Below are 247596 nucleotides of genomic sequence, written 5' to 3'. Positions count from 1 at the left end.
GGTTGAAGAGGCGCTGCTGCGCCTTCTTTAAGATGCTGTCTGTGTGAGTGGACCAATTCAGTTTGTCTGTGATGTGTATGCCGAGGAACTTAAAACTTGCTACCCTCTCCACTACTGTTCCATCGATGTGGATAGGGGGGTGTTCCCTCTGCTGTTTCCTGAAGTCCACAATCATCTCCTTAGTTTTGTTGACGTTGAGTGTGAGGTTATTTTCCTGACACCACACTCCGAGGGCCCTCACCTCCTCCCTGTAGGCCGTCTCGTCGTTGTTGGTAATCAAGCCTACCACTGTTGTGTCGTCCGCAAACTTGATGATTGAGTTGGAGGCGTGCGTGGCCACGCAGTCGTGGGTGAACAGGGAGTACAGGAGAGGGCTCAGAAAGCACCCTTGTGGGGCCCCAGTGTTGAGGATCAGCGGGGAGGAGATGTTGTTGCCTACCCTCACCATTGGGGGCGGCCCGTCAGGAAGTCCAGTACCCAGTTGCACAGGGCGGGGTCGAGGCCCAGGGTCTCGAGCTTGATGACGAGCTTGGAGGGTACTATGGTGTTGAATGCCGAGCTGTAGTCGATGAACAGCATTCTCACATAGGTATTCCTCTTGTCCAGATGGGTTAGGGCAGTGTGCAGTGTGGTTGAGATTGCATCGTCTGTGGACCTATTTGGGCGGTAAGCAAATTGGAGTGGGTATAGGGTGTCAGGTAGGGTGGAGGTGATATGGTCCTTGACTAGTCTCTCAAAGCACTTCATGATGACGGAAGTGAGTGCTACGGGGCGGTAGTCGTTTAGCTCAGTTACCTTAGCTTTCTTGGGAACAGGAACAATGGTGGCCCTCTTGAAGCATGTGGGAACAGCAGACTGGTATAGGGATTGATTGAATATGTCCGTAAACACACCGGCCAGCTGGTCTGCGCATGCTCTGAGGGCGCGGCTGGGGATGCCGTCTGGGCCTGCAGCCTTGCGAGGGTTAACACGTTTAAATGTCTTACTCACCTCGGCTGCAGTGAAGGAGAGACCGCATGTTTTCGTTGCAGGCCGTGTCAGTGGCACTGTATTGTCCTCAAAGCGGGCAAAAAAGTTATTTAGTCTGCCTGGGAGCAAGACATCCTGGTCCGTGACTGGGCTGGATTTCTTCTTGTAGTCCGTGATTGACTGTAGACCCTGCCACATGCCTCTTGTGTCTGAGCCGTTGAATTGAGATTCTACTTTGTCTCTGTACTGACGCTTAGCTTGTTTGATAGCCTTGCGGAGGGAATAGCTGCACTGTTTGTATTCGGTCATGTTACCAGTCACCTTGCCCTGATTAAAAGCAGTGGTTCGTGCTTTCAGTTTCAAGGCGAATGCTGCCATCAATCCACGGTTTCTGGTTAGGGAATGTTTTAATCGTTGCTATGGGAACGACATCATCAACGCACGTTCGAATAAACTCGCACACCAAATCAGCGTATTCGTCAATATTGTTATCTGATGCAATACGAAACATATCCCAGTCCACGTGATGGAAGCAGTCTTGGAGTGTGGAGTCAGCTTGGTCGGACCAGCGTTGGACAGACCTCAGCGTGGGAGCCTCTTGTTTTAGTTTCTGTCTGTAGGCAGGGATCAACAAAATGGAGTCGTGGTCAGCTTTTCCGAAAGGGGGGCAGGGCAGGGCCTTATATGCGTCGCGGAAGTTAGAGTAACAATGATCCAAGGTTTTTCCACCCCTGGTTGCGCAATCGATGTGCTGATAAAATTTAGGGAGTCTTGTTTTCAGATTAGCCTTGTTAAAATCCCCAGCTACAATGAATGCAGCCTCCGGATAAATGGTTTCCAGTTTGCAAAGAGTCAAATAAAGTTCGTTCAGAGCCATCGATGTGTCTGCTTGGTGGGGGATATATACGGCTGTGATTATAATCGAAGAGAATTCTCTTGGTAGATAATGCGGTCTACATTTGATTGTGAGGAATTCTAAATCAGGTGAACAGAAGGATTTGAGTTCCTGTATGTTTCTTTCATCACACCATGTCTCGTTAGCCATAAGGCATACGCCCCCGCCCCTCTTCTTACCAGAAAGATGTTTGTTTCTGTCAGCGCGATGCGTGGAGAAACCCGCTGGCTGCACTGCCTCGGATAGCATCTCTCCAGTGAGCCATGTTTCCGTGAAGCAAAGAACGTTACAGTCTCTGATGTCCCTCTGGAATGCTACCCTTGCTCGGATTTCATCAACCTTGTTGTCAAGAGACTGGACATTGGCGAGAAGAATGCTAGGGAGTGGTGCACGATGTGCCCGTCTCCGGAGTCTGACCAGAAGACCGCCTCGTTTCCCTCTTTTTCGGAGTCGTTTTTTTGGGTCGCTGCATGGGATCCATTCCGTTGTCCTGTTTGAAAGGCAGAACACAGGATCCGCGTCGCGAAAAACATATTCTTGGTCGTACTGATGGTGAGTTGACGCTGATCTTATATTTAGTAGTTCTTCTCGACTGTATGTAATGAAACCTAAGATGACCTGGGGTACTAATGTAAGAAATAACACGTAAAAAAACAAAAAACTGCATAGTTTCCTAGGAACGCGAAGCGAGGCGGCCATCTCTGATGAGCTTGGAGGGTACTATGGTGTTGAATGCTGAGCTAGTCAATGAACAGCATTCTTACATAGGTATTCCGCTTGTCCAGATGGGATAGGGTAGTGTGCAGTATGATGGCGATTGCATCGTCTGTGGACCCTATTGGGGGGGTAAGCAAATTGTAGTGGGTCTATGGTGACAGGTATGGTGGAGGTGATATGATCCTTGACTAGTTTCTCAAAGCACTTCATGATGACAGAAGTGAGTGCTACGGGCCGATAGTCATTTAGTTCAGTTGCCTTTGCATTCTTGGGTACAGGAACAATGGTGGTCATCTAGAAGAATGTGGGGACAGCAGACTGGGATAGGGAGAGATTGAATATGTCCGTAAACACTCCAGCCAGCTGGTCTGCCCATGCTCTGAGGACGCGGTTAGGGATGCCGTCTGGGCCGGCAGCCTTGCAAGGGTTAACATGTTTAAATGTCTACCTGACTTAGTCGGCCACAGAGAAGGAGAGCCGCGTCTGGTGGCACTGTATTATCCTCAAATCTGGCACAGCTTGATTCTGTGGAGAGATGTGCAGTATTACTGTTACATGTATTTGAAATACATATTTAAATTACTTTGGAGTATTTTGTCATTTGCATTTCACTGGCCTGAATTTTGTAATAATATACTTTTGACAGCTGTAATTTGTATTTTCAAAGTACTTTTCTGCATTGGTATCAGAAGAATGATAAGACAGCTGCTAAATGACCACAATGAAATTGTTCATGTAAAAATGAACACTTGCAAAGCCTGCTGGGTATTATTCTAATGCAGTCCCTGAAACAAGGCCAATAATAATACCCAGTGCTTTACAATTGTTCATTTTTACATTTACATGTACCGGTAGGTCATTTAGCAGACACTTATCTGAAGTGGCTTACAGTCAGTGCATTCAACTGATGTAGATAAAAATAAACATCAGTCTTAGCAAGTAAAACATTTCTGTAACCATTACAATGTTGTTGTAGTTAATGAGTCAACTATTTTTGTTTGATACATTGGTCTTTAGAGTATCTTGTAAGTGTAACAATATACAGTATGTTTTGCCCATCTCTGTTTGTGTGTGTATTTGAGGGGAGAGGGCTGCTGTTGGTGAAGTCACAAACAAGTCAACAACATACACTGAGGCCTGACATTGTGCCGCTCCATCTTCACACACCACCCATCATTGTTTGTTCAGACATGGCTACAACACCGTCAAGGGAATGAAGTTGATTGTGTGGCCCTTCTCACACGATATGGCCGTAGCCAACCTGTCTTGACGAGGAATCAGGGTAGTGTGTTCTGTAGACGTCATTGGTGAGTTCTCATTTTCACATTGTACTGTTCCCATGGACACTACAAAGTATGCGTCAACAGGGCGTGCTGTGACCAAGTGTGTGTATTCTGGGAAGCAGAGGTGACGCTATGAATCTTGGCAACAGAAAAGAAGAGGATTGTCATGTTATAATTCAATTTGAAGAATTTGAACATCATTACAATACACCGTATATCCACCTCAGAAAAACCATGGTGCAACAAACAGAATAGAAAATGATTGTCATGTTGGAATTGAATTGGAACTCTTTGAACATAAGAAACCAAAATCTGCACCTCAGATAAATAGTGCAACAGACATGGCGAGCATTGGAGAGAAAGACATGACAGGCCACTGAATGAAAGAAGAATGAAGAATGAAAGAAGTTTCAAACATGTGTGATTGTAATGCAGACATGAGATGTTCCACACAGCACAAGCAATCACATCTGAGTGATATCCTCAAATATATTCAAGAGAGATTAATATCGTTGTAATAATTGAATCAATGTCGTGCAGAAGCTCAACAGAAAGTTAGATTTCTTTGTTGTCTGTATTTGCCTGGGGACCTAACGTGGCCAAGATGAGGGAAGCTGCTATTTTCACCTCTTATGGGAAAACTGGGGGAGATTCAATTTGTTTGTTAATGCTAATGTAAATATGTTCAGGATTCATTCAAACAAAGAGCCAATTTTGACAAATAACCATGGGAAGATATTACAATATATACAGCCTCAAAAGATTAGTATTAAATAGGAGCACCTTCGAAGAGTTCCATTGTAGTATTTTGGCTCTAGAACCCTAAAACTCAACTCTGGACCTCAAAGCCAGTCCCACTGTTTTTTTTATTTATTTTTAGAACTGGGACACCAGGTGTGTGCAATTAATTATCAAGTAGAACAGGAAACCAGCAGGCTCCGAATCTCATACAGTAGGGTAAGAGTTGAATACCTCTGCTCTAGAAGTTTAAGTGTATGCATCTTAGAACTATGTAAGCATGAGAAGAATCATGAAATGGGACTACAGTGCTCTCTGCTAGCTGCATATTGAAAGATCAAGCCAGCTCCACCTCAGCCTTCCCTTATATATTGTTTTTAATAGTGGTGGGTGACATTAATGCTTTTACTTCCTGTTGCCTTTCAATTAACCCAATGATTCCCAGTGACCAAATCCATGTTATTATGATAGCTTCTATAGCCTACTTTATACAGTTAAATTCAGTACAATGAAACACAACTGTTTCTTTGTAGAGGAAAAAATAGACACCACCATACCGTTTTGAACGTGTGTGGTAGGACATAAACCTTTGCCAGCTGATTGGAGGACAGTTTTCCCTCCAAACAATTGGTCTGTATTGAGCATGGACAAAACCCTATTGAAACCAACACCTTTTTCGGAGAGCACCCTTACAAGGTGGCACTCGGCATGGTCCTTCGAGACAGATTTGAAGTAGTTGATCCCAGATCTGTGTACAGTCCCGAGGGAGACTGTGGGTGCAGCCAGGGAAGTTGTGTGTCTGTAATGACGGATGGGGTGTACTAGAATTGCTGAAGGCTCTCTCTGATAGTGGTGTAACCCTAGAGTCCTGATGTTGCACAGCCTAGTCCCACGCAGAGGACCATTCACAGCACGGAAATCAGAGGTCTCCTCCATCCATGAGGAGGAAACCAGATCTGTCTGTGGCAGGGCAGGTTGCCTGTGTTTCATGTTATTTTGGCATTAATACTTGTCACATATCAGTTTGGAAACAATGTAATAAAAATAACAAAATGAATTACATTAATAAAGCCTTCATACAAACATGGTCTCATTTTTGCTTTCTTGAGTAAGGCAGCTCCAAAATGCCTAGCTCAGTGCTTTCTGTGGTGGTGAGGCAGCCAGCGGAAAATACAGAGCGAAGGGGTTGGTAAAGTTCTCTAGTTGTGCCGTGATTGTCACTCATGGGGACACAACATCACTGCCAACTCTAAGGGTAGAGCTTGAAAATTCAAGCCCCTTGGGTGCTGGCATAGAGTTACATTAGAAGTGCCCATCGAAGAAGGCTCAAGGTCAATGGCCACAGATAAAATGACATCAAATCACATTATATCTGCAGTAGCTTTCATCATCTACTGGCAAATCTTGGTAAATCCTTGTCATATGAACAGAAATAATGAAGAGACATTGATAAAACGTATCCTTGCTCATCGACCATTGGACATAAACATTACACAAGTTGGAAATCACAAACGCCGTGGCTAACTGCAAGCATTCCCAAGCAATCACTAGCCTGCTATTCAGTGGAGTGGGTGTGTGGTCCCTATTCCTGGTTTAAGGGTCTCTTTTCCAAGCTTAAAATGATAAACATTCAACATTGGCCATGCTGTCAATCCAGCATGATTTCTGCCCCACTCAAAACAACTGTTAACTCACAACTGTGAAATCTGACTTCAGTGAGTTCAAAACAACTGGGAACTCAGGAAAAAACTAGCTCCAACTGGGAAAATACATTTTGAACGGTCATCCAACTTGGAATTGCAAGTCGGGAACTCAGGCCTCTTTCTAGAGCTACGACCTGAAGTTCACTGACCTCATCATGATTCAGCCTTGTTTTTTTCCATGTTCCCAGTTGTCTTGAAAGTACCGTAAATCCAGAGAATGCCAGAATTTGATGACAAAGTTCGACAAAATGTGCCCAAGGACACCTTCCTGTCCAAGTGAGCACAGCACAACAAGGTGAGTCCAAAAATGTATTGTATGCTGCTGCATAAATGATGTAATATGCCAGGGAGATATGTATATTGTAGCTAAGAAAGTAATACTAAATGTATGTGGTGTAATAAACTGTTGGTAGCCCATGTGCCTCACCCTAATAATTTGGTGTACTTTCCCCTCTTAATTTTGACCACAGTTCTCACTTGGTGGTGCACATATAGCCTATAACCTGTTTTAGATAAATGTAATCATCGAATATTGTAAGAGCTTTCATTGTCTGCTTATATGCCCCCTTTATTTATCTCACTGTTCTGACTTGGTGTACAGGGAGAACACTAAGAATGTCCCATGTTCTGAATTGTCGCTGTACATTTCAAAAGAGCTGAACAAAGTTATATTGACTATGTCCATCCTAGCTCGCTCATTAATGTCTTAATCTAAATTACGTATTGCCGCTTGTCTTCCCCTTATGCCATAGTTTGCACATCTCAATTGTCAGTAGAAACCACATTTGTTTAGGCAACGCAGCAATATCAGCTATTACTTTTTTTAAGGAAGTAAATGAGGCTGAATGAATTGTTTCGCTGCCAGACAAGGCTCCGCTGATAGCCAGGTGTAGCAGTGGTAAAGTGTTGGGACTACTATTGGGACACCTTTATGTAGGCCTTAACAGTTTGTGGGCACCGCTTGTCACCGTTATAGTGCAATTAATGTATTGTTTAGTGTTGTGTAGTGGCTTTGCTGGCATGCATCCCCCCAGTAAAGTTTTTGTTAGCCCCACCAAGGATGGGAATCCATACAGCTGCAGCAGTGCTGGAGGTTATTGGACCAAGTTATGCAAACAAACAAACATGTATTAACTAAAAGATTACGACCATATTGATACTGGTTTAGTTTGTACCTCCTATGTGACTTAACAATGGAAGTTGTGAGTGGGACACATTTAACTTTTAGTAATTTTGCAGGCACTCTTATCCATAGCGACTTAAAGTAGACCTACTAGGACAAGAGTACTGCTATAATTTTATAGATTGATGGGAAGTGCTAGCTATAGTTGAAGGATCTTCAAAAGAGGCTCTATAAATAATCCAGCAGGACCACTTCCTGTCTATGGAGCCCATCATGACCAACTCCTGTCATCTAGAGACCCACAGGACCAGGAGAGGAGGAAGAGGTCAAGGGTCACCAAGGCTCATTAAGCACATCACAGATACTACTTCCTATGAAACCGTATGTTATTGGAAAACAGGTGTTTTAGTTAAAATTGAAGGAATATGCACCATTAGTGACCTATGGGCAACATACAGTACTCAGTAACGTGTGCTGTGTAATAGGCTGAGGTAACGGTCAGTTGTATTGAGAGTGTAGTTTCAAGGGTGTAAAGCTGTGGTGTTTTTAGGACTGCGAAGATGCCAAGTAGACTATTCGGAAACACCTTAGGCCACTTCAGTCAAACCCCTCACATGGCATTACATACATTGCAAATGTTTATACCTTTTAATAACATGCAAAAAAAGACACCACCCAACTTTGTGTTTGTATAAAAGATATTTACTTCAATTATCACACCTAGGGTGCTAGTGAATAATAATAATAATAATAACAATAATAATAACAATAATACATTGTGAGTTTCATACAGTGATATTGCTTCTCCATATTGTATAGGGACTGTCTTACAGTGCTGGGAACAGACTACATGACTTAAATGACCAAATAAAAAAGGAACCAAACGAGAGAACAAACTGAAACTGGAAGAAGATTATTTTTTTCCTGTGAAGGTGGAGTCAACCTTTCATTGCCGATCATGAGGCCTAGAATTGCTTCATAGAAAAATAAATCAGCCGACAGCAACTAACTACACCTCTCTCTGGACTGAAGATGAAGGGGGAGAACTGTTTTTTTTTGCCAGTGACAGTGACACAAGGACTCTGCTAAAAGTAGTTTCCACCTGAGCTTTGAGAGACAAAATTAGACCAGCTGAGATGGTGGGAGGGTTCCTCACTTCAAAAGCAGTCAGTAAAAAAAGAGAGGACACAAACTGAAAGGAATAAGGAAACTGCCTCCCATAACTGCATAGGAGCTGCTCAACACTCCACACACACGCCATGTCATATGAATGCCAAAATGTTTTGCCCCACGTCAAGCTATAATTCATAAGTGAAGTGTTGGAGGAAAAGTGAATTGCGCTGAAACTCTTCAGTTGGAAGTACCAACTCTTCGTTGAGAATTACACTTTTTTGGTTGAAGGGATTTTTTTTATTTTGTAAGATTATGGTAACTAACTTCAATGTGAAGTTTGGTTTAAAGAAACAAATCACATAACCTTCATAAGAAATTAAATTGCACAAATCAATTTCTATGGAAGCGATATCTGTACATCTCCAATAACACTCGCATTTGCCAACAAGAGCTAAGCAATAAACCTTTCATTCAAGGTACTAAAAGGTCTCCTTAGCAGTGGAAAAAGAATGAAACAATATTTGGTATAAAATCTTGATCTTCTTTCACCCATTTACAAAGCAAAAAGACTAAAACATGTTAGCCTCAATTATCTCAGAAAATCTACAGTGTCTATTGAAACAGGCATTCTCAAGTTCTGTAATTGAACGACATTTGACCAACAACGTGACCTATGTGTAATCAGAGAGTATATACACGGAATTGAAAGTCTACTGACACAGCAACTTGACATTACAGTAGATAAACTGATAGTGAGATGGCAGCCTGACCAAACATCAGAAAGTTGGAGACCTCTGGCACTTTGAAGGTTGAGAGTTGGCCAAATTGACACCATCCAACACCTAACTCATACACTCAGACTTCTTTCCATGCTTGATAAAAGTAGTGTCCTAGTTTCAAAATTATCAGCTGAAAAATAGACCTTTAAGGAAGGTTGCTTATAAACCTGGTAGGGTAGTAGTAAAGGGGAGGAGCAAAAAAACATTGGCGAGTAATAGCTAGCTTTGTTCTTAACACAATTAAGCCTTGTTCAGACTGCAGGCCTTAAAACTCAAATCCATTTTGGAATACTGACTGTCCAAACAGCAAGTTACAAGTGACCAAATTGGAAATGTGTATTCAGACAGCAGTCATTTGCTGACATGGCTACGCTAGTAATGACGGGCGTGCACTGTGGTGTAGGCTAATTGGTGGCGGTGCTCCTGCTGCCTATCACTCAGAAGTAATGTAGCAGGCTAAGGTGACAACCTTCAAGTTGCTTTGAATGTTCAAAATCATTGTGTAAGAACACTTATAAAGCCTCAAAGGATAAGATGATCCAACTTTTAGTCACTTAGCTAGGTAGCTATTTAGCTTTCTAGCACATTCACTAACAATGAACAAGCTATTTTGCAACCACATGTTCTTGTCAAACTGGAACTAGCTAGCAAGCAACAAGATATGCCAAATAACAGTCTTAAAAACCATTTGAGGGCGAATAAATCAGATTTGACTGTTCAGACACAAGTTGCATGGCCAGGAATCATATTTGTGTGAGACTTCAAAGGTGGTTTGAAATGTGGATTGAAATATTTGATTCCATGTACTTTTTGGCTGTTGAGACTGCAGGAAAAAGACCACATTCGAATCGGATATGCAAAATAAATGTGATTTGAGTCAACTGACAATGTGAACAAGGCTATAGTCAATGAGAATCGGATTATACGACAACATGAAAACAACGATCTTAGACTTAGATATAGCACATGGCCAAACAAAGGTGAACTGGACACAAACACATTTGATGACCTCAGCAGGGATTTGTCCAGTTATAAATTCATACAGTCAGTTGAGGCCTTGGGAGCATGTCAATATGAGTATGGAGACATAGAGCTGAACTGAGGGAGGGGACTCCATAGACACTCAGCTTATACGTCCGCCACCACAACATCCTCTCATATGAATAGAAAGAAAACAAGGTAGCAGCAAAGGACTGTGGGTGATGTAGTTCTATCATGCTTCCTTCACTAAAGCTCTAAAAACACAGCTTTCAAAAAACACAATATTGGATGTCACTCTAAAGGGAGCAAAATTAGTTGTCCATTTGGAGTTGGCCGACAAAGGCCCAAAACTACTGTAACACAACCAACCGTTAATCGATGTCAACATTTATTATATCGTTTTTCATCGTAACTTATATGCAAACTACCACTGAGTGTTGGATGCAAAATGTCAATCAGCAGTCAATCAGTAATGCATAAAGTAATGTGTGACCACACTTAGATAATCCAAATTCAGATTGAATAGGACATTATTAATGCCGCCATTGTTGACCACTATTTTAGTCTCCATTTCCAATGTCACTGGCATCACAACTCTATTAACATGTCGACTTCTGACTCTTCTCACAATCACAAGACTACTGTCCCTGGCTGACTTCTGAGACTTAACACAAGCAAAAAGATGAGCAAAAAATAAATGCATTAATGTTCAAATCAAATCTCATCTTAAAACGGGAAGGCAAATCAAAAGCAAATCATTCCAGATTTCATCACACTTTTAGCAAACATCGTCAAAAACCTTTTGTCACTACCAGTGTCTGTTGATATTGAATAAGGAGAATCTAACAAAGCCTAAGGAGTGTATATACTATAAATAAAAGCAAGTATAGATTGGGGCTAGGGATGTGCAATGACATATGGTTCTGTTATGTATATGCTTCAATGAGAATCAAGGCATTGGTCTTCATGTTTACTGGGTTAACGTTTGTCTCACAAATAACATAAGGTTATGAAATAATTGGAGGGTCATAAGAGAAATGTGAATCCATGATACACAAACACCATGAGATTAGCTCTGGCTAATGCTAATACGTATGCAACGATCCTTGAAGTCGATCTTACAGTGTGAGGTTTTCGTAGTCCTGATATGGGGAAAAAAACTAAGCTATGGACACATCAACCCTATAGAGAAAGAACTACCAATACTTTGACAGTAATAACAAAAAACAAACCCATAGTAATTCTTAACAACTTGCTATAAGGATATATATCTGTACAACTTTATATGACAGTGTATATAATATTGATAGCAATCTACTTTAGTTCTATAGAAAAATATTTGCAAAGGGCAAATTCCTGAAATTCATCCAAAATAATAATATGGTTTCTGCAACAATGTAACAACCAATGTTTTTCTTAACAACAGAAAAAGAACATGAAAACACAGAAGGGAACTGTAGCACAAAGAAACTGAACAAACACATGCAAAATGCCCTTTGTATAAACCAGTGTTGCTTTGGGTGCTTCCTCCAGGGTTCCACTGTCAAATCCAGTCCCCTATTTCTTCATGATACTCAGAATCTTACCCGTTCATTCAGAAAGCTACAGACAACTCTGTGTCTACAAATCTAACCAACACTTTAAGAAAACCTTTCCCTGTCAATAACAGAAGTATACACATGAATAGGAGCAGAGAAAAGAGGACCGACCTCTAGTTCTTGGACACCCAGTGCCTACAACATAAACACTGTATTAACTGTGACTGATAAACATAGCCTGTTCTTTATGTCTATATGAACATGTGCTAGACAATAACTCGGAAAGGTAATCAAGCCTGATTTGGTCCTCTTTCAATTGTATTGTTCATGTATTGGTGTGTGATATCTGTCCTTGTCTATGTTCTGTGCCGTTCTAGTCAGCATGATTTCCATGACTGTGGCCTCAAGGAGAATCGTGTTCTTGAATACTAAGGGTGCAATCTCTTGTTCGAGAAGGAGAGTCTGACAAAGCAATGTCATGTGAACCTAACCTATAGCATGAGGAAAAAGAGGTGTGGTACACGTTAACAAGAAGCAATGATGTTCAGACGGTTTGAAAATAGGGAAAAGTTCAAAACTAATTCCACCACAGAATGACTTCCATTAGCTCAGAGTGCACAACCCCCCTTTAAAAGAGTACGATTAAAAAATAATCCAAAACACATTGATCTATGAATTAATAGGGATAAAATCAAATACAAGTTAATGATCAAAAACCTTTCCCTCTGGGCCAAAGGGCAAAACTACATGCAATGTTCCAAAATGGCTGACAGCAGAACATGATTTGGGGAGAAAAAGTGAGAGAACTCGTGTTCAAATTTTGCATTAGCATCAAATGAGAAATAGAAAAATAAAAACAAATCCACAGAAATGTAACTCCAAGTCAAAAAGCACTGCCTGTCAGCTATCGCTATTGTGGCCTGTACTAACAGGGTATAGCTGGGAACAGTTGACATCATGATCGCACAACTTGACATGTTAGTAATAATATCAAACTGAAATCCCTCTGGGAGACTCACATACTGTTGATGAAATCCCTCTGGGAGACTCACATACTGTTGATGAAATCCCTCTGGGAGACTCACTTACTGTTGATGAAATCCCTTTCACTAGTGCCTCTACCAGACACTCAAGGCTGCATCATTGTTAATGAGAGCCATACCGACTATCTGCATATGGACTTTTGATTGTGTACCTCCTACAGATCTGTGGCCTACAAGTCTGTATTGGCATCACCTCTGGAGGAGCCAGCCCAGGTCTGCAGACAGTCACAGAACTGGACCCCTTTTGTTCAACAGCAGTGGAGCGTTTCCAGACAAAACAACTTTGCTACAGACGTCAACAGCTGTGTTGAGGACACAGCATGTGGGAGACAAATCAAAATTATTGCTTGTTTCCATGTGGTGCCTGCACAAGACTTGGAGATCAGTGATGAAAAGTCTCATGAGAATGACGATGGGATGGGGGAGCAAGACTTCAGACTAAGAGACTGGGCCAGCTTACTGCATTCATTTATGAGCAATCCTTAAAACAATATCAACACTTCGGTCACTTTAAGGCAAAGGCACTCCTATGAACTTAAGATAGTCTGGAGGAAAAGACTCGCAGACGGTAAGTGCTAAGCTAAGATGTCTCTTTAATAGTGCTAAAACATCAACTCCTTTTTTGAAAGGTAATGTTTTTGGGTATGATCAATTTAAGCTTTACTTGCAGCCATTAAATGGAACGACAATTATTTTAAACTTGTCGCAGTACTTGTGCTTTTATTCGAAGTTCAGTTGAACAATATGACCAGCTGATAGGGACTGCTGTAATTGGCCAGACTGGCAGTGTGGCACTTGAGGGAGTGTAGTTTGGAACCAGCCAGGACGCAGGGCTTCTGAACAGTGTGCTAACTTCACTGCCCTCCAGAGGTGATCTAATCACCACCAGCTTTGCTGTAGGAGGGGCAGCTGAACAGTAGGCATTCAGGACCCACTCTAGAGCCAGGGGAGGATGCAAGGATCAGACAGCCATATATTAAGTCCAATGTATTGTGCTCCAAATGTGCACAATTTGAAAAGTTGACAATAATCTCTTTCTCTGTTGATAATGTGATGTCTTTAAAGAGTAAGCTCACTGTAAAGTCAGAATAGGATAGAACATTTTTAACAGCATGCAATTCAACTTTTAAGGTAAATTGTGACAGTTTATTTGCCTTCCGCCCTTTTTGGAGGTTGTTTGTCAGTAGTGCGTGTGCTTTACACACCTGTTTGTGTTATTGTTACGTATACAAATGTAATTTAATACGTTTTTGTTTTAAGGAACTAAACCTATATTTAGCTAATAATAACTGCGGAAATAAACATCTTCTGAATTGTCTGTGTACGTAGTACTAAGAGCTTCACAAACGTTTTAGATGTCAGCAAGTGCATCACAGTTTATAGTTCAATCCAGTTTTCTGATCCCTAGCCTTGTGCAGGGCCACATGTTGGTTAGGTTGTAGAGACAGGAAACCTCCCGGTCCAATAAACAGGAAATGCCAGTCACACTCTCTTGCTAGATCTACGCCCATATATAGCGATCCTATCAGTACCTCAGTTTATTAATCTCAAATAAAGCTGGAACATTTCAGAAATAAAATGCCAGATTCAGAGGTGATGCCAAAGGACTGCAGTTCTAGACATTCAGATGCTATTGGTTCTCGAACCCCACCACAACTTCTGTCCTGTGCTGGGTTCAGTGATTCACGGAAAATGTACAAAATAGAATGAGTCAACCTGATTTCAATTATGCTTGCTGAGGTGATCTATCTTCATGGAAAATACGTACAAGTTAAAAAGAAGAAAAGAAAACTGCACAGACGCATCACGAAAGGTGAATGCACCATAATGCTGTCGATGACATCATCTCTCAATTGAGTTCAAACCATATAAATGACACTGTCAAAACATATACAAATTTCACTAATATACATGTATGACAACTACATCTTGTACGTATAACCCAATACTGCCGGCAGTCTATCAGTCTAATTTTTTTATATATTTTTTTACATGACCCCTTATAGTCCCACACGATAATAACAATAATAATAATAATAATAATAATAATGTAAAACAAAAATCAAATAAGACATTAAAATGTAAAGTACAGCCCCTATAAATAAGTAGAACAAAAAAATTTAACAAAAAAAACTTTGTTGAAGTGATCTACTGTGAGTCGTTAATATATGGCAATAAAGGAGACCTACTGTATTTGTGAGTCTGCTATGCAGTAAGCGATAACTTGGAAAACAGCTTAGAAGAAAGAAAGGGTGGCAGTTGTGCACTCTGTGTGCAGGCATGTACAAATCAAAGACGTATAAAACACGCACAGAGCCATACACACTTAGGGGTGTGTATGGCAGAGCAGGGCAGCTAGTCCTCTCTAACACCCTTACACCCCTTTCCTACAGTACGTGCATACAACATCACACAAGCACACGTCTACTTGCGTACACGTACGTGTGCTCTCACACACTCAAACACAGAGGGAGAGGCAGTGGGCGGGCAGGCACTGTGAGCTTGTGGCATAGGAGGAACGGGAGAGGCGGGAGAAGGTTGTGATCGGTGTGTGCGAAGGGGTTTCTACTGTTCTACCATGTCTGGGAGAGGGAGGATGGGTTGAGGGTTGAGTATAAAATGAATGTCTTTGTTTCTTCCATTGACCCGTGTCAAGTGATCTTAACCTCTGAGATATATTCACGAGGCAAGCCAAGAGTTTCAGCTGAAGATAAGAGGACTTGTTGAGACCAGTGGAGAATGGAGATGCTACATAACAGTCCTGAATTGATCATAAAACTGTTCATATAAGGAAGAGAGCGCATTAAGACTGGTGGAAGAATCAAGCTCGACTTTGAAACAGAGATGACCAAATTGGATGGGGGATGTCACATCAACAGTACTTTGGATAGAACTTTTGGTATTGGTTATTAAATAAGTAAAAATGTACCTTGAAATATCTCTACTAAGTACAGGTACATTTGGCCTCTGAGCAAACCAACATGACAGCCTGTGGAGCATATTTCTCAGAGGGGTTTAAAGGAGGGACGTATGACAGGTCGACCATGACTAGATCAGTCCTGTAGCTCGTCGGTATGGGAATAAACAAGCAGAGGAGAGTCAATCTCTTCCACCGACTCAGCGCACCGCATGCAACAGGAACGGGGGTTTCTTGTCTTTCTTTTTCTGTCTTTTGTTTTGACAATGTACATATATACATACAACCATAGGTAAAGAGTTGAGAGCAAAATAGCCTGAACCTTGGAATATACAGTAAAGTGAGCTGTGCATCTCCTGGCTTTTTCACCCAATGAAACGCAAGCCTCCCCGTCCTAGGGCCAGCCTGGTAAGTACAGCGGCCATCGGCTCCACTGCCCGCCCCGGTTCTGAGGTCTCAATAGTGTGGTTTTTGTGGTTAAAAAGCAGGTTCGTAACTTTTTGTTTTAAAAAATATCTAGACGGAAATATTTTTCTCTCCGTTAACTTGTATACATTTCATTATTTTTTGTTTGTTTGTTTTTCTTAATTCTCAAACCTGATTTTGGCCTAAAATTGAGTGTATTAAACAAACGCTCCCGGTGCCACCAAAATGGCATCCCCGAAAGTCAGTTAAAGCTATGAAAGAAATGTGCACTACTTATCAAAAAGTTTCTAGATCACTCAAGAGAAAGAACACTAAAAGTCAGCTACCACAAAATGTTTTCAGATTTTTCCTTACATAACTGTTGCATTTTATGTTGTACGTTGAACAAATGTGAATTAAAGTGAATCTTTTTTCATCATTCCTTTCAACAACTGATAAATCGTATGTTCACTTATCATTTTATCCTTCCCAAGTATTTAGGAATCGAAACTAGCATTGTTTAGAGTCGACCGACTGTGCAATCTCTTAGTGGCAACCAAATTGCTAAATACTTTTTTTCTTTCTCAGAGGAGAAAAATAATTATATAAAAATGTTGATTCCTTTCTCAATGGAGTCCATAGCATATTAAGAGTTCCAAAGCCATTACATGGCAACTTTTGGGGCACAGAGAAGAAGGTTGCTTGGGAAAGGATCACTTCATGGTCCTTCTCTCCTGCAGACAGAAATGTTTTAAATGCTTGGCTTTCCGTTTGACGACCCTTACAGATACCAAACAGCTGCAATAGAGTTATTAGGAGGAACCTCTTAGAAAACAGAGAAAAGATTGTAACATTTAGTCTGTTAGATGTTGTGAGAATTCACTGAGCGAAAAAGGTTAGAAAAACTTTGAGGTGGCGAATAAATCTCTCAAAGGGAAACACACACACACACACACACACACACACACACACACACACACACACACACACTCTCAAATAAAACACAGAATTGCTTCTCGTGACAGTTTCGTCCTGTGGAGTGAAGCTCCTTTGTGAGTAGCGCAAGTTTTTTGTTTCTTTCGCACCTTTGGCCGGTGGAGTTGGGGCCCTTTGGCCAGCAGGGCTGTTAAGTGCTTTATCTACAAAGAAAATCAGCTTGTTGCTGTCGTTTCACTTCTCAAAAAAATCTCTAAACCCTCTTTGATATGAAAACTCGTAAAAGACACCAGTTCTTCTCTGGCAGTACTGCTCCAGGCTTGGCCTTGGGACTGTGCAGTTAGGGCTCTAGAAAAATAGGAACTTTCCCCGGTAGCGTGAGCAGGGGGGACCATATTAGAACTCCCACTCATGGGGCTCGTCTTTACTTGCGGCCTTCTCCAGACGGTGGATGATATTATTGAGGTTGGCGGCTTTCTTCTTGCGCAGGCTGTTGTCGCGGGGGTTGCGGGCAGCGGCGGTAGCAGCCACGGACACAGAGGAAACATGGCTGATCTCGGGGAAGCTGAACAGGCTGTCCAGGGCACCGCCCTTGTGGTGGCCACTGGTACCTGCGGCGGTGCTGCCGGTGGCCAAGGTGGTTCCCTCGTCCCTGTGGTCGGACCCCCACTCGCCCTCCGAGGCTGGGTGGTGCTCGTGGCCGGGGCGAGTGCCCTCCACCGTGCCATCCGACTCGGTGCCGTCGCAGCTTTCGCCCTCGCTGGCCTTGCCCGCTCTGGTGGACGGGGAGACACCCTCACCGCCCTCACCTCGCTGGATTTCCTCAATGAACAGCTCCCGTCGGATACGAGACCTGGAGGTTTGAGAGAGAGAACCCCAACAACCCTCAGTCAGACACAGACACACAGCTGGGAGTCTCTCACGTCAACACAGAAAAAAGCAAGAGTGACAAAAAAATATTTGGACCCAGGTCTGCATCCATTTCCAGACTTCTCCCAGTTCCTCTCCACCCACCTATAGTTGTGGAACCAGTTGATGACGGTGCTGGTCTTGAGGTTGAGCTGTGACGCCAGCTCCTCGATGGTCTTGGGCGAGGGGTAGGGCTTCTGCTGATAGGCCCTCTTCAGGGCCTCCTTCTCCTCGGGGGCCAGCACCACACGAGCCTTCTTCAGGTGCTGCTGGGGGGGCTGTTGCTGGTGCAGGTGGTGGCCGAGGCCGTGCTGGGGGCTGCCCCCCTGGCTGAAGTCTCCCCCTGACAAGCCCCCACTGTCCGCAGTCTGGCTCTCGCTCACCGAGCTGTGGCGCCGCTTCATGTAGGCTGGCGGGGAGAGGAGAGACGGGAGGGGAAAGGGTTAAAAGTGTGTGAGCCCTCTATAAAGAGACGGAAGGGTTAACTAAATCATGAGGATGCCATGTAGACTTGCCTGACAGGGCTGCACACAGGCCTGACAAATGAAAAGATGTTATCTTTAATTCTGCTTTAAATTCATCCAAGCAACATGACACTGAAATTTTATCTGTCCACAGCAATTGAAATATAACAGCATTCCATTTCAACATACAACACATGTGGATGTGATCTTTTATAAGGCTCACAGGCAGATGCCATAGCTAAATACACTAATACAAGAAACACAAAAATCAAATGCATATATTACCACCAGGGGGCAGTATTACCACATAAATACTCAGGAGACGCTAATTCACTCACAAGACAACATGGGTGGTAAGGTTACCATAGAACCTGCACCTGCAACAACCCATATTTTCCCGTACTTGATATGTTTAAACACGTTTACATGGTATGTGTGACACGGAAGTCACATTATGGACCAAAAATAGAAACATGTTTTATTATATGGGTCATTCTTGAATTATGTGGCATTTGTATGGAGGACCAAACCTGCTATAATTACAATTAAATTAATAAATAAATACACATAAATAAATGAGCAAAGAAATACAAAAATGCTGACCAGAATTCATAAATGTTTCTTTACATACAGTCAGGTCCATAATTATTGGCACCCTTGAAAAATGATGAGGAAAAAAATATATAAAATAAATAATACAAATTCTGATCTATATTGTATGCTTCAATGTTTTTTTTAAAATTAAATTATTTTATATGAATACAATTTTTCAGAGAAAGAGATTTTGTTTAACAACAAAATAAATATAGGGGTAAAAATGATTGGCATCCCTATTTTCAATACTTTTTTCCTAAACTGTTTTATGAGATTGGAGAACACGTTGGGAAGGATATTGGACCATTTCTCTGTAGAGAATCTTTCCAGATCTATTGGACTGCCCTCTTCAATTCAAATCACAAGTTTTCAATGGGGTTCAAGTCTGGAAACTGAGATGGCCATTGCAAAATGTTGATTTTGTGGTAAACTAACTATTTTTTTGTGGATTTTGATTAGTGCTTGGGGTTATTGTCTTGAGGAAGATCCACTTGTAGCCAAGTGTCAGCCTCCTTGCAAAGGCAAGCAGGTTTTTGGCAAAAATGTCCTGGTACTTAGTCAAGTTCATGATGACGTTGACCTTAACAAGGGCCCCAGGACCAGTGTAAGCAAATTAGCCCCATAACATCAAAGATCCACCACCATGTTTTACTGTAGGTTAGGGCTGGGAGATATATCAAATTCATTTGAAGGTATGTTTGTGCGCAATATTCCAAATACCTGTATCGCAATGTCTTTTTTAACATTTTTTATGACCGTTTATGTCTGCTTGTTCTCATGTTGTCTTTTTGGTTTCGTGTCCTTCGCTCCTTCCTGTTTACACCAGAGAACTGTATATAATGACAAGATGCACGTCTCCGCCCTAACAATGGGAGATGTTGTTCCAAAGGCAGGCAGGCAGGGGAAAAGCTTAGGTCCAAAATAAGCCCATAGAAACGCATTGGGATTATTTTGGACAGTTTTTAGCGCTTCGCCTCTTCCTCTATGGTTTACACACACACACACACACACACACACACACACACACACACACACACACACACACACACACACACACAGAATGGGTCATATAGACACAAGAAACAGATTGAGATGTTATTTTACTGTAATAGAGGAGACGTTAACCTTTCTAATGATACCCTTTTTATGTCTCAACTCCTCAAATTGTGCACAGAGCAGACACTACTGAAACAGGAGTATCAATAAATATTGATTCTGGAAAATGAATGCTAAGTTTGTTGAGCGCAGCATTGCGGTACCAAGTACCGCTAGCAGCATTTTAGCCAAAGACTGTTATACTAGCTGTTTAGTCTGTGTTTTATAAATGTGCAATCATCATAAAACACAATTACATAAGGAATTGGCAACTCGCTCTCGTTCTGAAAAATAAGGTAGGCCACTTGATTTCAACATCTGAACAAAGTGGACAGGCTAACATGCTGTTTAAACAGTTGAGATGGATAGAAGGGTGTGTTCATAACAGTTCAACTGTTCTACCTTGTTAGCTAATAGATCCAAGTTGGCTAAACTTGAAATATAAAGATTAGCTGGCTACTCACTAGCATGTGTGCTTGTGTGTGAGAGATGATTTATGAGACCTGTGTTCATTTTCTATAATGCCTTCTACAAGTAGTTAGTCATTATTAGGTTCGGGTTCATGGTTTGGGTTCAATTTCTAACAAAAAAGGGCATTTTCATAGACATACTTGAAAGACAGATCAGTGATTGCAAAAAAAGCAGGTTAAAGTATTTTGATAATATACTTAAATTATTAGTGGGTCTGGTGGAAGGCTTATATTTGGCCTACGTATAATTTCACAAGACCTGAATTCATTACATTATTGCTGACCATTTGAAATGCAGGGTATATGACCTTTAATTCTAAAACAAAGCTTACTTAGAGAAAACGTTTTTATTTTTTATCAATATATCATCATACACAACAATTTGACAAAAAATATATATTTTTAGGCCATACCGCCCAGCCCTACCACATATGCTTCTGTTTTTCCAACGGCAAACCCACCACTGGTGTGCGTGGCCAAAGAGTTATATTTTCATGTCATCTGACATAGCACCACCTGGAGTTTGATAAACGGCATTGGCATCATGAACTTTACTAAGTACCAGGACATTATAACCAAAACCCTGGTTGCATCTGAAGAAATAAAATAAATGTATAAAATAAATGAAAGTGAGATTAATTACTTAAATAATGATTTATCTATTTATGTGTATTTATTTATATTTTTGTATGCGCATTTATTTATTTATGTGTGCATTTATTAATGAATTAATGAATTCATTCATTTAATTATGTTTGGTCCTCCATACATTTGAGAAAAAATGTACACGATTTTCTGAGGTAGAGGCCACAAACGCTCAAATCATCATTACTTTAAAAATAATTTACTAAAGTGAATATGATTAATCATTTTTCTCACAATGTTATTTCGCTTCATTTACATTGAGGAACACCAAGTGACACTGGATGTAGACACAACACACTATCAATGGAATCCTCAAATATATGACATACTAAAAGGTTGTGATTAGTTTATCATTTGATTTAATATAGACCCCTCCCCCGATAACAGTTTGCCCTTTGAGAGAATGCTCAAGGTTCTTGTATATCCTATATCCTGATTTTCAAGGCAGTAACACTAATTAAATAAAACTGAGGGACACACATTATACTAGTAATTTTAAAATTTAAAATGGTCTTTATTTTTATTGTATTAAATATTTATTTATAAATATTTATTTATACAATGTATTAAATGTATACATTATTTATACAATGTATTAAATACTTTTGTTCACTTTCTAGCCTTCAAGATAATAGATATCTTTAAATCCCCAAAACATGTCAGTACATCTCAGTACTACAGCTTGTACCAGTAGTGATGTGTAACGTGCTTTAAACAACACATAAACAACGTTTTGCAGTATAAAGGACTTGCATTATGTTTTATCATTAAAAAACAGTTCAATATAAACAAAATTGTGCAACTATTTGTAATTTTCACGTGTTTTTTATGTGTTTTTCATGGTTGCAAAGGCAAGGAATGCAAATGCCACCACAATTCAAGAAAGACCCATATGACCCACAATTCACCACAATTCAAGAAAGACTCATATGTCTTCATATATATATATAGCATAGACAGTCCCCGTTTTTGGTGGCCTGTCCCCGGGTGGATCTGTCCAAGGAAATGTCCCCATTTTTAACTGTGCGTTAAAAACAGACCGCAAAGTGAAATAATATTTTACATGGCAAGAAAGACCGGGGCAGCAGAGCCTAGCAGTTGACGTCTCAATCGTGTTGTGCTTGTTTTGGCCAACAGAGGGGGCTGCTCGCTATAGCAGCTTCATTCACTCTTCTTCTTCTACTAACTACTTGCTCGCGCTAGTTTTAGAGAAAACTGCAGTGCAAAACTCAGCCAGAAGCTAGCAAGTGTCAAGTGAATCCACAGCATCACCACAAACTTATTTTCAAGCCAGGTAAGTTACAATCGTTTGAGATACTAGCTAGTGATGTTATAATGTCACAATTTATTGTATAGATAGATGACCTGCTCTATAAGGTTATGCTAGCTAAAGTTAGCTATGTAGACTAAGTTAGCTAGCTACTGTCATGGTAGCTAGGTAAAAAAATGTTCACATGTAAACGTGCAGTGGATGGGCTATTTGGAAAATATGACTTTGTATTAAATTAATGCAAAATGAATTGATATTTATTTGTAGATTACAATTCTAATAGTTTGGCATTATAATAAGTAGTGTGAAAATATATTGACATTTTCATGGATAACATTAGAATAATGCTTTCTGTTAGAGAGTGGAGAGGAGGAAGACTGGATAGGAAGAGTGAAGGAGATAGGAGGAAAGTAAAGATATGATTACAGAGCCTGCCAATTTATTATTCCAAACAATGTTGAGATAAAATACAAAAATGAGGCAAGCAATAGGAATCTGTCCAGTATTTGATCTAATAGTGTACTATTTATTACCTGCTTACAAAGATATTTGGATAATTTCACCGTCGGAGTAGAAAGACTGAAGAGCTTTTGTGAGTTTGTTGGCCAGGAGTATCATAACATTTCAGGACACAGCAATGTTCGCTGGCTGTCCATGCTCCCTGCTCTAGAAAGAGTGCTGAAAATGTGCCATTGAAATCCTTTTTTCTTTCACCTTCAAATGCTCTGTTGTCCTGCGAACAATGTTCGAAGATCCACTGACTGAACTTTGGCTGGCCTTTGTCCATGGAAACCTGACTGTATTCAGTGACACGATCAAGATGCTTGAAGGCCAGGACCGCTGTGCTGTGGAGTCAGCTGCAATTCTGTGAAACGTTGAGGCAAAATTGACTGCAAGACGTGATGACAACTTCATTCCAGTTTTGGTCAGAGGACTTCTGAGAGAGCTAGAGGAAAATAGAGCAATGTCTAAAGAGAGCTTTCTCAAAACATCCCAATCATTCTTTACTACGGCTGTGAACTACTTGCAAGAATGGGGAAAGCACACAGATAACCTAAAAGATTTCCATTGCATTTTTAAAATAGACAAGCTCAGCGTGAAGAGATCCAGAAGGCAGCAGCCACACTGCAGGAAAAATTCCCCAATGTGACCATCAATGAGGATGCATTGTTTGACGAGGTTACTGGCCTGCAAGAGTTCCTAAAGGGGGGATCGCTTGAAGAATGGAAAACATCTGAGACACCGCTTTGTCAGAGATGGAGCATGGTGGTTATCCACTTCAAAGAGAATGACATCCCACCCACTAACCTGGCTAGATTAGCTTCTGCACCAGTCAAGAGAGTGTTCTCCCAAATTAAGGATATATGGACATCAGCAAGAAATAGGTTCACTGTTCCTACCATTAATGCTTGTTGTGAAGACAAACTTCAACCTCCCCTGCCAGGAGTTCATGGCCAACGACAGAGCAATCCTGAAGAAAATACATTCTTCTGAAGAAATATACAGATTAGGTTGGTATACAGTGGATTTGAGTCCCTGGCGGCGTAGTGTGTTACTGATGGTAGGCTTTGTTACTTTGGTCCCAGCTCTCTGCAGGTCATTTCAAGGTCCTGGAGTGGCCTAGCCAGTCTCCAGATCTCAACCCCATAGAAAATCTTCGGAGGCAGTTGAAAGTCCGTGTTGCCCAGCAACAGCCCCAAAACCTCACTGCTCTAGGGGAGATCTGCATGGAGAAATGGGCCAAAATACCAGCAACAGTCTGTGGAAACCTTGTGAAGACTTACAGAAAACGTTTGACCTCTGTCATTGCCAACAAAGGGTATATAACAGTATTGAGATAAACTTTTGTTATTGACCAAATACTTATTTTCCACCACAATTTGCAAATAAATTCATTAAAAATCCTACAATGTGATTTTCTGGATTTTTTTCTCATTTTGTCTGTCATAGTTGAAGTGTACCTATGATGAAAATTACAGGCCTCTCTCATCTTTTTAAGTGGGAGAACTTGCACCATTACTTTTTTGCCCCACTGTAAGTATATTATGTAGTTACCCATCTCATCATAATCTTATTTCTTTATTATGTTGTCAAGTATTTCACATATACTATTGTCTCTGTTTTTTACATTTTGCTCATGTTCTCTTCTGCTCTTATTCTTGCAGGAACACTGAATGGCTGTTCAGATCGGACAGTTCTGTCTTGTCTGTAATATAGTTGTTTTCTCTATCACAGTGTGCCTGTTAGACTAAATACATGAAACCGGAATTGTCCCCCTTATTTATTTCATAGATAATGACATTAGATATTTTAATGATATATGGACCGCCAAAATCACATGGAGAGACGCCATCAACGGCCTCAAAATTTGCACAAAACTACCTGCGCTAAACAGTTACGTCAGTTTACAAACATTAGAGTTGTAGCTAGTACACCCGAGCAGTTTATAAAGAATTTAGCTAGTCCCATTTGACTACATAACAGTATTCTCTCTTGAAATCGGGGTTCCTCGAGTTTCCCAGCCGTAGCCTGCCTAGGCTATATGCCAATGGTCAAAAATCAACACAGGTAGGCTGCAATTGTTTTCAAAGTGCAGCCTATCTGACTGATAAACCTTAGCTTACAGCCCAACACATTTTAAACTACATATTTAGTCTACTTAGCATATGGAAAATCAAAACAATTCCTCTTTTCTACAAATTAACCAATCAATTTATCTGCTTATTTTACCAACATTGATCCGCGTAAACTTGCGAAATTTACACACTATGACGCCGTTGATGCTCACAGCCCGTCAGCTTTATCCAGTTCCCTCCTGTGCTTTCTACTTCAAGCGTGTACACGTGCACGTGTGTAAAAACAACCACACTTTTCATTTGATTTGGTCTTGAGGCAGGGAAAATAACTTCCAGGCCCTAGCGTTAGCTGGCTGATGATGAGGCTCCCAGAGGTTAGCCTCCATGCTACGCTAACCCACACATACCCCTGCAGGCTGGGCATTGACTCATAAGTAGCCTAGCGTCAGCCCCAGCCCCAAAGAAGGACCAGTAATGATGATACCCTGGGAGAAGTGTTAAATAGGCCTAATCACTCCAAGAATGTTCACTTAGCTTACAGAGAGTGGGAAGTGGGTGGAAGGGGAGAAAAGAGGGCTCTGATGAGTGCATTGGACTTTGAATAAGTGTACCCCGGAGAGATTGGGGCCTGTCATGTCTGATGAGAGCGTTGACGTCTCACACCCAGATCGATCTCGACAGCATTGAGAAACACATACCTCCCCACCCCCCGCTCTTCCGACACACACACACATCTCCTCCCCCTTTTCTTTTTAACCAGGAGCTCTGGGCATGGGCTGTTTGACACGGCAGCCCAGAGACACATCTGGGCTATTAGAGGAGGAAAAAGAGCAATCACTATTTCTCTTCCTCTCTCTTGTTGGCTAGATTGCTCTCTTGCTCCATCTCGTTTTACAGTATTCTTTACTTCCGTTTACGAGAGTAGCATGGCGGCCTTGAGGATATGGCACAATCCTGGGGGGACGACGACGACTGATGTTGGTGGGTAAAAATATGGCCTATGGAGGTAGCTATCCAGTAGCTAGATCAGTGTACAAAGACTGTTCTTTCTATCCTAGTATCTGTCTAAGTTACAAGGACAGGACATAGGACACACCAATGCCCAACTCCAAATCCTATCCAAGGAAAACAAGGCACAAATTCTGCCTAAACTGTCAGAGCACAAGGCGGGGCAAATGGCACACTGTCGTAAGGGCTAGGTTAGGGGGTGATTTAGAACTGGTTACAGAGTTGAGGTAGGGCGGGAGGTAAAGAACACTAAAAATAGAGAGGGGAGGAAAGAGGGATTACCTTTCTTCTCCATGCGTTTCATGTCCATGAGTTTCTCCACATTGCGTGGATCCTGAAGCCAGAGCTGCATGCGGACGAAGGGCTCACGTCCCTTCAGACTGAGCTTGTGCCAGGGCTTGGGCCTCGCCAGCAGGTCAGACACTGAGCCCTGGGTCAGACCCAAGATGGTCTCCCCAAACAGACGCTGACCTGGGGAGAGAGGAGGGGTTACATTTACATTTACATTTAAGTCATTTAGCAGACGCTCTTATCCAGAGCGACTTACAAATTGGTGCTTTCACCTTATGACATCCAGTGGAACAGCCACTTTACAATAGTGCATCTAGGTCTTTTAAGGGGGGGGGGGGAGGGGGAGTTATATCCACACTGAGAGAGGGATAGAGAAGGTAGTCACTAGAAGGCCAGTAGAATCAGGAATACATTGTATGATTGACATGTTGTAGGTTAATATGAATCAAGGTTACACATTTGTTTACGAAAAACTAAAACTGTAAACCAGCTGAAGCATGGATAGAGCAATATTCAGAAGAAAAAAAAGTGTCAAACTTAAACAGTACCTGAAAATCTATTTTAAAAGAATTAGAATTAGGGCATGTACTACTGTCAACATTTAAAAGCCTTTTTTTCACTTTGCTTGCTGTTGGAATAAACTTGAATTCCTTGCATGAACACGCATCAACGCTACACATTCTTTAAGTTTCCGAGGTACGGGGGAGGGCGGCATTGAAAACTTGCCATCAGAAGTTGGCAGCATTTTGTCTGTTGCAACTGTGGCTGACTTCACTCAGAGAAGAAACAGTTTAAATAGTCTTTGACTGGCGTTTGAGCGCCTGAGTTGTTTTAAAGGCATAAAAAAAGGTCTGGATTCACATAAATAAATAAAAAACAAGCACCAAGGTCTCCCTCTCTGTTCGCAGCATAAACATTCACCACAGCAGAATCCCAGGTTCTTGAAAGGCTTCAAAGCTTGCGAGCTCTCACGCAGAGCGCTGCGGAGCTCTATTTCCCCCCACTATATCCCAGGGGACCCCTCAAACATGCCTTTGGCAGCGAGGAGGGGGGTTGTGTTGCTCTACCCTGTGCTTCTCACTGGTTTTTATGCAGGTGAGCTGAATGTCGGGCGGCTGAACAAACGCAGGCAGGCAGCGTAGCGGAGAGAGAGAGAGAGGCTGAGATGTGAAGCGCTACTGAAAGGCGCTGGGATTTGGGGAGCAGTTCCTCTAAAGAGAAGAGAAGTGGATGAGTAGACAGCATGGGGCTGGGAGACAGAACAGGTGACGCCAGTCCCGCTGAGAGAATCTCTTGGGGGTGAGATGGAAGGGCTGCTTTACAGTTTCCTCCTCTCACTGACTCCTACAGAGCTTTGTTTGTGCGCTGAACACACACATTCTCTCTCACTTATATTACACATGGAAATGTTACAAATACGCACACAGCTCCAACTGCATTCTTATCGCATTCAATTGGATGCCGTGATGCACACAGCAGCCCTGTGCATCTGTCTATGTATTAAAGTAAAGTAAAGTACAACGGTGAACTTGTTCATCTATTCTAAATAACCCATGAGGGTCTAAATCATATCACACAATTCCATTGTCATAAATCACAGCACCTTAGAAAATACATATTGTGGACCACCACATAATAGAATGTACCATTGAAAATGATTAGATGTAGGTGCAATCAGCAGGGGTAAACATATTCATTGTTTACCCTTTGTGCCAATATTTCCTAAACTGTGAAACAAAATAACATTGAGTCCTGTAAGAAATCTGATTTGGCTGTGTGCGTCATCTGTGTCAGTGTGAATCTAACTTCATTTTTCGTTGCCTTACCGATATTAAGGATAGTGGCTAGTTGTTTTGGTGAACATGGGAGTATTTGGTCCAATCTCAGTGCAGTTTGCCTAATATTGTCCCAATATGCCTGGGCTATATCAGGTAGAAGACAGACTAGGCTAGTAGGCTAAACATATGACTATTTGTATTACCTTTAGATATCCAGGAGAGCTAGTGAAAACACATTGTATTTTATAACAACCTAGCCAAGAGGGTGCAGTGCTACAGTAAGGCTACTGTAGCTGACAGACATGGAAGTGATTTGGCCCGATCTCTGTGAGTTTGGCTGAAGGGAGCTGCTAAACGACACCATCCATCACTGGTCCTGGCCACCTCACAGTAGAGGGGGGGAGTGAGCTGCGGCCAGGTCTAGGGAACAGTGATGGGAGGGAGGGAGACAATTCTCTGTGGGGCTAATTGAGCAGTCAGAGCGTGATGCGGAGAGCAGTCCTATGACAACTAGGCTTTGTCCCAATACTCTAAAATTGCTTGTGTTCCTCATCTCCTTTCCTAAGGAATTAAGGCCAGCCATAGGTGAAAGGACTGGATAAGTCTCCACTATGCTGCTTGAGCCTGTTTCTCTGGTAATGTATCAACCAAACTGTAACTATTAAAGCTAGAATCCTTAGTTGAAACAATACCAAAGCCTGCCTCTGTTTTGGTGAAAGCTGAGGGATGGGCCTGGAGAAATGTAACCATTCTCAAATTCCTAGCAGAGGTATAGAAGCAAGGACAGGCCATCCCATAAATCAAAAGTATAGTTTGAACCATGTTTGAAGGCTATACAGGGTTTGTATATATTTACATCGTTTACAAACATTGGAGTAAAACAAATTGTAGTAACTAAAGATTCTACCTTTAACCATAATCAACAGATAAGTGACTCATTAAATCCAACTGGCTCAGAGGCTAACCAGGAAAAACTTAGGCTTAAAGCTGGGCCACATCCCAATTGTGCCGCTACTCTGGCTGTGATAGTAGCTAGCTCCATCTTTGGGTCTTCCCAGGACAGTGTGTAAACTATGCTCTCTGTTCCTTTGTTGTGTGAGTTGATAGCTGGGCTGGTTAATATTAGCTGAGGGGATGGCTAATGAGCAAGCTGGCCAGCTTGTGGAACATGGAAACTGGCTAAATCTTTCTGCCTTGGCAGCACTGTGTGACGCTGGTGGGGTAAAGAGCATATCCCCGTTCTGGAGCGGAGCTAATGTGTACAATGATGACACGCTCCAAACCCGGCGCATCATTAATCGTTTGAAGTGTTGCAACTCTCAGCCAGGGCTTTTTAGAAATAATTGGAACAAATTATTATCAGTGAGGAAAGAATGCTTGTTGTGAGATTGTGCTGCTTGGTGGACACTGATTGTAGCTTTGGACCAATGTGCAATTCCTCCTCACCCCTCTACTGCCAGTGTGTGGTCACTGGTGACTGCCCTGGTACAAAATGGCTCATGGCATCACTCAGGTGCTACATGTCTCATTAGTAGTGGATGAGGTTTGTTGTAGCCGTTGTTGTACACTTCAGGGAGAATAAGGGATACATTGATTTGGGTTTGTCTTCATTGTGCTGGTCAAAGCAAAAAGACAGAGTTGTAGAAGTGACTGCTGAAAGAAAGAGTGGCATATTCCTCCACTCCAACTCACCGAGGTTGTTATCAGTCAGCACTTCCTTGACCTTCTTGGTGATGACGTAGGTGTCCAGCTCCGGGGACATGGCCACCATCTCCTGGATGCTGAGACCTGAGTGACCGGGGACGGGCAGCGGTGTGCCGGGCTGGGACTCAGAGGGCTCGCTGGGCTCCCTGAGGGGGAACTGGGACAACCCTCCTCCACCCCCACATCCCTCTCCTCCCACCTGCTCCCCCAAGCTCTTCACTGACTCCTCGGCTGAGCTGAGGGGTGACTCCGGTGCTGGGCTGCAGCTGGCTGAGGTCTTTGGGGTGTTCTCTGTGGAAACGGGAGAGAGAGAACCAAGGGTCAGAGACAAAGACATGTGATGGACAAGCCACTGCACATACAATGTTAAAGGTGAGATGGCAACACGACCACTGTAGGACAGCCACATGATCAAAACATGTCAAGCTGTGCAGATTTCCTTGTAATTGATTGAATTTGGACCTAAATGTATTCTCTGATTACAAGTAACCCTTTCACAAGAGCCCTGTTACTGCATTTCCACCAACTCTAGCCCCCATACTTGCATTAGCCCCCACACTGTCTGTCTATATCAGCTAGTCTCTAGCTAACTATATGGGCTACAGGTACTCCGCTCCAATGCTCCATCGACCAGGCAGTCATTCCAGCATGCACACACAGAGAGAATGATTGGCGCTAAAGTGTCACTGTGATTCTGTCATCTCCACCAGCACCCCCTCCCACCCTCTACCCAATGGCTGTGTGATGGCCCATTGCACGGCCCAAAAATTATCCTCCTGAGACAGCAGTCTGTCAGAGATGAGCAGAGGGAGAGAAAGCGAGAGAATGCAGAGCGGAGGAGTAGAAAATCACTACGCGTGTATTTTCTTCCTCTCTGTGCATCTGTAAGAAAAGTGCACGTTGAGTTGCATTGATGGGTAAGCGCCTGTCAGTAGATCAGATAAGTGTGTGTGTGTGTGCGAGTATGCTGGCTGTATATGTTTTATGATTCTGTTCAAGCAGTACGCTTTAAGAGTAAATGAACTTGAACACAAAACTTCTGACTTGAACATTAAAATGGACTTGTTTGTCACATTTCAGAGCACTACCACGTTGATGATGTCCAACACACTGGTCTTGGCACTCCTAGGCCAGTGACTACCAAAAGAAAGGATGTTGTGTACCCCTGCGTGTAACTATATCTACAGTGCATTCAGAAAGTATTCAAACCCTTTGACTTTTTCCACATTTTGTTACATTACAGCCTTATTCTAAAATAAAATAAATTCCTCAATCTACACACAATAGCCCATAATGACAAAGCGAAAAGGTTTTTTCGAAAAAAAAACATTATTTACATACAAGTATTCAGACCCTTTGCTATGAGACTCGAAATTGAGCTCAGGTGCATCCTGTTTCCATTGATCATCCTTGAGATGTTTCTACAACTTGGAGTCCATCTATGGTAAATTCAATTAATTGGACATGATTTGGAAAGGCACACACCTGTCTATATAAGGTCCCACAGTTGAAAGTGCATGTGAGAGCAAAAACCAAGCCATGAAGTTGAAGGAATTGTCCTTAGAGCTCCGAGACAGGATTGGTTTGAGGTACAGATCTGGGTACCAAAAATGTCTGCAGCATTGAAAAGTCCCAAGAACACAGTGGCCTCCTTCAGTCTTAAATGGAAGAAGTTTGGAACCACCAAGACTCTTCCTAGAGCTGGCCGCCCAGCCATACGGAGCAATCGTGGGAGAAGGGCCTTGGTCAGGGAGGTGACCAAGAACCCGATGGGCCCTCTGACAGAGCTCCAGAGTTCATCTGTGGAGATGGGAGAACCTTCCAGAAGGACAACCATCTCTGCAGCATTCCACCAATCAGGATATTATGGTAGAGTGGCCAGAAGGAAGCCACTCCTCAGTAAAAGGCACATGACAGCCTGCTTGGAGCGTGCCAAAATGCACCTAAAGGACTCTCAGACCATGAGAAACAAGATTCTCTGGTCTGATGAAAGCAAGATTGAACTCTTTGGCCTGAATGCCAAGCGTCACGTCTGGAGGAAACCTGGCACCATCCCTATGGTGAAGCATGGTGGTGGCGACGTCATGCTGCGGGGATGTTTTTCAGTGGCAGGGACTGGGAGACTAGTCAGGATCGATTAAATGATCAACGGAGCAAAGTACAGAGAGATCCTTGATGAAAACATTCTCCAGAGCGCTCAGGACCTCAGACTGGGGCGAAGGTTCAACTTCCAACAGGACAATGACACGAAGCCCACAGCCAAGACAACGCAGGAGTGGCTTTGGTACAAGTCTCTGAATGTCCAAGCCAGAGCCCGGACTTGAACCTGATCGAATATCTCTGGGGAGACCTGAAAATAGCTGTGCAGCGAATCTCCCCATCCAACCTGACAGCTTGAGAGGATCTGCAAAGAAGAATGGGAGAAACTCCCCAAATACAGGTGTGCCAAGCTTTTAGCGTCATACCCAAGAAGACTCGAGGCTGTAATTGTGCAAGTTCTCCCACTTAAAAAGATGAGAAGCCTGTAATTTTCATCATAGGTACACTTCAACTATGATAGACAAAATGAGAAGAAAAAAAATCCAGAAAATCACATTGTAGGATTTTTAATGAATTTATTTGCAAATTATGGTGGAAAATAAGTATTTGGTCAATAACAAAAGTTTATCTCAATACTTTGTTATATACCTCTTCACGAGGTTTTCACACACTGTTGCTGGTATTTTGGCCCATTCCTCCATGCAGATCTCCTCTAGAGCAGTGATGTTTTGGAGCTGTTGCTGGGCAACACGGACTTTCAACTCCCTCCAAAGATTTTCTATGGGGTTGAGATCTGGAGACTGGCTAGGCCACTCCAGGACCTTGAAATGCTTCTTATGAAGCCACTCCTTCGTTGCCCGGGCGGTGTGTTTGGGATCATTGTCATGCTGAAAGACCCAGCCACGTTTCATCTTCAATGCCCTTGCTGATGGTAGGCTTTGTTACTTTGGTCCCAGTTCTCTGCAGGTCATTCACTAGGTCCCCACGTGTGGTTCTGGGATTTTTGCTCACCGTTCTTGTGATCATTTTGTCCCCACGGGGTGAGATCTTGCGTGGAGCCCCAGATCGAGGGAGATTATCAGTGGTCTTGTATGTCTTCCATTTCCTAATAATTGCTCCCACAGTTGATTTCTTCAAACCAAGCTGCTTACCTATTGCAGATTCAGTCTTCCCAGCCTGGTGCAGGTCTGCAATTTTGTTTCTGGTGTCCTTTGACAGCTCTTTGGTCTTGGCCATAGTGGAGTTTGGAGTGTGACTGTTTGAGGTTGTGGACCGGTGTCTTTTATACTCATAACAAGTTCAAACAGGTGCCATTAATACAGGTAACGAGTGGAGGACAGAGGAGCCTCTTAAAGAAGAAGTTACAGGTCTGTGAGAGCCAGAAATCTTGCTTGTTTGTAGGTGACCAAATACTTATTTTCCACCATAATTTGCAAATAAATTCATTAAAAATCCTACAATGTGTTTTCTGGAAAACTGAGGATGGATCAACAACATTGCAGTTACTCCACAATACTAACCTAATTGACAGAGTGAAACTAAGGAATCCTGTACATAATAAAAATATTCCAAAACATGCATCCTTGTTGTAAAGTAATACTGCAAAAAATGTGTTTTGTTTGGGGCAAATCTAATACAACACATTACTGAGTACCACTCTCCAAATTTTTAAGCAGCATCGTGTTATGGGTATGCTTGTAATCGTTAAGGATTGGAGAGTTTTTCACGTAAAAAAAAACAATTGACAGAGTGAAAAGAAGGAATAAGGCACTGAAGTAAAACTGCAAAAGATCTGGCAAAGAAATTAACTTATGTCCTGAATACAAAGTGTCAAGTTTGGGGCAAATCCAACACTAAGTACCACTCTTCATATTTTCAAACATGGTGGTGGCTGCATGATGTTATGGGTATAATTGTCATCAGCAAGGACTAAAAGTTTCTATTAGAATAAAAAGAAACAAAAGCGATAAGCACAGGCAAAATCCTAGAGGAAAACCTGGTTCAGTCTGCTTTCCAACAGATACGGGAGATAAATTCACCTTTCAGCAAGACAATAACCTAAAACCCAAGGCCAAATATACACTTATACATGACACAACTACACATATTAGAGTGACCTTTGATTGTCCCCAGCATAAGGTGCACCTGTGTAATGATCATGTTGAATCAGCTTCTTGATATGCCGCACCTGTCAGGTGGATGGATTATCTTGGCAAAGGAAAAATGCTCGCTAACAGGGATGTAAATACATTTGTGCACAAAATGTAAGAGACATAAGCTTTTGTGCATATGGAACATTTCTGGGATATTTTATTTCAGCTCATGTAACATTTGATCAACACTTTACATGTTGCGTTTATAATTTTGTTCCATGTGTATCTGTGTATGTGGTGGTTGGACGTTCTCCTGTCCTGCTCTGTGGAGTGGGTAGCGAGTAGAAGTAGAGATGTAGTCCTACATCTGAGAGGGTTGTTCCATGGTGCCTGGCTGCCAGCAGATGAGGGCCAACTCATCAGTCTTCCCCAGCCGAGGCCAGGAGGAAGGGGGGCTGATGGAGTCCAAGGTCTCCCCATCACTACGGATCTGGCCATGGGAGGGTGTATGTGTTTGAGGGAAGGGAAAAGGAAAGGGGGATACCTAGTCAGTTGTACAACTGAATGCATTCAACTGAAATGAGTCTTCTGTATTTAACCCAATCCCTCTGAATCCGGAAGGGGAGAGTGTGTGTGGTGTACAAGGATGGAACAGAGAAGGGGGTTATGTGTGAGGGACAGTTGCGGGACATGACATGGTGTGTGTGTGTGTGTGAAGGACAGATGGGACATTGGAGGTGGAATGGTGTGTGTATGTTTGTAGGTCTGTGTGGGACAGGGGAGTGATTGGTGTTTGTGTAACGTGCGTTGTTTGAAGGAGACCAAGGTGCAGCGTAATTTGTGGTCATCAAATTTATTTAAATGAGAACCAGCAACAATATAACAAAGTAAAACCAAAACGAACGTACCATTCCGTAGGCTACAAGAGCTGTACAAAAACACGATCCCACAACATAGGTGGGAAAAAAGGCTACCTAAGTATGATTCCCAATCAGAGACAACGATAGACAGCTGCCTCTGATTGGGAACCACACTCAGCCAAACACAAAGAAATACAAAACATAGCATGCCCACCCCACATCACACCCTGACCTCACCAAATAGAGAAATAAAACAGCTCTCTAAGGTCAGGGCGTGACAGTTTGTGTGTTGAACAGTGTTGAAATACTCATACCTTCAACTTCGACAGATAAATAATGGCCAAACTGCAACTGACATGCAGCTCTTAAAAACATAATCTAATATGACCAAAATAGTAAATACCCAACACAGAACTACCCTGTCCATTCGCAACACTGTTTAACTACAGACAGTGTCTTCAGTTTTTTGCTAAAATGATTTCTGAAGTCTGGAAAAACAAGTCACTTGTTTTGATGAGTCCCTATGACATTAAGGAGTCAGAGGCTCCAGATGAAGTTCCTGCTCTCTCTCTCCCTCCACTATCCCTCCTTCCCTCTCTCTGCCAACCCTGTGTGTGCATGTGTGTTTGAGGCTTTGTGCATGAGTTGTGTATTTTTCTGTGTGTGTGTGGCTGGCTGCGGCCCTAAAGTGAGCAGCCGAGGGGAGCCGTCACTAGTGATCACCTCCCTGCCGTGCTGGGGGAAACAGCTGAGGGGGAGTGTGTGTGTGTGTGCAGGGGGGAGGCAGTCAGCTTGCATGTCCTGCCCGGCTCGCTCACCCGACTGGTGACATTTTAACTGGCGGCATGGCGTGAGGGGGGCAGGGGAGGGAGGGAGGGGGGAGTTGGAGACGAAAAAAGGGTGGGGTTCTCCACATGAGAGGTTGTCCTGTGACATGGTTCCAGCAACCCACAGCCCAGCCATGTCACCGGCCCAGAGGGACATTGCACTGAGGAAAGGAAGAAGAAAATGAGGGAGGAAGAGAGGAGATGAAAGAGGGAGGAGGCAAAGTTTTGTGTTTTGCTTGAGGACAGACAGAGACAGAGAGTGCGCTACATCTGGATGTACAGCTGCTTGCTGCTTTAAATCTGACAGCGGTGACGCTAAAAGGGTCTAAAACAGCTTTCACTGGCTTTTAGATAAATATTACTCCAAGACTGGCCCAGTTCAACTGGGTCAGGGCGTGACTTCAAGGCTTTTAGATAAATACTACTCCAAGACTGGCCCAGTTCAACTGGGTCAGGGCGTGACTTCAAGGCTTTTAGATAAATATTACTCCAAGACTGGCCCAGTTCAACTGCGTCAGGGCATGACTTCAAGGCTTTTAGATAAATACTACTCCAAGACTGGCCCAGTTCAACTGGGTCAGGGCGTGACTTCAAGGCTTTTAGATAAATACTACTCCAAGACTGGCCCAGTTCAACTGGGTCAGGGCGTGACTTCAAGGCTTTTAGATAAATACTACTCCAAGACTGGCCCAGTTCAACTGGGTCAGGGCGTGACTTCAAGGCTTTTAGATAAATACTACTCCAAGACTGGCCCAGTTCAACTGGGTCAGGGCGTGACTTCAAGGCTTTTTGTTCCAAAAATACAGCGGCACCAATTTAAATACCAATTGATGTCTACACTAGATATATATATATATACATTTGCATATGCAAATGTGGCATTCAATTTCACCCAAAACTAACACTCAACATTCTGATATACAGACGAAGCATTTGGGAAGAAAGCCTTGACGCTGAACATGCAGCATGTTAGTCATATGGCCCTTGGTTAATCTGTGTGTTAAAGCTGGCATCGGTATACTCCATATTTCCCATCCCATTGTATCCGTGTTCCTGACGGAGAGGGCATGTTAGCACTGAGGGGAAAGGATGAGCTGAGACAGAGGGAGCAGGGAACACTCTTCACATGAACACGCACATTCTGAGAGGCACATGGAGGGTGTGTACTCTGTATGTAGCTTCCACAGACATCCCTGGGGAGCGTTACTTATAGCAGGGCTAACTGTTGTGTGTTCTAATGAGGGGCAGTGAGGATGTTATACTGTGCTGGGTGAAGAGCATACAGTGACACACATGAATATGTCTCCTACAATGAGGCACAAATGAACACAATGTGGCCTTGTGTTGGTTTTGAAAGCTTTTGATGATTTTTCACAGCTTTTAGAGGGGGCTTTTACATTATTTTCAGTCCATTCCATTTGCATTCCTGAGAAGACTTTTGGATTACGAAAACAAACACTGGCTGAAGCGGTCTCTCTTTCCATCACTTTTTCTTCCGTCCATCTGGGCTGTCCTATTTCACAGGGCCGTGTGGTCTCCCCTCAGCCAGGGCACAGAAACACAGATTGGGACAATGTCATGTGAGCTTCTAAAGCCTGGTCCATTACACCGGCTATTCATATAATCCACCAAATGGACCTTTTTAAACACACTTTGGCCCCTGCTGCCGTGACTGCCTAAAAGTGTGCGTGTGTATTTGTGTGTGAGATAGAAAGATAGACAAAATATGCGTGTTCATGTGCGAGTGTGAGTAAGAATGTGAATGATGTGTGTGTATCTGTTGGTGAGAGTGTGTGTGACAGAATCACATCAGTGTATATGTGTGTGTGCATGTTTCAAGAAAGCCCCCCCCCCTGTCTGTCTGTCTGCCCTGCTCCATATCTAACAAGTGTCCCATTAAACCCCATCCCAAGAACATCATGTACTTTTAAATTATCTGGCCAGCCCTGGATTAAGCAGACAGGCAAGCTGACGTTTACATTTCTTTCTAAGCTACGGCCCATTTTAAAAGCCATTCATTTTCGATCCTCTTTCTCTCTCACTCACCCAGTGTTCCCGATCTCCCTCTTCGGTTCGAAAGTCGTGTCTGTAATCTATACATTGCCGTGGCTAATTTACAGTGAAAATGATGGAGAAATGGCTGTCTTAATGTAAGACAGCCAGTAAATGTAATTCATCATGGCCCTGCTCCTATTTAGCATACCATTGGCTGATTATTTGCATATTAATTATCCAAAGTGTGTGTGTGTGTGTGTGTATATGTGTAAGAGGTGGGGGGTGATGTGGCCCAGCAAAGCAGAGGGGCTGTGTATGTGTAGGTGTGTGTGTGCACAAGTGTATGAATGTGTATGAGTGTGTCTGCGAGAGGGAGGGGGCTGTCTGGGAGGAGGAGTGTAGATGAGGGAGGGGAGGGGGGCTTTCTCATAGTAATTATCATATATCAGTGTTCTGACACTGTAATTGATTACAACAGCTCCGGGAGGCCCCCGGGAGAGAGAGCGCCACAACCCCCCCACCTTATCTCCCACTGCCCCCCCTGGCCTGTGTGTTATCGAGGATCCTCCTCTCGTCTAGAAGATGTGACAGCTCTGTAAACAGGGCATGGCGCTCCCTCACATTAGATGCTCATTAAGAGGCGAGGCTGACTATCCTCTGGTGCCACCTCATCATCACAGCAAATGAGCTGGCACCAGGTTAGCTAGCACTGCCGTGGACCAGCTCTATAAAAGATCAACCTTTACCAGATTCAGCATGTATAAAGTGTGTACATGCTAGTGGTGCATAGTAGATTTATGAGTAACATCCATCCATGTTGTGCATCTATAGATGTATCAGTGTGAGGTATGGTTTCTGTATATTGGTGGTGGTGAGTATTGTATCTTTTTTTAAGATGGGTGCAAATTAAGTCAGGTTTAGTCCGACGAGCATAAAGACCATTTGCCGTCGATTGTCAATGTGACTATGATGTGTTTTTCCACAGAACGTGACCAGACATACACAATACAAACACAAGGCGTGCTAAGTTCGTGACATGTCCGTGTTGCCTTTGCTCTCCGTCATGTGGAGTGGGTCACTGTGTGGCTCAGCAGAAAGCTGCCATGACGACTCCAGATCCACTCTGACACAATGGGTACTGCAGCATTCTGGGATAGTAGTCTCACTGTCTCTACTAGTTGTCTGGAAGATTGCCTGAGGTAACCGGCCACACAAAACAGCAACAGTCGAGAAAATGTTCAGAGGCTTGGATATTGAATGGGAAGGGTTTTCAAATGCAGACATTACGAATGAAGGAAAGGGGTTGACACAAATTAGTGAAATCTTCAAATACAACATCCTTTATGAGGGGAACTTTGCCCACTACACTGAATCCTGAATGTTTCATCAGCAAAAATATCAGTTTCCCATCTTAACTAGAGGTCGACCAATTAATCGGAATGCTTTTTTTTATACCTTCATTTAACTAGGCAAGTCAGTTAAGAACACATTCAATGACAGCCTAGGAACAGTGGGTTAACTGCCTTGTTCAGGGGCAGAACGACAAATTTTTACCTTGTCAGCTCAGGGATTCAATCTTGCAACCTTACGGTTAACTAGTCCAACGCTCTAACCACCTGCCTCAAGAGGAGCCTGCCTGTTACGCGAAAGCAGTAAGAAGCCAAGGTAAGTTGCTAGCTAGCATTAAACTTATCTTATTAAAAACAATCAATCTATCAATCATAATCACTAGTTAACTATACATGGTTGATGATATTACTAGTTTATCTAGTGTGTCCTGCGTTGCATATAATCGATGCTGTGCGCATTCGCGAAAAAGGACTGTCGTTGCTCCAACGTGTCCCTAACCATAAACATCCATGCCTTTCTTAAAATCAATACACAGAAGTATATATTTATAAACCTGCATATTTAGCTAAAAGAAATCCAGGCTAGCAGGCAATTATTAACCAGGTGAAATTGTGTCACTTCTCTTGCGTTCATTGCACGCAGAGTCAGGGTATATACAACAGTTTGGGCCGCCTGGCTCATTGCGAACTAATTTGCCAGAATTTTACGTAATTATGACATTACATTGAATGTTGTGCAACAGCAATATTTAGACTTAGGGATGCCATCCTTTAGATAAAATACGGAATGGTTCCGTATTTCACTGAAAGAATAAACGTTTTGTTTTCTAAATGATAGTTTCCGGATGCGACCATATTAATGACGTAAGGCTCGTATTTCTGTGTGTTATTATGTTATAATTAAGTCTATGATTTGATAGAGCAGTCTGACTGAGCGATGGTAGGCACCAGCAGGTAAGCATTCATTCAAACAGCACTTTTGTGCATTTTGCCAGCAGCTCTTCCCTGTGCTTCAAGCATTGCGCTGTTTATGACTTCAAGCCTATCAACTCCCGAGATTAGGCTGGTGTAACCGATGTGAAATGGCTAGCTAGTTAGGGGGGTGATCGCTAATAGCGTTTCAAACGTCACCTGCTCTGAGACTTGGAGTGGTTGTTCCCCTTGCTCTGCATGGGTAATGCAAGGGTGGCTGTTGTCGATGTGTTCCTGGTTCGAGCCCAGGTAGGGGCAAGGAGAGGGACGGAAGCTATACTGTTACACTGGCAATACTAAAGTGCCTATAAGAACATCCAATAGTCAAAGGTATATGAAATACAAATCGTAGAGAGAGAAATAGTCCGATAATTCCTATAATAACTACAACCTACAACGTCTTACCTGGGAATATTAAAGACTCATGTTAAAAGGAACCACCAGCTTTCATATGTTCTCATGTTCTGAGCAAGGAACTTAAACGTTAGCTTTCTTACATGGCACATATTGCACTTTTACTTTCTTCTCCAACACTTTGTTTTTGCATTATTTAAACCAAATTGAACATGTTTCATTATTTATTTGAGGCTAAATTGATTTTATTGATGTATTATATTAAGTTAAAATAAGTGTTCATTCAGTATTGTTGTAATTGTCATTATTACAAATAAAACAATAAAATTGTCCGATTAATCGGCATCTGCTTTTTTGGCCCTCCAATAATCGGTATCGGCGTTGAAAAATCATAATCGGTCGACCTCTAATCTTAACCAACACTTACAACACATTTGCTTAATTGTCTCCTAACCCAGTTCTAAGGCCACGTCGAACCAAAACGTATTTGCATTAAAAAAAACTCATTATCTTCTTTCAAAACCCTACCATTTTAATTGATCTTCCTCGGGCCAGGCACAAATGAGGCCCCAAATTTGATTAGCCTGTATCTTAATTCACGACAACATCAACACAGTGGCAGGCAACAACAATGTCCTTGGGTCTTCCTGGATGTCTTTCTGCAGTCATCACCTCCCTAGCGCCTGGTCTTTAATTAGCTATCCATAATTAGCATCCCTGCAGTAGCTTCGGCTCCGACCAGTCTGCACATGCTCAGATAGGGTAGATTGCTGGACGGCGTGGAGGTGTTAACCATAAACCCCCTTACCCTGGCGTGTACCTTATCACGCTTTGGCTAATGAGAAATGAGTGGAGGCCACGGGCCTTTGATTTCAATGGTGTTGCTAAGCACTTGTGCTAAGCATAAATCTGTTGTTCTGCCCCTGAACAAGGCAGTTAACCCACTGTTCCTAGGCCGTCATTGAAAATAAGAAGTTGTTCTTAACTGACTTGCCTAGTTAAATAAAGGTAAAATAAATAATAAATAAACTAGCCCTTTCAATATTGTATCAAATGAGACGGTTTATTGAATCTACCTGAAATTATTTATTGCGTTTTAAAAATATGTTGTGTTTTAGGCTTGTTTGAGAGAGTGAGTAAGAGGCATCTTTCCTGAAAAATAGCCTTGGGATCAGCTATTACTGACCCAGTCCAAACCTTAAAGGTGCTACACCGAGAACTTCTGATTTCCACTAGATAACACAGCCACAAAGTCAAAGCTTTCCCATTTTGACTACAGATGCCGCAATAGTTTGATTACCACAGCCAACTACAAAACTGGCAGGTAAGCTACATTGTGAAACACTATCATTCCACTATTACTGCAGATATATTATGGAAATTGAAAAAAATAATATGTGTAGCACCTTTAACCATTGTTGACTAAATCAGATAACCGTTATCTGGGACAGTTGTTCGCGTAGCAATTGAGACTGGGAGCAAGGACAGATTAAGAGTTAGAAAGGCAACAGAGTGTTCAGAGAGGATCTGGTATACTATGTGTGTTCACAGTATATGTGTGTGCTTGTGTGTACTTGTTGTCCTACCGTATCAGGACCTCAATGTCCTAAAACTGTAGTTTATTTAGTAAATATTTTCTTAAAATTCGTTGGTTAAGGGCTTATAAGTAAGTATTAGGCACATGTGACAAATAAAATTGGATTTTGATTTGAATTCACCCGAATGTCCTGATAAGTTAGGAAAACAATAACTTTTTTGAAAAGTCAGGACTTTTTTCATGTCCTGAATTTGTTCAAATGCTATTTTAAGCTTAAGGGTTATGTTTAGGGTTTTGGGTTAAGGTTAACATTAGGGGTAAGGGTTAGAGAAAATCGGATTTTTAATGGTCAAACATTCTTACTCACCAAAAAGTCCTGAAATTACATGAAAATAAAGCTGTGTGTGTGTGTGTACAGTATGTGTGTGTGATGGTGGGGTCAGGAGGCAGAAGCAGACGGAGGACTGTGGGAGAGACCTGACGGACAGGTTCACACACACACCACTGGCCCAACTCTCGAGAAACGGAATAAAAACCTGGAAAATGTTTCATTTCAATACAAGGACTGTAGCCGGGGACAATTTAATCCCTGGGCAAGGACAGAGGCTCTACCTGTTCTCAGTGGCCATCAATCAGATCACACACTGGGACATGAACACACACACACTTGTAGGTGGATGTATGTATGAGCGCATGAATGCAGACACACACATGCATGGAAGCATATGCTCACTGTCAATCAAAACGACAATGCTCAGTCTATGTTCCTTTGTGGTCAAAACATCTATTCCTTTCTGAGAAGGATTTGATCAGCGATATTGTGTGTGTGAGGCTATAGTATCCAGTCCTCCATTACTAGATACCTGGTTGGCCCTGTAAGCAGCATGTTCTGTTTGTGTTTGTGGGTGTGTGTGTTAGTGCTGAGCGTTTAGTGATTTTTGAGGTCGTTTCGGGTAGATCATTAAAAAATAAAGATGGTTTTCGATTTTGATATAAAAATGAAAACATTAATGCACTGCGCGGGTTGAATGCTGTAACACAGAAGAAAACAATGAATAAAAGTCCCATGATGGTAGGTAGTGACTGCCCGTTACTGCTTATCAACTATCATTTATTCACATTACTTTAATAAAATATTTAAGTCGTTGTGTATTTGTTTTATTTTATGACTTTTATTTCATTCCAAGTCATCATCTCATCTCTATAGAGCTGCTGCCAATGCTGTCTGACAAAATCACTATTTTAATAGTTCTTCTAAGTAAATAAGACTGCTGAATACCAACTATCAATCACTTAGATCATGTATTTTTAGGTAGAGCCATCTCGAAGTAACTGCTCTCTTTCCCTCTTGATCATGCATTCTTCTGTCTCTTCTCTCCTTGTCTGCCCCACACAGACCGAAAAAGTAGGTACACGCTAAACTATGTAGAATATTGGCCTGTTAAACTACAAATCTCTACTACATCACACAGTTAGGGCTTGATCTGATTTATCTCAATAGAAACTGCGCATTGAGGTCACAGATTTTTTTTAAACGAAATTAAATTAAAAGAATTGAACCAACATCGGTCAATTAGTTGTTTAAAAAACATTTTGGTTATTCGCTCAGCAATAGTGTGTATTTGTTTCTGTGTGTGTGTACTTGTACATTGTGGCTGGTAATGAAGGTGCAGTACTTTCTATCAGTGTGTGTGCGTCTGGTGTGTGTGATTACCTTGTGGCTGGCCCTGTAAGGGCAGGACGTTCTGGCCCAGCTCTCCATTGAGCCACAGCTGCATGCGGATAAAGGGCTCCCGGCCCTTCTGGGTCAGCTTACTCCAGGGCTTGGGCCTGGACAGCATGTCGCTAACACTACCCTGAGACAGGCCCAGCACCTGTAACACGTACACACGCATTGACAAACAGACATGCACACACACGCACAGAACACAGACACATCAGCCAATAAATAATTAAATATACCTGAGCTCAATCACAGTAATATAACATTCCAATGTATAATTACACTGCACAGAATGCATGCCAGCATGAAGCCTGATATTAGCTACTGTAAGCAAACAAAAACAATAGTCCATACTGTACAGTATGGACAAGTACAAGACATAGACAAGTACAAACACACATGCAAATACACAGAGATCATGCAGTTTTTCCTTCAAACCCCTGAGATCTGTACAGTACATCACTACACCGTCTGCTTTAGTTTGTACCAAAGAGGGTGTGTAACAGTTTTTGTTGGTGGAATCCTGGTTGGTGGCCCAATGCTACATCACTGAGTGACTGCTAAGAGAGAAAGGCTTAGATGTGTCTAAATGGATGTGACAACTGCTGGCCAGTGTAGGATCGGGGGCCCTCTGTACTGTACTGAAGCTTAGAGGACCACATATATTGTGTGATGATAATAGTGACCGCTTCACACAAATCTTTTTACATGTGTATGAATGGATTCATTCAGGAAACACAGTCCAACAGAGGGGCTGAGTTAGCATAGTACACACAGTTTTGAACTGTGCTGACCGAGGGTGGAGGGCAGTTGGGTGACTCAGCGTAGATTACTGGAAGGGAGAGAGGGAAGGGGAGCAGTATTACAGGGGGGATGTGAGTTGACACTACACTGGCGCAGGATGGGTATATCAGGCAGTATAAGGACACGGGTATGGGACGGTACGGCGTAGGGTGGTATGGGACGATAGGGCATAGGGTGGTATGGGATGGTAGTGCGTAGGGTGTCTTGCACACCTTCTCTCCAAAGATGCGCTGGCAGATGCCGTTCTTGGCCAGCTTGTCCTTGACCTGCTGGGTGAGCTCGGCCGTGTCCACCTCCTGGTACATGTAGACCTCGTACTGCTCAGGCGTGAGCGGCGCCACCACCGGCTTGACTGGTTTGGCTGCGGGGGTCAACAGGGACCCCAGGCTCAAGGACAGGGGAGAGGGGCTGCTCTGGGGGGTGTCAGCGCGGCTGGGCCCCTGGGTGTTGGTGCCTCCGCCGGGCTCGGAGCCGGCCTGGGAGTATGGGGACTCGGCCCGGGGCCAGTCCTTCCAGCAGTCCGGGGAGGAGATGGAGACAGAGGAGGAGAAGGGGCCAGCGCCGAGGACGAGCCGGCTAGCCGGGGAGGCTTCTGGCGGAGACACAGAAAGGCACAGTCAGTTGGGGTGGTGGGGGAGTGGGGATGGGGCCTGCCACTAAAGGCTAACGGCTAATTGCAAACGGCACAGTCACTGTGGAGGGAGGGCGTTAACCACTAACGCTAACGTCAAGCTATCGGCCAGCTATGAATACATAGGTGGTTCCTCTTCCCCTATAAAGGATTAGGACACACCCCCTGTCATTGGATGGATCCAGAGTGGGTATGTGGAGCAAAGAAACTTAGCTCCCATAAGTTGCTGGGTTAGGCATTGTTCTGCCTTTGAAAGTTGATAGTTTGCCATATCTGATGGAGACACCTAGCAGATTGTCTCCGCCGCGTTGCTAAACCGGTTTGCGGTGTCGACACAAACCTCACACACTTGCACACGGAGCATTTCGTCCCGAGTGGAGCAGCTGCATGTTACAGATGAGCAAAGACAATGGCCCTCTGTTTTGTGTGGTCTATTACAACACGTTCTTCCAATATCACCTTCCAAATACATCCAGATTACAGTTGCACAAGGGCTGTGTACAGAAGCTGATTTGAGTGATGGCCACCAACAAAAACTACAACAGTGAGTAACAAATCTCAGCAGTTTGAGAAGTAGCTAACAACAGACAAACAGCATATACTGTAGATGTTCCATCAGAGGGTATTAGCCATGAGTTTAGAAATGTGTGATATAGTGATATGACCAATGTTCGCTCTAAGCTGCGTGCACGTGCAGAAATATCAGCCCACAGAGAGAAGCATGAGATTGAACTTCACTCAACTTTCTAGAGTAGTGTTCACCAACCGGTCAATTGCGATCGACAGGTCGATCTCCAAGGCATTCCTAGTCGATCATCAAACATTTATTTGTAAAAAATTATAAAGCATTGTGTTCCTATTTTTTAAATTTATTTAAATTTGTCTCGGGCTGTTGGCGGTAGGTGCGCACGGTTCAGCTGCCCTGTGCGCCGGGTAGGGGAACTGTTGCCATTTTGAACCATTTTGTGTGTCTGAAGGTACAAGGAGGAGAAGGGGTACAAACTCTGCCTTCCAGGCTGGCCCAGAGAGCAAATCAAGTGCACTATAGGCCTACCGCTGGCCAATCGAATGGCTCAGATGACCGTCTCTGCAGTAACATAGCAGGCATAAAAGAAAGCTACAGCAAAGTTGATACTGTGAGATTTCAAAACCATGACTAGAGAGAATGTCAATGAATACAGCAAAGAGCTGCTGTTTTTACGATTGAGTTCATGTTTAAATTCTTACTCAGCTCTGTCAACACTTTGTGTTCAACACTTTTATAAGACATAAAATGTGTGTTTTTCCTATTTCCACTCAGTGCTACAACAAACACTGCAGTAGTAATGAATGACTAGCAAAGTGTATCTATAGGCTTGCGTTGTTATTATTATTAGCAGCTTACCGGTAGGTCTTTTTAAATATCGAGGAATATTTAACTTTCTCTGTTCATAGAAGTAACAACACGAATTTGTGCATGAAGCAGAAATAATGTGGTGCGACACGAGTTTCGCCATCATCTGGAAGACTGTGTCCCTTTACGGTCAGTGTCAGTGGAGGAAAGGGAGAGCGGAGAGATGTTGAGAGGCGGACCCTCAGTCTGCTGCTCTCTCCCTATGCTGAGACTGACCATCAGTCCAATTAAATTAAATAAAAATCTAATTATTTAAATGTATGCTCACTCAGCTGTGCTTCACAAGTAATACAATAATGGATCTATTACAGTTGTGATCATTTTGCCTACCTCAATTTTTTTAAATACAATTTTAAAAAAATGGCCGAACAATGCATTGGCCGGCCAATTCAAGCAAAGCCAATATGCATTGATAATATATTGGGCCTATAGCTTACTGCACAAACATAACTGCTATAGTACTGTTTTTAATTGGTTAATGTTGCATAGGCTTACGTTTTTCAAGTCATGTAAAAAACAATCTGAGCGGTAGATCTCGGCTTGCATTTTGAATCAATCTGATCTTGACTCAGAAACGGTTGGTGACCACTGTTCTAGAATTTTCCCTGTTAACACCATCAACGTTTCCCTTTACTGTGGAAATTGTGATCGAATCAACGCAATATTAGCCACTTTCAATGCAACATGCCAAAACAAAATTAACTATGCAAGAGATTTTGTTGTAGGCAGAACACATCGGCATAGGATTCTATTGCTTTGACACGCATTACTCAGCCCGTACTCTACACAAACCAGTGCGGCATAAACAATCAGAGCTGCAGTAGGCCTATATGCAAATAGACCTAGCCATTTACTTTGAACTGGACTGTGTTTACAGCATGAGCGGTTGTGAGTAGATGCGCTTGTTAGGAGGTCAAAGCAAGAGCTACATGTAGCCACATGTGCACATTTTGTTCAAATCCTTTGCTAGTTAGTGAATTATTAGCCCAGTTATAGATCATTTTTAGTCAGCAATAGGGGAGTGATTGCTTCCTACAAGAGTACAAGATTTATACATTTCTAGACATCTTTGAAAAGCGAGTCAGGTAAAGAGCTTTTTTTTGTCTTAAAGGTTGTTGTATTTTGAGATAGTTTATTCAAACCTAAGCAGCCAATATACAGAGGGTAGCATAAGCGGTCTAATTATCTGTAATAATGGCAATAATAGTGCATTTTGTTTTATAAAGTGGTTTCTTGCATCAAACAACACAACAACATTTTCAGTCACCTTGTCTGAATGACAAGTAGATAAACAGGTTAATGTCAAGCCCTGCATTTTTTTCCCAAAAGTATCATGGACTGTAGGCCTACATTGAACACCACACATTGGCAGCAACTGTAGGCTGAATGATAGAACAGCTATTTCCATGTTAAAATATTATGGGATGAATATTCTCCATTGTTTTTGATGGTAGGCCTACAGTACATTATGATCAAATAGCTACAGTAGCCTACATGGCCACTGTTAAAACTAAGTTAAAGCGGGTACAGCCTCAGTGTTCACAATAAATGCGTGCTGGAAGTTGCACAGAATTAGAGGGAACATTGGATATGACACATTCTCAGAACATTTTGCACATTGTGGCTGTGGCCAGTAACTGTCATGCAAATAACTGCCGGTCCGTTAATGAACAAAAACACATTTAGCATCTCCGGCCTTCCACGCATAGCCTACAAGCCACTGAAATCAAATCAAATTTTATTGGTCACATACACATGGTTAGCAGATGTTAATGCGAGTGTAGTGAAATGCTTATGCTTCTAGTTCTGACTATGCAGTAATATCTATCAAGTAATCTAACCATTTCACAACAACAAAGGAATGAATAACAATATGTACATATAAATATATGGATGAGCGATGGCTGTTCGCCATCTTGCCTATGCGGACCTTTGGAACGTCTACATTGAAAAAAGTATAATAAATCAATTTAATATAGCCTACACCGTCACAATAAATCCATTATTTATTTTAGACAGGTCTAAAGAAACATTATGATATGAAGAAAATTAAGCCTATTTCAGGAGAACAGAACAGCATATTCTGAGTCATCCTTATGTTAGGCCCTGATCTGGCTATGCCATATGGCTGTGGGCTACACCTGTTCATTTTGCAGACAATATTTGCTTAGAACTCTGTGGCATTATTTTATGCTAAGAAGAATATAATTGAACATACAGTGGCTGAATAAAATAGAAAGGATATGATGAGTGTGCACATGCGGCTATTCTGTGTTGAGTGGTTAACAAAGTGATCATTTGAAACAGGTCCTCCAATATCCTTAATTGAGTTCTTTATGCAACTTTTGTTGTTAGAATGTATTAGAAATCAAAACATTTAGCCTAAGGCTGCATTTTGCGACAAATGTATGTTTCTTGCACAGGCTGCACACACTTCATCAGCCTCTCACTCGCAATTTGACAAGCACTTGATAATACTCTCACCCATCAGACTATTCTCAATGTAATGTGGTCTTTACATATAGCCTACTAATATATGTGTGGAAATATTTGAGGATTTACTATAGAATGGCCCACAAACAAAATATGTCATCCATAGCCTGCACTCGAATAGCGAACGGGGGAAGCACTTACTGCGGTTACGTTTTTAATATGCCAGGTAAGCTACACCGGTTGTAAAGTGGATTAATGTCCTTAATAATTAAAAAAAAATGCAATAAATATAGTTGCACCAGAAAGATGGGATCATCTTTTAAATAGTGGCAGGTCAAAACTCTGTTTTCACAAGCCTTTGTGCAATGACTGGTCTTATAAGAACATGCGTTTCACTTGGCTCTGTGGGTAATGGGCTCTCCAACCCTGTTCCAGGGGTCCTAGGGCCTACAGGCTGTGGGCTCTCCAACCCTGTTCCAGGGGTCCTAGGCCTACAGGCTCTCCAACCCTGTTCCAGGGGTCCTAGGCCTACAGGCTGTGGGCTCTCCAACCCTGTTCCAGGGGTCCTAGGCCTACAGGCTGTGGGCTTTCCAACCCTGTTCCAGGGGTCCTAGGGCCTACAGGCTGTGGGCTCTCCATCCCTGTTCCAGGGGTCCTAGGCCTACAGGCTGTGGGCTCTCCAACCCTGTTCCAGGGGTCCTAGGCCTACAGGCTATGGGCTCTCCAACCCTGTTCCAGTGGTCCTAGGCCTACAGGCTGTGGGCTCTCCAACCCTGTTCCAGGGGTCCTAGGCCTACAGGCTATGGTCTCTCCAACCCTGTTCCAGGGGTCCTAGGCCTACAGGCTATGGGCTCTCCAACCCTGTTCCAGGGGTCCTAGGCCTTTGGGCTCTCCAACCCTGTTCCAGGGGTCCTAGGCCTACAGACTATGGGCTCTCCAACTGTGTTCCAGGGGTCCTAGGCCTACAGGCTGTGGGCTCTCCAACCCTGTTCCAGGGGTCCTAGGCCTACAGGCTATGGTCTCTCCAACCCTGTTCCAGGGGTCCTAGGCCTACAGGCTATGGGCTCTCCAACCCTGTTCCAGGGGTCCTAGGCCTATGGGCTCTCCAACCCTGTTCCAGGGGTCCTAGGCCTACAGACTACGGGCTCTCCAACTGTGTTCCAGGGGTCCTAGGCCTACAGGCTATGGGCTCTCCAACCCTGTTCCAGGGGTCCTAGGCCTATGGGCTCTCCAACCCTGTTCCAGGGGTCCTAGGCCTACAGACTACGGGCTCTCCAACTGTGTTCCAGGGGTCCTAGGGCCTACAGAATATGGGCTCTCCAACCCTGTTCCAGGGGTCCTAGACCTACAGGCTATGGGCTCTCCAACCCTGTTCCAGGGGTCCTAGGCCTACAGGCTATGGGCTCTCCAACCCTGTTCCATGGGTCCTAGGTCTACAGGCTATGGGCTCTCCAACCCTGTTCCAGGGGTCCTAGGCCTACAGGCTATGTGCTCTCCAACCCTGTTCCAGGGGTCTTAGGCCTACAGCCTATGTGCTCTCCAACCCTGTTCCAGGGGTCTTAGGCCTACAGCCTATGTGCTCTCCAACCCTGTTCCAGGGGTCCTAGGCCTACGCTTAAGATTTATTTGCCCACTTTAGTTGCGATACAAACACTATCAAAACATACAGGTCTATAGGCTAGGCTACATGTGCATGCAACTATGATTTGAAAAAGTCGCAAAGAAATGCATGCACTGTTTGCATAGAAATCTCGTGCAACATGGGCTTATAGGAACACATTTCATTTCATGAGGAGCTGGCTCTCACTGTGCAACAGGTGATCCTATTCCACTCAAACTCTGAATGCCAGGGCTCTCATTAAGTGTTTGATTATATTTTAGATTGCATTTGGATTGATGTCAGAGTGATTAGAGGGACAATAGAGCGCTGAGTACGAGGCCATTAGTGACTGGCTGTTAGCAAGTTTGGTAGGCTACTAATGACCATCAGCAACATCAGAGTGCAGTTTTGGAGAAGCCTAATTACGGTCATGTGGAATTTGACTGTGGTCATGACTGCCGGTGTGGCGGTAATGCGGTGACCGTAACAGCCCTAACTGTGGCCTGACCACCATGGTTCAGAGGTAAGAGGTCATGAAGGCAGAGTGTGTGAGGTATTAACGGTACTGTACCTCCTTACTGTCCTCCTGACTCCGCGCGTCGTCGTTCATGCTAGACGTGACTCCCCGCCCTCCGGGGTGCATACTATTCCACCATTGGTCCCTCCAGGAGCCCCGCCCCTGCTTGGTCCCTCCGTCCATTAGAGACCCTCCTCCTACCCCGCCTTCTCCCACCACCACCTCTCCTGCCTCCTTCACCATGGCAGAGTGGAAGTCCAGGAGGGAGGAGGGCGAGGAGGATGGGGGGATGGAGGGCTTCTTGAGGGAGAGGGCCAGGGGTGAGTAGGAGGCCGGGAGAGTGGAAGCGCCCAGGAGTTTGGGAGAAAGCAGGGCCAGGTCAGAGGGGCCCATGGAGGACGGCTTGAGGATGGGCTCCAGGGCGGCCTGCTGGGCCTCCATCTCCCTCCTTGCCTGCTCTAGGATGGAGCGGATGGTCTCGTCTGAGCTGGAGGATCCACCTGAGCCGATACTACCACCACCACCACCAATGCTGGACGAGGGAAGGGTCTGAGACAAGTCCACTGCAGGGAGAGAGACTGACAGAGAGGATACACAGTCATCAGACAACACTACAAATGTCATCAACACTCAATTTCAGATGATGCTTCATGGCCCACATGTACAGTGCTAGGATAAGTGGAGGATAATTCTGGATTTTCTGTTTGATACCTGAAGTACTACACAAAAGGAAAATAAATGCTACATAGTAGAACCATATCTCTTAGATTTAAGACATGGTCAAGGAAATGTTATCTACATCCCTTACAGAAACAGAAGGCACAACAGTCTTGTAGTCTGTATTTGGTTTGTATATTCTCGGTGTGGGGCCACACATTGTTTAAGGTTAAATCCATTCCTCACCGAGTCTGAGACTTTGTGCATATTTTGCGAAATAGTTGCCCATGCCTCGGGGGTAACCTGTCTGTCGTCGCTGTCTGTTGTCCACCCCATCTGTAGTGGGTGGCATGGCGTCAAAAGGGGGTTAGCACGAGGGACATCTCTTAGACATTCTAATGGCGGTGTATGGGGTAGTCACTAGCACTGTTTGACATTGGTTATGGCATTGGCAATTTAGGGATAAATGTCGGACCCATTAGATACAATTGGGAAATCTTGATCCAACCACATCACATCCTACTGTATGTTCCTCCACTTTACTTCACTTTTGTATGAGGTCAACAAACTAGGAAGTTCCTTCATCCCTTCAATACCCACCATCCCTATAATTTACTTATAAGGGTCATGCAGTGTGGTATGAGGGTTGGGGGTCAGACGAGAAGCTTCGACAGCAGGGTTGAGGTCAATTTATTTTAGCTCTGTCAATACAGTAAATCAATTGGAAATTCATAGCAGACCCTGGTGTAGAGTAGTTTCCATCAGACACAGAGCAAAGAGAGGAGTCACTCACCAGCCTTCTGGACCTGCAGCTCTCTCTTGGCCTGCTCCAGGATGGACTTGATGGCCTCGTCTGACCCACTCTCCGGAGTACGGATCCGCGTGGTGATGTTACCTAGGAATGGGCAACAAAGATCAGGGGTCAATGGACTGTACCAAAGGGAGGGACGGCGGGAATCAATGGGGGTGATAGAACGTTGGGGTAATTAATAAATGTTGCTAGTATTTGACGTCAATATGTCACAGGTGCACAGTCATAAGATACCCGAAATATAGCTGAATTTTTTGAGTTTGAGAAAAGTGCTACTTTTCCTATAAATATCCAGTAAAACAGTAAATTCAGACAAGCTGTGAGACGGTGAAGTTTGAGTCTACCCACTGTCTCCTGTCTAAAAGGAACCCAAGGAGACGTTGCTCCTAGCCTTCTCCTTCATTGCGTTCTGACAAACCGCCACGGCCCCCCTGGACTGCAGTACTCCCCATGGGTCTCCCTTTACAACACAGCTCAATCCTGTTAACACAAGTGGCCAAGGCTACACATGTTCCTCATGAGGGCTGAACAGAACAGAACACTTCCAGCAGCCAGCCAGCTACTCTCTCTCCGCAACAATGGGAACCAGACTTTGGACAAGCTCCATAAGAAACATAAGACCTGGTGTTTTGGACAGGCTTCAGAAGGGAAGGCTAATTGCTGTTTGGAGTTAAACATGGAGGGGCCAGACTAACGTGGCTCCCAACTTTCGGCTTCCTCTCCTCTCTCTCTCATTTGTCCTGAGTGAGTGGTCGGAGTAATTGGGCAAGGTCGTGCTCGCTCATGTGTGTGAGTGAGGCGGGGAGCAGCTGGCTACATGGGGGGTGAACTGCAAGTAATTCATAACAAAAAAGGGGTCTGACCCGGGCAAGGGCAGGTGACTGTAAGTGCTCCCCCCGGAGTGGAGACATGGTGGCCTACCAGTGACACCAGTAAGACCCAGCACTCTCACTCATACACAGACACGCACAGTCATGGTGGTGTTTGGGCACAGCTGCCGGGTCATGGGGACGTGATGTAAACTCTGTTTCACAGTTTTGTTGAGGCCACCACCGCCTGTAAAAATAAAAAGGTTTGAAAATGTTTGTGTTTGTGGCCTACCGAAGTGCCAAACAGCATGTAAGCACCACAGCTTTGGCCATTTTCAGAAGGCATGAAAAAACTGCATGGTTTTGGGGAAAGTACATAGTACAGCATATAAAGGAGCTTTTTAAAGGCTAAATTATATGTATGAGGTTTCGCCCTGATTTCAGACTGGGAGAGAGATTGCGTGGGCTGGTTGGGACTGGATGTTTAGACTACATTTTACGACGCACCCTATGGGTTGAAAGGGTGCCTTTATAAACCCCTCCCTGCCTTATCCTGCCCCTGGGTTTTCGCCTGAGGTAGAAGTTGCCCTTAGCCACCAATCTAGGACCAGATAAAAAACAACCCTTAACAAGGAAGAAACATATCTGACCCTGTATCAGCCTCATCCCTGTATTTTGAACCAGACTCCAGGCCAGAAGTGGTAGAGTGACTTTGACAATGGCTAACTGACACAACAAATTGGACAACATAAAAGCCGACCAAAACACTAAACCAACCACGATAGGGAAGGCAAAGAACAGACCTGCCCTCGAGGAGCCTTCGGAGCCGGTTCTTCGCTTCGGAACCTCCTGAAACACTCTGTTCAGGTTCTGGCCTGGGTTCTCTGTTGGAAAACAAGCGGCGACAGATAAGATAAGTGTCAGACCACTGGACTGCCACATGGATGAGGGGAGACACTGACCTAGGCACAGGTCTAGGATCAGCTTACACTCCCCAAATTCAAACCTTAAACATTAGGCGGGAAAACTCAAAACGGACACTAGATCAGTGTCTAGGAGCAGTTTTATTCTACACAAATGGATATAGTGGTGGTAGTCAGGGCATTTGCTATATAGAGCTATAGATCTACAGTTACTAGACCACCTCAACATCTAGACATTGAGCAAAAACCCTATCATTTGGGCAAAATCAATTCAACTTATTTAACATGGACGAAACCCATAAGTGATTTACTAAAGAAGACAGCTCTGCTACCCGACCCGAGCCCAACAGGCCCCGACATTATACATTGGGTTAGAGCCGGCTAGGGCCTGTTTTTTCATCAATAACTAGGGTACGGGCTGGACATCACCAAATTGATACCTAACATTTTGAAGCTAAGCCATTTGCTTGTGCTGCGCAGTACTGTCATATCTTACTAAGATCATGGCGTCAGAAGTGCTTCAACCTCGTCAAATATAAGACCAGAGCATTGTCTGATTCTACAGAAGAGATTATTTCACCGAAAATAATAATGTTCCTTGAGTTGTCGTAGTTTTGAGTGACGAAAAGTAGGTAGCCAACTGCTCTCTCATGCCTCATCATTGAGCAGAGAAGTCCCAAAGAAGCAGTTGCTATGGTTACTCACATGCAGAGTTATGAACAGAGCGCATGCAGCGCTGTGAGGGAGCGGGGAACAGCAAAATGCATCATACCGGCTTTATTTCAAATCAAACCGCATTTGTCACGTGTTAAACAGATGTTATTGCGGGTGTCGCAAAATGCTTGAGTTTCTAGCTCCAACAGCGCAGTAATATCTAACAATACACACAGTCTAAAGTAAAGGAATGGAATTAAGAATATATAAATATTTGGACGAGCAATGTCAGAGTGGCATAGACTAAGATACAGTAGAATAGGATAGAATACAGTTTATACATATGAGATGAGTAAAGCAAAATATGTAAACCTTATTAAAGTGACTAGTGTTCCATTGGCCAGTGATTTCAAGTCTATGTATATAGAGCAGAAGCTTCTAATGTGCTAGTGATGGCTATTTAAGATGGTCTTGAGATAGAAGCTGTTTTTCAGTCTCTGGGTCCCAGCTTTGATGCACCTGTATTTCTTTATTCTGAAAGTTATATATCTTAACTTGTTATTCTATTCTTGTTATTCTAACTTCCGTCACGCACTACCCACCATTGCGACCTGTACGCTCTCGTTGGCTGGCCCTCGCTTCATACTCGTCGCCAAACCCACTGGCTCCATGTCATCTACAAGACCCTGCTAGGTAAAGTCCCCCCTTATCTCAGCTCGCTGGTCACCATAGCATCTCCCACCTGTAGCACACGCTCCAGCAGGTATATCTCTCTAGTCACCCCCAAAACCAATTCTTTCTTTGGCCGCCTCTCCTTCGTTCTCTGCTGCCAATGACTGGAACGAACTACAAAAATCTCTTAAATTGGAAACACTTATCTCCCTCACTAGCTTTAAGCACCAACTGTCAGAGCATCTTACAGATTACTGCACCTGTACATAGCCCACCTATAATTTAGCCCAAACAACTACCTCTTTCCCAACTGTATTTAATTTATTTATTTATTTTGCTCCTTTGCACCCCATTATTTTTATTTCTACTTTGCACATTCTTCCATTGCAAAACTACCATTCCAGTGTTTTACTTGCTATATTGTATTTACTTTGCCACCATGGCCTTTTTTGCCTTTACTTCCCTTCCCACCTAATTTGCTCACATTGTATATAGACTTGTTTTTTTACTGTATTATTGACTGTATGTTTGTTTTACTCCATGTGTAACTCTGTGTCGTTGTATGTGTCGAACTGCTTTGCTTTATCTTGGCCAGGTCGCAATTGTAAATGAGAACTTGTTCTCAACTTGCTTACCTGGTTAAATAAAGGTGAAATAAAAAAAAAATAAAAAAATATAAAGCCATCCCCCGTCCTCCTTTCGGAAAATCTGACCACGGCTCCATTTTGTTGCTCCCAGTCTATAGACAGAAACTAGAACAGGAAACGCTCGTGCTCAGGGCTGTTCAACGCTGGTCCGACCAATCTGATTCCACGCTTCAAGATTGCGTTGATCACGTGGACTGGGATATGTTCCGCATAGCGTCGGACAATAACATTGATGAATACACTGATTCGGTGAGCGAGTTTATTAGCAAGTGCATCAGTGATGTTGTACCCACAGCGTCTATTAAAACATTCCCCAACCTGAAACCGTGGATTGATGGCAGCACTCGCGCAAAACTGAAAGCGCGAACCACTGCTTTTAATCAGGGCAAGGCGACCGGAAACATGACCGAATACAAACAGTGCAGATATTCCCGCCGCAAGACAATCAAACAAGCTAAGCGTCAGTATAGAGACAAAGTAGAGTCGCAATTCAACGGCTCAGACACGAGAGGTATGTGCCAGGGTCTACAGTCAATCACGGACTAAAGAAGGAAAACCAGCACCGTCGCAGACCACAATGTTTTGCTCCCTGACAAACTAAACAACTTCTTTGTTCGCTTTGAGGACAATACAGTGCCACTGACACGGCCCGCTACCAAAACCTGCGGGCTCTCCTTCACTGCAGCCAACGTGAGTAAAACATTTAAACGTGTTAACCCTCGCAAGGCTGCCGGCTCACACGGTATCCCCAGCCACGTCCTCAGAGCATGCGCAGACCAGCTGGCTGGTGTGTTTACGGACATATTCAATCAATCCTTATCCCAGTCTGCTGTTCCCACATGCTTCAAGAGGGCCACCATTGTTCCTGTTCCCAACAAAGCTAAGGTAACTGAGCTAAATGACTATCGCCCTGTAGCACTCACTTCCTTCATCATGAAGTGCTTTGAGAGACTAGTCAAGGACCATATCACCACGACCCTACCTGACACCCTAGACCCACTCCAATTTGCTTACCGCCCCAATAGGTCCACAGACAATGCAATCACACTGCACACTGCCCTAACCCATCTGGACAAGAGGAATACCTATGTAATAATTCTGTTCATCGATTACAGCTCAGCATTTACCTGGGTCTCGACCCCACCCTGTGTAACTGGGTCCTGGACTTCCTGACGGGCCGTCCCCAGGTGGTGGGGGTAGGTAACAACATCTCCACCCTGCTGATTCTCAACTCTGGGGCCCCACAAGGGTGCGTGCCCAGCCCTCTCCTGTACTCCCTGTTCACCCATGACTGCGTGGCCATGCATGCCTCCAACTCAATCATCAAGTTAGCAGACGACACCACAGTGGTAGGCTTGATTACCAACAACGACGAGACGGCCTACAGGGAGGAGGTGAGGGCCCTCGGAGTGTGGTGTCAGGAAAATAACCTCACACTCAACGTCAACAAAACAAAGGAGATGATCCTGGACTTCAGGAAACAGCAGAGGGAGCAGCCCCCTATCCATATCGACGGGACAGTAGTGGAGAAGGTGGAAAGTTTTAAGTTCCTCGGCGTACACATCACGGACAAACTGAAATGGTCCACCCACACAGACAGCGTGGTGAAGAAGGCGCAGCAGCGCTTCTTCAACCTCAGGAGGCTGAAGAAATTTGGCTCGTCACCAAACACACTCACAACCTTTTACAGATGCACAATCGAGAGCATCCTGGCGGGCTGTATCACCGCCTGGTACGGCAACTGCTCCGCCCACAACTGTAAGGCTCTCCAGATGGTAGTGTGGTCTGCACAACGCATCACTGGGGGCAAACTACCTGCCCTCCAGGACAACTACACCACCCGATGTCACAGGAAGGCCAAAAAGATCATCAAGGACAACAACCACCCGAGCCACTGCCTGTTCACCCCGCTATCATCCAGAAGGCGAGGTCAGTACAGGTGCATCAAAGTGGGGACCGAGAGACTGAAAAACAGCTTCTATCTCAAGGCCATCAGACTGTTAAACAGCCATCACTAACATTGAGTGGCTGCTGCCAACATACTACCTCATCTCTAGCCACTTTCTCTCTCCACATCTCTAGCCACTTTATATAATGTTTACATACCCTACATTACTCATCTCATATGTATATACTGTACTCTATACCATCATATATTTTTATTTACATATTCTTATTCATTCCTTTACACTTGCGTGTATAAGGCAGTTGTTGTGAAATTGTTAAGTTAGATATTACTGCATGGTCGAAACTAGAAGCACAAGCATTTCACTACACTCACATTAACATCTGCTAACCATGTGTATGTGACAAATCAATTTGACTTGAAATTATAGTTTTAGGGTGGAGTTTTCCTTTAAATTTGGCAGAAGCAATTGGGCATGGGTAGGGTAGGGCCTGAACATTGCAGGCATGGGTAGGGTAGGGCCTGAACATTGCAGGTATGGGTAGGGTAGGGCCTGGACATTGCAGGCATGGGTAGGGTAGGGCCTGAACATTGCAGGCATGGGTAGGGTAGGGCCTGCACATTGCAGGCATGGGTAGGGTAGGGCCTGAACATTGCAGGCATGGGTAGGGTAGGGCCTGAACATTGCAGGTATGGGTAGGGTAGGGCCTGGACATTGCAGGCATGGGTAGGGTAGGGCCTGAACATTGCAGGTATGGGTAGGGTAGGGCCTGGACATTGCAGGCATGGGTAGGGTAGGGCCTGAACATTGCAGGTATGGGTAGGGTAGGGCCTGAACATTGCAGGCATGGGTAGGGTAGGGCCTGAACATTGCAGGCATGGGTAGGGTAGGGCCTGAACATTGCAGGCATGGATAGGGCTTAAAATTCATGTCCGTGCATGGCTCTAGTATGTTACAATGCTTGTAAAAACACATTGGCCATAGTAATACGCACAGTAGAAGGCAACAGTCTATTGTCAAACAGCCAGAAACAAAGAAAGTGTATGTAAGACCACTCCACACAGTCTTAAACCACCCTCTGAGAACCCTTGAGTCAATCCAAAAGTTCTACCATTCAAACCACATATCAAACTCTTCACATATACAAGAAGGGACATTGATGGTGATTTAGTTATTGAAAACATAAATGATTGAAACAGAAGAGAACTAGTAGCTACGGCACATAAGAACCACATTACATTTCTCGCCAACATGATTCTATTAAACTTCTGTTAAACTTCTCCCCTGGGCAGACAGGTTTGGGGCTTGCTGCCAGACCAATTCCTTGAAATCTGTCCAAACAAGCACAATAGACAAGAGTGCAGAGCTACAGTGTGCACATTCATCTATACTCACTACTCTGCTTTAACACAGAGGAGAACTAAAGCTCAAACTTTTACATCATCCCTGCCCTGACTGCCAAGTGTGCCCTTGCTGTGAAATGCGGAGAAACCAGACTGCGGACGCATTTCCTTGCCTTGTGACGCTACTGACTGAGCACCAAGCTCCAAACTTATCAGTTCCTCACTCAGAGACAGAAAGAGAGAAAGAGCAGAGAGAGACAGACACAGCGAAAGAGTGGGATGGATATGAAGAGGGGGATAGAGATATTTAGAGAGGGAGAGAGATCGTGGGGGAGGGGGGGAAGAAAGAGAAAGAGAGACAGACACAGCGAAAGAGTGGGATGGATATGAAGAGGGGGATAGAGATATTTAGAGAGGGAGAGAGATCGTGGGGGAGGGGGGAAGAAAGAGAAAGAGAGACAGACACAGCGAAAGAGTGGGATGGATATGAAGAGGGGGATAGAGATATTTAGAGAGGAGAGAGATCGTGGGGGAGGGGGAAGAAAGAGAAAGAGAGACAGACACAGCGAAAGAGTGGGATGGATATGAAGAGGGGGATAGAGATATTTAGAGAGGGAGAGAGATCGTGGGGGAGGGGGGGAAGAAAGAGAAAGAGAGAGCAAAGAGGAGAAATAGGAAGTCATTTAATAGGAACACTGTGTATGCGTTTTGTAATCCATCTCAAATTCGACATAATTGCTTGTAAAAGTGTCTGCATTAGTTATCAGCAATTTTGGGTGAAGAATGAGGACTTTGCAGCAGGGGGGGTGCAGCTTCAGGCTTTAATTGACCTCAACATACACACCTGTCCAGACTTGCATGTTATTGACTGTCGTTTGAGCACTGATGTGCCCATTCAGACAGATCAGGAAAATGTCCCCCTGTAATCTGATGGGATCAGCTTGCCTCCCACTCACTGACTCAACAGTACAGGCTGCGTTCCCCAGCAGCACACAGCAATGTGCCATTTAAGACGGTTACAAAATCAATAGGAAAAGGCAGTGGGCCGACAGCGATAAGTGCTGGAAACCTGAGTGGCGCATGTGAAGATGACATTTTGATAGACCCACTTCTAAATGCTCCATCCCTCTACCGGGTTTGATTCGTGGGACGGTTGCTACAATGACAGGCGACAGGCGATAACGACAGGAAAGGGAACATGTCTGCAAGGTTAATCTGGACGTCTTAGCGGGCGACATGACTGGTGACGATGATAAGGATCACTGTCCATTCATCAGGACCCGGGCTATGGCTACACTGCTGAAGCGTGGGGTTGGACATCTGTTGTTAAAGAGACAGTGCTATCACCAGTTACCAAAATGCAAGGGTTTGTCAAGTCAAAGGTTAAAGGTTAGGGCCATGCTCTGACTGAGGGTCAAATATTGAACATAGACTGCTGAAGTTTGTCTTTTGCTAATCTGAATCGTGTGTCTGACAAAATTCAATGTACCATTCAGCACCCCTTTTCCTGTTGAGTTGAGTACAGAGTTTTGTGGGAGAGCATAGCAGGACCCCACTGAAGCTACTGTAACACAGAAACAGAACACCAGCCTGAACCTGAGGCCTTTCTACTATATGCTTCAGAAATACAGCTGTCAAATTTTTCACCTGGAACTTTGTGTGATGCAAAGCATCTGGAGGCAGAGACATCAATCAAATATGTATGTATATGTGACATGCTCAGCTAAGTGTGCATGTGAGAAAACAGTGATACAAGCTCAGATATGTCTATGTACTGTAAGTTTCTGTATGTCTGGGTGAGAGCAGTTAATGTGTCCTGTGTGAAGTGTGTGTGTGAATACATTTCTGTCAGTCTCACCTCTCTGCCTCCCCTGGATGCTGCGCAGTGCCAAGATGTTCTGCTCGTCAGATAGGAACTGCCTCATCTTGTGGAAGGGCTCCTTGCCCCTGATGGTCAGCTTGCTCCAGGGCTTGGGCCTAGCCAGTATCTCACTGACCGAGCCCTGGGACAACCCCAGCACGTAGTGGCCAAAGATCCTCTGCCCAATGTTGTGCTTGATCAGCTGCTCCTTGACCTGACGCGCTATCTCAGACGTGTCCATGTCTTCACCTTCCGAGACACTCCCTGCACCCTCTGACTGGCTGGGCGAGGGGGCTAGGCCATTAACGTCTGGGCTGCCCGCCGACGGGTGCTGGGATTGCGACTGCAAAGACTGATGGGGTGGCAGAGGGCTGGCTGAGAGGGAGTTAGGGGTTGGGTAGTGGGCGGGGGAGAAGAGCAGGGCCTGGCCAGACACTGAGTCCTGCAGGGCTTTGGAGTAGAAGGTCTGCATGAGCTGGCGCTGCAACAGGGAATTGAGCGACACTTTGCCCGCCAGGGGGAAAGCGGTGCCTGCCGACACCAGCGAGGAGGGGCTGAAGAAGTCCTGCCCACCCAGCCCACCGCCCGTGGGCGAGAAGTGGTGCGTGCCATTGGCGGTGGTGACAGGGGTGGTGTCGGAGGAACCACCTGAGCCAGTGCGCAAGAGGAGTTGAGAGGGGGGAGGGGAGCCCTGCAAGTTGGTGCCCATGGGCGTGGCAGGAAGACGCTGTTGACCCTCTGATGAGTCTTTGACCTTTCGCTCCCTCACACCTGTGAGACCAGACAAAACATGACACAGATCAATACATCAAGTGACATCAACAAAATGAGTGCAAAATAAACAAAATATCTAGACAAAACACCATCTAACTACAAGTACACAAGTTTCATCACACCCATTAAGTGAGAGATGTTGGGGGTACAGTGAACTCCAGTTGAGTAGCATAACCTTAGAGTGGAGATGCACTGATGCATTGTGCGAATTTGCCAGTAGGACTTCTGGCTGTGGAGAGGGACACTGAACAGTAGTGAAGGGAAGCGTCTGGCAGGCATGTCACAGGATATGGACACAGGCAGAGAGCTGCCTAGGTTACCTGCTGTGTGGTGTATGCCCTGCCTAACCTTCTTGCCCCTGCATATCACCATCTCCAGGTCACCACTCACTCAAGGTAGCTTAGGGAGGCCCTTATTTCAGGGTGGATTAACATCAGTGGTGTGTGTGTGACTGTGGTATATGCATCAGAGTGCGGGAACAGTAGCAAAACTTACACATGTACTATACAGCAATGATAAACAATGGCAGCCAAGCAATATTTGCTCTTTATACATACTTTTCCTTGTGAGATTTGATTAATGTTAGGTATAGCCATACGCTCAACAACATTGCAAAAGAGGCCATGGTATACAGATCATCAGGCATACAAAATGTAGTTATCATAAAACTGATAACACTGTATAAATGTACAATCATGAACATTTATTCATCGAAAATCACATTGGGAAGTAACTAAGTAGAACACCCGTCCAACCTGTAGCCAAACAGCGCCTTTGGTTTCACATCAACATGATCCGGTTGGACAGCGAGGGGTCCCATTAGGAATACAAATGAAAAGCTTAATTTTCGAGGACAGGGGAGGGATGGGGGAGACCCGAAGCCAAATGGGATGACATTTCCGGAGCGACCAAGTGCACTGAGTGATAAAGGGCATACTGGGAGGAGAGACTAACGGGGCTTCATTAGCATACTGGATCACTCCATGTCCTCCAGCCTCTGACCTCCCTTGGCCCCCCTCTCCTCCTCGCCTAGGGTGGGCTGCACTGTGCCCCTCCACTACCCCCACCCTTCCGACACACAACTGCAAACTGTGTGGGCGCAGAAGCGCTACCAAAAAAGCCATGGAAAGTTTTTTTTTTTTTAAACAGACCTTAACCCGTAAAGATGAGATGTAGCCTCCAAACACTAGCCGTGGTCAGTACCTGTTTGTGTAGTTATAGTCCCCTAGCCTGTGGTGTGGTTAGGTTCTTTTTTGGAGAGGTCATATTGTTGAGTTTAGGGTAGAATCTACTTTAAGGAGGCATTTTTAAACATAGAACAGAAAGCTAAAGCTCTCTGAAGTAGAAGACACCTATTGTTCTTCAACTGGAAAAAAGGCAGACTGAACACCAGTAGGTGTTAGACCAGGACCAAAAGGTCTCCAATCTTTTCATCCTCAGAGTCTGAGTACATCTTCAGGTAGCAGATGTAAAGTCTAGGACTTTATATAAATGGAGATATAACAAGAAACCTCAAGCAGTGATCCTTTGAAATGTAGCACAGAGAATGTTACACTACCTCTCAAATCGCCGTGCTTAAAGGGCTGATTCTCTGAATGAGATAAATCGAGGATCCAGACAAGACGAGTGCCGCTCTGAGAAAGCAGCAGCACTTCAGTCTTAATGGTGTGAGCCGACTGTCAGCTTCGAACCCTTCAATTCAACTCCATTATACATTTACAGAGCCAGAATGTTTTTTATTTGTATCAAATGCGGTAGCATGCCAATGGAAACAGTTGACACATTGTTTCGGAGTGTGTCTATATTTGTAGAAAAGAAAAAGGTCCTTGAGATATAACATTATTTCCTTTGAGTCAAACAGTCTCTTCTTCTGCTGGCAGAGATAGCTGGAGCTGCATCCTGTTTGACTACTTTACTTCCTGTCTATAACCCCTCTAGGCGACTGACAGAGTAAAGAAACAAAAGGACTGTGTGTCCTTTTAAGTTGGAAGCACCCTGGCACACACACAGAGGCACAGGCCCATGCTCTGATGAAGGCTAATGGTGAGGGATTTATACTCCATATTACATTCTGGTCTGGGGTAACTTCTGCTCAGACAATGTCCACATTTTCAAAAAGCTCTTCATGACAGATATCCTTGAGTCTCAGGATTTTAGATATGGAGACAGACGAAAAGCCATTAATGGGTCTGTGTAAGGCAGCTGAATGTGGGGTATGCAATTGAAAGAGCTGGCATGTTGTGACAAGAGAAGGCGATAAGGCCTCAGAGATCAATGGTAGAATGCTAGGACTCTGTGCATCACTGAATTAGGCTCAATGAGTTCAACCAAACATCAGGCCCCTCTTTGGAAATAACCCTATAAGTGCTTATGAAGCCTGTTCAGTTCCAGCCCATGAATAAGACCTTGACGGGGGCAGTTCACACCAGGAGTTGACCTTGTGGTCGTGTCTACATGCATATCACAAAAAAACTCTGCTGAGAACAGATTGGCTGCTTTGATACTGGTTAAAGTTGAAATCAAACACAGTTTTTCCCCCTCTGGTATTATGACTGCTTTTTACCACAACGCTGGCGCTCCTCTTCTCCGTTTAATAAACAAAACAAAAACGCCTGTGGGCAGCCATCTATTTCCCCTAATGCGGAGCTCAGCTTTAAGGAAATTTAAACAAATAAAAATGGTGAAAACTAATGTTCAACTTGGTCAGTTGGCAAGTTCAAGATGGCAAACAAACACTACATAGTCCACAGCAGACGTCTGATTGATAAGTCACCTTAATAAATAATGTGTGCGTGTGTCTAGTTATGTATGTGTGTGTATGTGTGAGTGAGAGCGCTTGAAGGACTCACCACTCAGTTCACTGCTGTTTAGGCGCAGGGAGGAGCTCTCAGACTGCAGGCCTCGACTCTTCAACAACAGCTCCAGAGGCTTCTTAGAGTCCTGACACAGAGATAGGAAATTGTTAAACCTTGTTTGATAAGATACATTGTCTAAATATTGTTCCAATAAAACTCAAATGCAATATTCAGCCTCCTTACCTGTGCTGAGGAGAAGTTTGAAGAGCCAAACTCCATTGACTTTAGGATACTGTGAAGTAAACAAGGAGAAATGGACCACTTTATTACTGCACCCACTGCAAAAAGGAGATCACAAATACACACAGCACCACAGGACTGACATTTATCTGCTATCAGCCCCCACAGAACATCTACATCAGCGACAGGCAGTCCTTCACTCTGCTCCGACCATCAAAATCTGATAATGCAATGAAATCCTTAGAGCCAATCACAGTAATTAAAATGGATTATTCAATCATGTGCTGGGTGCCAATTGGATTTCAGGCGATATTATCTATAAAGGAAAAAGCGTCTATGAAAAGGTTGGGAGGCAAATAAAGACACTTTAGTCTATTAGGAGAGGAATGCTTCCCTTTGGGACCACAGACGGGCTATCAATACAAATTCCCACAAATAGCTCTTTGGCTGACCATCATAGTGGTGCTGAAAACTCTCACAAACAGAGCCATTCACTGATACTACCTTTAGGACTTCTTCCAATTGGGAATATTATGCCTGAAAATCCAGTTACCAAATTAATGTTCAGACGGCCCTGCCGTCCAGACGAGTGAAGATGGTTAAATCCTGGTAAGAAACCACCCGAGTACCCTAAACATGGGCAGTGCCGTCCAATTATCTTATCTGCAAATCTTAACTTAGTTAGCCTTCTTGTTACTGACTTGGACTGAGATAACATGCAGCACAACACCAAAAAAACTGAAGCCACTGTTCACCGTCATCTTGGGATACCAGAAATGCTAGAGCTTATACAAGCCAATGTCATAGAAAACTGAATATGGTGCAATAAAGCTCATGAAGTGTGTGTTGAGTAAAGATTAAACATGTCATTTATCATAACAGATTTCCTTGGTTGAATGACAGATCTACAGCGCACATTTATATGTGAATTTGGTCAGGTCGCCCAAAAAGTTATATATTACAGCTTTAAAAGAAGCGAAAAGATTAGAAGAGCATGACACTAAACCCACATTTGGGGAGAAAGCATCCAAGTACATACCCCTTTAATGAGTGTACAGCACAGCCATTTTAGCTTCCCATCTCCAGACCCCAAACATTCTGATCAGATAAGAAAGCAGTGGCAAACAGAGGTTGAACGCAAAGTCCTACTGTCCAATCAAACTAACATTTCTGATAGGCACTACCAGTGCCAATAATACTCAGACTCAGCGAGTCCACATTCCAGGGCTAAATCTAAAGGTTAATGAAAGTCTTCAGGGTGGTTTGGCAGGGTGTCCGAATCGCACATACTTGCACTCGGTGGCATCACAAGTATAGGCTTGGAGGCAGGAATTAATTTGACCTGATTAATGTGTATGGTTTTTTGAACTGATGCCTGTGGCTGAGGGGAGGGAAGGCAGACTGAGGGGGAAAGTGAATTACCTGAGCTCTTTCTTGATGGCTTCGTAGTCTGCCTGCTCTCGCAGTTTCTCCTCCAGTTGCTGTGTGGAAAGAGAGACACTTAGTTACTCTCTTAAGATGGGGCACTAAAGGAGTGCTTAAGCAAGTGTACACTTGGGGAGTGTACTCTTGGGAGGACAGAGCGTAAAAGTAAGTGTATAATCAAGTGGGCTCAGTGCGTGGGGAAAGAGCACACTTTAGCTATTTCAAGGCATGGGAAAATTAAGGAAAGTATACACTTTAGGGACAACTCTGTATAAATAGGGGTGGTTTTACAGTGATCGCAATGAGGACCAACGAATTGGGAAGGAAATATTTGGAGAGTCACAGTATAGAATATGTTTTCTTAAGGAGTCCCAGTGCATTAGCATGTGTACATTTGAGATGGCTCAGTGCATTGAGAAGAGTTCATAATAATTTTGCTCCTTTCTCTTTTGTGCAATCTTCACACATTACCATGTAGCTACACCATACCACGACAACTTCCGATAGAGAAGCACTTCAGTCTCTGTGCATAAAGCTCACTGGATATGACATGTCTGTTCAGTCGTCACAGATACAAAGACTTGTCAGTCAAGTCCTAAATGCAGAGCCGTATGAGAGGTGCCCCGTAGAGTTCAGTAAAACCACTGTAATGTTTATGGATAGAGGGCTTAGGGCTACGCATTAGTCAACTGAAATGTTTCAGTTGTAAAATACTGTTTTTCTCAGTTAAAGCTGAAAGGTAGTGCTTACAGTAGGAGTCAAGAACTAAAACCACCAATTGTTTGTACAATATATAACTGCATTACCTGGAGGCACACGGATGCACTATAAACTACTATTGACAAATTCCACTTATTTTTTACATGGCACACAAGTTCAGATGAATACACAGTAGTTAGGCCTACTCTTCCTAACTGACCCCTAAACTCATGTTATGAAATTGACCAGAGGCCTTGCTGATGACCAGACTAGCCTACCTACGGAGGAGAAGCTGTGACTATCAAAGATGATGAGGTACCCAATGAAGAGCTCCGTGGCCTGTCTGTCTATACCCCCCTGCCTGGCTGTACCATCTATGCTCCCTCCTCTCAAGATACTACATTTCTGAACTGCCTATCATCTAAAGCTGTGGGAGACCATCGCCAAAAAACTGCCACATCCTTAATTTTATTTTGTTAAAATGTTTTATGTTTATTTTGCTTTTAAAGAGACTGAGTTTTTACTTGTAATGAAAAGTACTATATGAAATCAATGTATTATTAGCGTTACGGCACTGACCAGGGCCCTCGTAGCGTTACGGCACTGACCAGGGCCCTCGTAGCGTTACGGCACTGACCAGGGCCCTCGTAGCGTTACGGCACTGACCAGGGCCCTCGTAGCGTTACGGCACTGACCAGGGCCCTCATAGCGTTACGGCACTGACCAGGGCCCTCGTAGCGTTACGGCACTGACCAGGGCCCTCAGTGATACTGTGGTGGTGTGACGGGGCTAACCTTGAGTAAGCTCTCCTTGGTGCTGAGCTGCTGCTCCAGCTGGCTTATCTGCGAGGCAGAATTCTCCCGGATGTTGGCCAAGCTAGCCTGCAGTCTCTGCACGTCCTCGGCCAGCTGCAGCACCTCCCGCTCCTTGGCGCTCAGCTCCACCTCCAGACTGGAGCGCGACAGAACCTCCAGGGCCTGCTCCAAGTCAGGGGCCTTTTGGATCTGTGTGGCAAGCTGGAGGGACTTGTTGGAGGACGACAGCTGTTCCCGAAGAGCCTCTGCTTCTCTCTCCGCTACCTCAGCTCTCTGTGAAGGAGAGAGAGACAAGTTTCCCCACTATCCCACCCTTCGCTGTCATGTTGTCTACAGATAACTAGAAGACAAATCACTGTAGGTCTCAAGTCTATACACAGCCATTTTTCAAGGCCCAAATCTAAACTTGAGATTTGCTAATATAACCTAAATGTTTGTCTAATAGACATTTATTTTACGTTGAAGTTTGAATTGCACACATGCATCTTTAGTTCCAAAATAGAACAGTGACTACAGAATTTAGACCCACAGCGATTTCACTTTTATGGATTTGTATATTCATGCATATCCTCCTGCATCAGATCATGACTGAACCACATCAGAAAACAAGTGGGGGAAGAACACAAGGCATCCTAATGTCTCATTACATGTTGAAGGTGCTTAAACATTCAACCTTTAGATATATTAGGAGCTAAAGCCTTCATCTTTATGGAATTATGGAAATGCTACATTTTTCAGGCGGTTAAGTTATTCCAAAAGTTTGGGTAATGAGGGCGCTATTTCATATAATGCCAAATAATTGTTTTGGGTGATTCTATTATAAATTGTAATCAGTGGGCTCCCTTTAATTATGCCGTAGCCAGAGAAAAACAAGGTAAGCAGATGCACAGGAAAACCTTTAGTGAGATATTACTCCCAAGGGCTAACGTATATTGAAGTGTGATGAAAACAGATACCCACACATTATAAATATTCTTCTAAAGAGTACCATTAACAATGTGCACTACAGAAGAAAAGAAAATCCTCCTCCATTGTCTCTCACATTATTATTACACAGCTAAATGTGACCATGATTGGAAGTGAATGTACCATCATTTATAACGTGAAGGAATGACACTGCAACTTGCCCAGTCATTGGGAGTGGAGAAAATTAAGTGTCGTCTGGAGAAGGCTGACACCAATGATTCTCACTCAACGCCCCTATCTAAACCCTCTTTGTCGCTTTGCTAGCAGATCTGAGGAGTGTGTGTGTAGTGAGGAGTGTGTGTGTAGATTACAGGAACTAAGTGACAGCGAGGCGCACACAACACACACACACACACTTCACCTGACAACTAATCACCTCACCAACTGTGCTTATTGATCAACGATGGTTTAATTTCAACTACCTGGTCTCTAGGCTTGGGCGGTATACCCTGTTATGGATGGTTTTTCAATACCGTGGAATATATATATTTTAATATTTGAGATACTTTTTAAGTACTTACCTGCAGTCAACTTGTGCAATACGTTAGGACAGGGGTACCTAACTCTTACACTATGAGGTCAGCATGCTGGTTTGCGTTAGGAGATAAAGCAGATTGCGTTCTTCATTTCACTTGTCACACTATTTTACATTGTGAAGTTTACCGTAGTTCCCCAGAACAGTTTAGCCAGTTAATTGTTTGTTTGTAAAAGAGAGAGGAAGTCCAGCTCTGTATTGACAGAGGTTGCATTTTATATGCAAATTTAATGTTTTTTTGCTTCAATAGAATGATCAAGGACGTGCAACTGTAGTTTTACTTAACAGAAAATACATAAGTGCAACACATTCTGCAAAAAAATTGCTTAATTTTCATCAGAAGTACAACGCTATTTGGCTGGCAGCCACATCACTAAATGAGCTTACAATGAAAAATGTATTTCTTTTGAAAACGATGCATGTTTCAAACTTCTATCATAGAAAGAATACATCTAACTACATTTCCGAATGTTTTGCTTAAAGTTAATCTCAGTAGCTACACATCAGTAAGAGCGCTGTCTGCTGAAAGATGAGAATTCACAAAATGGGCATTCTAAGTGGAGAAGTAAAACTGAAGCACAAAATGTGTCTGATACCGAGTAGAAATTCCAAGAAGCATTTTAGATCCGTGTATAATGTATAATTTTTTCCTGCGTGAAAAACACAGAATTCTGCGTTAACACGACCCCTAAGTTTAACTTGCAAGTTATCTAAGCATAGCAACCCCCACCCGTAGCACATGCTCCAGCAGGTATATTGCACTGGTCATCCCCAAAGTCAACACTTCCTTTGGCCGCCTTTCCTTCCAGTTCTCTGCTGCGTATCGCAAAAATCTCTGAAGCTGGAGTCTTATATCTCCCTCCCTAACTTTAAGCATCAGCTGTCAGAGCAGCTTAACTTCTTGCTCCTACCCTCTACTTTTTTGAACATTTTGTTAAAAATCGCGCAACATTTCAGCGCCCTGCTACTCATGCCAGGAATATAGTACGTTCATATGGTTAGAATGTGTGTATAGGAAACCCTCGGACGTTTTTAAAACTGGTTAAATCACGACTGTGGCTATTACATAACGTGCGTTACATCGGAAAGCGCAGGAAAACCTGATCACAGAAAATGGAAATAAATATCCTTGCACCACTTCCAGCAATTGTTAACAGTGAGCCGAATTAGATAAGACCGAGCATTCAACTCCCACAGCATCCCCATGCAGTCGAGTATCTTGTGAATTTAATCCTCTTTGATTCTTGGTTGAACCGAAAGAGGGCACGACGTACCTCGGTCTCCGCCCAGATCATTCCGGAAGAGCTCTCTCCTGAAATTTTTTCCAAGAGGACAGCTAATGATATGTACATCGCCTACGGTTGATTTTTATCGCTTATTAACGTTTACTAATACCTAAAGTAGCATTACAAACGTATTTGAAGTGTTTTGTGAAAGTTTATCGTCTACTTTTTGAATTTTAAAAAATGACGTTACGTTGTGAAATCGCAGTTTTTTCGTTTATCACACAGTCTACATATAACGATATCTTGGCTTTATATGGCCCGATTTAATCGAAATAAAGACCCAATAGTGTTTATGGGACATCTAGGAGTGCCAACAAAGAAGATGGTGAAAGGTAATGACTGTTTTCTATTTTATTGTGCGGTTTGTGTAACGCCGAAATGCTAATTATTTTGTTTACGTCCCCTGCTGTGCTTTTCTGTTGTAGTGTATTGGTGCATGCTATCAGATAATAGCTTCTCATGCTGTCGCCGAAAAGCATTTTAAAAATCTGACTTGTTGCCTGGATTCACAACGAGTGTAGCTTTAATTTGATACCCTGCATGTGTATTTTAATGAACTTTTGAGTTTTAACTAATACTATTAGCATTTAGCGTAGCACATTTGCATTTCCAGAGCTCTAGTTGGGACGCAAGCGTCCCAGGTAGAGGTAAGAGGTTAACAATTACTGTACCACTACACAGCCAATCTGAAAATAGCACACCCGACTACCTCATCACCATATTATTACTTACCCTCTTGCTCTTTTGCACCCCAGTATCTCTACTTGCACATCTATCACTTCAGTATTAATGCTAAATTGTAATTATTTTCCCCTCTTGGGCCTATTTATTGCCTACCTCCCTACTGTTCTACATTTGCACACACTGTAGATAGATTTTTCTATTTTTCTTTTCTTTTGTCCTATTGACTATACATTTGTTTATGTGTAACTCTGTTGTTGTTTTTGTCGCACTGCTTTGCTTCATCTTGGCCAGGTCGCAGTTGTAAATGAGAACTTGTTCTCAACTGGCCTACCTGGTTAAATAAAGGTGAAATAAATAAAAAATAAATAAAAATGTGGCTGAATAAATAAGGTCACGGGGCATCATATAGTGTTCGCTTTCTGCCGTGTTTGAGAAGTCAAAGCCCTTTGGATGAGTTATCTGTACAGTTGCCACGGCTTGATTTCCTGCTCCTTCCCACTCTTCTCCAAACAGGCAGCAGGCAGGCCTGTTGTGCTCATGACTCCAGACTCCATACTGACACAGCGTGTACATATGTTGCTTCAGAGCCAGTACTGTTCTTCCATCAGAAAAGCATGTGCCAAAACTTTGTTCATTTACACAATGTCTCTCATTCACATTTGATTGTAAAGGTCCAAACTCACCAAAAATTACATTCAGTAGCTCCTACCTATATATGTATAACTTAATGAGCTGGATTACCTGTCTTTGCAATTTGCTTATTTCCGTTTGCGCTCGTTAGCATTTTAACTAGCAGCCTCCATGGAAATTCACTATTACTTGTGCTCATTTTATTAGCATTCTGGTAATAGACGCACGGCCAAAGGGCTTTTTTTTGGGGGGGTTCTCGATGTCCGCAATAGGCTGAAAGAGGCTGGACTGAGGGCTTGTAGGCCTGTTGTAAGGCTGGTCCTCACCAGACATCATCGGCAACAACGTCGTCTATGGGCACAAACCCACTGTTGCTGGACCAGACAGGACTGGCAAAAAGTGCTCTTCACTGATGAGTCGCGGTCTTGTCTCACCAGGGGTGATGGTCGGATTCGCGTTTATCGTCGAAGGAATGAGAGTTACACCGAGGCCTGTACTCTGGAGCGGGATCGATTTGGAGGTGGAGGGTCCGTCATGGTCTGGGGTGGTGTGTCACAGGATCATCAGACTGAGCTTGTTGTCATTGCAGGCAATCTCAACACTGTGCTCTGCAAGACAGGAATGTCAGTGTTCTGCCATGGCCAGCGAAGAGCCCAGATCTCAATCCTATTGAGCACCTCTGGGACCTGTTGGATCAGAGGGTGAAGGCTAGGGCCATTCCCCCCAGAAATGTCCGGGAACTTGCAGGTGCCCTGGTGGAAGAGTGGGGTAAGAACTGGCAAATCTGGTGCAGTCCATGAGGAGGAGATGCACTGCAGTACTTAATGCAGTTGGTGGCCACACCAGATACTGACTGTTACTTTTGACCCCCCCTTTGTTTAGGGAAACACTATTCCATTTCTGTTAGTCACATGTCTATGGAACATGTTCAGTTTATGTCTCAGTTGTTGAATCTTGTTATGTTCATACAAATATTTACACATGTTATGTTTGCTGAAAATAAACACAGTTGACAGTGAGAGGACGTTTATTTTTTTGCTGAGTTTACATGCGACTCTGGATGACACCATAATGATGTTTTTTCAAAATTAGGGCTGTTTTTCGAAATAAATTAAATCTGCTTCGTGTTTTGTTTCCTTGCCACAATACTGACGTGTATAGCGATACTGGTATCATCCCGGCCCTAATTCACAGTCTAACAAACTAGATATAAACAAGATCCCATGGTAAAGACGGCGTTGATGAACCTCACAAAAAATATTTTTCAACTCCAGACCCAAAGCCCATAGAGAGTAATTACACTGCTGCTCATTATCTTGGCTTATATTCTCGGCAGATATCAAAGGGTCGTCTCAGTGTAAATAATGCCTAATCACCGCTATGATGTTTCTGGGCAGAAAACATGGAGAAATACATTAAAGGGGGCCAAAGATGGAGAGGCAACGCCAGATTAGCCACACTCTAATAGAATAGCCTATGTGTCTGTATTGTTCTTCAAGAGGCTAGTTTCACTTTTTCTTTTTGGAATTTTCCATGTTTCATATGTTCTGGAACACAATTTTGAACATATTTGAAACAGAACAACTCCTGTATCAAGCTGCTTAAAAATACACACTGACACTAAGGCCAAAGGGTGTATATGAGTACTATGTATATTATGCATATTCATCACACACTTTGATAGGATGGTTGTGATGAGGGGTTAAAAACAGCCAGGGACTGACCTGATTGGCTCTCTTCAGGTCTGACATCACCACTTCAATCTCATCGCCCCTGTAGAAAGAACAGGGCATGTAATCAACAAGGAGGCAAACAAAAGGCTTGGCACACAAGCAACAGGATGGAACACAGTATAAAATAGCGTACATTTGTAGAGTGATAGATAACTGTGTGTTCACATGAGTGGGACTGAGTGTTAACATGCACTGTAATGTTCTGTGCGTGCATTTGCACACAACTCTGTATACATCTATACAATATATATTTACAACCATAACTGTATATACAGACTGGATTCCTACTGTATACAGAAACCTGACAATACGTTCCTACTGTATGTGTTTGTGTGTTTGATAGTGAGAGCTTCGTCCTCTAGAGTTGGCTTGCTGCATGTCTCGTCCCTGCCCATGCCCATTAAGACCCTCTCAGTTACACCCTAATCCTTCCGTCTCCCTGCCACTCTGTCCCTTCCTGAGCCATGAGGACAAGCCCTGCCGTAAAACAGAAGGATTACACTAATGTCGTTTTTAGGCCTCCCCCTTAATACACACTAATCTCATATCATATTTTTCCATTCTGTTTAGTGGCTGGGCTCAAGCCCACAAATGGCATTCGACTTAGGAGTTTATTCACATCTCTCCATGCTTAACCCCAGGGTTAAAAGGTATGCTTCGCTGGTTAGTATTATCCCACACTTTGTGCTCCTCCGTCAGCTACTGGACAATTGTTCAGTGACTCAATAGGATTTACTACACTGGAGTTGGAACTGAACGTGCGTTTGAAAATGTGATATTTGACATTTAATTTGATATTAACTTATCGTGGTAGAGGAACAGGTGTTAAATGCATTCCAGCAAATAGAAACACTATCGGGTTTTGTGTCATGCAACCAATTGCGAGTGTGTGTGTGTGTGTGTTTTTGACGTGGTACTTCTACCCTTGGTTTTTTAATTACCCCAGCCAGTCAGAATTGCAGGGCTCAGATAACGGTTTCTTCTCAGTGGGCCCCTTCCATTTACGCAGGCTCAGGCAACGCTCACACACTGAGTGGAGCCAAATGTTGCCATGCTTAATTTAATGGCAACATCTAATTATAGATAATAACTTTGAATGCTTTAAATTATGTTAATTGGGTTTCGTGTCACATTTTAAGTGCACGGCATATTTGTAATGAGTAGGGATTATCATTGAGATGCATTGTTATTCATAATAAACTGTAGATCAACTGCTTCTATTAAAGATTGCAATGTGATACCGGTACTGCTGATTGAGACACGGCCACAAACACATAGTGTTGTGGATGGAAACAACACACATGGGGCCAATACAACCCCTGGCTGCAGTCCAAATCATATGACATCTCCTCTACTGTTAAAAGCATTCTGTGTTTGGACAACACAATCCAATTGTAAAAGCTTCTGGAGAGAGAGACGAGGAAAAGCTTTCCCAACCAGTTAGTGTTGTGATTTTAACAAGATACCCAGGCATTAACAATGTGTGCTGCTCTTGATACTAATGCAACCCAAATAGCATTGGAATTTGATAGTTCAATCAAGGTACAGATGCAAAGTATTATTAAATACCTTTGGATTTGCCTGGATTTGGGAATTAGGGAAAGGAAATACTGCTGTAATGCTGAGAGGAGGATCAGCGATTAGGTTTGGGAATAAAATGTATTAACAGTGTGCGATCTGTGGTCATGGCACCGATGCACAATCCCCCACTCACCCCCATCCCCTCACCCAGCCATGCTACAACACAACCCATTTACACTGGGACAAGGACAATACACTGCCACATCACAACAATACTGTTCTATTGGAGGGATACAAGGCAAGCTAAGGGAAATAATTTGTTGTGATTCTCCAGACATCTGTTATGAAGCATACATATAGAAATAGTCAATGCATGGAAATCACTTCCCCAAAAATGCAATTGAATTCATGCAGAATGTCGGTAAATGTGGAATCTAAGCCAGAGACTCTGGGATTAAGTCCAGAGCAGGCAGCACCTTCTGCGGAACATGTCTTGGTTGTCTAGGTCTGGGCACCCACAACACCCCCACACAGTCAGTCACAGTAGTCGCTACCTGACTGCGTAAAACCAAATCCAGACCAGTGAGAGTGAACAAACATCTCCCTCCGGGTGTACAGTGAACCATATTCACACAGTACAGACCCTGACTCCAGAGGACCGGAGGTGTTTGCCCTGCGCCTCTTCGGGATCAGTGTCCCTTCCATGGGACGGTTGAGCTAACGTAGGCTAATGCGATTAGCATGAGGTTGTAAGTAACAAGAACATTTCCCAGAGACTTTGGGAACAGTGCAGTTATAAACAAGACTCCCAGAGACTTTGGGAACAGTGCAGTTATAAACAAGACTCCCAGAGACTTTGGGAACAGTGCAGTTATAAACAAGACTCCCAGAGACTTTGGGAACAGTGCAGTTATAAACAAGACTCCCAGAGACTTTGGGAATAAACAAGACTCCCAGAGACTTTGGGAACAGTGCAGTTATAAACAAGACTCCCAGAGACTTTGGGAGCAGTTATAAACAAGACTCCCAGAGACTTTGGGAACAGTGCAGTTATAAACAAGACTCCCAGAGACTTTTATAAACAAGACTCCCAGGAAACAGTGCAGTTATAAACAAGACTCCCAGAGACTTTGGGAACAGTGCAGTTATAAACAAGACTCCCAGAGACTTTGGGAACAGTGCAGTTATAAACAAGACTCCCAGAGACTTTGGGAACAGTGCAGTTATAAACAAGACTCCCAGAGACTTGGGGAACAGTGCAGTTATAAACAAGACTCCCAGAGACTTTGGGAACAGTGCAGTTATAAACAAGACTCCCAGAGACTTTGGGAACAGTGCAGTTATAAACAAGACTCCCAGAGACTTTGGGAACAGTGCAGTTATAAACAAGACTCCCAGAGACTTTGGGAACAGTGCAGTGACTCCCAGAGACTTTGAACAGTGCAGTTATAAACAAGACTCCCAGAGACTTTGGGAACAGTGCAGTTATAAACAAGACTCCCTTGGGGAACAGAGACTTTGGGAACAGTGCAGTTATAAACAAGACTCCCAGAGACTTGGGAACAGTGCAGTTATAAACAAGACTCCCAGAGACTTTGGGAACAGTGAGACAGTTATAAACAAGACTCCCAGAGACTTTGGGAACAGTGCAGTTATAAACAAGACTCCCAGAGACTTTGGGAACAGTGCAGTTATAAACAAGACTCCCAGAGACTTTGGGAACAGTGCAGTTATAAACAAGACTCCCAGAGACTTTGGGAACAGTGCAGTTATAAACAAGACTCCCAGAGACTTTGGGAACAGTGCAGTTATAAACAAGACTCCCAGAGACTTTGGGAACAGTGCAGTTATAAACAAGACTCCCAGAGACTTTGGGAACAGTGCAGTAGGTTAAGGTGTTGGGGCTCCACAATTATTCTACCACTCATCCAGAATGCTTAATCATAAATACTGAAAATGTGCTGAATATGATGTAGTCTGTTGAGCTCACCCTGGATGCATTTTGAACCCCGATACCTGACATTAAAACGTCACCACCTCAGATGACTTGAACTAGAGTGAACCGAAGGTGTGCAAATGGCCCCTGTAGTGGTGCTGAAGGTGTGTGTTGGGGTTTTCTGGTTAAAACCAGGGGCCGGGGCCCTCTTCTCTCGGCCGCCCTGACCTTTCCATCGCCGCCTGTTGGAAATGAGCCGTTAACTCCTCTGGTCGGGCTCTGTGGCCGGGACGAGTCCGGAACGCTACGATACGCCTCTGGTAATCCATTCCTCTTCACCACTCTATCCCTCTCTCTCTTTTCCCTTCATATCCTGTGCCCCCTTACTCCCAGCCCAATCCCCCTGGGCCAGCACGACATTTCACAGATTTAGCCCATTAGATTTTCATTTTCCTCCCGTTCTCTTTCAGCACAGCCAATGTCGCCTTGGAGATTGTTCGCTTTCCTCCTTTGTCTTTTTTTCCCCTCACTTACTCGCTCCCTCTTTCTCTCTTCTGGTGTAGTTGCTTAACCTTTCTGCGGCTGGAGAGGCAAAATGGCCCCCGGGGTTTGGCTCTTCTCGCTGTGTGTGTGTATGTGTGTGTCGGAGGAGGAGAATGGAAGGCCATGTTAACATGGCCATTCTTCACACTGATGTGGCCGGGCTGCTCGTCACAATATTGTTATCCACTTTTATTAGAGTTTCCACCCACAACAACCACACAGACCCAAGAGACAATGATACTGCTGGACCCATAACACTCATCCACCTAGCTAGCACAGCCTATTCAGGAAATACACATCATTTAGTAGAGCACCATGAACCAGTATTTTATGTGCCTGGTTACAAAGTCCAGGGAAAATGAAAAGGGTGGGGATATCATTCATACAACACTCCACATATGATACCATTCTTCCCAACATATAAAATATGTCCTCAGAGGGAAGAAATAGCATTGTGCTGATAGTGTTGTTGCCCCGTTGCTGCGCTCACCCAAAATAACGCTAAAGCTAACATCTGGAGTGAAATGTTCCAGTTCTGTCCTACAACACACACGGTCACACACATATTGTATTATGCTACCAGGCCTGGCATGCCCTGCTGCTGAATCTCTCTATCAATCCAGAGCTGTGTTTATATTGCTCGGGCCATGGAGCTCTGCTTACAGTGTCACTGTGGGGGTTTGCAATAATATTGTGGAGGTCCGCCTGTGATGTCATTTGTAGCACTGGAGAACACTATAAATAGGCTCTTTTGGGATGGCTCGCCAGTCATAATATAATAACTTAGAGGAAGACGCCTCTGTGAAAAAAGAAAGTGGGTTTTAAGGGGTTCTGGTGATGAAAATAGGAGGTGTGTTCGGGATGTGCATCAGCCAGTCCCCTATTCTGCAGAAGAATAAATCTCAACTGACAGCAAGGGGTGTGATGGTGATGAGTGAAGGGACATTGGCAGTGGCATATCATAAATAGAGACGGAGAGAGAGAGAGAGAGAGAGAGAGAGAAAAAGAAAGAAAGAAATAAAGAAAGAGAGAGAGAGAGAGAGAAAGAAAGAAAGAGAGAAAGAAAAAGAGAGAGAGAGAGAGAGAGAGAGAAAAGAAAGAAATAAAGAAAGAGAGAGAGAGAGAGAGAGAAAGAAAGAAAGAAAGAAAAAGAGAGAGAGAGAGAGACTTCTGTATGTGTAATGTTTACTGTTCATTTTTGTTGTTTTTCACCTTATATATTCACTTTGTATGTTGTCTACCTCACTTGCTTTGGCAATGTTAACACATGTTTCCCATGCCAATAAAGCCCTTGAATTGAATTGAATTGAATTGAGAGAGAGAGAGAGAGAGAGAGAGAGAGAGAGAGAGAGAAAGCTCATCCCAGCCCGATGCCAAATCACAACACATCAGGGCACCGGGGAGGGAAACGGAGCTCCGACCGAGCAGAAACGCCACCGTCAAAAAAGCCCACCGCCAGCGTGCCCGAGACCATGTCGTAGCACCGTGCCGGTGTCTGGGACACACACACAACCCGCGACGGGTTGGGGGGAGAGGCGTGAACAAACTTGACATTTATCTCTTGGTGGAGCGAGTGGCTGAGGAAATCAGACTGCCATCAGGGTTTAAGGCTGCTCATTTGAGCGCCTGTCCACATGCGTCCCGTACGTGCAGGCCAACTCAAATAAATCAACACAGATCGCCCAGATACGGAGAAACAGACACTCGCACAAATTACATGGGTGTACATACACACACACACACACACATTCTCCAAACAGATATACGCTCTAACATAAACACACACAAACACACACCCCACATCCATCTCTCTCTCCCCTCCTATAATTTCCTTTCCCTTCTTCCTCTTCTCCTCTCATCTATCCTCTTTCCCCTTGTTCTCTCCCCCCCGCTCTCACCTCCCCTCCTCCCACCTCTGCCTGCCTCCCTCCCTCCTCACCCCTCCCTCCCTCCCTCCCTCTCTCTCTCACCTCTGCCTCTCACTCTCCCCTCCCTCCCGCTCTCTCTGTGGGCCTGTCATGTGCTAGGCTGATGTTATTAATGTGCACAGCTCTGGCGAGGCTAAGGCCCTGCCTGCACCAGCTCAACTGGCTCTGTGGGCACACATACCAACGCACACACGCATGCACACACATCCTGTCTATCTGCTCCACTAAAGACGGAGACTGGGAAAGAGTGGGCGTGAGAGAGAGGGAGAGAATGGGCTCTCCATGGAACAGCTTGAGAGATTATGTGTGTATCGAGAGTGTGTGTGTCGGTGTGTGTGTGTGTGCACTATATGTGAGGGACCCTACGTCACTACTTCACAGGAGAGGCATTTGAACGTAAACATGTATTTTTTATTCAAATACATTTTTGGGCAGAAATGCTTTCTGGAACGTGAACTTTCATGTGCCTCAAACGTTTATGCCATCTGAAATTACAAATTTCTATTGTTAAATCACAGAAAAAAAGACAGAAAAAAAGACTTCCTGCTAGCCATGATTGGCTAAGATAATGGATGGGCTGAAGCGAGAGGAGAGAGGATTGGTCTGCCATGTAGCGTGCTTCTGTCTATAACATGAGCTGATCAGTGTATGTAGGTAATCCTTTCTACCTCAGCTTTTTTGAGAGATATCACCAAAAACAACAAAAGTGTTGCTAATGCTCTCCACTTTCTGGAGGACGATTGTGCCATGCTGACTCTGAAAACGAATCCCTGATTTGGTAAAAACATATTAATTGAACCAGACATTGTTAGAGTCTTCTGAACCAGCATTCAACAGTGGAAAAACATCTGTGGAATGCGCAGTGGAAGCAGAGTATGATAGCTAAGGAGATGGAGACAATTCTGCCGTTTGATTGAAAATATGTGTAGGGAGTCGAAAAGAGAACACACAGAAGGCTGCGCCGACAGAGATGGCCACCTCGCTTCGTGTTCCTAGGAAACTATGCAGTATTTTGTTTTTTTTACGTGTTATTTCTTACATTGGTAGCCCAGGTAATCTTAGGTTTCATTACATGCAGTCGGGAGGAACTACTGAATATAAGAGCAACGTCGCCGTAAAAGGGGCAAACGAAGCGGTCTTCTGGTCAGGTTCCGGAGACGGGCACATCGCGCACCACTCCCTAGCATACTACTCGCCAATGTCCAGTCTCTTGACAACAAGGTTGATGAAATCCGAGCAAGGGTAGCCTTCCAGAGAGACAGAGACTAACGTTCTTTGCTTCACCGAAATAAGGCTCACTCGAGACACGCTATCGGAGTCGTTACAGCCAGCTGGTTTCTTCACGCATCGCGCGAACAGAAACAAGCATCTTTTTGGTAAGAAGAGCCTTATGATTAACGAGACGTGGTGTGATCATAACAACATACAGGAACTCAAGTCCTTCTGTTAACCTGACCTAGAATTCCTCACAATCAAATATTGAATGCATTATCTACAAAGAGAATTATCTTCGATAAGAATCACAGCCGTAAATATCCCCCCCCCCCCCCCCCCAAGCAGACACATCGACTTTATTTGACTCTATGTAAACTGGAAACCACATATCCTGAGGCTGCATTCATTGTAGCTGGGGATTTTAACAAGGCTAATCTGAAAACAAGACTCCCTAAATTCTATCAGCATATCGATTGTGCAACCAGGGCTGGTAAAACCCTGGATCATTGTTATTCTATCTTCTGCGACGCATATAAGGCCCTCCTTTCGGAAAAGCTGACCACAACTCCATTTTGTTGCTCCCAGCCTATAGACAGAGCCTAAAACAGGAAGCTCCCGCGCTCAGGTCTGTTCAACGCTGGTCCGACCAATCTGATTCCACGCTTCAAGACTGCTTCGATCACGTGGATTGGGGTATGTTCCGCATTGTGTCCAACAACAACATTGATGAATACGCTGATTCGGTGAGCGAGTTCATTCGCAAGTGCATCAGCGATGTCGTACCCACAGCAACTTTTAAAACATTCCCAAACCAGAAACCGTGGATTGATGGCAGCATTCGTGACTTCTCATGAAGCTGGTTGAGAGAATGCCAAGAGTGTGCAACGCTGTCAAGGCAGAGGATGGCTACTTTGAAGAATCAAGCATATTTTGATTTGTTTAACACTTTTTTGGTTACTACATGATTCCATATGTGTTATTTCATAGTTTTGATGTCTTTACTATTATTCTACAATGTAGAAAAAGGTCAAAATAAACAAAAACCCTTGAATGAGTAGGTGTGTACTGGTACTGTACATAGATGAATGCTTCTCCCTCTCACGATGCCATGTTAACGTTGAGTTTGGATTTATCTTATTTTTTACCTTTATTTAACTAGGCAAGTCAGTTAAGAACAAATTCTTATTTTCAATAAAGGCCTAGGAACAGTGGGTTAACTGCCTTGTTCAGTGGCAGAACGACAGATTTTTACCTTGTCAGCTCGGAGAGATGATCTTGCTTTGATCTTTATTTGATATAGTGTATGTTTGATATAGTGTATGTTTATCAGAGACGGTAATGTGAAGAACAACATGACCTGCATCAAAGTCAAATTAGGATATAACGTTAGGCCAAACGAGACCGTATCCAAATTCTAAATTCTCCAGTAGAATGCACTGCTTTTATTTCGTCACACTATTTTCTAATAATTAATTAGCTCAACATTAACTTGTAAATAGTGATCTTGATTTAAGTTTATTTCCCTGTAATAATTAATAAAAACTAGCTAAATTTAAGACTTTGTCATAGAATAGAATGCTCATGATAGAACTGTGACAAATGTCTACAGACGTAGTATAAACCAGTCTTTAGTCTTGACATCTTTGGTTGTTTTGTACACTACTGTACTCACTCTGTTTAGCACATGGCCTCACATGTGAATCCTTAAAGAAATGGGTGGGGCTAAAGCTTAAGAGGGTGTCAACAATGCTGAATGGGTGTAGAACAATTTCTATTATTCGACCATGCTGGTCATGTATGAACATTTGAACATCTTGGCCATGTTCTGTTATAATCTCCACCTGGCACAGCCAGAAGAGGACTGGCCACCCCACATATGCTCTCTCTAATTCTCTCTTTCTTTCTCTCTCTCGGAGGACCTGAGCCCTAGGACCGTGCCCCAGGACTACCTGACATGATGACTCCTTGCTGTCCCCAGTCCACCTGACTGTGCTGCTGCTCCAGTTTCAACTGTTCTGCCTTATTATTATTCGACCATGCTGGTCATTTATGAACATTTGAACATCTTAGCCATGTTCTGTTATAATCTCTACCCGGCACAGCCAGAAGAGGACTGGCCACCCCACATAGCCTGGTTCCTCTCTAGGTTTCCTCTCTAGGTTTCTTCCTAGGTTTTGGCCTTTCTAGGGAGTTTTTCCTAGCCACCGTGCTTTTACACCTGCATTGCTTGCTGTTTGGGGTTTTAGGCTGGGTTTCTGTACAGCACTTTGAGATATCAGCTGATGTACGAAGGGCTATATAAATAAATTTGATTTTATTTAGACAAAGAAGAGCTCTCCGGCAGGTGTACCAAAACATTCGAAGGCCATTTTCTCAAATGTGGGGTTACAAGTTTATTCCAAGCAGAATTACTTTCCCAATGTTCCTCAACTGTAGTGTATGATATACCATTTTCTAGTCTCTATTTTTATCCAATGTAAAAAAACATTTCAAATTTTGCTACATAAGACTGAATTGAGCTGTTGGGTCACATATGTGTTTGTGTATGAGATAGCGAGCGTAGGGCCCTCTGTGGAAAGCACCAGAGCTGCTGTTTGCGAAGCCTTCTCGATCAATAGGACATTAATCTTTAAAGGAAACAGAAACACAGGCAGGCACGCTCAAAGAGCCCAGCTCTTCATGATCTAAGACCTCTCCCATCCAATTTGGGCTGAGGAGAAGCAAGAGACTGCTGTTTTCTTAACCGCACGCACACCTGCAATGAGGTCACGCAAAATGTGTGTGTGGCGAGGGCACCCCCCCTCCAGGTGATCAATCAGCCTCTACCCTGCACAGTGGGCCTGACACTAGAGTCACTAGCTATATGGGGTGCAGTTTGTCCCTAGGGTGAGAAGATAGGCCAGGTACGTCCAAAAGCATTGGAAGACTGATTCATTCTCTGTTCAAACACTGTATTTTACAGGAACCTGGTGTAATATGGAGAGTAGCACCCAGACAGAGGTAAAGTGCCCTGACAGCTGGAGCTACCTGGGCAACCGTGTGTGTGTATGTGTGTTTGCGTGTGTGTATATGAGCATGTGAGTGCATAGCATGTGTATGTGCTTATGTGTTACTGTGTGTGTGTCCCTCACCTTAGGCCTCCTCCAGGCACCTGACCATGGACAAACATCTTCTTGCAGCTGTGCACACACCTCCCCAGGTGTTCAGTCAGCCTCTACCCTTCACAGTGGGCCTGACACTGTAGTCACTAGCTATTCTACCCACTGGCCGACTTTCTCGCTCCTTTTTCTCCCTCTCTGCAGTCTCTTTCTCTCGACCCCTCTTTCTCTACCTCACTCAATGGGGCTGAAGATGCACAAATAACAAATATATACAGTCACGCAAGCACAGACAATGAATACTAATCTACACACAAACAAGCATGCATGTACAGTACTACACATAGAATGAATAGAACAGACGAATCCTTGTATTTCTATGCATTTAATCCTATCGGCAAAATCCAGATTACTTCAGAAAAACTGGGCCCTGGAGGTACCACAGAGGCAGGAGAGATGGGGAAGACGCACACACAAAATCATCAGTCCACATAGCCCAAAAGTGTGCGATGGCTCTGGTCTGTACATCAAAGTGCAGTTGGGTATTTGGGAATGTTCTAAAACGGGCTCCACTGGAGCGATACACACGGTGGTGTGCTGAGAGCCAGGTGTACTGGAGCCCTCAGCCCCCTGGCAATGCTAGCTACCTTACATACATGAACAAACACCCACGTGCAAACACACATACCAAAACACCTCACTCCATCTAGACGGCAGTTTTCTAAATGATAGATCGTATTTGCCTCCATGGAGTTCTTAAAAGCACTTTAGTCAGTCCAAAGGTTAAGATGAATTCAAATTGGGCTTTCAGCAGTCCCCCAAAAGACTACAAGCCAACTATAGTTTGAACATACTAAACAACAGAACACTTCAGTCTTACTCAATACCTCTAGATTTCTGCCTAAATAGACATACCCAAAAGTAACTGCTAGTCATATGTAATTACATGATTCTGACATGCCAAAACGTGGTATATTTGGATAGACGACATCTGGGCGATGATGAGGAACTGATCAGAAGATAGGAGTTACATAGTTCAGAATACACAAGATCAAGCACACACAAAATAACAACAAATCGTTTTTTTTATTTTGAAAGTAATCTTTTATTGACAAGCTATGAGTGAATTATTGATGCCCAGAGCTGGAAACACATCAGATGGCTTCCACAAAATGTGAACAATATTAGAAAAAAATGGGATTAATAGACCTAACAGCTAGAAATGGGCAGATGTTTTAGTAAGTAATGTCAGGTGTGGTGTCCCTAAACCTCTCCAAAGTGGCATATGTCTGTAAATGAGATCATTCCAGTGCTATTACATATTTCCAATCCCTAAATGCTATTTGTTCAGTATAAAAACACAATTTGTACCATATCAACCTCACAAACATTGTGGTGGTGTTATGGGGTATTCAAGGTACATTCACATGTCCTTTCAACCTCTCCAAAGTGTCCAAATGTGGTAATTATTTTCGCACACTGGATGTGCCTAAAAGTTATTGTTCATTATAAGAATGACATTTGTACCACACCAACCTCTCGCAAACATTGTGGTGTCGGGGGACATACAGGGCATATCCAAGTGTTTCTTCAACCTCCCCAAAGTGCCTAAACATTTAGCCTATAGGCATATCCAAGTGTTTCTTCAACCTCCCCAAAGTGCCTAAACATTTAGCCTATAGGCATATCCAAGTGTTTCTTCAACCTCCACAAAGTGCCTAAACATTTAGCCTATAGGCATATCCAAGTGTTTCTTCAACCTCCCCAAAGTGCCTAAACATTTAGCCTATAGGCATATCCAAGTGTTTCTTCAACCTCCCCAAAGTGCCTAAACATTTAGCCTATAGGCATATCCAAGTGTTTCTTCAACCTCCCCAAAGTGCCTAAACATTTAGCCTATAGGCATATCCAAGTGTTTCTTCAACCTCCCCAAAGTGCCTAAACATTTAGCCTATAGGCATATCCAAGTGTTTCTTCATCCTCCCCAATGTGCCTAAACATTTAGCCTATAGGCATATCCAAGTGTTTCTTCAACCTCCCCAAAGTGCCTAAACATTTAGCCTATAGGCATATCCAAGTGTTTCTTCAACCTCCCCAAAGTGCCTAAACATTTAGCCTATAGGCATATCCAAGTGTTTCTTCAACCTCCCCAAAGTGCCTAAACATTTAGCCTATAGGCATATCCAAGTGTTTCTTCAACCTCCCCAAAGTGCCTAAACATTTAGCCTATAGGCATATCCAAGTGTTTCTTCAACCTCCCCAAAGTGCCTAAACATTTAGCCTATAGGCATATCCAAGTGTTTCTTCAACCTCCCCAAAGTGCCTAAACATTTAGCCTATAGGCATATCCAAGTGTTTCTTCAACCTCCCCAAAGTGCCTAAACATTTAGCCTATAGGCATATCCAAGTGTTTCTTCAACCTCCCCAAAGTGCCTAAACATTTAGCCTATAGGCATATCCAAAGTATTGGTCCCACATTCAAATGAACTGTTTACAAAAACAATATAAAAGCAACAGATAAACATTAAAAAAACATATAAAATGTATTATCAAACACAAACTTGGTTACACACGTGTCCTTCACTAAAATAGAAATAAGATGAACGATTACAATCCAGGTGTAGATGATTAGATTTCACTTTCACCATTGCTTGTGCACGTCCTGATAGTCTTTGAAGCAGTCCCTCTCTGCCAGGAAACAAAAAGCCAACTGACATTGCGGACAGAAGATCTGGCATTTCACCCTTTTCCCCACATGTGTTTTGTGCAAACTTGCAGTTCTTCCTTTTGGCATGTGTGTTTGATAGTGGCGCTCACCTTGAGTGGGGGGTCTTGTGATGGTTGTGGGGCCTTTGGGCCTCCAATTCAGCCATTTCCAACACCAGCTGCTCTCGGAAGGCCAACTGGGAGAGAGGGATTTGACCTTTTGCTTTGGCCATCTGCTTGTGGAGAATAAAGCATTTACTGTAGCAATGTCCACAAAGTGGTCAAAAAAAGTCTTATACCACTTCCTGGTCTGGTGGAGGACCTGGTAGTAGCCTATCAGAGCATCAGATAGGTCGACACCCCCCATGTTGGCATTGTAGTCCTTCACAGAAACTGGGAAATTCTTCCCTTTTCACCCTCCTTGAGACATGGTTGTTATTGAATGCCTTATCCTCTGTGGTAAGCATGGTTACTTCCCTAGTGTCCTTCCGTTTAACAAAAAGCCGCTTGTTAGTCCTGATCCAACATATATGGTCCCCCTCTCTGCTGTCTTTGTCATGTTGTTTACCTTAGTCTTGGGGAACCCGATTATGTTAGGACGAATGGTGCCACAAACCCTTATTTTCTTTTTCAAGAGATCTGTGAAAAGTGGATATAGAACCATCAGATGGGGTGACAACCTTGCCCGGAAAGGGGTTGCTTGCTGGGGAGGGGTGGCTCCCAAATGTCATCATCCATATCGACTGCATCCTCCACTCTGTGGTGAATAAAATAAAGGGATGTATTGTTGTAAGACACACAGAATTACAGTTGACTAAATTTACAAAACGACATTACTGTGAAGTAAAAACACCAAGCCTACACTTTATCTGTACAGAGACTCGCATAGAAGGTGTGAAGCGCGCGCACACACACACACACACACACACACACACAATACAGCAGTAACACTTTGGAGACAAAGGCAGAGGTGAGAACCACAAATAAACAATGGCCATGAGAGATTAGTGGCCTCTCCAAAGGGTGAAATTTAGAACAGAAAACAGTGACCTAATATGACAATAACCACTTTGAAATTATATAACATTGAAATGACTTGTTACATAGGCCTCTGTAAACTAAATCCAAAGCACAAAAAGCAGACAACTTAAAAAACAAAATACATATAGTCAATTAACTATATAGTCATGAAAATAATGTACTTACAGATGTAAAAGTGGATCCAATCCTTCTAGAAAACAATCTTTGTCGGCCGAGTCGAAATCCTCATCCAAATCTCTCCCCTAATCAGAGTCCGGCTCCAGTATTTTATTCAAAGCTTCTGTGTCGGTATGCTTATTCATAGCTGTCTTTTCTTTTTGGCTTCCTGTTCGATATTCTTCGTTTTTACTTTTTGCCCCTTTTGAGAAACCATCTTTAATGCTAAAGCGATTAAATTAAAGCGGTGAAATCTGTTTACAAAGTAATGTATTGTGCTCGGTGTGTCTCGTCTTTGAGCCAGGTAACAATAGTTCGCATTTAGCCTAAAAGGTTCAAGGCCTTGTCAACTGCATATCCCTGGAAAACGTATCTCATTGGCTACAAGACTGTCAATGTGCCATAGTAGCCATTCCCTGTGTAATGGATGCAGGAAACATATTTTTCATGCGCAAATATATAGTCACTCAGTGGACATTCGATGTTGCCATTAAGTCATACATTATCAGATAATACTGGCAATAGGCTAGAATCGTTCCTATCAACCTAAGGATTCATTTCTTATCCCCCATTTAGCTATAGCTCAAACATAGACCACATGTAAGCTTACTTTATAAGATGTTTGGTGACAACCTTGTGTAAAATAAACATTTTGACTCTCGGGGCTGGTGATCAATAACGGTAGGTCACAAGGAGACAAATAAGACATCCTCGTGATCTGTGCTGTCCCGGCTTTTAGTGTGAATCAACGTATTCTGTGTTTATTTTGTGTATGCTTCACAACGCTAACCGGAATGTAGGTAGCAGCCATCTTGAAATTAGGTCATCGGCTCAGCCTGCCCTTATACTTTCGTATGCCCACATATGGTAGTAAGTCACACCAAAGATTTTAAGGCACAGATCAATAGCCAAGATACTCAGCTTTCCGCAGACACCCTGCTTTTGCAGATAGGAACTATTCTCTCATACCAGACTGAATTGAATTAAAAATAAATAAAAATATGGGGACTTTATATTTATGAGGTTAATACCTGTATATATTTAATACACAAGTGATGAAATCTGGCTAAAACGACAGCAAAGGCAAAAAGGTCAAACATGCCAAACTTCTTTGTTACATGCAAAAAACACATTTACAATTCGCACATGCATATTAATACCCACTTGCACATGTGTGAAATAGGACAAATGAGCACCCAGCAAATTATGATTGTCAGCAAAAAGCCAAAGTCAACCGTAAATAGCCAGTACAATGCATTTTGCTGTGTGAGGATAGCATTAATTTATACAGAAAGTGATACCAGGTAAGCCATTTATATCTGCTGTGTATGTTGCAGGGTAAAGGTGTTTTTATCTATACTGTCCTCTAGCCCACCGCTAGGAGGAGCATCCACTGTACTGTACACACACGGTCATACCTCCAGCTGGACTATTATCAATGCAAAATGAGACACACAGAGACGAACACAGACACACCAAACGACCTAATACTCGAGGCACAGCAGTGCGTGTTTCGCTCTCACAAACACACAGGGCATACATGAAAACAAAAGCAAACCAACTCCTCTAGGTAAGCAGGTGTGAGTGTGCGTGCCTTTGAGTGGAGGAGGAATAAGTCAGTCAGTCTACGCCTGATCCGGGGCCTGTGTCTGTGTGTGTTTGCGTGTGTGCCTGGGCGGGCGCGCTGCTCAGCCGAGCAGTAAATGGGGAAGGCTCAGGGGAGACCGAGCTAGCAGCCGCCGCGCTGATAATGTGTGTGTGTAGGGAGGTCTGTGTTGTAAAGCAGTGCATTAAAATTTCAGATCGTGGCACGCTAAACACTGAGGCCCGGGCTTCTGTCTGCATCAATGGAGAGCCCCAGGCATGACGTGGGGGGGATGGAGGAAGCGGGGGGACGATAGACACCTTGAGGGCCTGGGCCAAAACAGTGACATTCCTCCACAGAATCATGAAAAAGGGAGGAGGAAAGGGGGAGGGGAAGAGGAAAGGGGGAGGGGAAGAGGAAAGGGTGGATAGAAGGAGGAATGGTTAGAGGAGATTTAGGAGGGTGGGTCGTACCCAAACGGCGGAGTGAATTGATGCATTCCATTATTGCACTTCAGCGGTTCTCTCTCCTTCTCAAACACTCCTACTGTACACACTAACTTCTTTACAACAGAACGGAGGGACAGAGAAAGAGAGAATGTGTGTGTATAAAAGAAACAAGGGAGAGAAAAATAAATATAGTGAGGGAGTATAAAGAGTATGAGAGAGGAGTATGAAAGGGAAAGATTGAGAGAATGAAATGAGTAAGGAGCAAAAAAGGAAACAGAAAGAACAAGGTGGCTAAAGGAGAGGAGTAGCAGGTGAAGAATGAAGGAAGAGGGGAAAAAGTGGGGAAAAGCAGTCTTGTGAAGACCAAAGAACTAGAGTACACTACACACATATCACCTCATCAAGGCAGAAACCCAATTGAGAAGTCAGACATGCTCAGGTCTAAATTCAAAATCAATAGCACAGACGGGGCTTTGGCTGCTCTCGCCCAGCAGAGTCCAGTTTTACGGACATGAAGACAGCAAGTCACAGCTGTTCTGAGGACATCAAACAGAGCTGTTTCTGAGAGCTAGTGGTCTTTATCCTTCTAGAACTCCAGAGTTACAATATAGAGACAACACATTTACAGAGCAGTCGTTTGCCACAATGCCACAAACATTTATCTACCAAAGATGTCAAAGCAAATCGGAATCTATAAATAAAAAAACTAGGTAACTTAATCTAATGCATAGACCTATGCAAAAAAAACATGTTTATTAACACACATCATATGGCCTTTATGTAGATTATCTCTATAACTGCAGATGGACAGAGTATAAGGCGTTGGGTAGAGAGAGTGTGGCAGAGGGAGTCGTCTCTGTGGGGTTGTGGGATTGAGGGGGGCCTCAGATCAAAGCACTATGGCTGGGGCCCCCGAGGACTCGCGCCCGTCTCCTCCTTTCTTTCCTGCTCATTACCATGCGACACACACACACACTTATTTAACATACTAACATACGCGCCGCCTAGCCCCCGTTGAGAGAAGTTGGCAAGAATCCGCTGCTCTCTCATATACAGCTCAACGTTCCCTCCATACACACGAACAAACGCACACACACAAATAAATGCACACACACGAATAAATGCACACACACACACACACACACACACACAGTTTCTACCGGAGAGAGGTGAAAGAGACGGCCACAGGCAGACACACAGAGGGGCCAGGCGGAAGGAGAGTGTATGTGTAAGTGAGTGAGAAAGAAAGAAGATTCGCTAGCCCTGCAAGGATTACATAATCTACTGTAGTGAGATGGACACCAGGAGCAGAGCAATCCACATAAAAAAAATAGAAACTGTGTGTGAGTGCGAACATGGGTTTGGCTTCCAGCTGTGACCATTACTGCACCTGCACCCAGACCACAGTACCACCAGTCCTACAAGAAACATGGCATAGAGCAGATGGACCCACTGGTTGCCCTTTAGGTTACAGAGAACTGGTAGTCCCATCCACCAAACTATCAGGAGTATAACAGGAAGATGACTTTGGGTATGTTAATTTGGTATAGATCAGACATAACCCACTATTAAATGAATCATAACAGGAGCATTTCACATCTGGTTAGAAATTAATAGGGACATTCTCTCAACAGAGAAAAATGTCATTATGTGTGCTACCTATATCCTCCCAATAGAATCCCCATACTTTAATGATGACAGCTTCTCCATCATAGTGGGGGAGAAAAAAACATTTCCAGGACCATGGACATGTACGAGTCTGTGGCGACCTAAATGACAGAACTGGACAAGAACCTGACACTCTCAGCACACATGGGGACAACACCTACCTGGAGGTGACAGCTCTCCAATATGCCCCCTACACACAACTATGACAAAACTACAGGTCACAACTCCTGCAGCTCTGTCGCCTGCTGGGTCTGTACATAGTCAATGGTAGGGTTCGAGGGGACTCATACAGTCGGTACACTTATAGCTCATCTCTTGGCAGTAGTACTGTAGACTACTTTATCACCGACCTCAACCCAGAGTCTCTCAGAGCTTGAACAGTCAGCCAAATGACATCCCTATCAGACCACAGCAAAATTACAATCCACTAGAACAGAACAATACTCAACCATGATGAGACATTGAAGCCGAAGAAATTGCATGCTATTAAGAAATGCTATACAGTTGAAGTTGGAAGTTTACATACACTTAGGTTGGAGTCATTAAAACTCGTTTTTCAACCACTCCACAAATTTCTCGTTAACAAACTATAGTTTTGGCAAGTCACAAGTAATTTTTCCAACAATTGTTAACACACAGATTATTTCACTTATAATTCAGTGTATCACAATTCCAGTGGGTCAGAAGTTTACATACACTAAGTTGACTCTGCCTTTAAACAGCTTGGAAAATTCCAGAAAATGATGTCAAGGCTTTAGAAGCTTCTGAATAGACTAATTGACATCATTTTAGTCAATTGGAGGTGTACCTGTGGCTGTATTTCAAGGCCTACCTTCAAACTCAGTGCCTCTTTGCTTGACATCATGGGAAAATCAAAAGAAATCAGCCAAGACCTCAGAAAAAAAATTGTAGACCTCCACAAGTCTGGTTCATCCTTGGGAGCAATTTCCAAACGCCTGAAGGTACCACGCTCATCTGTACAAACAACACCATGGGACCACACAGCCGCCATACCGCTCAGGAAGGAGACGCGTTCTGTCTCCTAGAGATGAAAGTACTTTGGTGCGAAAAGCGCAAATCAATCCCAGGACAACAGGAAAGGACATTGGGAAGATGCTGGAGGAAACAGGTACAAAAGTAGCTATATCCACAGTAAAACGAGTCCTATATCGACATAACCTGAAAGGCCACTCAGCAAGGAAGAAAACACTGCTCCAAAACCGCCATAAAAAAGACAGACTATGGTTTGCAACTACACACGGGGACAAAGATCGTACTTTTTGGAGAAATGTCCTAAATATAGAACTGTTTGGCCATAATGACCATCGTTATGTTTGGAGGAAAAAGGGGGAGGATTGCAAGCCGAAGAACACCATCCCAACCGTGAAGCACGGGGGTGGCAGCATCATGTTGTGTGGGTGCATTGCTGCAGGAAGGACTGCTGCACTTCACAAAATAGATGGCAACATGAGGTAGGAAAATTATGTAGATATATTGAAGCAACATCTCAAGACATCAGTCAGGAAGTTAAAGCTTGGTCGCAAATGGGTCTTCCAAATGGACAATGACCCCAAGCATAATTCCAAAGTTGTGGCAAAATTGCTTAAGGACAACAAAGTAAAGGTATTGGAGTGGTCACATCCCATAGGAAATTTGTGGGCAGAACTGAAAAAGCGTGTGCAAGCATGGAGGCCTACAAACCTGACTCAGTTACACCAGCTCTGTCAGGAGGAATGTGCCAAAATTCACCCAACTTATTGTGGAAGGCTACCCGAAACGTTTGACCCAGGTTAAACAATTTAAAGGCAACACTACCAAATACTAATTGAGTGTATGTAAACCTCTGACCCACTGGGAATGTGATGAAAGACATAAAAGCTGAAATAAATTACTCTACTATTATTCTGACATTTCACATTCCTAAAATAAAGTGGTGATCCTAACTGACCTAAGGGTAATTTCTAACTCGGATTAAATGTCAGGAATTGTGAAAAACTGAGTTTAAATGTATTTGGCTAAGGTGTATGTAAACTTCCGACTTCAACTGTACATAGACATGGAATCACTGGTCACTTTAATAATGGAACACTAGTAACTTTAATAAATGTTTACATACTGCTTTACTCATTTAATTTGTATATAGTGTATTCTATAATCTACTGTATTTTAGTCAGTGCCACTCCGACATTGTCATCCTAATTTTTTATATATTTCTTAATTCCATTATTTTACATTTAGATTTGTGTGTATTGTTGTGAATTGTTAGATACTACTGCACTGTTGGAGTTAGGAATGCAAGCATTTCATTACACCCGCAATAACATCTGCTAAATATGTGTATGTAACCAATACAATATGATTTGATTATACAATACATAGCCTACCACATATTAAGCGTGACAGAAAACCTCCCAAAAAGATTTGAGATGTCTTTTTTTTCTTCAATATTGGTCTAGCCTATAATCCACAATTAAACACATTCAGAATTGCCCTTCAATTATAGGGAATTTGAATTTGATTATGAAGAGCATAGTAATATGTTTTTAAAATATATGTTCATTATTGATAGATAGTATGACACATTACCTTTAGTTACAGAATATCTCCTCCACTCTCTCCTTCATTCCTTTCTCCAGCGTGCAGAGAGGGGCTGTCAACAGTTGAATTAAATATGTTTTGATGTGAAAACATGTTAGGCTACTATCGATGTTCCTGAACAGATTTCACTTGGTTTCCCAAATGAAGCACTGGATTGCTGTGGGAACAGGGTTGGAGAGCCCATGGCATACAAAGTCGCGCAGCAAGAGACTGCATGCTCCTCAAACAGTAGTTGATGTGTGGAGTGAAATAACCGGAGTAGCCGACCCAGCTAAATTTGACATATTAGTAAAGACAAGATTAAATTGAGAATAGTCTGATGGGTGAAAATATGATCACTTGATGTAATAACAATCTGTGCAGCCTGAGGCAAGGAACATAAGGTAACCTTTTTTTGCGACTTTCTCAAATCATCAATAGCAGATAGTCACATCTTGCAGCCCATATATGTTTTGATTTCTAAAACATTCTAAGGTTTGCATCATTAACAACTAAAGTTACCTAATAACTCTAAATCTAGTGTATAGGACCTGTTTCAAATGACCACTTTTACGCTCAACATAGCCACTTCATACATGCACTCTCTCTGGAATGGTAAAAATATCCTTCTATTTTATTCAGCTAGTTCAATTATATTCTTCCTATTATAAAATCATAATATAAAATAATGGCATGGGACTTATAAGCTTATCTTGTCTGTTAAATGAACAAGCTACAACCTATGGCATGACGCATAGCCAGATAACATACAGTAGGCAAAGTTATATTGTTCTTCTGAAAAAAAGTGTCTTCATATCATAATGTTTCTTTAGACCTGCCTAAAATAAATAAAGGATTTATTGTTGTGTATATTCATAGATTTATTATATATTTATTATTATATGTTGCAAGAACCTGCATCAGCTGCTTGTATGCGGCTTGTACTGTATGTGTGGAGGCCTGGAGATGCTAAAAGGGTTTATGTTCATTAACGGTCAATTACATGAAAAACAAATGTCTGACAAAATTTCTCTAACGGTGCCCACACATTCCACCACAAAGCCCTCACCTACAGAGAAATGAAACTAGAGAAGAGTCCCCTCAGCCAGCAGGTTCTGGGTCTCTGTTCACAAACACAGACCCCACAGAGCCCAAGGAGCCCAATTAGACCCAACCAAATGATGAGAAAGCAAAATAACTATGACACACTGGAAGGAATCAACCAAAAATGTAGCACATTTCAATGCTATCTGGCCCTAAAAAGAGAGTACACAGTGGCAGAATACCTGACCACTGTGACTGACCCAAAATTAAGAAACTCCTTGACTATGTACAGACTCAGTAAGCATTGCTATTGTGAAAGGTCACCATAGGCAAACCTGGCTCTCAAGAGAAGACAGGATGTGCTCACTGCCCATAAAATGTGGTGGAAACAGTGCTGAACGTTCTAAACTCCTGCCAAATGTATGACCACATTAGTGACACACATTTCCCACAAATCACACAGATCCAAAGAATTTGAAAACAAATCAAACATTGATAAACACCTACTGTGGGGCAAAAAAGTATTTAGTCAGCCACCAATTGTGCAAGTTCTCCCACTTAAAAAGATGAGAGAGGCCTGTAATTTTCATCATAGGTACACTTCAACTATGACAGACAAACTGAGAAAAAAAAATCCAGAAAATCACATTGTAGGATTTTTAATGAATTTATTTGCAAATTATGGTGGAAAATAAGTATTTGGTCGGATCCTGCAGTATTTTGGACTGTTTTTCCATGAACGTCACAAGGTCACTGAACTGGGCCCTCAGGTGGCTTCTCTCTAAAATATCACATGCTGTAGACCTCCATTTTTCCTTTAGTTTGTAGAGAAGTTTTGACATGATCAACTTTATGTTGGAGGGAAGATTAAGCTCTTCCATGTTCTGTAGGTCTTGCATAGCGTTACAGCAACCTCTAGATAGAGTGCATAGCCACCCAGTCCCTTTCCATTATCCGGTTTGATGTTTGTCCAGTTCCAAACTTTTTCCATGTAAGCAGTGGTGACTTTGATTTCATTGCCTATCCTGTGTGTATATGTATATGTGTGTGTATATATACACTGCTCAAAAAATAAAGGGAACACTTAAACAACACAATGTAACTCCAAGTCAATCACACTTCTGTGAAATCAAACTGTCCACTTAGGAAGCAACACTGATTGACAATAAATTTCACATCCTGTTGTGCAAATGGAATAGACAACAGGTGGAAATGATAAGGCAATTAGCAAGACACCCCCAATAAAGGAGTGGTTCTGCAGGAGGTGACCACAGACCACTTCTCAGTTCCTATTCTTCCTGGCTGATGTTTTGGTCACTTTTGAATGCTGGCGGTGCTTTCACTCTAGTAGTAGCATGAGACGGAGTCTACAACCCACACAAGTGGCTCAGGTAGTGCAGCTCATCCAGGATGGCACATCAATGCGAGCTGTGGCAAGAAGGTTTGCTGTGTCTGTCAGCGTAGTGTCCAGAGCATGGAGGCGCTACCAGGAGACAGGCCAGTACATCAGGAGACGTGGAGGAGGCCGTAGGAGGGCAACAACCCAGCAGCAGGACCGCTACCTCTGCCTTTGTGCAAGGAGGAGCACTGCCAGAGCCCTGCAAAATGACCTCCAGCAGGCCACAAATGTGCATGTGTCTGCTCAAACGGTCAGAAACAGACTCCATGAAGGTGGTATGAGTGCCCGACGTCCACGGGTGGGGGGTTGTGCTTACAGCCCAACACCGTGCAGGACGTTTGGCATTTGCCAAAGAACACCAAGATTGGCAAATTCGCCACTGGCGCCCTGTGCTCTTCACAGATGAAAGCAGGTTCACACTGAGCACATGTGACAGACGTGACAGTCTGGAGACGCCGTGGAGAACGTTCTACTGCCTGCAACATCCTCCAGCATGACCGGTTTGGCGGTGGGTCAGTCATGGTGTGGGGTGGCATTTCTTTGGGGGGCCGCACAGCCCTCCATGTGCTCGCCAGAGGTAGCCTGACTGCCATTATGTACCGAGATGAGATCCTCAGACCCCTTGTGAGACCATATGCTGGTGCGGTTGGCCCTGGGTTCCTCCTAATGCAAGACAATGCTAGACCTCATGTGGCTGGAGTGTGTCAGCAGTTCCTGCAAGAGGAAGGCATTGATGCTATGGACTGGCCCGCCCGTTCCCCAGACCTGAATCCAATTGAGCACATCTGGGACATCATGTCTCGCTCCATCCACCAACGCCACGTTGCACCACAGACTGTGCAGGAGTTGGTGGATGCTTTAGTCCAGGTCTGGGAGGAGATCCCTCAGGAGACCATCCGCCACCTCATCAGGAACATGCCCAGGCGTTGTAGGGAGGTCATACAGGCACGTGGAGGCCACACACACTACTGAGCCTAATTTTGACTTGTTTTAAGGACATTACATCAAAGTTGGATCAGCCTGTAGTGTGGTTTTCCACTTTAATTTTGAGTGTTACTCCAAATCCAGACCTCCATGGGTTGATACATTTGATTTCCATTGATCATTTTTGTGTGATTTTGTTGTCAGCACATTCAACTATGTAAAGAAAAAAGTATTTAATAAGAATATTTCATTCATTCAGATCTAGGCTGTGTTATTTTAGTGTTCCCTTTATTTTTTTGAACAGTGTATATTATATATATATATATATATATATATATATATATGAATGAATATTTGAATATATACTGTATACATATAGATAGTTGGTGAGTAAACAGGCTACCCAGAGGTAGTGGGTACCTGCAGTATACAAGAGCTCTGGGCAAGGAAGCTTGCTATCTGGAGCATGCTAACAGGGGTCCCATCACTCCCATTGTTTTCACGCAAATACTTTCATGCTAAGCTTTAGATGAGAAAACAAAGCTAAATATTTTATGTGTATATTTTATATTATACTTTCTCCAACTTCACCTAGGACCAAGATACTAAGCTTTATGGGTGAATGTGTGTTGTCTCGTAGAATATGAGATGGAGAGAAAAGGCTAAAAAAGGAGGATAGTGCATTTATTGAGAGGAATAAGAGAAAAAATAGATACTGAAGAAGTGACGTGAGGGAAGAGAGGAGGATGGCCCTGCCAGAGAGAGAGGAAGTGAGGGAGGAGGGGAGGATGGCCCTGCCAGAGAGAGAGGAAGTGAGGGAGGAGGGGAGGATGGCCCTGCCAGAGAGAGAGGAAGTGAGGGAGGAGGGGAGGATGGCCCTGCCAGAGAGAGAGGATGTGAGGGAGGAGGGGAGGATGGCCCTGCCAGAGAGAGAAGAAGTGAGGGAGGAGGGGAGGATGGCCCTGCCAGAGAGAGAGGAAGTGAGGGAGGAGGGGAGGATGGCCCTGCCAGAGAGAGAGGAAGTTAGGGAGGAGGGCCCTGCCAGAGAGAGAGGAAGTGAGGGAGGAGGGGAGGATGGCCCTGCCAGAGAGAGAGGAAGTTAGGGAGGAGGGGAGGATGGCCCTGCCAGAGAGAGAGGAAGTTAGGGAGGAGGGGAGGATGGCCCTGCCAGAGAGAGAGGAAGTGAGGGAGGGGAGGACGGCCCTGCCAGAGAGAGAGGAAGTTAGGGAGGAGGGGAGGATGGCCCTGCCAGAGAGGAAGTTAGGGAGGAGGGGAGGATGGCCCTGCCAGAGAGGAAGTTAGGGAGGAGGGGAGGATGGCCCTGCCAGAGAGGAAGTTAGGGAGGAGGGGAGGATGGCCCTACCAGAGAGGAAGTTAGGGAGGAGGGGAGGATGGCCCTACCAGAGAGGAAGTTAGGGAGGAGGGGAGGATGGCCCTGCCATACAGGAAGTGTGGGAGGGAGATTGGCCCTGCAAGAGAGGTAGGATGAAGAGAGGCATGTTGTTGGGAAAAGAACCTGTCGAAAAATTGGGAAAAGACCCGGTCTTTTCATAGTGCTGTCTGGGACTGTGGCAGTGGGGTACTGTTTTCCAGGGCGCGCTCGAAGTGGGGGAATGTTTTCCAGGGTGCGCTCTCAGCTCCAATGTAATTAGCCCTCAGAGACTGAACAAGGAGCCATTGATAAGGTACAAGGCCTTCTGTCTGAGCACTGAGACATAGTGTGTGTGTACACTCAATGTGGGTGATCTGTCTGTGCTGCTGTAGGAAGTGTGATTGTGTGTGTATGTAGCAATTCTGTCAATGTGAAGTTAGTGTGTGTGTGTGTGTGTGTGTGTGCGCATCAGCCTCCCAGAGTGTATAATAATGAGGGGGATCTCCACAGAGCTTCAGTAAACCGTTTCCATCCCTCCCTTTTCCCCTCCCTCTCCTTCTTTCTCTCTACGGGGCCCTCCATCCCACTCGCTCTCTTCTCTGCCTCCATCAATGAATGAAAGACTATTAACAGAAATATTTTTCCCCCAATGTGATTAGTGCTACATTATAATTAGATGGATACTTAAGCCTTGTACTAAATTGCTAAACCCTTGTTTGGGGCAGGTGGGTGGGGCCTATAATGCTTGTTTGTGTTTAAATCCTACATTTTCAAACATTATGCTGCCAATATTTGTACATTTGTTGACCCTACATCTGTCTTGGAAGTCAATATGTTAGGTCAGATGTTATATCCAGGTTAGTTATGCTAATCAACCTGGATAAATACTGGTTAGATAAACAAATAATGATGACGTCAGTTACAGAGTTAGCCCAGTCTTGACAGTGTGTGTGTGTGTGTGTGTGTGTGTGTGTGTGCCAGATAAATGGTCTCTACCTCAGAGAATGTAATTCCCCCCTTGTCAATCACACGGTCCTGTATGTGAAATGACTTCATTGCAGTCACTCAGTCAGATTGACACGCACAAAATAGAGCTTTGTGTTTCAAAAAACGAACAGAAAGTCCCCTCTGCACTTTCAAGCCACAGAATTTCATTAAGTAATTTGAGAAGACATATTGAGAGTTACAGTCAACTGTTATAAGTTATACAGTGCCTTCAGAAAGTATTCACACCCTTCAAACTTTTCCACATTTTGTTGTGTAACAAAGTGGGATTAAAATGGATCTACACAAAAAAAAGCAGAACATTTTTTATTAATAAATAAATAAAGCACTAATTTATCTTGATTGGATAAGTATTCAATTCCCTGAGTCAATACTTGTTAGAATCACCTTTACAATCAGTCTTTCTGGGTAAGTCCCTAAGAGCTTTGCTCGCCTGGATTGTACAATATTCGCACATTATTTATTTTTAAATTCTTCAAGCTCTGTCAAGTTGGTTGTTGATCATCGCTAGACAACCATTTTCAAGTCTTACCATAGATTTTTAAGCCGATTTAAGTCCAAACTGAAACTAAGCCACTCAGGAACATTCAATGTTGTCTTGGTAAGCAACAGTGTATATTTGGCCTTGTGTTTTAGGTTGTGTCCTGCTGAAAGGTGAATTTGTCTCCCAGTGTCTGTTGCAGACTGAACAGCAGACTAGCAGACTGAACCAAGTTTTCATCTAGGATTTTGCCTGTGCTTGGCCCTATTCCGTTAATTTTATCAGAAAAAAACTCCCTAGTCTTTGCCGACGACTAGCATAACAACCGTATTATGATGCAGCCACCCCCATGCTTGAAAATATGAAGTGGGTCTCAGTGATGTGTTGGATTTGCCCCAAACATAATGATTTGTATTCAGGACATAAAGTTAATTTCTTTGCCACATTGTTTGCAGTTTTAATTTAATGCCTTGCAAACAGAATGCATGTTTGTATTATGTACAGGCTTCCTTCTTTTCACTCTGTCAATTAGGTTCGTATTGTGGAGTAACTACAATGTTGTTGATCCATCCTCAGTTTTCTATCACAGCCATTAAACGCTGTAATTGTTTTAAAGTCACCATTGGCCTCATGGTGAAATTCTTGAGTGGTTTCCTTCCTGTCCGGCAACTAAGTAGGAAGGACGACTGTATCTTCGTAGTGACTGGGTGTATTGATACACCATCCAAAGTGTTATTACAGATCATTGTATGTACAGAGATGAGGTACTCATTCAAAAATCATGTTAAACACTAATATTGCACACAGAGTCCATGTAACTTATTATGTGACTTGTTAAGCACATTTTTACTCCTGAAATGATTTAGGCTTGCCATAATAAAGTGGTTGAATATTTATTAAACCAAGACATTTCAGATTTTCATTTTTAATTATACCGAATAAAAATAAACGCAACATGTAAAGTGATGGTTCCATGTTCCATGAGCTGAAATAAAATATCCCAGAAATGTTTCTATACACACAAAACACTTATTTCTCAAAAATGTTGCACACAAATTTGCTTACACCCTGTTAGTGAGCAGTTTCCTTTGCCAAGATCCATCTACCTAACAGGTGTTGCATATCAAGATCTGATTAAACAGCACGATCATTACACAGGTGCACCTTGTGCTGGGGGACAATAAAAAGCCACACTAAAATGTGCAGTTTTATCACACAACACAATGCCACAGATGTTGAGGGAGCATGCAATTGGCCACCAGAGCTGTTGCCAGAGTATTGAATGTTCATTTCTCTACCATAAGCCGCCTCCGTAATTTTAGAGAATTTGGCAGTATGTCCAACCTGCCTCACAACCACAGAGCACGTGTAACCGCGCTAGCCCATATCCGGCTTCTCTACCTGCAGGATCTTCTGGGACCAGCCACCTGGACAGCCGATGAAAATGAGTAATATTTCTGTCTGTAATAAAGTACTTTTGTGGGGAAAAACTCATTCTGATTGGCTGGGCCCCTCCCAGGCATGTGAAATCCATAGATTAGGGCCTAATGAATTTATTTCAATTGGCTGATTTCCTAATATGAACTGTAACTCAGTAAAAATATTGAAATTGTTGCATGTTGTGTTGATATTATTGTTTAGTATAATTTGTAAAAATGTTGAATAACATAATTCCACTGACATTATGGGGCATTGTGTGCAAACTAATGACAAAAAAATCTAAACATAATCAATTTAAAAATCAGGCTGTAACACAAAATGTGGAAAAAGTTCAGGGGTGGGAATACTTTCTGAAGGCACATAATGCTCAATCAAGTACACCACAATAACAACGCCAACGGAACTCTACCAGGATTAGGGAGGGACAGAAAAACACTAGACACCAAGGCCCAGTTGCCCCCAAATTGAAGCATTGGTTTTTGAGGGGTCGTCAGGGATGAGGAACCATAGAAGACTAAACGACCATCTTATACACTACAGACCTCATTGTACAGACCATAGTTTACATTACCACACTACAGACCAACATGAGACTACTCAGAACACTGCCTAGATTCTAGACCACATGAGATGTCACTGTAGGGAATAGGGAACTCCAGCTTGAGCCCTGTCAGCGTCTAGGTAAAATGCCAACGTCTGCCAGGCATATCTACACAGAGACAATCTGCCCAGACCAGCAGAGCTGTCACAGAGTGCCACTCTAAACACGGACTCCAGACCAGTAGCCAGAGAGGATTTAATGGCGGGTAGGACAACAATACGATTTAATTGCCACTTCAGGACAACAATACGGTGGCCCAGATTAGGCTACATGGTAAAATAAAGAGGGGCCGGCCAGTGAGACAGACAGAGAGAGAAAGACACACAGAGAGAATGAGAAAGAGAGAGAGAGCTTTCTGCAGCTCAGAGAGAGGACACAGTCGTGTGTGCGTGTGAGATAGGGAGAGAGAGCAACAGACAAGAGGATAAAAAGAGAGCAAGAGCACTAGCTGCAGCAATAACCTGTCACTCAAGTGTGGAGTGTGAGAGAAGGGAAACTTGTTCTGTTCCTCTGAAACAAAGGAGCGCTGGTGTTTAGTTTTAAGAGGAGACAGGGTTCACTAGTTCTGAGAGACAATCAGGGTGACACACACTTACCCTGACAGCACAGTCTGCCAGACAGAAAGCGCTGCACTCTAGGATCACATTCTTGGTATGCAAAGCATGCCAAATACACACACAGTCACACACATAGATATACAGACAGAAACAAAGACACAGACAAACCCATTCTGTGACCGAAGGACTCGAGCAAGCACAACCATACATACCATACACCTCTTTCCCTGAGTGCTGTGTCTCTCTTTACTGACTAAACTCACGAGGCCTCATCCAGTCCCTACACCACAGGGAGGCCTCACAAGGCTATGGGTGTGTGAGATAATGTGGGTGTGTGACTGACACCGCAGCCCTGGCCAATAACATGGGGACTTGGATCATTTCAAACGCGACCCGGGTATGAGTATGTGAGTCTGCGTAGATGGCCTGGCAGTGGCAACAGCAGCTTTCTTTCTTTTAGTACTGCTTTAATTAAGAAACTCACAGGAGCCTAGCTGGGTGGCATACAAAAGTGGTGTACAGTATGTGTGTGTGTGTGGCCGGGAGCAGCAACAGGCAGCATTTCACTGTGATGGGCCGACACACAAATGACCGCCTGCGCACTGCCTGACCCGAGACCACAGGCTGTGCCACAGATATAACACTGTCAGAGAGTGAGAATTATCCCTCTGACATGTTTGTTTGTACTGTACACTGTATGGGCATAGGCTAATCGCCATGGAGACACATACAGTAGCTATGAAGATATGCGTGCCGTGAACACACACTCACACCGTGGTACATAGAGTACACCTTGTACATACAGTACCAGTTAAAAGTTTGGACATACCTACTCATTCAAGAGTTTCTTTATTTTTACTATTTTCTACATTGTAGAATAATAGTGAAGACATCAAAACTAAGTAATAACTCATATGGAATCATGTATTATCCAAGTTTTATTTTAGATTCTTCAAAGTACCCACCCTTTGCCTTGATGGCAGCTTTTCCAACAGTCTTGAAGGAGTTCCCACATATGCTGAGCACTTGTTGGCTGCTTTTCCTTCACTCTGCGGTCCAACTCATCCCAAACCTTTTCTATTGGGTTGAGGTCGGTGATTGTAGAGGCCAGGTCATCTGATGCAGAACTCCATCACTCTTCATCTTGGTCAAATAGCCCTTACACAGCATGGAGGTGTGTTGGGTCATTGTCCTGTTGAAAAACAAATTATAGTCCCACTAAGTGCAAACCAGATGGGATGGCGAATCGCTGCAGAATGCTGTGGTAGCCATGCTGGTTAAGTGTGCCTTGATAAATTTGGACTTATCAGACCAAAGTACAGATTTCCACCAGTCTAATATCCATTGCTCGTGTTTCTTGGCCCAAGCAAGTCTCTTCTTCTTATTGGTGTCTTTTAGTAGTGGTTTCTTTGCAACAATTTGACCATGAAGGCCTGATTCCCACAGTTTCCTCTGAACAGTTGATGTTGAGATGGGTCTGTTACTTGAACTCTGTGAAGCATTTATTTGGGCTGCAATTTCTGAGGCTGGTAACTCTAATGAACTTATCCTCTGAAGCAGAGGTAACTCTGGGTCTTCCTTTCCTCTGGTGGTTCTCATGAGATTCAGCTTCATCATAGCGCTTGATGGTTTTTGAAACCGCACTTGAAGAAACATTCTTCTAGGGCTATCTTCTGTATACCACCCTACCTTGTCACAACACAACTGATTGTCTCAAACGCATTAAGGAAATACATTCCACAAATTAACTTTTAACAAGGCACACCTGTGACTACCTCAAGAAGCGTGTTGAGATAATGCCAAGAGTGTGAAAAGCTGTCATTTAAAACAAAACATTTTTTGTACCTTTATTTAACCAGGCAAGTCAGTTAATTAAGAACAAATTCTTATTTTCAATGACGGCCTAGGAACAGTGGGTTAACTGCCTGTTCAGGGGCAGAACGACAGATTTTGTACCTTGTCAGCTCAGGGGTTTGAACTTGCAACCTTCCGGTCCAACGCTCTAACCACTAGGCTACCCTGCCGCCCCGTCATCGGATGGCTACAGGATGGCTACTTTAACACTTTTATGGTTACTACATGATTCCATATGTGTCATTTCATAGTTTTGATGTCTTCACTATTATTCTACAATGTAGAAAATAGTAAAAATAAAGAAAAACCCTTGAATGAGTAGGTGTGTCCAAACTTTTGACTGGTACTGTACATATACCCACAGTGTATGTAGTAGACACACACACAAACAACCTTGCAATGAACCATGTTCTACCTATCCCAGACTACTCCATCCTCCACCTCACAACAACAATCCTTCTAACACATTCAGGTTGAACAGAGCTGAAAAGCTTCCATGTCACTCATAAATACTTTGATATGAATCATGAAGCCACACAATGATCAATGCTTGGGTACTACTTTGTACTCGGCATCATTATGGTGAGCAATTATAGACATTGTATTCCATTCATTTCAAGTCAGGCAGGGCTGGATGGCTTACAGTACACATATCTAGGATCAGATGAGAGAATATGACTGAGTATGAAGGGGTAATGTGATATATGATTATAGAATGAGGTGGGTTATTACAGGGGATCAGATTTTCCATAGATTCAGGTGCAATTACGGCAGATGGCAACCACAGGGGTTTTATCTCCTAATCAAAGGCGCACAGCAACCAAGACGCCTCTGGGGATTTCTTGAGTGTGTGTGTGTGTGTGTGTGTGTGTGTGTGTGTGTGTGTGTGTGTGTGTGTGTGTAGCACACAAGCAAAAGTGTGAAGCAAAGAAACTGGGACCTACTTTGCTGTTGACTCTTCGTCATACTTGCTCTTCAGTTCCAAAAGCTCTGCCTGAGTTGCTTCAAGTGCTGAAAAAACAAATCAAGCATTTTGAATGGAGACCAGCGGTGGTTGGATGGAAGAAGTACAACTGCTAGGCCCTAACATACTGCCCTCTATAGATTCCTGTAAGGACTGACTAAGGCCTTTCTGCATTCAATTACATAAGGTGAGGCTTCTAGAAAAGCCCCATCTTAGGTTTCACAACTGAAGACAACTTTGGTAACTTTAATTTACAGTCCTATTACAGCTGCTATTTTCAAATAAATGACATGCTAGCAGTTGATACTTTTCTGGTAGACCTACTTCTTCTATAATACCCAATAAAACAATAAAAACTGTTTCAAATGGTATATATTATTAGGCAATAATAACTTAACTAAGCTGGTGGGTAAAAAACGGACCATCTACTGCCTGGTTGCCCAACCTGGCCACCAATTTCACCAATTGGTGATAAAGTTATATGTTAAGCATAAAAATATTATCTTGTAACCTCATAATGAAGCAGGTACTAGTAGAGTGAGTGGCTGGGCCTGAATCATACTAGAGTGAGTGGCTAGGCTTGAATCCTACTAGAGTGAGTGGCTGGGCCTGAATCATACTAGAGTGAGTGGCTGGGCCTGAATCATACTAGAGTGAGTGGCTGGGCCTGAATCATACTAGAGTGAGTGGCTAGGCTTGAATCATACTAGAGTGAGTGGCTGGGCCTGAATCATACTAGAGTGAGTGGCTGGGCCTGAATCATACTATAGTGAGTGGCTGGGCCTGAATCATACTAGAGTGAGTGGCTGGGCCTGAATCATACTAGAGTGAGTGGCTGGGCCTGACTCATACTAGAGTGAGTGGCTGGGCCTGAATCATACTAGAGTGAGTGGCTAGGCTTGAATCCTACTAGAGTGAGTGGCTGGGCCTGAATCATACTAGAGTGAGTGGCTGGGCCTGAATCATAATAGAGTGAGTGGCTGGGCCTGACTCATACTAGAGTGAGTGGCTGGGCCTGACTCATACTAGAGTGAGTGGCTGGGCCTGAATCATACTAGAGTGAGTGGCTGGGCCTGAATCATATTAGAGTGAGTGGCTGAGCCTGAATCATACTAGAGTGAGTGGCTGGGCCTGACTCATACTAGAGTGAGTGGCTGGGCCTGACTCATACTAGAGTGAGTGGCTGGGCCCGAATCATACTAGAGTGAGTGGCTGGGCCCGACTCATACTAGAGTGAGTGGCTGGGCCCGACTCATACTAGAGTGAGTGGCTGGGCCCGACTCATACTAGAGTGAGTGGCTGGGCCCGAAACATACTAGAGTGAGTGGCTGGGCCCGAATCATACTAGAGTGAGTGGCTGGGCCTGAATCATACTAGAGTGAGTGGCTGGGCCTGAATCATACTAGAGTGAGTGGCTGGGCCTGAATCATACTAGAGTGAGTGGCTGGGCCTGAATCATACTAGAGGTAGTGGCTGGGTCTGGACTCTGGAGCTGATGTGCTGTGACAGCGGACTGTCAGTTCTACAGCAGCAAGCAGGCTGCATGGGGCTGGGACAGTGTTGACAGGCCTAGATTTGTCACTCACTGGGCAGCCGCCAGCCAGCCAGAAAGAGAGAGAAAGAGAGAGAGGAATCCAACATCTGACACTGACTTCTGGGTCAACATAAAGACATACTGCCAGCAGAGGAGTGTGTTGACACCAAGCTAGCCTTAGCTTACTGTGTGACGTTGGGGGATTTATGCAAAGGTTTGTTAAAGTATACCTATGAAACTCAAGTTAGGGTTGGGCCTGATGGACTATAACTGGGTGTAGAAGGTGAGCTACTGATTACCTGTCTGTAGGGACTGGGCCTTACGGTTTGCCTCCTCCAGCTTTGACACCACAGACTCCTGGTTCTCCTGTTGTTGACTGTGTGGACAGAGGGACAGATACAAGTTAGCTTAGCATCACCTCAGTAAGAAACAACATTGTATCTAATGAGCATATCAAGAGGCTAATGTTGCATCACAGGGGTCAAGTTTGCCTGCTAGCATCACCTCAAAACAGAGCGAACAGGTTAAAAAGTATCAACTTTAAAGATAAAAAAGGCTTATAGCATCAAGAGGATTACAGGTAAGCTAAGAGATTTATCATCACTCAACATGAAGGGACCAATTCAGCCTATTAGCACTTTAGAAAAAATAAGACAGGTTACCATAGCACCCGCTCAAATGAACAAGCACTCGCTCTGATTCCAGTTAAAGTGGTACACTGCAAGTGGAGAGGACATTTAAGTGTTGTATTTTTTTGCCAACAGCGGCTAGGCTGTTCTGCTCTGTCATGTCTGTTAGTATCATCAATACTGAAACACCTGGGCCAACCATCATGCCACCAGCCCTCCTGCACTGGCAGACGACTCATCAATTTACCGCAGCGCTAAAGAGGAGGGGAACATGCAAAACCCTTAAGAATTAATGTCAACTCCTGACTGGCTAGATATTACTGAGGACGAGATGAGAGGGGACGAGATGAGAGGGGACGAGATGAGAAGGGTTGAGAGCCCGTTTCTCCTTGGGAGTTGGTTCATTATAAGGACAAACTGTCAGTTTCCAAAGGGAAAAGCTATAAAGGTTGGGAGTAGTTAGTTATCAATGATATCACTGTTTATAGTATGTATGGGTAGTTGCCAGATTTGGAAATGATAATGAAGACATAAGGTTTTACAATCTGGGCTATCTATTTTCTGTCTGTATTTTGGTTTCATAGAGTCTGAGATATCACCAGATATCACATACCCTAGACCTTGCCAGAGTGTGTGGCCTAAATGGAGTGTTGGTGAGATGCATTGGTCAAAATCAGGGCACAAAATCAACCAATCAAAATTGGTCTACAGGGATAAAAAGGCTATCTCCACAACACCAAGAATCACCATTCTCAGCAGAGAACATCTCAACCTCAAATGCATTAAAAAACGAGGAAGTGCCTCAGCCAAAGCAAGGGAGACAAACCTCACTGACATTGGTTCTGACTGCCCGGCAGATCCTGCCTCTGTGGATGACTGCACCCCTGTTGTGCCTCTACTCATCCCCATGTCACTGTACTGTACCTCTGCTCTCTCCCTCCCCTCCCTCTCTTTCCTCACAGGTGCTATTTTAGGGTGACTAGGAAACATGAATATAATTCAAAGGTAGCAGAATGGGGTCTATGGTGGTGCCTTTGTAACACGGGTGAGAGCGGTGACAATAGGTTACAATGGGGCCTTATTGTTGCCCTCTGACATAACAGATAACAGAGCCGAACTGTGTCCCTGTCCGGTGAGTGACAGTCTGGCAGCAGTGATGATCAGGAGGCTCAGTGCGGTATTACCATCCATACGGGGGGGGGGGGGTCAGGAGTAAACAAACAGCAGCGAATTAAAAGGTATTACAGTGCAATGGGATTACAGTTAGGGTGGGTTGGTCCCAATGAAAGCCTTGTGTAACGGCCGCATATGGACAAGCTGATGGGATCATATAACAGTGTGTGACACTATTGGTGTATAGTGTTCCAGTTCAAATTGAGATATCGCCCATGATTAGGAGCAAGTTCAATAGGAATATGGTGGGTTAAAACAATGCAAAAAACGAACGAGTGCCGGTTATCTCCTGTTCCTGATTCAATATTTGCTCAGCTCAAGTGCTGAGTGAAAGTGTAAATGACAACGTGATAGGGAGTCCGTTTCAGTGCCCTTCACAACAACCCTGATGCATCTGATAAACTACCGCCAATCCTCACTGGAAGGTTAACTAAACTTGGTCACCCACTTATCTACAATACAAACATGTATGAAACTAACCATCGTTCAGTCTGGGCCTAACCTTTGCTCATACTCAGACACTAGCTGCAGCCAGTAGTCGCTGCCCGTTGGTAAACACTAGCTAGCCTATCCTCCACAGCTAGTCCTTACTAACTTACCTCTCCTCCTCTGCATGGTCGTTGTGAAGCTGCCCCTCCTCCTCTCTCTCTCTCCTCTCCTGGCCCAGCTCCTTGGCCTGTTTCTTCAGGGTCTCTTCATACTCCTCTATCTTCTCCTTAAGTGCTTTAATTGTGACCTCTGTGAGAAAGAGAGAGAGAAAGCAAGAGGGAGATATACAGAGGGAGAGAGATACACAGCGAGAGAGACAGAGAGGGAGGGTAGGAGAGAGAAAACACAAAAAGTCAGTAAGTGATACGATAACAGGAAAGAAATAAACCAGAGTACCAACATGATATTAGGTACCACATAAGGATCCTGCACATCATCCTTCTAAGTCTGGATTGTAAGTTACACTGACAGAGGGATTCTCCAAGTAAGATGGAGTAGGAGGAACAGGGCTCCACTCCACTGTGTGCATTGGCACAGCCCACTTGTATTACTGACTGAGAGCTCTCAGGTTTCCCCCACTTCTTACTTGTCTTCTCTTCTTTTTTTTCTCTTGCTCACTCACTGATGCCCTCGCTCTCTCCTCCTCCTCTGCGGTGATTTAAACTCCAACATTTCAGCCCTGACACATAATCAATGGCGATGAGTCCCCTCTGAGCCCTTTTCCCGCTTAACTATTAAATTGAACTTTAAACATTTAGGTTGCAGGGGATCAATGGCCTTGGCTGGCCGGGATGAGAGAGAGAGAGGAAGGAAGAGCGGGAAGGAGGAGAGAGAATGAGAGAGAGGGGGATTCTCCTCTCCTCCGTCGCTGGGGTAGAAGATCTGCAGCTTAGCCGGGGCACGGTGGGGAGGGGGAGGGGAGAAAGAGAGGAAAAATCAATGGCAAAATAAAATATTGCCGCTATTGAGCTGGGTCAATTAGCTCTTGGTGGGAGGGGAATTCCAAAGACAGAGAGGGCAGGCCCCCCTACCCTCCTCCTCCCTATATCCCCTCTTCTCCTCCCCTTCTTTTCCCTGCCTTTCTGAAAAGAGAAAAAGCAGTGAAGGCTTTAGAGGCCTATACAATGGTATTCATCTGAAAAGACTGCCCAGGGGATACTTTCTCATAAAGATGGCTATGGAGGAGGAGAGCCTTTATTAAAAAATGATCTATATTTCGGGGTTATGGAATGACTTTGGGCTGACTCCGCTGCTCCACTAATTTGATGTTAGATGTTAGCTATTTTACAGCGTTTGATGTAACTCCACGGACATCGGCTCTTGAAACGGTATCCGCATGACAGATGAAATCTTCTTACAACTGCTAACATTGCACATATACTTTTACTATACTTTCAACCAGACCGTTGAGGAGTTTCATCCCTTTTAAAGACGGCTAAGCATTGATGAATCTCCCAATGGGAGTCTTAGCCTAGCTCTCTGTGGTGGTGTAGTGGAAGCGTTTCAGTGGATGAGGTTGTCTGGGACCTGAACACTTGTGTTAGCACCCTGAGCTAATACCTAGGGCTTTCCTGAGCTAATACCTAGGGCTTTAGCTCAGCAAGCCAACAATTTATTGTGGACTATGGGTTCAAACTGGGTCGATTACACTGGTCCAGGATAGGTTCAGAAAGAGCATGTGTCTCAGCCTCACCGTGGTTCTTGACCTCAGCGATCTCCTGGGTGTAGCCCTCCAGCGTCTCGCGGAGCTTCTGGTTCTCCGTTTCGATGTCGTGCATCCTCTGGACCTTCAGCTGTAGCTGCTGGGCAGCCTCCAGGGCCGACACAGGGTCTGATAGGAGGGGACAAGGAAAGGGCACTACTTGTTACTAATCACCAGACATCACTAATTACTATAGACTAATTACTTATCACAGAATTTTTCTCTGCACATATATAGTGGGGCAAAAAACTATTTAGTCAGCCACCAATTGTGCAAGTTCTCCCACTTAAAAAGATGAGAGAGGTCTGTAATTTTCATCATAGGTACACTTCAACTATGACAGACATAATGAGGGGGAAAAAATCCAGAAAATCACATTGTAGGATTTTTAATGAATATATTTGCAAATGATGGTGGAAAATAAAGTATCTCAATACTTTGTTATATACCCTTTGTTGGCAATGACAGAGGTCAAATGTTTTCTGTAAGTCTTCACAAGGTTTTCACACACTGTTGCTGGTATTTTGGCCCATTCCTCCATGCAGATCTCCTCTAGAGCAGTGATGTTTTGGGGCTGTTGCTGGGCAACATGGACTTTTCAACTCCCTCCAAAAATGTTCTATGGGGTTGAGATCTGGAGACTGGCTAGGCCACTCCAGGACCTTGAAATGCTTCTTACGAAGCCACTCCTTCGTTGCCCGGGCGGTGTGTTTGGGATCATTGTCATGCTGAAAGACCCAGCCACGTTTCATGTTCAATGCCCTTGCTGATGGAAGGAGGTTTTCACTCAAAATCTCACGATACATGGCCCCATTAGTTCTTTCCTTTACACGGATCAGTCGTCCTGGTCCCTTTGCAGAAAAACAGCCCCAAAGCATGATGTTTCCACCCCCATGCTTCACAGTAGGTATGGTGTTCTTTGGATGCAACTCAGCATTCTTTGTCCTCCAAACACTACGAGTTGAGTTTTTACCAAAAAGTTATATTTTGGTTTCATCTGACCATATGACATTCTCCCAATCTTCTTCTGGATGATCCAAATGCTCTCTAGCAAACTTCAGACGGGCCTGGACATGTACTGGCTTAAAAGCAGGGGGACACGTCTGGCACTGCAGCAATTTGAGTCCCTGGCAGCACAGCATAGTGATGGTAGGCTTTGTTACTTTGTAACCCAGCTATATGCAGGTCATTCACTAGGTCCCCCCGTGTGGTTCTGGGATTTTTGTGTCTCTGTGCCTGGTTGTGACTGAGTGGCCAGGGCGAGTCACGCGAGGCTGACTGATGACTTCTGTGTGTCTGTGTGTGTGTGTGTGTCTGTGTCTGTGAGTGTGCGTGTGTGTTGGGTGCCAGAGCAGCAGAGCTATGTATAGCTGCCCCCATTCGCACAGAGCAAAGCTGGAGAGCTGAGACAGCGCTGCTGTTGCCACCACACACACAGCCCAGACAAAGGAGAGGAAGAGAGGAAAAGAGAGTAAGAGGGAGAGGAAAAGCAAAAGGGCATGAGAGAGAGAGAGGCAGGGACAATGAATGAGAGAGGAAAAGGGAGATAGGAAGAGGGGAGCTACCTAGGTTTCTGGACAATGATGATGACTTATCTTAGGGACAGAAAAACTCATGGGACAACAATACATTCCTGTAAACAGACTGTACAGTATCTATCCAATAGTAGTACAGCATAGACACAACCCACAGTGGTGAAAACTGTAGATGTATTGATGTACATATTGAATCATTTAATTAATCAAAAACAGTAAAACACATTGCGGATGACAGGAAAAAGTCTATGACTGATTGTGGTCCTCTTTTGAGTCAAGGTCAGAGATTGTGATGATGGTAATGAGTAAGGGATGGATAGGGAGGGGTTGGGATGTGGAGACTGGCAGGGTGTTCTAACACTGAGTCCTCCCCACCCTCCAGGTTGGGCGCTGCCAGTCTTGCCAGCCCTGGCCTCATCAGTGCCCGGCATTGACACGGTCACTAATTGGCGTATGACTAATTATGCCCCAATTCCAGTTGATTTTCTTTAATGAGACAGCTGGGTTAATTATATAATCATATGATTACATTAGACCCCCTGGCCCAGAGAGAAAGAGAATAGGAGGAGGAAGCTAGGAGGAAGGGGGAGGAAGAGGAGGGATATGAAAAGTGATAGAGACTAGAGAGGGAAAGAAAGAGGGAGATAAAAAAAGAGACGAAGAGGGCGAGGGTGAGTAGACTAAGTATACAAAACATTTGGAACACCTGCTCTTTCCATGACAGTCTGACCAGGTGACTCCAGGTGAAAGCTGAATGGGTAAGACAAAATATTTAAGTGCCTTTGAACGGGATATGATGGTAGATGCGCACCGGTTTGTGTCAAGAACTGAAACGCTGCTGGTTTCCGTGTGTATCAAGAATGGTCCACCACGCAAAGGACATCCAGATAACTTGACACAACTGTGGAACACTTTCGACACCTTGTCGAGTTCATGTCCTGATAAATTGAGGCTGTTCTGAGGGCAAAAGGGGGTGCAACTCTATATTTGGAAGAGGTTCTTAATGTTTTGTACCGTCAGTGTACAAGCGTATGAGAGCATATTTAAGGCAGTCTGGAAACAGCAGAAGAGAGGGAGGGGGAAGAGGTCTGATCTTAGAGATGAAAGACATCCAGCGCCTCTATTCTCCTCTGTGTGCGGAGTACACACACACACACACACGTCCTTGGAGGGAGAAGCGATACATTCTCCAACACCAGACAAGCCATTGAGGACACAACAGCATTATCAAAGGCCCATTATGTCAACTTTGTTGTCCTGAGTTCTGACACCCTGCGTCATACACAGTGTAATCTAATATTCTGAAAGATCTAGCCTTGGACAGCCTGTTCCCATGTTACGTTTCTCATAAATCACTATTTGATTGTGAAACACATACACTCTTCTGCACTGACTCTAAACACACACACACTGAACTCTACCCAGACTCCACATACTGACACCCCGACACATACACACAACATGAGCACACATGTGTACTGACGCCACACACACACACAACTGTCTATTACCTATCCTATTGCCTAGTCACTTCACACCTACCTATATGTACATACACTATCTACCTCAATTATCTCGTACCCCTGCACATTGACTCGCTGCTGATACTCCCTGTATATACACACCCAGGTTATTTTTTTACTTGTCATTGTTATTCGTTATTCACTGTGTACACTATTTCTATTTTTGATTTGCTTGTTTATCTTTAACTCTGTTGGAAAATCTCTTATGTAAGCATTTTACTGTTACCTGCTGACAAACCTGCTGACAAATACCTTTTTTAATTTTTAATTTAAAATGTACTTTAATTTCTTGTCATAAAAAGTAACACTAGACCAACATCCTTGAAGGGTTATAATGGATCTCATCTTTCAGTCCCATTTAATTTAGTATTATATTAGTTAGGATGATACTCTCTTGTTATGTGTGCTTTGAATACCCCATATGATTAAACAAACTGACAGGAGAGAAGGTCATACTGTGACATTGGGGTGATGATGACTGCTGTCACAGTACTGGACTGTACAACATAGCCTGTCTCTGTGGGCCTAGTCCCAGGTCCTACCACTCTACTGCTGCTCTCTCCAGAACAGATGAACTACAGTGTGTGTCACATGGAATCTTTCTCTCCATGTCCTCCCTGGACTTCTAACCAGGAGATTGTCCCTTCACTAGACAGGCGGTGGCACCAGCCCTGTCTGGATGGGCATGTGTGTGTGTTCTGAGCAGGAGTGAGACAGTGCCAACTGCTCAGTGCAGCCAGTCCAGCCTGCTGCAGAACACTAGGCTGTCTGTGAGAACGGTGTGAATATTTCCAAAGGTTGCATGAGAAGGCTAGAGGGCAGACGGGTGGAGACACCTGTCAACTTTGACATTCTATTGCAAAGTGTCATCAGGATGAGAGTGAAGTAAGGTGCGTGTATTTTCCTTGGTGTGTTCAAAAGAGCTCAAAAGGGTGGACACACTGACGCTAGGTCTGTGTGATCACAAACACATCTGTGAGATAATCAGTGGAGTAGTGATCTCTCATCCTCAGACATGGAGACAAGAATGGACAGGATGCAGATTACAATGATAATACAGACATTCCTAGATTTTCCCACACAGGCAGACAACACACACACCACGTAAGAGAGCCAAGGCAAAGAGGTCTCTAGGTGCTGCTCCTCTGTCTTGGCAGGCTTTGAGCTGTGTGTGTGTGTGTGTGTGTGTGTGTCTGGGATCTCCAAAACACAAAAGCAGTAATTTACGCATGTACTACGTGGTTCCCCAGGCCAGCATGCTTGCTCCTACAGGCCTCTGTGTGTGTCTGTTCGCATGTGTGTGTCCATAAGGTTCACCAAGGAGGAAATGTGTTTCAGACAGACAGCCAGCTGCACACACACAGGAAGACACACACACAGCCACACACACAGGATCGAGTCAGCTCAAAAAGCTCAGTCGGTCACAGACAAACACACACTCCAGTCCAGTCGACCTCCACTGCTGACTGTCTGTTTCCACTATTAGTCAGCCTATCCAAGTCCTCTAGTGCTTCAGTTAGGTGGAAAAACCATTGGCCAGGAGATCTCCATGGACAACAACACTGGTGTTAGCAGTGACTGTGTGTGTGTCAGTGTGTTGAAATCATCAATGTACTCTCCATCAGGACCTAAAATGAACAACCGCCACCTGCAGGTAGGTTTTGGCAGGTAAGATGTGTATTTCACCAGCCACATTGGAGGTTGGTCAGGGCTCCATAGTGCACGCATTTCACTCGCATTTGTGAAAAGAAAATAGTTCAAATTGTCATTTATAGTCAAATAAAAGCTGCAGTAGCTGTTTTCAAAGTATTTCCACCATTTTGCTTCATAGGTGGTAAATGAAACGCAACAAAATCAAAGAACTATGAATCCTATATAGCCTATTCCACCTTGCGCTGCAACACTACCTGGCTGGGTGCTGTGCACACGTGAAGAGCTAAGTAAAAGATTCATTTCTAGAAGTGCTGTGCACAGGCATAAAAGTTTATCTAATTTACTTTAAACGAAAGTCTACTGAAGTGAGACGTTGTCCTTGTGTTTCTTGGCTATTGACATTGTTTTGTTCACAAGCTGTGTTGTTTGTCTATGTTCGAGTTTCAACTGCTAGGGAAGAGAAGACAACGCTTCTACTAGTCAGACTCAATCTAACAGGCACAGACATGACTGAGTCCTGATACCACGGTAACCTCCTGCCCTTAAAGGGGAAGGTGAAATTTGTCTAATGTGTTATTTTGGTTATATCAGGTCACAAAAACGTAATTATTCATTATAAACTGGGTGGTTTGAGCCCTGAATGCTGATTGGCTGACAGCCGTGGTATATCAGACCGTATGCCACAGATATGACAAACTTACATTTTTATTTATCTAATTACTTTGGTAACCAGTTTATAATAGCAATAAGGCACCTCGGGGGTTTGTGATATATGGCCAATATACCTGAGTCCAGGCACTTAGCAGTGGTACAGCCCTTAGCAGTGGTAAATTGGTAAATTACCATACTCTATCTCGCTTTATTGCATAAATATACCACATTAGTTACTTCTTACTAGTAACGCACGCTATGTTCTAGAAACATTGCAAAGCATGCTCATCCGTTTTTAAATGTTTTGTTGGTGTAAATTTTATTCCCCAATAATATTTTTGGCTGGTAAGAAATCTGTGTGGCTGGTAGATGTTTAAATCAAAGTGTATGCCCTGCTCCCCATCCCTTCCCAATTTCCCTACCGCTCGGCACTCACAGGGCTCCTGGACGCACATTGTCTCAGGAACACCAAGAGAAGTCATCAGGAACCTGTCTGTGTATGCACATATATGTGGCGCCAGAGACATGTGCCTCATAAACATGACAGATGTGTTTACGGTGCCTCGCATACACAGTTGTGATGAGACTTACCTGGGACATCGATGAATCTCTTGTACACGTTTAGGAAGGCAGCCTCTGACTCCTTACTTCTTTTACTCACTGCGTCGATCTGAAAGGAGAGATGGAGAGATTGGTTAAGAAAAGAGAGAGATAGTCGAGATGATAAATTTTTTTCAGACAACACCCCAACAATCATAATCACATTTTCCGGCTTATAAAGGCTTTTATACTTTGGCATCATCTTCCCTATACTATTCATTCCATCAAGATTAATCTCGTTTTATAGGACAAATAGTCACATATCCAATGTAGTTCAACATAAATCTGGTTTATATAAAAATGTATTCATTTTAAACATTTTCAGATCTATTAGTGCTACGATATCCACACAGATCTATTGACCACAGAATTTCAGTCTTAAAAACACATGAATAGTAATTTCATTAATGTAATTTAGTAACAACCTGCTAAAAGAGATTGAGCTTCCAACCCTCTCAGTTAATCATGGTTACTGAGTGCTTCACTGCTGTGGGCTGGGCAGACAGAGCTCTCCTAAAACTGGAAAGCACCAAGGCAGCTAACCAATGAGTCATGAAGAAGGTGACGTGATTTGGGGTTGGGCCAAGAGGCACCACAGACCTTGCTTGAAGTTCCTCAACAATCAAGTACAGGAGTATAGAGCTGTGGAAGAGGTCTTCTTCTACAGTCATGACATTTCTGTAGTACGCAGGTGATATGATACAGCATTGCTTTTACATTAACTACAATGTACTGCACATGGCTCAAAAATCACAGATTTATGATTTAAAGAGGTTTCAAAAATTGTTCTTTTTAGCTCCAAACCAACACTATACATCACAAATACCCGCCCATAAAACTAAACATTATAGATGTTGCAAAAGTACTTCATGAATCAGGATAGAACACAACAGCAATAGTCTGTGTGGCTCAACATCCATTCCAGATTGCCTCTCAAATACCGTCTAAAAGAAAGAAAACACACTTTGGACATACAGTCAAATACTGTACCATATTCATCCTTGGCCCTTGGAGAGATATAGGGAGAGGAGGAAAAATGCAGGCCACAGATGACTCTTCCCTGAACCCTCTCTCGCCCTCAGTACCACACTGGGCAACAGCTGGCGAGGCTTTTGTCCAAGCCTTTTTAAATTGCGTGGTTGGTTGGTGGATGTTTGGTGGATGGTTGGTTAAACACCATCTTTGGGTCATGTGACAGACGTAATGCATCGGCCCTCTCACACTATTATAACCCCCCACGCGTTGATGCATTTTGGATCAGCTTTCAGTCACATGGAAGCAACTATATTAGTGGTGAGTACTCTATGTACACCATCACACACCCGTTTTATATGATCTAACACACACACACATAAGCATGCTAAACCCTTAAAGCCAGAGCTGTGCTCTATACATTACACCACCTCGCAATCATGCACTGTCAATAAAATCATTTCCTAATGTATAGATGACCAATGTAAGTCATTTGGATCTAATACCACTCTTCAGAGAAAAATAATACAGTATAACCTTTATTCAACAAGATAAAGACGTATTGGTCGTCAAAATGACCAACTGTACTTGTTCGTCCTTTTCAAGATACTCACCATTTGGCCTAGGGAAACTACCATAGTAAACTACCATAGTAAAGTACTTTTTTAATCCACTTGCAGACTTCTACCTGCAGTGTATAAGAGTAAGAAAGGTGTCTCATTGGCCTAGCTACATGAGCTAATGATAGACAGTGGGCCCGCCCACTGTGGGGTTCAGAGTCTTCATGTGTGTGGCTGTTGTTGAGATTGCACCGAGCAGCCCAGAGGTAGCATGTGCGTGTGTGTTGTGTGTGTCTGTGGTGTCTCCTGAGAGCCCAGTCCAGGCCTGACTGTGCGTTCCTCCACTGCTCTGGGAGTGTGAGCAGCCAGCCAGCCAGTCCTGGCATCGCCTCTGAACTGGGCCAAAGCCAGCTAACTGGGTCATCCCTGGGTAGAGGAGGGGATGGGAGGAGGGGAGGGAGGGAGGGGGAAGCAGGGGAGAGCTACTGTACCACACTGCTAGTGTCAGTCAGCCAGGATCTACTTCAAGTGTTTTTTGGACTAAAAGCGCACACACTTAGACCAACCGAAGAGGAAAGGAGTTCCATTTGTCCCATCCACCTCCCCCCAACACACACGCATATATACCACCTCCCCCCAACACACACGCATACATACCACCTCCCCCAACATTTACACTTTCCTTCCCAACCCATAGGGTGGCAGTGTTTGCTCAAATTCACAAAAAGATGTGGCACAGTAACTGCAAGTCAGCAACTTACACACAAAGTTAAAAGTGTCCAGAACTACAGTGTTTACAGACACCAAACAGTGGGTTCCTAAAGGAGAAATCAAATAAAAACAATGTTTTGGACGTCTCCTGCCCAGACTCTGTTAGAGGTTTTGATTTATGGAGCGAGGCAGGCAGTTGCCACTGACAAACGCCAGTGAGCCCCAGTCACTCTTTGCTCCTATGGGAGAGAGAAATGAAACATGTTCAAATGGGCTTTTGCTGGAAAACATCTGGATCCAAACTAGGCAGCGCCAAGTTCCCAAGTTCCCCCTCCCTCCCTTCCTCTCTCTCTCGCTCTCCCCGCTTTCTCTCCTTCTCTCTATCGCAGATGGAGCAATTAATGTTCCCTGCTTACTGGGCAAAGGGATCCACCAGACATCTTGTCAGGAAAAGGCTGCTTCCCTCTTTGGCTTTCCATTGAAAGTGAAGAGAAAGGGGGAGAAGGTGAAGTGGGATAGATAGTGACTGGGGGGTTGAGGAGGGAGAGAGAGGTAAGGTAATGGGATGGATGGCACCTGGAGTGTGTGTGTGTGTGTGTGCCAAGGTCCTGCGTGACTGTGCGGCCATGGCTCAGTGCAGATTATCTGCCTCTCTCTCCAATGCATTCCCATACACATTCTGACAGGGGAGGGCATCTGGCAACGCCGGCCGTGCTGCCTTCTGAATGATCACACACACACACATACAAAGACACAAACAGATGATTCCTCTCTGTGTGTGCGTGTGTGCATGTGTGTGTGTGTGTTAGTCCGTTTGTGTTAAAAAGGCGAGATTTGGGCCGACACCAAAGCTGACCAGCTCACAGGGATAGCATAACACACCTCCAATGAACCATCTGGACTCTTTAGGGGTGCGGGAACAACTTAAAAATAGACGTGGTTGCTAGTCTAATGACACTAGCGGGAGCTAGATGAAACACAAGGAAGGCTTTGGCATCGGCTTAGGGGCCAGGGGAAACCGTTGGCCTGCTTGTCTCTGTCTGTGACCTGGCCTAACCCCTTAATTGCAGAGCAGGTTTTAAGCTGTGGATAACTGATCCGGAGTGGTGTGCGTGTGCGGGGGAGAGAGAGTATATGTGTGTGTGTGTTTGAGTGTGCTTCTTTTTGGGTTGGGTAGGAGGGATTACTGGCTTTGCAGCTTTCTTTTAAGCGGGGAATTATAGTCTGAGAGGACGGTGACTTAGAGCATCCTCTGGGCTTCCTAGGGAAACAGGAAACAGCTAGCTAGCTCCCTCTCTTCATCTCGGTGTCACCTGGGGTTGTCATATGGCGGGCCTAACACACTAGGCCTACTTGCAGGCAGCTACCGTAGTATGGATATATAGTTCTACTAATTTTCCTCATTGCTGTAGCCTTACATTAGAAGTAGGTTGATGTTCCTCTAACCACTGGTCCAGGGTCAGATGTTTTCTAATCCCCCTAATGGTGGTGAGGATTGGGAATTTGTTAATCTGATCCTAGATCTGTGATTACAGCCAACATTTACCTTGTACAACATTAAAGATCTCATCATAAGAGTGGAGCTGGGATAGGATGGAGGAGCGAAACGGCGTCACACATTGATGGTCTGTGATGGCTGACACATTGCTCCTCTGGGGCAGATCGGGCGTCGCCTGGAATCAGCGTCAGTGCCATAGGGAAATCAGAGAACGAGCATCACCCTGTGCCATCATCACAGTCACCCCCTCTCTTTGTGTGCCATCGGGGCGGGAGGCGCTGGAGAGAGCGTAGCTTAATCATATACAGAAGGAGGAACACCTGACTCAAGGATACGGTAGGGAGGAGTGTGTTCGAGAACAGGGGCAGGTATGTCTTTACACAATCACACACCTTTTTTTAAATGTAACCTTTATTTAACTAAGCAAGTCAGTTAAGAACAAATTCCTATTTGCGATGACGGCCTACCGAGGAACATTGGGTTAACTGCTTTGTTCAGGGTCAGAACAACGGTCCTGACGGGCCGCCCCCAGGTGGTGAGGGTAGGAAACAACATCTCCACCCCGCTGATCCTCAACACTGGTGCCCCACAAGGGTGCGTTCTCAGCCCTCTCCTGTACTCCCTGTTCACCCATGACTGCGTGGCCATGCACACCTCCAACTCAATCATCAAGTTTGCAGATGACACGACAACTGCTGCGCCCACAACTGTAAGGCTCTCCAGAGGGTAGTGAGGTCTGCACAACGCATCACTGGGGCAAACTACCTGCCCTCCAGGACACCTACACCACCCGATGCCACAGGAAGTCCAAAAAGATCATCAAGGACAACAACCACCCGAGCCACTGCCTGTTCACCCCGCTATCATCCAGAAGGTGAGGTCAGTACAGGTGCATCAAAGTGGGGACCGAGAGACTGAAAAAGAGCTTCTATCTCAAGGCCATCAGACTGTTAAACAGCCATCACTAACATTGAGTGGCTGCTGCCAACATACTAACTCATCTCTAGCCACTTTAATAATGGAAAATTGATTTAATAAATGTATCACTAGCCACTTTAAACAATGCCACTTTATATAATGTTTACATAACCTACATTACTCATCTCATATGTATATACTGTACTCTATACCATCATATATTTTGATGTACATATTCTTATTAATTCCTTTACACTTGTGTGCATAAGGTAGTTGTTGTGAAATTGTTAGGTTAGATTACTTGTTAGATATTACTGCATGGTCGGAACTAGAAGCACAAGCATTTCACTACACTCGCATTAACATCTGCTAACCATGTGTATGTGACAAATAACATTTGATTTGAACAGATTTTTAACTTGTCAGCTAAGGGATTTCATCCAGCAACCTTTTCAGTTACTGTCCCAATGCTCTAACCACCAGGCTACCTGCTGCCCAATTCACACAGAATCCTTTTGAAAACATACTTTTAATAACCTGATATAAGTTGAGGCCCATCCCAGTCTCCCCTTTTTACTGTATGCCTATGCTAACACACACACACACACACACACACACACACACACACACACACACACACACACACACACACACACACACACACACTGTCTGAGAGTTGAGCTAATCACAGCGCTGTGCGAGCTGCCAACTTAACTTTCACAGCCTTCTCCCTGGGCTCCCGGTGCCCTTACGACGAGACAGACATCCAAAATTACACCGCAATTATGCAAAATCAGTAGTGACTTCCTGCATTTGTCCCACTCCTATGCCACTTTGTACGTGTCTCTCTCTGCCACAGCCATCACGTCTCCTGAAGGTCTCTCTGTAGCATTCGGTTGCCTGACTAGGCTTTGTGGGGTTTGGAAATGGCACACTGATTCAGTGTGCCCTTAAATAAAATAATAGCCTACACTGCGTACTAACAATTTACTCACATTTAAATCTCATTCCTTATCAGGGTTGGAGAGTAAAATATTACATGTAAGGGATTACAAAAAAACTAACTGTAATCTGTTACTTTACCAGCAAAAATATTGTCATCAGATTACAGATACTTTAAAAAAGTCCCATTTCCGTTTAAGAAATGTTTTCAAACCAAATCAGCCTAACGAATACGCTCCCAGTGGACAGCCAGTGAAAACGCGCTCTTGCAACAGCCCCATAGAGCAGATCCCAGTCTATGGAATAAAAGTTTGAGTTCCTCCCTTCTAAAGTCCCCCGTGGTATTGTGCTCCATACTGTCGAAACAAGTTTCATTTAAGAAGACCACAAGTGAGAGCATCTAGTTTTCCACATACAAATAGCATTTTTCGCTAGTGCTCAAAGCATGCCATTTCAATAGCACCATTTATTTTTCAGCTTGAACCAATGAGCCCCAATCAGTCCTCCATGACAACAAAATCATAAACAGAGTAGGATAATTAGTTCTTCATTTTTGGGTTATGCTCATGTAAAACAATTAGGCTAATCTATATTTCCAAGTCCTATTCTTGAAGATCAAGGGGTATTAAATGAATCGGAATGACTGGGACAGTTTTTTTAAGGTAAAGAGACAGACTAATCATATTATTATCTGAAGTAGAAAGCAATGGGTTAGAAGAAGCCTACATAACCAACACAAAGTCAAATGCAACATCCATTTATGGTTGGCTATGTAAACTCTAACATTGATTTATCCTGCAAGAGGTCGTTCAATTGGTAATATTCATTTTTTCCCTCTTTTAATGCCTCTTGACGTTTATTGGGATGAGTCTTCTCCTTATGGTAGAACTGATCAATTTCCTCTAGATGGACCAGCTGCAAAGTCAGAATTGGCTACATTGTAAAAACGTTCAAACTTTTTTGGTAACTTTTTGGTCTTGATTTAAGGTTAGGGTTACACATATGGTTAGCAGTGTGGTTAGGGTATGTTTAAATCAGATTTTATGACTTTGTGGCTGTTCCAGCTACTAACCTGCACCTCTTAAGGGGAAAGTATTCAGATGACATTACTGAGTTTGGGTAATCCAAAAGTTCTTAATATTTTGGGACAAGTAACTATTAACCGTAATGGAGTACATTTAGAAAGTAACTAACACAACCCTGTTCCTTAGCGACTGATTTCTTTACACGCCACTGACTGACTCAATGCTGGTTCTTCCCTCTTCATTTACAGTGCCAGTTCGTCATCAAGCTACATCAATGCATCTGGGATAGACTCTGAGTGGTGTCGTGGAGAAGCAGAGATGGTCCGGGGAGAGACGGAGATCCCCCCGGTGGCGTCACACACCACATTCACACATCACACTTCATGCAAGGATGGATTCCCTCTGAGGCTTTGGCGACAGTAGGGACAGCTTTAAGGGAGACCAGGAAAGAATTTGTTTACGTGCATGCATGTGTAAGTGTGTGTGAGTAGGTGGGGGAGGCTACAGTTGCAGTGGGGGGTGGTATGGTAGAAAGACCCCCCCCCCCCCTCTCCCCAAGAGGGGGTGCCATTGAGCTCTCCTGCCCTCCTTCCCTCTCGTCAACCCTCCCCCTGCTGTGGTGTGTGTCCACATGGGCCTGTGGGTGCCGAGTGCTGAGCTCTGCTCCCCATTGTGTTCTCATTTCCTGACAGGAAAAGAAGCGCTCGCTCATTTCATAAATAAAATGTAAAAAACTGAAACAGTAAGAAAGAAAGAGAAACAACCCAAACAGATCTAGCTGCCTGGCTCCTCTCCCTAACCCTTGAGGCCTTCCAGAAGTCTTAGAGCATCTCATATATTCTAATGCGCCGCACTTCATGCTCTGCCTTGTGTATAAGGAACAGAGGGAGCAGAAAAATATACTTTTTCCCTCTCCTTCCCCCTATGGGGAGAGCTGAAATGCTTGTGTACTGTGTCTCTGTATCTGACAATCTGAATCTCGCCGGGTCTCCATTTAGTCATTTGTTTTGCTCCCTAATAAAGCAGTCAACACTACTGCTTTCACATGAGGAGCCATTTCTGAGATCTGGAACACCGTTATCTCTCAGCCAGCTGATGCTCATGGAAAACAAAGTGGAAGCACCAAATTCCTGAGATGATAAGTTGGGCCTTCGAAGGTCAGGGACTTATCCTGTCCTTGCCAATCGCCCTATTCATCCACAGAGGAGATAAATTAAAATGGCTGCAGGAGTCTCAGGCTGGTGCCTGTGAGCCGGGTCCGTGTGATGTGGGGGGAGTAGTGGGTATTTTTAAACCTGGGGTGATTTAAACAGGGGCGATTAACTCCGTCAATAATAGGCCTGGGGGCCCTCACAAATTGCTCGCTCCAACCACAATGAACGCTAATGGGCCAGACAGGCTGCGGTGCGGTTCCGCCCTGCCTGAGAGAGGTGTACAGGGAGCAGTCTTTCCAGCCCCTTTAACTTCATGAAATTTATATGGCACTCCTTGCTGCTGAATTATAAAGAAGTGCTTTTAGTCGCTGAAGCAGTGTCTTTATTGGGAGGCGTCGGCGATAGACATTTTGAGGGTTCGAGGGTGACAGACATTTGAAGCAAGGCAAATCTTTAAAATAGCCTGCATTACTGTACTTTCTTTCCATTCTGTCTTCTTTTCTTAAATCGCACCATCTACACTCTGTTTCATATTAGGGATTTCCTGTCCAGGGGTCTATATATAGGCCTATATAGCAAGGCAGTGCCGGGCTGATAACAGCCACTGACCAATTACTGAGTCATGGCACGCAGTAGCAGCTAGGAGTTTTATTTAGCAGCCATTTAGAGGGCAGCCAAATTCTTGGGCCTCTCAGTGAGAGAGTGGGCTTTGTTTTAGGAGATCCAGAGCACTTAACAAAATAATACTTTAAGAGCCGACAGGAATAGGAATATAATTAAGTGGTGACTAATTACTGTCAGGGATAAGAAGCTGACTGGGGTGCTGGGTGTAACATGGCAACACAATGGTGCTCATAGAAAGCATTGTGGAGCATTGGGAGACATGTGATCATCAAAGTGATCAGAACGACAGTTTGATTTCAAGGCGCACGCCTAAGACTACAATGAACCGTTTCCGTTTCCCTGAAGGGATTTCTCAAATAATCAAATATCTCAGTACAGTGGAATTAACTTAATAATACCCATTAGATGAGTTGAAAGTAATAGAATATCTTTGAGCATGAGAGAAATTTGTTGTAAACACAAATGAGGTAGCAAACAACCAATCAAAATAAAGGTGTACCACATGGCTTCTTTTTCTAACAATGTATTTAATTGTTGCACTAAGTAACGCTGCATAGTACTGGTAAATCCTCCTGGAACAGGAAAACCAGAAACAGGACCATGACTCATGGGTCAGACGACTAGTGATGTTCTAGTATCATTTCTGTCTTAAGTAACCTACTGTCTTTTTCTGGAATTGAAAGGCACTGTATGCAAAATAGTGTACTGCACATGAAAAAATACACTGGTTTGTGTCCATGAGAAGGCAGAGAACTCCAAACATAACATTTAAAGGGAGTAGCAGGCCTTTTAATTATGTTCAGACTAAACTCAAAACATTTTATATCATGAATTAGTGAGGTAGACTCACAAATGCATGCTCCAAATTAAAAATGCAATCTGACAGTGGCAAAATGTTACAGTCCTCCATCATTACCAAATTAAATATGCACTAAGCAAGACAGAGGACAAATTTTCAGTCGACAAACACTTATCATGCATCTGTCCCCTAAAATAGTTGACAGATTTATGGATGTCACTTTGTTTGGATGAGACATTGCTGTCTGTCAAGAATGAAAGTGCCTCAAGCCAACAAACACCAGTGTGACCACATCAGTGCCTATTCTAAAAATGTATTCTAATTGATTCATAGGATTGAATTGAAATCCTTTCCTGATTTGACAAAGATTAAAAGTGAATTGACTGTAGTAATTCAGGCAGTGCCTCCAGCCGAGGCAGGCCCCAGCAGTAGCAGTATAGCAGCGGAGGCACTCAGAGGAGTCAGGCTGGGCCTGTTCAGATGCTCTCCATAAAGCCCTCACATCGCTAAGCCCTTATTTACTGCAGGAGTGGCACTTGAGGAGGAATTAAGAGCTGGCGCCAGAAACACAGCTCTCACTCCCACACCCCTCCTCCCTGCCTCAAGTCTCACAGCTCATATTATTATCATTAAAGTCCCCTAAATCAATTCTGAAGTTACCATACATTCAGAGCAGTGCAAGGGGCGCTTTCAGGACAAAATGTTAAATCGGCAGGGCCGCTCTTCCCTGTGGCTGGCCTAGGCTGTCAGGGCGCATTGTCAGGGTCAGGGATTTAAACCCGCCGCGGTCATAGTGGGCATTGCGCCCCCACCCTGCACACCCTCCAGAATAGAGGGTTAAAGCGCTATTGCCATCAGCCGCCCGCAACCTCACCCCCCCTGTCCACCCGCGAATCAGCCCTTGGTGTAAACTGGCTCATTTACTCTTATCCACACCCCCGTGCTCACATTTCTGAGGCAATGATACCACAATATCTCACACACAGACACACAGAAAGTCAGAGATTCAGTACAAGAGACAATTCGCAACATGTTTCTCCCATTGGCAAATCATTATTCAGGAGGCCAATTGCATTCATTTGAGCAGATATCAAAAGGAGTTTTGCATCAGACGATGTGACACATAGCCATACAGGGGAGGTGGGGGTTATGAAACAGAGAAAGGCATGTCTGCGTGGAGTTTAAGACTGAAGCTCTGATCAGGAGCAGTTTGGCTGGAATATTTTAAGGGGATGCAATTTAAACATGGCTGGGAGCTAGAGAGCCTCATAAAAGGACACAAATAATGGACTCCCCTGGCGAGGGCTCCACTGGGGAAGGGAAGGCTCCTCCAGCAGGAGAGCAGAGCAGCCAGCCAGCAGAAGTCTAGCCAGGCAGAGACAGCACATGTCAGCCTTTATGGAGTGTGTCAGGGGGCCACTGTCTCCCCGCAAAAACAAAATGTCCACCATCCCTCACAACATACACAATGTACAGTAGGCTACACACAAACACACATCCTTAAATCGATAAAGGAAAGCTAGGTATTAAATGTTCTAGAGTTTTAAATAGCACTCACCTCTGCTTGGAAGCCCTTTAGCAATGGAGCTACCTGCTTTCGCAGATCCTGCAAGACAAAAAAAGAAGGAAAAGGATTAGCATCGCATAACAATGCTACCTTGTGGGAGAGCAAAACACAATACATTCTCATACGGTGAAAATGGCCACATTCTCTGTTTCCACAGTCTTTAACACCTTGGTCATTGACTTTCATCCCCACAGTATTGAGCAGAAACCTCTTACAAACTAACCATATGTTTAGTTTAGCAAAGCCAGGCCCCATTTTCACTACATTCTCTCTGCGAGGCAAAATCCCTACTGTCAACTCTGATGGATGAGGGAGAGTGTTGCCTTTTGTTCCCAGATACGGAGCATAGAAACACATTAAACATATGAAAATGGGGATCCTGATTTGTCCAAACCCTCCCAGAGGGAAGGTTTGTTCTCTGGGAAAAGGAGAAAGAAAAACAAAACAGAGTATCACCTTGTGCTGCCCTTGAATGAGAGCAGAGGACGCTGTGCTTAAAGGAAAAGCGTGTGGCATACATTTACTCTCCCTCTCACCCTCTCTCGCCATGACTCAGTTGTTTCTGGTTAAATTACCATTCAAGCAAAAACAGAAAAACGTAGAGACGCTACATGCAAATGTGGGCTCTGTTCATTAATTCACTTCTAAAAGTAATGTAAAATTGTCCAACTTCAACAGCCGACTATTTCTGTAGAGTTATTTGTCTGTTTAACTTGGGAGAAACTGGGTTGAGTCTCGAATCTGTGGCGGATGAAAATAAAAGTCCCATAAACAAGTGAATTTACAAAGTCTCCAATCAAAACAAACGTTGTTCCGACCTTACCCAAGCAATGATGAATCTTACCTCGGGCAACCTACGGTGGAGCGATGCGACACCTCGCCATTAAAGTATATCTGATTATGGCCAATTTCAATGTCTCTTTTCATTTGAACAGAGCAGGCGTGTTTGATCATAAAATGTAATTAAATGCACCCCTGAATAAATCTCAGCTGGGCACAAAAAGGCCTTACATGAGGCCTCCCTATAGGAATGCACAGCATGCTCCAAAACAGAACTGACCACTGAAACCGAGTTAGCAGCAGCCAGTTAGTGGAATGCAATGCATTTACACACATGTGCACACACACCAAGTACACTCCTAAAAGACTGGCCCACATTAGCCAAGTGGACATTTCAGTCACCCTCAGGATACAGTATAGGTGTACTCTGACACTTGCAGAACACATGCACAGCACAAGGGGGGTCCTGTGACACAGTATAACCTCTGTAACCTATTACTGAAACCGTGTGTCAATTGTGAAATGTACAAAATGCATGAAGGGCCATATATTTTAAGCTGACCAACCCTAACTTGCAGGGTAGACATTACAACTGTGTGAAATGTAGAGCTCTTAAATGCCTATGGGTTTCTGTTGTATCCTCTTCCCCATCTCTCCTCTCGTTTTACTTTCTCTCCCTCCACATTGATGTGTGTAAGTGTGCCTCCTATGACTGACTGATGTTTACACCAGTCTCCCCCCGCTCTTCCCTTCCCCTCCCTCCCTCCCTCCCTTCCCCTTCAACTAGGGAGCCTCTATGGAAGCCTCTGGGGACTGGCTGACCCAGACCATACCATGCTGTGCAAAGCTAACATTAGCGCGATGCTAGGTAGGTACCTAGTGTGCTGGACTTTTCCCAGTCCCCTGGAGGGAGCAGCTGAGCCCGCTGATCTCCCGTCGCCACTGGCTACCGTACAGATCACCTTTATGAAGGGGCCATGTGACAAAAAGGAAACATCGCTCAACATCTGGTTTCAACATTTTTACCTTTATTTTACATAACACTCCTGCCCCGGCCAAGAGAACTCCAAAGTCTTTCTGGATCTCGACAGGGAAACACACGCGCACACACACACACACACACACACACACACACACACACACACACACACACACACACACACACACACACACACACACACACACACACACACACACTGCTCGAGATCTGCAAATGCAATTGCCCCGAATTTGATATACAGAGAGCCCCACTGCATAAAAATGATCTTTACTCTGACGGATAAAAAGGCTTGACCAAGTGACCAATAAAAGCTAACCCAGTAAACACTGATCTTCAGGACACACATTACATGGTTCACAAGGGGTTCAGATGGAGGGAGCAGGTCCATGAAAACCACATGGAAATGCAATTTGTACCTATACATACATATACTGAACCAAAAATATAACCGAACATTCACCAATTTCAAAGATTTTACTGAGTTACACTTCATATAAGGAAATCAGTCAATTGATATAAATTCATTAGGCCCTAATCTATGGATTTCACATGACTGGGAAAACAGATATGCATCTGACTGGGCAGGGGTGCAGACATGGGTGGGCTGTGCCCAGTCAGATGCATAACTGCATTCCCAGTCATGTGAAATCCATAGATTAGGGACAATCATAATTCATTTCCCCCCACAAAAGGGCTTTATTACAGACAGAAATGCTCCTCAGCACCCCCACTCCCCATCAGACAATCTCACAGGGGAAGAAGCCGGGTGTGGAGGTCCTGGGCTGCCATAGTTACATGTGGTCTGGGGTTGTGAGGCCGGTTAGACGTACTGCCAAATTCTTTAAAACAGTGGTTCCCAAACGTTAATAGTCCCGTACCCCTTCAAACAATCAACCTCCAGCTGCGTACCCCCTCTATAACCAGGGTCAGCACACTCTCAAATGTTGTTTTTTGCCATCATTGTAAGCCTGCCACACACACTATACAATATGTTTAATAAACATAAGAATTACTTTTTGGTCACAAGCTGGCTCATGGGAAGTGAAAATGAGCTCTTATAGGACCAGGGCACATATAATAATATACTAATAATAATCAATCATTTTGCTCTTTATTTAACCAGCTTACATATTAAACCTTATTTGTTAATAAAAATTGTGAATAACTCACCACAAGTTAATGAGAAGGGTGTGCTTGAAAGGATGCACATAACTCTGCAATGGTGGGTTGTATTGGAGAGAGTCTCAGACTTAAATCATTTTCATTTTAGTTTTCATGCTAGTGAGGGCTGAGAATCCACTCTCACATAGATACGTGGTTGCGAAGGGCATCAGTGTCTTAACAGCGCAATTTGCCAAGGCAGGATACTCTGAGCACAGCCCAATCCAGAAATCTGGCATTGGCTTCTGATGCATTTGTGGCTTGAATGGGAGCAAGTTCCCGCAGCAGTGTTCCAACATCTAGTGGAAAGCCTTCCCAGAAGAGTGGAGGCTATTACAGCAGCAAAGGGGGAACCAACTCCATATTAATGCCCATGATTTTGGAAGGAGATGTTCAACGAGCAGGTCTTCACATACTTTTGGTCATGTAGTGTACATCACCTCTCAAACTAAAAGGGATTGTTATGGTGATTGCATTTCTTTTTAACGCTCCACCACCAGGGAGCTCCCTGTCTTGGAAACCGGCCCAGATCTCCAGGGAGGCAAGCCTGCAGGTCCATAACACAAACACACACGCACTACAATCACAAGGTATCCTCAGAGAGCTGGAGGGAGCAGTGGGAGAGAGAACGTGAGAAGGGGGAAAAGGAGGGGAGAGAAAGAGGGTGAGAAGTGGAAGAAGGTAGGAGAAGAGGACAAGAGTCTGATACCACAATGAGTTTACAAGCTTTACTTCAGACATGGCCTTCCTCAGGGATCCCTCCACTGGATGCCTGACACTACTTAACCAATTACCTTCTTAGCACAATGGCTACATTAACACAATTTCTTCTAGGCCAGACTTTCTTTACCCCAGTGACGGTCAGGGACATAGACAATGGCTTCTTTTCATATTCAGCTTTTAAGTAACCCTTTTAATGGTCGACCCACTGAGTGGCCCTCGCTTTGTGTTTGAGTGCATTGGACCTGTGTGGTCATTGTTCAATGAAATAAGCAGCGTACAGTGGAACCCGGAGGGTGTACTACTCGGGCCTATGAGCTCTCATCTCTATAGTGGAGAGCAGTGATGCGTGGAGAGAAAAAGGGCTACAGCATTAGTCTATGTCATGAAATTGAGAGAGAAAGTGCCTGGGTTTGGTAATATTGCAGCATTTGTGTCATTTAAGGTTTTTTGTCCTGAGTTGAGTGTTTCAAGCGAGGGCACTTGGTCTTTAGAGGGCAGAACATAGCATGTCTAGTCATTGAGGGTGGAGAGCCGCTCTCCCTCCATTTGTTCCTATGGTTTCTTTCTCTGTCCCTGCCATTGGGTTAGCACAGTGGACGGATTTCTCGCGCTCTTACTTTCTCCGTCTTTCTCTCCACACCTACCTCTCCCCTCCTTTGCCACTGGGTTACTGTAGCACAATGGCAGTTCTCTCTCTTTTGACCGGTCTCTGCCACTGGGTCTGTGAGCCAAGCGGCTGCTTGCCAAGCCTCACACTGGCTGTGGCCTGGCCTGGCCGAGCACAGGCAGGGGAGCCTAACCCCTGTGTCTGGTCTGAGGCTGGCTACAGGCTGGCTACAGGAGGAGATGAGTCGGCGGTCAGGGGCAAGGGAGCTTGTGACTCAGCCACTGCCCAGTACATCAACACCCGCGAGAGGGGGACCCGCTGGCCCAGACATGACAGAGGGCAAGTAGAGGAAACACAAGAGGATGAGCCAGCGAATCAAAGAGGGAGGTAGGGAGAGAGAGAAACAGAGATTGAGATAGACTGAAGAATAAGATCAAAAGATACGGGAGAATATGAATGCGTATACACTGATGGAGTTTGACTAAACATCACGTCTCTTATAGAGATATTGGAGAGACAGACGGGAGATATTTTTTACCAGATCATCCAGAAGAACTGGGCCATGCCTTTCCGCGAAAACATTCCCCAGTCCTGGCCAGCCCCCCGACCCAACACACACAAACCGCTCAATGCATCTTTAATCCAGGGCCGTGAATGGAGGAGGGCTGCGTCTGACGCTCTAGGCCTCTGTTCCTACTACCACTGGGGTTCTGTCTCTTTCTTTTCCCTACCCTCACTGTCTCTCTGTCTTTCACTTTCATTTTCTCCCTCTCTCTTCGATGATTGCCTTGCGCTGGCTAAGGAGCTCTTCATGTAGAGAGAAAGGAAACCAGGGTCCTGATGCCGAGCAACTGAGCTGCCCGTGTTACTGCCTGCCTGCCGCAGTGTGTGTCTGCTGAACCGTGTGAGTGTGAGGCCGGTACATCATCACCAGTGAGCACATACACACACCAAACTGCAGCCTCACTGTTAGGTTATGCCTATGCTAATGTCTACCTTTTATAGATAAGTGGATAAATGTTATACACTAAGGTATTGTAACATTTACAATATACTCAATTCTTGCAAATCCATGTATGAAGGACTTATCAAAGTCTAAACTGCGCAATTACATTGATTGTAACTAGCCTCTTGGCTAAGAGGGAAGGAAAATGACATGTAAATGTATTTCCTTCCCCAGGTAACTTCTGATGGACTGACATGAATACAGTGATCTCAGACATATTCACCTATCCAACCGGAGAGCATTATATTCTCTTTCCCATTGGACAGAGTCCCAGGGAGAACAGGAACGTGTAAACAGGAGAAGGTCAGATGTAGGGTTATGAAACTTTCTGTTCCTGCACTAACGTCTCCACTCCCATTGCATCGAAGGCTAAAAACACCACGGGTTCTCTCTCTCTCTGAGGGTTAAGTAGTGGGTAAATTCTCCACCTCCATGGTTTGATGGGGACATGCTGACCCTTGCTTGTCACTCCCTGAAGATTGGTTGTACAGAGCCCATCTGACAAAGACAGAAGACATTACCCTGCTTATTATTCCAGGGGGCCCGGGCAGGCCAGGCTGGGCGCCACACAGCTAGGCTACCCCTCCTACACCTCGGCAGCACAAAGAGGGAGCAGAGAGCGGGAAGCAGTGATGAATGAGAGAAGACCCCAATGATAAGAGAAACGCTGTCCGCCCTCCACCACTATAGGAAATAGAACCGCGCCACTTCTAGGAGAGCGCCAATTATGGAGCTCACCCCTCTCAATGACCCCCCCCCCCCGCAGCCATTCACCACCCCTGATAGCAGACACTTTACAAGTCGTTTTACAAAATACGTTTTACACACAACCTTGGATGTCAAACATTTTACGGGTTATTTTACTAATGGTGTCTCAAGTAGCAGGCACTTGACGGAGTGAACTAGGCCTATTCTACAAACCCCATCACAATTCCAGGTTGTTGTTCAACTTACAGACACAGTCACTTCATGAGTTGTGGTTAGAAAGACAATATTCTACAGAATATCTGAAACCATTATTATTTTACAAACATTGGCCCAACAGCAGACGCTTTACAAACACTATGCTGATACTAGACGCTTTACAAACATATCCTGATACTAGACGCTTTACAAACACTATCCTGATACTAGACGCTTTACAAACACTATCCTGATACTAGACGCTTTACAAACACTATGCTGATACTAGACGCTTTACAAACACTATGCTGATACTATACGCTTTACAAACACTATCCTGATACTAGACGCTTTACAAACACTATGCTGATACTAGACGCTTTACAAACACTATGCTGATACTAGACGCTTTACAAACATATCCTGATACTAGACGCTTTACAAACACTATCATGATACTAGACGCTTTACAAACACTATCCTGATACTAGACGCTTTACAAACACTATCCTGATACTAGACACTTTACAAACACTATCCTGATACCAAACGCTTTACAAACACTATGCTGATACCAGACGCTTTACAAACACTATGCTGATACTAGACGCTTTACAAACACTATCCTGATAGATACTAGACACTTTACAAACACTATCCTGATACTAGACGCTTTACAAACAAAATCCTGATACTAGACGCTTTACAAAAACTATCCAGATATAAGACGCTTTACAAACTATATGCTGATACTAGACGCTTTACAAACACTAGTTGTCTGTAGCTTGTGAGGTGTGGAAACACTTTGTTGCTTTTATGAATTTTGTCTTGCTGCTTTTTGTTCTATGTTGCTCTGTCTGTATGCTACGTCTTGCTTGTCCTATGTTGCTCTGTCTGTATGCTATGTCTTGCTTGTCCTATGTTGCTATGTCTTGCTTGTTCTATGTTGCTATTGTCTATATTGTAATTGTTTTTAATAACCTGCCCAGGGACTGCGGTTGAAAATTAGCCGACTGGCTAAAACCGGCACTTTTACTGAAACGTTGATTAATGTGCACTGTCCCTGTAAATTTTTTTTTTAAATAAACTAAACTATGCTGATACTAGACGCTTTACAAACACTATGCTGATTCTAGACGCTTTACAAACACTATGCTGATACTAGACGCTTTACAAACACTATGCTGATACTAGATGCTTTACAAACACTATCCTGATACTAGACTCTAGACCCCCAGACACATACTCAATCTGTTAACAATCAATAGACAGAGACCCCCCCCACTGCTCTGCAAACACCGTCCACTGTTCCCCATCTGGAGGAGGCCAGATCCACTCACAATTAAGGGCCAGGCTTTTTGACCTCCCTTCATTGCCCTCCTGCCAAAGGCCAACAACCATTAGGGCAGACAGGGGGGAAAGAGCCTGGTGTGGGAAACTCCGGACATTAAGTATACCGCTCCTAACCTTGTCACAGAAAATGACCAACCGTGGCTATATCTGTATTTGATAACATGTGAGACCAAAAAGAGAGAAACATGAGGAGTTTAAGGATGAATCGAACTCACTACTGTGGTTGTAAATTGATACGTAACATAACAGGAGGGTTGAGGGTGTGGGGTAGTCTCAGGGTCAAGTGGAATGGGGAGGGGGTACGTGAGAGCCGGCCAAAGACACACACCCACCCCCCCCTACTACCCTCTCCTGCCCCTGACGCTTGTCTGGGAATGAGGTCATGACTCTCCCATAGTCCCTCACACAAAAGGCTGCAGTGTCGGTGTTGCCCCGTCGGTACCCAGAGCCAGCCAGCCTCATGGCCAGCCTCTTTTCCACACAGACGTTACACTGGGCTGGGCCACCATCCACCTCAAAGCTCCACACAATACCATTGATCACCGCCGCTCCCAATAAAAAGACACCCATCCTCATTCCCTGCCCCCACAACACACCACAAACAAAACAAAAGCTGTCCAATTCTCAAGACAGGTTTTTGAATGGCAGGGTTCTTCTGATATAGGAGTATAGGGTTTCATTGTCCTCTGGGATTGGAGTGGAATTCCAACTGAAACCAGACCAGGGAGGGACAACTGTGCTTTTCACACCTTTACCAGGTTCTATTGTGGGCCCTTGGCTTGCCCTTCTTGGATGACTGAGCATGATAGCCACTGAAATAATTTGACTTAACAGGGGTTCTATTGCTAGAGCAGGACACGGCACCAGCAGCTTATACAAACCCTGGTTACAATCAGCTGCCTTGATAAAAAAAAGAGTCAAATAAAGTAAAATAACAGAAGTGCTCCAAAGACAAATTATAGTGGATCCACCATTTTACAGACATCACCTGACGACTCATACTGAATATAATTCCACTGCCATATATAGCTACATACATTCAATATGAGACTGCCATTGTAAAAGTAGTATACGCTGACGTCAAAGTGAGGGCATTGTACAAAACAAGTAATCAGTGATTGAATCGTCTCTAACCAATCCAAAGTACCAAAGCCAATACCTATTTCCGAAACGCCACTTCACCCACAAACGTTCAGGCTCTGGTCCAACCCATCAGTTTCTGGGACCAATCAGAATGGTTTGAATGTGTTCGCTAGCGCTGGGAAGATGAACCAAAAATGATCAACACCGACCATACCGATAAGTATCCTTTACTAGAGAAATGTGAAGTTTGAAATAAGCTAGCTAATATGGGTTATTGGCAATGGGACAATTGATGGCTACAACCATCAAACTAGAACTAGTAGATTAAAGGATAATAAAAAAAATGGGGGTGCAAATCAATGTTAAAAACGTATCGTTCTATTTATCATGTCTGTCGGCGCCAGCCGACCTAGAATACCTCACAATCAAATGCCGACCGTATTACCTCCCAAGAGAGCCGATAGCACGACGGCCCTCAAGGAACTACACTGGACTTTTTGCAAACTGGAAACCACATGAGGCAGCATTTATTGTAGCTGGGGATTTTAACAAACCACATTTGAGGAAAACGCTACCGAAGTTCTATCAACACATTGACTGTAGTACTAGTGCTGGGAAAACACTCAACCACTACTATTCTCTCCTCCGGGATGCCTACAAGGCCCTCCCTCGGGCAAATCAGATCACGACTCCATTTTGCTCCTCACATCCTATAGGCAGAAACTCAAACAGGAAGTACCCGTGCTAAGGTCTACTCAACGCTAGTCTGACCAATCCCTAGCCGCGTCCTCAGAGCATGCGCAGACCATCTGGCTGGAGTGTTTACGGACATATTCAATCGCTCCCTAATCCAATCTGATATCCCCACTTGCTTCAAGATGTCCACCATTGTTCCTGTACCCAAGAAAGCAAAGGTAACTGAACAAAATGACTATTGCACAGTAGCACTCACTTCTGTCATCATGAAGTGCTTTATCACCTCGACCTTACCTGACACCCTAGACCCACTTCAATTTGCTTACTGCCCCAATAGGTCCATAGACGATGCACTGCAAACTGCCCTATCCCATCTGGACAAGAGGAATACATATATAAGAATGCTGTTAATTGACTATAGCTCAACATTCAACACCATAGTACCCTCCAAGCTCATCATCAATCATCATGGTGGATCCACTATAATTTGTCTTTGGAGCACTTCTGTTATTTTAATTTATTTGACTCTTTTTTTTATCAAGGCAGCTGATTGTAACCAGGGTTTGCATAAGCTGCTGGTGCCATGTCCTGCTCTTGGGGCGGCAGGGTAGCCTAGTGGTTAGAGCGTTGGACTAGTAACCGAAATGTTGCAAGTTCGAATCCCCGAGCTGACAAGGTACAAATCTGTCGTTCTGCCCCTGAACAGGCAGTTAACCCACTGTTCCTAGGCCGTCATTGAAAATAAGAATTTGTTCTTAACTGACCTGCCTAGTAAAATAAAGGTAAAAAAAAAAGAAAAGAAAAAAAAAGCTCAGGGCCTTGGGTCTGAACTAGAGGGAGGTCGATCAATTAATCGGAATGGCCGATGTTCTTATTTTTTTTGTAAAAATATATACATTTTTAAATATAAATATATATATATTTATACATTTATTTAACTAGGCAAGTCAGTTAAGAACACATTCATATTTTCAATGACGGCCTAGGAACGGTGGGTTAACTGCCTCATTCAGTGGCAGAACGACAGATTTTCAACTTGTCAGCTCGGGGGATCCAATCTTGCAACCTTACAGTTAACTAGTCCAACGCTATAACGACCTGCCTCTCTCTAGTTGCACTCCACAAGGAGACTGCCTGTTACGCGAATGCAGTAAGCCAAGGTAAGTTGCTAGCTAGCATGAAACTTATCTTATAAAAAACAATCAATCATAATCACTAGTTAACTACACATGGTTGATGATATTACTAGATATTATCTAGCGTGTCCTGAGTTGCATATAATCTGACTGAGCATACAAGCATGCAAGTATCTAAGTATCTGACTGAGCGATGGTAGGCAGAAGCAGGCGCGTAAACATTCATTCAAACAGCACTTTTGTGCGTTTTGCCAGCAGCTCTTCGTTGTGCGTCAAGCATTGCGCTGTTTATGACTTCAAGCCTATCAACTCCCGAGATGAGGCTGGTGTAACCGAAGTGAAATGGCTAGCTAGTTAGCACACGCTAATAACATCCAATAGTCAAAGGTTATAGAAACACAAATGGTATAGAGGGAAATAGTCCTATAATTCTTATAATAACTACAACCTAAAACTTCTTACCTGAGAATATTGAAGACTCGTGTTAAAAGGAACCACCAGCTTTCATTTGTTCTCATGTTCTGAGCAAGGAACTGAAACGTTAGCTTTCTTACATAGCACATATTGCACTTTTACTTTCTTCTCCAACCCTTTGTTTTTGCATTATTTAAACCAAATTTAACATGTTTCATTATTTACTTGAGGCTAAATTGATTTTATTGATGCATTATATTAAGTTAAAATAAGTGTTCATTCAGTATTGTTGTAATTGTCATTATTACAAATAAATGCATTTTTTTAAAATCGTCCGATTAATCGGTATCGGCTTTTTCGGAGTTGAAAAATCATATTCAGTCGAGCTTTAGTCTGAACCCCGCCCTGTGCAACTGAGTCCTGGACTTCCTGATGGCCCGCCCCCAGGTGGTGAAGGTAAGAAACAACACCTCCACTTCATTGATCCTCAACATAGGGGCCCCACAAGGGTGCATGCTCAGCCCCCTCATGTACTCCCTGTTCACCCATGACTGCGTGGCCACACACACCTCCAACTCAATCATCAAGTTTGCAGACAACACAACCATAGTAGGCCTGATTACCAATAATGATGAGACAGCCTACAGTTGAGGAGGTGAGGGCCAGGAATATAACCTCTCCCTCAACATCAACAAAACAAAGAAGCTGATCGTGGACTTCAGGAAACAGCAGAGGGAGCAGGCCCCTATCCACATTTACAGGAGAGCAGTGGAGAAGGTGGAAAGCCTTAAGTTCCTCTGTGTACACATAACTGACGATCTGAAATGGTCCACCCACACAGACAGTGTAATGAAGAAGGCGCAACAGCGACTCTTCAACCTCAGGAGGCTGAAGAAATTTGGCTCGGCCCCTAAGACCCTCACAAACCTTTACAGATGCACAATTGAGATCATCCTGTTGGGCTGTATCACCGCCTGGTACGGCAACTGCACCAACCTCAACCGCAGGGCTCTCCAGGCCCTCCAGGACACCTACAGCACCCGATGTCACAGGAAGGCCAAAAAGATCATCAAGGACATCAACCACCCGAGCCACGGCCTGTTCACCCCACTATCATCCAGAAAGCGAGGTCAGTACAAATACATCAAAGCTGGGACCGAGAGACTGAAAAACAGCTTCTATCTCAAGGCCATCAGACTGTTAAATAGCCATCAATAGCCGGCTACCACCCGGTTACTCAACCCTGCACTTTTGAGGCTGCTGCCCCATATAACATAGACATTGAATCACTGGTCACTTTAATAATGGAACACTAGTCATTTTAATAATGTTTACATATAACTTTACTCATTTCATATGTATATCTAGTCAATGCCACTCCGACATTGCTCGTGCTAATATTTATATATTTCTTAATTCCATTTTTCTACTTTTTTGTGTGTATTGCTGTGAATTGTTAGATATTACTGCACTGTTGGAGCTAGGAACACAAGCATTTAGTTAGATACTACTGCACTGTTGGAGCTAGGAACACAAGCATTTAGTTAGATACTACTGCACTGTTGGAGCTAGGAACACAAGCATTTAGTTAGATACTACTGCACTGTTGGAGCTAGGAACACAAGCATTTAGTTAGATACTACTGCACTGTTGGAGCTAGGAACACAAGCATTTAGTTAGATATTACTGCACTGTTGGAGCTAGGAACACAAGCATTTAGTTAGATATTACTGCACTGTTGGAGCTAGGAACACAAGCATTTAGTTAGATACTACTGCACTGTTGGAGCTAGGAACACAAGCATTTAGTTAGATACTACTGCACTGTTGGAGCACAAGCATTTAGTTAGATACTACTGCACTGTTGGAGCTAGGAACACAAGCATTTAGTTAGATACTACTGCACTGTTGGAGCTAGGAACACAAGCATTTAGTTAGATACTACTGCACTGTTGGAGCTAGGAACACAAGCATTTAGTTAGATACTACTGCACTGTTGGAGCTAGGAACACAAGCATTTAGTTAGATATTACTGCACTGTTGGAGCTAGGAACACAAGCATTTAGTTAGATATTACTGCACTGTTGGAGCTAGGAACACAAGCATTTAGTTAGATATTACTGCACTGTTGGAGCTAGGAACACAAGCATTTCGCTACACCCGCAATAACATCTGCTAAATATGTGTATGCGACCAATACAATAAGATTTGATTCGATCATTATCGTATTAATTCAGGCAATTTATTGAGATACGGGTTTTTGTCCATATTGCCTTGCTCCAGTGTTCGCATTCGAGAAGTCGTTAGGGAGGAGATAAATACAGACTGGTGGAGAAGAAACGTCAGTGGATGTGGCGTTTGGCCGGAGCGATGTGGATGGGTAGCCTGGCAATTACAATTACAGACACTAGTGGGGGAAAATATAGGTCTGACCATTTGTGTTTGGTCTGCTGTGAATAAAGAGAGGATATTCTATACAGAGTAAACAAAAGCTAAGGATGGCATAAGGGGAAAAGGAGTGGGGGGGAACTTTTCTGTTGCAATTAGTTCTGATGCGCAGGTCTGCTTGGCAGCCCGCTATTGAGAGCCTATTTTTAGCCATAGCTTCAGGAGAAAAACCTGTGATGCAGCCATGCAAATCAGAATGAGGGGAAGAGTAGGAGAAACCATGCCCCTCTGCTGCTACGTGGTGTGTGTGTGTGTCAGTGCAGTCGGCACCTTGCTACATGGAGGGCGCTCACGTAACAAAAGGGGCAGGCACCACCTCTATGCACCATGCACTAGAGCAAAAATCCATACCACGATAAACTGAACGATACGTTTATGAAATGAATAAGCAACAGTTGCTTTCTTATTTGACCCTTTAAACTACTCCTACTACTTTGAATGTTATTAGCAGACAGGCCTATTTCATTGCAATCTTCACATTCCTCGAATAAAGGCTACTTAATGTTATTATCGTTATCAGTAAAACGTCCTCGATAAATGGTTGGATTCGTAGGTGTCGATACATTTTGGTTTATCGTCCCAGCTCTAACCTTTAGCCTCTCTCCCTCACGCACACATGTTCCACTCTATTCCTCTGTAAATGTCTGCCTCTTTCCTTCCATCTCTCTCTTTCCCCTGTTCAAGGCAGCAGCTGGTCATGCTGAGATGCTGTGACTGAAGTGCCTCAACTTCCCAAAGTCATTAACAGATCAGGCCGAAATGTTCAGTCGCTTTCTTCGACACACCCACACACACACACACACACACACACACACACACGTATTTATTTACCTATCAACAGCTGGAGAGGTCGAAGGACCAAGTGTCAGAAAGGGGAACATGTGGGAACGATCTGTGTGAGGTACCTACTACAACATACTGAGCTAACAGAGAGGGGGGTCTTCACAATTAAGGGGGGATGCATAATTGTTAGCAGTCACTTCAAAAAGGTTACCCAGTGGAAACAAGCCCCAGTACTCTTGAAACCTTCAAACACTATTTAATTTTGCTGGATGATCATCGGCTGCCCTGTAATTCAGTCAGGAAGCGGTAGCTCAGGCGGCCATTACACAATGGCAGACACCAACATTACCTCAGCCTAAGCATAAATAACCGCCAATAGTCCTCACACTGAGGATAGCCATTCTACTGTCCTGGTAGAGAAAGACCGGGAGAGAGAGTGGCTACATCGAGGAGGAGGAGGGGTAACTCTCTTTGGGATGCGCTGAGTAAATGCTCCGAGCAGACAGTGAAGAGATGATGGGGGAGTGGACGTAGAAAAGTCAGGGAGAAACATTTACAGAGAAACTAACATGGAACACCTCTGAAATATTTAGGGACAGAGAGCGCTATGACTCCAGAGGGAGAAAACACACACACACACACAGAAGGAGAGATCGAGAGACGGATAAAAAAAAAAGGGCTACACCTAAGAGAGTGGGGCATTCGCCCTGAGGCATGGCTTAACAAGAGGTGCCAGCTTTTTGTGGGCTAATCTAAGAGCGCTCTCCCAAAAGTTTGTTTGTTGCTTGAAACTCGTAAATTCAGAAAACCAACAAAAAAGTGTGATGGGTCTTTATGTGGGCTGAAATCTTACTCTGGGAGAGGAAGCTTTTAGGGTATATACACTAGAGGTCGACCGATTATGATTTTTCAACGCCGATAACGATACCGATTATTGGAGGACCAAAAAGCCGACTCCGGTCAATCGGCCGTTTTTTTAAATGTATTTGTAATAATGACAATTACAACAATACTGAATGAACACTTATTTTAACTTAATAAATCAATAAAATCAATTTAGCCTCAAATAAATAATGAAACATGTTCAATTTGGTTTAAATAATGCAAAAACAAAGTGTCGGAGAAGAAAGTAAAAGTGCAATATGTGCCATGTAAGAAAGCTAACGTTTAAGTTCCTTGCTCAGAACATGAGAACATATGAAAGCTGGTGGTTCCTTTTAACATGCGTCTTCAATATTCCCAGGTAAGAAGTTTTAGGTTGTAGTTATTATAGGAATTATAGGACTATTTCCCTCTATACCATTTGTATTTCATTAACCTTTGACTATTGGATGTTCTTATAGGCACTTTAGTATTGCCAGTGTAACAGTATAGCTTCCGTCCCTAAGCAGCGTTACCCATGCAGAGCAAGGGGAACAACCACTCCAAGGCTCAGAGCGAGTTTGAAACGCTATTAGCGAGCGCTAACTAGCTAGCCATTTCACTTCGGTTACACCAGCCTCATCTCGGGAGTTGACAGGCTTGAAGTCATAAACAGCGCAATGCTTGACGCGCAACGAAGAGCTGCTGGCAAAACGCACGAAAGTGCTGTTTGAATGAATGTTTACGCGCCTGATTCTGCCTACCATCGCTCAGTCAGATACTTAGATAATTGTATGCTTGTATGCTCAATCAGATTATATGCAATGCAGGACACGCTAGATAATATCTAGTAATATCATCAACCATGTGTAGTTAACTAGTGATTTTGATTGATTGATTGTTTTTTATAAGGTAAGTTTAAACTAGCTAGCAACTTACCTTGGCATACTGCATTCGCGTAACAGGCAGTCTTCTCCTTGTGGAGTGCAACAAGAGAGAGGCAGGTTGTTATTGCGTTGGACTAGAAAAATAATAAAATTAGATAAAGGTCTAAAAAAAATATTTATTTTTTTTGCAAAATCGGTGTCCAAAAATACCGATTTCTGATTGTTATGAAAACTTGAAATCGGCCCTAATTAATCAACCATTCCGATTAATCGGTCGACCTCTAGTACATACTACTGTACAGCAGGGAGACAGCTAGTGGTGTAATGTATAATTAGCAGGAAGGGTGTAACCTGATGACTGAAAACACAATACACACAGCTAACATAACCAAGACACAATAACAGATATCCTCATTTGTTCACCAGACACCCCTCCAGAGTCATCAGGGGATTGTCACCAGAGCGACATCCAAAAGAGGGGAGCACCAAATGCCAATACCAGATAAGAGACCTTATTGAATTGGAAATCCTGACTTCCTCAAAAGGCTAAACAGTGAGCCTCCATCTGTCCACAAACACCAGTCACACCAATGCAAAGACTATATATATATACATATATATCACAGTGGGGCAAAAAAGTATTGTCAGCCACCAATTGTGCAAGTTCTCCCACTTAAAAGATGAGAGGGGCCTGAAATTGTCATCATAGGTACACTTCAACAAATTACAGGCCTCTTATCTTTTTAAGCGGGAGAACTTGCACAATTGGTGGCTGACTAAATACTTTTTTGCCCCACTGTATATGTGTGTTAGAGGTCGACCGATTAATCGGAATGGCCGATTAATTAGGGCCGATTTCAAGTTTTCATAATCGGAAAACAGTATTTTTGAACACCAATTTTGCAGATTTTTTTCCCCCAGCTTTATTTCATCTCTATTTAACTAGGCAAGTCAGTTAAGAACACATTCTTATTTTCAATGACGGCCTAGGAACGGTGGGTTAACTGTCTCGTTCAGGGGCAGAACAACAGATTTTCACCTTGTCAGCTCGGGCGATCCAATCTTGCAACCTTACAGTTAACTAGTTCCACGCAATAACGACCTGCCTCTCTCTTGTTGCACTCCACAAGGAGACTGCCTGTTACGCGAATGCAGTAAGCCAAGGTAAGTTGCTAGCTAGTTAAACTTATCTTATAAAAAACAACCAATCAATTATAATCACTAGTTAACTACACATGGTTGATGATATTACTAGATATTATCTAGCGTGTCCTGCATTGCATATAATCTGACTGAGCATAAAAGCATACAATTATCTAAGTATCTGACTGAGCGGTGGTAGGCAGAAGCAGGCGCGTAAACATTAATTCAAAAAGCACTTCCGTGCGTTTTGCCAGCAGCTCTTCATTGTGCGTCAAGCATTGCGCTGTTTATGACTTCAAGCCTATGAACTCCCGAGATGAGGCTGGTGTAACTGAAGTGAAATGGCTAGCTAGTTAGCACGCTAAAAGCGTTTCAAACGTCACTCGCTCTGAGCCTTCTAGTAGTTATTCCCCTTGCTCTGCATGGGTAACGCTGCTTCGATGGTGGCTGTTGTCGTTGTGTTGCTGGTTCGAGCCCAGGGAGGAGCGAGGAGAGGGACGGAAGCTATACTGTTACACTGGCAATACTAAAGTGTCTATAAGAACATCCAATAGTCAAAGGTTAATGAAATTACAAATGGTATAGAGGGAAACAGTCCTATAATAACTACAACCTAAAACTGTTTACCTGGGAATATTGAAGACGCATGTTAAAAGGAACCACCAATTATGCTGCAAGAATGGCGGGGATCTATGTATTTCAGAACTACACTGTACGTTCCATGTGTGGAACCTAACTTCTTGGTTTAAACTGAGCTTTTTTGTTTAATTTCTGTTTGTACGTTTGTTTAAAATGTATGTATTGAGACACGCAAAGATGGGGATGGGGTGAGAGAAGCACCGAGCCGGAAGGGGAAAATGGTGTAGAGGGAAATAATAACTACAACCTAAAACTGTTTACCTATGTATGGGTGTGTGTGTGTGTGTGTGTGTGTGTGTATGTATGTATGTATGTATGTATGTATGTATGTATGTATGTATGTATGTATGTATGTGTGTATGTGTGTATGTATGTGTGTGTGTATGTATGTATATATATATATACATACGTAGGTATGTGTAAGTGAGTGCTGTTTTTTGTTGTTGCTTTGTCTCTGTTGTTGTATCTCTTAATATGGGTGAAAATTGTGAAATTCCAATTTAAAAAAAACTGTTACAAAAAAAAAAAAAAGGAACCACCAGCTTTCATATGTTCTCATGTTCTGAGCAAGGAACTGAAACGTTAGCTTTCTTACATAGCACATATTGCACTTTTACTTTCTTCTCCAACACTTTGTTTTTGCATTATTTAAACCAAATTGAACACGTTTCATTATTTATTTGAGGCTAAATTGATTTTATTGATATTAAGTTAAAATAAGTGTTCATTCAGTATTGTAATTGTCATTATTATAATATATATATATATATATTTTTTTTTTAATTGGCCGATTAATCGGTATCGGCTTTTTTGGTCCTCCAATAATCAGTATCGGCGTTGAAAAATCATAGTCGGTCGACCTCTAATATGTGTGTGTATACACATCTTCGTACCGCCATTCTCAGAGGGCGAATTACAGGCAGAGCTCAACATAAAACATACATTTGAGCTATCAGGTATTCATAACTTCAAATCAGTAATGAGCACTGGGGCATTGCCGGCAGGCAGCGCAACAGACGTCCTAGCGACCGGGGGGACAGAAGGGAGGGAAATAAACACACAAACCTGTTTTAATGTTTAATTGACAGCGGCAGTTGTTGGGCGGCGAAAACCACAACCGCCCAAAGTCCTATACAATTATTGTAATAAGCCTCCGATGATGTCAGCAGTGTATAATTGTTTCAATCAACGGGGGCAATTACAAAGGGAGAGCGTGCATGGATGTCAAATATTAATCGAGGAAAGACAATTGGCTGTGAAAATTGACTGCTTGGTAAGAAAGTCTCTCGCTTCAGTCGGTAAGTAAATAGTGAAGTAATTGCTTTTCCCCCCATGGTAACAAGATGTTTACTTCTGGGGTTTTCAAACCATCAAAGCCATAAAAAGGGCTATTGCTAGTGGAACTAAATTTTTCACCTCCACCTCAGATAGCTCCCGACTCACATCTTTGTGGGGTTTGACTTAGAGGGCTTCCTATGTGTCCCTGGGCAACCAGAAGTTAAACCATTTGTTGCCAAGTTCTTTCAACCAAGGATAAATGTATGCACTCTTGAGGTCAGGAGGGGGGCCAGCAGCAGTCGGGGCTTATTCTTGGCACAGGGGTCTGACCTTGTGTGTATCTTTGGAGAGAAAGAGTATGTCTTTCAACCTCCCCACTCCTCCCTCCCTTCCCAAGTTTACCAGTAACTCTGGAGCGTTGCTGCACCTTGACACCTGCCTAATAGGTGAGCTAGTGAGAACTGCTGAGCTTCGATTCTGCACCGGCTGCACTTTCCCCCTGCAAAGTATTTTGTTTATTTGTCGACAAAGTAAGTGGTCAGAGGTGTCTCTTGAAAACCAAGAGACATCTCAAAAAATGTCAGAGGATTCCTCTAAATTGGGCAAAGTCCAAAGAGAGAGAAGAGAGGAGAGATACCAGGATGGCATAATCATTTAGGCTTTTCATCTCGTAAAATTCGTTGCACACTACTGAGGAATAGAATATTATTTTGAGACCTACGTGTGTCTGACAACAGGTGATAATCACCTTAGGGGACGTGCTGTACCAAAATGAACAAATGGCGGGAATCAACGCAATGGCGCATTAGATGACACATTCTCAGTAGGGGGAGCCTAGTGTGTTGATATTTGTTGCTTACTGCATTCATTTTTTACAGTACGTTCTAAATAGTATGTAGTATGATTAGTACACAGTGTGCAGTTTAAGTAAGTAGTATGCAAGCCAGATTTCGGACACGGCCAGAGAGAGGGAGAGAGGAAAAGGAGAGAGGTTCCTCTCACACTTCCCTCTCCCCAATGTCATCGCTGTGAGGGGGAGAGAGACTTAATAAGAGGGAAGGGGCCAAGGCCGGGACTGGAGCCCTGGACTCCATTAGAGGGTCACGGCGGCATGCTGTAAAGACACAGAACAAACACAGAGTAAACACATTAACGTCACTCTTCGCCTCCATGGATGGCTGCATTCACAGACACTGACTCATCAGCACAGTAATGAGAAACGGAGGAGGAGGCTGGGCCGGGCCGAGCTGGCAGCCCCGCCACACACACACACACACAGTACAGTGCTCACTCACACACACATTAATACGATCACGTTTGTCTTGTGTTCATGCATGCGCACTAATACTGTACTCAAGAGTATTACACATGTTTGCCTTGCACACAAACACATGTGCGTTAACACAGACGTACACATTGTCACACTTTAATGTATCTGTTCCTACACAAATACCACCTACATAAACACATGAACTAAAGCAGATGCAGTCTTCACACAACACTATGTGCATCATACACACGCACACACATGTAAAGACATTAACGCACACCATAATAGCAGAAAGAATTTCCCTAACCTACTTAGACTAGGTTTAGAATAGAAACCTAGTTTGTTTTATGACCGACCTTACAGATTATGGCATCATATACAGAATATGACAGAGTGGGTTACATTTGGGTAGCTAATACCACACACACACACACATACTGTACAACTTTGTTCTTTCTGTTGAGCTGCGTCAGTAAAATAAAGCTGAAACAACACTAGGCGTATATAAATACAACGTGGGGTGATACAACAGTAGCACTAAAGCCACATCAATGATCAGTGGCCATTTTGTTTGCAAAAGTGCTACCTCTCAATTTTTGCCTTTAAATTAGTGTTTGTGTGAAACGCCTAACACCCGTATCCAAACAAACCCGCAGCAGGTGGATAATCATAGCTGCGGTTCTGTGGAAAATGTAAATGCTCTTTTTCCCATATCGAGAAACAATATTATCACTCATAATAATGGAGTTACTGTATTCGGCAAAGAGCAAAATTCCATTACATCCACAAACAAACAGGGATGGCAATGAGTCATGCGTTTCGGGCTGGAAAGAAAATACTGCGTTGTTCCTTGCTAAAAGCCTGTGGCCATGCCACCTCAGAGGAAGGGGGGATGGCAGATGGCACTATGCTTTTTGGATATAGAGGGTGGTGGGTTGGGGCTGGATGGTGGCTGGAAGGGGGGGGGGGGCATTGATGGACGGTCCAGTAGGCATGACCAGTCATCGACAATGTGGGATGAATAAAACACACATACACCTAAACCTGCTACTCGCACAAGATGCACGGACACACACACGTACCACAACATCCCTGAAGTCTAAACTGAACCAGTCTTCTGTGAACTGTCGAGTTCAACCACCTCAAAGCAGCCTTGAAGTTGTTTCCAAATGTGCTTACACACTGGACCTAGACAGCTAGCTAGTGCTATTTTAGCAGAAACACAATCTCTATCCAAACAAAATGGAGAATTATAACTTTAAAAACCTATGCGAAGCGTTTAATTTGAACTGTTAACCATGTGTCCTTCGAAAAGTCCAACATTCTGAAGTTCACAGTGACTTTGAGAAAGTACCGGCAGGTTTTTACACATTCTCTCCTCCGAGGTAGAGCGCTTGTGACTTTTCGGGCGGCCCACCCGAGGGGCCGTTTAACTGCCTGTGTTTCATGCTAATGGATTCTGAAGAGACTTCCCAAAAGAGACACTGCATTTAGCACTGTAATAATCACTGCGACCTTGAACTCTGTGACGCACAGATTTCATTCAGAGGAGCCAGAAGGATTTATGCACCTCCTCTGTGTGTGTGTGTATACAGTGGGGCAAAAAAAGTATTTAGTCAGCCACCAATTGTGCAAGTTCTCCCACTTAAACAGTTGAGAGAGGCCTGTAATTTTCATCATAGGTACACTTCAACTATGACAGACAAAATGAGAAAAAAATCCAGAAAATCACATTGTAGGATTTTTTATGAATTTATTTACAAATTATGGTGGAAAATAAGTATTTGGTCACCTACAAACAAGCAAGAATTCTGGCTCTCACAGACCTGTAACTTCTTCTTTAAGAAGCTCCTCTGTCCTCCACTCGTTACCTGTATTAATGGCACCTGTTTGAACTTGTTATCAGTATAAAAGACACCTGTCCATAACCTCAAACAGTCACACTCCAAACTCCACTATGGCCAAGACCAAAGAGCTGTCAAAGGACACCAGAAACAAAATTGTAGACCTGCACCAGGCTGGGAAGACTGAATCTGCAATAGGTAAGCAGCTTGGTTTGAAGAAATCAACTGTGGGAGCAATTATTAGGAAATGGAAGACATACAAGACCACTGATAATCTCCCTCGATCTGGGGCTCCACGCAAGATCTCACCCCGTGGGGTCAAAATTATCACAAGAACGGTGAGCAAAAATCCCAGAACCACACGAGGGGACCTAGTGAATGACCTGCAGAGAGCTGGGACCAAAGTAACAAAGCCTACCATCAGTAACACACAACGCCGCCAGGGACTCAAATCCTGCAGTGCCAGACGTGTCCCCCTGCTTAAGCCAGCACATGTCCAGGCCCGTCTGAAGTTTGCTAGAGATCATTTGGATGATCCAGAAGAAGATTGGGAGAATGTCAGATGGTCAGATGAAACCAAAATAGAACTTTTTGGTAAAAATAAAAAAATACATATATATATATATATATATATATATATATACACACATATAGATAGATATATATATATATATATACACACACACACATATATATACACACACATATATACACACACACACACATATATACACACACACACACATATATATACACACACACACACATATATACACACACACACACATATATATATACACACACACACACATATATATACACACACACACACATATATATACACACACACACACATATATATATACACACACACACACATATACACATATACACACACATATACACATATATATACATACACACACACATATATATACACACGCACATACATATACATATATATACACACGCACACACACACACACACACATACATACACACATACATACATACATACATACATACATACATACATACATACATACATACATACATACATACATACATACATACATACATACATACATACATACATACATACATACATACATACATACATACATACATACATACATACATACATATATACACATACACACACACTACCAGTCAAGAGCTTAGACACACCTACTCATGTAAGGGTTTTTCTTTATGAAATAGTTGAGAGAACACCAAAGCGGTCATCAGGGCAAACGGTGGTTATTTCAAAGAATCTCAAATATAAAATATATTTTGATTTGTGTAACACTTGTTTGGTTACGACATGATTCCATATGTCTTATTTCATAGCTTTGATGTCTTCACTATTATTCTACAATGTAGAAAATAGTAAAAAAAGAAAAACCCTGGAATGAGAAGGTGTGTCCAAACTTTTGACTGGTACTGTATAGAAAACGCACCAAACAGAGCTCAGCCATACAGTCTGAGAAAAAGGACTGGATAAATAATTAATGGGCATTGAACATCAAACCTCTTCCAAAGGCAATTTCACCGGACGTGCTACCTTGCGCTCTCTCTCTCTCTCTCTGAATGCTTGGCTATGTAAAGCCAACTGACATTTACTCCTCTACAACCACTGTGAAAATTATTTGAACCTGTTGGTCATCTATGAACATTTGAACATCTTGAAGAACAATCTAGACTTAATGGCCATGTACTCTTATAATCTCCACCCGGCACAGCCAGAGGAGGACTGGTCACCCCTCAGAGCCTGGTTCCTCTCTAGGTTCCTGCCTTTCTAGGGAGTTGTTCCTAGCCACCATGCTTCTACATCTGCATTGCTTGCTGTTTGGGGTTTTAGGCTGCGTTTCTGTATAGCACTTTGTGACATCTGCTGTTGTAAAAAGGGCTTTATAAATACATTTGATTGAAAATATGATTGATTTCTGTATGCATCTTTAGGTTTGATATAATATAGAGTTTTGTCTTTAGCTAGCCTGAAAATCTTTTCTGGGGCCAACCTTAAAGTGTTTAATGGGAGACATGGGGTTAGTGGGTGCACTGCAGTCGCAGCAGCACCCTGTAACACGAGGCCGGGGAGCATTAGGGCCAGACACCTAATCCTGACCATTGAGTGACTGACTGGAGCATGGAAGAAAGGGAGCGAGAAGAGAAAACAAATAACTGAGACATATACTGAACAAAAAGATACATGCAACCATTTCAAAGAACAGTCTATTGAAATCAATTCAGTAGGCCCTAATCTATGGATTTCACATGCCCCTAACTTTTCTTTTTAAAGGTGTGGATGAGAAAATTAGTCAGTATATGGTGTGACCACTCATGGAGCGTGACATCTCCTTCACATAGAGTTGATCAGGCTGTTGATTGTGGCCTGTGGAATGTTGTCCCAGTCCTCTTCAATGGCTGTGGGAAGTTGCTGGATACTGGCGGGAACTGGAACATGCTGTCATACATGTCGATCCAGAGCATCTGAAACATGTTCAATGGGTGACATGTCTGGCGAATATGCAGGCCATTGAAGAACTGGGACATTATTAGCTTCCAGGAATTGTGTACAGATCACAGATGGAGTTAGTGGCTGCATTCAAATTGCATAGATAAAATGCAATTGTTTTAATTGTCCATAGCTTATGCCTTCCCATACCATAACCCCACCGCCACCCCATGGGGCGCGATGTTCACAACGTTGACATCAGCAAACCACTAGCCCACACAACGCCAAACACATGGTCTGCGGTTGTGAGGCCGGTTGGACGAATTCTCTAAAATGACGTTGAGGCGGCTTATGGTAGAACAAATTAACATTAAATTCTCTGGCAACAGCTCTGGTGGACATTCCTGCAGTCAGCATGGCAATTGCACGCTCCTTCAAAACTTGAGACATCTGTGGCATTGTGTTGTGGGACAAAACTGCACATTTTAGAATGGCCTTTATTTTCCCCAGCACAACGTGCACCTGTAGTGATCATGCTGTTTAATAAGCTACTTGACATTGCCAAGATAATCCATCCACCTGACAGGCAAAGGAGAAATGCTCACTAAAAGGGATGTAAACTAACTTGTGCACAAAATCTGAGAGAAATAAGCTTTTTGTGCATATGGAACATTTCTGGGATGTTTTATTTAAGCTCATGAAACATGGGACCAACACTTTACATGTTGCGTTTCTATTTTAGTTCAGCGTAGATATAAGGAAGAGACACAGGGAGAGACTAAAAGAAAGGGGGTTGCTGTTGTGTGTGAGAGCGAGAGAAGGAACAACAAAGACAGAATGAAAGAAAAAGGATAGAGACACACAGACAGAGAGGTGGGGGACAACTGTCGTCAGTGAGTGGGGACATACGGGGGCCAGAGTGGGCCTGCGGTGGACTGGTGATGAAAAGCACAGGAAAGGCAAGCACACCGTTGACTGGCTGTAAGAGGAGCCTGTGTAAATAGAACCCGGGCCGGGGGAGTGCAGTGGTGACGCGGGGTGTGTGTAGTGCGTGTGCCTGTGTGCGTGTCTGTAGCGTATGAGTGGAGGGAGGGACGGCCCTGACAGAGCTCTGAGCTTCCTCTGAGTGACAGAAGCCAGCCTCCCTCCCACCCGCCTTGAAACTCGATCTCTGGGCAAGCCTGCGCCTCGCGCCCGTCGACCACCCACAGAGGGAAACGCAGCACAACGAAGCAAAGAGGAAGGAGGGGGTGAGGATGTGACCACACACACACGCACGCACACACACACGCACGCACGACCCAGACAAAGGAACACACTTCCAAAAGCAGACATAGAAAGAAACAGACACTGCCAGACACGTATAAAGACATACAAATGCAAAACAATTAAACTATTAATTAAAAAGATAAATGATAGCCTTGGTAACTTGAAATGGCATATTTAAAAAAGACAAGCACAGACTCTAAGACACACTCCCAAGGGGTTTCGAATAGTGCCTTCTTTTTCACACCCACAAATATGGATAAACGTCTTGGTTGCTATGTATGTGAAGTGTTAAGAATTCAAGGTAAATAAACAAACACGAAGGCACACAAAATCATGTCTCTCCTAGAACAACAAAACAAACAAATTTCACCTCAAATGATGGTCAAATTTGATCACAAATCTTGAGGAAAGTAATTGTGTGTGCGTGTATGGGTGCAAACTGAGTGTGCATACGCGCTAGGGCTGCACAATTAATCAAATTCACATTGAAATCATAATAATGACATGTGCGATATTCATCACACAAACAGTTCGGTTCCTCCTCCCCACTGTTAGTTTTACTATAAGTTTGCAGGCTGTTCTGTTAGGTCAAATGAAGCCACCAGATTGTTCCAAACAAAAACTATGCTGCTTTCCACTTTGCTTCTTATTGATATAAATCATTCTATTTCAATGATTCCAACAGTTCACCAAGTGTTTCGATCTATACCGCAATTAGATTTTTTGCCCATATTGTGCAGCCCTTATATGCCCATGTAGCATGTGTGCTTGAGTATATTATGAGCTCCTTCATCTAATACGGAACAGCATCCTGCTGAATTAGTGGATATCCAGGGTCTTACCTGTTGGAATGGGGGGGAGGGGGGTAGTAGTGACAGATCTGATGTCATAGGAAGACGGATGGCCAGGCTCCCTCTGCATGCTGGGATAGGGGGCCGGGGAGAGTGGCTTAATTCCAGAGGGAGAGGCCTATTCCCAGTTGCTGTCTGTCTAATGGCCTTGTGCTCTGCAATCATTCCCCCCGCACTGGGTGGCTAGCCGGAGCCTGGCGGGACCATATCCAATTTCCCCCTACTCTAATCGCCTGATCTACTCAGGCCCCCTCCTCTTCATTTGGACTCAAAGCTCCACAGTTGCCCCCCTCTATCTAGTGTGGTGATGGGCTGCTTTAATTTAAAGTGGGTGCCACGTTGTTATTGTCTGGATTTTTCATTTACGCAGGGGCATGGAGAGGTTACCACAAGGTTCTCATGTAATACCAACCTTCCTTGCATACGAGTGGGGGTAAATGCCATGTGTCTGGCTTTGGAATACAATAATAACTAACGATCTGTTTTATGTAGAGGGAAAGCAATTAAACCAAGATATGTTGAATGGGAGTTAATTGATCTCATTTGAGATGCCACATATGTACATGTAGCTGCTAGCATAAAGAGGCCCCACACCTTAGTTTGTAATGTAAGCACTCGGTGACCACCATCATGTGGAACAATGATTGCTACCATTGTTGATTTACTGCCATCAGAGTACATGATACAACGGGCAAAACCACCAAGGGAAACTGGAGCCAAAATAGATGCTTTCATAGGGACCAAAATGGAGAGAACCTTCATTTAGGACGTAGGACGGCATGATGACTAGGCTGGCGTCCAGGGTCTTGTACTGAATGCTGTCAGAGAGCGAGGATGCAGTGAGGGATGCCCCATGCCCATCTGTCTCCCCACGGTCCTCCAAACCAAACAAGCAATCCTCTTTCTGTCCCAGAGAGCCTGTGGAAAGCAGCTAGCTAATCACAGATCCCCAGAGGTGATGAGATGGCATGTGCTCAACTCCTGTCAGTTCCACTCTTCCATCAACCCCAGCATTAGCTGACCAGATGGACCAAATCCTTGAGGCAGATATGCAATGTACCAGTGCATTAAACAAGTGAGCTTAAAAAAAGAGGGAGAGACTTCAAATGAGTTTGGGCATTTGATGGCAAACGCATCAGCAGTCCACAAGTTCCAGTGTTTTATTGTAGGCACACTGGGGCATGCGCTTGGTGCATTTGGCACAAAATGGCCGCTCCTGATAGAAGATGAAGGGAGTGCTGTGGGAAACACCATAGACTCACCTGCGACTGACTCCCCCAGTTGCCTGTGCTCCACACCTTTGGGGGCAAAGGGTTCTAAGCCCATCACTGCTAAGAGCCGCTTCCCATCATCGGACTATGGGAAATAAGGTACAACTCGCCTGCACAGAATCAATAACCGAGATTAGATCATCTTGCATAATCTTTCAATGCATTGTGGCATATTGTGAAATGAATTTAGGTATATAGTTACATTAAGTGGCTTTCAAACAGTACACTCTATTCTGTGAGCACAGTGCTCAGAGTAATTGTAATAATTAATGATGAATTAAAAGTGAATGGGGCTTAATGAGGGTAAGCAGAGTCTTTGCGTGGGAAAGTTCCATAGGGATTAGTTATATTATTGGGACCATTTCCATTCCTTTTGGGGTCTTTGAGAGAAGCTGGAATTCCGATTTACAGCCGGGTGTAGAAGGGGTGGAGGAGGCCCCTCTTTTCACAGAGTCTCCCAGAGACAGGGGCTCATGGTGAGAGAAAGGGTCAGAGAAATGCGTAATTCGCTGGTGTGATGGTGTACGTCACTGATGCCGTGGCTCTCTGATGAACCCCTCACACATTAACAAACGACCCTCACCCACATTTACGCCCGGGCAAGAGATAATGTTCCCTCAATGAATATATCTCTGTAATATGCAGTTATGTTCGCTCACCCACTCATTTAGCATGCATCTAAAACGCTAATAATTTAGGGGGAGTTGGTTGACCTTTGTAGGGGGAGTGGGTTGATTTAGGCAGACTGCTGCCCTACAGAGCACAGTACATGATACAGGCAGACTGCTGCCCTACAGAGCACAGTACATGATGCAGGTAGACAGCTGCCCTACAGAGTACAGTCCATGATGCAGGCAGACTGCTGCCCTACAGAGCACAGTACATGATGCAGGTAGACAGCTGCCCTACAGAGTACAGTCCATGATGCAGTCGGACTGCTGCCCTACAGAGCACAGTACATGATGCAGTCAGACTGCTGCCCTACAGAGCACAGTACATGATGCAGTCAGACTGCTGCCCTACAGAGCACAGTCCATGATACAGGCAGACTGCTGCCTTACAGAGCACAGTACATGATACAGGCAGACTGCTGCCCTACAGAGCACAGTACATGATGCAGGTAGACGGCTGCCCCACAGAGTACAGTCCATGATGCAGGCAGACTGCTGCCCTACAGAGCACAGTACATGATACAGGCATACTGCTTCCCTACAGAGTACAGTACATGATGCAGGTATACTGCTGCCCTACAGAGTACAGTACATGATGCAGGCAGACTGCTGCCCTACAGAGTACAGTCCATGATGCAGGTAGACAGCTGCCCTACAGAGTACAGTACATGATGCAGGCAGACTGCTTCCCTACAGAGTACAGTACATGATGCAGGCAGACTGCTGCCCTACAGAGTACAGTACGTCCGGCTAAAAATCATTAAGGAGAAGTCCCCTTGGCGTACATCATCACCACCCCCTGCCGAGCTGTGTGGTAGACTGGGAGAGCCAGTCAGTCAGACCTCCCCCTCCCGTCCTCCTTCCATCCTCCCACCAAATTCCTCAGTCAGGCTGGATTACCAAGCCCGCCTCTGAACTCAATAGGCAGGTTTGAGGGCAAAAAAGGGGAGGCGTCGGTGGCTGAAGTTCTCGCTCTTCTTTCGTTGGTTGGTTCGCTGGCTGTCTGGCTGGTAAATATCCCTGCGTCGTGTTAAACAGGAGGGCTATAATTAACTGTGGGAGACGCCAGTCAGTCAGGGTTGGGCGCCATGCCAACGGATCAGCCCTAATTACTATATTCACTTTGTCAGGGAAGCTCACTTTGCTGCTCCCTCTGATAGGCCCTGGCAGCCTCAGAAATCCCCCGGCACTGCACAGCACATTCTCAGGGAGGCAGACGGGGCCGATTGGCAGGCAGGAGGGCCGGGAAGGCTAGTAGCAGTTGCAGGGTGATGGAAGGCTGGGTGGGTGTAGGGCTGAGCGACTGCAGCAGAAGACACCACCCAATGGCCCCCGCTAAGCTCAGGGCCCAAACAAACACAGGGGCCACCAGACTGAGCAAAAACAATCCTGTACACAGTAATGCTGCTCCCAGCCGCCCTAACTGATTTTCACATTGATTGGATCTTGTACATATGTTCTTTTTACAGGTAGCACAAGACTGTGCCTTAACCCTGATCTGAGGCTCCATGTTTAGTCAACTCTGATTTCAGATTAAGATAAACACCAGTTTAAAAACAGACATGTCTGCCTCCTGCAGTGTCTCCATGAACAGCTTCAGTGCTATTTTGTGATGTCCAACATGCTCAGAGAAGTCTTATTTTTCACACGGTTTATAAACACCCTTTTAATATGCATGGGGTTTGGCTAAAATGAAATGCTCAGAATTGAGTTGCTATCAAAAGGCTGGTGGAGGTATTTACATTATTTTTATATATATATATATATATATATATATATATATATATATATATATATATTTTTTTTTTTAGACGTGGCCTGCTATCAATGCTTCTAATACATTACTGAACTGGAAATATGTCAACTCCACAGGCGGGGGATGAATATGGCTTTATTTAAATAGTTTGACTGTGGAAGCAGCTCAGACAACCATTTCAGGGCAGTTTATCACACTAAAGCCTCTTTCACACTGCCGGCCCAAACTGTCCACATACGGGCAAATCCCACTCCAAAGCCTGTTTCAACACAGCCACAGCCAGAGAGGGATAACGATCACTAGCATACGTGGGAGCCTTCATGGGGCACCACGGAGAGAAGCTGATAGTAGAGATAGAATTACGTACAGTATGCACAAGCAGAGTCATCGACAGCCCTCTTGCCAAATGCAGGGCATTCATTCTGATGAGCTTTATATCTGAGTACTATGGGCACTGGACAAGTGGTCTGACAGAGACTGAAAATAAAACTTCATTTGAGGTAAAGACATACTGAGTGACATTCATTAGAATATGGACTGTACAACTTCCAATGCAATACAATTTAGATTCAAACATGCGTCCATGTTCGGTTAGACTATTTCAGGATTCAAAACAAACAGAGACGACAGTGATTAAATTAAGCCCTCTTCTGACTCAAGTCAGACACTCAGCTCAGTCCTCACACTCTCTGGAGGTCACTTCTTACCATGGAAAACAGTCGGTCAACCTGACGAGCACTTATGACGTCTTCTCATGATTCTGGTGATGTCACACGGTTAGATAATAAAAAAGGCCGTCTTATGTCACAAGGTAAATCTCAAACTCAAATATCATCTGACAAAGTGGGAAAGGGCCGAGACAGAATTCAGGGATTCTCACCTCTTCCACGCAGACATGTCTGGAATGATTTAACCTACTGAATGTCCTTGTATCTTATTCACAAAGTGTGTCCCGGAATTCAGTCCTTTTCTCTCAGATGGCAACAAAACCGTATTGAACAAGAGAAGAAACAGGCTGTATAATTGAATTATTGGAAAACAAATGCAACTTCCAGCAGAAAGGAAGGATGTCTCTCTTTAAGGAGGAGCGTAAGGTGGACATATCAGGCCTCTATCAGACAGAGGTAAATTGCAACACCGTACAGCCGTGAGGTCAAGCAGTGATAACACAGCTAGAAATCCCCTTGTTCATTAAACTACCTGTTCCGTCTTATCATTCCACTTGACAAAATAAAGGACCAGGAATGCTCATGCATTACAAAGAACAGCAGTATATAAAGAGGTGTAGAAATCACCCTCTTTTCAATTTAATACCAGACAACTCCTTGAGAAGTTATCGGGTGGAATCTGTAACTAAAAACTAAAGTAATCAATACCCTCTTTTACTGTCTTCAGACATAAATAAGTTTGAGAGAGAAGTCACATGCAACACTAGCATGGTCTGCACTCTGAGCCAAAATGGAGGTGAACCGAACAACCCAAAAATATCCTCATCAGGAGTCCAGAGAGGAAGACACTCAGCACTTTGAAAGGGTGTCCATAACTCCCCTTCTCAGAGAGATGAGATGGAAACACTTTGAAAGGGTGTCCATAACTCCCCTTCTCAGAGAGATGAGATGAAACACTTTGAAAGGGTGTCCATAACTCCCCTTCTCAGAGAGACGAGATGAAACACTTTGAAAGGGTGTCCATAACTCCCCTTCTCAGAGAGATGAGATGAAACACTTTGAAAGGGTGTCCATAACTCCCCTTCTCAGAGAGACAAGATGAAACACTTTGAAAGGGTGTCCATAACTCCCCTTCTCAGAGAGACGAGATGAAACACTTTGAAAGGGTTGAAACACTACATTGAAACACTACATTGAGTTAGCAACTCTGAGCCCCTCTGAACAGAGCAGTAATTAAGGTAGCTTTCCAGCTCCAAGCGACAGAGGGATGAAATTTCCACCCCTCTGCCGGAACCCCTTGATGTTTTGTACCTTGGGTTCTGGGCCCATTCTGGCAACTAGAGCAGTTATTTTTTCCCTTTTCCTTTTTTCCCTCTCTTACAGAGTTCACAGAATCCCCGAGAACACAGCCTCCCAGCCAAAACCCCAGCACGATTAATTTAGTAACGGGTTATTAAGCTCAAACATAAATTGCAGCCCTGGACGGTTTATATGGAAAAGAAGCCTGATTTATTAGAGACCCAGAGACAAAACAGGTTTTTATTTTCCATTTATTCATCAACACTCGTTGGGAGTGGTAACTCGGAAGGAATTTTCAGACAGAAAAGGAGAGGAGAAAAGGGAAGAAGTGGGGAGGGGGTGGGGCAGCAACAATGGCTGCCGTGATCAAATTGCTGGGGAGAGGAGCACAATGGCCATGACATTCTTATCCAAGCTCTTCCCTGGACAACACTATATTTGTTTGGTGGAGCACTGCATCAGCTGAACACATATATCAATAGTGTTTGCAATCGCACTGTATCCTTGTATCTGTTCTTGACTTTCAGTAGATATTTCATCAAGGCTGGCTAACGGCCTCCTCTGAGCAATCGGAAACACTCCTGGGTTCGTCTAAAGTCCGAAAATAAAGTTCTCAAGCCATATCTGAGGCTGGGAAGACTGACAGAACTGACACAATGTCACTCTTAATGAAAGAGACATCTTCATTATGTCATCAGTCATTTCAACTCACATCAGTGTGATCTCCTTGTGGAGGCCCAGGTCTACATAGTGATCCATCACTCCTTTGAGGTTCAATAGATTATTATTATTATTTTATTTTTTTACAGAATTTCTGACAAACTGAAACTAAGGAGTTCATGGTTACATAAACTTGACCATTATGCTGAAAGTGACTAAGCCACGTTGTCCCCTCTCTTCCTTAGTAGACTGAGCGGTTTATGACTTTGGGGACGTACTCCTCTGACTAAGAAAGGGGCCTCTGGGGTAGTGAGCCAACGATTGTGCCAAACATTGACAGTGTACCCTCAATAGGTCTGCTGTATAAGAACCGCCTCTAGTCACCAGAGAAACCACCTGCCAATGGGCCCACAACTCAGCTGCCGACCATCTTATACCATGGATCACAACCTGTCCGTTCCAGAGACGTCATACAAACAGACAATATCAAACACACAACACACCAATAGGTTATTATATCTCATAATGGTGTGCAGACCTCTGCATAGAAGGGATATGAATGAGTGGAACGGAAGCTGGATCTCAGTCCTCCCCTCTATCCTGTTGAGGTGTTGTTGTCCTGTTCTAAAAGATACCCGATTCCTGACCTCTTTGTCTGCTGTGCATTAGGTCTGCCTCTGTGTGCCAGAGCACCATGGGTCATCAGGGCCCAGAATGACGCATGGCACGGCTGCTGCTGACACAGCACATAGCACTGCTGTGCTGCGTTGGGGTGGGGGGGGGGGGGGCAGACAGAGATGGGCAGCACTGCCCTGAGCAATGACAATGACCTGGCCGGCAGCTTACTGTAAATCACCAAACAGACTAATGGGCCCTGAGAATGAGCTGACTCAGGTGGGCCCAGACCTAGAACACCAAGCCGTCATCTAAGACTGTGTGTGGGTGCAATAGTACATTCAGTACATATTATCTGATGAGTAGTTTTTGTTATCCATTTTACATTCAATATTGTTTGAACGGATGAATATCTGTTTCAACTACAGTAAGTAAATTAAGCTACTCATCTGTCCTCCCACCTGCAGTCTGTTTGTTCTTCTCGCTCTTTCGTTCTCTTTATATTTCACATTGCTCTCTCCTGCGCTCTCTTTTGTTTGAGGAGAGGAGAGCCATGGCGACGGAGGAACCTCACAAAAGGGTCACATGACGTGGAGCCGAGGCGGGCGGGTGGACACAATGGCCGCACCACTTCGCACAGCTGGAGTGTCACGCATTCCTGGTGTTTACAAGATTTAGGTGGAAAACAAATCCACCCCCCCGAGGAACTCTGCGGTGCAAAATGGGCTCATTTTCTGTCTGAATAGAGGGTTTATGTCATCAGCATCGATGCATTTTAGGATCATGAGAAAATGGCAACCTGTGAAAACGATGGTGGTGGTGCTAGGAGGGTAGAATAACTGACAAGGCAGAGGAGAATAGGCTAGGTAGTGGTCACTCTTCAATGGGAACAGTTGACGGAGCTAAGGGTAGGAGGGACAAGAGTCTACTACTGCATTTCTTCGGGTAATTTGGTGTAATTTAAAATAATATTTCAAAAATCTAACATCTGTTCTACAATCTTCAATTCTCGGCCTCCAATTAGGTTGCCATTTTGAGAATCACAGTGTTGTCATCAAAGACAAGAATCAAAAGAGCCACTTTCTTGTGCCGAAATATATTGACGTAACGATAATTGAAGCCTCTGTTGGACGTTGTTCCTTCATTGCCAAGGCATTGCCAGCATACCTAAGCCTTGGCAGCTTAAATCAGATCCGCAGCAGAGTTTTCTTGAAATAAAGAACCGCTCACCCCTTAAAACTCTTCACACGCGGCGCTAGTTTTTACCAACTCAAGACATGACTTCACAGAAAAGCAGCAGGGCCGATCAAAACTGTCCAGAACAGCCTTGACCAACCATGCGACAAGGAATATTCCTTAAAAGGTGGTCGTAGTGGAGTAATAGAGTTCAGTTTGAGGGGGTGGCTGTGGGCTGGTGGTTTCAGACTACTGACTACTAAGGTCATCCTTTGATTCCCAGAGGGTTTCCGATTGTACTGACAAACCTGGTTTGAGTTGGAGCTTAAAAGAGGGAGGAGCATTGAGTAGCCTATGTAATGACATGTAATGAATGGTGTTTTAAAAAACTATGCTAGCATGGGCTAATGTAAGGATGGGCTAACTGGATCGCATGGGAAGTGGAATCCAATGAGAAGGAACAAATGAGGAGCTCAGCCATTCGCGAGGAAGAGACACTGTCCAAAAGGTAAATAAAAACACACAAAACGGCAGTGGAAGCAGCTGAAAGAAGGGTGGGGGGCGGAGGGCCAGTGAACAATAAGAGGACATTGTCTCCTCCGCTTGACTGGGCACCATTTCCCTGACCCCACCCCTGACCCCGCCCCCGACAAAGGGGACGGGTGATGTGTCCCCGTCGGATGACAATAGAGGCATTGATGACGAGGGTCTACACACACACGTCTGTTCGGCCATGATGCTGCATGTCCGTTACATCAACACAGACACACACATCCTGTCTGTCGTGCCTCTACTAATGTGGTGTGTGTGTGTGTGGGTAAGTAGGGACAGGCAGAAGCAGAGCAGACACTCACCTCTGGTGTGTTTTTCTTGAACTCGCGGCTCTGGTCGATGAGCTTTTTCCTGGACTGCTCGCTCTCATCTTGTCTGTTGGCCAGCGCTGTGGCTGTGGCATTCAGTTCTCTCTGTGAGACCAAGAGGGGAGGAGGAGAAAACACTAAATGATTACACAGGGCTCTGTGGGGGGTGACCGTCATTTACATCAGCAGACAAACAAGAAAACCCCTCTTCTTTTAACTCTCTTTTCCCCCCTGTAGTCTGGCACCACTAGCCCTTCACTGGGAGAGGGGGAGCGTGAGAGAGAAGAGAAAGAGAGAGACAGAATCAGCCTCATCTTCTCTCCTCTCCCTCCTGTAGTCTGGCACCACTAGCCCTTCACTGGGAGAGGGGGAGCGTGAGAGAGAAGAGAAAGAGAGAGACAGTATCAGCCTCATCTTCTCTCCTCTCCCTCCTGTAGTCTGGCACCACTAGCCCTTCACTGGGAGAGGGGGAGCGTGAGAGAGAAGAGAAAGAGAGACAGAATCAGCCTCATCTTCTCTCCTCTCCCTCCTGTAGTCTGGCACCACTAGCCCTTCACTGGGAGAGGGGGAGCGTGAGAGAGAAGAGAAAGAGAGAGACAGTATCAGCCTCATCTTCTCTCCTCTCCCTCCTGTAGTCTGGCACCACTAGCCCTTCACTGGGAGAGGGGGAGCGTGAGAGAGAAGAGAAAGACAGAGACAGACAGACCTAGATATGACACTAGCACAGGCACCATGACTACTTACACGCTGGCATCACACACACCCCAATGTACAGTACACACACTGTACAGTGTACGCACACATTAAATGTACACATACACTCCCTTCTTCCCCCCTTTCTTTCAGCACATCTTCCATCTTTAACTACAGATAGAAGTGTAGAAAAAGAAGTACAACTACTTTGATCCAGGCAGCATTTCCACTAAAAAATGTATTCAAGAGAGAAAGGAAAATAGCTTTTCTCACAGGCAGAAATTCACCAGCAGCCTTTATGGTCTCTATGCATGTAAATGTCATAGGGCAGATCCCAGATCATCAATATTGGGAGAGAGGTACCCAGAGGAGATATAAACACTGACTCTAGATCAGCATGGACAAGTCAGGCTAGGAGGAGACTATACTGTAGGCTAATAGTACTATTCAGAGGCATCTGCAGCCAGGCTACTAGCCTAAGCTTTAGAATATCCACACAGAGGATGAAGCCCCCTACACAATGTTATGTCTGACTCTGAACCTGTCATAATGTAATCCACAAGTATCTATAGTTATTCTGATGATATAATTCCCCATTGGACTGGGACGTGTGAAGTGACTTACTGACAAGCAGTGTCAAGATGGGCCTTCGCCGACGCTGTGTATGTGTTTGCGTGTGTCGTCTCTGCTCTGAGAGAGACAGCAAGAGAGAAAAGAGAAAAGGGAGAGCCAGAGAGAAAAGGGGGGGGGGGCAGATAGAGAGGGGGCAGAGAGAGAGAGAGAGAGAGGCAGAGAGAGAGAGAGAGGCAGTTGAGGCTGACATCTGGGAGCCAGATGCAGGGAACAAATCACCTTAATTAGGCTGGAACTGAGCAAGCCAGATTGCAGCCTCCACTTTAATCCACACAGCCACCACAACTACCCACTACCCACCACCACTACCAACCACCACCCTACTACTACCAACCACCAGCACCACTACCCACCACTACCAACCACCAGCACCACTACCCACCACCCACCACTACCCCACCACCACCACCACCACCACCACCACCACTACTAACCACCACCACTACTACCACTACTACTAACCACCACCACTACTACCACCCACCACCACTACTACCACCCACCACCAACCACCGCTACCCACCACCCACCACCACTACTACTACCCACCACCACTACTACCCACCACCACCCACCACCACTACTACCCACCACCACTACTACTAACCACCACCACTACTACCCACCACTACTACTAACCACCACCACCACTACTACCCACCACCACTACTACCCACCACCACTACCAACCACCACCACTACTACTACTACCCACCACCACCACCACCACCACTACTACTACCACCCACCACCACCACTACTACTACTACCCACCACCACCACTACTACCCACCACCACCACCCACCACCACCACCACCCACCACCACCACCACCACTACTACCACCCACCACCACCACTACTACTACTACCCACCACCACCACTACTACCCACCACCACCACCCACCACCACCACCACCCACCACCACCACCACTACTACCCACCACCACCACTACTACTACCCACCACCACTACTACCAACCACCACCACCACTACTACCCACCACCACCACTACTACTACCCACCACCACCACTACCCACCACCACTACTACTACCACCACCCACCACTACCACCACCACTACTACTACCCACCACCATCACCCACCATCACCACTACTACCCACCACCACCAACCACCACCACTACTACCCACCACCACCACCAACCACCACCACCACCACTACTACCCACCACCACTACTACCAACCACCACCACCACCACCACTACTACCCACCACCACCACTACTACCCACCACTACTACCCACCACCACTACTACCAACCACCACCACCACCACCACTACTACCAACCACCACCACTACTACCAACCACCACCACTACTACCAACCACCACTACTACCAACCACCACTACCACTACCAACCACCACTACCACAACCTACCACAACCAACACCACTACCCACCACCAACACCACTATGACTATCCACCACCACTACCAACCACCACCACTACCCACTACCCACCACCACTACCCACTACCACTACTACTCACCACCACTAACCACCACCACCACTACCCACCACCACTACCAACCACCACGTCTGGAGGGGCCAGCTAGAGCACACAGTACAACTCTCTCAGTCTCGCTCTCCCACTTTTATCTGCTCCCAGATCCTCCTCAAGTCTGCTATAAGAGCTGTTTCACTGAGGAGGACAATCTAGGAAATAGAGCCTGTGTTCCTTCTGGGAACGTCAGCAGATGGGTCACCCTAGACGCACCTCCTACTTTGGCCCCAAACCTAAAATAATTTGGGTACAATAAAAAATGTTGGTGTCTTTTTAAGGCCATGTGTGTGCATCATATTTCAAGACGTCAACCTTCGCCCACAATCCCTGTGGTGCCACCTCTGCCGCGGTGGGCATGCTAATTGCAGCTCTGTGGAGTGGGCGCTAGGGGGAACTGTTCCCAGGTCATAGTAGAGGGGTTGGTGGGCCTGGCACTGCCACTCTACCCTGCTGGCAACACTGACCCAGAGTCAGGGAGAGGCCCGCTGCACATTACCTCCATCCCGCTGTCTCTGGCCCGGGGGGCCCATATGACAGAAAGGCTGCAGAAACCAGGGTTTGCCACAGGGACACTGAGCAGAGTGGAAGACAAGCTAATAGAAAGGATATAGACTTAGCTAGCCCTGGGAGCTAACGCATTAGCACTGGCTAGCTGTACTGTAGCTCTCAGCAACTGTATACTCTCCTGCTGTATCTAGACTAGAGAGTAATGGATAAGTGAGCGAGGGAAGGAGGAGGGAGGGTTGGAGAAGTGGAAAGGAGGAACGCCACATTCCCCCAAAAGCTACACTCTTGAGACTGATTAGCAGATGCCCATTATGCAAACGATTTGGCTAATCAACTCAAATTGATTAGCACTAGGCTTCCTAACCCATCTCCTAATGCGCCGGCGCTGAGCCCGTCCGCGGGGTGGGGTTGGGCCCAGGGAGCTGGGTAATTATGTTTTTATCAACAGGACGAGTCAGCCCAACCCCAGCCCCCTGTCTTCATCCACCCACGTAGCTCACCAGTGGTGATTAGAACATGAAAATACTGGTGGAGGAAACTCAATTAAAAAAGCTCATATGAAACCACTAAACACACAAACGCTAGAATTCTGATCAGTTGACTTCCCATAGTCAAATTCAGCATGAGTCTACAATATTGCTACATTGTTCGAGTATTGGGATGCAGGCAAAACACCATTCTGAATGTGTCTGCCTGCCTGTTACCAAGATTGTGCAGTTAAGATTAAAGCAAGTCCCTCTCTTCATCTATTGCCTAGTTACTGTTATACCCATGGAACTGGACCACATCAAACATTAAAGCTGCGATATGTCACTTGTTGGGCCACCTGACCAAATCCTTTGCTAGGAGTCAACATGATTCTATAGAACTTTTCAACTAGCTAGAAGACGTGGTAAACAATGAAGTAAACACATATCAGTCCAATCAAAGTTACCGGAAAAAAGACGTTGACTTATCTGTGTCCAATGACCTTGAGCCTTGTTGGACAGGCACTGTCAATGTAACTCTATGGCAGCACGCAGGGGGAAGAAGCTGCCTGGCCCTCAGTGGTCTCTCCCAGAAAAGTTAATGTGTCCAGGCTACATGAGGCCTTGGTGTATAGAAACTGGCATTTTATTTCAGAATCCGTGTAAGAATAGCCTAGGCTATATGATTCATTTACTGTCTGGCATAGCTGTAGGAGCTATGGCATAGGCTAGTGAGTATGATAGGGTAACACGCAGACCACTGCTTATACTACTTCAAAATTAACCGTCACAAATGCTGACTATTCCATCATAGGGGGGCGTGACCAACTTCACCAACACTAGGAGGACAGATGTGGCCAAACCCCTCTCACACGTCCTACCCCCACCCCCCTCAGTGTGTCCCACCCTACCCTATCTCCAGGCTCCATAGCGTCGGCCCTCTCAGCCTACATCGGGCCCTGCCGCCTCTCACAGCAGCCATGCTTAAATAAAGGACCAAATTGTGCTCTATAATGGCTTTATAATTTTTGTAATGGAAGAATTTTGCTGGCTCAGGCAGTGGTGCTTGTCTTAGTTAATTTGTTCAGTAGTAAACGCTGATGGAACAGATTACCACGCTCCCTCGAGAGCTTGACTGTGCCAGATGCTATCAGCTGCATGAGCTGAAGGGAATATCTCTCTCTCTGGGTCTCTCTCCCTGTGTCCCCATCTCCCTCCCTCTGTGTCTCACACTCTCTCTGTGTCTCCCCCTCGGTGTCCCTCACTCTCTCTGTGTGCGTCTCTCTCGTGTGTGTGTGTCTCTCTCTCTCTCTCTCTTTCTGTGTGTGTGTGTGTGTCTCCCTGTTCCTCTGTGTGTCTCCCTCGGTGTCCCTCACTCTCTCTGTGTGCATCTCTCTCTCTCGTGTGTGTGTGTGTGTGTGTGTCTCTGTCTCTGTGTGTGTCTCTCTCTCTCTCTCTTTCTGTGTGTGTGTCTCTCCCTGTGTGTGTGTGTGTGTGTGTGTCTCGCTCTGTTCCTCTGTGTGTCTCCCTGTTCCTCTGTGTGTCTTGTCTCCCTGTTCCCCTGTGTGTCTCCCTGTTCCCCTGTGTGTCTTGTCTCCCTGTTCCCCTGTGTCTCCCTGTTCCCCTGTGTGTCTCCCTGTTCCTCTGTGTGTCTTGTCTCCCTGTTCCCCTGTGTGTCTCCCTGTTCCCCTGTGTGTCTCCCTGTTCCCCTGTGTGTCTCCCTGTTCCCCTGTGTGTCTCCCTGTTCCCCTGTGTGTCTCCCTGTTGCTCTGTGTGTCTCCCTGTTCCCCTGTGTGTCTCCCTGTTCCCCTGTGTGTCTCCCTGTTTCCCTGTGTGTCTCCCTGTTCCCCTGTGTGTGTGTCTCTGTGTGTGTGTGTCTCTCTCTCTCTCTTTGTGTGTGTCTCTCCCTGTGTGTGTATGTGTGTGCGTCTCTTGCTCTGTTCCTCTGTGTGTCTCCCTGTTCCTCTGTCCGTCTCCCTCCCTCTCTGCGTCTCTGTCCGTCTCCCTCTCTGCGTCCCTGTCTCACTCCCTGCCTACTCCAACCAAGCTCCCCTCAAAACAGACCAGATCACAAATTCAATCTCAAGATCATTAAGGGTAGTTGAGGGAGGGGGGTTGGTTAGGGGCAATGGAACAATTTACTCTGATTGAAACCAATAAAAGGCAGAGGGCATTTTCTGAAGATGGTATTGTTGTGGAGAACTGCTGACCAACTTCAGATTCATGCAAAAAGCTTTTCAAGATGCAGCTTTGAATCTTTCCAAATAGATTATCATGATAGGCTGACAGTCATAAAAGTTAATTGGGTAACAGCAGACAAAACAAAGTTGATCTACGCATCAGCTGACCCCATATCTTGAGTATAAGCAGGTGCAGGTTTTCAAAAAGTTAACTTCATCAACAGCCGGCGACGGGTTTAAAAACGGCATCAATTTATCCACCCTTAAATAGGCGCAGTGCAGAAAAAGACATCATCTAGCCCTTCTGTATGTGGAACAAAACGAAGGTGGAACAGATATTGCCGCTACACTGCTGGAGCCGATTTCTTCCCAGAGTCTGTGTCTTTTATCTACTAGGACATCTGTATAATGACGGTTGGAACACGCCACACTGCCACGAATGAAACAACTCTTCTGTTCAGGTGCACTTACTGAGTGACAACATCACCAATGACTACCCTTCTGCAATCTGACCTCACCTCTGTGCCTCACACACTACAGTCTGGGAATGTACAGTACAACTGTAAAGGCCAGAAAAACAGCACAAAGCAAAACCAAGGTTAATGAGGTGCAACTCATTTCCAGAATTACACTCATGAAAGTGGTCGTCCTGATAATCTCCATTTGATTTGAATATATGTGGACAGGCATTATATTCTTTTCTCCACCCATGTTCACAGATATGAGTCACAGATTGCAGCGCTGTATGATTGTGTGTGTACTGTATAGTATTGAGGGTTTCCGTTAGTACGTCAGCATACAAGGCCTTCACAGTACATTGACAGCTTTACTAAAAAGACAGCCCATGCTAACTAGACTAGAGCATTGGGCCATTATCAAAACATATGGAGAGGGAGGGAGAGAGGGAGAGAGGAGAGAGAGAAGGAGAAAGGAGAGAAGGAGGGAGGGAGAGAGGGAGGGAGGGAGGGAGGGAGGTGTCTAGCTCTCGGTACCACTTCAAAGGAGCTTTAGGCAAATAGCAAATACAAGTGTCTGCTCTGTCCTGGCTGCTCCAACAGCTGCTGTTAACATTAAGAGGAGGGCTAATCTATTTGCATTGTAGTGAGGCGGCACACTAAAACCTTTATCAAAGCCTCATGTTTTGTTTTCGCTAACACTACCAGTTAAAACAGACCAGGCTTTATGGCCACGCTAGGCTATTCATACTCGTTGACACAGTCTCAAAAGCTAGGCGGTCGTTTACACAAGATCTCAGAACAGGTCTTGGAACAAGGAGGTCCGATTAGAACCCATCGACAATACAGATTTGGCAATGCAGGTTAAAATGTCACCTTGACGTGTGTATGTATGTGTCTTGGAGATAACTTAACCTTCAGTCCTAATCCGTTGACTTGAAGCGAGGGGTAATGCATACTAAAGCTCTCCTAATGGTCTGGTCAGAGTGAAGTGTGCCTTAAGCCGAATAAACTGGAGCCATAAATTGGAGTGTCAGTTTAACCTACATGGAGAAGGGGAATTACATTAACATTGGTTTCTAATAAACGTCCCAGTGTTCAAACTGCGCCCTGGTAACAGATTTGTGACGGATGTTTTAATAGGCTGTGAATCATATATCTGCAGGAGGAGACTGACAGTGTGATGTGGTGGTCGGGACGTAGTATGGAACATACAGTTGAAATCGGAAGTCATTAAAACATGTTTTTCAACCACTCCACAAATTTCTTGTTAACAAACTATAGTTTGGCATGACACAAGTAATTATTCCAACAATTGTTTACAGACAGATTATTCCACTGTATCACAATTCCAGTGGGTCAGAAGTTTACAAACACTAAGTTGGCTGTGCCTTTAAATAGCTTGGAAAATTCCAGAAAATGATGTCATGGCTTTAGAAGCTTCTGATAGGCAACTTGACATCATTTGAGACAATTGGAGGTGTACATGTGGATGTATTTCAAGGCCTACCTCCAAACTCAGTACCTCTTTGCTTGGCATCATGGGAAAATTAAAAGAAATCAGCCAAGACCTCAGAAAAAGAAATGCAGACCTCCACAAGTCTGGTTCATCCTTGCAAGCAATTTCCAAACGCCTGAAGATACCACGTTCATCTGTACAAACAATAGTACGCAAGTATAAACACCATGGGACCACGCAGCCGTCATACCGCTCGGGAAGGAGACGCGTTCTGTCTCCTAGCAAGTATAAACACCATGGGACCACGCAGCCGTCATACCGCTCAGGAAGGAGAGTGCAAAAAAGTGCAAAGGTGCAAATCAATCCCAGAACAACAGCAACGGACCTTGTGAAGATGCTGGAGGAAACCGGTACAAAAGTATCTATATCCACAGTAAAAATGAGTCCTATATCAACATAACCTGAAAGGCCACTCAACAAGGAAGACGCCTCTGCTCCAAAACCGCCAGTAAGATCGTACTTTTGGGGTGAAATGTCCTCTGGTCTGATGAAACAGAAATAGAACTGTTTGGCCATACTCACCATCGTTATGTTTGGAGGAAAAAGAGGGAGGCTTGCAAGCTGATGAACACCATCCCAACCATGAAGCATGCGGGTGGCAGCATCATGTTGTGGGGGTGCTTTGCTGCAGGAGGGACTGGTGCACTTCACAAAATGGATGGCATCATGAGGCAGGAAAATTATGTGGATATATTGAGGCAACAAGCATACTTCCAAAGTTGTGGCAAAATGGCTTAAGGACAACAAAGTCAAGGTATTGGAGTGGCCATCACAAAGCCCCGACCTCAATCCTATAGAAAATATTTGGGTGGAACTGAAAAAGCGTGTGCGAGCAAGGAGGCCTACAAACCTGACTCAGTTACACCAGCTCTGTCAGGAGGAATGGGCCAAAATTCACCCAACTTATTGTGGGAAGCTTGTGGAAGGCTACCCGAAATGTTTGACCCAAGTTAAACAATGCTACCAAATACTAATTGAGTGTATATAAACTTCTGACCCACTGGGAATGTGATGAAAAAAATAAAAGCTGAAATAAATAATTCTCTCTACTATTATTCTGACATTTCACATTCTTAAAATAAAGTGGTGATCCTAACTGACCTAAGACAGGGAATTTTTACTAGGATTAAATGCCAGGAATTGTGAAAAACTGAGTTTAAATGTATTTGGCTAAGGTGTATGTAAACTTCCGACTTCAACTGTATATCAGCGGGACGAGACTGATAGTGTGCTGTGGTGGGACGTAGTATGGAACAAATGTCCCCACAAGGAAGGAACACACTGTCCTCATAATTCACAGTCCTTCTAGAAACCGTCCTTAACAGCATCTTTAAAGTTATTTTTATTTACTCCATAATAAACTCATATGTATTCTTATCTAGGGGTTTTATCTTTTTTATTAGCACAGTGACCTAGGAGCGTGTGTTTTAATTTAATTCCCCCACCATGAGGACCTCACCTACCCGAGCGTGCCCACAATGGAATCATTGTGCCTGTACAGTTCTCACCTTCGCTATGACCTTCCTCCTGCCTGATTGACTGCCAGATCGAGCAATCAAAACCAGCCAATTCACTGGGAGGGGGCCTCTGGAGGGCATGGTGCTCATGTAAGAGAAGGGGAGGAGAAAATATTATCTGAGAGTAGTAGCAGCCATGCCTCATAACCAAGAGGACTGTTCTTTGAAAAACTGCAGTGGTCATTGAAATGTCATTGGCCTCTTTGGTAACAACAACTCCCAAACAGTTTCTCAGAACGGGTGCTGGTTCTCACAGAGAGTGGACTACCTCGGAGAAGAAAAAAAACGTAACTACTTCATCCAATTAAGCGAAATGCTGGCTATTATCATACATTTGTGTGCTAATTCCCAGCATGTAGCTTTATGGTAAGAACAATAAGGTGGTTGTTGACCAATGAAAAACACTCCTTCACTCTGGATAGAGGTACAGGGGTTTATGGTACTACATTCTAACCGATCGCTGCAGCTGTACATAGATTGGGTGGGCTATTTACAGACTATCTACCTCATCCCCATACTGTTTTTTAAAAATGTACTTTTCTGCTCTTTTGCACACCAGTATCTCTACTTGCACATCATCATCATCTGCTCATTTATCACTCCAGTGTTAATCTGCTAAATTGTAATTATTCGCTCGTATGGCCTATTTATTGCCTACCTCTTCATGCCTTTTAATGGACACAGCCTACACCGCTGTGATTTAGACTAGCAGAAACAGAAAAATGGGTCGTCCCCATTCAACGTGACCAATTTGCAAACATTGTTTGATCTCACAATCTAACTGCTCTATAAATCAGGCCTATGGTTAGATGTTCTCTCCATTTCAAACTGATAGCCAATCAAAGACCACATGCTTAGGGGCGCGTAAGTAAGCATTTCACTGTAAGGTCTACAACTACACCTGTTGTATTCGGCGAATGTGACTAATACAATTTGATTTGATTTGATTTAATGCTTGACAGCAGACCAACACCCCCCCACCACTGTTGCTATGTAAGCGTGAAAACTTTGATTAGTCTGAGGGGGTGGGGTTGCCTTCTGCTGGTGCTACTGATGTTGTAACATCTGCCTTGCGAGAGGCTTGTTTACATGCAAGCATTATGTATTCACTATAATCAGTCTATAATCACAGGCATTATGGAGAGCTCTTCAGTTGAAGGATTTGGTGATTATGAGAACGAACCGGGAGAGGTAGAAGGGGGGGGGGTGTTGTTAGGACAGAACCTTTATTAGTGTGAATTAAACACAGTGCTGCTGCGCAGATTGTGGCGCTCTGCTCTGCCAGGGTCTATGGGCGGATCAATCCTGGAGGGTTCTCAGTGATATGAAACGCGCTCCAGCCCCGTAATGATTGGGGACTGATTCGCTCGCTCTGACAATTCTCCCAATCTCTCTTCACCCTCTGATTTATTATGCAACAAGAGGGCTGTGATTCGCTTCAAAAGGCCCCCATTCAGCTTCATAAGGAGGCCCAGAGAGAGAGAGAGAGAGAGAGAGAGATGAGCTCCACAGAAAAGTGGTGGATATGGCACTGTCATCTAGGTTCAAGATCTGCCAGCTGATGTTTAGGCTGCTTCTAACACCGCTCGCGTTGCAAAATAAATGTGCAAATGCATGTTATTCAATCATTTCATCTAAACTGCTCGCGCGCATCAACGATCGTCTGCGTAGACAGGCGCTATTTTTTTCTCTCCAAGTTGGTTCTATTTTTGACACTTGATACGCTGCAAGTACCACCTCTCCTATCTCTTCATTGGATTATAGGAGCATATACCCACATGGGTGATTGAAAGATGAAGTTCCACACTCCAGTCCAGTTGGTGGTGGTAATGCACCTTAAAGTTGGTAGCCAACTGACATATAAAGTCCACAGAAGAAGAGAACTGGAGGAGACATTACTAGAAACTAACTAGGATTCCCCTTTAATCTGTGGATTAAATGTCAGAGTAGAAAACACATGATTTTGTGTGACTCAAAATGGGTCAAAATTCTACAAAGATCCAGAAAAAAAGGACCTTGTGTATTTCAGGTAAAATAACAACCCAATGTTAATATCCCAGTACAAATTAGCCAGCAACAGCAAGCTAGCTAGCTAAATGTCCATGAATGTTTCACGTGTTTCGACCTGTCCACAAATTAATATAGTTAGTTCAGAGTTCCTTCTGTTATTTCAACCTGTGTGTCTGGATCGCATTTGGGGTGGACGTACAAAATCAACCTGCATGGCGGATGCACGCGCGTGCCGGTCTAGACAGCATGTAATGACGCAAATACCATAGCTCTGGTGACGCAGTGAGAGTGGGCATAATGAAGTCCTCTGACTGGAGAAGCACGGCCATTTCCTCAAGACCTTTACCTTCCCCACAATGTATCCGCTGACCAGACAATGAACATGGTAAACCAATTAAGATTCCTGGACTTGACACTTGTGGCACGGAGGAGAAGAGAAGGCAGGCCAATGACAGACATGCTGTGAGGGGGGAGTGAGTGATTAAGTGTTTGACTGGCTGGTTGGTTGGTTGGACACTATAAAGGGTTAACAGTGAGAGAGGAGACTGAGGAGGAAAACAAAACTCCAAGTTTTAACGTCTCCCTCAATTACAATGCAGAGATAAGCCAACACTGCTAAAGGACAGGATGTGGTGGGGGGAGGGGAGCGGGGGTCAGACGTTTTTAGCTCATCTATATTTACAATTGGGTGTAATGGTGCGCACACACACGTAGGCCTCGCACGCGCACCCTCCCCCGCGCACAAACACACACACTGGTATAGGGAGCTGGTGGTAGCCTCCACCCACATCAATCCACATTCCTCAAATACTTTCCAAGCTTTACAGCGACTAATTAGATAAATTATACAGCTTGCTAAGAGGAGAGTTTAACTGGACCTCTTTGGGAAAGGGGGGAGTTCAGTTTTAGTGACTACCAGGCTAACATTGACCAAGTCCTTGAGGTAGTTAAGTGACTACCAGGATAGCATTGAACTTGGCGTAAAGTTGGAGAAACAAATAACCACCAAGCCAAGCAGCAAACACAGTGTTCTACGACAAATATTCACTCCAGGTAACTGTTTGATTGCATACATCATGTCTAACTCCTAAAAGAAAGAGTGCAGATTTCAGATGGCATAAGACAGCACAATGGAACAAAGAAAGCAGGAAGGAGGATAACAATTGCCTGTCCTTCATTTCCTCTCAGTGGGAATAGGCTGAGCAACAGGAGAACTATAGAAAACTTGTACAGTGGATTGAGTGCAGTCTCTGCCTCCCTCCATCTCTACCATTGTTTACTCACACCTGAGTGCCACATACACACCACCCCTTGCTCTGCTCCAAGACAAAACAACTCACTGTCACACCGAGCCCCACAGTGCTGTGTACGCCTCACAACGCCTGGTAAGAGCCCGCACGCTCCCGCCATCTTTCCATCTATTACCCTGCAAAGAGAATGAAACCCTTCACTGTGAGAGACAGACAACACTTCTCTATTGAGAGGGAGAAGAGAAAAAAAACGACTGTGCCGTCGTGTGATGTCATTATTAAGAGACGGGTTCTTTATCACAGAGGCCTTGCTGTTCTATGACACCCGCAGCCATGGTATGAGAGTCGGACTAGGGCTGATGTGACGGATCTCTCCTAGACCCAGTGTTGCTGAAACACAGTTTCTAAGATTTGACTCAGTTACAGTTCATATAAGGAAAATCAGTCAATCGAAATAAATTAATTAGGCCCTAATCTATGGATTTCACATGACTGGGCAGGGGTGCAGCTATGCATGGGCCTGGGAGGGCATATGCCCACCCACTTGGCAGCCAGGCCCAGCCAATCAGAATGAGTTGTTCCCCACAGAAGGGCTTTAACAGAGACAGAAATACCCCTCAGCACCAACCCCTCCCAAACCTTCCTCAGACGTTCCCACAGGTGAAGACGTACTGCCAAATTCTCTAAAATGACGTTGGAGGCAGCTCATGGTAGAAATTAACATTAAATTCTCTGGCAACAGCTCTGGTGGACATTCCTGCAGTCAGCATACCAATTGCACACTCCCTCAAAACTTGAGACATCTGTGGCTTTGTGTGACAAAACTGCACATTTTAAAGTGGCATTTTGTCCCCAGCACAATGTGAACCTGTGTAATGATTATGCTGTTTAATCAACTTCTTGATATGCCACACGTCAGTGGATGGAAAAGCTCACTAATATGGATGTAAACTAATTTGAGCATAACATTTGAGAGAAATAAGCTTTTTGTCCGTATGTAACATTTCTGAGATTTTTTATTTCAGCTCATGAACCATGGGACCAACACTTTACATGTTGCATATATATTTTTATTCTGTGTATATTTTTATGACTAATGCTCAGGGTTAAAAGTCCCATCCCCTGTCAGTAGTGTTTTCTTGGAGCATGTGATCGCGGCTAGACAGCCTTAAATTCCTGTCAGGAAGCTAACTGAAGCCGATTACAAAATCAATAGCAACACATTGGAAGAGCCGGGTCCTTGTGCAGGGAAGAGGAACCCTTCAGATGGAGCCTGTGAAATACAGCCTCTCATAGCCTAAACAAAATCTAAATAAATAAAGGGAACATGGTTACACTGAGTTGATGTAGTGTTATAGTTACTTATACTGAGGTGGCTGTGTTTAATGCCACTCCCAAAGGATTATTTAAATTCAGCACTAGACAAGTACATTGATTAGAGATTATACTAATATATTTGAATGCAAGCCTGTAACTCCTGAAAAAAACTCTGCCTGCAATGATCTGTCAATCTCATCTGTGTGCTGATCTTGCCAATATAGTTGTTGTTTTACGGCAGAATAAATTACTTTGAAGTAATTTTATCTAGTTGTAGTTACTGTATTCAGAAGAAAGGGGAAAATACAGTCTTTTTTTATACTGGTGTTTGACTGTAGACAGTGTTTGCCCCTAATCTTTTGCCTTGGTAGTGTTGGCTGGTGGCCATAAGGCCTTATTTCCCTCCATAACGGTACTTGGTCAACAGAAAGACCAATGTATTCTTATCATGCATGGTGACAAAATTACACAGGACCACTATAAGACCTTCAAACGATAAAATAAAAAGTGACTGAAACAAAACAGTCACCTGCCACTAGTAAACTTCATTAGCAGTTGGGAGCCTACATTCTGGCTACAAGTTTTGCCACTGCCTCGTGGGGATCAAGGTCTCCACAAAAGCCTGGATTCAGAGCGAGGTACAGTACACAAGGGAACAAGTGCTGCATTATATCAAGGAATATTCCGATGGTATCTCATTCACAGGCTTTGCTGCTCTGCCCCTTCCATGCATTAGCATTTTAACACTGGGTGGGGAGGAATGTGTTTACTCTGATGGCTGGGGCTACGAGCTGCATTAATTATGATGCAGAATTATAATTTAATATTAGCATAGCCACGGCGCACAATGAATGAACAGAGGAGGAGAGAGCTGGGCTGGCTTGTTTACGGCGGAGCAGAGGAGACAACAAGTGGGTGATTGTTGCCAGAGCGGAGGAGACGCAGACGAGACGCAGACGAGAAGCAGACGGGATGCAGTGGGTTGGCTGTGACCTTGATTGTGATGTGTGTGCCGTAGTAGTGGCAGTCGGGGCACTGGGTAGTGAAGGCCCTGCTTTAACCTTGGCACAGCACCCTCAGAGTCACAGCCTCCGCTTTCTCACAGTTGTGTACTGTAAACAGGAAACGCTCTGGCAAACAGAGACATACGAAAAAACTATTGTGCCGGAAACTATCACCGCTACAGTAGTGAAATGTGGAGAAGTAGTAAAAAGTACTACAAGTAGTAGAGGTGGCTCGTCGTTCTCTTTCCTGGAGACGGCGCTTCCTGCTCGGCTGCTCTGAGAGGGGAGACAAGCGTGCCGTGAGCTGTGGTCTGCGGTCGGAGTCAGAGTAAGGTTTCCTTTTCTGCGTTACAACAGGGCCCGTGAAACGCAGCCTTTGTTTGGGTTTGTGTTGGTTCTCACAAGCACAATTCTCAGACACCACTGTCACGCACTCCACTATAAGGCCTGCTTGGACTTATTAGTACTCTTATTAGGGTTCCTCACCTGGCACTGGAGAGTAATGAGACATCAGAGGAACAGGAATGTTCAGCATAACTAGCCTATCTACAACATCTGAGGTATAGATTCAGAGGTAGGCTATACAGATAATTCCTGAGATCATCTAGCTTCCCTCAACTGAGAATATAGACCCATATTATGGAAATGAACATATAGGATTACACACTAAGCCAACAATCATGACACAAACGCCTCACCTCTGAGGTTTAAGTTTATAAGGAACAAACGTATCGCTCGGTAGGCCAGTTGCTCATCGAGTTGTTTTATTTATCGACACAGCTCAGGTATTTTCAGTAAACTGCTGGAATCTGCCTGGGATGTTTTGATTTGGGTTCCTTGATCCAACGTTAGCGTCTGACCTTCCTGAATGAACCCTTGCTTGGGCCACTCTTTTCTCTGAAGCGAAACTGAGTGAGGCAGACATCTCCCTAGAACCCAGCATGGGAGAGACACTATAAGGAGGATAGACAAATAAACCAATTGAGTAGAGTGGAGATTGCAGCTACTACAAGAGGTACCAGGCTGGTAAATGACAGTAGCGGTATTGGCCAAACATTTGATTTGAATTTAATTAGACATTGAGAGGAGGATAGGGAGGGAGGTTTGCACAACAAAGGACCCCTATGATGATTTAACGTTACTTACCGGAGGTGGTGGAGATATTGAGAACGGGAGATAGGATCTGGGACTAGCAAACTGTTTCAGGAATGATAAGAGCTCAACTTTCTACATGAGCAACAACAGAATGAAGACACTACTAAGGAGTATAATACAACAATAAATGATTCCACTAAGCTCATCTGAATGTTCCGTCATTAAACTCCAGTTAAAAAAAGATCAATTAAAAAGCACAGGGAGAGAAAAGAAACATAAGATTCTAGAAAGCACTGAAGCAGTCAAGATGAATTGCATCCAGAAAATGCCTAGGGGGGAAAAACACCAAGGGGTCAAGTCATTCCGAAGTCAACGAAACTGCTCAACCAGTCATTGTCAAGTTCATCTCACCCTGACTTAGACTAAGAGAATACAAATTAGAGAATTAAAATGGCAAAACAAAATGGAAAATGCATTAGCTTTCGACTGGGGCTTCTCTTCTCACGACATCCATTTTGGAAAAAAACATTCATTTGTGGGGCTGGAGACGAGCATTCAGCTGGCTAATTATCATTCGGGGCCTGGACCAGATTAGTGGGCTTAAACCTCTCTCTTTGCTCTGTCCACCAGAAGTTGAAGTGTTATTCCGGCTGACTGGCTGAGATGAGCCCTTATCGCTGTGTGGAGCTCCCTGAGAGACCGCGGAGCTGGGTCGCTGCACTAAGAGATGAATTAGGGACCAGGACCAGCACCATCAGATAAGACCTGATAATAACCTCGGGCTGCACGATATGGGCAAACAATGTAATTGCAATTTTCTTTGACCAAATATTATACATGGGATTATACATCAAAACACCTGGGTAAACTGTTAGATTCATAGAAATAGAATGATCGTTCTGATTTTATGCTTGGAATACAGTGGGCACTTGTTTTTTGTTGAATGCAGTTTGTTTGGCATGACAACGAATGAAAATGTGTTGGTTAGTGTTTCCAACGGGACCCTAATTTGATCTAAGATCGGTATATTCAAAGTGTTTTGAATATTCTTTGCTTTTCCTAGTGTTGCACGGTATACTGACACTTCTGTACGTTTTTCATACCACAACATGAAAAACGCTTAGGTACTAGAATTTTTGTTACTTTCGGTACTTCTGTCAAATGTGTCTCACATCATATACGTATTGAGAGGATCAAGTCGGTCTTGTAATTTGTCTGAATCTTCTCAAGGGGGCTATAGTAATTTATCCAGGCTACTTGACACAGCGCAAGCCACTTTTGAGAAGCAAGCGAGAGAAGACAAAATGCCGATAGCATGGCTTCTTCTAACAAAAACGTCATACCTCCATGCCGCCACCTTGTTGACAAAACTGGCTCCAGAAGTAAACTATGGGAATACTCTGCTTACGGAGCAGATGAGGTAGCCAATGCAGCCAACAGTGCATGGGTGCTAGATCTGCACAATAGTCTAGGCTTGAGGTGCATTTCAGGTAATACACTTGTGTCCACCATGGAACGGCTCATACGTAAAGAATTCTTCATTCAGGCTGCAAAGGGATTATTTTCCTCCTTAACTAGCTTTAATGGTGGGAAGGCAGAAAGAAACAGGGAAAATATGTGTGCATTCTTTATGAAACACCATTTTCCACCACCATGCTAGAGTGGCTAATGCTATCCACCACCATGCTAGAGTGGCTAATGCTATCCACCACCATGCTTGAGTGGCTAATGCTATCCACCACCATGCTAGAGTGGCTAATGCTATCCACCACCATGCTAGAGTGGCTAATGCTATCCACCACCATGCTAGAGTGGCTAATGCTATCCACCACCATGCTAGAGTGGCTAATGCTATCCACCACCATGCTAGAGTGGCTAATGCTATCCACCACCATGCTAGAGTGGCTAATGCTACGTTTTGATGTTGCGCCCCTCGTTCAGCCAGGGGTAAAAAAAAAAGACTGCTGCAACCTGATTGGCTGAATGCGATATGCAACATCCGGGATTGTCACAATAAATAAAACGTTTTTTAAATATGTGTGTTACAGATGGCTAAGTGTTTAGAAATATTGCAGCCTCTTGCGATATGGATACAATTTTGATTAAACTCGTTCAGCCCTAGGATAGCCACAAATGTCCCCCCTCCCACTACCAACAGCAATAGCTTCCCCCATGCCACCTTCCAACCACCCACCCTCAGCTCCTCTCCAGCCATACATTGTTGCCTGAACACCTTTCAGGCCTTCACTGAATACCTCTCCTCACCGTTCCTTCCTCTCTTCTCTCCACAGTCGCCTGGCGCTGCCTGCTGCTGCGATTCATAACCAAGAGATGAGAAGACGAGGGGGAGAAAGAGAGAGAGGAGGAAAAGGATGAGGGGAGAACATAAGGACGATGCATCCTGGCTGTAGATTTGTTGTGTTGGAAAGGCAGCACTGGGAGTGTTACACAACAGCCCTGAGCAGCCAATAATAACGCGGTACTCCAGTAGTCAATGATGTAAGAAAACTTTTATTGGAGGCTCAGACTGTCACTCAAAGTGCAGACTGTTTTATGAATGGCCATACTTGCTACGGTACGAACGGTCAAACAGATTGCAATTTGGGATTAGACGCGACAGAGTGAAATTTTCACATTTCAGTTCATCTAAGAACAGGCAGCCATTTTAAAAGGCTATACAATCGAGTTCCAACTACTATCAACCCTGCAATTCCAAGCGTGCACTCGACCAAATCTAAACCCAATAGTGCAGGTGTGATTCCTGATTTGTTTGGGTTGTCTGTTTGTTTGCCTGGGATTGGGTTCGGTTATGGGGCTACTGTGGTGCGTGTAAGGAGTGGAGAGCTGTCTAGCAGTAGCAAATGGATTTGGAAGTGCCCTGGCGGCGGGAGCAGATAGGGTGGATAGGGGAACTGTTAGCTACAGCGCACATCTCCAGTTGCCACGGAAATCGAAACCAACAAGTAATCAATCAGCCAATGTGCTGCCTCCTCTTGGCCCTCTCATAGGCAATGGCGGGGGCGGTAGGACAAACTCTGGAATTCATCTGGGGGATCCAGAGGAGACCAGGCTGTAGCTGTAGGCCTAGCATATAGTATGCAAGCACACACACAGGCTTTATCTAAATTAGGCCTATACTTGCTATCGACGCTAGTTTTCTATCCTGAACTTATGCTAGCAGCAACTGTATGGCACGCTACAACCCACATCACAGAAACTGAGTCTCACACAGACTTGAATGGATTTTTATATATTTCTTTAATCTTTCATTCACAGTGTCATGGACTTAATGGAGAAAGAAAATGAATAGTGTGTGTGGACATGCCTTTGTGTGTGTGTGTGTGTGTGTGTGTGTGTGAGACGCTACATGTCTGTCTCTCTGCCTTCCTCTGACCCCTCACTCTAAACCCCTGGTTAGGGCCTTCTTTCCCAGACCCAAGCTTCCAATCCACTTGTCAGCAAATCTCCAGCCCTCCCTGAAATTACCTCAATCGCTAATCATAATACACTGGGACACCAATTTACCACCACCACATTCTCAACCAAAGGCCAAATTCACACTAAAAAGGGAAAAGTACAGACGAGGGGCAGAAGAAAATAAGGGAAAAAAAGAAAAGCATGTCAGCAAAATGCATTCCCGATCCCGTGTGGAAAACGTCGGCATGCTGATTCAGGCCTTGTGCACGCTTCTAATTTTAGGTCCACAAACCCCCATCCGTACCCACACTCACTCTGCACACTCATGTGATTTGGCTGTTTTTTGCGTTCGGAATTCTCTCTCCCCCAGTGCAGATTAGTGAAGTCCCTTTAAACATGCTGACGTGAGTTTTCACACGATCAAACGGTTAGAATCCCACAGCCAGACCCGTTTGAGAGAGGAAAAAACGCAAACATAAGGTGCCCCATTGAAATATGAAACGATGTGCGGGTTCTCTCTCAGATGCTTACCAAAGTCTTATACAGAATAAGAGGGAGAGAAAATGAAGGGAGAGAAACTTGAGCTGGTCCAGGAAATCTATAGGCACTCTGCAGTTTTTGATTAAGTGTGGAGGTGTGGGCCTACAACAGTAAAAAAATGGATTCTATAATATTGAATAGAGATACATATTCACAGACACACATATTAATTAATGGCCTTGCGTCAGAGAAGAGCCAGGAGCCTCATTTGAAATATCAAAGCAGAGAGATCTTTTGTCTTGTGCTTTTAGCCGTGGAGATAGAGATAGGAAAAGAAAGAGAGAAGAGCCCAGAAACACAGCTCTCATTGGCTTAATAATGCATGAAATGTGCAAGCGCAGTCTGGAGGCTCCAGCGCAAGTGTTTTAACTATTTATCATTGAACAGGATGCTAGTGCGGCCATTTTAACCAAGCCTATCCCCCCTCGACCCAGCCCTTTTCATTTGGGCTAGTTAATTATTCAAATGACATGCCGATCTTTGGAGCAATAACTGACTGACTAAATAGCTATTCCCACCTCACCCCCTCTGTCCTTTCTCCACGTAAGACTTTTTCGAGACATCAGCCAATGGGATATAAGGTCATCCCACTTGGGCAACCTCCGTGAGACACAACCTATAGAAGAGGTTTTAGAATAGTAGGTCTAAATAAGCTGCCTGAATGGCTGTCCGTCGTTTCAAACGGGTGAAAAGTGAGGCCAGATGCCGACGGACACCATGTTGGCAGAGTTGAGCTGTGGGGAAGAATAACCTATCCAGTCTTTCTCTGGATAGACTCTACTTTACGCTTAGCCGAAGTACAGATCTAGGATCGGCTAACCCAACCTGCACCATAAAGAGGTAGGCTTCACAGCAAAACTGACTTAAGATCTGCGCTTAAGAACAACTTAAAGTTGTAAAACTAAACTAGACTTCTATGGCACCACAGTGCAGAACAGGCAGTACAGTCAAACCTCTGATGTAGTGGCATTCTGAGGTAGAACCTCTTAGCGGTTCTGACTAAAAAGAGAGAACAGCTGGGGAACCTGCCGGTCAGCAGACCTCACTCCACTTGGCTGGGGGGAACAAGGGGAGAAACATGGGGTTCATTTTCAAGAATTTGTATTTCCCTTAACATGCAGGTTTGCCGTTTCACCAGCCGTCGGTCTTAATAAAGGCAGACGCGGCCCAGCCAGTAGAATGGGAAGGGAGAGCGGTGGAGAGGGGGGTTTCCCCTTCGCCTTGGACAGGCTCCAGTGAAAACTGGTTGGAACATGGGAAACATGTTGTCAGACCAGAGGAGAAGAAAGAGCACGTCTGGCTTGCGGTTTCCCCCGAGCACGTTCCGTCGTGACAGTGCTCTCGCCGCCCGTTCCAGGGGCTCCCCTTTCACTACAATGCCCCCCAGGGCACCGCGCCGCTGCCAAACCCACACACAAATACACACATCCAACAAACACATACACGCACACATTCTCACATGCTGGCTCCAACCGCACTTCCAAAGCCTACTCTGCCACAATGGCAGTCAGATTACTCAGCAAAAACACACACTTGCTCTCATCAAACCTATTTCCTGTAGCTGGTGGTAGCGATTGGCTGAACCTTCAAAGAACCCCATAATAGGCGGAGCTAGCACATCACATGTTTCGAGTGGAATAGGAATGTAAACTAACATTTTTTCTGTGAGAGCACTGTAAATCATCAAGACGGAAATAGAATGCCTAATATACAGCTTGTCTCGATGCCATGTCTCACTCAATAACAGAGTAGCTTGATTTAAAACTGACCCAGATACAGCCAGGATTACAGAGGCAGGTTGGATACAGTAGTAGTCATTGCTAGTTGGATCCCATCGACAGTTGTAGAGTACAGCGTGGCTGTTTTAGCTCTTTATCTGGGGTCTCTAAGAGAGAGCTTGATAAATCCTAGTGTGGGGGAGAACAGGCCTTCCTAACAACCAGGGAGAGAAGACTTCAGCCTGAGGATGCCTTTGGTACTGCCTTGTATGTATTACAGCCCTTACCTCGTAACCACTGGTTTTTTATTCAATAATCCAGGGCAGGGAGGGGGAGCAATTACAGGCCTCTGGCCAGACTCCTTATCACTGGGGTGGAGTCTTCATGATGCCAGTGATAAAAGGACTACTAGGCAGTTGAATGAGGTTCAAATGGGTTTCTTTAAGGGGATGCAAGGTAGCAGTGACCTGGGCAGAATACACTAGGGCTTTCTCTCATGGCTGGCTCCCCAGGAGGCCAGGCCAGTTTCCACTGGCCTCAGCCATTCTGGTAGGGGATATTGACTATTTTAATCAAGTTACATAGAAAAATCAGTCAGATAAAAACCGAGTTCGTAAGAAAAACCCTAATACATTGGCTTTAAAACTGAGCTAAGCCATTGCTAAAAAGTTACACAGGGGATCCTCTCAAATACATAAAAAATATATATAATTCAAATGTAGCAAAATTTCTGCATCATCAATGAGCTGAACTCCCTGGACCCGAAAAAGCAGGTGTGATGGGGAGAGATTTAACATTACATTCCAATATAATGCATCAGGGATCTAAACATAATGGATGTTCCTGGATGCATTTACACCATAATAATCTGGGTCCTGAGTCTGACTAGGGGGCCTAACTGAGTCTGACTAGGGGGGCCTAACTGAGTCTGACTAGGGGGGCCTAACTGAGTCTGACTAGGGGGGCCTAACTGAGTCTGACTGGGGGGGGGCCTAACTGAGTCTGACTGGGGGGCCTAACTGAGTCTGACTAGGGGAGCCTAACTGAGTCTGACTAGGGGCCTAACTGAGTCTGACTGGGGGGCTAACTGAGTCTGACTGGGGGGCCTAACTGAGTCTGACTGGGGGGCCTAACTGAGTCTGACTGGGGGGCCTAACTGAGTCTGACTAGGGGGCCTAACTGAGTCTGACTAGGGGGCCTAACTGAGTCTGACTGGGGGTGGGCCTAACTGAGTCTGACTGGGGGGGCCTAACTGAGTCTGACTGGGGGGGCCTAACTGAGTCTGACTAGGGGGCCTAACTGAGTCTGACTAGGGGGCCTAACTGAGTCTGACTAGGGGGCTAACTGAGTCTGACTAGGGGGGCCTAACTGAGTCTGACTGGGGGGCCTAACTGAGTCTGACGGGGGGCCTAACTGAGTCTGACTGGGGGGGGCTAACTGAGTCTGACTAGGGGGCCTAACTGAGTCTGACTAGGGGGCCTAACTGAGTCTGACTAGGGGGCCTAACTGAGTCTCACTAGGGGGCCTAACTGAGTCTGACGGGGGGGGCTAACTGAGTCTGACTGGGGGGGCTAATTGAGTCTGACTGGGGGGGCCTAACTGAGTCTGACTGGGGGGGCTAACTGAGTCTGACTGGGGGGCTAACTGAGTCTGACTGGGGGGGGCTAACTGAGTCTGACTGGGGGGCTAACTGAGTCTGACTGGGGGGGCCTAACTGAGTCTGACTGGGGGGCCTAACTGAGTCTGACTGGGGGGCCTAACTGAGTCTGACTAGGGGGGCCTAACTGAGTCTGACTAGGGGGGCCTAACTGAGTCTGACTAGGGGGGGGCCTAACTGAGTCTGACTAGGGGGGCCTAACTGAGTCTGACTAGGGGGCCTAACTGAGTCTGACTAGGGGGCCTAACTGAGTCTGACTAGGGGGCCTAACTGAGTCTGACTAGGGGGCCTAACCGAGTCTGACTAGGGGGCCTAACTGAGTCTGACTAGGGGGCCTAACTGAGTGAACACACAGAGAGAGCACATAGACCTGTGCTGTGTAAATAACGCTCTGGATTAAAACATAATCTGAAACGTCTGATTATCCCCCAAAAATGCTTTAATGAGGGATTGCAATGGTTTAGATGAGCTGATTTTAAAATCGCTTTATACTCACTTTTGGTTTGCGTTGGCATTATTCTGTGGTTTTTATGTAACGGGGTGAGAGACATGCATTGGTGAGAGAAAATGGGGGTTTACGCGCTTTAGAATGGGCGTTCATCTACAAGAGAAACTGCATTTACAGTTTTGCATGTTCAAACACAGGGGGCTGTAGCACAAGACCAGTGTTTTGTCTGGCTGGTAGGACTTTATTAATACTATTTTTACGTGGATTCTGAACGTGGTCTCAAACAATGCCATTCAAGTCACCCTGGATAAGGTCAAAGAACAAAATCAAATTTAGATCAATGGATCTCTTTTCCAACAGTCTCCTTTCATGCATCCATATCAGAGGACAACCTATCACAGTTCAAATGGAGAGTGAGCCCTTTGAATAGGCCTACACGGCACCGCTGAAGAAACAGTATACGTCTCTTATCTACAACTCTAATGCTGCAGGTAGAGGCTCTGACTGAGGAGTAGGCTCTTAAAAGGGGCAGTGTTTAAAATATGCATTGGCCGCCAGCCAATTAGACGCCAGCTCCAGATATAGGCCTGCCAAGAGATCCAGTCAGAAGAGGAGGCAAACACCTCAAACAGTAACAGTACCAGTCCTACTGTAGTCTACCACAGAGTCAGAGCTCACTTTTACACAGACTGAAAGTGTTACAGTGGATGTGTCCCAATACTCTGAGAGGGCCTCCTTTCCTTGTCTCTTCTCCTTCATGGCCCCTGATAAATGAAAGGCTAAGAGACAAGGATCCAGTGTAATCTCAGTCATATTGACAGTCAGGAGGATATGGTAAGACCTCTACTGTACATAAACTCCAACCTGGCTGCCAATGACTAATATTTGTGTGGTGATCAGATTTCTGCTTCTGAAAAAGACTAATGAAGAAGGTTACTTACAGCTGTAATTTGTTGAGGGGTAACAAAAACAATGGTCTATTCACAGGAGCATTTGAAATGGTGTGGTGGAAACAAGGGATAGCGAGAGAACCTGAAAAACCCACTACCATAGGGTCACATTTGCAGTGGCACAACCACCTTCCTTTGCTGACATGGCACTTTAGTTCAAGGGTTTAAATCATGACCAATGCAGCCTTTGTCAAGAGTTGTTCATCACTGTTCTAGACATAAAAAATATCCTATGAAAGGGTGGCTATTTTAAGGGGGTGAGGGGTATATGGTTGTGCACAATTATCCTCCCAGCGCTAGGCTTGTCTAATGCTTTGTGTGGAGAAAGGCCTCCCTGTCTGCTTGTTCCCCAGCCTGCCTGCCTGGTAGGCTAATGAGGACACAAGTGTATAGAGGCATTGCACAGGGCTGGTTACTTCCCAGCAGCCCCCCAGGCTTCCCTGCCTGCACACACACAGACCCCCAACCTGCACAGGCAGGGGCTTCTCAAAATAATTGCCCCTTTTTAGAGGTACACTGTTAAAAGAGACCTTGGACATCAACAAAGGGAGGAGGGCGAAAGACACTCAAAACAAAGGGCTCCTCGTTAGGAGGGAGAGCCCGGTTTATTAGACTTAACCTGGGAGAAAGTGGTGACAGGGACGGCCTATTTTCCCAACGGTTTGGCCTGCTCTCCTCTGCCATTAGGGCGCTGGTGGTGAACACTAAGTGGCAGAGTGACTGTCTAGAGTCCTGGGTTGACTAGCATTAGAAAAAAACTGAAGAAAATACCAGCACAGGCAGAGTGACCACAAATATATCCAAAGAGGTGACTAATACAAAGAACAATGAGGCTACGCAAGGACAAAGAAGTGTCGTTTACCTGCTGAGGACAAGGCAAGGGCAAATATTTCCAGAGATGCTAACTCAGAAGAATAGGTAGAAGGGCTTGAACTCAAAACCTACAGATTCCTCAACACACGCTCTGTCTCTAACAGTAGCGAACTCGCAAAGTTTCAGAAGGAGAATAGAAGTCTTCATCAGTGGAGTACATAAGGCAGTGTAGTACCACAGGAGAGGTGGCCTTCCAGTAGCCGCAAGGCGGCCCCAGGCTGTGGCTGCCGATGTGAAAACCGCAGGGAGAGGAAAACGTGCCCCTGGCCAAGAGACCCTGGTCCCCCTCTAGCCAGGGATGCGCTTCCATCCCCGAGACGGAAAACACCAGGCCCTCTCTCTCACTCTTTCTTTCTCCCCATTCAGAAAGGCATAATATCATTTTCTAGTCACTAACGGCATCTGGCTTTCATTTACAGGACTCCTGGAGGTTTTCAGGTCACTAATAATAACTATTTCAGGCAAAGGCAAGAGTTCAGCCAGAGTCTACCTCCATGCCAGAGAGATGTGAGTTACACCATTGACGGGGCCAATGAAGAAGGGGATGAGCCGACTCCCCTGTGCCCCCAGAGGCCCCCCTCAGGGAGCTGGTTTTGTTTTGGTATGTAACAGCAGAGCCTGTCTGATGGATGTCTGTCTGGGGACTGGAGGGGGGGGCGCGGGGAGTCGAAAGTTCCTCTCCCAGTCCGCCAGCAGCCCTGTGGGAACAGTTACTTCCAGCGCTGGGGGAGGACCGAGGCTCTGGAGGTCCCCTCTGACAACACTTAGTAATGCTGATGAAGCCTACTTCTTTCTTTCTCTCCCTCTTTCCATCCCTCTTTCTTTCTCAGACACACACAGAAGGCTGGAAATGAGGGGAGAGCATGGCCAGGGTCTTAATGCCCTGTGCTGCAGTTAAACTTCAGGTTTAGCAGAGACTTATGTGGCAGTCTCTACCTTCCCCTCAGACTAATGTGACAGGTTTAGAGGGCCAGGAGTCACTGGGCTAACCCGAATAGAGGTGGTGGTCAACTCAAGGCAATGTCTGTCAATGGTCACTGAGACAAGTCATGTCTCCTATGACTGCCACCTAACTGGCCAATGGTAGGGAGTTAAAGTTTGAAGCACTTGGGTTCAAATCCAAATGTGAGAATACACCACTCTCATCAGTGCATGATTTAGGCTTGCATCGAGTCCAAGTTAGGTGCTCTTATCTCAAGTTAGGTTTCGGGCCTATGGGACTGTGTAGCATTTCAACCTAATTGGACTCTACTTTTTCAGTCTGTGTCCATAAATAAACTGGTGTGCTGTATAGTCGCAGCTGCCACTTGTTATTGTAACACCTTGATCCAGTGCATGGGAAAAGCAGTTATGTGCCTCAGAGATACAGGACCCCATTACTCACACAAGTGTATGATTACAAAAGCTCTAAATGTAACACTGTTACAATTTCTCCCCAATTTTAATGTACTAAACATCTGGGCCTGTACTTGGTCAGGTCAAGAATAGAAATATAATTTTCTCCACACACGCACACACACAACTTTCCATTCCTCAAGGCCAGTTTTCTCTTGTTAGCCAGACTTCTGAGCAGTGAAGACAAAGGAAACCAGGAGGTTGTCAGAAGACACAGGGACATCACCCACAGCTCTTCTAATTTCTCAGCCCCCATTTGGATCAGTTTTATCCTAGTTTGTCTTAGTGACAAGCAGAAACCAGGCTAAATCCACTTTATCCTCCACTCTCAGGTTACCGCTAAGGATGAGTTGAACTGTCAGCCATGGGTAAGGTCTACGAGTTGATACGAAACATATATTTTTTTTTTAAACACCATGAGCCAAATCAGCAGACGATAACTCATCAGCAGCATAACAGGGCAGTCTATTAGAATTCAAATCAGCTGTACTTTCAAGCACAAAATCCACTTCCATTTACTGTAGAATGGCCAATTAACTGTAAAACGGGCCATTAATGCGCTTCTAAAGTGAGAGCTTAGACAATCTCTCACTTTGACAGTCTGGGTTGCTGACAGTACATAAACTGCATTACCTCAGAAAGTGCGTCAGACAAGACGTGAGCATCTGTGTGAGAGTGTACAGTTGTGCTGATAAATCAACTCTGAGGGATAAACAACACTGTTTCACTTCACCAACGGAGAAATGTTAAACTAGGCTACGTCATTGGGAACTAGCTTCACTTCCAACACATTTATGACCAAGTCTATAAAATGATCCAATCAGTTAAGGTTGGGCATTTTACTTAACTTATTTGATTGAGTAAAAAAGGCAAAAACGACATACCGGTATCCAGACCTTACTGTGAAATACTTACAAGCCCCAAACCAACAGTGCAGTTCAAGGAAGAGTTAAGAAAATATTTAGCAAATAAACTAAAGTAAAAAATAATAAATTAACACAAAATAACAATACTGAGGCTATATACAGGGGGTACCGGTATTGAGTCAATGTGCGGGGGTACAGGTTAGTCGAGGTAATTTGTACATGCAGGTAAGGGTAAAATGACTATGCATAGATAATAAAGAGCGAGTAGCAGCAATGTAAAAACAAATGGGGGGGGGGGGGGTCAATGTAAATAATCCAGGTGGCAATTTGATTAATTGTTCAGCAGTCTTATAGCTTGGGGGTAGAAGCTGTTAAGGAGCCTTTTGGTCCTAGATGCTCCAGTACCGCTTGAAAAGATATTGGGCTTTCCTCTGACACTGCCTATTATATAGGTCCTGAATGGCAGGAAGCTTGGCTCCAGTTATGTACTGGCCCGTACACACTACCCTCTGTAGTGCCTTACGGTCAGATGCCGAGCAGTTACCATACCAGGCGGTGATGCAACTGGTCAGGATGCTCTTGTTGGTGCAGCTGTAGAACTTTTTGAGGATCTGAGGACCTGAGGAGGAACGGGTGTTGTCGTGCCCTCTTCACGACTGTCTAGGTATGTTTGGACCATGATAGTTTGTTGGTGATGTGGACACCAAGGAACTTGAAACTCTTGGCCCGCTCCACTACAGCCCCATCAATGTTGTGATGGGGGCCTGTTCGGCCCACCTTTTCCTGTGGTCCACGATCAGCTCCGTTGTCTTGCTCACATTGAGGGAGAGGTTATTGTCCTGGCACCACACTGCCAGGTCTCTGACCTCCTCTGACATCATCTCATTGTTGTCAGCAAACTTAATGATGGTGTTGGAGTCATGTTTGGCCACGATGTCGTGGGTGAACAGGGAGTACAGGAGGGGACTAAGCACACACGCCTGAGGGCCCCCAGTGTTGAAGAACAGCGTAGGAGACGTGTTGTTGCCTACCCTTACCACCTGGGGGCGGCCCATCAGAAAGATATGTGTTGCTTACTTGTATTGATCAGCATTGGTGTAGGCTAGTAGGCTACTATATGAGAAAAAGTATATAACAAAAGGCCCCTGTATCTGTAGCATAGACAGTAAAGGTGCATGTCAGTGAGCCTGTCATGTAACACATTCAGTACAGACACACCAGCACTCAGTCACAGGACGCTCATCAATTCAGGCAGGTTAATAATTCATGAAGCAGGGAGGAAAAAAATGTATAATGTTATAGCTGGACACCGGTGGCAGTTCAGGCTGGGGGCAGGGAACGGTGGAGGGAGTGAAGAGAGGAGGGGAGAAAGGAGGAGGTGGCAGTCAGGGACACAGCGCTGAGGCAGTCAACTATACTGAATAGCACACCACAGCACTCTCTGCACTTCCAAATTGAATATCCAATCTGTCAGCCTGACAAAATCGACTGAAGTTAACATGGGTGAATCTTATTGACAGCTAGCCTACAGCTAGTCTGACATATTCAAATGGAAACTGATACTTTCGGGCTGGCAGGTGCTGCGAATGGAACATTGAAGAATTTTGTCCATATTCAGAATGCTGAAAACTACTGAAAATTCACGTACAATTTCAGACTACTAACATATTTTCTGACTACAAAAATCAAGATCAAGGAAGATACTGAACTATACTTATGGATGTGGACAGGGCCATGGGAGAGGCATCCATTCATTTAAATTGTGTGGCATAATAGAGCACTTTTCTAAAGTTTAAGAAATGACTGATGTGGTTGCTCAGGCACTTCCCTTTTCCCCCTCATCATTTAGTAGCCTATGTTCATCCCTCTTCAGGTAACTGACTGCATTATTCAAGGGTACAAGTCTTGGAGAAGCAATAATGATATCAGTCTCTGGGCATTAGTCTGAACTTGGAACACTGTATGCGTACAATAGCTAAATCTCGACAAAAAATTAGGCCGAAAATATGTAGGTATCATATCTACTCATTGGTAAACGTAACTGTGATGGCTTATCTTTTCACTGCTTGTGATTAACAGCCTTGTCTCACGGTCATAATACCGAGGTCATGGAGTATAATGTGACAGAAGATTATACAGGTTCGACAGATTATCTATTTCCAATGCAGCCCTAACGTAATGAGAAACGAAACACAGAATCGCTGTGCTGAACAAAACATTCTGTGCTGTATTATATTTAGAAGGCTGACTGATACAGAGACAGGGGCTGCTCAGGCACTGTCTAACTTGGCAATCAGAGTGAGGTAACCCTGCCAGCCAGAGAAAAAGAGAGCCAGTTGTACTCCCAGGCAGTTGACATTTTGTGTAACCTGACGCAACCTTGATTCATGGCTAATGTGGACACCAGAGCTGAGTGGAAGCAAGAACAGAACATGGGTCCTCCTCCCTGGTTGCCTGCCTATCCTCTTAAGTTAAAATCCAGAGACCGACACACACAGAGAGAGAGGACTCGCATGCACCAACAAAACACATTAACAACATCCCATGGGTAAAACAATGGATGGAATAAGGTTGGCTACATCTTGCCTATTTATTCACAAGTCGCCCATCTGAACTTTCCACCGCCTGGCGTTTCCTGACCGTCTCTGCTGTTGGCTGCCGAGAACGTGCTCTGGTGTTATAATTGTGTGAACATTTGCTATCTGCAGTGTTCTGACGGGATAGTCAGACTTTTCAATCATTCCTCCGTGGAAGCTGAGAGGGCAGTTTCTGAGCCTAAATGGAGTGTGCTTTAACAGCCCCCTGAGCTGTCTCCCTCTGATTAAACATGGCATGAGAGTGAAATACTCACCCCAAAAGAGTCAGCCTGCTCCTAAAACATTTACAGCCCCACGTGGGGGAGGGCCTGGGGTTACTGCAACGCACCACCAAAAAAATCAATACAGTCAACCTTCCAAAAACTCAACCCACATATTGAGAAATATTCTCTCAAGAAACATACCTGGAGGCAAAGAGGTTTTTGGAGAGCATTAGTCAGTGAAGTGTAGTTGTGGATGAAGTTCTTTGAAATTCTAATTCCATTTTATGATGATTGATTTGTACAAGAAATAAAAAATTAAAAGTGTAACAAGTGTGCAGACATTTGTAGATCAATAAAAAACACCAGGTTCTTTAAATTGTATCGCAATTCAGGCAGCAGCTATGTGTATATAATCTGACCATTAACTATGCTGGGGGGAAAACACCAATGACTCCGACTTTAAGCAGCATAATACTATTACTGTGTTAAAGGGCAACTCCGCCACTTTTAACATTTGGGTATTTAGTGACGTCCTACATAGTTTTTGTGTAATTTTAGAATGTAATGTCTATTGACTGTTTAGTAGTCTCTAGGTGCCGAGTGCTTAGAGATAGGGATGGGCCTATGACCTTTTTTGACTCTTCGAGTACTGGCATGATTTTCTTTAGAGTACTCGAATAAAAAAATTTTAAAAAGCTATTTTAAGAACAAGGCACTGGAAAAAAATATATGCCAACAGTGAGCAACAATGCCACATTTTTTATAACCATTACAGATCCTAATTGCTAAATTGCCATATATTGAGTCAATAAAAAGAACAAGTGCCATTTAAGATTAATTTATTGAACCGGTAATATCAACTGGTTATATTATATCGTGGAACACAGTCTTGAAAAAGGTAGTAACCTCAGTAGTTTGGCGCTTGCTTGTAGAAGCCTATGGCTGTGCAATGGCATAGCCTTGTTTTGTTCATTTTAGCGGACAAGATGCTCTAATTTCCTGAGCCATTATCACAGTCAATACACCTATTTTATAGTAAAAACTGGATGTAATACAACAGAATAAAATAACAGAATAGTGTAAAGTGATTCGCATCTCCCATCTGGAACAGTTATTCTTAAAAGAGTGATCATTTGAAGCGGGGCTCAATTTGGCGAGTTGAAAGACAAACCAAAAATCTGTCTTTTTTGATATACAGATGTTTCATTTAGTTTATTCTGCCTGTGCCTTGGAATTTTCTAAATGGATGAACAACTCCACATTAAACACTGCATGGGGATGAATTATGGCCAGGACATCTGTTTGGTGAGTAGGCTTAATGATTCTAATGAAAATATGCTCTTTGTCTTCATCAAATTAATGTTTTTGCATATTTTCAGTGTGAAACCTGTATGTTCAGGAGGGGTAGTCTAACCAATTCTAAATGCCACTAGCAGTTCGCAAAGTAGGGTTGTCACTAACGTTACTTACAACAAAGTCATAAACCCTGCCTGTTTCTACCACTCCGCTTCTTTAAATCTGATTTTCAACCTAACCGTTAACCCAAACCACAGCTAGTGCAAACCGTAAAAATAAAAACTGAAAATTATTTTGTCACTAGTTATCACAGCCACAAAGTAGACTAAACTGAATTGTATGCAATTATTCCAAAACTGATGCTCATTGTTGGAACACATATTTCCCTACTTCAGTCAACCAGTCCATGCAGAATTTAGGATGAAACTTGTAATTTGGCAAGGAATGTGGCTTGTGCATCCCATCAGTTAGATACGTTTTATTGGCATTTAGACCAAAAAGTTTTACAGTATTTGAAAAAAAAATTGATCTCTGGTTGAAGATCTAGTTTTGACGTCAGTTCGAGTACTCATGCCCATCCCTAATTAGTGCTTTTTGAGTTCGGTTTGGTTTCGGTTAGATAATGTTTTTAAATTATGATTTGTTTTTACATTAAATGCACTATGCATTATGTGAGCTGAATACTGCAACACAGAATACAACTATTGATAAAAGTCCCATGATGGTAGTGACAGCTGATCACTTAATAACCATCAGTTATTCACATTACTTCAATTAAATATTTCAGTTGTTGTGTATATTACATTTGATGAATTTATAATTTCATTCCAAGTCATCATCTCATCTCTATAGAGCTGCTGTCAATGCTGTCTGACAAAATCCCTATTTGAATAGTTCTCAAAAGTAAATAAGACAAACTTTTATTACAGCTGAATACCAACTATAAAATCACTTAGATCATGTATTTTCAGGTAGATACCCCACAAAGAAAACCTCTATATATCCCCTCTTGATCGCGCATTCTTCTCTCATATGAGATGTAAAAGAAACAGACCTGACAAGTCACGTTTTCTGCGCTAAACTATGTAGAACATTGGCCTATTGAAAACTACAACTCCCTACTACATCGCACAGTTCGGGCATATGATCAGATTTATCCCTCGGATGGGGCCACAGTGTCTCCTGACCCCTCCTGTCTCAGCCGCCAGTATTTTGCTGCAGTAGTTTATGTGTCGGGGGGCTAGGGTCAGTTTGTTATCTGGAGTACTTCTCCTGTCCTATTCGGTGTCCTGTGTGAATCTAAGTGTGCATTCTCTAATTCTCTCCTTCTCTCTTTCTTTCTCTCTCTCGGAGGACCTGAGTCCTAGGACCATGCCCCAGGACTACCTGACATGATGACTCCTTGCTGTCCCCAGTCCATCTGACCGTGCTGCTGCTCCAGTTTCAACTGTTCTGCCTTATTATTATACGACCATGCTGGTCATTTATGAACATTTGAACATCTTGGCCATGTTCTGTTATAATCTCCACCCGGCACAGCCAGAAGAGGACTGGCCACCCCACATAGCCTGGTTCCTCTCTAGGTTTCTTCCTAGGTTTTGGCCTTTCTAGGGAGTTTTTCCTAGCCACCATGCTTCTACACCTGCATTGCTTGCTGTTTGGGGTTTTAGGCTGGGTTTCTGTACAGCACTTTGAGATATCAGCTGATGTACGAAGGGCTATATAAATACATTTGATTTGATCCCCAGAGAAACTGTAGCGCAATGTGCGCATTGAGCTCACAGAAAAAAAACTGAACGAAATGGAATTCAAATACACTTGACCGACATCAGTCAATTAGTTGTTTAAAAAAATAGAAAAGACCAACATTTCGGTTAAAATCGCTCAGCACTTGTATTCTTTTGATTGGATGTTACATTTTATCTCCTTGGTGACAGGGGGCAGTATTGAGTAGCTTGGATGAATAAGGTGCCCAGAGTAAACTGCCTGCTACTCTGTCCCAGATGCTAATATATGCATATTATTCGTAGCATAGGATAGAAAACACGCTGAAGTTTATAAAACTGTTTGAATGATGTCTGAGTATAACAGAACTCATACGGCAGGCGAAAACCTGAGAAAAATCCAACCAGGAAGTGGGAAATCTGAGGTTTGTAGTTTTTCAACTCTTTGCCATTCCAATATACAGTGTAAATGGGGTCATATTGCACTTCCTAAGGCTTCCACTAGATGTCAACAGTCTTTAGAACTTTGTTTCAGGCTTCTACTATGAAGGGGGAGAGAATGAGAGTGCCACAGGCTCGTGAGGCACGGTCACAAGAGAGTTAGCTCTCGTTCCATTGCTTTTCTACAGACAATGAAATTCTCTGGTTGGAACATTATTGAAGATTTATGATAAAAACATCCTTAAGATTGATTCTATAATTACTTTGACAAGTTTCTACGACCTATAATATAACTTTTTGAACTTTTCCTCCGACGTTCAGCTGGACCTGAACATGCGTTTGGATTTGTTTACCAAACGCCCTAACAAAAGAAGCTATTTGGACATAAATTATGAACTTTATCGAACAAATCAAACATTTATTGTGGAACTGGGATTCCTGGGAGTGCTAATGAAGATTTATAATGCTATTTCTGACTAATGTTGACGACACAATATGGCGGATATCTTTTTGGCTGCTTTGTTGTCTGAACACTGGACTCATATTATTGCATGTTTTGCTTTTTCCGTAACGTTTAAAAAAAAAATCTGACACAGCGGTTGCATTAAGGAGAAGTATATCTCTAATTCCATGTAATAACACTTGTATTTTCATCAACATTTATGATTAGTATTTCTGTAAATTGATGTGGCTCTCTGCACAATCACCGCATGTTTTCGAACTACTGAACGTAACGCGCCAATATAAAATGAGAGTTTTTGATATAAATATGCACTTTAGCGAACAAAACATACATGTATTGTGTAACATGAAGTCCTATGAGTGTCATCTGATGAAGATCATCAAAGGTTAGTGATTCATTTTATCTCTGTGCTTTTTGTGACTCCTCTCTTTGGCTGGAAAAATGGCTGTGTTTTTCTGTGACTTGGTGGTCACCTAACATAATCGTTTGTGGTGCTTTCGCTGTAAAGCCTTTTTGAAATCAGAAACTGTGGCTGGTTTAACGATAATTTTATCTTTAAAATGGTGTAAAATACTTGTATGCTTGAGGAATTTTAATTATGTGATTTTTGTTGTTTTGAATTTGGCGCCCTGCACTTTCACTGGCTGTTGGTGAGGTGGGACGCAACCGTCCCACATATCCCAGAGAGGTTAAGAACCCTCCCTCTACACTCCCGCAGAAGTTATGTGTGTCACTGTTTTCAGTCCGGGTTGTTGTTGCCTATGCTACTTTCAAGTGCTAGTTTTCAAGTTATCAAATGTGGCCGACAGTCTGCGATTTTATTTATTGAAATTGAAAGTGGATTACACTGGTAAAGTCAAACGTCACAACATATTCTAAACCACTCTGGTGACAAAGATACTGTTAATCTTGTCTCCATTCATCCACATGGCTGCACTTTGCTACCACCAATTTATCTTTAAGATTAAGGACCCCAAAAAAACTTAGGCAGTGGGAGAACCTATTCAAGTAAGTACCTATTCAAGTAAGTAAACACATTTTAACAATGTTAAAAAACAAATGTGCCTACATTTTGCAGCTTATCACATTGCATGCAAAGCCAATGCAGACATAGGCCTACAGTATGAAGGCATTACTGGCATTATGGGCATCTGAAGCAGAGATTAACTAAACTCACACATTGTTTACATGTTGGGCAATATGTTCTCAATTTAAAATGATACCAGTAGACAATGTATGAGGCAAACCATATACCAGATGTTGTACATGCCTTTTAATTTCTGACATAAAATAGATTAGTGCAAATATGACCCTTGTAATTTAGGTTCAGTATGAATATAAGGATGACAATTAGGCTACAGGAGATAAGCATTACAAGTGACATTTTATGAGATTAATTTTACGTGATTTAAATTCAATTTAGCAATGTTGCTTGCAAAATGATTGCAGTTGTTCCCATAGATAGACAGTATTATGTATCACTAAACCTGGATAAGCTAGGAACTGGGTTAACAATCTTTTAGGTTAATAATATTGTGTTTTTGTTAACATTTTGTTGGCTTTATAATTGTGAGAGAAATTTATCTAGCTAGTAGCTAGCTATTTAGTTATACAAGTGTAGCTGACATCTCAAATCGAACCTCAGGACACTGTCAGTAGCCGGCTATCACCCGGTACTCTAGCCTGCTGCCCTATGTATATAGTCATTGAACACTGGTCACTTTAATAATGTTTACATACTGTTTTACCTATTTTATATGTATTTACTGTATTATAGTCATGGCTCATCCTATATAACTACACCTGTACACACCTGTTCTATTCATACAGTGCATTCGGAAAGTATTCAGACCCCTTAACTTTTTACACAATTTCTTATGTTACAGCCTTATTCTAAAATGGAGTAACTAAATGTTTATTCCTCATCAATCTACACACAATACCCCATAATTACAAAGTGAAAACAGGTTCAGAAATCTTAGCACATGTATAATATATATATATATATTTTTTTTTTTAAGATACCGTATTTACATAAGTATTCCGACCCTTTGCTATGAGACTCGAAATTGAACTCAGGACAATAGCCTTGGTCAGGTACGTGACCAAGAACCCAATGGTCACTCTGACAGACCTCCAGAGTTCCTCTGTGGAGATGGGAGAAACTTCCAGAAGGACAACCATCTCTGCAGCATTCCACCAATTAGGCCTTTATGGTAGAGTGGCCAGACGGAAGACAGAGAATGCCAAGAGTGTGAAAAGTTGTCATCAAGGGAAAGGGTGGCTACTTTGAAGACTCAACTATAAAATATAAATTGATTTGTTTTTGGTTACTACATAATTCCATATGTGTTATTTCATAGTTTTTGTCTTCACTATTATGATACAATGTAGAAAATAGTAAAAAGAAACTGGAATGAGTAGGTGTGTCCAGACTTTTGACTAGTACTGTGTGTGTGTGTGTATATATATATATATATATATATATATATATATATATATTTATTCCCAACTCTGACATTGCTTGTTCTCAGTGGTTAAAGAGACCCAGCACCTATGACTCAAATGAGAACAAGGCGAAGTTGAGACCCAGTACCTGCTTTGGTTATTTGAATGATATAAATGGAAAATGGTTGTCCACATTTCAAAACAAAAGTAAGCTAAATCAAAGTGGGAAAACCCCATAGTAGAATAGTAAACCTGTTCAATTGTTAAACACCGTCACGATCGTCGTAAGAAGCGGACCAAAGCGCAACGTGGTGTGAATGCATGATTTAATGAAAGACGGAATAAAACACGAAATACACTAAAACAAACAAACAAACTAACCAGATGAACGTGACCGCTATAGAAACAGAGTGCTAACATGCAACATCATAGACAATAACCCACCAACCAAAATACAAAACAGGCTACCTAAGTATGGTTCCCAATCAGAGACAACGACAAACACCTGCCACTGATTGAGAACCATATCAGGTCAAAACACATAGAAATAGACAAACTAGACATACAACATAGAATGCCCACTCATCTTACACCCTGACCAAACAAAACATAGAAACAAACAGCGCAAATCATGGTCAGTGTGACAAACCCGTCGCATTCAATGCGAGAAAATAATTTTAATCTCAAGATGCAATGCCCAGTCATTGTACAACATTCTTAATGCAACCGTGGGAAAACACACCATTGAAAGCAGTTTTGATGGCCACTATTAAGAGGATCAGAGATTTCTAGTGTTACTAGGTTACAATTATTTGTAGCCTAAAATGCACCATTTTAAAACCTGAGTTTTTAGCAGCAGCATGGAATAAGCAAGTTAGCGAATGCATAGGGAAGACAGGGATACATGTAACAAGGGTCAGGTGTAACAGGAAGGCCTACATTATATTCTCTCTACATGATCCTTGGTTGGCCAATGACAGACAGTGGAATGTTTCAATATGTTGCTAACTAGTATTTAGACTTGTTTGTAATCTAGCAAATTTTTATTTAACTAGGCAAGTCAGTTAAGAAAAAATTATTTTTTACAATGAAGGCCTACCCCGGCCAAACCCGGACGACGCTGGTCCAATTTTGCACCGCCCTATGGGACTCCTAATCACGGCCGGATGTGATACAGCCTGGATACAAATCAGGGACTGTACTGACGCCTCTTGCACTGAGATGCAGTCCCTTAGACCGCTGCGCCACTCGGGAGCCACAATGATTACCCCAATGGGTTAAATGCAGATGGGAAACACTCAGCCTATTGATTTATAGCCACTATGCTGCATCCGGTGGGCTATATCAGGTGCTAATGATTATTGCTAAATAACACACCGGACTGATAATATAGTCCAATATATTATTGGGCTCATTTCCGTAATCAAAATATTTTACATGTCAGCAAAATTGTTTTTTCATTCATTTTGGAGTAGAGTGACATTCTCACCCCAAAAATTGTAGGTCCCTTCGCAACCTGTAGTATGCTATGGTGTGTTTTTGTGTCAGTTTAACCACTGCACATTCTGATAGCTCATTTCCTTGTTCAAAAATATTTGGTGGTTATTGTATTGTTTCTAGATAATACTGCAATGTTGGAGCTAGAAACACAAGCATTTCGCTGCATCTGAGATAACGCCTGTAAACGTTGATAATGTTGTTTTTTGGGGGGTTATAAAGTGGTGGAATTGTCCTATAAGACTGCATTTTGGCCACTGACAAGATCACTTATCCATGGAGGCACAGGGGTATTGGACAAGATGAGAAAGTGTTGTGAAATTCAGAAAGTTGCAGCTCATGAGTTTCATAAGCGGGAAAGTTACTGGCTTCGTAGCTGGCTTTGATCTGTGTTTGTGCTTCTTGAAAATATCTGCTCTAAATTGCTGTGGTAAAGCTAGGTTTACTGAGCAGGCCGTCTACTGGAGGCTTTGCTATTTGGTATTTGGCACTTTATTGGGATCCCCAAAAGCAGCCGCTACTCTTCCTGGGATCAACACAAAACATGAAACATGACATAATACAGAACATTAATAGACAAAAACAGCTCAAGGACAGAACTACATAAAAACATTTTTTTAAAGGCACAAGTAGCCTACATATCAATACATAAACACAAACTATCTTGGTCAAATAGGGGAGAGGTGCTGTGAGGAGTTGCTTTATCTGTTTTTTTTCCAACCAGATTGCTGTTTATTTGAGCAATATGACATGGAACGAAGTTCCATGCAATAATGTCTCTATATAATATTGTACGCTTAATTGAATTTGTTCTGGATTTGTGGACTGTGAAAAGACCCATGGTGGCATGTCTGGTGGGGTAAATGTGTGTGTGTCAGAGTTGTGTGTAAGTTGACAATGCAAACAATCATGTTTCTTTTAAAAATAAGAAGTGATGCACTCAACTCTTAGCCAAGAGAGACTGGCATGCATAGTATTTAGATCAGCCCTCTGATTACAATGAAGAGCAAGATGTGCCGCTCTGTTCTGGGCCAGCTGCAGCTTAACTATGTCTTTCCTTGCAGCCCAGGACCACACGACTGGACAATAATCAAGATTAGACAAAACTAGAGCCTGCAGAATTTGCTTTTTGGAGTGTGGTATTAAAAATGCAGAGCATCTCTTTATTATGGACAGACATCGCCCCATCTTTACAACCATTGAATCTATACGTTTTGACCATGACTGTAATTTAGTCTCAACTTGTTCAACAGCCACACCATTCATTTCCAGATTCAGCTGAGGTCTAGAGCTTAGCCAATGACTTGTACCAAATACAATGCTCTTAGTTTTAGAGATGCTCAGGACCAGTTTATTACTGGCACCCATTCCAAAACAGACTGCAACTATTTGTTAAGAGTTTCAGTGAATTTATTAGCTGTGGTTGCTGATGTGTATATGGTTGAATCATTAGCATACATGGACACACATGCTTTGTTTAACTCCATTGGCAGGTCATTGGTAAAAATAGCAAAGAGTAGAGGGCCTAGACAGCTGGCCTGCGGTACACCACACTTTACATGTTTGACATTAGAGAAGCTTCCATTAAAGAAAACCCATTGAGTTCTATTAGATAGCTCTGAATCCACAATATGGCAATCTGAGGTTGAAAAGCCATAACACATAACATATTGACCATAACAGGTTATGGTCAATAATATCAAAGGTTGCACTGAAATCAAACAGTACAGCTCCCACAATCTTCTTATTATCAATTTCTTTCAACCAATCATCAGTAATTTGTGTCAGTGCAGTACATGTTGAGTGCCCTTCTCTATAAGCATGCTGAAAGTCTGTTGCTAATTTGTTTACAGAGAAATAGCATTGTATTTGGTCAAATAATTTTTTCCAACAGTTTGCTAAGAGCTGGCAGCAAGCTTTTGGTCTGCTGTTCGAACCAGTAAAGGCCGCTTTACCACTCTTGGGTAGCGGAATTACTTTGGCTTCCCTTCAGGCCTGAGAACAAAGACTTTCCTCTAGGCTCAGATAAAAGAAAATATGACAGATAGGAATGGCTACAGTCAGCTACCATTCTCAGCAGCTTTCCATCTAAGTTGTCAATGCCAGGTTTGTTATTATTGAACGATAACAATCATTTTTCCACCTCTCCCACACTAACTTCACAAAATGTACAAATTGCAATGATTTTCAATCATTATTGTTTTTTTTATGCATGAATACGATGGCTCACTGTTTGTTGTTGACATTTCCTGCCTAAGTTTGCCCACTTTGCCAATAAAGTAATCTTAAAAGTTTTTGAATAAGCCATCTGATTTGATGAAAGATGGAGTTGAACGTGTCTTTCTGCCCATAATTTAATTTAAAGTACTCCAAAGGTTTTTACATCCTTCTTTATATCATTGATTTTGGCTTCATAATACAGTTTCTTCTTCTTTTTGTTGAGTTTAGTCACATAATTTCTCATTTTGCAGTAAGTCAGCCAGTCAAATGTGCAGCCAGACTTATTAGCCACTCCTTTTGCCCCATCTCTTTCAACCATACAGTTTTTCTATTCCTCAATCAAATCATGGAGCCTGAACAGTTCTAACTGCCAGTTTCTTAACAGGTGTATGTTTATCAATAATTGTAAGAAGCAATTTCAGACCAACAAATACTTCAAACATCATCCACATAAGAGTCACAGCAAAATATGTTGTATGATCTTATACACTATTTTAGGCCGAGCTGTTGGGACTTTGGTTTTCCTGGATATAGCCACTATATTGTGATCACTGCATCCAATAGGTACGGACGGATACAGGCTTTAGATGTGCCAAGTGAACCTGCAACCACAACACTTTTATAACACTTGACATAAGATCTTCTCTAAGCATTACAGGGATATGGCTCTGAATATAAACAGCAACACCTTCCCTATAAGCATTTCTGTCTATTCAATAGATGTTATGTCCTTGTATTGCTACTGCTGTATCAAATGAATTATCTAAGTGAGTCTCAGAAATGGTTAACATTAATGTTGTTATCTGATGTTAGCAAGTTATTGATTTCATTAACTTTATTTCTAAGGCTACGAATATTAATATTGGCTATTTTCAGCCCTTTCCTGGGTAGCTTATCAGAGATAGACACAATACTGAAAAGAGCAAACAAAGCAAGATTTTAAAAAGTATATACATTCAGCAGTCCATTAATCAATTGGTGTGTGTGTGCTGCAGGGTTGAAGCTATGAACCCATAAGCTTGGCTCTCTTCCCTTCCAGGCTACTGGGAGGGAGGGTGGACAATGAGCCTGTCATAGTGGATGTAAGCAATGACCTCTCTCTGGCAGCTTTCATGGCTGGGATTAGATCTTTCCTCTTCTGGTGCATAGCTTCAGGATAGTCCTCGTTGAGGAAGATATGCGTTCCTCTCAAGTTCTTGGCTCTTCCCAGAACAGCTACCTTGTCCTTGAACCTCAGGAACTTGACCACTATCGGCCTGGGCCTGTCACCTGGGCTGGAGGTGGGTTTTCCAGTCCTGTGGGCGAGCTCCACCTCAATCTTCCTGAGGTCCATCTTAAATTTCTCAGATAATTTCCCTCACTTCATCCTCAGGGTAGCCTGAGGGTAGCCTAGTGGTTAGAGCGTTGGACTAGTAACCGGAAGGTTGCAAGTTCAAACCCCCGAGCTGACAAGGTACAAATCTGTCGTTCTGCCCTTGAACAAGCAGTTAACCCACTGTTCCTAGGCAGTCATTGAAAATAAGAATTTGCTCTTAACAGACTTGCCTAGTTAAATTAAATAAATACTTCGTCCAGGTCTCATGTCGAGATTCTGCAAATCCGTCAACAACCATGTTGTTCCGCCTTGATTGTCCCTCGAGATTTATCCGTCATTGTAATTATAGATTCACATACAGAACTGATGTCCTCTCTCAATGACTTACAGATTGCTGTCATCTTGCCGTTCTCCTGTTTCAACTTATCGAGCTGACCCTGGGAGAACTGCAAACTGTTCCTCAGGTCCTGGAACTCTCTGGTCAGGTCGTCCATTATTTTATTAGTTGAATCCACCAGTATTTGGACAACATTTTTTTCTTGTTGTTGTAACAACTGCTTGTGGAACTATTTTTGTTCATTTAAAAATATCATTCACCTGTGATAGAGAGACACCACTGTCCTCAACGGTACTCCACCCGGCTTTGGTCTTTGTCATGGTAGCTAGCAACGTAGGTTACGCTGTTACTCCTTGCAGTTCCAGACAGGGCAGGTCACAGGGAAGATTGAAAATAACAAACAGCAGGGATCTAGACAGCCACAAACCCGGGACAATCCGCGGTCCCAGCCACAATGGCTAACTGTGTCACGGGCTACATTCAAGCCTTCAAGAAAACCCTGCTAGCTTGATATGCTAGCAGGTAACAAAACATCTGCCACGCTGATCCTCAACACGGGGGGGTCAGGGGTGTGTGCTCAGTCCCCTCTTGTACTCCCTGTTCACCAATGACTGCATGCCCAAGCACAACTCCAACACCATCATTAAGTTTGCTGACGACACAACAGGGGTAGGCCTGAACACCGACAACGATGAGACAGCCTATAGGGAGATGGTCAGCGATCTGGCAGTGTAGTGCCAGGATAATAACCTCTCCCTCAATGTGAGCAAGACAAAGGAGATGAATGTGGACTACAGGAAAAGAAGGACCGAGCACGCCCCCATTCTCATCGACAGGGCTGTAACGGAGCAGATTGAGAGCTTCAAGTTCCTTGGTGTCCACGTCACCAATGAATTATTATGGTCCAAACACACCAAGTCAGTCGTGAAGAGGGCACGACAACGCCTATTCCACCTCAGGAGACCCATTTGGCATGTGTCCTCAGATGCTCAAAAATGTATACAGCTGCACCATTGAGAGCATCCTCACTGGTTGCATCACTGCCTGGTATGGCAACTGCTCGGCCTCCGATCGCAAGGCACTACAGAGGGTAGTGTGTACGGCCCAGTACATCACTGGGGCCAAGCTTCCTGCCATCCAGGACCTCTATACCAGGCAGTGTCAGAGGAAGGCCCACAAAATTGCAATCAGTACCGAAAAGCCAAGTCTGGGTCCAAAGGCTTCTTAACAGCTTCTACCCACAAGCCATAAGACTCCTGAACAGCTAATCAAATGGCTACCCAGACTATTTGCATTGCCCCCCCCACCCCCATTTTTACAATGCTGCTAATCTCTGTTCATTAACCATGCATAGTCACGTTACATCTACCTACATATTACCACAATTACCTCGACTAACCGGTGCCCCCGTACATTGACTCCGTACCACTACCTCCTGTATATAGCCACGCTACTGTGATTTTTTTGTTGCTCCTTAATTATTTGCTATTTTTCAATTGTTGTTATTATTTATTCTTCAGTATATTTCAGTAAATACTTTAGCACTTTTTTCCTTCTTAAAACCTCATTGTTGGTTAAGGGCTTATAAGTAAGCATTTCACTGTAAGGTCTACACCTGTCGTATTCGACGCATGTGACAAATCAAATTTGATTTGATTTGATGCAGCTAGCTAGCAGCTAGGCTAGCTGCAATGCCAAATAGCTCCTCAGACCCGTCCTTAGTCGGCAGGATCACTGGACAGAGACTAGCATTCCAGCAACTGACACTAACTGCGTCGCGAGACCCAAACTAAAAAGTTAGCTACTAAGAACTTTCCAATACACTTTCAAAACAACAAAACTGAGCTCTTCCTCGTTCCACGTTCAGCAGGAAGTGACGTGTTACAACATGGCCAAGGTGCAGGTATGGATGCTGTACAGTTGACCATAGATGGCAATAAAAGCATGTCTGTTCAACCAGCAAGTTTCCTGTGAGCAAATAAATGTTTACATTATAGCAACAGTTACACTTTGCCTAAGTACAATAAGAATGGTTGCAGAAATCCCGGAGTAAATAAATAGGTCACCATGTTATATAGTGAGAACAGAAATGGAAATGGCACAAATAAGCCTACAGTGATTTACACAGTTGTCTACTTATCTTTAAGTTGCTTATTTCAGAGTAAAAATATGATAGACATGCAATTGTGTCCGACAAAACGACACAGGTCTGAAATGCCCGTGTTTTCAAAGAGGAATAATATCTCACATTGAAGTAGGCTACCCGTTTTATCATCAACGACCTGCAAAGCCAGATTGCAACCTCCTGTCCTATCTCGCTCTGGAAAACAAGGGGGGACGATTTCTTTCCCATAGCTCTTAATTCCCAAGTACTTCAGATTCCCTCATTTTCTCCAAACTGTTTCCAGATGTTTCTGCACAGAAGCAGATAAATTGCTGCTCTACTTTTTTTCCACTTCCTTTCGCAGCGACGACCCCCCCCCCCCTTGTTTTCACTGTTTCAAATTTAGGCACTGATGCTTTTCAGACTCTCTTACGAGCCATTTTACGTTGCCTTACATTTACAATCGTGACCAGAGTGTGAGCGAGCCAAGTCTCAGTAGTCCTTTTTACTTTCTCTCTGCGTGTGAATTCAGTGGATCAGATCGTAGCAAAAAATGCTAATATGGGAACAGATCACAAAGGCACTTATATCATATCCTGGTCTTGAAGTGCTGCCGCTTCAAAGCCGTCTAAACTGGAAACAAAAAGACCCGTCAAAAGGTCGATATTAACATCTCCTCAGAAGTTTTACTGTGGAATATGTTTAACCCTGGCGATAGAAACATCTCTTTCATGGTGTGATATAATACAAGATGTTGTCAAAGCAGTTGCGGACTCACGTCATTCTTGTATAGTCTAGGCCTAAATGTACCTGCGTTAAATGGGGACAACATGGCCTTGGTGATAGAAGTCTGTTAGCTGTAGCATCGCACAGACATCATAGCTCAGCCCCTGGAGTACACACTCAAATTCAGGGTGAACACAATGAAACAAACACTATCCACAATCTGAAATTCCGCTGCGTAGACTACATAAAAATGATCAAATGGGGCAAGCTGTATGAGTTTGTCTTCAAGCCTTTACACACAAGTGTCTCTTCCGTGATGTGCCTGTATGCGAGACTCATAATGTCAACAAGCAGCTTAAAATGCTTTATTCAAGCTCCACTACATCCCGTGATAATGTTCCTCCACTTACTCTCAGTATTGATCTATTTTTCTGCCAGAGTTCTCAAACAGTAAAAGAGAGACTGTGGCTGCCAGACAATAGTTTGTGAAGCTGGGAAAAAAAAGTGTCAAAAAAAGTCCATAGTAAATGAAAAAGTTGGACTGAATAGTGAATGGAGGCAGGATGCAGTCACAGTGCATGGGCATGCTCTGCAGCGTAGCCTTTACGTTAGAGCCAGTGGGCAGAGGGAAGCGAGTGAGGAGGGGCCAATTCCCTGGATCTCTCCATCTAACCCACCCACCCTTCCCAGCTGAAATGGACAGCACATTCCAGGCAAATTATGTATTTGGCGTCAGGGTTTCTATAAAACTGTGTGAGGCAAAGGGGGCCCCCATGAAACCCCAGCTCCCAGAGAGAGAGAGAGAGAGATATACAGTGGAGCGAGGGATGGGGCAGACATAGTGAGGTAATGTAGAGGATAATATGAACTGGCTCTGGGCCTGACCCCTCTCCTCATTCCCAGAGCCACAAAGCTCATCTAGCCATTTGCATCTGAGCCCCTTCCACCATTAAAGAACACTGTACTGTAATCAACATATTTTTAAACACTTTGGAATAGAACATTAATTCATTGAGTAGTGTAGCATCCCCATTTAAGAGACACACTCCTAACTGCGAACTGCGAACTGCGATTATTCAGTTAATAAAAGTTAGTCTGAAGAGTTTCTTGATTGCTCACATTGCATCTCTAGTCAGGAAAGAGCTCCTTGTGATTAGTCTGTCTGGACCTATTTGTCTGACAGTCGAGATAAACCACTGATTGCCGAGCACAGCTCGCTACAGAACCAAAACTATGGCCAGGCAAGTACATTTCAATTGATTTGTTAATCCAGTAGCAGTGCAAATTTCTTTAAAAAAAAGTTTAATTCTCTGCATCATAAAAATTACCACAGAGGATGCAGTGAGACAAGGGGTTCCAGCATTCTGCACAGCTCACACTATGACAGAGTGATAGGGACTGAAGATTGTTGCCTCAAAGAATGTGGTCCACAAAATACTGCGGGTCCCAAATGCTATGTGAAAACGCATAAATATCAAGCTTTCCATTGCAATTACGAACTCCCAGGGAAAAAGGCAAAGACGCTTGGGCTAAATTTGGAAGGGGGACATGCAAATGTCTCTCTTGTTTTGTGTCTTGTTTACAAGCTTGTTGGAGTTTGAAGTGGCGTGGATCTGACTGGGGAATCGATGGGGGAGAGCAGAGCACTGAGGCACAGTTCTCCTTTAATTTCTGTATTAAGGAGTTTTCTAAATTTAGTCCTGAGTGCAGGCTCCAGCTTTTTCACTGACATGTGGCAGAACTAGTCAGGAACTTGTCTGTTTTAGCATGGATGATTCATACTCAGGTGCCTGTGTATCTAAAATCCTGCTGTACAAACATGTGATCTGAGAGACCAGAGAACATAGAGCTCTCACTTTGACTTAGATTTAATAACTTCATAGAAACTTGAGAGTGGATCTTTCTTGTATGCACCTTTTTGTATGTAATAGCACTGCAATGGATAGCTGTCGTTTTACAGGATCCTGATCAATTCTGCTATTCCGCAGATCTTAACTATTTTTTTTTTACATAATGTTTCTGCCATTGTTTGCTATGACTGAAAAGAGCTTCTGGACATCAGAACAGCGATCAATCACTAACCTCAATTTGGATTAAGATTTCTACTTCAACGAGACATACTGCTCACCCCAGACCAGGCCTTAATCCCCAACTCAGAAAAGGAAGAGTATAAGAGAGGCCGATGTGCTGGCACCCTGACGAAACTACGTCGGCGAGTAAATAAACCGTCTCTACCCTCCGTTCTATTGACGAATGTACAATCACTGGAGGACAAACGTGACGAGTTCTGTTCGAGACTATCCTTTCAACGGGGCCTGAAGAACTGTAATAGCCTATGTTTCTCGGAGTCATGGCTGAACAACGGCATGGACAATTTACAGGAATTGTAGAGAACATTATGAACACATACTCTTTCCATAACAGACTGACCAGGTGAAAGCTATGATCCCTTATTGATTTCACTTGTTAAATTCACTTCAAAATCAGAGTAGATTAAGGGGAGGAGACAGGTTAAAGAAGGATTTTTAAGATTTGAGACAATTGAGACATGGATTGTGTATGTGTGTCATTCAGAGGGTGAATGGGCAAGACAATAGATGTAAGTGCCTTTCAACGTGGTATGGTAGAACTGCAACACTGCTGTTTTTTTCACGCTCAACAGTTTCCCGTGTGTATCAACAACTGTCCACCACCCAAAGGACATCCAGCCAACTTGACACATCTGTGGGAAGCATTGCAGTCAACATTGGCCAGCATCCCCGTGGAACACTTTCGACACCTTGTAGAGTCCATGCCATGACAAACTCAATGTTATTAAGGTGTCCTTAATGTTTTGTACACTCAATGTACATCTACCGTTTTTTTCTATTGATTGGCAGCCTCGGGTAAGCTCAAGGGGGTAGGTGTGTATCTCTTTCTTAACAACAGCTGGTGCGCAATCTCTAATATGACTTTTCTCCCTCGCCCTCCATTTGGCAAATCTGACCAAATGGAGGGCGATTACATGCAAAACTCAGAGGAAGTACCAGTGACACAGTCAATAAAAAAGCGGTCCGATGAAGCGGACACTAGACTACAGGACGGTTTCGCAAACACAGACTGGAATACATTCTGGGATTCATCAGGTGGCATTGAGGACTTTACCACATCAGTAACAAATTCATTAATAAGTGCTTCGATGACATCGTCCCCACAGTGACCATACGTACATATCCCAACCAGAAGTCATGGATTACAGGCAATATTTGCAAGGATTTAAAGGCTAGAACTGCTGCTTTCAAGGAGCGGCACACTAATCCGGACGCTTATAAGAAATCCCGCTACGACCTCCGACCAGCCATCAAACAGGCAATGCGTCAATACAGGACTAAGATCGAATCCCACTACGCCGGCTCTGAAGCTCATCGGATGTAGCAGGGCTTGTAAACTATCACAGATTACAAAGATAAACCCAGCCGCGAGCTGTTAGTCTACACCTGTTGTTTACGAAGCATGTGACAAATAAAATTTGATTTGATCTTTAAATGAATACGTAGGTCAATAGTCTGGTCTGTTGAAGAGCTCAGTGAAAATAATCCTTCCATCAAATTCTTCTCGTGGAGCATAACTCGAAAAGACACACCCATGTCTGTGGCAAGTCTGTGACAACAGAGGGTTAAAAATAACACAGGTGAGCCAAAGCCCAGTCTGTGTCTGCCACATCATAAATATCAAACTGATATGCTTACAGCCAACGGCAGGCCAGCACAAGTTAAGGGCGCAGGGGAGCTCAAATCTCCATGGTGCGGTCATGGGCAACATTGCTTCCTTCACTGATCTCCATATGTTGACGTGTAAAATGCAGGACCACACACAGGCCCGAATGCCTCTGAGAACAGCATTTTACCTGCATTTGGACACCTTACAAGTATGCGGAATCAACACAGGTGGTATGCTGAGGTGCCGCCCTCCGCCAAGGGACCCTTTGAAATGACTGAGAACCTATTTGGTCATGGACGTCTAAGAAAAATAAGCTCAGAGGCTGGTCTAAGTGCAAGAGTACTGTACCAGATAAGCTTATTCTCTCAAGCAAACATCTCTGTACAGAAACAAACACTTTGCTAGCTACTGCAAATGTAAACCAGACACTCCAACCATGCTCTCCATATAATTTAAATGTAGGCCCAATTTACCAATATACTGAGTATACCAAACATTAGGAATACCTAATGCTTTGCTGCTTTAACAGCTGACCAATCAGTTTGCTGCCAATTGTATTGGTTGCGTACTCACATTTTGCAGATGTTATCGCAGGTGCAGCAAAATGCTTATTTTTCTAGCTCCAACAGTGCCGTAATACCGAACAATACACACAAATTCCCCAAAGTAAAATGAATGAAATCAAGACATTTCAGAATGAGCCATGTCAGAGTCTGGAATATAAATATACACTGAGTGTGCAAAACATTATGAACACATTCCTAATATTGAGTTGCACCCCTTTTTCCCACAGAACAGCCTCAATTAATCTGGGCATGGATTCTACAAGGTGTCAAAAGCATTCCACAGGGATGCTGGCCCATATTGACTCCAATGCTTCCCACAGTTGTGTCAAGTTGGGCTGGATGTCCTTTGGGTAGTGGACCATTCTTGATACACATGGGAAACTGTTGAGCGTGAAAAACCCAGCAGCATTGCAGTTCTTGACACAAACCGGTGCCTGGCACCTAATACCCTACTCCATTCAAAGGCACTTCAATAAAATAAAAATAAAATAAAAAAAATTCTTGCACATTCACCCTCTGAATGGCACACATACACAATCCAAGTCCCAAGGCTTAAAAATCCTTCTTTAACCTGTGTCCTCCCCTTCATCTACACTGATTGTAGTGAATTTAACAAGTGACATCAATAAGGGATCATAGCTTTCACCTGGTCAGTAAGTCATGGAAAGAGCAGCTCATTCAAAATAAAGACCTTACAGTCTGCCTAAATAGTTTGAAAAATTAATTAATTCTGGGAAACTAATAACAGAAAAAGTTCATATTATAGCAGAAATTTAAGTTGAAAACAACGTTGTGGAAAAATAAACAAACACTCTATATTTACAGATTTTACGCCTCGTGTCTCAGATGGATAATTTTTATAAAGCACTAGATCAAAAACAGATCTGCGACATTTGGCAGATAAAAGCCATGAAAGAAATCATAATATTACCATGTGTCAATACATGGGGAGGGTTATGAACAAAGTGGCTTATGAAGATCAGACTGACAATCAGGCACCGAGGAGAGCAGGCCTTCTGAAGTGGCCCTGTCTGAGGGCTCACATGAGAAATGTGATTGGCACGTGGTGGGACAGAGGCAGCTTTTGGGCCACACGGAATGTAAACAGCCAAATCAAACTTAAAATCAGGAGAGCGAGGGCCTGAATACAAAACTGTGGGCGCCCTTTCAACTACAAAGGCAGCCCCGTAATGGTGCCGTTTCAAAGTTTCACACTGAGCTGCCTACTGTAAGCAGTGTAGAGAACATGTCTCAAAAAATGCCCTGACAAGAAACCCTTTTATTCCGAGCTTCATCAAAGGGCCGACAGCAGAGATGCAAGCTCCTGTGGGCTGTCTGTCTGAGATGAGCAGGGAAATATTGAAAGTCACCACATAGCAGCAGATAGCGTAGCAGTTGGGCCAGTAACCGAAAGGTCGCTGGTGGTTCGAATAACCAAGCTAACAAGGTGAAAAATCTGTCAATGTGCCCTCGAGCAAGACACTTAAACCCAACTTGATCCAGGGGCACCGTACTACTATGGCTAACCTGGTTTAAAAAAACACATTTCACAGATACCTGGTGTTTGTGGCAATAAAACATTATTTTACATTATATTTTTATCTGAGAGACTTGTGGGGGTAGTTTGTGTGTGTGGTAATTTCCTTCAAATTCTTAGCCCCTAACTCTGATCTTTGCACATGCACTATCTGTAGTGAGCATCCTATATCCTAGTTTCCCTGTTTATTTGATTAATGACATAATATCCAGGACATGAAACAGGGGGTATAATGATAGTGAAGTGGGAGAAGCATTTGTCAATGCATTGGTTCCACCTGTGCTGAGTTAAGCATTGAGCACAAAAAAAGTGCAGTAGGTAGTCTTTCTGACCGGATTGCATGAAAGTACCTGAACAGCTTGTCAAAAAACATTCATATCCTTGTAACCCATTCAATGCCTGCAACACTCTGACAAGCTTCAGACAGAGGCCTATAGTTTCAGTTGGAAATAAGCCACTTTAGAATGTCTGTTGGTAAAAAAAAGAAAATCCCCATTGGGTTTACCACAACATCTTGGATTCACATTATCTGATGCACTTCCCAGGTAATCCCTTAGTGGAAAGCAGTAGTTCCCTTGTTTAGGATAGTGGCCCCGATACAGAAATCCTATTTCTGCCCAGCCATTTAAGGTTTGTCTTGAAGCTTAATGTCTTTCCAATGTGGAATGCAGCAATATGAAGAGGCCAGAAAACAGAAACAATGTACTTGTAACACGTATCACTAGTGACTCTTTATTCTGTGAGTCCAATTAAAAGAGTCTGTGTCGGCTTGTGATGAAAAGGGCATATTGCAGCGCCTGAGCATATCCTGTCAGAAAGACTCACCGGTGGCAGTACCGCAGCAAAGTAAATATGTAGTCATCAATAATGGAGGTAGAATCTTCAGTGTCCTCCCTGCTGTCTGGTCTGATCCTCCAGACAGGACTTTGCCTAGTTCCTCTTCAGCTGTCATGACTAATATCATCAGATGGGTCTTCCCATGATTATTGCAGGGCTCTTAAAACAACCTTTCTTTATGCATACTTTGTGAGAACTATGTATGGCTTTCAAGACTCAATTTACACTCAGTGTGTGTGTGTGGGGGGGGTGAAGCAACCAGATGACTAAGCCTTTTGTTTAGAATGATTGATAATAGCAGTTAATGTTTCTGACTAGATTAATGGTTCACTCTTTCTAAACAAATACAAAATACCCCCCCAAAACATTCTGTGTGAGAGAGTATAACAAAATAGCCTAAATAATGCAAGGTATCTGTGCCAAAATATGTATTACTTAAGCTATAAACATTAGACACGTCATTATAGCTGAACTTGAGAATATATTTCGTTTCAGAATTAAATTTATCCGGGTTATGACCTTCCAACAAATGCAAGTAAAGTAGGCCTATTACAAAATTGCATTATATTTAGATAACAGTGGAGGCAAAGTCATATGAACTTAACAATGACTAAATTAAATGTAATCAATGTTGACTATTGTTAAACAAAATGGAATGCACAACGCTTTAACCGTTTAAATAAAGACATACACAATAACACTGCAGCCTATGGATTAATAAGGCAAACAGCACAAAGTGCTTCTATCAATTATCAGAGGGGTTACTGTGAGTACAATATCAGGCATTATATTCTGGGCGCCAAAAGCGCACCTTGCGTGAGAATCATAAATCAGTCATAAAAGCGTCAACATGTTCTATATTTCTTTGTTTTAAATCTGACGGAAAAATATTTATTTGCGAGAAAGGCACAATAGCTTAGGCTACGTGAAAATATTCCTCCCAAAAATCCATGAATCAGTTGAATCCAAAACAGCGAGAACAAATTCCGATGGGGAAAGAACAGTATAGGAGCATAGCAGTCAAATACACCCATATTGTCTTTTCAAACAAATACAATTATTTCAAAAGGCGATGGCAAATGTCGCACCGGGCACAATAGCTGAGGAAACACATTCCTGTGATTGATTGTGAGATCAACCTGTACCCTGGCCGCAGCAGAGCTTGGCTATGGCGGACACTCGGTGGCAAGGAAAACAATGGTCGAGAATAAACGGCATAGGGATGAATAAGAATAACATTTCCGGCACATTTTTTATAATTGAATTCATCTTGGAATGGAAATATTGTCCTTTGAAAAATACACGCATTGTCCCATTCCCCCTCCTGGCATGATATGCAAAACCTGTGAGACTCAGAGTGACGTGTACATTTCAAGCGCATTCCTTTGATAGTAGCCTAGGGGCCACCTATATCGATATTACGACCCCTATTCACTTGAAAAACATTACTTTCGTATGTAAAATCCATGCAAAGACGACAAATCCAAGAAATTGGAGTTGAATTTGCTTTTAGTAAGCTACTAGGTTCATTGACATTTAGAAATCAGGAAAAAAAAGAAAGAAAAAAAGTAACCCAATAGGCTATTGATTTCAAATGTTTATCTATACTACCTACATAAATACGTATGGTGTGATTGGTAGTAGGGGTTTGTTTAAATGTGACATACACCGAGTATCCTTCATGAAAACGAATATATTTGCAAACGTTATCGAATCACATTCATTATGATTCGTCCAATAACACCTAAATTCCATGAGACTATTGATTGTCATTCGCACCCACCAAGCAATTTTCATTTGGAATAACATTAGAGATTAGGCTATTTCAAACACTAAACCAATTACATTTGCCCAATATGCAAAAACCACTCTCAAGTTGCTACTGTCGATTATTCAAGAATCAATTCAAATTCAGTCTTAGATAACTTGAACCTGTTGAAATCAATTTAAAGAAGCGATGTATAAAGTTTGTGTAGGCTACGTGCTTAATTTAAACTGCAGCCTATGTCGATATATAACTTTCAATTGTAAAAACAGATAAACATAGCAAATAATGAAAGCAAAAGTGGCTCGTGCACTCGTTTAAAATCTATTGAGCGCACAATTCAAACGAAATAAAGCATACAACTTGGTTATTACCTCAATGGTAGGCTAAACTATTTCAGATTAAAAACACGCACATTTGAAATTGGGTAAGCAAATCCATGTCTACAGGATAGCCTATGGCTACGCATAAAGAGTAGAAATCACAAGTTCACTGGACTTCCTATCTATAACACTTATTTTTCAACAGATGAACACTACCACGACAAACTATGCGGAAACTAGACATTGGCTAACTGTTTTCATATTATTAAAATAGCTAGTAGTCTACAAAACACTTCCCTAAATAAAGAGGTCACACTGGGCAAGAGACTTCGCAAGAGGCTTTTCTCGAATATAATAACTATAAACAGCTATTATGAAAAGCATATTGTCAAAGCATTTCGTATATTTCTTCTTGAAAAAGAAATATTTCCCCGTGTAAAACATTTAAGATAACATAAAGAAGTCACCTAACTCTTCTGCACCCAACTCGTTTCAGCACCACAGCGCCACCCGCGAGAGCTCTAGACAACAAACGCACTTATTTTCTTTAACAAAATTATTCAAACAAATCGCATCAAGAACATCAAATACATCCTCTCAAAAGTGTTAAGTTGCCAGTTTTGCACTAGAATAGTCTTCCATGAGTGTTGAATCGCTTTCGGTCCCCGAATTGCCATAGTGACCGCTTCCCCTCGGCCATGATGTCTGATCGATGGGAATTGAACAAAGAGGATCAATTTCCGATCAACGAGAGAGCCGCTTTAATCAATGGGAGAAGAGAGCTCCAAAAGCGGCCACAAACACCGGCAAAGAGGGGCTCAAGAGCGAAGCCACAACTCGACAACGGGTTTCCACACATAAGGCTTCAAGAAAGCAGAGAAACTTGAAGGAAAAAGGCTGACCTGCAGCTGCTGTAAATCTAAGCGCTTCCAATATTGAAACATCGATCCCGCATTGGCCGCCATCTTGAGACATATTGAGACTGAGTGAGAGGCTGATAGAGAGAGCGCGAGGGGCTGGAGTTCAGTAGAAAGGAGGGGGAGCGCGCGCAAAACACGGAGCGGAGCAATTGAACAGGGCCATCGCTTATTGAACATGTGCGCGGAATGGAGTTATTGAACAGGAACCTGTAATATTGAATAGGGCCACGGAATAGAATTATTGAATGGGAGTTGGCAATTTCTTTAACAGCTAAAACACGGGATGGATCTTCCACGTAGATCGTGAACGATGCAGTAAGATTTGTTGTCGAGTGTGCATTTTGGACTGCTTATTCGTTTTTCGACCTGTTATTGCCAATATTGCTATTTCATATTGCCTACTATACATTAGAAAATGCATGCCAAATGTAGTTACTCATGTTTTACATTTAGGCTATTGTTTCTGTAATTTCTTTGTGCAATCTATTCATCAATGCTCAAATGCATTTAATGATTGTGGATTAAGATTATCATTCTATAATAGTTCGTTTTTACACTAGTCATGTTACTAGTTCTTTGTGGCAGCCATCTTTTAAATCAAACAATTATTTTGTGAACCGTCAGTTCTCTTTCAAGTGAAAACAAAACGTATAAACGCCTTTTGTAAATTTAAACGTATAAACAAACGCCTTATTGAAGTGATCTTACTTGAACAAGCCACCACCAATCAATTGATTGGTAGTTTTATAGTGGGGGTATTTGTTGATAAAAAAGGAAACAGTGTCTGATCAATTGCATTTTATTTAGGTCTCTATGGTTTGATCTCGTTATATTGAGGTTGTTAACTTTGATATTAGAAAGGAATCAAATTAATCATGATAAAACTACGTTTTTTTTTTAAATAACACTGATAGGGGGTTAGACCTATTTTATTGTAAATTCATTCCTGCACAGAATGTTTTACTTGAAATGTTTTAAATAAATGTAGTAATTGCAATGTATAGTTTGCATTGTAAAAACATTACTATATGTTCATGGACTAATGTTTATTAATACTTCAGCCGTCTCAGCAATGTGTGCTTGAATTTGAACTTGAATTTGGGACAACAGCGCCCCTCTAGGTCTGAAATAGGAATACGAGCAACCTGCTTGAATCTATAGGTTTCAATGTTGTGCTATATACATTATGCTATTTTCGATTGTAAAGTTTCCTTCTTTTGACTTTAAAAACTATTCACCAACACCTTTTCTCAGATTTTACAGATCTAAAGTAGCCTAAAGTAAACTTGAAGAATTTAATCACAACTTTGGTGTATTTGTTTTTGTTTATAATAGAGAACATGTATATATTAAGGTCAAATAACTCATGTAAACTTTTAACACATTTAAGAACTTGAAAATTGCTTGATGTCAGTTTGAATTATTTTAAAGTCCCCAATAAAAAATAATCATGTAATCACAGTGATTATAAAGCCAAGTATTGTTCACTCCTGCACACATACTATTGACATCATTATTTATTTGCCTTAATACAGCAGGCCTGAATGTAGTGTTATCTTTTTATATATATATATTTTCCGTAGTCACAGACTGTTCAAAAAATGTGTTATGCTGATAAAGGTTATTTATATAATATACATATATTTATATAATATGAAGTTCAACTTAAATTTGCATTTTGCACTTTTGTTGAACCCTGCACAGTACAAAATTATACATTTAGCTGTCTTAGAAGCAACCATTTTTCCAGACTATTTGTATATCATTGTACAAGAATGTTTATTTCCATGACAATCTGAAAATGTTCCATTCTATTGCATTTGAAGAAAACAGTATAGCCTTTCTAAGTTACCATAGAATCAGAGGCTGTTTCACCCAGCCACAATTGCTCCCGTTGAAAATTCCTGGCTCTTAAAGTTCTTTGGCTCATTAGTGGCAGAATAACTTGTTGAAAAGTAAAGAGAAACACCAGACACATTTAGCATTTATCAAAATCCCATGGCACCGCATGCAAGCCCACTTGAGGAGAAGGAAATGCATACTTGTTCGACCCTGTCATTTGACACATGTACATGTATTTAAGATCCCCCATAAGACCTAGCGCACCAAACTAGTCTGTTCTCCTAAACATACGGATTTTAGAATCACACCCCCAAACAGACATTACGTTATCTAATGAATCATTCTAAGAAGCAAAGAGTAAATTAATGCTTTTAGGTGAAACATCTGTGGATTCTATTAAACCACAAAATGGCCTGCTTGAGAACATATAGAGGCTACCAATTTATACAGCCAATAAACTGATGTACTGAAACAAGTTATCTTAGACTACCTCATTTCAAATTCAATACATTTAGAACACTACTAAATACTAAGTCAACCATAGGAGCGGGCTGCCATTTATTCATAGTGAGTACAAACCTCCTACAATCCCTCCTAAAATCCCTGTCAACTTATTCATGGGTGGACTTTCCGTTTATGAGTGACTTTTCCCTCATTCACCCACATACATTTTCTCTCAGTTAATGCTTGGGCTGGGTGGGGTGCACAATGATTAGAAATCAAACCTGAAAGACAGGCCAGCATGCCCTTTTCCATTGCAGCCAAGGGTATCATTACCGTCAGAGAGAGAGACACCCTGTCAGTATTATCTCACTGTGTCTGTTTAGTCGTGCACTTTCCCCCACTAGAACCCTCCCAGGCACAGGTAGTGGTCTAGAACATTTTCAATTAAATTATTAGAGTATAGGAGAACATACAAAGGCACACAAACACTCATAAAGTGCCTTCGGAAAGTATTTAGACCTCTTGACTTTTTCCACATTTTGTTTCGTTACAGCCTTATTCTAAAATGGAGTAAAACAAAAACAATTCGCTCATCAATCTAAACACAATACCCCGTAATGACAAAGCAAAAACAGTTTTTTAGAAATGTTTGCTAATTTATAAAAATAAAAACTGAAATATCACATTTACACAAGTATTCAGATCCTTTACTCAGTATTTTGTTGAAGCACATTTGGCAGTGATAACAACCTCATGTCTTTTTGGGTATGACGCTACAAGCTTGGCACACCTGTATTTTGTGAGTTTCTTCCATTCTTCTCTGCATATCCTCTCAAGCTCTATCAGGTTGGATGGGGAGTGTCGCTACACTGCTATTTTCAGGTCTCTTCAGAGATGTTTCGATCGGGTTCAATTTCAGGCCCTGGCTGGGCCACGTAAGGACATTCAGAGACTTGTCCCGAAGCCACTCCTGTGTTGTCTTGGCTGTGTGCTTAAGGTTGTTGTCCCGTTGGAAGGTGAACCTTGGCCCCCAGTCTGAGGTCCTGAGCGCTCTGGAGCAGATTTTCATCAAGGATATCTCTGTACTTTGCTCTGTTCATCTTTCCCTCCATCCTGACTAGTCTCCCAGTCCCTGCCACTGAAAAACATCCCCACAGCGTGATGCTGCCACCACCATGCTTCACCGTAGGGATGGTGCCAGGTTTCCTCCAGACGTGACGCTTGGCATTCAGGCCAAAGAGTTCAATCTTGGTTTCATCAGACCAGAGAATATTGTTTCTCATGATGTGAGAGTACTTTAGGTGCCTTTTGGCAAACTCCAATCCGGCTGACATGTTCCTTTTACTGAGGAGTGGCTTCCGTCTGGCCACTCTACCATAAAGGTCTGTTTGGTGGAGTGCTGCAGAAATGGTTGTCCTTATTAAAGCTTCTCCCATCTCCACCGAGGAACTCTGGAGCTCTGTCAGAGTGACCATCGGGTTCTTGGTCACCTCCCTGACCAAGGCTCTTCTCCGCCGATTGCTCAGTTTGGCCTGGCGGCCAACTCTAGGAAGAGTCTTGGTGGTTCCAAACTTCTTCCATTTAAGAATGATGGAGGCCACTGTGTTATTGGGGACCTTCAATGCTGCATAAATTGTTTGGTACCCTTCCCCAAATCTGTGCCTCGACGCAATCCTGTCTCGGAGCTCTACGGAATATTCCTCCAAACCTCATGGCTTGGTTCTTTCTCGGACATGCACTGTCATCTGTGAGACCTTATATAGACAGAGGTGTACCTTTCCAAATCATGTCAAATCAATTGAATTTACCACAGGTGGACTCCAATCAAGTTTTAGAAACATAACAAAAAGATCAGTGGATACAGGATGCACCTGAGCTCAATTTCGAATCTCATAGTAAAGGGTCTGAATACTTATGTAAAGAAGGCATTTACATGTTTTATTTTTAATAAATTAGCAAACATTTCTAAAAACCTGTTTTCACTTTGTCATTATGGGATATTGTGCGTAGATTGATGGCTATATCTATGCCTATATGTTTATCCGTTTTAGAATAAGACACCATTGTAACAAAATGTGGAAAAGGAAAGGGGTCCGAGTACTTTCCGAATGCACTATACGTACAGTACAGACAGATAGGTTGACATATAGCCAGACACATGACATGAACACACAATGACATAATCATGAATAATATATACAGTTGAAGTCGGAAGTTTACATACACCTCAGCCAAATACATTTAAACTCAGTTTTTCACAATTCCTGAAATTTAACCCGAGTAAAAATTCCCTGTCTTAGGGTCAGTTAGGATCACCACTTTATTTTATGAATGTGAAATGTCAGAATAATAGTAGAGAGTGATTTTATTTCTTTCACCACATTCCCAGTGGGCCAGAAGTTTACATACACTCAATTAGTATTTGGTAGCATTGCCTTTAAATTGTTCAACTTGGGTCAAACGTTTCGGGTAGCCTTCCACAAGCTTCCTCCAATAAGTTGGGTGAATTCTGTCCCATTCCTCCTGACAGAGCTGGTGTAACTGAGTCAGGTTTGTAGGCCTCCTTGCTTGCACATGCTTTTTCAGTTCTGCACACAGATTTTCTATAGGATTGAGGTCAGGGATTTGTGATGGCCACTCCAATACCTTGATTTTGTTGTCCTTAAGCCATTTTGCCACAACTTTGGAAGTATGCTTGGGGTCATTGTCCATTTGGAAGACCCATTTGCGACCAACCTTTAACTTCTTGACTGATGCCTTGAGATGTTGCTTCAATATATCCAGATAATTGTTCTTCCTCATTATGTGTGTGAAGTGCATCAGTCCCTTCTGCAGCAAAGCACCCCCACAACATGATGCTGCCACCCCCGTGTTTCACGGTTGGGATGGTGTTCTTCGGCTTGCAAGCCTCCCCCTTTTCCCTCCAAACATAACAATAGTCATTATGGCCAAACAGTTCTATTTTTGTTTCATCAGACCAGACATTTCTCCAATATTTTACTGAGGTCTTGGCTGATTCTTTTTGATTTTCCCATGATGTCAAGCAAAGAGCCACTGAGTTTGAATGTAGGTTTTAAAATACATCCACAGGTACACCTCCAATTGTCTCAAATTATGTCAATTAGCCTATCAGAAGCTTCTAAATCCATGACATAATATTCTGGAATTTTCCAAGCTGTTTAAAGGCACTGTCAACTTAGTGTATGTAAACTTGTGACCCACTGGAATTGTGATATAGTGAATTATAAGTGAAATATTCTGTCTGTTAACAATTGTTGGAATAATTACTTGTGTCATTCACAAAGTAGATGTCCTAACCGACTTGCCAAAACTATAGTTTGTAAACAAGAAATGTGTGGAGTGGTTGAAGAACGAATTTTAATGACTCCAACCTAAGTGTATGTAAACTTCCGACTTCAACTGTAGCTAGCTATTACACTCGCATCTGTATCTCACATCATCTCCTCTCACTCTCTGTTTAAGAGGACTTATTCCAATAAAATTCTCAACTCGTAATGAGACTAAATTGGACAACTATTAGTAACTAAATAGAGAAAAGATTAGTTTCGGCTATAAGTTACAGTTCTGAATGGAGAAAAGATGAGTCTCAATTAAGCTAGACTTTTGTAGAAATGTTGAACAAATGTATATTTTCTTTGAAGAGGAGAAATTACATTAATCAAAGACAAATCCTGGAGAAAATGTGCTGAAAGCACTTGAGCTTGAAATGCATGTATCACTTTTTCTCCCCCCACACATATAGGATTTATTTAAACGATTCTGTCGGCTTCTCTCTCTCTCACTTTCTCTTTCTCTCCCCCCTCTCTCTCCCTGTTTCTCTCTCCTTTCCTCAGTCTCCCACTCTCTTGCTAGACATTGAGTGAGTGTCGTAGATACACCGCCAGTCCTGGCCTCATCAGGGCCGTCCATTTAAAGCTAATCATGCATGTGAGTGCGTCAGTATTGCAGGGACCAGCTAGCTCCTCTCTCTCTCTCTGGGGGCTATCTGTGCCTTAACAAGGCACTTCGGCGTGACGATTGTGTTTGCGCAGGGGAAGATGGGAACTGAACAGACACGGATGGGCAAGTTTGATGAAGGAGCGTTTCCCAACATCTCCTTTCAGAAAAGAAAGAAAGAGAAAGAGAGAGAGAGAGACGGAGGAAAGAAGGAGAAAGGTGGGGTAGGGGGCTTTCTGATGATTAATTATGTTTGGGTTTCCCAATTAAAATGGAAAATTACTGTTAATCAACCTGCCAACTTGGTGTGCTGCGGTGAAGAATGGTACCAACGTTTTACATTACATGTACAGGAGGATGTACAGCAGTGAATATCACTTAAAGAAAAATGAATAGTAGCATACACACACATCATAATTCTTAAAAAGGAATTCTTATTCAAAATGACAGTACATTATACACTGAAACTGTAGAGATAAAAATATATAAATTGTGCCGTGGGCTAATTCAAACAAAGCATTGCTATGCAAATGGACTACAACAATAGCAGTGACATGCTGAATGAACATAGGCCATGAGGGAACTGAGAAGGAGACACTTTCCTGTCCCCATCTCCCCTGGCTGGGCTCCCTTGTGTGACTGTCAGAAAGTCACACACACACATACATGTGCACACACACACATTCATACAAGTGTGCAGGAAAAGCTGATGAAGACAGAGGGGGGAGAGGGGGAACAGAGGAAGCAGTGTGGCTCAGGTACAGTAAGAGGAAAGAGCGAGAGAGGAGCCATGTTGAAGTATAGCTCAGAAGGGAGAGGGAGAAAGGGAACATAAGTATAGCTCACACATGAAGAGAGAGGGAGAGAGAAAAAGGGAAAGGAAGAGAGCTGAAATCACAGAGGAAGAGAGGAAGAGTGAGACAGGGAGCTGTAGCAGATAGTAGCCCACGCGTGCAGTGTGGTGCTGAGGAGGGGATTGGGATTTGAGGAGGGCCCCAGTAGACCCCTGAGGCTCTGTGCTCCTCCCTTCTCCTCAGCAAGGGGCTCAGGGAGCACTCAGCCCAGCATCTTCCCTCCCACTGGCAATTTGTTTTCCTAACCCACCAGAGCCTGGTGCTACCACTAGCACTACCACTACCGCTGTTGCTACTGCTGCTGCCCCTCTCTCTCCCTTTCTCTCTCTCTGACTTCTTCTCCCTCTCTCGCTCTCTCTCAGTCAGGGCCCTCTGGGGAGCCCAATTAGGGCCGTCTCCCCCACACGAAGATCTACCCATGACTCCCCGCTTCTCCTCCTCGTCTTTTTTTAATCAAATAAGAATCCTCTTGAGGCTAGTCCTTGTTTTAAGGAGACGGCATGCTAAATTAAATTTTAATTAAGGAAATGCTAGCCTTTTAGAAGACATCGGAAATGAATGGAATTGAGAGGGTGAGTTGAAAGCCACCCAGCGAGCATTGTTGGGTGCTTGTCTGTGGGAGTGTTTGTGTGTATGTGGGGGATGGAATGTAAATCATATTATAGTGCCATTATTGGTTCAAGTAGAGGTTCATCATTGGAATAATTTGATAGATTATTAATGTCATATCATATTGCATTACTATATATCAGACAGAAATAAAAACAAATATTCTGTGGGATAAATATATATTATTTTTCAGGTACTTACTAAATATGTCAACAAAGTTAATGGACTAACATCAAAGATGGAGGTTCATCCACTCTCTCTACCTGGTATTGTTTAGTTTCACTGTAAATTGAAACGGTATCAAGTATGACCAGTGCCCTTCTCTGGGAATACGTCGCCATCTACTGACAATCATGTGAAATTACTATTTAGCTGAGGTATATAATATCCTTCTGTCAGAGATAGCTAAACCACTTAGTATATGTATTAATTAATTAACATATTTTCACCTTCCAAAAAAGCTTTGTTAATGCACGGTACTTTACCTTGGCATTATCTTTCATTATCTCTGCAGAATCTAGGAGTTCCCTCACCCTAATTTTGGGATGGCAGGTAGCCTAGTGGTTAGACCGTTGGGTCAGTAACTGAAAGGTTGGTAGATTGAATCCCTGAGCTGACAAGGTACAAATATGTCATTCTGTCCCTGAACAAGGCAGTTAACCCACTGTTCCTAGTCCGTGATTGTAAATAAGAATTTGTTCTTAACTGACTTGCCTAGTTAAATAAAAATGTACCTTCTGTAATAGATCAAGCTTGTTCTTCTAGGCTGAGGTTTTGCCATACGCTTACAATTATTACATCTCAGATCTCCACAATTGTTTAGGGGGAAGGGGTCCATTTCAGATAGGGTCTGTATGATGTCAATTTCACAGTTAGCAACCACAATTCAATCACCGGGGGGCGCTGAAGGCCTGACTGATAGAGTGGCCTAAAATAAATTGAGCTGGCCAAAGCCCTATGACAACAGTGAGCTTCAGGTGGATCAGGTGGATCAGATGGATCCTTTCCCCCTGTCAGGGAATTAGTCAACACAGACAAAACATTCACTTAGAAGGGTCTAATAATAGGGACTACACTCAAAGATGCGCATACTCTCACAGGGCTAAATTCTAATATGAGAGACACATATGCAAAACTTGGATTTTTGTGCAAATGTGAGACCTTGTCCCTGTCCCTAAGCCCTTATTTGTCCTCTGAAAGGAATCTGAAAGGAATGCCATTTGGCCATTCGGCAAACACTCCTCTGAGTCAGATATAACTAGAGTACATATTGTGCATGTAGCCCTACCTGCAGTAGGGGGAGAATTCTAAAAGTGATTGACATGCCTGGTAGTCTATGATGTGAATACAGTGATTGACAGGGCTGGGAGGAAATGGAGGAGGACCTTGAGGGTGCAAGAATAATGCCTGGAAGGAGTCCAAGTTATCTGTGTTAGTGGAGGAATGCAGTGCTGTTGCCCCTTGAGACCTTGACTCCTCGCCGCTCCCTCTGCTTGGAGAAGCACCCAACATGGACAGAACCCTCCATTGGACCTCCATGAATATCCTCACCCTGGTCCACACAATGTCGTGCCAGGGGCCACAGCAATAGGACATTCTCCACAGTCTTCAAAGTCTCCCCAAACCCATTCGTTATACGAGCAAATGTTATTTTACTGTACACACACGCACATGCACTCACGCACGCATGCACACACACACACACACACCTATATATCACTCAGCTAAAATAGGCCTCTCTTCTGTGGAGATGAGTTACTGCCGTCTGACACAACAATGGTCACCTGTTTTCCACACAAACATATAAAGTGTCGCCAGCACAACAGCAATCCATATCTGTACAACTGAGGTCAATAGGAGCTATTTTCTCGCTTGACCGTTCAGTTTGAAGGGCTTATGTTTCTATCAAGAATCTGGTGTTTGGCTTATACTACCCAGACACATCTGTGCTGCCAATAGTGAAATACTTTGGTCCCAAAATACTATTTCAGAAACAAATGTTGAGCTGTGAGCACAACTGAATTGCTTGACAAAAGTGAGCTATCTTGAGTGTGCAGCTGACTTGAGCTGTGTCAATGTTATTTAATGCCGTCATTGCTGTAGTGGTTGCTCAATGCTCAACTCTCTAAAGAAATATCTTAGGGGTTGATTATAATGTTTAATTGTGAGACAATGCAACAGTTTAGTGTTCAACAATGCCTGCCATGACCTCAGTGCCCTTATCCGATCCAGTCATGGTGTCCAACCCTCCTATTAGTGAAAAGCCCCACCACAGCTGTTCAAAGCCTCTCCTTCCACACAAACTAGACAAGGGCATCAATTCATTACCGTGGTAATCTAGTGGGCTGAGATGCGGCGTTGCACACATCCTAACTACACTCTTCGAGAGAACACTATCTAGGAGAACCCTTTAAATAACTATTTTTGGCTCCAAGTAAGACCCTTTTGGGTTCCATGTAGAAGCCTTTCCACAGAGGGTCTACATGGAACCCAAAATAAGTCTATCTGTAACTAAAAAGGGTTATCCTATGGGGACTGCCGAAGAACCCTTTTGGAACCCTTTTTCTAACAGTGTACAGGACCAGTGAAGTCTGAGGCATTCTCACATATTTACAACTACCCATAACCCCCCCAGCCCCCTCTCGAGGATAGGTGCCAGGTTTGAACTTCTAACCGTGTCCCCTGCTTCTAAGAAAGTGTGTCACATAAACTGTTCAGAGCCACAGCACCCCTGCATGGGTCAATTACAATGGGTGGCTGGGGGCGGTGGGTGTTAGTCCTCTATATGGCTGGCATGCCTAGGGTAATGTCCCCTCATTGTCTAAACATAGTGCAGGTGGGTAGAGGAGCCAAGTGTTTTGCTATATAAGTAACCAGGGTCACTTTTTAGTGTTCTCTCAAGAGTAAGTGAACAACTGAGAAACTCCTAACACAATGGTAAGAATGACACCTCCTTCACTCTCTCCTCTCAACTTGTCTCCATCTTCACCTTGAGGTTAACTAGGTGTCTCACTTCTATGGTGTCTAGGATGCTGAGAGTTCTTGGAGTAGCTAAACTTACTTCAGAAGTAGACAGCTGTTAATGTTTTTAAATGCATTTATTCAAACTCTATTAATAGCCATGTCGTTTTGTGACTGGATGCTATGTTCTGTAGCTCAATGTAAGATGTTCATAGTTTTGGTTGTGCATTTGAAATACAATCCAGTAAATGATGACCTATTATTTTTTATGAAATATAACAGTAATTATATTATTACTGTTATATTACTGTTATATTACATGATACTGTCAAAACTTCATAATGTCACTGTATGCAATCTGTATCAAAATGTATGCAAGCTGTTGCTAATCATCATAACATCAAATAACTTGTCATTTTCATGTGTACCGATGTAGGGTCTTATTTTGATCAAATTGTTGCAGGAGAACTTTACATTGAAGGACATGTAAAGATCTGTAGTGTATTTTAGGTTTAAAAAGACTTCTGACTTCTGATGTTCAGAAATGTCTCATTTCAACTTTTAGACTTGATTTTCCCTTACGAAAAAATGTATGAACCCCAACAATAATGTCCATTAATTATAATCCACATACTGTAATAATTCACATTTCCTGTTGCTGTAGGATTATTTTCCTGCTGTAGCAAACTGTCTTAAATTAAGATCCCACCTCTGTATCTCAGGCACCCAAGAAGGCAAAGAAGAAGGCAGCAGAGGCCAGCTCCAATGTGTTCTCCATGTTTGAGCAAGCCCAGATCCAGGAGTTCAAGGAGGCTTTCACCATCATGGACCAGAACAGAGACGGTTTCATTGACAAGAGTGACCTGAGGGACACCTTCTGTGCTCTGGGTGAGCTAAGGCTAATGTTAGTAACTCCTCTGGAGATTTACCTTTGCATTATAAAAGGGGTGGGTGAGGTTATCATCCTTGGAGAAGTAGTTGCGCAAGGGATAATCAACAAGGGCTATGCGATCTATGGAGAATAATGAACGTGAGTGGAACTAACCTTCCACGGAGATGCCTTTTTTTTCTCTCTCCAGAGAACGCATAGAGACCCGGGTTGACTATCCCTTGCGTTACTACTTCTCCAAGGATGTGGCTACAATTTAACACATTTGGCGCAATAAATGCGTTAATTTGCTGGATGAAATGTGTTCGACATCCACTGAAGTAGCTAGCAAGCCAATCAGACAGCTACAGTAGTTACCTTGGTAACCAAACAGACTTGCTAGTTTAGCTAACCAAACCATCAGCCCTAACTTGCTTTTATTAAAACCGAATTCAACAATGACAATGTTTCAATTGGACTTTTGCTTTCAAAAGCAGCTCCAACAGAACATGTAAGAATTAACTATAGCCATTGATTTCTAGCCTGCTGATATCTACCATGCATAGGTGTGCTAATAAGTATGCACGACGCAACGTGCAGTGCCTGGATACAGAAGTAGCTAGCCAGTTAGCTTGGGTGCTTGACTGCCATTGTGAGGTCAGAACGTTCGGGTCAACCCTACACATCGGCCATGCGCTCTGAACGCTCAGAGAGCGACACGTTTTGATTTTAGGAACAGACAATCTGACAGCACAGTTGCAGTCACCAACGCTCTGGATAACATAACAGCCTAACCAGCTCTGCTAGGGCGAGTAATGTTCAGTGAGCTGTTTATCAACTTTCAAAACAAAATTACTTCCCCATTGTTCCTCAACTGTAGTGTATTATATACAATTTTGTTGCTGAGTCTCTACTTTTATCCAATGTAAAAAACACAATTTCAAATGTTGCTACATAAGACCGATTTGAGCCAGTCCTCCGTGTTGGGTCATGCATAAGAACAGCCCTTAGCCATGGTATATTGGCAATAAACCACACATCCTCGGGCCTTATTGCCTAATCTTGAATGCTGATTGGTTAAAACCGTATTCCAGCTGGTGTCAATTCCACAAGTTACCACTGGCTAAATTTGTGACATTAAAATGCCTGTTTACTCTGTTCAATTTGACTGCACAATCCACTGCCTCATCAGCCCAGCCAAGCAATTTATAAACTTGATCTCCATTATGAAAAGCATCTAGACATTATCTCACATTTCTTTTAGACTACCATCTAGTTTTCAACAGCAGAGATCTGTATAAAACTTGCTGTCTATCTCTCCAACATTTGCAACATTGTTTCAATATTCAAATTCGATTTCCAACTGTCCCATAGTAATGACGGTGTCGGGAGTCGGGATGAGACAGACAGGCAGGCAGCGTTTCTCAGCCAGTTGAAATCATGAATCTGCTGCATCCTTTTTATGGATATATACAAGGAAATAAAACAAAACGAAGTGCAGCTAGTTTGCAGTCTTTCCAGCTTCAGTTTGAAGTAATCGTGTTAGCTGTGTTGTTGGCTAGGTCTTCTGAACAAGTGTCCTGAGGAGTGAGAAAATGTTCACGCCTCATTAGCTCATTGTTATGGATGTTTATCTTGTGGAAGGATGAAATAGTATGAATAAATTCATAAAAATAATGTTTTTAATCAATAATGTCAATCATTATTTGAATATGTTGGTAACCCGTTGTATAACACTGATAACAACACCCGTGCCAGTAGGTCCTCCAAACACCGGCTTATCGGGCAGTATCACTTAATTATAAACGGGTTATCAGCGTAATTATACCAGTAAATACATGGTATATGGTCTGATATACCACGGCTTTCAGCCAATCAGCATTCAGGGCTCAAACCACCCAGTTTTATAAAGTAAAATAATGCACACTATAATGTCCTTTAAGCCAATCAGAAAAAAGTATTCAACAATGCCATGGTTTAGAGTAGTTTAACACACCCTCTCTCCTCCAGCTATCTCCAATGAGACTATTCTAAAATGTATTTAGAGAATGACTGATCCAAGCAACCATTTCTGACCATAAGACCTGTGCTGCTGTACTTTCCCACTTTCCCCACCTGTCACGCCCTGACCTGAGAGAGCCTTTTTATGTCTCTATTTTGGTTTGGTCAGGGTGTGATTTGGGTGGGCATTCTATGTTTTGTTTTCTAGGTTTTTATGCTGCTATGTTTTGGCCGGGTATGGTTCTCAATAAGGAACAGCTGTCTATCGTTGTCTCTGATTGGGAATCAAACTTAGGCAGCTTTCTTTCCCTGCTATATTTTGTGGGTAATTATCTTTGTTAGTGGCACTATAGCCCTGTTAAGCTTCACGGTTGTTTTGTTATTTCTTGTTTTGTTGGCGACATTTTATATAAATAAAAGAAAATGTACACAGACCACTCTGCACCTTGGTCTCCTTCCAACGATGGCCGTGACACCACCTGGTCATGTGAGTGATCCCAATTAACTCTGACCTGTATCTCGTCCTGTCCTGTGTGTCTCTGCAGGCCGTCTCAATGTGGGTAATGATGAGCTGGACGAGATGCTGAAGATGGCCCCTGGACCAATCAACTTCACCATATTCCTCTCCATGTTTGGCGAGAAGTTGAAAGGTCAGGCAACACCCCTGTATGGCCGACTAGGGCTTGCACATGTCATCGTGCATCACATGTAAACAGAAGCATTATGGCTAGTTAATGCTTTACAACAATCATATATTCAGACAGACATTAAGAACTAGAATTATAATGAGGCAAATTACTACGGTATTTTCCCACGGTGCACTGTTTAGACAGACCAGCTGTATGTCTGAAACATGTGTCTTCTCTCAGGTACTGATCCTGAGGAGACCATTATTAACGCCTTCAAGATCTTCGACCCCGAGGGACAGGGAGTCCTCAAGGGAGAAGAGTAAGGATTTTATGAACTCTAATAACATCAAACATTGAAACAGTACCTGTAGCTCTTTTCTCATAATTTTTTCATTCAATAGGGTTTTCTGTACATTTGTTAAGCAATCCCTTTAAATACGGTGTACCTTTTTAATTAGATTTGTCGACAGACTCAAAAGAATACATTTAGAGAACTGGGTCAGAATATAGGGATCGATAAAATAAAGCCATCTATACATATTCGTCTCAGTTTCTGCACCAACTGGTAGATAGTCTGATCATCTCGATTATTTAGCCACATTTTTGGTTTCGGAAAGTATGTATGAGTATTTGTTTATTTTTTAAAAACTGTTTGGAGAGCCTTTATGCTCTAAATATATTGATAAATACAGTGGTTTGATTTATACTGAAATTGTCATATTCAAGTTCAATCCATAAAATATTGGAAGGGGGAGAAAAGTTTACAATAGGGGTTGAACAATAATCTTATGCATCTACCCTAATTCTCACTAATCATGGAACTGTATTACAATTGTCCTGTCGTCATGAACAGTGAGCCAGGCTCCAGGTTTAACCTCCTACGTGTGGTCTGAGATCCATAATGATTCAATTAGGCTACATGTCCCAAATTATTGGGCAATGTTCGCTTAATATGATCCACTAATGCTAGCGACCCAAGAAGGACATGACAGAGGAAAGAACTATAAAAGGAATTGAATGTGGTGAAAATAAATGTATGTGGGTTTTACTGACAGTGGCCACTGATAGTGCCTAATATTTAACATGATGCAAATTGTTCAAATAAAACAGAGAAAAGCCTGGGCATATAATTAAAACATTCAAAAGCGCATACATCAATTTGGCAAGTTCAGCCCTACAGAAGCCTATAGCTTGGGTCTCCAAATTTCGTCCAGGCAAATTATGAGGGCATACAATAAAAATTCTGAATAACGGCACAGCTATTTATATTCTATTTCACTGTGGAAAAGGGGCCGCAATAGCCTACATGTCATGTTGATATGATTTTCAGTTTGCTTCCATATGGCTGGTTTCACAATCTCATCTCCAGAGATCATATGGAAAAATAATCTAAAACATTTGCTATGTTTATTTACAATCCCATGTTCCAAACGGATTACACATTTACCTAGCTCTTATCAAGTTGTAAATTACAGTGCATGGAGAATGGTCTTATTTATGTCAGAAAAAAATGAAGTAGACACTTTTTCCACTTAGAACCGGTAGGTCCGCTAGATGTTATTCATGGTTTCCTCTTGTGTAAAGTTGGTGGAATTAAGTCAAGGTCAGAATGCCGCTTATCTGTAGACACACCTCTGCCACACCTTAATTTATTCGAGCTCCACCTCAAACAAGTAGTGTGTGAATAGCATGCTATTGTCATGCTTAAATTCAAGGTCAGATTACACATAGAGAGAAGCGCATAGAGGGGCATTTATGTGCCATTCACACGCTTAACTCAGGTCTGAATCAGGGTCTACAGATGTAGGATCTTTAATTTGATCACTCTTTTGTTGCTTAACATTTTCCTGCACTGCAGGAAATTCACACTTTGTAGTGTACTTTAGGTTTTAAAAAGTCCAAGTTATAATTTCCACTTTAAAATGTCAGACTTGATTTGCCCTAATGAAAAATGTATCAACCCCTACAAAAAAATGTCCATTCATCATAATCCATATAATAATTCCTATTTCTGTTGCTGCAGGATTATTATTAGCCAGTTTGCTACAGCAGGGGAAAAAATTAAGATCCTACATCTGTAAGTCATTAGCTACACTCTTAGAAAAAAGGGTAATTTGGCTGTCCCCATAGGAGAACCCTTTTTGGTATCAGGTAGAACCCTTTTGAGTTCCATGTAAAACCCTCTGTGGAAAGGGTTCTACATGGAACCCAAAACGGTTCTTCAAAGGCTTCTCCTATAGGGACAGCCAAAGCACCTTTTTTTTCTAAGAGTGTACTACAGTAAGGCTGTAGGTTCATTTTTTAAAATGATTCGATTCTAATCTATTGAATCTCTCTTTTGTGAGTGCTGATAATTATCCATCAGTGATAGCGTCGCTAGTTTTATAGTCATGGATTATTGTAGAGCAGAGACCTTTTCTTGTAGAATGTTGCAAGTGTTTTTGGAAATAATTAAGGAAGAAAGTGTAACTCCTTCAACTCTGTTAAAATAACATCCTGTCGCGTTTGATGTGCTGTACCTAACGAATCATCATTTTCCCTTCCAGTATCAAATATTACATAATGTCTCAGGCGGACAAGTTCACCGAAGCTGAGGTAATGTCCTTCTCTCAGGTTTCTGAGGCTCAGTGGGATTTGGGTTTGGAATCAGTTTTGAGCTGTGCTAACATAATTGCAAAAGGGTTTTCTAATGATCAATTAGCCTTTTTAAAATGATAAACTCTGATTAGCTAACACAACGTGCCATTGGAACACAGGAGGGATGGTTGCTGATAATGGGCCTCTGTACACCTATGTAGATATTCCATATTGTAGCTGTTTCCAGCTACAATAGTCATTTACAACATTAACAATGTCTACACTGTATTTCTGATCAATTTGATGTTATTTTAATGGACAAGAAATGTGCTTTTCTTTAAAAAACAAGTACATTTCTACAGTCAGTGACTCCAAACCTTTGAACGGTAGTGTACATGTAGGTGGAGTTATTAAAGTGACTATGCATAGATAACAACAGAGTAGCAGCGGTGTGAAAGGAGGGGGGCAATGCAAATAGTCTGGGTAGCCATTTGATTAGATGTTAAGGAGTTATATGGCTTGGGGGTAGAAGCTGTTTAGAAGCCTCTTGGACCTAGACCTGGCGCTCCGTTACCGCTTGCCATGTGGTAGCAGAGACAACAGTCTATGACTAGGCTGGCTGGAGTCATTGACAGTTTTTAGGGCCTTCTTCTGACACCGCCTGGTATAAAGGTCCTGGATGGTAGGAAGCTTTGCTCCAGTGATGTACTGGGCCGTACGCACTACCCTCTGTAGTGCCTTGTGGTCAGAGGTCGAGCAGTTCCATACCAGGCAGTGACGCACCCAGTGCTCTCGATGGTGTAGCTGTAGAACCTTTTGAGGATCTGAGGACCCATGCCAAATCTTTTCAGTCTTCTGAGGGGGAATAGGTTTTGTGGTGCCCTCTTCACGACTGTCTTGGTGTGCTTGGACCATGTTAGTTTGTTGGTGATGTGGATACCAAGGTACTTGAAGCTCTCAACCTGCTCCACTACAGCCCCGTCGATGAGACTGGGTGCATGCTCGGCCCACTTTTTCCTGTAGTCCACAATCATCTCCTTTGTCTTGATCACATTTAGGGAGAGGTTGTTGTCCTGACACTACACGGCCAGGTCTCTGACCTCCTCCCTATAGGCTGTCTCGTCGGTGATCAGGCCTACCATTGTTGTGTCATCGGCAAACTTAATGATGGTGTTGGAGTTGTGCCTGGCCGTGTAGTCATGAGTGAACAGGGAGTACAGGAGGGGACTGAGCACGCACCCCTGAGGGGCCCGTGTTGAGGATCAGCGTGGCAGATGTGTTGTTACCTACCCTTACCACCTGGGGCGGGCCATCAAGAAGTTTAGGATCCAGTTGCAGAGGGAGGTTTAGTTCCAGGGTCCTTAGCTTATTGATGAGCTTTGAGGGCACTGATGTTAAACACTGAGCTGTAGTCAATTAATAGCTTTCTCACATAGGTGTTCCTTTTGTCCAGGTGGGAAAGGGCAGTGTGGAGTGCAATAGAGATACCACGTCCTGATAATCCATCTGGCCCTGTGGCCTTGGGAATGTTGACCTGTTTCAAGGTCTTACTCACATCGGCTGCGCAGAGCGTGATCACACAGTCTTACGGAACAGCTGGTGCTGTCATGCATGTTTCAGTGTTATTTGCATCGACGCGAGCATAGAAGTAGTTTAGCTCGTCTGGTATGCTTGTCACTGGGCAGCTCTCGGTTGTGCTTCCTTTTGTAGTCTGTAATGGTTTGCAAGCCCTGCCACATTCAACAAGCGTCAGAGCCAGTGTAGTACGATTCGATCTAGAGCACTGACCCATTCTAACTATATATGTACAGGAATCCTATGTACTTACAGTGACCTAATGCAGTACTACTGAGTCCCTTGGAGACCATGGCATTTCTTTCTTAAAAGCACATGGATGTGTTCACAGATATAACTCACATTAATATTGCATGTGTGTTTACCATGGCTTGTTTTCATAGCATAAAGCAAAAACATGAGTGGAGATTCCTGTCTCATCCAGGCTTACTCAAAGAAGGCCTTATCCTGACTTGACATGCATGTGTGTTCACTTTTATTTCAACTAAATATTACACACCAAATTCAGCTCAAAGGGCTAAGTTAATGTATTGTTTCAACCCATGACCTAGCGTGACCGTTGTGTGCTTTACTCGTCTAGGTCGAAGACATGTTCACAAACTTCCCCCTGGACGTCGCCGGCAATCTGGACTACAAGAACCTGTGCTACGTTATCACCCACGGAGAGGACAAGGAGGCGGAGTAAAGGAACCAATCACAACCTTCAAATCACCAGACCAATCACCTCTGACAGCCAATAACACATCATCACCCTTTCCACATCTCACCATTCTGACAATAAAAACATAGTAAAAAGGACTATGGTGTTAACAAGGCATTGTCATTTGAACTCCAAGATGAAGGTGTTGAAAGTGAAGAGTTGATTGGGGTCAGAGGTAATGCTTAACAAGGTATTCTATATAAGGTGGGAATAGCCTTTTGCATATTTCAGACACCTTCAAGTCGCAGGGGTTCACAGAGGTTAAGGGAAGAAGAGTGCCATAGGGATACACAAAACACTATGCTTCAGATTGCCCTTACATAATAGGAGTTTGGTGACTGATTCAGATTCATCCTCTGTCCATTTGTCCATTGTGTTACAGTACATCACTGTTCACAGTATTTATGGAAATTCATAGGAATTTGAGACTCCGATAAGACGAGCAGCAAGCCAAGGTACATTACATTGTGCATGTAAAATACCACAAGTTATACTGAAGATCAACATAAGACAGGTTCTTACATAATTTATATCTACTCAAATGAGGTACAATTTTAAATAAAAAATTATTAAGGCAAAAATCGTCTAATTTATGTGTCTTAAAATAGGCTACATTTACAATTCCATATGTTCACTAGAGCCATATCAATGGTGCAGAAAAAAATGAAGACAAATCCCAATCAGTCAATATTATAGTGAATTTTATGAAAATAACGTTCTTCAAAATACTGGGCCAAGTCAAACGAAAACAAAACACCTTTAAAAAAAAAAAAAAAAAAAAAAAAGGGAACGTACTGTAAAACTGAACCGTTCTCAAAGATGAAGAAAAACTGAAACACACAAATGAAGTAATGAGTCATGAAATTGTCAGAGACATGTAGGGAAAGACATAACAGTTGAGCTGCAATAATAAACTGGTTACACACTCTGCAAATGAGTTGGCAAGGACTCCACACCCAATATAAAAATGGTCATATGAGAGCATCCAACACACAACCACATTCCATCTCCAATCCACCAGACGTTTATTCTATTCAACCTATTTATAAATGTGGTTTTCAACAGGTGAGTTAATAACTCCAGACTGAAAGAAAAGGTGAAGCTAAACGTAAGATCAACGGGTCAAACTTTATTTTACAGTTGGCTATTCAACAGTTTCACCTACTTGTTGAAACAGGACTGCAAAGCAAAAGCGCTACCTAGTGCTACAGCAATTAATGTTACCTCAAACCATGTGAGGTGATGTAATCTGATATCAACATGCATGTCCATCTGCTCCAATGATATGCAACAGTGGCAGATACAGTACAATATCCCCTACTGCATCGGACACAAAATCATTACTATAAATATAAAACCGAAACAAAACCAATTTATTTCCCTGTTGTGTTCAAATCAAATTCAAACCATTCAAAATTCACACCGGTTCAAAAACCGAAAACAAATCTTCTCAAGTCTTGTAAAAAACAAACAGTACAGATATGATCTAAAATCAGTCATGATATTCTTACTGAATACAGATACAACTGTAATATATGTATCCTACTGGCTCTGGTATCTCCTTTTACCCTTGGTAATCCTACAGTTCCCAACAGGAGTATGTCATTGAGAATATGCACATGTTGAGACCAGTACCAGCACCAAAGTTACACAATTACATTTAAATAACATGACTACGATAATGACACAGTACTAAAAGTCAATGTAAAAAAACACATTATAAACAGGACAAATTCAAGGATCTGAGTAAGAATTCTGTGATTCATGAGTATTGACTGGTCATCCACTCTGACCCAGAGAACACATGGTACATCTATCTCAATCTCTTACCCAATCACTGTTCGTATACAAACCATGCTCTACTACACCCCTTGGCAGGACCATCTATTTGCCCCTCCTCCTCACTCTTTCCTCTCCAATCAGCTTTCTGTCTCCTGTGGTGAGAGAGTGGAGCAGGGTTTTGGGTCCTGCCCTTTTGTTTTTAAACATGGGCACCAGGTCTGACAGGATGTCCAGGCCAGAACCAGATTCTAGTGGGTTTTGTGAGAAATTACCAAAGAGAGAGAGAGAGAGAGAGAGAGGGAGGAAAGGATTGGGGATAGAGACAGAGGGAGATCAATTTAATCTCACAACCAGGACTCTCCAATACAACATAACTTGTCACTGACAGACACAGTGATTGCTTGGAATTGGACGCTGTTGTTTTCTGAGTAAGGGTGTGTGTCTCTCACCGTGAATGCCGATCATGTGCTCCAGAATGAGAACCCTCTCAGCCAGGATCTTCAGAGCCTCTCTCAGCTGCTGCAGCCCCTCCCCCTGGACAGAAACACATCACTACATCAAGTTCAGCTATCAAGTTCAAATTCAGCTTCCATCAGGAACTATATGTTAAGGTCTAATACATTTATTACAGAACAATTACGGTATAATGTATAACTACTAAATACTACTACTGTGCTACTATTATGACTGCTTTTTCATAAGAGTGAGGTATTGCAAATGTGACTCTGTGGACTATTAAATCATATAGAGGGAATGTGTAGGGTCACCTCAGCCTGGGTATCTTCTGGCTCACCCTTTGGCCCTGGTACACCCTAAAAACAGAAACACAAATGCTAAAAACAGAAACACAAATGGAAAAAACACAGGTGGTTGGCAAAGATAACAATTTGTATATATGTTTAAAAGCAGTCAACTTTTGTATCCTCACTGTGTACTCACTGGCTGGCCATGTTCTCCCCTGAGTCCTGGGGGTCCCTGTGAGGAGACAGACGCTGTATGAGCGATGTCATGTATAGACTGTACATAGTGTGGAATTCCCATCAAATAGAGTCATCTTTATTCAAGATGGTCACTTTAAAGGCAGCCAAACCTCACCCTTTCACCGGAGTCTCCTTTAAGCCCACGATCCCCAGGCTTGCCTGAGGGACCAACACCAGCCTGGAACACAGCGATAGAATTTCATGCACTATTCTCCCATTGACATCAATGTATGATTTACAAAAATAACAAACACGTGGGTTCCGGAATTATTGGATCCTTTGTTAAACATGAAATACTAATAAAATTGCTGAGAGAAAGAGATTGTGTTTGACAAGTAAGAAAAACATCTCAAAAAGATAGTGGTCTAAATGATTAGATCCTGTTTTCAATACTACAGCCACTGGCGTACCAGACATCCCTGCAGCCCCCGCAAGGCAGGGGGGCCCATGAGCTCTGGGAGCCCATGCACCTGTCATCAATGTCAATTTTTATTTATTTAATAAATCATTTTGACAGTAACCCTCCAAAAAGTAATTAATAAACCTTTCTAATTTCTATATGTACTAGGAAGCTAAGAGTTTGTTTCTTGGGCTTCAGGAATGTGCCTGAAAAAGTGATTTAAATTTACTGATTTAAAGTAAGGGGATGTCGGTGAACAAATGCCATGGTCAAGGCTACAACGGTGCCCGTGTAATTAGTGGAGCTTATTCAGGTGTTCAAAACTGAGAGACTAATTTTTCATAGGTAGTTATTTAGTTGTTTTAGGTGCAATATTGAGTTGAGTTTTAGTTGCAATATTCCATTATTGCTGGTATATCTTGGCATGCTTCATACAAGACTAAGTTTAAATTGTGTGCAGCGCAATGGACATACACTTACTGTACAAAACATTATGAACACCTGCTCTTTCCATGACATAGATTGTCCAGGTGAAAGCTATGATCCCTTATTAATGTCACCTGTTAAATCATTTTAGATTAAGGGGAGGAGACAGGTTAAAGAAAGATTTTTAAGCTTTGAGGCAATTGAGACATGGATTGTGTATGTGTGCCATTCAGAGGGTGAATGGGCAAAAAAAATATTTAAGTGTCTTTGAACGGGGTATGATAGTAGGTGCCAGGCGCACTGATTTAAGTGTGTCAAGAACTGCAACGCTGCTGCGTTTTTCACGCTCAACAGTTTCCCATGTGTATAAAGAATGGTCTACCACCCAAATGACATCCAGCCAATTTGACACAACCAGCATCCCTGTGGAATGCTTTCGACACCTTGTAGAGTCCATGCCCTGACCAATTGAGGCTGGGCATGGCTGAGGGCAAAGGGGTTGCAACTCAATATTAGGAAGGTGTTCCTAATGTTTTTTACACTCAGTGTATAATGCACAATGTCTCAGGAAAGTCTGGGTTGACTAGTCGTAACATAAATGTAAATCCGAGACCCTGAAATGAGTATGATATGTTATGTTTGGTTATATAAGATACTAGGTCACTTAAGGCAAAAACGAAAGGAGGGTGGTTGGTCGGAGTGGATGGGTGGACGTATAATGCGAACGTCTAGCAACCCAAAGGTTCCGTGTTACCTTACATCTCATTACAGACAACTTCAGCATTTTAGCAACTACTCACTACTTTTTAGCTACTTTGCAATAACTTAGCATGTTATCTAACCCTAACCCTTCCCTCAACCCTAAGCATAACATTTTAACCTAACTCCTTACCTGAACCCTAACCTAGCTAATGTTAGCCAACTAGTTAGCGTTAGCAACCTATCCACCTAACTAACGTTAGCCTTAACAAATTAGAACTCGTAACATGTCATACGTTTTGCAAATTCCATAACATATTGTGCGAATTGAAATTCGTAACATAATGTACAAATTGTAATTCATAACATATATGAATTGTAATTTGTAACATATTAAATTCATTGTAATTCCTCATTCGGATGTTGGCTATCAACAACAAGGCAACTCCTATGACTAATTGGGAATGGGACGCAAGCGTAGAATTGATCACCCTGTCGCTGGCCGCCTTTGGGGAGGGTGTAACATATATGAATTGTAATTTGTAACATATTAAATTCATTGTAATTCCTCATTCGGATGTTGGCTATCAACAACAAGGCAACTCCTATGACTAATTGGGAATGGGACGCAAGCGTAGAATTGATCACCCTGTCGCTGGCCGCCTTTGGGGAGGGTGTATAAGTGTGAAAGGCCGAAACACCCTAGGAACCAAAGGTACACTACGGACGATGCGCTCCCCAAATTTCACCAGGCTCACTGTTCATGAACTCTTGGAAGTGCTTGCACAGATAGTAACATCTCATCCTGTGTTCTTGGAATCGTAATATATCTTATGTAATGGATGATGGACATCCACAAATTAATGCATACCATAAGAAACGTAACATATCATACTAAATGGAGTGTCGTGGCTTTACCTTTACAGAATAATATGAAATGCTTTGACCACGTTGGAGTTGGCAATATTTAGTATAGAAAACAGTCTTCTGAGAGAAAGAAAGAGAAAAAGAGACACAGACAGAGAAAGAGAAAGAAGCAGCAAGGAGGACTTCAGGAGACCAGGGGAGTCCCTCAAGTTGGATTTAATTTACCTTGAATATTGCAGCCCATTTGTGTAGGCTATTAGCCAGAAAAAAACCTGCTGAGTTCAAATTCTGACTACTTTTCCCCCTCATTATTAGGCTATTTGATGTGTAGTTTTTACTACAAAGTTGATAAATAGCAGCTAAATACGGAAGGCTATACAATGCATTCAGAAAGTATTCAGTCCCCTTGACTATTTTCCAAATCCTTATTCTAAAATGGATTCATTTTAAAACAATTTTCATCAATCTACACACAATAACCCATATTGACAAAGCAAAACATGTTTTTAGATTTTTTTGCAAATTTATTGAAAAACAAATTTAAAAAATATCACATTTATATAAGTATTCAGGCCCTTTACTCAATACTTAGTTGAAGGACCTTTGGCAGGGATTACAGCCTCGAGTCTTCTTGTGTATGACGCTACAAGTTTGGCACACATGTATTTGGGAAGTTTCTCCAAATCTTCTCTGCAGATCCTCTCAGGCTCTGTCAGGTTGGATGGGGAGCGTCACTGCACAGCTATTTTCAGGTCTCTCCAGAGATGTTTGATCGGGTTTAAGCTCTGGCTGGGCCACTCAAGCACATTCAGAGACTTGTCCCGAAGCCACTCCTGCATTGTCTTTGCTGTGTGTTTAGGGTTGTTGTCCTGTTGGAAGGTGAACCTTCGCTCCAGTCTGAGGTCCTGAGCGCTCTGGAGCAGGTTTTCATCAAGGATCTCTCTGTACTTTTCTCTGTTCATCTTTCCCTCGATCCTGACTAGTCTCACAGCCCCTGCCGCTGAAAAACATCCCCACAGCATGATGCTGCCACCAATATGCTTCACCGTAGGGATGGTGCCAGGTTTCCTCCAGACGTGACACTTGGCATTCAGGCCAAGGCCAATGGTTTCATCAGACCAGAGAATCTTGTTTCTCATGGTCTGAGTCCTTTAGGTGTCTTTTGTCAAACTCCAATCGGGCTGCCATGTTCCTTTTACTGAGGAGTGGCTTCCGTCTGGCCACTCTACCATAAAGGCCTGATTGGTGGACTGCTGCAGAGATGGTTGTCCTTCTGGAAGTTTCTCCCATCTCCACAGAGGAACTCTGGAGCTCTGTCAGAGTGACCATCGGGTCCTTGGTCACCTCCCTGACCAAGGCCCTTCCCTCCCGATTGCTCAGTTTGCCCGGGCTGCCAGCTCTAGGAAGAGTCTTGGTGGTTCCAAACTTCTTCCATTTCAGAATGATGGAGGGAACTGTGTTCTTGGGGACCTTCAATGCTGCATAATTGTTTTGGTACCCTACCCCAGATCTGTGCATCGACACAATCCTGTCTCCGAGCTCTACAGACAATTCCTTTGACCTCATGGCTTGGTTTTTGCTCTTGAAATATTAAAGAAGAGCTGCACGCTCTAGGAGCTCAGATGCAATAATTTAATAACCTAATATCCAACATTTCAACAGACAAGCTGTCTTCATCAGGGTATAATGACAAACACTGCGGGATGACTAGTTTATATAGTGTCAAAGGATACACACAGGTGTCTGTAATCATGGCTGGGTGTGGCCTGATAACATTGGTTAATTCTCATATATTAAAATAGCATTCAAAAAACATAAATGATTGCATACGATCATAGATACAATTTGGCTACATAAGCCTACAAATATTTACAATAGCAAAATCACAAGAATGGCTTCAGATCAAAGTCTAACATGCACTGTCAACTGTGGGACCTTATATAGACATTTACCGCAGGTGGAATCCAATCAAGTTGTAGAAACATTTCAGGAGTGATCAATAGAAACAGGATGCACCTGAGCTCAATTTCCAATCTCATAGCAAAGGGTCTGAATACTTATGTAAATAAGGTATCTGTTTTTTAGTTTTAATACATTTGCAAACATTTACAAAAACCTGTTTTCGCTTTGTATTATGGGGTATTGTGTGTAGATTGATGAGGATTTTTAAAATTTTTATCACTTATAGAATAAAGCTGTAATGTGGCATAATTTGGAAAAAGTTAAGGGGTCTGAATACTTTCCAAATGCATTGTATAGTTAGAGATAGTAGACTACACTGCATATTGAAACAATCCCCAGTAAGCTATTATTTTGAGGATGGACTGATTATATTATTTGTCATTAATAGATAGAAAGTTATTGTGCGTAATACCTATCTAGGGTGGGAGAGAGCGCGAGGACAGCTCATGTCATGCAGGGGAGGGTGCTGGAGTATTGAAAACAGGGGATCCAATACAAATGTTGTATTACTTGTTAAACAAAATCTCTTTCTCTGAGCAATTGTACTAATATAATTGTTTAAAAACAATTGTATACAATATAGCTCAGTATGTCTCTTTTGCTCATCTTTATCAGGGGATCTTATAATTTAGGACACCACAGTCTCAAATTAGGATTCTGCTGCAGGATGTACATAAAAGTCCAATGTTATACATACGTTTCTCCCTGGGGTACCTGGGTTTCCAGCAGGCCCTGTGGGTCCCGGACGGCCTCAGGAGTTGGAAAATGGAGATTATAGTTTTCCAAAATATTATGACAATATCCACTTAAAGGTCCCACTTGGTGATTAGCTGATATGGGGAAGTAGTATTATATTTTCCCCTAACTAACATTATGACACTATTATCATTATGACTTCATGGTCATGCCAGCGGGGATGTCAGTGTTTATACCTGGGGGACCAGGGGATCCGGTGGGGCCTGGGGGACCGGTCACAGCTCTTTGGTTGTTCTGTGAATGGAGTGCAGCTTCTTCATCTGTAACCAAAACAACAACAGCCATGGGTTAGGTGCAACAGGTGCTCACTGTGCTCTAATTACATACTACATGTATGTACTACATGTATGTACTGCATGTATGATCTTCAAGTTTGAGTTAAGAGTACTTCCAATATTTACATACTGTAGCTCTGGTGGTATTTTGGGTTGTGAATTATTGTCAAACATTGGAGATGATAGGTTGTCTTGGTTGGTTGTCACTGTGGGTGTGTTGTGAGATAGTGCCACACCCATCATTGTCATTGGTTGAGGTAGGGATCAGAAACTCTGGTTAGTTCAGTATCCCACTGCAGAGAGGGATCAACAGGATATTCTTGGGAGCAATGCCACTGGAACTAATTTCTGGTGCACTATAAACTTGTCTAAAATAGACTAAATTAGACTGCTTCCTGTAGTGACCCCCCCCACACACACACACACCACTCAACTAAAACAGGCCTCTCTCTCTCTACTTCTCCTCCTAACCTCAAAATACCTGCAACATTGAGGTTTGACTTGACAACCTCGCCTTGCCGTTTGAGCAGTTTCTGGCTCCGAGGCGGCCCAGGGTTTCCAGACTCAGGCTGCTGTGCTGACAGGTTACAAATTGGGTCTGATTTACAGCAGGCAGACTGCAGCCAGAGCCCAGGTTTAAACAAAGCCAGCCCACCACAATAATAATATACAGCTTTCCATGACATCCGAGTGGGAGCATTTTGCCCTCTGCTGGTCAAAACGGGGAAATGCCTCAGATGGAGGTCAATGGAACATGTCTATAGACTTCTACAACTTACAATTTTACAGTCCATAGATTTTAGCCAAAGTCCTCTATTAAATATTACAGCATGAATTAATAAGGCCTACATATTCTATATGTTTCGTTTCATATGAGGTCATTGTCTCTCTAACACTCATACATTACTACCACTGACTGCCCTCCTCCCCTAGTGTGCATATTTATTTCCGGATGGAACCATTATTCACTATTAGACTTCACATGTCTCACAGATAATAGTACTACAGGAACAAGGTGATAAGGCCACTCCAGCATTACAGGAACATTCTAGTCATCCATAGAGCAGTCAACTGAAATCTGTCTGAACGATCATTATCAACTTTATGGTGACTCACTATTGACTGATAAGATATGTATTTTTGCAATGGAGACATTATCGGGTATTTGGATCCAATAAAACCTACATGATAAAACCTAGATTACTTTTTCCATGGTCTTGTGAGGGCTCAGTATATATTATAGCTCTTGGCAGACCGGTTGCCTGTTGTCCATTGAGGGTTCTTCGTGTAGGAATAGAGCATTTTAACAGGCAGAGATAGGGCTGTTCCAATGATGGACTTCCCAGATATGGGACACCTGGTGAGACTACACTTTGCATGTCAATTGGCTTTAACGGTGTCATGACATATTTTTCTTTCTTCCATAAAATGTTCCCCAGGTGTAAGAGGCTTGTGGAAATAGGTGGGAGAGTAATGTCTCCCAATATTATCAATTGATCGTTATCAGTAATTTATTATTGAAACAAGGTCTCCAGATATA

At 43.5% G+C, this 247596-nt stretch overlaps 2 protein-coding genes and 1 pseudogene across 2 annotated transcripts in view; 1 reads left to right on the top strand and 2 right to left on the bottom strand.

The window, feature by feature from the left end:
- Positions 1-8108: 8108 nt before the first annotated feature.
- LOC115135957 (homeobox protein cut-like 1) lies at positions 8109-176541 on the bottom strand (annotated as a pseudogene).
- Positions 176542-229427: 52886 nt separating this feature from the next.
- On the top strand, positions 229428-238007 carry LOC115135955 (myosin regulatory light chain 2, ventricular/cardiac muscle isoform-like). The gene is made up of 6 exons (XM_029671213.2): positions 229428-229535; positions 230282-230447; positions 232974-233078; positions 233298-233376; positions 235604-235652; positions 237790-238007. The coding sequence occupies exons 1-6, from the start codon at positions 229533-229535 to the stop codon at positions 237892-237894; spliced, it is 507 nt and encodes a 168-aa protein (XP_029527073.1). The 5' UTR covers positions 229428-229532; the 3' UTR covers positions 237895-238007.
- A 999-nt stretch (positions 238008-239006) lies between these two features.
- Positions 239007-247596, bottom strand: part of LOC115135954 (collagen alpha-1(XXVI) chain-like) — a 65620-nt gene continuing 57030 nt past the window's right edge. Inside the window, exons 8-14 of the mRNA XM_029671212.2 lie at positions 245958-246041; positions 245723-245775; positions 240787-240849; positions 240631-240666; positions 240459-240503; positions 240141-240225; positions 239007-239939 (exon numbers count right to left, since the gene is read on the bottom strand). Of these exons, the coding sequence (XP_029527072.1) occupies positions 239794-239939; positions 240141-240225; positions 240459-240503; positions 240631-240666; positions 240787-240849; positions 245723-245775; positions 245958-246041 (512 nt within the window). The 3' untranslated portion in view covers positions 239007-239793. The remainder of the gene's footprint in view (positions 239940-240140; positions 240226-240458; positions 240504-240630; positions 240667-240786; positions 240850-245722; positions 245776-245957; positions 246042-247596) is intronic.

This window comes from Oncorhynchus nerka, linkage group LG10 (genome assembly GCF_034236695.1).
Source record: "Oncorhynchus nerka isolate Pitt River linkage group LG10, Oner_Uvic_2.0, whole genome shotgun sequence".
Taxonomy (NCBI): Eukaryota; Metazoa; Chordata; class Actinopteri; order Salmoniformes; family Salmonidae; genus Oncorhynchus; species Oncorhynchus nerka.
Note: the sequence above shows the minus strand (reverse complement) of the source record. Positions and strands in the feature narration are given on the sequence as shown.

Bases quoted from the DNA above. Each gene is read 5' to 3' on its own strand.
- LOC115135955 (XM_029671213.2), top strand. The intron at 230,448-232,973 runs GTGAGCTAAGGC...GTGTCTCTGCAG, and splicing joins GGACACCTTCTGTGCTCTGG to GCCGTCTCAATGTGGGTAAT. The intron at 233,079-233,297 runs GTCAGGCAACAC...GTCTTCTCTCAG, and splicing joins GTTTGGCGAGAAGTTGAAAG to GTACTGATCCTGAGGAGACC.